The sequence below is a fragment of the Poecile atricapillus genome, chromosome 2, assembly GCF_030490865.1.
Source record: "Poecile atricapillus isolate bPoeAtr1 chromosome 2, bPoeAtr1.hap1, whole genome shotgun sequence".
Lineage (NCBI taxonomy): Eukaryota > Metazoa > Chordata > Aves > Passeriformes > Paridae > Poecile > Poecile atricapillus.
In genome coordinates, this window is record NC_081250.1 from 104,035,964 (window position 1) to 104,324,321 (window position 288,358).

General features: G+C 40.6%; 3 protein-coding genes across 22 annotated transcripts in view; all 3 read left to right on the forward strand.

The window, feature by feature from the left end:
* The first annotated feature begins 98,143 nt into the window (after positions 1–98,143).
* On the forward strand, positions 98,144–232,145 carry EPB41L3 (erythrocyte membrane protein band 4.1 like 3). Of its 20 annotated transcripts, none has more exons than XM_058832137.1 (24): positions 98,144–98,250; positions 168,071–168,294; positions 173,014–173,211; positions 192,280–192,384; positions 194,628–194,670; positions 197,457–197,532; positions 199,090–199,308; positions 199,586–199,673; positions 203,170–203,322; positions 205,353–205,450; positions 206,778–206,953; positions 209,045–209,265; positions 219,459–219,524; positions 220,001–220,192; positions 223,500–223,574; positions 223,990–224,091; positions 224,842–225,570; positions 226,087–226,209; positions 226,739–227,131; positions 228,200–228,331; positions 228,762–228,860; positions 229,929–230,009; positions 230,276–230,392; positions 231,621–232,145. In XM_058832137.1, exons 2-23 carry the CDS (start codon positions 168,082–168,084, stop codon positions 230,384–230,386), a joined length of 3,693 nt encoding a protein of 1,230 aa, XP_058688120.1. In that variant the 5' UTR covers positions 98,144–98,250; positions 168,071–168,081; the 3' UTR covers positions 230,387–230,392; positions 231,621–232,145. The 20 variants fall into 20 exon arrangements, with proteins under 20 accessions (XP_058688120.1, XP_058688118.1, XP_058688121.1 ...); XM_058832135.1 differs by lacking the exon at positions 98,144–98,250 and adding an exon at positions 137,184–137,328; XM_058832138.1 differs by lacking the exon at positions 98,144–98,250 and adding an exon at positions 137,184–137,328 and having other exon boundaries at positions 224,842–225,564.
* A 29,365-nt stretch (positions 232,146–261,510) lies between these two features.
* On the forward strand, positions 261,511–267,599 carry ZBTB14 (zinc finger and BTB domain containing 14). The gene is made up of 3 exons (XM_058833215.1): positions 261,511–261,622; positions 263,791–263,859; positions 264,287–267,599. The coding sequence occupies exons 2-3, from the start codon at positions 263,857–263,859 to the stop codon at positions 265,628–265,630; spliced, it is 1,347 nt and encodes a 448-aa protein (XP_058689198.1). The 5' UTR covers positions 261,511–261,622; positions 263,791–263,856; the 3' UTR covers positions 265,631–267,599.
* A 9,866-nt stretch (positions 267,600–277,465) lies between these two features.
* Positions 277,466–288,358, forward strand: part of AKAIN1 (A-kinase anchor inhibitor 1) — a 16,840-nt gene continuing 5,947 nt past the window's right edge. The window contains exon 1 of the mRNA XM_058832792.1: positions 277,466–277,498. Coding sequence (XP_058688775.1) covers positions 277,483–277,498 — 16 coding nt within the window. The 5' untranslated portion in view covers positions 277,466–277,482. The remainder of the gene's footprint in view (positions 277,499–288,358) is intronic.

Here is a 288,358-nt window from a genome sequence, read left to right on the forward strand (position 1 = left end):
ATATTAGTAAATATTTCTTCTGTCATCTGAAGTGTGCTCTGGGGAAAAAAAAAAAAAAAAGAAGAAAAAAGCAACTTTTAAAAGCTTCTGGTTACTCCTTTGATTTAAATCAGAGCAGGCTAGTAATTATTCTGATGATTAATTTACTGGAAAGTCTTTTGAATGACAAAATTATAACAGTTTGTGTTTAATAAGTAAAATTATAGCTTGTTCCTGTGTTACCAAAAAAAATTTGAAACATGAACTTTTGTCAGTCGAGCTGGACTTTTAATAACAGCAGCAAGAAGTGATTTTCTAGCATATAAATTAATAAGCAGAGAAAGTTGCCTCTCTGTCTTTGCAAGGCCTTATTTTTGCAGATTTATTACTTAAAACTATTTGTTGAGCAATTTGTACAGAGGTGGAGTTGCAGTCAGAAAGCTTTGTTTCAAATTCAAGCTAGGCAAGTTAGTCCAACACCCCAGTGTTGGAAAACCACAGAGATTCAACCCCTGTGCACTCTCTCTGCCTGCTGTTAGTACAAGCAGCTGGTAAAGAGCTGAGCCTTTCCTGGTGCTACCCACAGGCAATGGGGGTGGTGGGGGTTGTGCTTTGACTGGCTCTACAGTCTCTCTGAGCTGGCTCTGACTGCTTCTCAGGACTGCCAGGCTGCCTCTCGGCCATCATTTGCACATCCTGCCACCGGGTGCTTGTGCATCTTCCTCCAATCCAGTCTCTTCTAGCCTTCCTCTCTGGTGTCCTGCCACCTAGTGCTTCCTCCACAGCCCTTGACAAGCACCAGGAACTGCTTCTACTCGCCAGTATACAGCTGCCTGCACGTTGCAGTAAGAGATGGGCTGTCACACCGGTTTATTAAGAAGTATTTAATTAATTAAAATTAACTAGTTTAGAAAAATTGTTAATGTTTATTAAGAAGGCGTCATTAGTCCCTATATTTGAGAAGTATTGTCCCTGAAGATACATTAAGATGGCATACTTAGCCATACCTTTCTGCTACGGAAAATTCAGATTTTGGTTTAGAAATGTGTGCTTTAGTCTGATTTGGGTTTTTTAGCATAGAAGTGCTATAATATTTACATAAGATTTCCAGAGGAAAGTTAATTTCTGTCTGAACCCTCAGAATACCCCCATACCTAGGAGGGAGGCTGTGTATGTTCATTATGAGTGTAGATGCTGTTTGGACCAGTCTGAGGACAGGCAAATGCCCTAATTGTACTTCAGTCATGCTGCTGTTTGTTACAAAATCCTCAGGACTCTGGAGAAGCTGCTGACGTGATCATACTGTAACCCAGTTCTGGCTCAGTTTTCACTGGCTAGCAAAGTATTTAGAATCCTTGCATTAACCTGGCTTGCTTGGCTGGATTGATTTACTGAACTCCTCAGCTGTTGACATACCAGCTGATCTACTGCAAAAGTCTGTAACTCAGACTTATTAACCTGTATTGTTTAGATACATTTTAAGAGCCTTTTCAAGGACTGATGCTGTCCAACACTGAGCAATAGCTCACTTAGAAACATCAAATTAAGTAACTGTTGACATAATCTGGGGTCTGCAATCTGAAATACAGATGTTATGGATTGCTGTAATTTTCATCACAGCCAAAACAGTTTACACAGAAGTAGCAATATGACTGCAATTAAACAACAGTTTTTATTACAAGTAAAGGAAGTGACAGAATGATAAATCTTACTGGATTTCAGTTGGAAGAACAACAACCTTTGATAACGCTTAACAGTTTTTCTTTCTATACAAAACCCACACAGAATACTATGCTCACTGCTAGCTGACTTGTAAAATCTTAGTAGAGAATAAAAGTACAGACAGGGGAGGCACTTTTTAATTCTAGGGAAAAAGATTTTCTATCACCTCTCCAAGACTGTCACTAGCAATAATGTCATGCTTTAGCCAGGTCACTCACTTACTGGTTTTAAGTTAGGGCTTACAAACAGTGAATAAGATTCACAGCATGTACAGGCACAATCTGAGAGGATAAACAGGTTATCACAGCCACAGGAAAAAAGTCTTTCATAGAAGAGTATACCATTGTTGTTTCATTTTAGAAGCTGGAATTTCTATTTACCATTTTTAGAAGCTCCAAAACAGAAAAGTCTAAGTGAGGACACTAGAAATTTTCTTCTAGCATTTAGCTTGCACTCCAAACATGAAGACAGAAGGAATCCTGGAGATCTGACAGAGGCATACAAAATCAAGTAAAATGGCATTGAAGTTTGGATGGGAGAATTATGCTTCCAAAAAGGATCTGACTGAATTGCAGGATAATTCAGGAAATAGAGGAACATGGCATGTGATTTTCCACTAGTAAGTCTCTTACCTGCATGTTAGACAGAGGTAATGAAGCTAAAATACTACTTTTAAAGGGGTTTTTATCCATTGTTATTCTTTTTTAAATTACATTGCAATGAGACAGAAAACTTATTCGGGGACAGTATGAAAAGAGATGCAAACTAAACAAATGTCAAAAATCACTGTTAATAACTCAGTCTGTGAGATTTCCTTCACCTTCCTCTGCACAAAGAAGTTTCAGTCTGTGATTTCTGAGCATTGTTTTTCTTTTTTCCCTTCTCGTCTCCCACCATTTCTCCAGGCTGGGATTACAAAAAACACTGGCATTCACTTTATTTAACAGTTTTGCTGAAACACAGTTCTATTGTTTTTATGGTAGAAGAGTTACCTGAGTATATGACAAGCTATAAATACACATAGCTCAGACTGGAAGATAAAAATTGGTAGAGACGGTTTGGTTTTAAATAAGCAGCCTGTTCGACACTAAACTTCATAGCTGGAGTTGAAAATGGCAAGTAAAAAGTGAATGTTCAGCATTCAAGTTTCACCATCACATCAGATGATTTAATACCATCACACAGCCTCGGACTGCATTTTGTTCATCAGTCATAAGATTTGGCATGATCCTGCCTGACCTGCTTGAGAGCAGGCTGAGACGATGCCATACAGCTCCCATTTTGTTGCCAAAATCTAGATCAGCCATATCTAAGGGAGCAGGACTTCAGAACATGTCTGTCAGTTCTGGCAAGTCTTGCAGCTGCTGAAGACTTGGCAGAAAGGTGGCTTGGTAAAGGGTGCAGTGCAGCTCCCTTCACACCTTGGAGCAGCACAGAAACCTGTGGCAGGGTCTCACAGAAAACTGCCTGCAAAGGCACATGAAAGTCACCAGAGCCAGCTCCATAAGGATAAATCCCTAATGAGATGATATTTTGCTACACCATAAACTAGCCTTCCTCCCTCATTCCTGGAGTATACTTTAGGTCTCCCTGGGGGGTATAGCAGTTTTTTAATTCACTGACTTTACAGTCATTTTAAAGAAATGCAGTTTGGTCTCAGAGGCTAATAGAAACTACTATTTAAAATGCTTATAGAGTCCCCATTAAATTAGTATCAGATGACCTCTTAATGTACTTCTCTCTATCATGCCTTGTGTACAGAGCACAAGTATCTTCCTCTGTGAAAACAAGACAGAGATACAGCCACAGACAAAGTGTGCAAAGATCAGATTTTTTTTTTCTTTAAATGGAGACAAGTATAGGCACCAGTATGCAATGATGATGGTGTTCAGATATCTGCTTCTGAATGATGTTTCCAAACCATGCAAGTAGCCTGCTGTGGAACAGAGCCTTGAACACATCCTCCAGCAGGAGATCCATCCTTCAGCTTTAACAGAGCCTCTTTCTGCATGTGAGGCACTGGAGTGCTAGTTTAGTTCACTGTCTTTCAGACTCATCACATCCAATATTACACAAAATAACTAGCAAGACCTCCCTCAGTATATTTAAGGGCATAAATATAGGCACTAGGCAGCTGATAACATTCTATTTCAAATGAAAAACTTAACATGAGAGCAGGTAAAGTCTGGCACTGCTTATTACCTTATTGTGGTAACACAGCATAAGATGATGATAGTAGCAGCTCTTCGGGTTTCATAAACAAAACTGTCTGCTGGCACTGCTAACGTAATTCACACTACAGGCTACCTTGAAAATGCAAACAGGACAGTTTCTGTCCTTGTGTCTGTCTTTGCAATGTGTCTGGAGCAGCAGAACTGAAACAAGGATGAGTGAGTGCTAAGGCTGCATCTCTCACCACAAGCAGGCTGTGGAAGGAAGTAATTTCTTTCAGACCATTAAACCAGAGTTGGTGCAGTCACCTTAATGAAGCAGTTCCACTCTTTAGAGTACTGCTTGGGCCCAATGTGCAAAGGAAAGGTGAGGGTGCCTTCCTAGCAATGTTCTCTGCAGGGATATACTGTTTCCCCTCTGGCACACAGAGAGGAAATCCTGAACAGAAGCTGTAGCATAGTTCTGGGATCAGTGAGCTTTTAATGCTGTAGCAGTGTTGTGTGTCAGTAACCATTTGGCTGGTACATGCTTGTCACTGACAATCTTGGAAGAGAGAAAAGGGTTGAAAAATGAGCTATGGAAGGTCAGTGGCTTCTAGTCATCAAAAGTGCAGGTTGCATCATCTCTGATGCCACCAAGAAGGCAGTATTGATGATGGCAAGCAAAGAAACAAGTCACTGAGTTTCTATTGTACTTGTCCTTGCAGTTTTGGGTTGTCAAATGTGGGCAAGAAGAGGAACCACAAAATGTTGTGGTTCTACTAGGACAGGTGAATAGCATTTGGCTGCTTCCACCTATGGCTGCCTCTGAGTTCACTCATGACACACTCCATAAAAGCTCTCTGCACTTCACTGGCAAATTGAAATGCAGTCCTCTTCTCAAATAAACATTTTAGGCTGCCTAATGATTCACCAAAATGTTGAATTCTCATATAGGCAACAGATTTCTCAACAGCAATGTTTTCTGGCCAAGAGATTAGGTAAGTATCTGTCATGGTTCAACACCTGCTGGCAACTAAGTACCTCACAAAATGTTCTGCAAAATGTCTTGGCTTAGTTTAGAGCTCTAGATAAATCTCAATAATAAATCTGCAATTTAGGCATATATACTCAGGTAACTCTGCCACTATAAAAATAATAGACATATGTGTTTCAGCAAAATTGATAAAGTGAACACAAGTGTCTTGTTTAATCCCAGCCTGAAGAAATGGTGGGAGATAAGAATCAGGTTTGGATCGACAACAGATACTTTATTTAGAATTGCCACCCTAAAATTCAGTTTCTTGTTAGAAATGAAATTTTCACACCATCAGTTCATACATTCCAAGATACTTTTGTAAATTCAAGATGTCAAAACATTAGGGAATTAAAGCATAAGTTATTCAAATTATTTTAAAATGAGTTGTTTCCTGTGAGCAGTTGGAATGCTTAAAAAGTGCAGGGAAAATAAAGATGCCTCCCTAAATATCTTTAGATGTTCACAAGACATTTATATTTTAACATGAAAACAGAATACATGTGGCAATGTGGGGGATGGAGAAGCTTTTTTGTTAGCAGGAGATTCAAAGGAGATTCAAAAGTGAGTAATATATCCATTTAAAACACATGCTGATAAACATTCCATACTATGATGCTGGATTGCTTAATCTCTTTTGTTTTCCTTCCAACGACACGAGATGATAGACTATTTATATAACACATAGTAAATGGAAGCAATATCCAGTATGGAGCCTTCTCTTGAAAAAATCTGTGTTTGATCAGCCTAGGGAGTGGGTAGTTTTCATGACTTTGAAACAGTAAGTAATGCACTAGTTTTACTCTCTTAAAATATAGAAGCATTATCAAGTCTCAGTCTATCAAGGTGAGTTCTGAGAATTGCTCTGTTTCTCCTCTGTCAAGGGCTACAACTTAATCAGCTTTTGTTTAATAGAATAATTCTGTTATGGTAGAGAGTGTAAGTAATTGTTACACATGCTTGGATCTGCGTCAACTGCAGCAACATGACATAAATAAATCAGCATGGTTATGCTCATTGAAAAGACATAACTTCTACATAGCCCAAAGAACAGGCAAATGCTAAAAACTGAAGTTCTGGTGCAACACATGGGGTAACATATGCACTCAGAGCAAAACAGGTGTCATAGATGGGGATGGCAATGAGGAAATAGCTGATTTCAGTGCAGCAGGATTTAAAACCATAGACCTCATAATCTGAGCTGGTTGAAATGGGACATTAGATTGAACCTGCTACAAGTTGCCAAAAAAAAAAAAAATTTAAAAGGAGAAAAAGAAGAAAAAAGTAGTAACTGAAGGCAATGCCAAGGACCCCACCTACAGCCCATGAAAGCTGCTCAAAAGGAGAGAGAAACTCTTCTTATCAGTACCTCATCATAAGTCAAGCACATGGGAAAGGGCCCAACTTAAGGCAGGAGTTATTCCCAAGGAAGGACATCCTTAGTGCCAACTTGCTGTTTCCAGGCCCCACATCACTGTTAGTAATGTGTCCTGAGTGGATGTTCTCCCTCCAGGGGCTGGTGGAGCATTTCCTACAATTGCAGGCTGCAGCAGAGACCCTCCCTTAGCCAGCAAGGAGCAGGGACACTGGTGACAGCAGCAGCCTTGGTGTGGCAGCTCCCTCTGCAGAGGAGCCCAGCATCCTCAGGAACAGGAACATGGGAGAATCATTACATAAAAATAAAATAGTTTGAGTTAAAGGGTTAAATGATTTAAGGAAGGGACTTTAAAGCACATCCAGTTTCAACCCTTTTGTCGTGGGCAGGGACACTTCCACTAGACCAGATTGCTCAGGGCCCCATCCGTCTTGGCACTGGACACTTCCAGGGATGAGGCATGGACAAGTGGTGGCTGATATGCTTACATGTCCAAGGTTGGAGCCAGCCTGACACAGGACAGCCCAAGACACTAAATCCTGCAATTTGCTGCTGCTTCTCTGAGTCATCTGAGTAAATTAGAGACTACAGGGAGAACTTGTGCCCCTTCTGCCTGATCTTAAACAGCCAGCATCTGCAAAGGAAAGTGTAAGTGCTGCTCTGTGAGACCCTGATGTACACTTGATGCTACATTTACTGCAATCCCATTTTGTGCTGGCTCCGCTTTCCATTTGCAGTAAGTCAGCAGTACACTTCCTCAGTTATTCCAAGCAGGATTACAGCAGCTCAGAGACTTCAGGGTGGCTCAGTGCCCCCACTGCAAGAGGAGCTCTGAAAACCAGAGCAAAAGGGGCTTACAAGCAGCAGACTAACAGCTGCCAAGGCGAGCTAGCCCAGAGCCCTTACCAGCCCAAAGGGGTGACACGGGGCATCCTGATCCAGCTGAGAAATGCAGCCAAGGACAGAAGCATCATGGAAGACTCAGAAGGGTATTTATCCATTTTAGAAGTGAATTTATCCATGCCTAACTGGATAAATGCATTGGAAGAAGAATAAACTAAGAGTAGAATAGAAAATAAACAGCAACAGAAAAAGCAGTGCTAAAAAAGGTGGTCTAGTGATGCAGCAGCAAATCAACTTAGCAAATTCTACTTTAAGCAAAACTCAAGATTCATTTGGGTTTTGACTGATAATATATTAGCATCATAATGTATTTATTTATAACTCACTTTGTAAAGGGTTTCATAACAGTACCTAAAGGGTTTCAATTATCCAGGCTGAAATTATATTGCTTCAATATAATTTTATTTCAATTACATTTTATTTGTTTCAATATAATTTGATTTTTTTCTGCAAATAATTATTTCTGGGGTTTTTATGTGTGAAATTAGTAGACAGAGTAATTTCAGTATCAGCCTCAGAGGCTAGTTAGTGGGTTTTTTGTAAAGCAAGTCAAGAGCAAAAAGATCTTTTTCATGAAGTTAAAGGTGAAAGAAGAAAATCTTTTTGCCAGCAGAGCTGCTAAATCTCCCAGAGTCCCCTTGGCCTCCCCTTCTTGTCTGGCCAAGGTCCCTGTTGGGGCTGGATTTCCCACAGGTCACCTGAGACAAGGAAATAGCATCCCCTGGGATAAGACTCGAGAATCCATAGGTCCATAAATTTTATGCAGACAGAAGAATTAATTATTCTGTGAGGCAGCATGTTCACATCAGAATACTGTACTTGGAGGTGAAGCCTTAAAAAAGATATGATTGTGCAGAAGAATCTCTGCACGTCTCTGTTAAATTTATTTCAGCAAAGAGTATTCCCAGTAACTCTCAATAACAGCCTTTATCATGCAGAAAACTGGGGGTTTGATTTGGTCTCAGCATTAGGTAAGACCTCAGTGTCACTGATGGCACTTCCTCCACTGCAGTCTGAGCAGGATTTAACCTCAAGTCAACTCAATTCTGAAAAATACCTATGAACCACATGGCATCCGAAGCTTAGCCCTCTACCCAAAGGGAATTTATGAAAAGAAAAATCCTCTACAGATCTTTGACTCCAGTTCACTACTGACAATCACTTGAGAAGACTGTTTGACTTGTCCTCTTCTAACATCTCATAAACATTACAAGTGTATTAGAAACTCAGTGTGATCACCTCTAACACACTTACTTGCCACTATTTAATTATTATTCGGAAATACTGTTTTCTTACTCAACAGCATAAAGGTGGAAGTAGGCACCTACCAGCAAATAAATAGTAGTTTATATCCCTCTTTGCTGAAAATGCAGCATCTGTCCCATACAGGTGCTCATCTCTCTTTTTTACATTAAAAAAACTGAAGGTTCAAAGGGTAGCAAACAGCCATGCAGCAATTTACTGGGTTTTTGTTTTTTTTTTTTCATTTCAAAGATGGAATTATCTAAGTTCTATGTCCAGTCTAAAAACAGGATTTGTTTTTCCACCTCTGATCCAAGCACTGACACCCCACATCTTGCAACCTGGATAAAAATAATTTTGAATAAAATTTCTAAAAGAAGCTCTTAATGTTTTCAAACACTTTTCATATTAGAAAAATCAAAAGTCACAATGAAAAAGAGCGAGCTCTGGGTGGACATTCAATACTTTTTTTTTAAAAAAAATAAATTTTTAATTTTTTTTTATGAGTCAGAAAAGTATACTCTCATGTAATATATGGTCTTTTTTAGACTTTATTTATGAGACTTGCTTCATGTTTCTGCTGCACAGGTCAGTGACCAAAAGCCATGGTTGGAAGCCAGCTTCAGAGGTGTTAAGCCAACACAGTGCTTGGATTTAAGCCCATCTGGGAGTGGTTTTGAGAATAAAACACATACAACTACACTAACTTTCTTAGGATTCATGAGGCCCCAGACATGTTCTTCTCAACAGCCACTTCTCCAAAGAAGTTATTTACCAATATTTGTAGCTTTTTCAACAGGAATACTTATTGAACTTGTCTTTCATTCCAATAACTACTTTTAGTTCCAAGACAATATGATGAGAAAAGAATGGAAGATTTCCTAGCAGAAAAATGCATAGCTTTCTCTGATCTCCAAAGTGCCATAAACAAGCTTCTCTCCTGGCTCAGCCTGCAGCTTTGCAGCTGAGGGTTAGGGTGACATTGCAAGGAGTGTGGGCCTGTGCAAAAATCTGCTTCAAGTTTTGTGCCAAGTAGAAGATTTGGGAAAGGTTTTTTTTTTGCCTTTGTGTTGTTGGTGTTTGTTTTTTACATAAGAGTTCATGACAAACAACAGCAAGTGTTGGTAAATGTTTTGAACTGTGGGATTATTCTTTCTACCTGCACACAAAAAAACAATGTAGGACTTCTGCCTTGGTAATACACTACACCATAGAAACTGTGGCTAACAACAGCAGAAAAAAGCAAATTAAAATGCTTCAAGGAGGTGCAGTTTACTACTCACTCCCCCTATAACTTCCTGCTCCTAGTTGAGGGATCAGGCAGGATAGTTTCACAGCTTCTGCCTGAAGTTATCACCTTTCTGCTGGCTCTGCTGAAGAGGCTGGCAGCTTCCTGACATGAAATGTAGGTAAACAAGGAGGTGTCTCTGCTTTCTTCTACATACGTTCAATATACAAGACTACAGAAAGGGAAAGCCAGCTGAACTAACCAATATAATTTGCATTTGTTTTAACACAGAGACATACAGCTCTTGCTTAGTTGCATCTGATCTGCAAAATATGTAACATCCAGGAAAAAACTGACCCATGTGATGTTTAGTGCCTACCAGGGACCGTGGTATTTGTGATGAGGTATTTACAGAACGTTATTTCCATTGGCTTTGGCATCCTGTTTATTGGAATAGCTCATTTAGCGAGCGTCCAGTTAAAACCAGCCGAGACACAGGGAGATGCTGTAGTCAAAGCCACCTCTCAACTTGCTTGGAAAGTACTTATTGCAGTGCAATTCATCACTGAATACTTACACAAAAAGTCACAGTGGGTAATATTTATTGCAAGTTCTCTCCAACCCCAATGTAGTATCATTACTTCAGTAACTCAAGTTACATTCAACTAAATTCAATTACAAGATAGTAGTAGGTTGCATTTCTACATAAACTATTCTTCCTTATAAAGAAAATTACTCAAAGAAAAAAAACAGGCAAGTTACAGACCATAAATAGGAAAAAAAAAAAAAAACATAGGAAAAGAATAGCAAATGCAAGGATCATAAAGAGTGAATCAAACTACCTTCTGGATCTGAATTTCACAGTGTAATTTCCCTACAGTAGCCATAAAGAAGGACAATTAATCTTCAGCAGTATAAAGATATTTTCTTTTCAGAAACTCTCTCCCTCTTATTTTACATTATGTCTAATAATCAAACTTTTCAATTAATTTGAATAAAGATATACCAGGGAACAAAAAACTCTTGGTTAAAGCAGAGCACTAATAAAATTTAAGACTTAATACTTTTTATATTCTCCACCACAAAGCTGAAAATATGTTCTTATTATTTGAACAGCATTACAGAAGCTTATTTTAACTTGATTATCATTAAAGACTAAACAGATGAATTTGGTAGATATTTGGTTTCAAGAACTATTCTGAATTGTCAAGATTAATCACAATGATACAACTTACGTATATATTTTTATTTAATGTCCCCAAACAAGTTATTCTACTCCCAAGATAAGTGAAATTAATTACCCTACTATCATTATAATAACCCTAAAACAGAATTAAACTTAATTGGAACCTGAATACACTAAATCCCCAAATGTTTACAAGTGCAGGTTCACCATGCTTTTGCTACACTCCAGTGCCATCTGTCTATAAAAAGATAATTAACATTTTCAATAAGAAGAAATACAGCATGTTGTAAAGTGTATTTGGTTCTAGGCCATTGAATCCACTTCTGTTCTTACAATGAATGATGCTGCTAATCCTTTTCTGAATTGGGAAAAAAAACAAAACCACAAACCAAGAAAAAAACAAAAAACAAAACCAGTGTCCTCAGTGTATATTTGAAGCAAGTTTTCCTGAAAAAGAAGAAACATCCAGAATGCCTTGATATAGGGATGTACCCTGAAGTGTCACTCTTGAGTCCTCCCCAAAATAACCTTGAAGTCTTCCTCTAACAATTTAGCTGCCTTTTGAAGACCCCAGAGAAGCTGGGAATAGCTACTCTGGAATTTGCATTTAGAAGACCATTTGGGGACAGCCTTTTCAAAGTCCACAACCTTCAGTGGAGGGACATAAAAATAAATGCTCTGCCAAGCACTGCAACACAAGGGATCTGACACAGACCCCAGTGTGAGGACAAAGCAGGTTCATTAAATGCAGAGCCTTCCCTTTCCTCCTGCACAGTGGCTGGCTGGGGAGGGTTGTTTCCCCCCACTCCCTGTGAAAATTTTACAAATGCAGCTCTTTGTTTTTTCAAAAGTTTGGTAACAAGTTTTAAACCAGCCTGATGTTAATTTAACGGAGTGCATATCCTGGCCATTCTGCCTAAACGTGTATTCCCACACGCCTCGTAGGGAAGCAGAACACCGTATGCTTGATGCTACTACACTTTTCGTGTGTGTGTGTGGAAGAGGAGCTACTTCTTGATCACACACTCTTATTTTGAAATGCACGGTTTTTCTTTTTTACTTCCACGGGGAAAAAAAAAAAGACAAAGAAAGAAAAAAAAAGAGCTTTTAAAATACAAAGTATCCCTTTTCAATGGGCATTTCGAGTAGAATAAGGGAGGCAAGATGTTTTCCAGGTGCCCGACGGAGCCCTTTCGGTCCCTGCGCGGCGGATCTGGCTCTCCAGCGGTGCCATCTGCTGGTGCCGCTGCCGCGGGGCTCCGCCGCCAGCCGGGCCGGGAGCGCCGCGGGCACGGCCCTGCTCGGGCCTCGGCCAGCAAAGGGCAAGGCCAGGAAACGCCAGCCCCGGCCAAAACCTCGGCTTAGAAAAGCGCTCTTGTCCCTTGTGTCCTCCTCAAGGCATTTTGTAAAGACAATTCTTTAGATAAAGCAAAGGAGAGGAAGAGGAAAACAAAGGAAAGCATTTAGTGCCATACCTAATTTTCTTCAAAAAAAAAAAAAGCTATTTCCATAAGTCAGGCAAAATAATTTTCTCATTAAGTAGCTACTAGATCAAAGGAAAGCATGTTGTGCTTCACAATAGTGTGCTAACAGCTAACACTATCTACCTACACTATCTATCTACAGACATGCAATGAATGATCATGTTGCAATCATGGCTTTCACAAAGGAGAGCAGATGTAGGGAATAAGCAAGGAGAGGTGTCTTTAAGGCAGTAATCAAAGAGAAGGCAGTCAGGCATAGGATAAAAGTTGAGGGTGCAGGCCCAGGGCAGGGGGTGAAGCAGGGCAGAAAGAAGCTCAACCAAGGTAGCAATGTGCATTTGGGCACCAAGGCATCTGGCAACAGCATTTGTATCAATGGGCAACTGCTGAAGGGTCTGATTCCGTAAACCACAGCTCACTTTGCAGTACAATGCTCACAACACACTGATGGTATAGGTTGTGGGCTAGGCATTTCACCATTACAATATTCAGTCATGTTCCCCTCAGATTTTCCTCTGCTTTTTTTACCAGACTCCAAAAAAGATAGTCTCCTGATAAAGATGAATTCACCATCCCCACCCCTCTGACCTCAGCCCAGTGCAGGTCAGCCCCACTGTACCTCTCTGCCTTCTCCACCCTCACCAAGTTAACCAAGGACTGCAACAACTTTATCCCAAACTTGTCTGACCAGGTGCATATTCTGTTGCTTCAGTTTTTTGCAAACTACCATCTGCTATCTTTGCTTTTTCTTGTTCCACTTCCAAGCTTTTCAACACATCTGAACTTGCTGGCAGCAGACCAAGTACTGACTTCGAGCAGATATCTCCAGCTGTAGGGAAAGTTCCATCTGTAGCTTCAGGCTGTCCCTTTGCCTCATTGATTTCTTTTTCTTTAATTGCAATTGAGGCCTCAGCAACAATTTCAGATGGTTTATCATCAGCTACTACTGTTGAGGCAAGCTTACAGCTTGCAGCAGTTGCTCCTATTTCAGCCTTCACTACATTGTTTGTGAGGTCTTCACTGCTTGTTTCTCCCACATCTTCTGTCTGCATTTCTTGTTCTTTACTCTCTTCTATATCTCTGGAGCCCACATTGATTGAACACTCACAATAATAGTAACCAGATTCCTGCTTCTTCTTACGCATGGCACAGAGATCAATTCGACTGACAGCCTCTGTGCCAAAGTGGCTGTCTTCATATTCCTTATACAGATCCGTACAAATTTTCCTGAAGCCCTATTTATTGAAAGAGCAATATGGCATTATATTTATAATATATGTGTACAATTACACATGCACTTTAGGAAGGTGTGTCAAGTATTATCTTAACAAAACCCAGCAAAGAAAATACCCACCCTCACATCACCCCTGATCAGGATAACAGCATCAACTTCATGTGGTAGTATTTAAGTTGATACTGAGAAAAGCCAACCAGTACAAATTAAAGTTATAGGAAGCTTGGTTTTTCCCAAATCCTCCATCTACCCCACCCTCATCAAGAATAAAGACATGCCAAAGAACAAAATCAGGTCAATTTAACCAACTGTTGTTTAAATGCATCCACCTAATTTTAGATACTTCAGACAAGTTCACAGTCGCCATATATAATTATTCTCACCATATATAATTATTCTGAATGGCCTTTAGGAGGGATTTCTTGATTTCACCTAGAGTTTACTTGGCTCAGTTTCATCTTACAGGTGCCTTAACAGACTGAAAAGTTGACCCTTTTCCTTGGTGCTTATACTCTACAACAGTAATTAAATTGTGTGCTAAAGATGGGTTAGAAATATAGTTCATGCACATTCATCCCTGTGAGCAAAGTAGTATTCAAAATAAATTTAATTCTGTGACTTACTGGGAAAACAAGCTCATTTCAGCAAGCCAGAAAAGAAAAAGAAAACTTCAGCAGCTCTTAGATATCTATCAAGCACTGCCAGTATCTCAATGGCCAAATGCTAGAACAGTTACAACACACAAATGAAAGGGTGCACTCCTAGAGATTTGTTTTCAAATGCTAACACATTCTTTTCAGATGAAGAAAAGTAACTTCTCTTGCTGTTAGCAAAGCATATGCTTAGAAATCATTGCAATATATGACTGTCAAGACCAAAAAACAGCAGTTCCTCAGAGTGATTTCTTTGCTCTTCTCCCCCTCAACAATTTTGGGCACAGTAGCACTAGCTGCCCTGTATGGGTGTCACCAGGGATGGGTGAGCAATCCGACAATTCCATGGTTCCTGAGTCTTTAATTCAGACAGCAACAGGCTGCCAATTTATAGAAGGGGCTGCCACAAAGCATTTAGCCTATAGCAGACCACATATGCTAGGGGCACATATGGAGATGTAATGAAGGACAGATGAATCATTAAGCAACAGATAATAGTCCCACCTTCTCTTAACCTAATGAGTATGTGAGCTAACAAGGCTCCAAGGAGCTCCTTGCAGCACATTGCCTCAAAGAACTCTCAATCAGTTTGTTCAGACCTGCTCCCAAACACCAGAGAAAGAACAAAAAAGAAAGCATTTTTACAAGACTTTTTCCTCATAATGAGAGACTTATTAGCAGGTGGATATGTATGGTTCACAGCATGGAGATTGTGGGAGGACAACCAGTGCCACCTGAATAAAAGCAGATAGAAATAGCTTTATAACCAAATACATCAAACCATTTGGCACTGCTGCCCGAGGCGACTAAAACACTTGAAAGTTTAAATAAACCAACAGCACACTTTTCCTGTGCCCCAGAGATACCCATGTGTCAGTCAGAGCCAGGCTGATCAGGAGACAGCAGCTACATGTCACCTAAATGCCATGAGGTTCAAGTTCTGCTGAAATGCAGAGACACCCTGCACATGGGCTGTTTCCTAGGTAGTTCGGGAGGATAATGGAAACTTGAGTGAGGTCACATCATCGAAGATAACTTATCAAGCAGCCAGAAGAGGGCAGGATTAGGACTGCCCTTCCATTAAAAAGCACCAAATATTTTAATACAAGTATGTGGCTTGTTAATACTTTTTAAATAACATGTATGCTCTCTTACAACCCAGAGTAGACCACAGCTACTTCCAGACCTGCAGTGAATCTTAGTGAATCTACTTAAAAACAGCATAAAAGGAAACAAACATTTTCCACTTTAGCACAGAGGCACTTGATCCACAGCTTTGCTCTGGCAGAGGTGAAACCAGGCAGTGCCCAGCACAAAAGGCTAACAGCCCACACTGCAACAGTTCGTCTGTGTGCTGGAGAGGGCTCTTACTACAAGTAATGACATGGATTCTCTTAAGAGGTGAACTGCTCCCTTTTGGCTCATTGGAAAGATAGATGTCAAAACACCTGAAGAACCCATCTTTTTTATTTATTCCAGGGTCACTCCACCCATTTTGAACCTGATCTTCAAACAGCACATACTACTCTTTGGTAGCTATTCAGAATAAAAAGCACACAATCCAAGATCTCTCCAGCCCTTTGGGGTATTTAAACACACAACCAAAGCCAAAGATGCACAGCTTCTCAGGGTGAAAGTTTACAGTTGTATTAGTTTTAAAGAGAACCAGCTCCTCTTTCCCTACAAATGAGAACAAGGTCTGCAGCTACACCACTGGTATCATCACATACCTCTCATTAGCAAAGTATTCTTGAGATACTTAGCAATTACCTCTTAAGCTTCATATAAGAAGCACTTCAACTGTGTGGAATATTAAAACAATACCCTTTCTACAGGGAAACAGTTATTTATGGTATAAAGAAAGTAATTACAGCCAGTAGATGGCATCATAATAACTTAAGTGATATTTTGTCTTACTCATACTTCAGCATCTTCTAATACTTAGGAAGGCTGATTTTAATCCTGTACTTAGGAATGGGATACTATAAAAGTAAATCACTTTCCTCCTTTTTATTTGTATTATATTTTGAAAGAAATGCAATAAGCTGACAGTGTCAATCTCATCTCCAAACACATAAACAGTAATCTTCCAGTCTGGTCTTTGAGATAATGTCTTATGTCTAGGGTTGTTATGTCTTACTAACTTCAGGGAGATTCATACATGGATTTACAGAGTTCACATGCCCCTAATAATCAACTCAACATATGGCCCTACACCAGTTTCTGAGTCCTGGTCTGTAAAATAATACTTTAGGAGCAAAGGTTTTATTGTGAAAATAGATTTGCACTGAAACAAGTAATGCTTGGTAAACAAGGGAAGAGCAGTGAATATCAACTAGCTGAAGTCCAGGAAGGTTTTTGACACTGTTTCCTGTGAGATCTCCATAGAGAAGGCTGGTAAATTATTGGCTGACTGAACAGTGAGGTGGATTGAAAATTGGCTGAACAGCCCGTTCCATATGGCAGTGATTGGTGGCATAAGGTCTAGTTGGAGGCTGGTAACTAGAGATATATCCAAGGGACCAATACTGGGTCCAGTACTGTTTAGCATCTTTACTAATGATCTGTATATTGGGGCAGAGTGCACCCTCAACAGCTTCACTAATAACAAACTGTGAGGAGTGCCTGATTCGCTAGAGGGTATTGCCAACCAGAGGTATCTCAATAGCCTGGAGAAATGGACTGACAGGAGCTCCCGAGGCTGAACAAGAAGCACAAAGGTCAGCTATAGGGGAAGTATGAACCCAGGCACGAGTACAGGCTGACAGCTGACTGTGAAGGAGTTTTGCAGAAAAAGGACTTGGAGGTCCTGGTGGACACCAGGTTGACCATGAGCCTGTAGCGTGTCCTTGCTACAAAGGCAGCCAGTGGTATCCTGGGCTGCATTAGGAGGAATGCTGCCAGTAGATTGAGAGAGGTAATTCCCCTCTGCTCAGCACTGGTGAGGCCACACCAGGAATACTGCATCCACTTCTGGGCACACCACATGATATTCTAACGTTCAAAGAACTATACACTTGCATATTTATATACATATACGCAAGGAGATGGCATAAATACATATACATAAGTCATGTTATGCGAGATTAAGCTATATTTAGTGCTAGAGATCAAAAGAGAAGAGCATGCAGGAAATTACAATTCTATTTTTTAATTTTAAATTTCATAGTAAGAGGAAGTGTGAAAACACTCCAGACAAGAGTCAACAGTAATTCCTACGTGCCTACTCTATAGTTTCTTTTTGCATTAGACATTGCAGATGCATCTGCTCCTGAAAATCCCTAAAGGCAGTATAAAAGAAAGAGCCTCCAGCACAGAACTATCAGTCCTAGCCAACTTTGATTTTATCATGTATACAAAAGGCTAATATCAAGTCAATATGAAGTACTTGAACAAGGTCATTTTCTTCAGCTATTATAGCTTTTTCTGTTTTTCTTTCTGCATGCTCCTCTAGTGTTTCAGGTTTGCTATATATTGACCTCATAAATACAAGTATTATTCCTGGAAACAAGCAGGACAGTATTCCACTGGGAAATGAGCAATCTAATCAGAGCTGTTTTTTACTTTATTTGTTTGTGATCGATGCCATACAATGCTGCAGTGAAAGTTAGAAAAGCACGTCACACATTTCTAGTATAAATCAAGACACCAGCCTGACTTTCAACAGGACATTAGTCTTGTTCTAAGGTAAATATTACTCAGAATACAAATATTCCTCAGAAGCCATCCTCCCCTATGGAAACAACTTGACATTGCTTTTGTGCAGATGTGACCAGCCACAATGGAAGGGAAGCAGTCTGTACTCCACAAGAGAGCCACATACAGTATTAGCAACAGACTTCATTTCTTCCAGTCAACTATGAACAAGCACAACTGCATTGACCAGTCTATATCCAAACTTGGTTAAATAAGAGAAGTTATATTGTTCTTTGGTTGCAATGATTATTGCTTAGATCCCAAGGATCTCACTGAAAGAAAAGTAATCCCAGGAAAAATATTTTTAAATCCAGTTACTTACCCTTCTTCTCAACCTTGATGCTTTCGAGAGCTTCAAGAAAGTTAGATGTGGTTTAAAGTCCTTGCTTCCTGAAATGTCGAGATTCATTTCAATAAAGCGTTCTTCTACAGCAGCTGGAAAAAGATAATATAAGAAAGAAATTAGTTACAGTGGGGAGGTATGGAAAAAATATTTACAGGAAGGCTAGACAAAAAGTCACTATCCCTATCTTGAGCAAGACAGTTACCACATACCCAATGTAACCAGTTGCTGCATGATCACAGGGAACAGAAAAATTTGTGAAAAGTACTCAAAATGAATGTTCTGCATGACATACAGACATAAGTTGTAAACCTGAGACTGGATCAGAAAAACTGAAGTTTTTCTGTGTTTGCAATGCAATTCCTTCTGAATTCACAAATCCCCTATCAAATGATGATAAGAAGAAAGTATTTGTCCATGGCAGCCCTGCCAGGAGCAAGATGCAGCCACCACCAGTGGCCACAGCTAGGGTCTGTGACAGAACAAATTATCCCCAGCTATTGCAAACAGCAATGCGAGAAGCAGAGGGCTTCCAGGAAAAAAAAAAAAAGTGTGGCTAGATTCCCCGAACTACTACAACTCCACAGCACTTAACACAATTCAGGAGGGGACATCACACAAACATAATACTCCTTCCCCAGATACAAATGTGATACAAAGCTTTTATGGTGGTATTGGCTTAAAAACTTCAGTCACATATTTATAAAGCCATAAGGTTTTATCCTTCAAAAGGAAAAAGTGTCTGTGAGCAACTCCAGGATTTATATTCAAGGCCTTTTAGCTAAGGATTTTAATGACAAGTCAAACCAAGCTGAAGTGTTCCTGGTTTTCATGAACTTTGGGGATGATGCAGAGTCTCAAGTTGCAAAAGCATGGTAAGGTTTGCATGAGGCAGATCCCTACAAGTCTGGCAAAACCAGAAGATGATCATGTCTTGTTCAAGAATTAAGCTTAAACAGTAAGTAACTCCAAAATTACACTTAAAGCCTTGGCTAAGGCTGGAGTACTCCCCAGCAATTTTTTACTGACAGATCTTTACACCTTGTTTATATAAAGCATAAAAAATAGGGTGGGGGGGGCAGGGAATCAACATTTTAAAATGGAAACCTACAGCATTTGTGGCTCTTCCAGTCATTTCCCCCCTGCCTTGACACCTGTCTTTGTTCTGCATAATTGCTTAGACACTGAAAGAAGGAGGCTCAATGTTGAAATTGTGTAAAAAACAGCATATTACATACCTGATGAGTGCCTTTTTTAAAATCCCCCTGCTTCCATTTTATTTTCCACCTATCAAAGTTTAACTACATGTGTGCTCACTAGTTTGTCATATGCATTTGTTATCAAGGCCAGGTCTCTGGCTTGGATTTCAGCTAATTAATAGTTTAAAATGTTTCTTCTCAGAGTATTTATGAAGGAACAGCAGCTGGGGCTGTCTGATCACTTTGCCAAGGCAACTGCTTCTTATATTTTCCATCTGGAAAACTCAAACAATAGGATCCAGTTGTCCAAACAAGCATCTAATGCACTTTTAGATGCCCTACAGGATGTCCACCTAGCCCCCAGCTGCTGCTGCAGAAGGTACAGCCTGGCTGTAGGTCCAATGTGAGTGCTGCAAATACTTTAGGATATCTGAAAATGGTCCTAGGTGATTATAGTTAGGTATCAAACAACCCCTTATAATGCCCCTGGTACTTTGTCAAATACAACACATTAACATGAAGAATTTATGCGTATTAAGTCTTTTTGTTCACTTATCAGTTGGTCAAAGCACAGCAAGCCCTAGAGAATAAAAACAGCAGAAGAGTGTCTAAGCTCCTTCTAGAAAATAAAAAGCCCTTCCCCATGTATCATCCAGCATATAACCTCCCCTAGCTGCATAAAAAGAAACCAGGTAGATATTAACCTAAGAAAGAAAATCTGAAAATAATATCTCCTCTTGGTTACCACCCAGCACGAAGTCCACAGAACAGCAGGAAAGGGTTCTAATTTAAAGGTGAAGGTCTTACTGCCACAGGTAGATTTTCATCAGAAAAGTAGATGATGGAAGAAAGGTCAAGGCCAGCAATCTTCTTCAAGAAGTCAGTATAAGAACAAGGCTCCTGGGTGGTGTGACCTGCCCATACAAGTTTGGCACTCAATTTTGCAGACACTGTCTTCTCCAGCTCATTTGAAAAATATCCTACCAAAGTTCCAAGACATCTTAAGCAGTATCTTTTCTCCAAAGTGGATCACTAGGTCACTAGGAGCAAGATAAACCCAGCAGCACTCAGTAATTGCTATCCATTGATCTAGAGATAGAGCCAACTCTCCACTTCGAAACTGAAGTCCATGATGTAGGACCAAAAGCAGATGGAGGGCCAGTCACCTGGCTAATGTCAAGAACACTTCAGGGGCTAAAGGACTTCATTAGAGCAGGCAGAACTCAAACTTGCTGACAAACTATCAATAAGGGCATGATGAGGCAGAGACAGCTGACAGAAGTGTCTTGACCTTTCCTAGCCAAATCATTGGCCCATCATGCTGCTCAAAAAGACCACATTTAAAATTCACACCTAGCTCATGACAACCAAAAATATTGACTAAAAGGTAAGGAAAAATTCCCTGTTAATTGTAAAACAATTAATTCAATTGCTTTGCTGAGAGAAGGGGAGACAAAAACCCATCTCTTTGGAGACGTCACTGAAAGGATAGACTTTGATACATATTCGCATAATTCCCAAACTCATTAAGTTCTAGAAATGGTCAGAAGTTATGCAGAATAGAACAACACTGGAAGCTACAACTCTCTGAATTGCAAAATCGTTGGTAATGGAGTTAACAGCTTGAAAAATGTCAGCTTGTCTCCAAGTCAAGGAATTATTTCAGGCAATCAGTCAACAATCATATTGCATTAAAAGCATAAGTACTGGCAGAATATTCCCAGGGTTTGCAATCAAGATTTTTCTCCTCTATCTAATTAAGGGGTTCAGATCAGAAACTAAACTCTGAAGATGCAGGTTATCCAGGCAGAGAACATGAAAGATCTGCCATCCACTATTGCAATGGCTTTTAGAGCTAATGCAGGTCCAGGATGATATTTAAAGAGCATCAATAGCACACATTCTGCAGAACCAAAATTAAACATTTCTGATGGTGATAAAATAGAATGATAAAGATTGCCCTTGTATGGTATGACTCATTGGGAACAAAATTCTCAGTTAAGCAAGACAATGAGTCGAGGGAAAACCGATCACTTTCAGATGAGGACTGAGGTATTAATTTCTGTATCTTTTAGAATTGATGAGAGAGCCAAGGCAGTGCTGTCAAAACAGTCAAATCCGGCATCAAAAGAGTCAATCAGTTCCATATTTCAATGGTACTGAATTGTATATATGCTGTAGACAGGCATGTACCAAATACAATCTTATAGGAAATTGCATCATCTGCCTTCTACTTTTTTATCTTCCAGACAAGATTATTTCCACTTAAAGCCTTGAGAAGAAGCCTTTCATGTATGGACAAGTTTGTTGAGGCTGTAATGCTAATAATGGGGACAATATCAGAGTACTTTCAAAAAAAGCACAGCTGTTTTGGGTCAAAATTAGCTTTGAGATGGAACAATAAGAGAAGCAAAGGCCAGAGTCAAGCAAGAGGTAATGGATAGTGAAGTGGCTAATTTTACATAGCTGAGGCAAAGAAGCTGTTCATAAGAGGCATCTCCTGTCTAGTTATAACACTGACTACTTAAGAGGTAAAACAAACAGGAGGATAAGAGGGCAGAACTATTATATCAAAGCTGAGAACTGGAGGAGGTTGGAAACAGCATCAACAAAAAGAAAAGCAGACTGTTCTGAGAATCATATTCTTTGAAGTTTACACATTGTATTGCATGCCTTTTTGAGAAGCATTAGTTGAACTGTGCTTCCTTTTTGTTTAGTATTAAAATGGCAAGGAAAAATAATGTATATTGATTATTTCTGTTCTCTTGGAACAGAAGCCCAGAACACATTAGGTTCTGCATTGCAGGCTAAAGCAGGTCCTAAAAGCAGAACTGGGTAAGGAGGAAGAGGAGAGTATCACGCCCTTCTGAAACTGTACTCAGATGCAGGTAAGCAGATCAAAGGTCTGAAACATCTCAAAAACCCATCAGTGCTTTGGAAAATTAGAGCAGAGGACAAGCTCCTCTTACACTTCTGTTTCATCTTCTACAGTTGAAGCAGAACATTGATTTACTGGTGCTACACACATGCGGACAAATACTGATTTTTGCCACCTCCCATCCCAGAGGTACTTCTGATTTCATGCATACTCCGGTTTAAAGGAAGTTCTTGTATAGTCGAGCTGGGGCCAGCACTTAATAGGCTTTCAGATTATTAGAATGAACAGAGTCTCAGCTAGAGGTGTCACTGGACACTGTGCACACCTCAAGCCTGTGAGATTCCAGCTGCAGGGCAGGTTAAGTTAGCCTTGCTATGTGATCTTTACATGAATGTCTGTGCATCTCACCTGTCCCATATTAGTTCAGACAACCTATTTTAGGCCTAATGTTCTGCAGGAAGCCAGTTGTTGGCTTCATATTTAACAATTAAGAAAGAGAAGAGAGTAAAGGCAGCACATCAGTCATGCACAACAGCTTGGGCCAGTGCTTGCAGGAACAGACTGACTCTACAAACTGGTTTATCGTGAGCACCAGAGAATGAGGCTTTGTACTTACCTGCAATTCTGTTAAGCATTTTCTGGTCTTCTTCCAACATTTTCACATACAGCACTTGGTTATTAAACTCTCCAATCCCATGGAATGTCAAATTAAGGTCTTTACCCTGCAAGATGTCTTCCACTTTAGCCTTGCTTTGCTTCAGTGCCAAAACAGCCCTTAAAAATAATCAATATAAAAATGCTGAAAGTATTATGGTTTTTTACATACAGAAACATTGTTTTATTTTTAATAGCAGCCAATATACCGGATTTTGACTATTCTGCAGTGCTATGCAAAGTATCACAGGCACACTCTATTTCATTGCTAATTCTTTTGTAATAGTTGGAAGATTTCAAATACACTACATCTTTCACTTCAACCTTAGCTTATATATTAGAAGTGAATTTTGTTAGTAAACATTCAAAATATTAACATTCCAGAAAAGCTACAAGTATATGCTACTGAAGAGTCAAGAGGGATAAAACTGAACTTATACTTGTGTTATGCAGTTTAAAAACTTTGTCACTGTAATTTTCAGCTGGTTGACTAATTTTATTCTTAAACTGCAACAAATTCATTCTCCCACCTGAAGCACAATTAACATTTTTCTCCATTATATCCTTCTATTCCAGGCTAGGTAACAAAATATTGAAATGATGGTTATGTTCTCAGCTCTGCATCCCATGTTAATAAAGTTTAGATATGCACCTTGCTGTGCACAGAAATCTCAAAAAAGCAAATTACCCAAAGACATTAATACTTCAAATTAAAACATTTTTATTAAAGACACAGAAAAAGTATAACAAATTTCTAAATGTAGACACAAGAATTCCAGCAACTTAATACCTGCTGAAGTTTTACACATGCCCTTCTTCCTGGTGTCTCCTGTCAGTCTTCAGAGTTTGACCAGAAGCTTTCTACTAAGACTTCCTACTGCTAACAAACTGCAGCACAGCTAAGGACTGAAGGACACCATCCCATAGGTTACTGGGCCTTCTACAGTCATATTTATCATCATACCTAACACAAGTTTTGATTGCATTCATTCCACTCTAAAACTTACTCTGTGTAACAACCAAACAGAAACCAGGCAGTAAAACCCACACAACACAAACTAATGCCCTTTGGAAAGGGTGTTTAATGCATACAGAGGCCACTTCACCCAAAATGATAAACAGTCATCACTACTACATTGGAGTTATTTCAGGTAATGGCATAAGAGCAGCTTCTTTTGAAGACTCATCAAGACTCAGCAGATAAAGATATACCAAGGACACAACTTGCTTGAAAGAGATTAAATTCTTTCAGAGGATTTTGATTTTCCCACCTCAAACATTGCTAAACTAGGCCTTCATTTAAGTTAATATCTAAGCAAAGATTAAATACTGCTAAGACAACTTCTCCCATCAATTGATTTCTGTTGGAAGGGACCTTAAATATCTAGTTCCAACCTTCCTGCCATAGGTAGGGGAACCTTCCTGTAGACCAGGTTACTCAAAGCCCCATCCAGACTGCTTGAGTACTTCCAGGGGTGGGTCATCCACAACTTCTCTCTGTTCAGGGCCTCACTGTAATAAAGAATTTCTTACCACCATCTAATCTAAACCTGCCTTTTTTCAGCTTGAAACCATTCCCCCTTGTCCTATGTCAACATAAAAAGTTCTGCTCCAGCTTCTTCCCTGAGAAGATGCCTCCCTCACACTGTAAAGGGCTGGGCCAGCTTTAGCAGCAGTGCTTTATCACTCAGAAGTGAGAAATAGTTAGGCAGGTTTTCGTATGACAGCACAGAGCAGTAGCCACTGAGCTACAGCCTCATTTAGAAGAGCTGTGGAGGTAGGTAAAAGATACAGGATGAAAAGCATTTGGCAAGGCAGATCTGCTTTTCATTAGGCATGTCCATTATTTTTACATTACAGACACATGTCCACTCTTAAGTTCATTAACACTACTTAGCTCCACTCACCTCCCTAACCAATTGATTCCCATTTTGATTGCTGCTCTCAACTAACTTCCTATCTTCTTGGACATCAGCCTGCCCAGTCAGCAGCACTGTCACAGCGTTTTATTACTGAATTGCTGTACACTACCTTCTGCACATCTCCTTAGCCCATATAACACTCCTATTTTTTCTCCTCAGACACACCAAAAAAGTCCCTGGAATGAAAAATAAGGCAGGTGATTTTAAAATAAGAGACATACAAGCCTGTCACATGCATCTTAATCATGCTTAACTGATGCTGCCTGTATGGGCAGAAGAGGCTTTTTCTAGTCATGTTGGGTTTTTTGACACCTTTCTGCTAGGCATTCTGCTTTACACCCAAGCAGATCCTGTGTGACACTCATATGGTGTTGAGGCCTGTTTTTCATTCCCGTGCTGATACGTGCCAGGGCTCCTGCAGAAAGGGCTGTTCTCACCAGGTTCCCACCTCTACCACATGATGCCTTCCCAGGCACATAAGGGCCTTTCCTTTCTGCCTCCTTATGTCAAGGAGTTCCAGGTTTCCCAGTGTGGTGCAGTACAATAAGGCTTAGAGAAAAAACTGCAGCAGACTGGCATTATTTTCTGGACCTATCAATTCTAGCCTTCTTGACCACAGGGTAGCTTTCCTTACTCATCTGTCAATAGCTCCATCTTAATACAAAGCACCCCAGCAGCAGCCCTCAGCTTGAATTCAACAGGAGAGCAGCTTGAGAAGGAGCTAGGCAGATTTTTTTTTGTTTTGTTTTCTTCTGAATGCAATACATCTTAACAGCTAACATCTTCCAGCTGATAAAAGTATGGCTGATCTGAAAAGCTGTGGTTTCTCAAAAGACAGCAGCTCAGGGAACCTTACATCTGCTGAGCTAATTTGTGGTAGCAACACAGTAAGAAAGCAGTAATACTATTTACAGCCAAACTACTTTTCCGCTTCACCCTACGGCAGATAAGAAAATTTCAATCTCTGATGCATCACAGATAGCTTTTGTAAAGATCTTTCCCCACAGGTACTGAAAGCAAGCCAGAAACTGATCAAAAAAAAGTTTAAGAGAAATTGTGTGTAGGCTCTAATAAAACATAATGATTCACAATAGCAGCAGTAAGACTACCACATACAGAAAAATTAGCTGCTCTTCAATTTGGCAGGATTCTTACTTTTTCACTTCTTCTTCTGTTCCCAGATGAGCTACTATTATAGTAAGGTGCATAGTTTGAACAGGAAGAAGAGCTCTTGACAGGTCAGGTTCTTTAGAGAATATGAGTTCTTGAACATCTTCAATTCTGTCCAAAATCTGCAGTGGAATAAACAGGAGACAAATTTTCATTTTGGAATGCCTACAGATTACCGGAAAAATTCAAAATTCTGGCACTTGACACACCCCAAAAAGCAACTCAATGTTTAAGACAGGAATCCACAAAGCCACCTTCCTCTCCTCCTCACCCACCCCAGTTTTATCATACAGTAACATTCAGTTTCACACTTAATTTTTCAGGAATTGATTTATCTATTTTCCTTTTTTTAAAGCCTACAGGCTAAATTCATAGCTCTCCTGTGAGACAGAAGCCCTAGATCTTAAAGTAGGTGTGAATCTGACCCTAATCATATTAGATTAAAGCTCACAGCACTGTGTAAATATTAATGGGATCTTCATGCAGTTGTCAGTTGTTAATAGACTGTGGAAATTGAATAGCATTTCCATAATTAATCTTACACCATTTTCTGATTACAAGTTTGATCACAGATTAAACTGATATCTCTTCCTAAAAGGAAAATGTAGCAGCAAACAAAGTAGATCGACTGAGTAAACACACTGTTTTCTGAGCTAGTGTTTCCCAGAACTGTGTGGCCAGTTTCTGGCTCATGTGGATCTGTGTCTTTACACAATGGACTCCAAAGATTTTTTTATTTTTTTCCAATATGTGCTGTTAAGGTTTATAAGCCAGTCATGGGAACAGGCAGGAGAGAGAAGAATTCATTCACACAGGTACTAAATATCTGGTGGAAGCCCAAGTTACAGAGAAATCATTTATAGATTTTCAGCTTATTTCACTGAGAAAAACTCTGCCTTACATGCCTAGGTGTTCACACATGTTAGAGCTCCCCTTTATTCTTACACAGATTGAAACAGCTGGGTCAATATGCTTTTGTTTTGCAATCTTTGTCCATAAAGCCCAGCCATCATTGTGCAGCCCAGTAAATAGTCCCACAACCTGCACATCAGAAGAGATTAGCATAACAAGTTCCCAATAAACATGAGGATAAAAGCCACACACAGTTAAAATAACCATTTGAAGATACAAACTCCCTGAATTCACCAGACCTTATGGTACGTTTGTCACCATGAAAAACACATCACTGGCTCTTACATTAATTCCTACTGCAACTGAAGCACAATTTATTGCAGCCTGCTATTTACAGCATGTGTTTAGATTGTGAAAACATTGAGCAGGAATAAAGCCATCAAGCTGTCCGACCACACAAGCTACAACCTTTGCTTCAACAGACTAGGCTAAGTATTAACAGTAATTCTACAAAAGAGCCTCCTGTTGTTCTCCCTTAGCCAGTCTTTCCAAAAACATCCTTCAAATAAAGAAGATCCTTTTGCATTTCAGTTTGAGGCTTAGACATCTGGGAAACTGAGCCTGAGTGAAATTCTCTCACACAGATATTTAACTATCACAGAGCAGTGTTAATGTAGTTTCTTACCTCTTCCTCTTATCTTCACACATGATTCTTCACAACTTCCTGGTCCTACTCCCATGGGAGCAGCCTACACTATCACTACCCTTTTTTTTTTTTTTGTGCATCAATCTTTAGCACTTTTCTGTCAATTCTGTGTAATTGATGGGATAGATGGGGCCTGAGAAGTGAAGGGCAAGAAGGAAGCACTTAGAATGGAGTACTAAAAGCCTGAGACCATAACATTCTTAGATTCAATCGAGTGCAAGCCTGGTGTCCAGCCTCCTGGAGCCCTGCTTTGACACAAAGGAAAAAGGGCTGTGCACACAACAGGACTGGAACAGGGCTTTTCCTTTGTCCTCTTGAAAGGCAGAAAAATGTTGACAGCCCTAGGCTCTGACATCTGGAGAGCTCTCTTAAATAATTAAGGCAAAATAATTATTCCCAAAACACTAACAACATCTTTAAAACCCTTCTGTAGTAGACAATGTCTACAGAGTAACAGACAACCAAATTGTATGGTCAGTGAGGTCAGGAATTTCTGCTTTAGAGGTAAAAGCATCTAAATTTGTCAAAACACTACTATGTGTGCACATACACATATGTATATACAAACAAATTTGGCCACAAGGTCGAGGGAGGTGATTCCACCCCTCCACTCCATTTGGTGAGACCCCACCTGTAGTGCTGCATCAAGCTCTGGGTGCTGCCCATCGAGCTCTGGGGTCCCCAGCACAGAAAAGACATGGACTTGATGGGGTGAGCCATGGGGAGATACACCAAGGTTTCTAGGAGGGATGGAGCACCTCTTCTGTGAGGAAAGACTGAGACACCTGTTTGTTCAGCCTGGAAAAGAAAGGGATTCAGAATAACCTGATTGCTGCCTTTCAGGACCTGAAGCGAGAACACAAGGAAGATGGAGAGGCACTTCTTACAAGAGCATAGAGTGACGGTACAAGGAAAAAGTGGATTCAAACTGGAAGAGAGTAGGTTTAGATTAGATATTAGGGAAGAATTACTGATTGTGAGAGTAATTGTGAGGTGCTGGAGCAGATTGCCCAGAGGTTGTGGATGCCCTACTCCTGGAAGGATTCACAGCCAGGCTGAATGGAGCTCTGAGAAACTTGGTCTAGTGAAAGTTGTCTTTGCCTGTGGCAGAGGGGTTGAAACTAGATGACCTTTAAGATCCCTTCGAACTCAAACCATTCTATAATTTCTTTACTCACACTCTTTACATATACCTGCCAACCTCATAGCACTGCATTCTTCAGTGTTTCTTTCAAGGCATCACACAGGACTGCCTCAGGTCACTGCCACCCTTAAGGGTAGCACTTAAAAGGAACAAAAATTAGGAAAATTGTGGGCAGAGCATCCAACCAGAAATGTCAGAGCTGCCAGATTACCAGAGCTGGTGTGTGTGCAGGGCAACCTGTAAGACCAGAACTGAGAGAAGAAAAGAAAAAAGAGGGGAAATACATTCATTGGGCAGCACAGGATGTGGTCTCAGGCTATATATTAAGACACCCGAATATCATTAAAATAGCAGAATAAGTTAAGCATTCATGACCCCTCAAGCTGTTCCATGATCTCATTCCTCAGATGGCAGGAAACTTTCCAGTTTCCAGCTTAGATTTATTCTTTGCCCACTTCATACCCATTTGTTCATCTGCCAGCATTGTCTTCAGCTTACAAAGTTATTTTCCCTTCCTGGCATTTATCTTCCTGATGTGCTCTGCACTTTTGTTCACCTCTCAAAAGCTAGTCATATGTAGGAATCACTAAAGTTATATGAGGCCATCCTCCAGATAACCTTCAAAGATCATTCTGCTGAGCACAAAGCCAGAGCAAATAATTGCCTACCAAGAGGAAGGCACCTTTGACGCCTCCCCCTAACACATGCATAAGTGTTTTTACACTTAGGTAAAAACAAAAACCTAGAAGCCTGCCAAAGCAAGCTACTGCACCATAACTTCTTGTCACACTGAAGAAAAAAAAAAAAAAAGAAAAATTCTGTACAACAGATACATCAATCCTACTTAACTATTGCCTTTCAGCAGCATGCCAGACACTGCATGAATGCTCAAGCTAGGGGAAAAAAGGAATCAAGTTATATATTGCAACAAGCAATATCTGTTTGGTTCATTGGAAAATGCACCATAAACTACTAGCAGAAGCTGATAGTAGAATGTTGTATTTTCACTCTGCTCATGCAAGTTAATATTCAGGTTTTGCCTTTTACATTTTCTTTATAGGAAAATATACCAAGATACATATATATAATATAAATATTAATAATTTACAAAATTTATATACTGTTTCTGTGTTCTGCCCATGCAAGTTGGACACAATTTCTGATTCAAGTTAAGACTTTCTCCTGCCTGTCTCTGCCAGGCAGAATTGTCTGCTCATTGTCTTGGAATCTCAAGGCTTTCCTTTCTCTTCATAATATATTTGAGTGCATAGTCATCTGCTGCCCCTACATAAAGGGCATGGGGCATGTCCCACCTCACAATGCTGCTGTTCCACAATGCTGGAACAGAATCCCATTTAAGCTGACTTGGGATAACAACAGATACTGGGACAAAGTGAGAGCTCTGCCTGCTTTTTCATACCTCGAGCAGCTGCAAACAAAACATTGCCATCAGCAGGTCATAGCTGTCTGTGAGAGGTTAAAGATTTGAAAAAAAAACCCCATCCATAAAGGCACTGACAGTACTGCTTTGGAAATAAGACATTCCATAGTCTTTCAGAAATCTTTGCATGAGCTTCAAAATTCATAGCAGCAGAATGGGAATAAGAAGTTCAAGGTAAGCCAGTATCTTCCCAATTTCTTTGCAAGTACAAAGTTGTGCAGAAGTTATGCAAGGCTCATTTGAAGCCCTTAACTAGTAAATAAAGGGTGAAATCTGTCTCTCCAGCTACTGTATCATTTTTGGAATTTACTTCTATGGAACATAAAACAGGGCCTGTAGCAGCCAAACCCTGCAAGACTGTATGAGATATTTCAGAAACAGCACTTATTATTGTGGTAACTGGAATGCTTTAGATCCCCCACAAAGCCTCTAGAAAAGAATGTCTCTGTATTTCCACTATTTGCTGCACTTTAGTTTAACATTATGGAGGTTAAATGATCTGTTGCTTTCTCCAACACTGCTTAAACATGAGAGTCACAGAATATAGCACACCTTGAAGTATGAGCATATAGACTGCACATATGGGTTCTTGAAATTGACCATCTCTCTAGGATCTCAGGGCAACTTTATTGGCTAAAAGATGAATAAAAAACAGATCAATTCTCCATAACCTTCTGCAGAAGAGAAGGAAATTCTCATTCTCCATTATGAACTTCAGTGGAAAAGGAGATGAACAAACAAATCAATATCCTTGTACTGAATACAGCCCTAAGAAAATGTAGGGTGGTACAACACAAGATGATGAAAGCCAGGTCTTGTATTTGAAAAATCTTACAGAGTAGGAGATACTAGTGATGAGAGACACCTCCTTAGACCATATAGAATGGGCAGTGGCAATCATGGAAGTGATTATTTCCTAGCAGTAGCTGAAACATGGATATGTATAAACACAGCTCTAGCCACAAAAACAGAGCACAGTACCTAAGGGCTGCTATGAGGAAGTTAACTCCATCCCAGACACAACAAACCATTTGGGGTAAGCAGGCAGAATTTGATCACTCTTGGCTTGGTACAATCCTTGCCATCAAGATAAGAAATTAAACCTAAGGTTTTCACTAGAACAGCTACTTCAAAGTACCTTATCATCTGTTATTGGAATAGCAACAAAATAATTTGGAGCCTGTCTTGGATGTTTCTTAGGCAGTTCTTGTCCTAGGTACTCCTTCTGGTCTTCTTCAATCCCTCTGGGGTTTTCTTGGATATTACCTTGCTTCTGTCTCATCTCTGTACTTCTTTGGTCTTCCTTTTGCAGAGGCAGGTCTGCTTTTAGCTGCTCCTGCTCTTGGTTCTGGTGCTGCAGCTGTTCCTCTGTCACCATCCCATTCACGTCTGCTTTGGCTCCAGCCTGCATGTCATGCAGTTCCACCACTTCTGTTCTTTCCTCTTGGCTCTGGTCTGGCCGGGCTTTTTCCGCTTTTCCTCCTTGATCCTGTTTTTGGCTCAGAACCCCCTGTGGCACCAGTTCCACCACAGCAAGCTCTCTCTCACCTTCAGATCTTCTCTCTCCCTGATTTTTCTGGGGGGTCCACTGTTCTTCATTATCTAGCACTCCCTCACCTTGGTTCTGGAAGCAGGTTATCTCTTCTTGGTCACAGCCCAATTGCAGCTGCACAGTGACCTTGATGCCAGCAGAGCCTTGTCCCTGCTCCTGGGGCTGCAGCTGCACAGTAACTTGTGGGAGAGATGGCCCTGGACCCCCCTGCTGTAACTGCACCTGCACAGTCACTGATGGGGCCTCCCATCTCAGGCTTGGCCTCTGGGGCTGCACCTGCACAGTCACCTCTGGGGAGTCCCACCCCTGGCTCATGTTCTGGGGCTGCACATTGACAGTCACTTTTGGGAGCTCCCACCCTGGGTCTGTTGGTTGTGGTCCCATGTTTGGGGCCATGCCTCCTTGGACTGGCTGGCTCTGTGGGTGCACATGGATATCATTCCTTCCCTGTGGCTCTTGAGCAGTTGGCAGTATCTGTGCTGCTGAAGAATGGTCTCCTTGTTCCAGCTGTACTGGTGAACAGAGTTGCTGAGTTCCTTCTGGGCTTTCATCCACCCGAATGTGTTCCTGGACTACCTCTTGAGGCTGAGCTCCATCTGAATTTCCATCTACCTGAACCACCTCTTGATCCCGACTCCCGTGCAACTCCTGTTTTATCACCATCATCCTGTAACACCAAAGCTTTCTTCTTCTAGGCTGGGGATTCTCCAAGATGCTCCTCTTTCTTTGGGCCTTGAGGTACTTTTAAAAAGGAACTGGGGGGGAAAAAAAAGAAAAAAGCCTAACAGTTATCAAAAATATTTCTTGCAACAGTTCAGTCTGGGTTCAGCTCTGCAGTTGGACTCAGTACAAGGAAGTTTGAAACCAGTCAAACAGCTCAGGCTAAAAACCTCTGGAGAGCCTGGCTGAAGATTGAACTGTAGCTTCTAGTCACTATACTGTGCTCTTAACTTCTGCTCTTGCCCTGATTAGGTCTCCCATGCTTTAAAGCATGAGTACACCATTTCACAGCATGCAGCACCACAGAGACAGAGGCCTTATCAAGGGACTGCAGGTGTGTTGCCTAGAGGTAGTTACTCACAGAGACTGAGAATAACCTGAGCCAGACTCAGAAGCTGAACACATACAGAAACAAGATTGCCTGTGAACCTCTGGTCTGTAACTGCAGCACGTCACCATCTAATCAGACCTGCACACACTACTTTTCTTCTTTCCTAAGTATATATTACAGTTTTTTCTACAGCAAACTCCTGCCACATCCTCATTTGTCTTAACATCTCCCATTCACCCTCTCATTCCCTTTTCCACTTCAGTAAAATTGCAGAGGGAGATGCTTTTCCTATCCATGCCACTTAGATGCAAGCAGTGAAGGCACTGAAAGAGAAAAGGGATTTTCTTTTTTCCCCTCCTCAATTCAGAGGTTAATTCCACAAAAAAACAAGAACATTTCTTAGTTGGTCAATGCAGCTCAATTGCACTCAAGAGAAACAGCACTTTTTGGAGAGGATGTCTAAGCAAATAAATTTACAGACCAAACAGGAATCATCTGTATGAGAAAAAAATATTTCACATCACAGGTTATGACTGGCCTTGACAAAGTCCTTCCAAGTCATGACAGTATTGAGGGCTTTTTCCCCTGAAGCTATAAGAGGTAGGCAGATATTTTTTATAAATCTTCTCTCCAAGACAACCAAAATGTTTGTTCAAATTTTGCAGGAAAACTAGATCCCTTCCCACCCCCACAAAGCCCACAACCATGAAAAAAGTAAAAATTAAATAGAAAAAGTGTAAAAAAAATTGACACACAACCTACATGTTTTAATATTGGGCAATCCAAGAATCTTTTATTAAAATATTTATTTTCTTATAAATTTATTTATTTATAAGAAAATTCTTATATTTTCTTATATACTTATTTATCTTATTAAATATCTTATTAAAAAACAAAACAAAAACAAACAAAAAAACAACAAATGCAAATTATTTTTGTAGTGGGGTAAAGATGAAAAGCTTAAGAAACTCATGTTGAATTCATATGAAGGTTATTATATGCTCCCTCCAGAATTCAGATGTTGGTACTTTGTTCCATATAATGGTCTAGTTTTTGAAAGGATATTCAAATGCTTGTATATATTTCACATGCAATTTCACCAATCAGATAGCTACATTACTTATATTCTATTCTGCTTTAAGATTTTTGTTGACTATTTCAAATCTAAAGACGTAAAGAAACTACTAAAGGTTTTTGAAATGTAAGAGGCCAAGTGCTTACGCAAGTAGACCAATCTTATCTCTCTGGAGGCAAAACACTGTGGCTATAAAATCAGCTACTACCCATGCTGTTTGGGTCTGGACTCCTAAAGACCATTTTGTCCTCTGGAAGAGTATTTAATCAGGGATATGAAGAATCCCTGATCAGCTCAATGATCCTTAATAGAGATACAATCTAACATAGTACTTCATCCTGAAACAGCGCAAAACTTCCAAATATCTGACATCAGCTTTGACAAAAACCATCTCTGCCCTTACTTTCATGTCTTCAGTGTCCAAGTGAGGAAGTAGAAGGAAAGAACAATGTGGAAGTCTCCCAGAGAGCCCCTTTCAACCATCTAACTGCTGTAAAACACACCTTGATTTTCTTAAGTACTTGTAATGGCACAGCAGCTCCTGAGACACCATTACACTCCCCTGCCTCCCTCACAGTCAAGGTACTTGAGAAAGCAAGCCATTTTTCTCTTTCAGAAGTCATTTAATTAAGCTTCAAACCACTGCAAGCCTTGGTAAGTACCTATAACAATAGTTCAGTCAGCTCCAGAGAATGCAGCATCTAAATTCTTTGTAAACAAGTAGGTGAGTCAGAAAGTTTCATGTGCCTAGAGTGACAGGATTCATGCCACTGAAACATCATAAACCCCACTGCAATATTTGTCTTACTAGCAGTGTATAGCTGAAACATAATAGAAGTTTAAAAAAACCCTCTCTTGCACTCAGCCTAAACTGCTCTGTGAAAAATCATTAAAACAGGTAACAATTTGTAACAAGTTGCCCTGGTGGTGGACATTTGTTATTGGCTTTGTTAGGCATCCCACCCAAAGTACCATTGAAAACCGTACTGTCTCTCTTGCATTTGTGCCTGCACAGTAACTTTCAGTAGGGATTCCACAGACTGTCATCAATCTAGCAAAGACAATGCAAAAGCTGAGGTTGAGAATAGAATCACATAGAAAGAAGCATCAGTGTATACAAGATAATCGACTGTTTTTATGGTTTTCAATACATAGCATCAAGGGAGTCTCATCAATTTCACACAGTTCTTTCCCTACACTATTTTGCTTTTAAGCGTGTATTGCTTCATTTGTGCACATCTCCCACAAAACTTTCATTAGATAATCCTGCCACCTACAAAGAGCTAGAGATGCAACTGTTACCCAGCCATCCCTACACTATTTGAAAGTCCTTATGGCCCTTGTGTGGCTGTCATCAAATTGATAATTAAGAGCTTGGATTTTTTATGCCTCAACTTAGTACACCCTAAACTCAGAGGTTAATGAGATGGCAGCATCTTGGTCTTTGAAACACCTCAGCACCTGTATGAAATAAAAAGTCTCTGGAAATCCTGAGTGCTAGAAGCATCCCAGAGAGCCCCAGGCTTTTGCCAAGTCTTCCCACTAACTGTTATTCAGTGCCCTGCCATGCCATTTAGCCCAGGTGACAGCATCAAATACTCGTCCACCCACAACAAGGTCCAGTGCAAGTTGGGCAGCCAAGAGCTGAAGACTGCAGTCTATACAAATAAGAAAGATTCCTGCCCCGTAGCTCAGAAATATGCTCTTAGGAGGTCCTGAAAAAGGCAGGAAGACCACCCACCTGCATCCAAAACATCTAAACCACAAAAAAAGCTCTTTCTTCAAATAAATGGTTTGTTCCATTTTCAGCCTTTTGACAGACAGAACTAATGCAGACCCTTGTACCCCAGCCAGCAGCTCTGAAACAACACACAAGCTCCAAAGGCAAGCTCCCCCCATCCTCAGTCCCATGCCAAAGGCTGGGAACAGATAGTAACTCTGCCTAAACCTTGATCAAAAGTGTCCAGGAACATGCAAGAAAGAAAGCTGACCTGTCCCCTGAAGATGTAGGCAGCATTTTCCCAAGGACGTGTCTTTGCTGCTTCAGACCTCAGTCTGATACTTCTCACCTCCTCAATCTCAGAAGCATCAAATGCCCAATGTGGATGGCAATAGAAAATTCAACTCTGCTGCTCTCAAGTTTAATACTAGTGCAAAGCAATTCCCTTTTGCCCAGCTGGCTGCACTGCCAGTATTAAGCTCCCATAACACAGAGAAACCCTGGAAGCCAGGCAATATTCACTTCTACCCGGAAATAGATTTTGTGCTCCAAAGAAGTGCTGCAGGGAACTGCTGACTGGCTAGCATTGCCTCAGTGTCACTGAAGGATGATGTTGAAGTCTGCTTACATCCACTCTGATGCATGCAAAACAGCCTCTCTGCACAGAAAATAAGCCATGAGAAGTTTTTACACAGTTCTGCTTCATCCGATAGGTCAGAAACTCCTCAGCTGTGACAGTGACATGCAAGTTTGCTGGCATTGATCTGGGAAGCCCAAAAAGGTCTATTTATGGGCCTTGCTTTCTACAAGTCTCTCCCTTGTCACTCAGTTGCTGGAGAGCATGATGAAGGTGCAGCTCAGTAGCTGAAGGCAGATCTGCATCTCAGGTCCAGAGAGAATACTTAAAATGAAGGAGATAAAGGAAAGATTTACCAGCTCCTGGTCAAGCATAGACACACATCTACTATAATAATTCACTTCTTGTGTTTTGCCCAAGATCTGAATGATTTCCCAGGCCTTTGGAACTCTCCCTGTTCCTCTTCCTGATCAAGCTAACAATTTACTGAAGTAATCTGATGTACATGAAGCAAAAGGCATTTGAAGCAAACAACCTTTCCTGCAGCGCCCAGGTCTTTTCTCTAAGCAATACTGCCCTCTGGCAACCCATGCCTAAAACATCCACCTCATCCTGCCATGCTAGAAGGCTGTAATTATACAGGTTACTTTCCTCAGTCTTATGATATATTTGCATGGGCACCAGGCCTTATTTCTCATCTCCTGTCCCCCCAAAATAATTGCATGCTTTGCAGACTGGACATCTCAGATACCTGTTCTTCCTGCTAAGGTGCCTTTTCAGCATTCAGCTATCACAATGTTAGAGGAGAAGAAGAAACATGTCAAGGAACCTGCCACAAAAACTCTTAGAAACAACATTTCTATATGAAGTTGCATCCTTTAAGCCATCACAGTATGCCATAATCTCTTTTCATTTTATTGCCTATCAAAACTAAATTAAGTTAGATCAAGAAAAAACACATAGAAATTGTTGGGGCCGAGTTTCTCCCTCTTACTAGTTTATTGTACCTTCATAAGTGGGAAATTTTGTTGCAGTTGATGAGAAATGGTAACAAGAAGAGAGGAAACAAGTTTAAGTACAATCAGAAATCATCTGTAAAACATGGCTTGAGCTAGAGAACTGTTTTACTGAGATGTATTAGGCCCTGTCTCATCGTCCCTTTTGCTAGAGGTTTAATACAGGGCTAGGAAGAAGGGAAAAGGTGGGAGGGAATACAGAGCCACAGTTAATTAACCCAAAGTAGCAAATAGATAACATAAAAGAGTGTACCATGGTCTGTACCTATATGTTTCCTCCAGTTTAAGCCCAAACCCTTTAGACTGAAATAAAAACTTCAGTTGCCTTACTTGTTTGTAACATTAAGATTTAAGAGGCACAGAAGTTCCAGAATTTCTTGACACGTTCATTTATTAGCTCCATTTTCCCAGTATAAAAACGGTAAAATCAGGCAACTCACACCTCTTAAAACTAATACTGTATTTGGTGATGTCTATTTTTCTCTGATTAGTTACCAAAGTAACCAATGAACATTCCAAAAGCAGTATTCCAAGCTGCTATTTAGCAGTAGGCAACTAATTCCTTACCAGGGCTAAATTCAAAAGGTTTGTCCACCTACAGAGGGGAAGCCAAGGAGAATGGGTGGAGGGCAAAAATAGGAGAAATAGGAGCTCTGAAATTAACAATAGTTATGTTTGGTGGAAAGACATCAGAGGCAGAAACAACACCGTTGATAGGAGCAACACATACTCTATAAAGCTGCTTTTTCCTTAGTGGCTCATTAGGATTCCACACTTTGTCAGACCACACTGAATGAATTGTTCCCAGAGTACAGATGAAAGATAAAAAAAAAGGCTTGACTTATATTTAATGATCCACCATTACCATATCTGTATGTGGACAGAGTTTCAGCATTAACACACAGTATACACAATAGTGACTACGGTGTCTCAGAGACCACCACTGCCTGGTGGAGAAGGAAAGCTGACACCACCATTCCTCTGAAGAGGAATGCAGTTATTACCTTTTCAATGACTGTGTGTAGCTTGCTTTATTAGCCATTGTTTAAAGCACTATAATTAGAAAAAGTGTTAGATATGCAAGATAAACCACCCTCCCTCGAATAATACATGCTCCCCTGTGAGTTATAATCATTACACATCGTGTTAAAGAGGTTTTGCAGAAGTTTCTTCACTGACTAGAACCATACAATCATTGTGCCACTTTCACATTGCAGCAAAAAACCAATACATCCATAAAATGTGCCCCAGTCATTGCTTTTCTTTATGAGGATCTCTGAGCAGCTATTAAACAGCAATTATCTTGGATGTTGTACTAATCTTTTAGGTGTAACAGAGGCAGATATTCTGTACATTGTCAGCTGGTTCAGTTGTAATCCCTGCTGCCCTTATTCCCCTTAGCCCCAGGTGAAGCAGAACTCAGGCTATAATTCATCAGGCCACATTAGTCTGCATTTCAAAGTGCATCTTTATATTACCTAAAATGAAAGAAGTGTGTTACCCAAGATAAGCTTAAAATGATTTGCATAAGATAATCAGCACACTCTTGAGATTACTTTGATTTTTGGTAGGCATATCATTTATGCAAGCAAACATCATTCTTTAAAAAGGTAATATTCATCACTTCTGATACATCAGAAACTAAAATACTGTGAGTAAAGTTATAATTAAAAAGGATGATGTTACAAACAATTAGCTCATCTCCAGCACATGTTGCAGGGATGTCCTGACTTCATTATTCCTTCACAAAGGCAGCACCAAAGACCCCATTAAACTGAGAGGTGGGAGGGCTAAACTTGAGACTGATTTGAAAAAACCCTGTTCTTGTAACCTCTCATTCAGGCAGAATCTCCAGGTCAAATCCTCCATACCTGGACACCCTGAGCTGCCACCACTTCAGCCAAACCTGGCACTCCCATCACCCTTTGGCACCAGCACTTATGAGGCACCCATGGACCAAGTGGGCCACATTTCCTGCATGAGTGCTTCTGTCTTTATTGGAAAGCACTTTTGTGTGCAGAGCAGATTTGCAAAGCCTGCAGCTGTGGGTTTGTGACAGCATAGTCCAGGTATTGCCCCCTTACTCTATCACAATTTCTCATTGCACTTACACAGATTCCACTATATCTCAGCAATATTTCACAGGGCAGAATAGTTAAAGTGTCTGCTTTCCAGCTTTCAATTGAGGAGATAATCTTTAATCCAAAATACAGTGCATTACATCATCTCATCTTCTGCTTATGATGGTCTCCTGCAGTATCCAGCCACAGCGACAGTCTGCAGCCTAAAGGATTCAGCCAGCAAATTAATGGCTCTTCTTAAGTATCTCATATCCACTTAGAAACGCAAATATGGATTATTTGTTCCATTAAAAAATTTATTCTACAGGCACACAAGAAGTCTCTGTCTTAAGTGATTGAGTATCCAACCTTGGAGAGACAGAATACTGTATATGAACAGCGAAGCCCTCACAAATTTTAACTGATACGTATATTTCCAAACCCTGCCTGAGCATCCAAGCCACTCACTGTCAGATCCTTAGTTCACACCTCCCAAAGCCTTGCTAATCAGACAATTAAGCACTTTTCAGACAGTAAGAGGACTCAAAGAAAGACATTCTTTAGGACCAAAGGATACGGGCAGAAATCAATATAATCTGAGTATCTATCAACTGCGCAGAAAGTGCTACAAGAGAATATCTGACCATCACAGAGCATCCAGTCCTCCTTCACCCACAGCAGCCTGGGCTGCAAGCAGGGCTAGAGGCAGGCACAGAGCTGCCAAAGGTCAGCATGCTCCCCTCCAAAGGGGTATACCTGAAGGAACAGATAAAGCATCGCTCAAGACCACTGAAAAAAAAACAGAACAAAAGAACCCAAAACACCTCAACTTAGTTCTTTTTACTTGCTTGGATACTGGAAGTCACTTAGGGGAAATAAAACTGCAAATATCCTTTAAGAGACATCTGCCCTTTAAATAAAGAATAAGAAATTATTTTAATCTTGAGGTCAGTTACTAGAGATAAAACTGCCCAAAGGAACTAGCAAGTCACTGGTTCTGACATAAGGCATAATAGGTATATAATACTATATTATAAGTCGGTACCTATTGTATAAAGTTATGCAGAATTCACATTATTGTGAAAATTAAAACTTGTTTAAATACAAAAAGTGTAAGTTTGTAGCTTATATAGTTAATTTGTAAAGAAATATTTCACTTCTTTATTGAAGTATTTCAAACTGTGCTTTCCACTCTTCTGTTCAAGAAACATAGTATGTACTTAACTGCAAACCTGAATATTTTTCAATAAGAACCTGGATTACATACACACCTCCTTAGGAAATTTTTAAGCATATTTAATAAAAATGATCTTGTGTATTGCTGTATGTAAACGGAATGAACCATTGAGTCACAACTGGGATGATTTTTTTCTGCCATGTAAACACACTTCTGCAAAGTCATGCTCCTCTTGCAGTTCACCCTGCACTGAGGGACTGCAGATCTAGTCAGATATGAAAAGGTAATGTGTTTTGGGTTTTCCTTTTCCCAGCCTCTCTATTTGTACCCTCAAAGGAGGGCTCTGGAAAATCAGTATATATGTACAGTCCAAGAAACTGCTTCTATTTCAATAAGTAGCTCACATTATGCATGCCTTCTGTCAGATGAACACAGATCCCTCTTCCAAAAACGATATAAAAGCATCTGAGCAGGGGGATGGGAACTGTGACGTAAGAGGCAGCCAGTGGAAAGACATATGGAGGCAGAGAAATCAGAAAGATATCAGCAGTTGGCAAATCTCCTCTAACATTTCGCATTCATATGCTCACCACATTTAGGCACAAAGACAGTATCTAATACTCCAGCACCAGAAGAGAGGCTGTTTCCAGCATTCTCCAAAGAAGCACATTCCATTATAGACATAGCCCTGTGCAGTACAATAATCCTACATTGCTCATCTGAATTTTGTGTTAAAGCCAGACATAGTGACAATACACTGGACTGTAGTGAAATCACACAACACATCACTATTACACCATCATGCAAGTGTAAATTGTCAACTTATATTTACACATTGCCTTTGTGTCCTGGGAAATGAGCGGAGCAAAAAGCGTTAATGATACTTGACTGTCATCAAGACATTTTCTTCTCAAATTGAAAAATAATTGAGTACAAAGAAAACTTTTCCCTGAAGCATCTTCCTGTATTCACTCTAGTAAGATGATACTAATAAAGTTCTCAACATTTTCCCTGTGTTTTAGTCTGTCTTATTTTAGGGTTTGTTTTAGGAGTTTGGGGTTTTTTTTGTTTTTTGGAGGTTTGTTTTGTTGTCTTTGTGGTTTTTTGATTTTTTTGAGAAGGATTAAGGACTTTTTCTTTTGTGTTTGCTTCGGGCTTTTTAGAAGGGTGGGAAAGGTGTGTGCAGGATAGTGTAACAGGACATTTTCACCTGCATTACTTCAATATTCCCAATGAAGAGAGCCAAGAACTACTGCTTTTATGCCACAAAACACATACTGTAACATGCCTCTACCAAACCCTCCTTGTGGTGCTTATGCCCTTTTGCCTGGAGGAGAAATAAAAGTCATTTTCTTCAATGACAACAAAAGAGCTTAGACCAACATACTCCCAGATATCACTGTGAAAGCTGTACTTAGACTGGTAATTGTCAAAAAAAAAAAAAAAAAAACAACAAAAGAGGCAAACCTGCTTTGTCCAAGTTTCTCTTTTAGCAAGATGTATTGGGCTGGAATGACCCCTCCATGTACACTAGGAAGTGACAACCCATAGCATCTGCATCAGTAATTTTGGGATGGGTCAGAGAGCTTGCAGCATGACAGGGCAGAACACTACCTCTGACTGCCCCCGACAACAACCTGCCACAAGGAAATGAAAGTTTGCTACACAAATTTAATCTGGTACTGCACAAAATTTTATTGAACTATACAATCTACCCATACTTACGAGTTATAGGAGCAAACATAACTTTGGATAGAGCTCAATTCTATAGTTAGTTATCCAACTTAATGTCATCTGCTGCTGAAGGTCAGTAAATGCAGAGCTTTCCTCCTTTCTATCCCTCAAGATTTTTTTAAGAAACACATTGGGACATCCCAGGTAACAAGTCTTTGACAGTGAATTCCCAAATGTGACAGAAAAAAGCCAGCCTCTCACTGCAGCCTATTAAACCTATTAACTAAACTCATGGGTAATTATCAGCAGTAAAGGGTTGAGAGCTCTGTTGGTTGGACACAGACAGAATTTCCTAAGCATCCATTAAGAAGCTATTAAGACACACGCAGGCACTTGAGTACAGCAGGAACAAATTAAATGCTTTGATATATTTTGTGATTGTTGTCAAGTCTTCAAAGAAACAGCAATCCTAAAAGATAACTTTTCCATCTTAATTTGCTAGAATTCTCTCAGGGAGGAACAACAGCTCTAGGTATGTATTATGCAAACATTACTTACATGCTGTGGCTTGTACAGGATGTCAGAACTATTGTAAGCAATTACTACCCTCATATTCAAACAAAATTAACATGGCACAAACATCATAGAGATGTTGTAATTTTTTATGGCTGAAGTGCTCTTGTGCACTTTCAGGCAGGTCAGAGATGCTCAAAGAAGAGGCAGCTTTCTTTCAGGTCACTTTATCTGCATTTCAAATGTGATGCCAACACACAAGAGACTAGCAGGAGCAGAAAAAGAAATGCAGAGCACTTGCTAGATGAGATACTCGAGGGAACAAATAAATGGGGATTTTTGAAATGTCAAGCTTGTTTCTGCAGAAGTTCTAACAAGGCTATTACTCAGATGCATTCACAGGAAAAGAAAATATTACTTAATGCTACAAGATAAGTAATTGTAATGTATTTGTGGAATGCATCTTCAGCATATATATAGGCTCACACTTTCTTTAGAAACTGCTTTGAGTTTTGTTCAGTCGCTGAAAAGAGAAACCACGCTTTACTTAATTAACTGCTCAAACGATCTATAAAGAAGGTATTTGCAGGAGTTATTTTGTCTTTATTATGGATTTTTAGGAAGCAGTAATTCACCTTTCTATATCAAGAAGGAGGCAGAAGAGAAAGTACATAAAGCTATAAATACTATTAATTGCAGAGTAAGGCACAATATCATTAAGAGTTATGGAAACTGTCCCATCTCCTTTATTCTTTTTGCATCTGACTATCACGTTTAAGAGAAAGAGTAATTGAACCATTCCATCAAAACCCTGGTGTGGATTAAACCCTTGCCAAGAATGAGCTAGCATTGATTACTTATAAGAGCTAGCAGTTTTAGAGGCACAGAATAATCCCAGAACCTCAGAAATTGGACCTTGAATGAGCAGACAGCTGTGCCACCAGCATGAAGGAGACAAAAGCATATGATCAGTAGCTTCAGAAGCAATTCAAATAGATCAAGAAGAGACATCAACTGTAGTTGATCTATTTAAATTCATGAGATCATATTTGGAAACATGGAAGAGAGCTGCAGGAATAATACATCTCTTTGAATTAACTCTTGCAGAAAATTTATCTTTTGATAGTCTGTCTTAACATCTCAAGGCAGACTGACACCATTAGATGCAACATCAATAAAAGGAATAAAGAACACAAAAACTAATGATTAATAAAGGAGGTCTGAAAAAAACCATTCTGGGTTGGGAGAGGGCTGTTTTTTTAGAATGAAACACTATGGCAACAAGAATCTTTAGTTACAGCTTGCATAAATATATATATACACACACACATACACACTGTATGTGTGTATATATACATACATTTTTGTAACCTAAACATGCATTTTACTTATACAGGCTGCTGATATGTGTCAACATAAGAGTATAAATCAAATCACTCTCTCCTTAGCTGTGTATACCCTTTACACTGCATATCCATAACTTCCTTTCAGCACTAAAAGGATCCCACAAGCAGGGAAAGATTATCTAACAGAGAAGAGCAAGGACTTATCCCTGTTAGCAGCCTGCAGAGGACCCACAAATCCACTCTGCAGATCAGAGCAAGCAACTTAAGGAAGCAATTTTCCCCTCACAATATCCCCCTTTTGGCTTCTCAGATTAAGATATCACCCAAGGCCATGCTCTTATTAAAGCAGTTAGAAAGCCTAAAGAAAGTCACAGCAGACTTACTGCATAGCTAAGTGGAAAAGAGGCAAATTGGATTTAAGACAGTTATTCCATAGGTGAAAAAGAACAACAGCCACAGACAGGCTCTTGGGGCTGCAAGACAGAACAGGGAGAACGTGGTCAGCAGGGGACAAGGGCGAAGTGCTCATCACTTTTCATTGCATCTTGCCCAAGCAGAGCTCCACAGCCCCTCTGCAATGTTGTAGAGCCATGAGACATCCCTCCAGAGGTGAGGAAATGCTCCCAGCTCAGGCTACCATCCCTCAGGCACACTACTAAGTGCTCCCAGGGCAAGGTAGAGCTGCATTACAGGGCTCATCTGCACTTCTGGATCAAACAAAACAGGAGATTTACACTTCAAAGCTACTGACCTGGCATTGTTCCAATAAACACCAAGTTCCTATTCAAGCTGTTACCAAAATCACATGCTAGACCCAAAGGACAACCTTAAGGCTGAGAGAAGTTTTACTGTCCTATTTCTCTGAGGAGCATCATGACAGCAAATGCTAAAAGCATAAACAAAAATAATATACACCAGTTACAAAGAAGTGGGACACTTTTGTCATTAACTAGTCCCAGTGGTGGCAGCTGATTAGGCCTTATAGACACTTGATAACCACCTCAGATTTAGGTTATCATTCAAGCTGCATGTCTTTGAAGGCCTATTAAAGGCAAAGACAGAATAGCTCAGCACACTAAATAGCTATATCTTACATGGTCAGGTTTCTAAAATCATGCATTAACTGGCAATTTGATGCCTCAGGTCAATTTACTCCGAGGACAAATATTAGTACAAGAAAATGAAAAAAAATCAAATAAAAAGAAAAAGAAATAATTTTTTATGATCATTCCCCCTCCTAAAGAATGGGATAAAGATTCAGTTCAAATAGACTTGAGCTTTGTTTCTCCTTAGTTTTCTAGTCACTTTAGCATCACAAATAGACATGGCCAAAAAAAAAACAAAACTAAGAAATGATTTAAAATAGGGTACATATAAACAATTCATAACTCAAATTGATAGCAGACTGCTACGTCCTGCTACATAAGCCAACACTAATGGACAGCACTACAATAATTTTATACCTCAAGGAGCACATTTCAAAGGGAGATCCCCTTAGAAGTAAAAACAGTATGAAGTCATGAGGTAAAATACAGAACCATCATAAAAAGCCCCAGTACAAACCTGCTGAGCAATTAGATTTTTCTGCCCATAATAGCTACATTTTTACCCTCACTAATATCAAATTAACTGAGACCACACCATCCCTTGTCCTCTCTCCCAACCCACAAAGTCCCATTACCCCTATTTCCAAGCACATCATCAGAAGCCATAACTTGCCATTTCTCAGTGCACAGCACATTTGCTAAAGCAAATACAGCTCTTCAAACTGCCACGCTATAACCACAAAAACAGTTATGAAGTAAAATTTTGCCATCTATTAATTTACCTACCTGCTAATAACAGCACCAACAGCTTATATAGAAGTCCTTGAAAGTGCTTCAGTCAGCAACAACTATGACACTAGACATAAATCTCCTTTCCTAAAACTTTCGGTGCTTATACACAGAACACAGACAGTTCTGGGGTGGGTTTTTATACCAATCCAATTCACATGACTGAGGCTTTCTCATGAGTGTGACTCATCTGCACCTGTGATGAATAAAGTGATTTAAGCTGAAGCTGAACTACTTACTACAAGTTACTGCTTATCGGATAGAATTGGGAAGGCAGCAGGGCAAACATTGATACAGCAGAAATACCAAATATTTCCTCAATAGATTTACTGCTTTGGCCTGTTTTCTTACACTGAATACCTAAGGATTTTGGACACTCTCAAGTAATTGTTAATGAATAAGTGACTAGAGCTCATTATGACCTACTTGTAGAAAAGCTTCTCCTTCACCTTGCTTTCTTTCTTTTTTATTGTTGCTCTGCATGTGCTTTAAAACTGGCTGAGAAGACATTTGCTGTCTTGATGGCACTTAGAGATAAAATTAAGTTAAGGTGTGTGTGATAAATCTTTGTAGACAATGTAGTTTCTCTAGCATGTTGCTTTTAAAAGAAAGGATCTAATTGGTTTGAGATGAGGCATTTCCAGCATTTTTAAATTAATAAATTGACTACTATTAAATATGTGCCCCTAAGCAAGTAATACAATTGGATGAACAGTGAGTGTTTAGGTAAAAATTCTTAGAAGAGTAGTCTGACCTTTGAGAATGCAAGAAAGCTAAAGTAGCTGTTTGCAACTTTCTGATACTACCAAATGTGCTTTTCTCAAATCATGCCTCAAAAGGAGAATGCAGATTGCAGTGCAGATGCTACTGAGTCTTGCACTAAAATCTCTATTGATAACTCTCTTCTGAGTGTGTTAGGGCCCCTGCAATTTTTAAACTTAAAAAATTACTTTTCATGTCATTAGGTCACAATAACTGATGTCTTTACACAGTGTTGACAAGTATTAAATGCAAAATATTTCATTTGAGATTTTCTATGAACTGAAAAATGGAGTGACCAGTAAAACAGGAAGACTCTAAAATCTTCTGCCACAATATATCCAGAAAATGAGGCTATTTTCTTTCCCTAAGGAAGTCCAGTTATTGACAGTTGTGTCACTACTGTAGTTGTGGGCCCAGCTGATTTATGTAGGTCACAATTGGGTTGTTTTCTTCTTTTCCTGATCCCTTCAACAGCTTTTCCTCTGGTTGTGGAAGAGTCTGCACCAGCATCCCTCAGCACCCTATTCCTTGCCAGAGACAAGGGATAAGGACTGGATGACCCATGTGATGTTCAGCACAGGCACTGCTGGTATAAACCCTACACTATGAATTAAATCTTGTGGGAGTAGATCCTCATGGAAGGAAACACTGGACCCTCATAGCTGGACCTGAGATGAAACTCCTGCTGTTTGGAGTGTGGCTGGCATGACCTTATCCCTACCACTGTCCTAAGCCAGGGCACCCTCGCCTGGCTCCCTGTTGGGGCAGAGTGGGGAACCCTGACCACCCTGGGCCCATACACAGGCTGTAGCTGTAATGGCTCATTGTACAAGTGGGAAGCATCACTTTTTGTGAGTGCTATCAAGGGTTATTCAAGTAGGTGTTTTCTTTAGTATTATTACTTTGTGAAGTTTGACCATAATGTTTTTATCGACTTTGTAGACAAATGAGTATTTGAAGCAAGCAAAGGTTCATATCTGACCCTAGTTCTGTCACAGCCCTGCTAATTGGTCTCCTGTAGGAACACACTAATGAAATTTGGTGGCTGCTGCATGGGCAGAAGGCACAGTTTCAAGAGGCAAGAAGGAACAGCGTGGTGGGCAGTGAGAAGCAGTAATGTCCTGTGACAAGTTTCTGTATTCAGAAATAGCCAACAATTTTCAAACGCTCCCAAGAAAGAAAAAACATATTCCAAAGCCTTGTATTAATTGTTCTTTTTATTTTACTCTTCTTTTGTCCTATGACAAACATATTCTTCATTTTGGACTAAATCTGCAATAAATCTTTTTATGGTTATCTAAATGGGTTGCTTCAGACTTTAATCACTCACTGAAGACTCATCCTTTCCCTGTTGTGAATGCTGTCACTTGAACAGCTGACTCAATTACATTTTCAGAAAGGTAGTTTTTAAAAAAGGAACAGTGTTGTAAGAAAGTGTTTCTATTTCTCTGTGGTTTAGTTTAAATTAACTATGCAGGGTGTCCTCCAGAAAACTATAATGATTAGGTGTTTTGTTGTGCTGTCTTGAAAATATCAGAACGATCCTTGCCCAGAGAGATTGTTTTGATAGGAATCCCTTGCTTTCGTGTGGAGATTGCATGACCTTTAAAGATTTGATATCCTTCTCTACCATTTACAAATGCTGTGGTGTACATTTAATCTCAGGGATGTTAACCTAACTAAACTTTGAAGTGTAAAAATCTTCTGTTTACAGACTGGTCTCTCCTCAAAGGAAATCTTTAAGTTTTTGCTCATTTGGTGCCTGAGCTGGCATTTTTCTGTCCAAATCAAGCCTCTGATGGGTTCTGGCTAGGATGACCTTAGCTCTTTTACTTAAGTGACTCCCAACTACTCATCTCACTCCTCACACTGGGCCTGCAGAACAGATGATGGCAGATGGGCAGTTACCTGTGACTCACCAGTCTTTCTGCTCTGTACTGGGGATGGGCTTGATTGCTTCTCCACCAGCAGACATAGGGCAGGACATGCTTGATGGCCTAAGCCTAGGGATTTCTGTGTGTAGAACATGCAGTTTTGGGCACAAACCTGGACTTTGGGCTGCAGCAGGTGCACAGCACGAACCAGCCATTGCAATGTGCCCAATGGAGCACATTGCAGGAATGGGGATGTTGATGCTGAGTTTCCTATGTATTTTCCCACCAAGCACTTGTGCAGGATGTGTAGAAGTGCTATTGAATTAGATGTCTCCTACCCATAGCTGGTCTCCATTCAAGCATCTGTGCAAGGACTGACATAATTATTTTTTAATATTTTCTAGCTTCTGGAAGCAGTAAAGGCCTAAACAATAAAATACACCAGGGATGTATACAAAGCTAAAGTAATTGCCAAGAAACAGGAAAAAAAATTCCTAACCTGTCGCTGCTGAAGATGAATAGATCACACTGACACAGGTCGAGATGTGGTGAAAAGAAGAGAAAGTTTATTTTTCCTCCCAGGATTTATAGGCTTCTGACCACGGCCAGGGATTGGATGGTCAGGATAACACTTTCTCACTGCACTGGCCATGAGAGATGCCCATCACAAGATGTGTAACAGAAAAAATGTACACATATCTATGTTCACAGTTACTGTCCTGGGAAAGTCCTTAGACAACTATGTTAGCAACCTCAAAAGCTGAGTTTTCAGGGCAACACTAACCCTCATTCCTTCACTCAAAAGCATATTCATTTCTGAATTAGTCTTGTGAAATTATCCTTTAACAAGCAGCTGGTTTGAAACTGCCAGCTAGTAATACCTGGTATCTTTTCCTTTCTACTGTGAGTCCATGCTCACAGTATTCTTAACAGCATATTCTCTTGGAGTGTATTTCTTTGCTTTGGCTAACTGCAGGGAAACATTCATATATTCATATATATACATCTATATGTGTGTATATATATATATATATATATATATATATATGAGATATGAAAGGTCCTCGATGTCTGCCATCCGGGTACAAAGAGCCAAAAATCACATAGGAGATCTAATAGTTAATTCTTCTTTAATGGTCTGTCTCTAGGAATAACATTCTCTGATTTTCTCCAGTTCCTAAAGAATAATTTGGCTGCCTGAGCAAGCTCAATTTTAGTGTGATTCCACAGCTGCAGAAACCCATTGATGTGTGGTAGTGAGCAAATCACTGCATTTTTTTCAGTGCTCAGCTGTTTAAAATATACTGAATGCAAAATCACTGGTAAGTTACAATGTGTTTTAATTACTCTAATTAAAGCTTCTGTAGTATGGCACAGTTCATGATATTTCATTGCAAATTATAGCTCATGTACCTACCATGGCAAGCAGGCGTTTTCCCTTATCTCTTTATTCAAAAACTAGGAAGAATGGGAAGAAACAAACTTTTCAAGCTAAATTGCAGACTAACTAGCTGAAGTCTTTTGACACATTTTTTAGCACCTCTACAATGAGACAAACATTTAAATTATGGGTCTGAAGAGCTTCATCTGATGGTAGGAGAATAAGAAATCCTTCCTTAGGCTTTGGTCTGCTTCTATTTTTATCAGGTTGACTACACCATACAAAAGGGTGCACTTAATATTGCTCATCACACTGTGTACCATAACGTGCAGATTGCAAGTCTTTCTGCTGCAGACAGGAACAAATCAAACTCATTAATGGCAAGTAGATGTTAAACTAGTTTGGGAAGTGTTTATTTCTATTAAGACTAAGACCAGCAGGGAGAGTCTTAGAAAATGTTTTTCTGACTTCACTGGATATATATTATGGATTTCCTGGGGTTCCCCTTCCATGTTTCCTGCTAAAGCTTGAATTGCTTTTCGTGTCTCAGTGTGGCCAAAGACAGGCCTGTGTAACTTAATGTTTTTTTTCAAAGAAGTTCCAAGTACATGTCAGCAGGGGTTTCCATCCAGCCTGGTTACAGTCACCCAAACTGGGTATGGACCTCCCCATTGCTACTGGATTTGATCAAGTACAGCAATTGAGCAAAGCTGCCTGAAAGAGGCCTCACAGCCACAAGGGATACTGCCCTGAAAGGCAGAGGAACTGAGCTAGTTGACCTTCCTAAGCAAACTTCTTAAAGGGTAAGAAAGATCTGTTTCTGTGCTCAAGAAAATGAACGTGTGTCAGGACACCAGCTTGGCTGAGTGTGTAATTCCCAATGAGCTCGAGCCACAGGAGTTGGAGGCAGGGACAGATGATCCACAGACAGTGCAGAGTTACTACCCAGTACTATTTCAGGAAGAAAGTTTGGAAGGCCAAGCACGACTGGATTTGACACTGCATAGATACGAAGGCTAAGAAGACAACCTTCTGTAAGTACTTCAGCAGCAAAAGGAATACCAAGGAATATGGAACTTACTGCTGTCTAGGAACAGACAAACTAATGGCAAAGGGTATTGATGAGGGTTTGATTATCAAGGTCCTCTTCTCATTGCTCTTTATTAACAGGGTTTGATCTCAGACCTCACAGCTTCTGCTCTTAGTAGCAGCACTTAGAAAATTGAGAGAGAGGAAATGAACATATATGTCCCCACTATGACAGGGGAGAATTGAATTCAAGGATGGAGCTGAAGAAGGTGGTCCATGTCACGCAAAATTGCAATTGGTGTTCAGGAGAGGTTTCTCGTTACCGGGAAAAGAGGAATCTTATTTCCATTAAAAAAAAAAAAAAAAAAAGAGAAAGAAAGAAAAAACAACAAAGAAACAGCTACAGAGCCTGGCCAGCCTCACATCAGTAAGTAAGAACATTACAATGCAGGTCCTCACAGAAGCCCTGTCCAAGTACATGACAAACTGAAAGTTTTTGGAAACAACCAACACAGATTCATCATGAGCAAATAGAAAGTGATTGACCTGATTTCATTCTGCAGCAAAAATGTGGGGCTCTGTCAATGAAGGGAGAACAGTGTACATTGCATACCTTTACTTTGGCTTTTACTTTGACAGGTTCTTCCACAATAAACTTGTAGGCGAACTGGGAAAACTGAGGATTCACTGGAAGGTAGACAAAAAATTGGCTGTGCTTTCTTGACTAACAATAGTAGTCATAGTCAGTCATTGAAAAGCCAGGCAGCCATGTACACGTAGTATTTCTCAGGTATCACACTCTATTGGTTATAATGCCATTTGGGTTTTGCCTTTTTTTCTTTTATATGTTCTCTGTATTCTTCACACATATATTTGTAACTCTGTCACCTATTGCATTAGTGGCTAGTTTTCCCAGTGCTTTTCCATGGCCTTTCCCTAAACAGAAAGACAAAACAAATTCCAGAGCTCCAAGCCCCAGGAAGTCCAAGGCCCCTATCCTATCTTGGTTCTTCCTGGGAACCAAGGCTGAGAACAACTCTTCCAGATACATTTTCATGGAGAGAGTGAATCAGTGCTGAAGGGGAGGCTCCAGAGAAGGGGTTTGACCTGGGGGTGAATTGCATCGCCACTTGTCCTCCTAATTGGTGCTTTTATCAATTATGCTAGTTTCCTAAAACCTATGAAAATGTACTCACTTCTGGGGTGGGCTTTTGTGGAAATCTTTCTATATCTGCCTCTGGAGGCCTTCAAATAATGATCCACTTTTATATTACCTCCTTACTAAAATTATCTCAAGTTTCGTTTCCTGGCTGAGAAACAGGCAACAGTTTTCTTGGATGAGAGGATGGAGTGTGCTTTTAGCAAATTAGTGGGTAATACAAAATTAGGACCATAGCTGAAGGACTGAAAGGAAAGACTCTTAAACTGAGTACCTTCTGCAAGCTGTAGCAGTGGGCTGACAGCAAGCTCAAAAAAACGAGCGTGGAGTCTTGTACCTGGATGTATTTGGGATAATCCATCACATGCATTGGGGCTGACTGGCTGTGGAGCAGCTCTGCTGGATGGCACCTGGAAATCCTGACAGACAAGCTTAACATGAGTCAGCCACGTGCTGTTATGGTATGGGAACCATCTACACACATGCATTGGGAGAGCACGTGCTTCTTCCTTTCCTCTGGGCACTTGTGAGATCACATCTGGAGAGCTGTGACCAGTTTCGGTCTCCCCAGTACAAAGCAGTACACGAATGTGCTGGAGAATGTCAAAAAGATGTCTGGAGCACAAGACATAGGAGAGGAGTGGGAACTGGATTTCTCAATCCTAAAAAGCAAAGGGCAAGGAGATTAAATCGCTGTCTACAGCCACCCATGAGGGTGGTTACAGTGGAGATGAGGATTAATTTAGCAGTATATAGTGACAGGGCAACAGGATATGCTGCAGCCTTTGTAAACCTCAGTGGTCAAACTCTGGAGCAAGCTGCCCAGGAGGTCTGACCAGACTCCATTCTTGGAAAATGCTAAATATCAGGGCTTATTATTTCCTGTCGTAGTCCAAAAAAGCATGCAGAACATTTGCTGATGAACATCTATATAGCAAAACCTTTACATGTTATGATAGTCTCTTCTCTCTTGTCTTACCCAGGTGTGTCTAATCTCTTCATTCTTCCAACACTAGGTGTTTTAAACTGGTTTTCTCTGGGTATCTTCTCTCTCCTTGGAATTGTCTGCACTTGGTGCTTCCAGAACTGGATCCTTGACTACTGATCCCAGGCACCACATGAGGTAAAAAATAAAAGCCAACCTGATTCTTACAACTTAGGTATGATTCTTAGGTTGCAGGATACAAAAAGTTAGTTTGGTTTTTGTTAAAGTAACATCACAACATCAGCATGTAGGTAGTTAGGGATCAACTGTATGAGCTAGGTCAGCTTCTGTACTGGTGGTATTTGGCTGGATGGTTCATACTCTGTTTTTTTCATTTCCTCTCTCGCTCCCTGCAGTTTCATGCAATAAAATTAATTTTAAAATTTTCAGGCAGTTATATCTTGTTTTCAAAGGTGTCTGAGGTTCCCTTTCCAGAGTGTCCCAAACTGGCATTTGTTCCTTCTCTGAGATGGAATTTATTAACAGAAATATTGGATTGTGGCATTGTATTACCCACTACACCAAATTTGTAGCTAACATCATATTCAGTTGCATTAACAGACCTCTTCAGCACTGAGGGCAAATAACCAAGACCAAATAAAGCCCCAGCATTTCTTGACGCTATTAACTTGTTCTTCCTAAGTCTTAAAGTTAAGCTTTCTGGTTTGTTCCACACATTTCTTTTTCAGAGATGCATTCTGAACTTTTCCTGTTCTCAGACCTTCTTTGTCCTCAATGAATATTCAAAGAGAATTGTTTCAAGATTACTTTGGCTTATTTCCCTAGACTCCTTCCTGGAATTTCAGCTATCCTGACAATTAAAATACTTTTAACTCTTTATGAGTATTAAATATGTTCTTCCAGATTATGGCCTGTGTCTTAGTCTTCTGTTTAAAACTGCATTAAATATCTGGCCACAAATAACCCTAATTGCAGGTGAGATACAGATCCAAAGTACACACTCACTTTCACTAATGCTTAAAAAAATTCCAACTTAAAAGACACTGGTTTTGCAGATAACTGTTATTTATGTAAACTCTTAAAACTGATTTGGTTCTCCTGGAGCCTTCTTCTTACCTTTTTTCTCCATACAATCTATATTAAGTGTGTAGCCTTCTTCTTACCTTTTTTCTCCATACAATCTATATTAAGTGTGTAACTGTATTTCTTTTAACTGACCTTTGCTTTTTCTGTTTCGCTTCAGAAATACCCTTCACTTCACATTGGTCAACACTTAATTTCCACATTGATATTCAATTCAAACTGATCACTTCTTCACTGTTCCAGTACAGTCATTCACTAAAGCCTTCTCCAGAAAGTAATCTGACATAATGGATGTTTTACAAGCTTCATGTGGGCTGACATTACTGAAGTTATGCTATACGTTGTTAAGGTAGAAATTATGCACTTGTTTTCAAAACAAAAGCTTGCTCTTAGAAGTGATCTTAATTTTTCAGGACAGAGATGTGGTCTAAATATTCATAACTGAGCTAGTTTCTGCAAGAAGTGTGAAAAAGAAAAAATCATGGGCATCCTAAAGACTGAAATTACATATTTTTTTAATCAAACATTCTGATTTGATAGTAAATATGCTAAGGCTATAAACAGGTATTGTTTAGCAATGTATTACTTAAATGCAAATGTTCAGATGCTAGTATTTACATTACACTTCTTTCTATACCCTGAACAGGTGCAGTATAATAGCTAAGGAGAAAAAACTGGTAGAAGGGAAGTAGTCTGTCCTTCATGGCTAGCTTAACATGAAGCAGTGGGAAATCGAGAAATAATCTCCATAGTTCTTATTGATCTCTTTATATTATTACAAGCTAGAAAGTCAAGCTATTTATTGACTGAACTTTGGATAGCCACCTCTGATTAGCTCAGCTTTCATGAGCAAACCTTACAGTTCAGTGAAAATGCTGCATACTGTCAGAAAGTGTAGGAAGATGTGAGGTTACAAAACAGATGTCATTTTTCTTCTTTACCAAATAAATTCAAAAATATTCAAGGTTAACCTTATCACGGTTGATGACAAAACAGAAGGTGTTGACATGCTTCTGAACTTACATTTTTCTCATTTTTATTGACAAATGAGTTAAGATATTTGTCAAAGATCGACAAAATATAAACTCACAAGAAGGGAAATATTCAAACTATAAGATTTTTTTCTGGATGAAATCCTGCTTTCTTACTGAAGTCTCAGGCCAAATGTAATGATGCTTCTACATTCATGTTGCCTTTGGCAAACATATCTGCAGAGTAATATCACTTAAGTTCCAGCCTGGCTTCCTCTGGTCACAGAGGTTTCTCCCTGGAAAACTTTGAATTTGCAAGACTGGCAAGCTTGGATTCTTCACTGGCACATCAAAAAGGGCTGAGGGACCCTCTCTGGGGTGTTGTTGTGTGCCATATTTAGCACAGTTTTAAGGTTCAGACAGAGGACAATGCAGGCCTTGATGTCCCACATTCTGTAACTTCTCAGCAGTCTATACCAAATTCAGGGAAAAAAATGCAAATACAGCTATGAGACCAAGAAAATCTAGGGTCATGTGTGTTTCCAGACCTGTACCATGAACGAAAACCTCTTATCATCTGAAGATCATTGGTCAGAAACTATTCTGTGATCCACATTCAGTGAAAACAGATCTCTAATACACCTTTGGTGATGTGTTCAGACAAGGTGGAAGTTTTCTTCAGACTCCAGATCTAGAGGTAGGTGTAACCATGAACTTTTGAGCAAGACACATTAGCTAGGTGCCTGGTAACTTGGATTTTACTTGAAATAAAGATACACTGTCATTTTCAAGCTTCTTTCTAGAATAGGAAGGCTTCAAAATATTAAATCTCAATTCAACAGGTATGAGAATAGAGGAAAATTGAACTTATAAAAAAGTGGAGTAAAGTAAGAAAAAAAAAGTGGAATGAAGACTAAACCTACAAGTTAAAGTATTCTCAGATGACAGGGATCAAGTCTTCTTTTAAAATCCCATAATCAGACACTCATAATCTCACATACCCAACTTTAGCTGCACAGAATAGACCCAGAAGTTAAAAGTTAAAGGCAGCTAATCCATACTAGTTCTCTTCATGATGCTTTTCCACAGATGATCTGAAATACCAAGAAGTCACTGCATTCTTTGGGTAACAAAAAGCCACCATCGAGTCTAAAATCTAGCCTTAATGGCCAGTCATATTGACCCTATTGGATAAAAGATTAAGGCCTAGGGATTTTCTTTCTCCAGGGGATGCAGAGCACCCAGTTCCCTCCCCTGAAATGATCAGCCATGAGGGATAATGGCAGAATCACAACTTTTTTTCCCCCTCTTCCTTTTGCCCTGCAATGAGAAAGTATTATTTCCAAAGCAAACCCTCTCTTCTGAAAGAAATTCATTTCCAATTTATGTTGTATCTGTTGCAGTGCTAGAAAGCACTGGTTGGACTTTTGCTGGCATTTTCCTAAGCTTCTTAAAATCATCAAGTCTGAAATCCAGAAGATAAATATTCACAGGGTTTTTGGTTTTAAACTAGTCATTTTGGGGTGCTTTTTATGAGCAAACTTATAAAAGTTTGCTGCCTGGAATGAAATGCAAAGTAACAGCATCTTGGATTAACAAACAGCCGTTTTAAAAATAGCTGCTTTTAATTACTGAGCTCTAAATCAAAAAGTCAGTGCAACATCAAGGGGTGCTTTTCTCTATTGAATGTGAACACCATTTAAAAGTGAGATGTCTTCTAACCCTTTAATTTACACCTTCTAGGGATGGTTCTGAGTCATAGTTTTAATTTCTCCCTATTTTTTCCTCCATGGGTTGCAAAACACATTTCAAAGTCTCGAATAAGTGAAGAGACCTGATCCAAAATTCCTTGGCAAATCTCCCTCCTATTGTGAGGAATATTGGCTGCCAAGAGTCCAAGACTGAACTCTGTAAGGATGGAGTTTTTCCAACACTCCTGGGTCACTTCAAATATCTTTTGAAAATCTGGTCTTTGTATATCGGGTGGCTGAAGTGTTGCCATCTGTATTTTCCTACAGTAACATTCCTTTATACTTAACACTGGGATAAATGTTGTCTTTTTTTTTTTTTTTTATTCTGACATTTCAGAAAATTAGAAAAATGCTTGGTTTCTGTGTGGCTCTTGTACCCAAAACAGAACCTCCATGTGCCCCAAACCCATACAGAAGGAAAGGACTTCATTAAATGTTGCCACCCCTGAGCTCTGGTGTTCCTCCTGAAAACGTAGTGAAAGACTATCATAATTATGTAAAACTTTTTACAAGGCTCATAGTGTTACTACCACAACACTGCTTCTGACATGAATGAGATCAGTTTCATTCACAAGAGACATAAATTTCATTCAGGTGTTTCTTACATCCTACTGATTACTTGTAGCTTCCAGTATGTGAGTTTTTTATCTTAGCTAATGGGAAAAGCATTTCTTGACTATGATATTTTCTGAAGCCAATTTACTCAAGAGGTGCAAAAGGCAAGCGGTTTGGTGGGTGATTGCTAATGTTCTGACAGTACATGGTGTGGTATGGGGGAACATTTATTAAACAAACAATGTTAACTTGACCTAAGAATGAAGTTTGATCTCTAACAGGAAGCCCTATCTAATGATTAAACCATGGAATTAGGCTGTTAGGACTATAGCTAATAAATGCTTATAACCGAGATGCTGCAATTCTTCATTCTAGACACATGCTGACCGCAACGAAATCCAAAGACCAAAGGGAGGTGATTTAAAGCCACTCACTGAGAAAAGAGCTGCTTCCAGCCTGTCCAAGGAAAGGATAAATACAAGGAAAGGCTGGACTTTGACCTCTTTTGAGGCTAGGTGCCTGAGGGAAGCATATGAGGTGATTCACAGCAGGGCAAGATTCACTGAACCAGAAGGGAGGTCTTAAGGAAGCTGACTCCACTTTTCTTAGCTCTGTGGTTTTCAGCTGAGAGCAGGCAGGCAGCTTCTGCTTTTGGAGAGCTGTTTTGCCCTAGGCAATCACAGAAGAGTTGGAATGACACAGAGACCAGAGATAAGTGGGCATCCCCACCCCAACAGGGCTGTGATTTAGAAAGTGAGGCACTGCCCAGGAGAGTGGGCTCTGTTGGGCGAAGAGAGAAAAAGGAGGGTCACTTCTTACCCCTTGACACAGCAGATTGATTTGGCTGAATGAATGGGACTACATAATGCTGCCACTCTTTCTCTCAGCTACCTGTAACACAGGCCTTTAAACATTAGAGAAGCCATGATCCTGCAGTGACTAGTAAGATTTTCAAAAACACTTAGCCCAAGAGGAAGGAAGCACTGTTAGAGCACAGTGTGTAATGTGTTCTGATCATTCTTTAAATATTTTTCTGTAGCCAAACATACTAGCTCTTAACATGAGCTACAATGATTACAGTAAAGCCAAGGAGAGAGCCTTGGAGTTTAACAAAACCAGCTTAAAATATGCAAATTTGGTGAGTTTTTTGCAGTGTGTTTAGAAATAGCTGTCAGAATGTCCTTACAATTTGTGGTATGGTGCTGCACAGTGAATTGGTGCCACCATCAAATTTTAAATACTGACGCCTAGATATTTGAAGCAATTTAGGTAGTCAGTCCTATGAATATAGAGGAGGCTTGGGATGAGAGCCAGCTGCCTAAGGTCAGATGGACAGAGACCTTCCAGGTGCCTGATGGTACCAAATAATATGCATTTGGCAGGCAGACATGACGTGGTCCTGACAGGACCTGCAGGAATCCCATGCTCTGCTGGAAAGGCCTCTGAGGAGGACACCCTATGGGACATCCAGGGAACTCTGAACATCCACCACAAGGCACTTGAACCACTTTGTCAGTTTTTGGGGCAGTGATTGCTGTGCACACAGAGATGCCCGTGTGGGTTCTATCTGCTCAGCCCTTGCTGAGGAGTTCCATACCCCACTGCATTTTGTGGGGCAAGACCATTACAGTGGTAACGTGGATACAGACAATATCCATGTTGAAATGAGCTGTTTTTCAAGGGAGGAATATTTTTTTTCTATTCTGATCTGTGACACCTAAGTGAAAATTGAATCCTAAAATTGTATTTTATTATGTGTTGGTAAAGCACAGCAAAGATTTTCAATGCTTTATTAAAGGTTTTTAATATGCTTGATTGCATATATCCCAGCCAAAATCTTCTCTATCCTACATAGGTATTTATCTCAGCCAGCAGATTTTGTTTGCTCAGATCCAAATTAGAAAGTATTTAAAGCAGATAGCACATCTCTAAAAATATACTGAATTTACAATGAAGCTTTAACATTCTCTTGCTAAATTTCACACATCTGATTTGATTTCTGAAAAGAAAAGGTAAACACGGAAATTTTCTTCACTAGTTCTCATGCACTACTTGCAACAATACAAGAAGAATATTTCCTATTTTACTACCATGTATTTGAAGTAGAGAACAAATGCCCATTCCCTTTACAGGCAAGGAAGTCAAGTTTCCAACTGCAGTTAATGCCATGTTTTGTTCTATTTATTGGTAATGTAAGCTCTTATGCAAATTGAATGTCTGCTGTTCAGACCCAGTTGAATACAACAGGGGAGGCTGGAACCAAATTGCTTCTGTCTGTCTTAACAGGACTTTTTAATAAAATCTGCCTTACATAGCCATGAATCTTGCCAGGTTAAATTCTCACTTTAGCCGTGTTCACATTCTTGTTAATTTATTTTAACTGCAGAAGAGAAGGTTAGGGTAATGGGAAGAGCTGAAAGTGGAATGTTACAGTGAAACCTGCTGCCTGTATTTAGATAATTTTCTTTCTAAATGACAGACCATTAAACCTCTAAATTGTTTTATTTGTTATTAAAAAATGTCTTTGCTTAGTCTTTGAATCCTAGGAACTAATGAAAGAAGCCTTAGAAGAAAATCAGTAGATTTTGTAAAAGTAAAACTAATATTAAATGCAGAGCTTGTACAGTACTATAACTTTTGACTTTGTAGAAAATGAGATAGTGCATCAAAAAAGACAGTTTTCATAGAGATTACAAATGTATATTTCTCCCTTAACTTTAAAAGATAATAGTTTAAAAATTCAGGTTTAACAAATTGTTCTAGTCAGTACTTTAAAAAAATCTATCTCCACATTAAATGTATTTGGTATCTTATACCAATTCTATTATGTTTTGTATTGAGCAATAGAATATAAAAAGGGTTCAAGTTTTAGTGTCAGACAGGTCAACCTTAATTTTTACCACAGAATTCAATATGAATGAAGTTTTGAAATATTCGGTTATCCAAAACTTTTAAGAAATTCTGCAAATCAGTTTATATGACACCTTCTCTTTTCTACCCCTTTTTTCTCTTCACCTGATACAGCCTGGTAGCTCTTCACATCTTCTCCCTCTCTTGGTTGGTTCAACTACTGCAGATACTCAAACTAATTGTGAAGATAACAGGAATCATTGCAATAATAGGATACACATCTCCCAAGTTATGTGCTTGTAACCAACTGTTATATAGCACTCATCAGCTAAAGAGTTAAAGCTGTCATTATGCTTTTGTGTTTGAGTACATTACGCTGTCATATTTGTGTAATTTTCCTGTGTATTTGTGGTGATGTGCCACTTGTTAAGAAATAAAACTTTTTCTACTTCTATGAACATTAATGTTTGGTGAGAGAGCCCAAGCTGTCCAAGTGTACTGGGGTTTTCACATTTCATACACAGGTCTGGCTTTTAAAAACTGTTAAGAACATACTCCTGTATGTATGCACAAGTGAACCCTGAGCTATCCTAATGTCTGTACTTGGGAGTATGAGTGATTTCAGACAAGGAAAACAAAGGGTGACAATACGATAAAAGAAAATATATGCAGCAGATTTTAAAAGGATTCTTAGTTCACTGCAGGAAGAAACTATTTCAAATACCTGTTCCAGGCTGCACAAGAAAATTTAAGCTATTATGTTAAAAGTAACAAAAAAAAACTAAACTTCTTTTTTATGACAAAGTGGGAAAGATTTAGCTTTGTTTACAGTTCCAGAAATAGCTCAGATTTATAGGATAGTTTTAGTTATAGCAATTCTTTTTAAAAGAGTCTGGCCCTAAAAATGTAACAAGTCAGTCAAGTAGTTGTTAGGAAATACGATTATCTTCATATTTAACACAGGATTCAGTTTGATGCATGCATTACACATTGGACTCAATTTATTTCCTAGAACATGTGGTGTCTTTTACTATCCATCAAGGCAGATCTTGTAGTAGGAATGTAGTGTCTTGGCTAGTCATTGGCAAGGAATTTTTCAGGTAAAATACAAATATACCATTGTTAAATGTATGTTTTATTTAATCTTCTGTCATGACACCTGAAGCTATGGATGTTAACAAAACACCACAAATCAACAGAGTACATAGAAGTAAGAGAACTGGCTTTTGACCAATTTTTTTTTCCTTCTTTCTTTTTTTAAAATTTCCATACAGCATGAGTCATTTAAAGTTATGATGACTGAAAGACAAAAATTTCCATGTTTTTACACCCTAACTGAATGCTGGTCTGGGGTATGATTCTTACAACTGGTACTTCAGTAGTCACTGGCTGAAATTTAATACAAAATTTTAGCAATATGTAAAAATTTGAACAGGACCAAAACACCGATACTATTCTAGAAATTTTGGGTATGACCTCTGAAAGCCTTGTGGCCTGACCTCCCTGCTCAAGTGAAGATGCTCAGAGCCAGTTGCCCAGTGCTGTGTCCCAATGGCCTTTGAAACTCCCCAAATGGCTGGAAAGCCCACAACCTCCCTGGACAACCTGGGTCAGTGCTCACGGTAGAAAAGTGTTTCCTGCTGATCAGAGGGAATCTCCTGTGTTTCATGTTGTGCCCATTGCCTCTGGTCCTCATCACTGGAAAGAGCCCAGCTCCGTCTTCCTGGCACCCTCCCCTCAGGTGTTTGTAGACATTGATGAGGTTCCTCTGAGCTGAGTCTTTTCCAGGCTGAGGAACCCCAGCTCTCCCAGACTTTCCTCAAAGGAGGGATGCTCCAATCCCTTCAACTCTGTGCCACTTTGCTGGACTGTCCAGTATGTTTACATTTCTCTTATACTGGGAAGTCCAGAGCTGGATCCAACACTCCTGCTGTGGCCTCACCAGCGGTGATCACTTTGGCACAGACTCTGTAGCAGAAGCCTTTGATAGGCAGCTCTGGGGCAACTCAGGGACAGTCTTTCTTCTTATCATAAAGACCACTTACTGCTGTTTGAGGATTAGTAATGCCCAAATTCTCAGCCCAAGGGGTAGGAGGAAAAAACAAAGGGGCTGCAAATTTCAGCATTGATAGGACTGTCTTGTCAAAAACAAAATCCTCACTTCCTTAGTTGTACTTGGAACTTTTTTAACGTTCTGAAGTTATTATTCTGTTCAATCTGACCAGCCAGGTCTTCAAGAGGTTGGATTCCTTGTAGGCTTACCACAGAGCTGTCTGAACTGCTGAGCGCTTTTGGGTTTTTTTCCTTTTAAGTATGAAGCAACCGCTAGCTAATGCTGTGTGCCATTTTTTTCAATCTATATAGACTAATATACTAATTTGTATGAGATCCTTAATATTTTGCTATGTGAACCAATTTCATGAACCATGAAACCCAAGAGTCTGCAGATAGTCAAATTCACTTCCTCAGAGCAAAGTTTTGTTACTCAAACACATGTTCAAATACGTTACTGAATTTTAAAGGAGCATAGAGTATATTGTCCCTGAGTTAACCCCTCACCAGAAAAACACAGGATGGAATTCTCAGTTAAGACAAGTTTCTACCAGCAGGATCCCCATATCCCACACTTCTGAAATTTTGGGGTTTTTTTCAGAGTTTGGAGCATTTAATAGGAGCATCCTGATCAAGAGTGGTGCTCCACTATTCTATCCTCCCCTGAAAGGACCTCCCCCACTACCCTGGTTTTCCACAAAAGTGGCCACTGCAGGGTTGTATTGGATGGAAATCCCATCCCCCTGAGAGGACAAAGCCTTGGGGGAACCATCTCATGGTACCTGTAGCTGCTGAAAGCTGAGGCTGCTGTGCACCTGGTCCCCAGAGCTGCTCCACCAGCCAGCTCATTCAGCTGGGCATGCTGCTCACAGTGATAATGGCATTTAATCAGCTTCTGCAATTAGGCCCATGGAGATGTTCTGGAGTGTTGGGATCTTTTATTTCCCCCTAGGCACAGTATGGAAAAATTGTTCTGTTAATTATATGGCAAAATGACCTGACCAAATTTCTGCCTACACTTTCCTTTTATGTAGCGCTAGACTGGATGCTACATTTGTTACTGCTCCAGTGAGCAGCCAGCCCTGTTAGGTGCTCCACACACCACAAGAAGTGAAGTGGGCAATGCACCATATTTGCCTAGATAATATTATGCTGAGAAAGAAATCATCCTTTCAGAGTTTTATTTTAATAGTAAATTTTCCACCCCCCCTTGGAAAAGATAATCAGGCCGTATAACCTTACTGCTCACAATGCAAGTAGCATGGAGCCTTTCCTGCATGAAAGCTGTGCCACTGTCTCTACACATATCTTGGAATTAAAAACCCAACAAACTAATACCAGCCCAATAAACTGAACTGTATTTATCTCACCAATAACACCTTCTTTGTGATACACCATTTTCCTTTCCCCCTTGCAACTTCAGAAGCTTTAGAAAACATGTTTTTAAAATACCTCTGTGTGTGAAGCTTATTAAATTAGTCTGTTGCCTTCAGTATTAAAAAAAAAAGTAGATTAAAACTCAAGTCATTTCATGGTCTGAAAAGAGTGTCAATAAAAGTGAAATAATGTTTGTACAGTTTAGTAAGGTGGGTTAACCTTTCTAAGAACATAGCAAATGCTTTGTGGAAAAAGAAATTACATTCACACGTCCTCTTGGCTTTGCAGAGGTAGCTTTCTAATGTATCATGAAAGAGCTGCAAATACATGTATTGAATAGCAAGTATGCTGATAGCTGCCCTGTGGCAGGTTTAAGAAAGGCGACAGCCAGAGTACACACCAGAATGGTTGCTGTGTCAGTTTTGACATCTGTTTTGGAAGAATTTTGTCTGTCTCTAAAGCAGTGTGATCCTCAGTGTACAGTCACTTTGGAAGTGTTAGCTAGTCCACATTGTGCTGAGCACACTGATGCTTTGAAGTGTCAAAAGCTGCTCAAGATATTTTAGCAATATATAAGCCCATTTCCTTTGACAGAAGATTCAAGACAAGGCTGTGGGAGAGTGAAATTTCTTCTGGAAGATTACACCCATTTCTATATTAAGTGGCAGAAAATCTTCCAGTCGCTTTAGCCTTTGAAATTATGATCTAAATTCTGAATCTGCTTATATCCTTCCCCTTACTGGGTGGCTGAAGCTCAGGAATTGTATCCACTGAAACAAACTGACTGTAGATGTAGATGAGGAAAGCTCTGGGCTTGAAAGAGCCTAGAAGAGTAACCAAAATGGGGAAAGCAGAGGAATGTAGTACAGCATGGAAAACTCCATGCAGTTTAATCATTTTCCTGCACACATTTGTTCTGTTCCCTGTAATAGCTTATTGTAATCTAAAATTCAGTTCATTATGAACATATTTTTTTTTCCATTCTGTTAATTTGAAAGACTTTTACAATTAGAATTCTTAAACCAAACTCATTTAATGTTCAAAAAGACAGAATTGTGGCTAATTAAGATAACAGCAAATCAACCACATAAAACAATCACATGCTGTACTGAGTATGATTACAACAGCCAATGTATTGAGCATTGTGAGATATATCCTCTGTTGCTGACGGGGAAATATGCTGTGTTTTCTCTGATATTGCAACTCCACCCCCCCACCCTTTGCTCAGGTAGCATTTATCCATTTTTTAAAATGCTGTCATCCTGCAGATTAGTTGCAGGCAACAAGGCTTTTCATAGTCTGGCTCTAATTCCCCATTATGATACAGCACTGTGCCTTAGGCATTGCACTGCAAGCAATAGCAAAGATTTACTTTCTACCAGTCAATGCTGCACAGGCACCCAAGCCAATCACTCTATCGACACTGCCTGCTTAAACAGCTATGGATGGTTCATCAACCCCCCTGTGCTAACAGAGAACAGCACACAGCTCTCATCATTACTTTTCTTCAGTTTTCTTTATCCTTCAGTTTTGTTTTCCTTACTGAAGATTTTAGCAGGCCACAATGGAGCATATCTGGTTAATAGGCAAGGCAAAAAATAAGTTTGGAAACATGTTAATCAATTTGAGAGGAATTTTTCGGTACTAAAATAACTGATTAACATCCAAACTGGTGCATAGGCGGAGACACATATTATCAGCATCAAACTAGATGTCAATTTAAACCTGCTAGCTGAACCCAAGCTCCCCTTCAAGCAAATCTTGGGTTGTACAGACAGATATTCAAAAATAAAAAGCCTTGAATTCTGTTGTTATAATAGGGTTGACACTGAGAGTGCCTGGACTAAACTTATTCCAGTCAAGATTCCACCATTAACCTTAAAGCCCAAGATTAATCTCACTTTATATAAATTGAATGAGAATCTGGAGAGTCAGATAGAAGTAGTCAAGAGGGTCTACTTTTGTCTCAACAGTGACCCTCATTTATGAGGTTGTGGATATAGACTGGATCTGGCATAACATGAATAGTCACACTAAAGTGTGAATTTTTGGAGTGTCAGTGACCTTCGTATTTCAGACGATTGCTACTAGCACGGAAATAAAACAATGGAACAAGGATAGAGCTCATCTCTTGGAGGACTTAGCAATGTTTTAGGATACTTTGGCTGCTGGCAGATGCTAACTAAGCTAAAATAGTAAACATAAACTTCAATTACTCCTCTTTGTAGAGGGTGTTTTTCTGCCCAGCTGAACCAGGGAAAAAGCCAAAGCTCTGCCGAAGACATATAAGGCTCCTGTGCAAAGAATATTCATGTTCTCTTCTAAGAAGCAAAGCTAACTTTATTCTCACTTATAATGGACTTGTTCTGAAATTATGGGAGCATGAAAAAGAATTGCAAAATTCTCTTGCCACTTTTGCTCACTTTCAGGGATCCTTGAGCTGTCAGAAGTGGACAGAAACTTATTGTTCATGAGAATCAGGCCCACTGTTTATAACAGCACAGAATAACGTTTGAAAACTGTTCAAGAATTAATAAATCTAGTGAAAAAAAACGGTAATCATCAATTAGATTTGGAATATGTCACACATCTCCCAGACCAAGGACCTTCTAATTAAAAAGGAGTTTACAGGTTTCAGTTTTCCCTGTATGAAAAAGTCATACACTTTATTTTTATCTACAATTGTTCTTGGCAATCCATGCCAATCTGTAAATACTCTGGATTTTGTCCCAAAACCCTCCAGTAAATGACCTCATTAAAAATACAGCAGTATAGAATAAATTGGCAGAAAGTGATTGCAGCTTCCAAAAGGCTTAATCTTTTAATATGCACAATTACTTTAGTAACTGGGGGCCAAACATAGATATAGGTGGAGATTCTCTGCTACTTAATATTAATAGAAATATTAGTATTTAATATCTATTTATGTCTAGATTTAGTCTGGCTTACACTGTCAATTGGTTTAACAAAGGTACTGCTAAGGCATTTTTTCCAAAGTGAGTGTTTAAAATCTGTGAGGGTAATTTGGGAAAACTCATTATTTTGTAGACATAGCCTTATTTTTGTAGCTACTTTTAGTCACCAGGATATGTCTGGACGTTTCTGAATCTCCCAGATTCAGAAACATATGAAACACCATTTGTACCAGAGGTCCCAGTTCACATCACTCTAAGAAAACAGCAACAAAATCAGAGTTGATTTCATTCACATTTCTCAGCATGAGAACTTGGAACTAGAAATGTTACTATAAATAGAACAAAAAAAAAGTAGATTTTTACTAAAAGCTAAGGACTAATTTTGCCTTAGAGTAGGATCACAATCATTCCTGTATTTCTGGTCTTCTGTTGCTTAGAGCACTGAGATATTACATCTTCAGTGCAAACTGCTCCAAATTAAGAAGTTGGGATAGCTTTTAAAAATATTTTGTATCAAGTCAAGTACCTTCCGATATTTTTATAGGTATAAAGTAAAGGTTCTTTTTAAAGACCATGATAAAAGCTTCATTTGGAAAATGTATGTTTGCACCTTCAAACAGAAGTGCCTATAATTCTGATTACGTGAAGCCATTTTTTTCTGCAATATTTATTCAGCATTCTTGACAGTCACTTTGGCACCATCTCCTTCAGCATTCCCATTACAGCCAATTATTTTAGTATGTCAGAGTAATACCCTGGAATCCCTTTGGCATGGAGATCTCCCTGGGTCTGGGGACTGTTCTTGCTGCAAGCTGCTGAATTCATTAAGCAGGATGGACTAAAGGCTCAGTCCTGAAAACCCAATGCAGTCTTGTTGTCTCTTGCCATGGCAATCCCAAGGAAAACTCTGGGGGGCCCAGATGCTAAAGCAGGAGCACCCAGTTTCCTGACAGGGAGCGAGTGTATGGCTTCCTCCACACTCCAGCTTGGTGCTCTGGATTCAGCCTGGAAGGGTTGAAGTTGACAGCCCATGTCCATGTGACTGCCTGCTTGTTCTGGCACCTTGTGTTGAAGGGACAGGCTGGATAGCTCCATGCTTGTTATCCAACATTCACTATGTGGCTTTGGGTAGTGCTGGTTTTGGCGCGCAAAGTGCTGATGCCCTGGTCTCAAAGTGTGGTGAGTCAACTTTGGCTGCAAGGCCACACTCTCCCTCTCTCTCCTCAGCAGTGAAGCAGGGAATGGATTAGTGCCAGGTGTGATGAAGCCAGGGCAGCAGCAGATTTCTTCTTCAGTTGCATTTTTTTAATTTTCCCCTCAGACTCCTGTCACTCCTCTCACTTTATTAAAATTAAATCTGTTTAAAAATGTTTTTACTGTTAGTTGAGCTGAAAACTGAGCTGGAGCCTCAGAGTGCTTTAGTCAAGTTCATTCACAGTCATTTCTCTTTTTTCATTTGTTTTTTTTTTAATGGGGCTTTTGCATAATACGTTCTCCTTTCCTCCACATAGAGCAATAATCCTCCATCACTCAAGGCAAGAACTACCCCCATTCTCCTTTCTCCACGTGAAATCCCATGCAGTATGGATATGCTTTAAAAGTTTAAATGTCAGCACTCTTCCACAATGCCTATTGCTGATCAGGAATGGCAAGATGAGATCTTCATGAGTGCCAGACAGAAAGAGACAGCATACATTTGGTGTTTCTAAAAAGAGAGAATATGACTGCAGGGTATCTGTCCTGTGATCATCTGTGTGCCTTCCTACCCTCCCTGCCTCCCTCCCTTATCTCCCCAATTTTCCTAGTCCATGACACAGGTGAATGAGCAACAAGCTTTTAGGCAGCAAAGGCAGGAAAGAGACAGAAGGCTTGGAGGGTGACGGATCTGGTGCTACCCCTTCAGAATCTGACTACCAAAAGTAATGGCCCACAGAGCATAATCCCATCCCTTAAGATTTGCAGGGGAAAAAACACCCCAGTCTTTCCACCTTGTGGAAGAAGGGTTTACCTTCACCTTCAGCACTGATGTGCTGATCCATGCTGAGTGGCAGAGGGAGCCTTGGCTTAGGGACTCCTGGTAGAGTGTGAACATTACAGGTGGAGGACCACGGCTGGGGTCAGAGCAAGGGAGGTGTAGGTTGTCTCTATTCAAGCACACAGTTTTTAGGAAAAACACATGCCTTGTATGTGTATTGACTTTTCCATGGCATGTCCCAGGGGAGGTAGAGCCACAGCTGCTGTGCTGGGTGAGTGCCTGTCTGGATTGCATTTGCTCCACCACCTGTTGTAAGTGGGAAATCATATTGTCTATTGTAGAACCAAAGACAGACTTTAATTGCAAGCAAATAAGCAAGAGCATGGCTGCAGCTCTGCTGGCTCTATTTTTACTAGCTTCAGCTCCATGAAGAGAATGCCCAGGGGAGAAGAGAGGAACTAAACCTTGGTGAGAGACTTTTCAGTAAAAGCAGAAGAGGAAATTCACTGTTTGCCCATAGAGGTAACAGATAAGGAAGTAAATAAATAAATAAATAAAATAGCTCTCCATTAATTATTTTCTTCTATCTCTATATAAGAGATATATCTGAACTGCTGTTTTAGTTCAGAGGATTGCAGCTTATTTCTAGACACTGAAATTTATACAGAAACCAACAGGTTTTCCTGTCTAAATAAAGTATGGGCGAAAAAGCTGCAAGCATACGGTAGCCTTAGAAATCTTATATGTTGCAGTGAAGATGGGAGAAAAACAGCTACTCTTGCTGAACACGTCACTGAATAATCCACTCCGTTACCATGATAGCCACACTGCTACCTTGAAAGAAATTGTGCTTGTGTTAATGTGGCATGATGGATGAAAAAAATAACCTTGGATCCACAAGGAGCTGGAGGAAGAACAAATCAATCATGTTCTGTTTCATTCTTTCTAAACAACTATAGTTGCTGATAACAGGTAAGTAAATAGAATTTATTATCCCAGTGGAGGAAAGCTGAATTAGCTGCCTGATGATAAGCTTCCACACCATGAGCAAATTGCCTGTTTGCAGACACTCCAAGCTTGAGGGAATGTGTAAGGTCAGAGGTATTCCTTCTGATGAAACAGTGCACTTGGTTTTAAAGGCTGTGCAGCTGGTGATCCTCACCCAGCCGGGATTCACAGGCTGCATTTTGGGGCCTCCCTCACTTGCAAACTTGGCTTGGCAGCACCAGTGCTCTTCATGTGGCCAGGCATTCCCTGCCCAGGAACCTAGGCTAAGGCTTCACAAATGCAGAACTCAAGCCTTTCTGAGCAAATCTAATGCTCTATACAGTGGGGGAAAAAAAAAAAAATAACCTGTGCAAGCTGCCATATGGGGAATGAATCCGTTTGGCCTGGAGAAACAGGGCTTGGGTGCTCATGTGACTGATTGAGTGACTGTGGGTGTGAGTGTGAATGTGGGCTGGGGGAGTGTGTCTCAGTTACATACTTGCCACTGGCCAGATCTGACAGCAGGTCCAAAGTTATGCAATCTTCACATCCTGAAAGCTTCATGGAAATAAACTGTAATACAGGTCCAAAAGCCATTTTAGTGCTTCCTCCAAGGAGAAGGCTGCTATGTAATTACACCCCTTATATACATATATACCAGACAAAGTAAATAATGACCGGGTTGCTCACTTAAAAAAAAAAATCACACCCACGGTGAAGATGAGGTAACTCACAAATTCAAAAATCCCTGTAGGAACTGTCACTACAAGAATATTATGAGTGATTACTTACTCATCAAGTTATTCCTCCCTTCTGCTTTTCCTCAGATAGTTCCCCTGTTAACCTACTACAACTCTATAAATACATTTAATTACTGTGGAGCAAAATAAAATGTCTGCTACAGAAATGTGCTTTACAAGAGCAGCAAAAAATTTGAAGACTCATTGCCCTATGTGTGGGATCAGGCAAAGGTCATGTGAATGAAATATAACATGATCACCTATTTAAACACTGTCTCACAGAGAGCACACACCTGAACAGTGTTCTGAGTCTCTGTTAACTCTGTATGCTTTTCTTAAATTTTGAGTGCTTTGCTCTGAAGTACTTTTTTCTTTTTTACTCCTTAATAAAAAGGCTCGTTTTGACTTGTTCTGGAGGTTTTAATGATTTCTTCAAAAAACAGGCATGCATCATTTGAACTTCAGCATTAGCATTGTTTATACCCACAAGTACAGCATAAACCTTGGCTTCCTGATCACTTTTGCTTCTGGAATAGTGGAGGGTTGTGCTAGACTGCAAGCCAGCCATTTGGAAATGAGGGAAGGTGAGATTCACAAGTTATTGGATTTCTTAGATATCGACCAGCAGCAGAAGGGTAGAGGTGCTCCTGTGGTCAGCCTGGTTTCCTGGAGGGCAGAATACCCCAGTGGCTACAAGCTGTCTGCTTCCATCATCTCCCTCTTCAATTTGCTCTTACCCACATAATTTGGTGTTTTATCCATCCATCTCTACAACACACCCCGGTGTCCCCAAGATTTATGCCATGTGCACTTTTTCTGCGTCTCCAGTCCTACTCTAGCCATCTTTTCCCTCTTTTCCAGCAAATGGATCCTCCCTCAGCCTTAACATTTCCTCAGATGCACCTCCTTCAACTCTCCTTCTTACCTTCAATCCCAGGCAGAGGTTTCTGCCCCTTCAGCTGGCAGGAGCCCCCACAGCAAGGTGATGAACTCCCTGCTTACAGGGTTTTGACTTGAACACAGCCACACCTGGCTGTGGAGTAAGCTGGCTGGAGGCAGCGTTTCAGAAGACAAGCTGCCTCCCCCAAAGCTGTGACAAGGACATCTAAACTAATAATTCATTTGTCAAGTGAGCCAAAAGAACTCACTGGTGAGGCCAGTCCCCTGCCCATAAGAGAAAAAGAAGAGTATTATCATAATATTTCTTAAATGAACAGGAAAGTAGACTCTTTCCTCATCCCATCCACCAAAGCTGTTCTGTTGCAAAAACTCTTAAAAGGGGGAAAGTCGGCTGGCAGAAGATGTATTTTTATGTGGGTTGCTGCCCCATAATTACTGCTCAAGGCAGAAAAACTGGCTGTCAGATGGAGACTGTCAGTCTGTGTCATGGTGGGGGTAGCTCTCTGTTCTGCCTGGTGTAGCAAACCTCTGCCAGCAAGGGTAAAATTCTCTTGGAGAGGAAATAATGGCAAGCATTTACTCTGCTTCTGCCACAATGCTTTTGCAAAGAAAATGTTCTCTATTCAAATTCCCAGTGTACCTTCTAAGATACCTGGATAACCTCCCTTCCCTTGAAAGGGAGGTGTCCTGCCATATTTGCAGACCAGTATTTGCAGAGGTAATGCCTTGTGCAGCTATCTCACTAGAGGAGATCCAAGCTTGGCTGGAAGCAAGCCTTTTGTGATTCCCATCCTCACAGAGCCACATAATAGAAGAGGACTGTGATCCAAAAGCTAAGCTTTCATTAATGCCAAAATAAAACTCCTATATAAATAGAATGTGAACCAGGTCATTCTTGCCAATCCAAGTTTGTAGACAGTCTGAAATAACAGCTCTGAGCAGTATATAAACTGTTCCCATTCTTCTCAATGTGGTGCTAACTAGGAAATCTAATTATCACAATCTAAATGTCAGCATCATTAAATATTTTGCTACTGAATACTCTAACAGAAACATCCAGCTGATATGCTCTTATTGCATTCCCAAACCATCTCCCATATTTTTCACCATATGCCAGATATACCACCTGTCCTCTGCCCAGTCACCAAAACCGTCAGATTTCTCCCTACAATTTTTACTACAAAGTAATTTAGCATTGTCAATCTGACAGGATGCATCTCGAAGGTAAATAAAATTTGGTGTTGAAATGAAGATGGCAAGGAATCCTTTGCATGCAGTAATACTAATTTAATTGAATATAATACTAATTTTAAAATTCTTCTCTGCATTCACTTTGACACAGTAAGATGTTCATGATTGCGTTCATCTGGATCTGATGGCGTTTCAGACAGTCCCATTCCAGTTTGGGGAGCTGGTAACAAAGATGTTGACTAGAAAGATGAGGCAATGCATAAGGGTAAATATTTGTCAGAAGAATAGTTGCTGCTGGTTCCTCAGTACAAGCACTTTTCACTGGTTGTTGCATATGCTGTGCCAGAGGCCATATTGAGCAAATGGCTGTTAAAAAGTTGCAAATAAAGTCGTGATTTATTTCACTATTCACCAAATTTTGTTGTTTTGGTTTATTTTTTTTTTATAAGAGCATTTGTTGAAACACTTGCATCAAATGGTTAAAATAAAAATTGAACTTTCAGACTTACTCATGACAGAATCATAGAATCATTAAGGCTGGAAAAGACCTTCAATATCAGAGTCCAGCTGTTAATACAACACTGCCAAGCCCACCACTAAACCACATCCCCAAGTACGCCACTTACACACCGTTTAAACTCCTCCAGGGAGATGACCACCACTTCCCTGGGCAGCCTGTTCCAATGCCTGACAGCCCTTCTCATGAAGAAGTTTTTCTAAACCTCCTCTGGCACAATTTGAGGTCATTTCTTCTTTTCCTCTTGATTGGTATTTTGGAGAAGAGACTGACCACCACCTCATTACAACTTCCTTTCTGTTAGTTGTAGAGAAAGATGAGGTCTCTCATGAGGTTCCTTTTCTCCAGCTCCCTCAGCCTCTTCTCACAGGACTTGTGCTCCAGACCCTTCACCAGCTCCCTGCCCTTCTCTGGACATGTTCCAGCCCCTCATTGACCTTCCTGAACTGAGGGGCCCAGAACTGACACGGGAATTGAGGTGCAACTTCACCAGTGTTGAGGGGGATGGTCACTGCCTTGGTCCTGGTGGCCACTATTGCTGATACAGGCTAGGATGCCACTGGCCTTCTTGGCCACCTGAGCACACACACAGCGGTTCATATTCAGCCACTGTCAAACAGGTCCTTTTCCCCCAAGCTGCTTTCCAGCTACTCTGCCCCAGCCTGTAGTTCTGCAGGGGTGCAGGACCCAGCACTTGGTCTCGACAGAAGGGCAATGAATCTGGGGAAGGAATCTGTGAGCACCCATCTTCATCCATGGGAAGTCAATTGCTCTGCAAGTATGTTGAAGGAAACAAACTCTTTACAAAAGTGTAGGTAGACAATATCCACAGCCTCCCCCTCATCCACTAAGCAGGTCATCTTTTTATAGAAGGAGACTGGGTTAGGCAATCACAAATCCCTGCTGGCTGGGCCTGATCCCCTGGCTGTCCTGCATGTGTCATGGCATTCAAGATGGTCTGCTTGCTCCATGAGTTTCTGCAGCACTCAAATCAGACTGACAGACTGACAGACCTCTAGCAGCAAGCTTGTAATGACCTAGAGTTCGTATGCTCAAAGTGTGGACAGAAATTATTATCATGAAATGCACATTCTATGCATGAAAAAATCAAGAGATGAAGAGATGGGTTGATGTAAAACTGTGGTAGTATGGCTCTGAGCTGCTGAAGAGGTTTTTCCCTTGAAAACCCTATGGTCAGAAGTGCACAATTCTGGCCTTTCTGTCTGCTGCCTTGCCCAAAGACTGCCCATGCACAGCAGCTCGTGTGCCAAAGCAAGTACTGTGGCTGAGGCAGGCTGAGTTCTCACACAGCTCCTGAACATGTCTGTAGCCAGTAGGTGAATGGTTCTGCCCAGGACACAGGCTGGCATCTGTCCCAGGCAGATCTGATCCCAAACATATCACTGGTCAATAAGAGAGACAGATACAGAAGCAGCAGCCAAGGCTGCTTGAGGAAAGGCACTGACACCTAATTTTGGCTGCTGGCAGAGGAATGTGTCCATAGAGGAATATGTCCATAGCAGCCTGAAGAAGCTCTGTGAACAGAGCACCCATCCTCATGGGTCCTCCACTGATCACCACAGGTATCTTTCATGGCAAGCCATTACTTCCCTGAGTGGTTGCTATTGCTTCCCTGAGTGATGGCAATGTCCCTAAAATAACAAAATATATTATCGAATTTATCTCTTGAGATCATGGGTTTGAGGTAAGACTATGAGCTAGAGTTGCAGTCCTGATGAGAAAGGCTGTATATGAGTTCCTGATGGCAAAATATATTTAATGTGAATCACACTAGACTTCAGAGCTGGCAGCAGTTGATGACACTTTAGACTGATTCTCCAGTGTCTCTTGCATCAATAGATCTATAAACAACTGCTCCAGGAACTGTGCAAATGGAGCAAAATGAACAACCAGGTCTCTGAACTTTCTTTCCAGATGTTCTGGTGAGACGAGTTACAAAAAATGTCTCCTTGATGATGTCATCCTGGACAGGAAAATAAAAGAGAACTTCATATGTCAAGACAGCCATACTAACCACATTCTCTCTGTCCTTTAGATAATATCACTGCTGTCAAAATCAAATTGAATACTTCATAGTTTCAAAACAGGAAACACGAGTGTTCTCTCAGAACAATCTCTAGGTGGTTAAAATTGCAGTTCCCTTTAAAATATAGACCACTGCAGTCTGTGTTTCAAAATTTTCCAACTCAACAATTTGCTCAAAAAAGGGAAGGCACAGTTTTCACTGGTACCCACTGTAGACTTCAAATAGATGCTAATTGTGATTTTGGAAACAATTAATCAATGAGTACATTAGCATAGGGACTTTGCCACATAACTGGCAAATAACTTAAAAAATTCCCTCATTTGGTACTCCAAAGAGGTCCTCTATCAACTCAGATTGATCAGCTCAATACCTCCTCTTCTGAACTTGGTGTCTCAACCAAAAAGTATAGTGTGAGCTACTGCTTGATTTGGGCTAATTCCAAGAGCTCATCGATAGTTCTTTGGGTGCAGATTTGCCATCACTTTTGGAATGATACACCAATGGAAGAAAAAAAAAAAAAAAAATAATAGACAGTCCACAGAGACCAAAGATTTCTGGTGAGGAACTCAGTGAGGAACCATGAGAGAACAATTCAGATGGAAACAGCATTGGATTTCTAATGGTATTTTGTTCTTCTTATGTCTTTTCATCTCTTTCCAGTCTGCTGATGCTTGGAGTGGAGAGTGTGTGGTCTCATTGCAGCCATCCAGAAGGAGAGAATTAGTGGTCTCTTCCATGGCAAGATTAAAGACAACAGACTTGTAAAATAAATAAAAGTTTAGTTGGATACGAGCATTGCCAGTGGGAATGAAAACCAACCCAGATTTTAAAGTACTATTTTAAAAGCTACCCATTCATAGAGGAAAAAATTAGAAAAATAACTAGATATTCTGTAGTGGGTCAGATCTTAAGCCTCTCTAGGGAGCAATAGTCTCCAGAGGTGAGTGGAATCTTAGCTCCCGGAGCAAGTCTGCAGGAGGATATGGAGCTCATCTGTGAGTCTCACAGGATGGTGCTGGCTGGAAGTGCAGTATTTCCAAGCAGGCAGTGCTTTCTTGTGCACCATACTGCAAATACTTTTGCTGTTCTGATCTTACCAGACTGTGAAATATTTTCTTTCCTGCTCCTGGGGGATCTCACAAAGGAAAATTATAAACAAACAAACAAAACTCTTCTCTTTGTTCCCACGTCCTTTGACTGCTCAGTGAAGTTCTCCTGTGAAGAAGAGGCCTGAACTGGAGCTGAATGGGCAAGCTGAGCTGAATAAATATCTTTTGATAAGTTGAGATCTCAGAAGTCCTCAGTGGTTGAAAATGCATTGATATAGATCCATCAAAGCATTTAAAAACTATGTCCAAGGCTCTTAGTACTGGTGATATTTGACCTATAATGAAAGTAATTTACTTGGCATCATCCCTTCCAGAAAGAAAACACACTAATGGCTTATTATTTGATAAGTGATTTCAGTGGAAACATTTCTCATTCTTGAATAAGGTTTTCATCCATAAAGAGAGTATCAAATCAATGGTAAAGGTCTTTTCTGAAGTGAAAAATAATTTGGAGATTCTATGTAAAGTCCTTCCCTTGGCTCAGATATTTTGTAGAAAGCGACATGATGAGGTTTCCACTTTGAAAACTATTTTGACTGAAAATAGGAGAAAATTTTAACCAAGAAAGAAGATCTCTTACCTGATATAGCTTTTTCCCTAATAAATTATTTCTTCTTGCAAATGGTCTGCTAATCAAAATAAAAAATGAATGTACTTTTTATTCTACCCATGTATGCTATTGTAATTTTACTTTGTTCAGCTACTATAAAAGGGAATTCTTTTTTTTCTCAATTGTCTTTCTTTCCATTTGAATAAATATATAAATAAAATATGTAATACAAAACACATACTGGAAAAAAAAAAAGCTTAAATGAAGAAATTATAGGAATTAATATGGTTACTGCATTATTTATTTTGCAAGGAGCAAAAAAATAGTGTCCAGGAAGTAGCTGAGTCATATTCACCTCTGCCAACCTGAAAGCCGGAGACACTCAGAATTGAGTGTAGGCAGCTCTAAAGTTATCCCAGGTAACTGCAGTGCAGAGCTGGTGAGGTCAACTTTAGTGAAAGGAAAAATACATAATGTCTGGACAGATGAGGGATGCAATGGCTATTTCTTGCTGTCTGAAGAAATACTTTTTTCCCGAAAACCTCATGTTTGTGTTTACCAGCAGTACCAAAGTTCACTGGTGGAATATTTTACGAAAACATAGTTCTTAAGTAAGTATTGCAAATTTTTCAAAGAAAGCCATTTTGAAAAAAAGGAACAGTAGTATTTGTAATAGCTAAGGAACAGAAACCACTTAGGTACCTCACAGTATTTGCCTAAACTGCTAGTGGAGAGGATTCAGATGTATTTACTTTATCAATTCACTTTTCTTTCTTAACAAACGCTATTTTCTTATCATTTTTACATGGTTTAATTAATCAAGACTAGTGAGAATAGCCCTATTTCTATTCAGGAAAAAAAGAAAGATAAGAACCAACCACCAGAGTCATCATCATCCTGGTAAGAGTTACTCAGATGTGCTGTTTGCTTAATAACCGGAGAAGATAAAGTTTTCCATTTTACTGGAAGCATGCACTGTTTGGAAACATTCCTTATCTCTCTATGTCCTAAATACCAATGTGGAAATTGAGAAATGGCCCCTCCTATTACACCCATATGGGAGATGATCTGCAGCCTGCAGGATGCATTTGGTTGTGCCAAGCAGTTCCCGCTACCCTTAAATCCTGAAGGATTATTGTTCAAAGGAAACTGGAGACATCCAAACCCATGTCTCACATCCTGGAGGTTTTAGAGTTTCCCACAGGATTAATTATTTACTGAGACCTAGTTTGGGTCTGGAGTACAGTGAGGGAAATTGCATTTGAGTCTGACAGCACAATTTTCACCTCTCTCAAGTCTGAGCTCGGCCATCGGTGACTGGCATCAGCCAGTCAGCAACTGGAACAAAATTTGAAATACTTTTGGAGCAATTGCTGATGGCTTTCTGCCTACAAGCAAGATAAAACAGATTATATCTATAGTTCTGCGGCACTATTTTAATTCTGAAACGGTAACATTTTCTACACCAAAATACAGTTAAACTGAGGGACAGATAAAAATGGATAATAAATTATCCTAGTTTATTGCATTGTCTTTTGATAGCATTTTCTAGAGATATGTTTGTAGGATTGAGGTTATAAATCTACAGTTTTAATTATAGATTCTGAAGGAAAGAATATTGATTCTATGCTGTCAAATCTTTAATTCTGAGATGTTTCTCCCCTGTTAATAAAGTGAATGATTTTTTTTCCATTTTGCATTTCATTCATTACCACTTTCATTTTTCAGAAAAAAAAACCAAAAACATTTCTGCAACAACAAAATTTGCTGGAGAGTTGAAATTCTACTTACTTTTACTGCACCATCCTTCTTACTTCATGGTAAAGTTATACCATAGGATTTTCTCTCTGTGTTGTAACTTACTTTAAAAAAGGATAATGGACAGAAAAATCATGCAATTCTTAAAATCTCTGATATATGTAGAATGATTTAATGCAATATAAATGCAAAGTTTCTGTGTAAGACTTTGAAAAAATTATCCTGATTAGACTGCAAGAGTCCATAGCATCACAAATTCATCTTCAATGAGGAAAGCGCCTCAGCTGCTTGAATTCTCTCTTAGTCTTTATCTTTCATCACAGTAACCTTTGGTACTCAGTACATATTAACCATTTTCCTTCTGTTTATTATAAATCTGAATTAAAATCTCAAATCCTGTTCCAATAACCTGCTTTATTAGCTTTATTGTAGGCATGAAATCTAGTCCATAATGCTCTAATAGAGGGGAGCACTTAATGGTTGTATATAAAAGTAATTTCATTCTTTTAAATGCTTTACTGAGCAAAGTGCTTGAGGATTAAAATCGCCCATAATGTTATCAAAAGAATGGAAAACATATTAAAAAAGTTTCATAAACAGCACAAAAATGTGCACGTTTCTGTTATCAAGATAAAAGGTAACAGAGTAAATGCAAACTGACAAGTTTGACTCAAATATTAACTTTGAAGGCACAATACAACCTCTGAAGCGGCATAGTCACAGGCTTATCAGAGAAATGGTGACACATAAACCACATAACTGATCCTCTTCCCAAACTGCTGATCACAATTTTCAGTGGCTCTCTAGTTTCCTGCACAGGTGTCAGGCTCTGCTCCATGCCAGGACAGATCATGGGGTCTCCACCAAAACCAGTGCCACACACCCCTTTACACTACCCATGACTCTGGCATATGGCATGTATGAGTGGGATGGCAGGTGTGGCTGCAAGCAGTTTGGAACGGTTTTCTTAGAATATAAATTCATTTGTGAATAACAGACTGACAGAACAAGTCTTAACCACTGCAAGTAAGACAGCCTGCTAGATTACGTGTGTAAGGTATGGTGTAGTGGGACTGAATGCCATAAATTATCATAGGAAAAAGTTATGGCTTTCACTAAAATAATACATACATGGAGATGTATATTCATTTCTACTCTTTAAGGATTTTTATATTCTCTAGTCTGCATACAGGTAACACTCAGAAGTCAGAAAACATATGACTCTTCCTGCATTGCTAATATCCCAGAATACAAGCTGCCTGCTCTTTATATGCTCTTTTCAGTTGCCTCACTGGAGTGATGACCACAAGAAATAATCATTCAGTCTCACCAATTGTCATGGGGTGACTCTACCTTTAAGATAGTTTTGAGAGCTAAGGAAATTGAAGCTGCTGGTGGCTGATGGGAGTCTTTTCTCCTGACCAATTATCAGTCATTTCTAAGAATTGACAGCAGTTTTGACCATTAAAAAGTGAAGTCAACTTGTAAACACCTCCTTAAGATGTAAAGTCAGAGGACTGTTGTCCTCTTTGTTTCCTGGCTGTGAAAGGTAACAGAGCTCCAGCTGGCCTCCCGTTCCCTGCCCAGTCCATGTGGCCCGGGCAGGGGCCGGGCTGGGCCCAGCGGCTCCCGGCCGGGAGATGGGGCCTGCGGGGCTTGCCCTGGGCTCTGGCCGGGCCAGGCCGGTCCCTGGCTCGGCTGCAGTTTTTGCTATGACTGAATTCACCAGAGACTGCCGAGTAAAGAAAGGAAAAAAAGGCTCTGGACCTGTGATGTGCTGAGACAGTGACCACACTCTCCAGAGCAGCCATGAAGAATCTTCCATCGCAGACAACTCCAGCTGCTGCTCTGGCAGAAATCACAGAAACATCTACAAAGCCTGGGCAAGATTTTAACCCTTTCATTACCCAGATGAGACTTGCAGATTAATCCTTTTATCCAGAGAGAGAAAAAGAGAGTAATCAACATGTAAAGAGACTTATAAACTATCAGAGACAGTAAAGAAAAGAATTAAGCTTCAGAAAAGGTAGAGAATAAGGAGATGCTTTGTAAACTGAAATATTTTTCTGTTAAAGCTGTGGAGATGGACAATAGAGTCTTGAAAAAACTACTTTAATTCATGACAGAGTATATAGAGAGGAATGGAGTGTTCAAAGTTTGGATTTTGAGCAAAAGGTGGAATAATTGGGATACAGTGAGGTGCTGGAACAGAGTGAGATAAAGTAATAGTTGAAGATTTAAGGCCTTGAGAGCCAATGAGAAAACTCTTTCCAGGGAAGCTCACAGAAACAGATGAAGAGAACTTTTGCCCTTGAATAACTCATCCTTAAAATGACATCCTTAGACTCATAGCCCACACACACCTCAGAGTGATGTGAAATGGGAGGAGTGAACTGATAACAAGAGTTCTGGGTAACTGGCATCAGAAAAATAGAAAGCTATAACAAAAATAGCTTCCTTGTAGAAAACTCCATAGATTAGCAGAAGAAAACTTCTGTTTCTCTACAAAGACTGATGAAAAGACTAGCAGGAATTGGGACTGTTTTAAACACCAAAGTTCCAAAGTTTTTGTCTCTATGTTGTCATGTGGACAAAGGAATGATGGGTAGTAGGGGATAAAAAGGGTTTTCTGGAAGTTGATTCTGGTGTTGTTATTCTTGTAGTTTGTTAATAAACCTTCTTTATTCCTTTTTAAGTTTTAAGCCTGTTTTGCTCTTGCTCTAATCCATATCTCACAGCAGGAAATAAGTAATTTTTTTAGTTACTGTTTTAAAACCACGACACCAATAAATCCCACAATATTTACAGATAGGATTTGGCTGTGTAGTTGGACTTTTTTTTTATGCCTAGTCTCCACATTAATACCCATGCTAGAAGTCATAATTAAAACTAATTGCTGTCTTCTGTTGGGCCAAGACTCCAAAGTTGACAAGCTGTATCCTTTGCTTACAGCTTCATTGTCTTTACAGCAACACTTGAAAAATAAGGCCCTCAGTTATGAGAAGCTATTTTCCTCCACTCATATGATTAAGAATGATGCTACAAGTGTTAAAGAATTACTGAACTTAGACATATCCATTCTGCTGCTTTTGCAGTTGTTTACATTTGATTTCAGAGTGTGGAGTTAATAAATTGTATAAAAGCAGTTAAATATGTCAACATATTTGTAGTTATTGAGTCTAATTGATGCTATTCTGTATTTCTTAATGTATTACCTATTGTTTGCAGGAGCTGTTTCATCTTTCAGCTCATTTGAAGTATTTTGTTTTCTAAGTAGGGCCCTCATGAATGTTAATAATCTTTTTTTTCTTTTTTACTGTAATAAGTAAGAAGTCTATTTGAGGTCCTATTTTAATCATTAGTTTTGATCCTTTTAGTTAAAATTGAAAACAAGATTAAAAACAGATTTCATGTTGATACTCTCCCAAGACAAACGTTATTTCACTAAGGAATTACCATCTTCTCTCTTTCAGTCACTACTGTGAAAGGGCTGAACTGATTTTCTGGATTTTTTTAATGATATATGTACTACTTGTCTTGTGATAACTTTTGCAGCTGTCAGGAAGTTTAACCCTTCCTCTCCAGAATTTTAAATCTGTGGTCTAATGAGGGATAATAGTATGGTCTAAAAACACACATAAGTTCATTAGATAGTCTTGCTTGAAGCATTTTTTATTTTTGCATATAACATGCCCTGCAGATTATGAATCTTAAGTATGTGCAATGGTTCTTTTGCAATCAATCCAGGATCCATGCTGCTAAATCACATACAATAATCAAAATGGTTTTAATAGCAACTGTCACAGTAAGTGTCATTGATGAATGACATAGCCATAATATAAAAGCTTTCAGGAAGCACCTTTACAAATTTTCTGATCCTCAGAATGTTTTCAGTTCGCTTGTCATCTTTATTTTATCAACTATAAAAGCCAAAGCTTTAAAAGAAAACAGTGAAAAGGCAGCTACACAAGCATGCTCTGCTTAATGTCTTCTAGGCTTCTGGCAGCTCAGATCAAAACAAGCCCAGCCTTACCTACAGCTGGATGTTGCCCTCCACATCCATCCTAGCCCACCTGTGTCAGCAGATTGAGTGCTCATCTGGCTGGAGGCTGTCCTCCGAGGGCCACCCAGCAGGAGATGTGGCCAGGAACTGTGAGAGGGAGAGCACAGTCTTGGCAGAGCAGGGCAAGCTGTGGCAGTGTGCCTCAGGGAGACAAAGAGTTACATTGTCCCACCTCAAACCCCTTGTGAAGGGCGGCCCAGGTGTTCTGATTGGGTTTGAGTCCCTGGGGGGTTCTCCCTTGGTGTGTGTCTAATGGTCCCTGACCCTGAACTCCACCCTCAAGGGTGGAGACCCCCAAAGGTTCTGTCCCTCAAAAACCCCTGCTGTGCCTCTGTTTGGGGGTCTCTGTTCTGGACCTGACTTTGTTCTCATGCTGAATAAATGGTTTCATGAACCGGGAGCCCGTCTCATTGGTGTTTCATGCTGGTTCCCAGAATCCTGCTGCTTCCCTGGACGAGATCCTGAGGTTACTGACTGCAACAGCAAGCCCCACAAATCTTCCTTGGAACAAACTCTGATTCCCAGCTACAGCAAAGTGCAGTTATAAGCCCCTTCTACTGCATATTGTCAAGAAAAACAAAGAAAGGGAGAAAGAAAAGCAAGGGAGAAGAAAAAAATAAAACAAGGGAATTTGCAGCCTGTAAATGTTTTTAAGATTTCAGTCTCTAGGCTCATCCCAAACTCCTGATGATCTGAATCCTTCTACCTCTCCTCCCCTCTCCCTGCATGTCAAAGTTTACCTCCCACTTCCAAGAGCTATGTACCCTTCCCAACCCAGTCCTTGGCAAAAACCAGTGCACAAGAAGACAAAATTGGGGGAGCTGCCATGCTGTGCTTTGGGTATGAGTGCCTAGCATTGCAATGGGGTGGTAAGAGGCAGTGACCTATAGTGGATTTGCCAAATAATATTCCAAATAAGTATTCATCTGTCTTTAACTATGAGGCACCTGTTCATTCAGAGGATTAAGGCATATGTTTGTATCCCTCTGCGTTGCTAGACTTCTTCTGTGAGTGTTGGCACAGAAATGCAGGCTAGAATTTTCACCTTCAGATTGGAGCTATTTTTGTTGTATCAGTGAAAAAGCCCAAATTACAAACAGCCAGCTAAGAGTACAGAAGCATAATTTCCACCATCAAATTAAAAAAGGTTTAGTCAGACATGACAAAAAGCATTTTATGTGAGCTTCATGAACATGTTCAGAAGAAAGGATGGATTTTCAACGAACTGAAAAGGGACACATTAAAAGCAAATGTAATGAAGCTTTGCTGCTCTGGTATTGTATAGCATCCTGAAGGGATCTTTCATGTCACTGGGGTAGAGAGCAGTGCTTCTCTTGAAGCATTTCCCTAGACAGCCTCAGGAAATCAAGCTGTGACACACATCTGGATAGCTCTATGCACAAATGGCATCGCATTTAGAGATGGAGTTGGCACAGAAAAAATCAGAGTCCATGCACCATTACGCATTTCTGCAAATTCTCAGTTCAACAAGAGCCATAAGCAGACTGAACAGCTTTGTCAGCAAGTGAATATTTTTCCATGCCACAGACCATCAGACAAAAAACCTTACCTGGAGAACCATCTACAGGACAGCTGGCTAATATTTTACCATTTTGAAGAAGATATAAAATCACAAATCTTCAAAAAAGCACAGTAGGAAATGTGAAGCATGGCATGATCCACTGTTTTCACTAAAATAATAGGTGTGGAAGATTCAGAGAAATCAGAACAGCTATAAAATTTGTCAGACTGGAAGTATTTAAGCAGCTGAAAGGGTTATTCATACAAATTAGTTGTTGCTTTACTGTTTATCCCTAAAGGAAGAAAGGTTTCATAACTTTGTGGGAGAAGCTGTATTGCTCCAAGGCTGCAATACACATCTTTTTCAGTCTGTTTTGTGAGAGGAGTTCTAATTGACAGCGGGATGGGACTCTAGTCTGCTTTATGGAAGACTGATTTAAGTGCTGTAGGTTATATGGTGTTGCAGTTAGATAAGGCTGCTCCTTGCAGGAAGCCAAAGTTCACAGAGTTCAAGGGTTGCTTCAAGTCGACATTGTTTTTACAAGTTGGGGAAAATCTGTTTGTTAAAATAGAAATATTTTTTTCCACTGAAACAGAAACACAAGATAGTTAGAAGCTGTCTTCCTGTCTCTGAGATCTTTTTCTGGGCTTTTCAGGGTTGGAAAGAAAAAAAAGTCATTTGTTCTTGGCTACCTTTCTGGGGCCACACACATATTCTGCCTGTCCGGTTGCCTGCTTGGTTTGTGCTTCTTTCCACCCACAAGCTAATGCAAAGCTTCAACCAAATCAATGCCCCGTTTCCTGGTTTTGCAACCAATTTCCAGTGAAATCCCTCTAGCCACATGGCTTAGCTTCCAATCCAGCCTTCCTATATTGTGTTGCACCTTGGGCGGTGGCTTGGCTTGTTTCAATTACCACCAAATAAATGAGGATTTAATTCCTCTTTCATTTCATCTACAAGAAAGACGATCAGCATGCCCTTCCACTTCAGTGTGGTCTGGGATTGTCCAGATTTCACACTTGCAGGCAGCCACCAGTTCTGTCCAAAAATACAATATGCCTCCTGCATATTCACGTCAACTAGACCAAGGACAGATGTTTCTCTGGTTTTACTGCACTTTTGGCCCGGACTGATGAGCCATTTTAAGGGAGAATGGCCAATCTGCAATACTGCCATCTCCTTCACTTTGACATAGCTTTACAATTGAAAATCATCTAATTTGTTTTAATTTGAAACACGGGAGTGTATGTGTTCCATCCCAAACTTTGAAAAGAAGCATTTTCCTTTCAAACTAAAGAATATACATACTTGGCAGCACTAACTGGGAGATCCATGTGGACTTATTTATTCTTCAGATTAACTCAGAAATAAATTTGATGGCAATGGATGAAAAAAATGCTCTTTATTTTACAAGCATAATATGGTTTTAATATGCTGGCATGTTGTTAATGATGCGTAACATATTTCCGTTCATCAAAGTCAGAAAATGGAATTGCAGTGGAGCCATTTGCTGTTTTCTCATTGAGAAGTAGGAAGAATGTGCTCTGTGCGGTATCTGAATTACTCACAGAATCACAGAATGGCTGAGGCTGGAAAGGACCTCTGGAGGTCACCTTGTCCAACCCCCTTGCTCTAGCAGGGACACCTACAGCAGATTGCCCAAGGCCCTGTCCAGATGGCTTTTAAATATTTTCAAGGAGGGAGACTCCACAACCTTTCTGGGCAACCTGTGCCAGTATTTGACTGCCATCACTGTAAAAAATGGTTTTTTTTTTTTGTTTTCAGATGGAATTCTTTGTGATTTAATTTGTGCCAGCTGCCTCTTGTGCTGGGCTGGCACTGAGAATCACTGAAGAGGCCTGCCTGTCTCATCTTTATTCCTTCCCATCAGGTATTGACATACATATGTAAGATGCCCTTCCTCTTCACCAGACTGAGCTCTCTGAGCCTCTCCTTCCACCTCAGAAACTCAGAGGCATTAATGACCTTTAGGGCCATTAGCCGGACCTCCCTGCAGTACATTTGTATCTTTCCTGTACTGGGGAGCCCAGAGCTGGACCCAGAACTCCAGCTGTGGCCTCACCAGTGCTGAGCAGAGGGGAAGGATCACTGTCCTTGACCTGCTGGCAACTCTCCTCGTCATGCTGCCCAAGGTGCCGCTGACCATCTTTGCGACAAGGGCCAGTTGCTGCAATGAAGATCACATCACTGGCTGGTAATCAGCTGCTCATACATCAGAACCTCCAGGCCCTTCTCTGCTCATGCATCAGAACCTCCAGGCCCATCAGAACCTCCAGGCTGATCCAGCTGATCAGCTCCCAGCCTGTACTGGTGCTTGGGGTTGATCCTCCTTAGTTACAACACTTTGTTATTTCTTTTTATTGAAGTACATGAGATCCTTACCTGCCCATTTCTCTAGCCTGTCAGGGTCCCTCTGGGTGGCCACACAACCTTCTGTGGTACCTGCCTCTCCTCCCAACTTTGTCTCATCTGCAAAGTTGCATTCTGCCCCGTCATCCTGATCATTAATGAAGAGGTTACGGGGCACTGGCCCCAAACACTGAGCCCTTGTGTGCACTGCTAGGGACTTGTCCTCAACTGCTATTGACCACACCACTCTGGATCTGGTCACTCAGACAGTTTTCAGTCCACCTTACTGTCCTTTTACCTAAAGTATATATTGACAGCTTATTTATGAGGGTTCTTACAGGAAATAATGTCAAATGCCTTTATTACCTTGAAATGTTCCAGGATAAAGCAGTGTCCACTGCTCTGTCTTCATCCACTGAGCAGGTCACCTCATTGCAGAAATCTGTCAGTCCACTTAAAATGTCAAATAATGTATTTCTTGCTATTCTTTTTAGGGGTCAAGCTTTGGAGGCCGAAAAAGCAGCATTTCATGACATTATGACAAGATCATAATTCACAATATTTAAAGTCTTTTCTGTACAATTTGATATATATGTGCTATAGATTGTTATTATTATAAAATTAATTGAAATTATTCACTAAATTACAAGACAATCAATAAATAAAAGCTCAGGAGACATAGAAATGGCTTTTTCATTTGCAATTTTAAAACAGAAAATGACATTTTCTTATCAGCAGTGAAAAATTGCTCTCCTGACATGGGCAAAGAATGATTCTAAAGTAAATTCCTTTGACTGAATGAAAATATGGTGTGGGTTGAATTTAAAATTTTAAACAGCATGATGGGGACATGCAATTAGAGTCACAGATAGCAATAAATGACCAGTTACATCATCTGGTCAAGTCCCTTGCCAATGCTAAATTGAATTTTGCATGCAGTTCTTATTTTTTTTAGGCAGTTTGGACACATTCAGTAAATGTGATAAATACACTTTAAAATAAAAGTTATTTTGCAGTGTGTCAGAAGCCTGGAGAGAGAGGAAGAGAGAGGAAGAGAGAGAAAGAGAAGTATCACTTCAAAGTACTCACTGTTGATACATCAGGTTAGTCTCCTTTCAGCTTTACAAGAAAAAGCTGACAAGCTTTAAAGGAGGCCTCAGTGCACAAAGAAATCGATGGTAAAGTGCACATTGATTTCAATAAATCTCTTTCAGTCACCAAACCGTATATTAGCTGGGGAACGGATGCGGCCTCTTCCTGTCTTTCTGTCTTTAAACATCATGTGCGCTGATGATGGTGTAAAAATAAAGCTGGGGATAGCTCTAATCTCAGGTAATAATGGTCTCCAATTTGAAAGCAATCCTCAGGGACTGGCAAATTATAACAAACACTGCCCTGGCCCCTCTAACAAACCCCAATTTAAAATGACCAGGCAGGGACAAAGCTGCTTCTGTGGTGTAGAGTTTCCTTTACTGGAAACGGAGCATTTGAACAAGAGCTCTTGGATTTTGCTGTAAGCAGGTGAGTTGTCACACCAGGATAACTTTTCAGGAACCTATTGCCATGGCACAGCAGTGACGATCAGTGCCATGGTGGAAGGTCTGCAGGATGCCCCTGGGGCCAGAGGATGCCAATAGCCAGTGCTGCTGGCTGATGTGCCAGTGATGGTGGGGATGCAGGAAGGTCTTTCTGCAAAGAAAACACTGTCTGCATGGTATATTACTATAGTATTCATTGCCACTTTAATGTGAACCTAAACCTGCTTGCAAATCTACACCTCTGGCCTCACCCTCAGAGCACAGATCTCAGGAAAATACTGGACTCCTCCTTCAGAGTATGAAGTTCAGTTGCTGCCAGCCCCTCTCCCACCACTTGATCTCCTAGAAGTGTGTTAATAAGCAGTGGCAGATGAAGCATTATTAATTGGGTTCATTAAAAGCAAAAAAACCCAGCACTGCCACACAAATAATACAGAGTGACCATAAAATTTTGTAAATATGAGGCCAGTCCACACTAGGAACTGCTGAAATGTGTGGAAATAATGATGCTCCCTGTTGCAAATGGCTCTTTAGAGTGATGCTGCAAATTCTTACCTTCATTCATCACCCTGTGCTCTGTGCTTCCCTGAGCCAGCCCCCTGGGACATCCCGCGTTCATATCATGGTCAGACATGAACATCCTCTCTGTAGCCAGGTTTCAACTTTTTATCACCTATTACCACAAGTTGTCATGTCAGGTTACTGTAAATCAGATTAACATTCCTCTAACGCAGACTTTGCAGGGAATACTTGGCAGGGGAACTTCAGAGAGGGGTGCTTAGGATGGTAATTTTAGTAAGGAAAGACTCCTATACAATGTGCTAAAAGCATTAACTACAATATAAGCAAAAAAAAAAAAAAATACTTAGAGCTGTTAAATCGTATTAAGTAACGATGTAACAAATGTATGTAAGCCACCTCCTGAAATGTGGCTTTGGAAATAGGAGCAGAAAGCACCAGAGGAGGGTCAGCGTGATTTATTTCTGTTTTACCTGCCCCAGAACACCCTCATTTCCTGATGAACACAATGACTTGGCACAACTTGAAGCCCAGCAAGTCAGATTTCTCTCAGCAGACATCCTGATCACTCCGATAGATATTTTAGGAACTCACCATTAGTTCCTTTAATTAATGCCTCTCCGACAGGGACTGGCGCGGCCTTTTCCCACATCAGCAGAACAAAACACGCTTCAGCCATTTTGTCCCAGGGCTGGGCGATCACTTATGAATTACCTGAAGCCAGTTCCCCTAAAGTCCCAGGTACCTGCTGCCACCCTGGAAAAGCACCAGCTTCCCAAGAGCCTTCCCAAACATAGCACTCACTTTATAGCACTTGATCTACACACGTGGCTCCTTCCTAGAGACCACCTCGACCTTAGCAGAGATAAAAAACCCCTTATACTGTTGGGTGCACTGTCAGCCCATTCTGCAGTAACCAGTGGAAATCTGTGTGGCAGGACAAAACCACTTTCCTGCTCACAGCATCACTGCTCGCCTCGCAACCCTGTTCCCGCTGGGCAGCCCGGCCTCACCGCTCCCAGCTGGAGCCGTGTCTCTGCTGACATCACTGGATTCCTGCTGATGCATCGGCCAGGGTCGTGTCCCAACTCACCTCGTCCTGTGCACCTCTTGCATATCAATTTGCAAAGCTGTAAAAGTCAATAGCTGTACATAGATCCACAGTTTTAAAAAAATAAATAAATAAATAAATAATAATAAAAAAAAGCAGACGCCCAGGAAATTTGCTTGCCACACAACTCCCGTCAATAGCAGGATGTTCTCGCTGAGCCGACCTAAGCATAACTTATCATAGAAAATTATCTCATGTGCTGAACAAAAATTTCCCCATCGGAACTTCAACCTTTGCCACTGGCAGCTGGCACACCGTGCCCCGCCTCCCAAGAAGCTCTCCCCCACGGGTATCCTTTGAACTCTTAAGACTACATGTGATGGATCTCGGCAATCGCTTGTGCTGTGGGCAAACTTCAGGCAGAGGTGCCGGCAGGGGCTGCTGGCCGCACGCCAAGGGATGCCACAGCCCCTCCTACCGCCACCTTGCACGGCGGCCTTTGGGACACAGCCCTGCCTTCCCTGCTGTCGAGCAGAGGGATTTGCTGGGCACTGCGTAGCCAGCAGGCTTTCTAAATGCAGCAATTCTGGCTGCCTCCCACGGCGGATAAGTCAGCCTCGGCGTGATTTACAGACCTTGGCAGGGTCAGGTATAATCTTGCTGTTAATGACTTAGGCATGACACCCAAAGCTCCTGGTCTGGGGACAGTCTTCCACTTGTCTGGGAGGACATCTCACTATCATTTTGCCAAAGACAAGTCAGCTGAGAGTGGTTCTGGTTCTTCCCCGGTAAGCTTTGCTCCAGGAAATTCTCACTTCTGTATGGGTAATCTCATCACCTCCAAATGTGGCCGAAAATTTCCCGTCCTGAGACAGCTGTGTTCTCAGGAACTGCAACCTCACTTCCCCAGAATTTCAGGGTGGTTGCTCCCAGATGTAAGGGGGAATTTCCCCTATTTGGAAACTGCTTTTTCAAACTCCCAGCAGCGCAGCTGCATTCTTGTTTCTGTCCCACAGCTCTCAAATGCTGTCCTTCTATGTGTCTAGAGTGCACTTGTGAAGGGGCTACCTATAACTTAAAGAGAAAAACAAAACAGTACGAAAAAGCCAGAAATTGCTGAAGTTGTTGAGGGAAGCAGGCTGAAAGGACGAGGTGCTCAGGTTTGTTTTGTTGGGTTTTTTTGCGAGCAGTATTGCTCGGGAAGCCCGACCAGCCCTATCCTCCAGCTGTTGCACAGAAGTTTGCGGTTTCCCTGGATCAGTCACGGAGTACTCACCCTGTGACATCCTGCCTGAGCTGCCGCTGCCTGCTCGGGGCATTAGTGACCGTGTTCAGATGGTTCAGACCGGGCGGCAGTGCCTGCATCAAAGCCTCTCAGCGCCTGCTGCGGCGAAGAGCTCCGCTTAAGCCTAACAGCACGAACCATTGGCATAAAGTAACCTCACAAACCCGCTTTTAGTATTTGCCTTCTTCCCCCAGAAAAGAAAAAAAAAAACAAGAAACAAAAAACCAAAAAGCAAACCAAAGCAGGCACAGTGGTGGGGTGGCAAGAGGGGCTGATGCCTCGCACGACTCCTCTGCTGCCCCGGCCGGAGCTCGGCGGGCAGGAGGGTCCGGCAGCGCGCTGCCCGCCGCGGGCGCTCCGGGCGGGCGGGCGGGCGGAGGCGGGGCGGCGGCGGCTCCAATGGGGAGGAGGGGGGCGGGCCGAGCCGTGCGGTGCCGAGCCGAGCCAAACCGAGCCGTGCCGGCTGCCGGAGTCTGACGGGCGCTGCAGGTGGGAGCCCGGCTCCGCGACGGCGCCTAACTTCGCCGGGCCGGGGCTGTCCGCACCAGCCTTCTTTGTGGAGAGAGGCGGGAGCCGCGTCCCTCTAGCAGCGGCGGCGGAGAGCACCTCCCGGGACAGGCTCAGGTGAGGAGCCCCCGCTCCCCTCGCCTCCCCGGCCGCCCTTGCTGCCGCCCTGGCCTGGCTCCGTTCTGCGGGGCCCGCGGGTGGCGATGCGCAGCGGGACCGCCGAGCTGTCCTTGGCTTGAGGTCAGCGGGGAGGGCGGAGGGGCGTGCGCTGCCCCCGCGGGACGCGCTGCCGCTGCGCATCGCTCCGCGCCGCTGCGCGGGGAGGGAGGGCTGGGGCGGCGGGACTGCGGTGCGGGGGCATCTCTTCTCTTCTTTCCATTCCCTCCTCCGCGCTTTTCCTCTTGGCTGTCCCGTGGTCGCAGTCGTCCCCTGCCGTGGGTCGTTCCGGGGGTCCCCGCGCAGGGTTTGCCCCCGCTCCGGTGGCGGGGCGGACTTGCTGCCCGCGGTGCGGCGCGGGATGCGCGGCGCCAGGCGGTGCGGTGCGGGAATGCCGCAGGCGGGGTATGGCTCCTGACGGACCCTGTCCCTCAGCCGCCCTTCCCGCCTTTCTGCCCTCCGCGGAGCGCAGCATCTCCCGCGGAAGATCCGCCTGGGCGCTGGGACGCGGGGGCGCCCGCAAAGTTACGGGCGGTGCGCGGCGGGGGTGGGTTGCGGGGGCGCGGAGGGGCCGCGCTGCGCAAGCCGGAGCGCGGCCGGGGGAGCATCCGCTGGTATGCCCAGTCGGTGTTGATGGGGCGATGAAACCCCTTTTTGGGGTTTGGAGACAGTCCTGATGAAGCCGCAAGGTTTTGCGAGCGGCGGGGTTGGTGCTTCTCTAGCGTTAAAAATGTTTAATAGTGGATATTAATGAAGTGTTCCCCACCTCCCCTCCCCCCCCTTTTTCCCTACCTTTTCGGATGTTTTAAAAAAAACCCGAACTGTTCAGCTGCCGACATTTACATTTCTGTAGTAACAGCAATTCATTAGTAAAGTCATGCTAGCAGGAAAATTAAAAGTAGTAGTAATGGAGCCCCGGGGGCGGCTGCAGATAGCGCCGAGGGACCGTAGCCCCCCCGCTCGTCGGCAGTGGACAGCGGTGTGGGGGAGCCGGGGGCGTTCGGGAGCCTGTGGGAATGCAGGGGGCTGGGAGCGCAGGGTGCAATGCAGAACTGGAAGCGCCGAAACTCTGCATTTTGTGCATAGTTCAGTGCTGGGTGGCCATTTTTCTAATCTTTTTCCTGTCAGGCTATTGGACCCCCCAAAATGCTCATTTGGGACTTGAAAAAGCACCCCCTTAGGCTCCCCTACCCTTTTGTTAGGGCTATTTCCATGCCAAATACTCGTATTTTTGTATTCCAAACGGGTGATCCTTTATCCAGCTTTAAACCACGTTAAGATGTAGCTAACCATTTGCGAGGAGGATCTTTTCCCCCCCTTCGCTCTGGAGTTTACATGTTTGTTCCTCTGTTACTTCCAGGGAAGGATTTAGTCCCTAGTACGATGGCTGAAATGGTGGCACGCAATTCAGTGTGCTGCCAGACATGCTCACCTTCTTTCAGAGTTTGGGATAGGCTCAGGCAGTATTAAAAGCTTGCTAAGAGGATACTGTTATACGGTTTCCTCCATTTTTGGGATCTTTTGGAAGCAATCTAAAAATACTGTACCATCATTCCTCACACTTGTAACTACAAGACTTTCAAAGAACTGTTCTTAGATATGCACCTTTTTTTTTTTTTCCCCTTTTTTAATCTTGCAAATCATCAGTCTTGATACTTAATAGGGAACTACTCCTGTATCCTTGTTCTTATAACTTGAAGGCATCACTATTGATTCTGAATTGAGCAGTTTTTAGCATCAAATCCTCATTATTACACAGAGTTGGGTATTTTAACTTGCTGAAGAGATACCCCCTAATGTTCCTAGAAGCACCCAACCTTTGCTAAGTGCCATAAATGTGTGCAGTTTGTGCAAACTTGTCAAGAAAATGGCCTTTTCTTTGTTGCTTTTTTTTTTTTTTTTTTAATTGGGAAACAGGTTACTACTATCTCAGTACTACTTCTGTCCTTCCTGCAGCAGCATTTATTTCAGCATATGAAGTTTCTTCAAGTCCCTTGCTCAAATAGTGGTTGCACATTACTGCCCAGAACTAGCTTAGGAAGGCACTTTACTATCTCATGCAACCTTATCTGCCATTCCACAACTTCATAACAAACCCATTGGAACATGAAACGACCTTGGAAAGGTATCTTTCAATCTGACACGAGGCATTCTCTTAACGGGGAACAGCACTGCTCCACAAAGAGCTGATATTTTCAAATTGATGCTTCTAAACTGATTTTATTGGGTTTTTTTTAAAGAGGGAAGGGAGATGGGTGGAATATTGAATTGGAAAAGAAAATATTTTTTTAAAAACAAACCCACTCAGCTGAAGTTGAAGCACCATTCAGCTTTAGAAGGAGGTGTATTAAGAATGTACATATGATATTGACACTTAAGTCTAGGGTGAAAACAAGTCTTTAATTTTAATCAAAGGAAAACAGCATTTCCTCTGCCAGTTCTGATTTGCTCATTCATAAGATATTCAAAAGCCCAAATTATTAGTGGGACTAATTGAAAGCTAGTTGGGTGTGTCAAATGGAGAAAAGAAGTGATGAAGTCTGAAGGAAGCTTTACATTTAGTTGTATTGTTCTTGATATCATAATGTGATGCTTCTATATGGAAAATATTTCAGGACCTTTTCAGTCCCCAAAATGCTGCTCCTCTGGAAAGGCTGCAAGAGCACTTGAGAATCAGCAGCAGTCAAGGGGGAGTCTTGCAGCTGTCGGGGGAATGAATGGAGGGGGTGCCTGGCCAGTAAGCTAACTGGGATTTTGGCCCAGATGCTGGACTTGACACATCAGGCCTTGCACAGGGGTGGTGAGTTCTTTCATGCCCGTGGTGTTCTGACCTCTCAGGAAGATGGTGCCTCCTGTAGAGCAGTGCTGAGTCCCAGCCTCGGGAGCTCAGGGTATGAGTGCCACCTGCTGGGTGATGAGCCACTTGATATCAATTATACATCATTTATACATATGCATATATGCGTTTGTGTTTATGTACATATGCTATGTTTATGGACGTGTTTATTTGCATACACGTGTACAGCTTTTCCACAGACATGTTCTTGGGTGAAACTATGAAATGTGCTAAGACCTGAAGTCCTTCACCCTCTGAGACCTTAGCACAGCTTGTGTTTGGTGACACTCAAACAGAACTTGGGCTTTGTATTTCGAGGGTAAAGGGGAAATTTTGATGTTTAGTGCTGCCTTTGTTTTACTGAAGGCAAGTGGGAATTTCCAGCTGTATAGCTCATGGCTCATGGTGTGGTAAGCTTTCACAAGCACCTCAGCAGTCAGATAGCAGGCTGGTGAGGTAGACCTGAAATGGAGGCCCAACAAACCAAACTCAACTCTGTCATGTATTGCTTAAGATGAAAAAAAAAAAGATGAAATCAGCAGTGCTATGAAGATTTTACATTTAACTCACATACGTCCAAAAGATTTAGGAGCTTCTCACCTGGATAGGAAATACCACTTCTCGTTTAAATCAACTGAAGAACTACAGAACTTGCGGAATATATTTGGACCTTTATTTTTATTTTTTTCAAAAAAGAGTGCATTTTTCATATTCACCTTCAACATTTGCATAAAAGAGTATAAAAATTTGAATCTGACCTAGAATTGCTACTGAAGGTGACACAATAAATCCAAATCTGACATCATTCCCAGTAATGACTTTCCAATTTCCACTAGCTTCCATCTCTCCAAGCCTGCTGGGACATTGACTGGAATGATGTTTAAACACCAGTTTGATTCAGCTGTATACAGAGTGATATCAGTTGCAGCACCAAGGCTTGTAGCTCTTCTGTGTTGTACTGGCAGTATTAGGGAAAGACGCACAGCCCTGGGTATTGGGGCTTTGTTGGACAGCTGACCTCATTAAGGCTTTATTGCTTACTTATTTTGTGGTGTGCTGGTGCCAGATGAGTCTTTTTTACCTTGTCTCTGGATTAGGAGTGGGTCCAAGCTGAACTATAAAAGTTTCCAGGAAACTTTCAAATCCTTTCAGCTGGAAAACGTATATTGATGTACTCTTGTGATAAATGGATAAAACGCTTCACATGGTTTTGAAAGCGTATTCCACCACTTGAGATCTGTACTTTTGAGAGTGCATAAAAGTCAGGAATGAGTTGATGGAGCAAAAAGCAAGTAGTGTAATTGCAGAGTTCATCTTGAAGTGTGATTCTAGCAAAAAGAAAAAAAGGCACTTGCCATATCAAGAGGGATTACAAGATAGGCTTTTGAGGAAGGGGACCCAATAATAATGCATAACTCAAGTTCACTGTCCCCTAAAATGTTCACAGTTAATTTGATGCTTGACAAATTGTGATTTCAGTGTCTGGTGAAGAAGCAATTGACCCTAAAATTGCTGCCTGAAGCTGAACCAACGTTTTCAGTTTCATAACCAGTGTCATGCAAAAATAGTATGTGCAGAGGAACAGGGGAAATGCAGAATGTCCCTGTGGTCTTGCTCTTGTGTATCTCTCCTCCCGCTGACCCAAGCAACCAGTGTAGGCAGTGGATGCTGCTGGAATGCTCAAGGCAATTTACATCTCATTCTTTCATCCATCCCCTTATGGCATATTTTGACTTCCTTTTCCCCCCACAAACCTTTTAAACTGATAATGGAAATCTGCTCCTTAAAATATGTCCAACAATCAGCTCTTGTTTTTACTCAGAAGGGTATTTGCAGTATTGTCAACAGGCTGCTCTCCCGTCCCCTCCCCACGCTAAATAAACCAGTTCAGCAGCTCTCCTGCACGAATTCTGCCAGCTCTGAGTCATCCATACGTTTTTGTTTTGTTCCTTCCTTGTGTTTTTGCACATATTTCCCGCCGTTCCCACCTACTCAACATCTGCTTTCATGTGACCTCTCGTATCCTGAGAACTTCATTAGTGTTAAGCTTGCTCCATGCCACCATCAAAATCTCACTTCCCTTAATATGAAGTCCTGTGTCCAGTCAGGTAACTCAATGACTCAGTGAACTTTATTTCTTGGGACTACCATGGAGTTATGCCTGCTCCAGTAAAAATGTTCTCCCAGTAATCTCAGCTTCCCTTGCAGAGGTAAAGGACAGGTAATATCCTGAGGGCAATCTGTCACTACAGTCACACTGGCAGTAATGGTGCATGGTTGCAGCTCTGGGGAAGGACTGGGGTACACAAGACTGACAAAAGAAATCAGAAATGAAGGCAAATCTTTTGCAATCTTTTTTCCCTTTCCTCTCCAATATTCTTCACATTGAGGCACTGGAAAGGCTCCTACTGTAAAAGGACTCCTACAAAAACAGCAACAAAAAAAAATGTGGTTTGCTAGCAAAGTGGTAAATATGTGAGTAATCGTCTTCCTTTTTCTGCAGTCTTTCATGCTGTCTTATTAATGGGCCGTGAAGCCTGAGGAGGAGGTAACTCATCAGCCATTATCCATAGAGTAGGGGGGAGCTGCAAATTAGTTGCTTGTGCCATTTTTTGGTTTTTTTTTTTTTGTTTGTTTTGTTTTGTTTTTGACACCAACAGAGAAATTTGCCTTCATATGGAATAGTTGCTCCAGAGATCAAACAGAAACCACATCAGAGGCTGTGCTGGTGGCTCACTGTCCTCCTGAGTTACCTTGATATTTATGGAGGTGAAAATGCTGCTCTGGCCTCAGGACCCTTTGCTGGGACCCAACAGAAGAACATTGAGTTGTGAGGATGACTGTTCCTGAGAACAGTTGGTTTGGAGAACTTGGATAGTTGAAACATGTGAACTGAGAAGATATATCCCAATCTGTTGGAAGAGACTTTGTAATGGCCTTTAGCTTTTTGGCATCTTGTCAGCCTTGGCCTGGTGGTCAGTCTGATGGTTACAGAGCCGCTGGGAGAAGATGACAGAATTTCCTTCACCGCCTCCTTTCGTTCCACTGCAGGCTTCAGCACTCTCCTTGTCTGCTTGTCTATGCTTAGGACCTTGTGCACTTCCTGAACTTGCACATGCAATTGATTTCTCTTCTCAAAAGAAGAGTCTGCCCTTACATACACACATGCAGTTTGTTTAGGTTAACCCACAGCAATTGGCATTTTGTACTGATCTCTTTGAAGCATTTCCTCTCCAAAGGAATAATAATGAAAAAACCCCAACCAAACAGAAAAGCAAAAAAAAAAAAACCAAAAAACAAACCCAAACGCTAAATTGGTCGACTGTTTTGGAACAGTTGCCAAAAGAAATCAATGCTGAGCCTGGGAAAGCTGTAAAATTCTTTCTTGGGTTTTTATTAGTAGGAGAGAAGTGACACACACTGAGTTTGGTCACTCAGACACTGTTCAAAGTCCAAACTGAAAAAAAGTTGTTTCAGCTTGGGTGTTCTTGATGGTTTGCAGATGTGTAACAGTGTGTAGATACTCAGCTGTGGGGGTAGGCTGCAGGCCCCCTTAATTGCAAAGAATAAATTACCAATCCCCCATCCTTGACTAAGGATTCTGAAACTGAGCAGTCGCTGTGGTGGCTTTGCCTTACTTTCTTGCCAAATGTTACATCTCCTCATCAACAATTTTGAAATGTCAGCAGTATAAGAGAAAATAATGTACCTTTTTCTATTTGTGATATGCACACCTGTTACTGCCTGATAGGGGAAGTACAGCAGAAGGTTTGTTTTCTCTTAAAAATAATTTTCTCCCCCTTCCTTCTAAGGTTAGCCTTGACAGATCTTTATTAGACAATAATTATTACTCCTTTATTAACATTGATATTGTGGGGTCTTTTATTTCTTTTTAGAGTAAATGGGAGGGCGGGGGGGGATTATTTTTGTTTAGTCCATTTAATGAGTTACCTGAAACAGTTTTGTAATGCATTCTCAATAGAAGGCAGTAGTGTTGTGCTGTTCATTGAATCTTAAGAGGTGTTTTTTCTTCTTTTTCCTTTCAATTTCCTGCTGATGGCTATGATATGCTGAAACCATGGACTTTACAAACTGGATGAATGGCTGCCTCCTGGAACATGGATAATTTTGGTGAGTCTGTAAAATGAGTTTTACTTCTGCTTGCTTGGGAGAAAGAGGAAGAGTGCTATGTATTGGAAGTTGTTCTTGATGAAAGCTATGCTGTTTTTGCAGTGTTGGTTTTGTTAATGCAACAGACAAAGCTTACTAAATTTCAAGTTATTTTTGATGAAGTTTGGGTTTTTTTCCTTATTCTGTTTCATCACTGGCAAAGGTGAAGGAATTAACATGCTCTGGATTAATTTGAAATAGTGTCATGTTATGAGATTGAGTGTTATTGCCTTTGTAATAACTTCTAAATTACTTTTCTGTAAGACATACTGTGAAGCAACAGCTTAGAACATTTTAATTTTTCTTTTCTGCCTTATTCAGTTGCTTCTGCAAATAGTTCAGACAGAAGATGATAAATTCATTGGATGGCTTTTTAGAAAAGCACTGTGTCATTCTCCTTACTGTTCCTAATACTGGTGTTGCCTGTGGTGTGAACTTTTAAGAGATGATGGGTTGATGGTGTGTTTGCATCAAATATTCTAGAAGAATTTTCCATGAAAAGGTCTTCCATCCCAAGCAGTCTCTGGTGAGATTTCTTTTTTTAAAAAAGAAAAAAAAAAGCACAAAGCTCTGCCAGGGTCATACTCTTTCCTGTGTGCAGACACCTGACCTGCAGAATATTCTTCTGGGAGTTTCTGCTGTTGCTCCCTGAGGAGGAGGTTTTTGCAATTTGGGTTTTCAATAAAGGTGACTGGACAGTTGCAGGGAAAACATTAGCTTTGAATATATCAACCTGGCGATCTGCTCCAGGAGCATGGCTGGAGGTGGTAGTGTTTACCCAGTGTTGTCTGTAGGAGTAAAAAAGCTGCCTCTGAGCACTGAGGGGAGGTAGTTGGCAGCTTAGCAGCCTTGGGATTTATCTCTGAGCTATTTAGACCTAGCAGGAGTGACTCGTTACTACTAATAGGTTTAATTAGGGAAAACAACTTGCTTCACCTCTCACTTGTGTGGTGACAACCTCACTTATGCACAGCCTCAAGTTTTGAGGTACAAGACAAATGTGATTTAGGAGTGGGGTTGGCTGCCTGTCCTATCCCAGAGTGAGGCGAGTGTTCCTGGTGTGGTGATGGCCCTGTCCTGGGTTAGGCGTGGGAGTGAGCGTAGGGCTGGCACTGGCTACTTGCTGACAGATTGTGGCTGAGTTTAGCTGCTATTCACCCCTTCAAGGGGGAGGGGGAAGGTTGACATTGGCTCTCTCTCCCTCTCCTCCTTCTTTTTCAGTCTCTTGAGTGTGCATGGTCTGCATCACCTGCATTCTTGAACTGGTGCAAAGAGCCTGAGACTAAAAGATGGACATCAAACTTAAGGATTTCTTATCAGGGATAGATTTCGAGAAAATTTGAGATAAAGCCTGATAGTTTACTTTCAAGCATTCCTGAAGTGTTGTTGCTTAATCCTTTTTATTGATCCATAGCTTATGCCGGAAAGCTGTTGTCTCAGGGCAATTTCCAGAGTTCTGGAGGATAATGGCATTAATCACATATCACGTGACCTTCCAGGCAAGATGAACATGTGTTGTGCTGCTGCATTTGCCTTCACTCTTAGTTCTGGTTATGTCTTTTACTCCTCAGCTGCATGGCTTAAGAATGCAGTTCAGAAGCCTTTTGCATGACTGGTACACGGTAATTTGGTGACTGAGTAGCAGCAAGGTCTGTAAGGCAACTGCTGCTTTGGATTGCTGTCCTTTGATGTGCTAAGGAGCCTTGAGGAGCCTGAGAGAGCAATAGCTTCTGGGCCCAGGAAGCAATGCATATTTACTGTGATGGACACACTGCTCAAAATTCTTTGAGTCTGAAAACTTGCAGACTGCATTCCTCATAGCTCTGCTCCAGCAAGTATCTTGCTTTTTTGGCCTATTTTGTAATCTGCATGAATAATTGGCTCTCATGTTGCACCTATATAAAGAGATGCTTCTTCGATATCTGGAAATGCAGTAATGAGTGCTGAAGTGCTGCCATCACCATGGCACATCAGGGAAAGTTTGATGTGATCACATGGGTGAGCTTTCCACCCAAGTTTTATTCTTAGATTTGTTTTTCACTTTCACTCTGATTTGGTTATATTTGAATTTTTGGCAAATGCTGTTAGCAAAGTTAAAATCTGAAACAGCAATCTAAATCACAGAGCAAAGTGTGCTTTGCATAAACAGATAAATAGCAGAGCTTAAAGTATAAGGAGTGCTTTATTTTCACTAAAAGAGTGACATCATTGCAAGCTGTTCTCAGTGGTGGAAGGCCAAGAGAGAGTGGGTAACAGTTGAAATGAGAGAAGTTCACATTGGTTACAAGGGTAAAGTGTTTTCACTCTGAGGACAGACAGCTGGATAGGGGCACAGGTTGCCTGGGAAGGCTGTGCAGTCTCCATCGTTGGGAGTTTTCAGGACCTGACTGAAAAAAGCCCTGAGCTGGATCTCACAGCTGACCCTACTTGGAGCAGAAGCCTGGACCAGAGATCTCATGAGGTTCCTCCTAGCCTGAATTAATTTATGATCCATTAAAAAACACTTGAATTTAGAGAGCTCTTTATGCTGGGAAAAAGAGTAAAGCTGGAAGGGTTAAGTGGCATGGCCACGGAGGGTGTGTGCAAGCTGGTGGTGGCTGCTGTAAGATGGAAAAGGGATGTAGCATCTGGCCAGGCTTGTTCTGGAGTGCTGTCTGGGGCTGTCTGTGAAGGTTTGTTGCTTTTGGTTTTTAATCTAGCAATTAAAACCTGATACTTGCTGCTTCTAAAGGAGCTCTATGCTCTTTGTTTTATGCCAATGATAGCTGTATAACTAATCTCTAAAATTTTGGAAATAATCAGGTGACTTTTGTTTATATTGGTTAACACACCACTTACCTTGTGGGAAGAGATTTCAGGAGAAGTAAATTCTTCATGTGGAAAACTTCCAGTCTTTCAAGGATTTTTTGTTTAGTCAGTTGTTTGTTGGTTTTCTTTTCAGAGATTGATATACGGCTATTTGCATTCCTTCAAAAATTGTGTGGGAGTGCAAATAGGAGGTGACTGAAAATCTGTGGGTTGATCAGACTGAACATGAGCCAGCTCCCCAAAGTGATGTAGGTGCTTATGGGTGGTTATGTGAAGCTGAACAGTGCTTCTGTAGAGGGGGAGAAAAGTGGTCAAGGTACTGACACAACCTTGGAGGATGAAATAGGTGAACCTGTAAAGAGGAGTGTGGTGTGTCAGAGATGACCACAGTGCCTTTGGAGGACCAAAGCACTGCTGATGGTTTACACAACCCTCCAAGTGTGTTTTCTTCTGTGTTTTCAGGAAGATGGCCTGCAGCATTGGAGTTTGTCTGGCAAACACTTGAAAGCTAACAGAAAATGACTGGTTTTGGTTTTTTGCTTGGTTTTTCTTTCTCCTAGAATGGTATTAATTTAACTAATAGATTGACTTTCCTCCTTTGTGTTTGGAAGCAACACTGGCCAATGTGGAAAGCAACAGTTAGTAACTCCAAATGGGATTTTTAAAGTTTTTGCTTTTTTTTGCACTTTTTAAACCCCTATTCCATCTGCTGCCACCCACATACTTAGTGAACTGTCATTCTTGCCAGTCATGCCCCAGCTGTGATGGGATGCGGTCAGTGGGTGAGCTCATAGCAAGGCCAGAGTTTCATCCCTTTCATGTTCTGAGACTGAAAGCTGTCAGGATTATTGCTGTGAGAAACTGAAAGTTTTAGACTTTAGGCTTAACTTTACCTTGTCTGTAACAATTCTGCTCCATGTGTCTGCACAGTGTTTTCAGAGTTACACTTGTGTAAATGTAGTGGCTTTGTGTCCACTTTCCCTACAGCATCAGATACTACACTGCATAATTTGCCTTTTCTTTTAATTTCTTTTATACATATGCAAAGCCTTTGCATTTGTTCTTCTCTGTGTTTTTCCCATAGCTGGTTATTTTCAGCTGTTGCATGGATAATAGTGCTGATGAACAAGTATTTAGTCTGACACATAAAAGCATAGCCGTAAAGAAAATGAAGCAGGGAAAATTACAGTGGCAAAGGTTCCTGAATTACAGTTGTATAGGAAGATTGTGATAAGGAAGTAGCTAAACATTGCTATTTAGTCAAACCTACCACTGTGGCTGGTACTTCGATTGTCTCCTCCTTTTGCTGACATTTAATTTGTGTGGTTGGTGAGATATTCTTCCTGCTAATAAAGTCCCTGTTTTATTGAACCAGAAGCTTGTGGAAGTACATGGGTGTGTTCTCCCAGATGGTTTTAGGTCAAGTGTGAAACAATTGCTAATTATTTTCAGATTTACTTGTAAAGGAAATGCTAGGTGCTTGCTATTAGGTGCTTACCCACGGTTAGAAAAAATAAATAAAACCAAAACACTAATCAGTCTTCCCATCTGGGAGCAGATACGTGTCCAGTTTAGATACACTGGAAGGCAAACATAATGTAATAGGACTGAACCAGGATATTCACAGACTGAAGTATCAATGTTTGAGGTGGCTGTGTGCTTGCTACAGCTGCAAAGCCCATTGCTTTTATGGCTGCAGTATATTTGCTCACGAGCCTCAGCTCTGACAAACAGATGTGATCATCGTCCCGTACGTGCTCTGTGTGGGGTCGAGCGGTCACTTGTCAGCGTGATGGTGAGTACAAGCCATGATCTCCTAGCAGCAGGTCTCATGTTTGAAGAGCTTTGCTTGGTTTTAGAGCATCCCAGCAGCAATCTGCAAGACCCAAAGACCATCTTTCATCCACAAGGATGTGGGACCAAAGAAATGTTCTATGTAGGCTTGTCACAGAAGTAAGGAGTGAGTCGGGCCCTTCAAGGTAAAATAAAACTTTCACTGATCATCACAGATACTGTGTTTTCCCTTCTGGAAATAGCCATTGGGATCTATGTTGATGGCAGGTCATAACTTCCCTTTGTCTTGCCTCCCAGCCAGTTCATAAAATGCCCTAAGGCAAGCTGGGTTACTGTGGTTAATTTTGTTTGAACAGGATGGATCACTGTGAGCAAAAGGCAGTTTTCAGTGGTAAAGATAACTACCTTTGTGCTTATCTTAACTGTGATGAAGCTATTACCATAGGTTTGTTAGGAAAAGAATGAGGTGAGGGCAGTGGCCTGGACTGAGCAAAGGTTAAAGCAATCAGCGATAGCTCGGCTGTCAGCAGAATTTCTTTGCTGGGGATCAGGTCTCAGGCTTTGCACAACTTTATTGTCTGCTTGGCTTCCAGCTGTTCCTGCGAGCATGTCCTTCAACAAGCTAAGGAAGGGCCAAGGGTTGTCTGCCTGCAATTTCTGCCTGCCCTTTGCATTGTGAGGCCAGTCCAGAGTGGGGCCAGAATACTGCAGAACTGGCAGTTGTTTTTGGCGGAGCCTGAGATAAATGGATTTATCCAGTATCCATCAGGCTGCTCAGTTTGGATCTTGGCAACTTGGCTCTTTTTTTTTTTTTCTTTTTCTTTCTCACCAGAATAGTTGTGCTGAGGTTTGGTGTTGTTGCGTCCTATTTTTAACACCAAAGCTCACTTATCTCTTGTTGAATGTGTGGTATGTTTCATTTGAGAGAGGCGGCATTTTATCAAATGTCACAAACGGGCCTTCTTGCTAGAGCTAATTCTAACCAACTGGAAAAGGATTCTTCCCATTTAATTTTCATTTACATGTGCAAAATTTTCATACAGTTGGAATCAGTACAGTTTATTGTCAAAATAAAGAGATGTCAGACCCAGCCATAGTTCTCTCAACCCAGCATTGTTTGTCATATGGCATTACAAAATACTATGTGTGCCAGATTTATTTCAAGTATTGTGAGTCTTTTTCACCAAACTAATATAACTTAGAGGAATAAAAATTCCTTTGCAGTTGCCTGGTATTAAAGACTCTCCATTTATGCAGAGATATGGTTGCTGGACAGTATATCTTTTTGCGTTAAGGACAGTCACTGCAGCTGTTTGAGTCCTGTCATGTTTATGCATGACCAGATATTGCAATAGGCAGTAAGAGTTTGCTGCAAGGAGAGCTTTCATTTTTCAGTCTTGGGAAGTGGGCTCCATCTAGTGTTTAATTTAAAGATTAGACTTCAGTTCCTTTTCTTAAATGCCCTTGCAGTGTGGATAAAGGACACAGAGGAGGAATTGTGATAGGCATTGCTTTTGCTGATGATTGTCTAGAGTGAGACTTTTTCCAAGGCAGTCAGTATGGGAATGGCAACCTGAAGCACTGCATCTGTTTTACATGTGCACATGAAGCTAAAATAATTATTATATGAAATAGCACATGGATAAAAAGAAATTAAACAAGCATGGCAATGATGTGATCCTGAAATATTTTGTGATTAGCTCCTCTCAGTGTTTGATGTGGCATGTTGGAAACCAGCCTGTTTGTCTATTAAAATCAAAATTAGAAAACTAATTGTGGGGTTCTTTTACAAAGTAATGAATTTTGAAATATGTGTTGGGTATTAATATCCAGTCAACAGGATATTTTTCAATATGCAATGCTTCTGTAAAGAAGCATGTGGGATTCCAAGCTTTATTTTTATAATTTTCTCAGTATTTCAGTTTTTGTAATATTTAATCTTCTCTCAAATGCTACTTAATTTTTTTTTATTAAAAAGGATATTGCATTCTGAACTATTTTTAACTAAAATAGAATACTATTTGATAGTTAATCTATCATGTCTCCAGTGCCCTGATAATAAGTGCTGTGAAACAGAGACAAGAAACACCAATAAAATTTTTTTTTTTTTGAAACTGCAACAACTTGATTTAAATACTTAAGACTAAATGCAGATTTATTTGCTACACTCCATACTGAAGAAGCAGGAACTCAGAATCTTGGTCAGGAGGGCACAACAGCAAACCTGCAGAGAAGAAAACCTGGGCTGTCTGAGGACTGTATATTTGTTAGTACAATGGGGTTTTGTCCAGTAGTGATTTTTCCCTCTCCTTAAAGGGACATTTGGGGCCACTTAAACAAGCTGAGCAGTCTGGCACTTTGTAGCACTTTGAGACTGATGGGGGAAGAGGCAGGTGGGCACCATGGCTGGGCTGAGAGTGATGCATGCCTGAGCCACCAGCCTGCATGGGGGTGTTGCAGGCCTCTGCCATTGCCCAAAGACACGGTGGGGTTGTGAGTGTTGCCCTCACATTGATTATGTTGAGGGCTGCAGAGCTGCCTGCCCTTGTGACGTGGAGGAGATCCCCCACGCAAATCCCCAGACAGCTCTTGGCTCATTTTCTGCCAGTTGCCTGAGAAGCGCGGAGCAAGGGCTGGGATCCAGGCCTGAGTCACTGGCAAAGAGCCTGTTGTTGTTACATCTGTAAAATATTTGGGGTCTGAGCTTTCCAGTTGATACTTGGGAGCTGAGTGTGGACAAGGTTAACAGGAAACATCTGGTGCCAGGAGGGAGTGGGGAGGTGGTGGTACCTTGGCCATGTGAAAATGGGGAGCTGTTGTGGTGGGGTGCCGCCCATGTGGCTGCAGTGTTGGGGAAAGGATTAGGAGCCATGGCTGAGGAGGACAGCCATGGAAATGGGATGTGGGTGGTGAAACCCCTGGGCATGGGGCACCACTGCCAAGCCCTGGAGCCTTCCAGTGTTGGCCTGTGCGGGTTTCACTTGGCTAAGGAAGGCAGCCAGAAGTTATGGGGTGGGACTTAAGTAGATATACATACTCACACTTTCTTGACCATTCATAATTTGTTGTTGTTGTTGTTGCTTTTGTTGCTTTTTTTTTTTTTTTTAAGCTTTTGACACTGGTGTACTTGGCAACCTCTAAACTTCCCCTGTAGGTGTAAACTTGGTCTCTCGGCCTCACAAATGATGACATTGGAGTAGACACCTGGATATATTTTACTATTAAATGCTGTCTTCTGTAGCAAATCAACATTTCTTTCTGTTGAATTTTCGAAAAATATAAAATACCACATTGTTAAATTCAGTTTCATTTTCCATGTTACTTAATTTCACACTTCTAGAAGTGAAGGACAATGAAAGCAACATGTCTGTGTCACTTGAGGCTTCTGGGTCTTATGGTAGTATGTAGATCACTACATATTTTGTGGATTTTGTGTTTATTAGTTACCTATGTAGAAGCTGTGGTTATAATTCAATATATAAACAAATGTTGGAAATATGTGTTTTCCTTAAATTGCTTTGTTGCTTTAAGCATAATGAAATCTGGGCCAAATCTAAACTGTCTGTGTAGCTTTAAAATGTAAAGATTGCAGGCCAAACGAGCAAGGCAGTATTTTGTTTTTTTTAGTTGTCATCAACTAAAACACTGCACCACCCAGAAATGTCCTTTGCATGACTTCGACCTGAGGCTAAAATTGACCATGAAGGTCCTACAGGTGGCTTTTGTTGTCACCCACCAGGTAACAGGGTGGGACACTTCACTCACACTGTTGCTTGGGATCTCTGAGAGGTGAGCAGTGAACCTCAGCTTGTCATGTCCGGCACTGCTGGGATCACAGTGGTGGTTTCTCATGGCCAGGGGAGATGGTTTGCTGCTGGCAGGGGAGAGAAGGTCCCAGAATAGTTGTCCTTGTCCCTCAATGTGGCCTCATGGCACAACTGCACCAGTACTTTCTGGCTGGGTCCAAGATAGTATATGGTAAAGTTCTGTGGAGGAGGGAAAAACCTCAGAAGGGCTGGATTTAGTCATGACACTGAGCAGCAGGCAACATGGTGGTGGCACCAGGGGAAGCTTGTAAGTGTTGCTGCATCCACCAGGTCCCTCTGCTGAGTATAAAAGAGGCCAAAGGAACAAAGCAAATGCCAGATAGTCCCTCTGCTCTGCAAAATGGCAAAACTGAGGGTAATCTAGAAGAGAGATGCTCTGCTTTACTTGGAGAGCTGTTGCAGAGTCTGTGAGAGGAGTTGAAAACAAAAGCAAAGTCTTGAGAACATGAGGTGGGAAAGGTGGTTCTGGTGCATGAAAATCAGGTATGGAGCTTTCTGATCATTCCTGTTGCACTGGTACAGAAGTAAAGTGTTAAAATAGAGATGGAGTGGAAAAGAGCAGAAATAATTCATAGTTTCAAGTACTGCAGGTCATGAAGATGATGTAATTATTCCTAACCTATTTAACCTGAAAGAAAAAGAAAGCTATAAATAAAAGGGCTGGGGGGAGGAGGAGGAGAAAGTGTGTGACTATTAAGACGACTTAACTATTTTAGACTTGGTATCTCCCAGTAAAATTATGGAATAAAATACTTTGTCATCTACCTGCTCTTTTTTAAGGTAGAGGTAACAAATATGCCGTACACTGTGGAAGTAAATGGTAGGGGTAGACAGTTGGCATCAGCTAATTGATGGGTTGGGTAGTGTATTTTGAGAGAGAGAGAATACACAAATACGTCAATTAACCAGATTAAGAGTGCTAAGATCCTTTATTTAGAGCAGAGTTATTTTTAAGGTGTGTAGATGTGGCACTTAGGGATGTGGTTTAGCAGAGGGTTTGGCAGCAGTAGGTTAGCAGTTGGACTCAATGGTCTTTTCCAACATAAACCATTCTGCAATCAGCATTTCAGACTGTGGTGTGATCAGGTCCTGCCTGTTTATGTTCCTCAGCGTGGTGGGCACAGCACCTAGGTCACAGTAGATGTATGTTCACCTCTCATCCCTTTTACCCACACAAACTTGAGCCTGCTGGCCTGGGAGCTGGACCCAGCTAGCACCTAGAGTTTTGCATTGATTTTGGTTACCTGACTTGAACTCCTTTCTTGCTCTGCTGGGGATTGGTGTCTTTGGTAGCTGCACAACCTCTTGGGTCTGTGCCATGGTAGCATGTGACATGGGAAATTTATGAGCCAGAAATGTGCTGCTAAAAGGACATTAATTTAAACTGAAGGAAGAGAAATAGGGAAGGCAGCTTTACTGTCCTGAGACTGAGAGGATTGTTTTCATGACCTAAACCATTGCTTTTATCATTAAATTTTCTTTTTAGTTGGGAAAGAGATGCTATCATCCTCTTTCTTAGTGTGCCCATAAGAAACAATAGCAAACATCATTGTATTGTAGCTCTGTTCTCATGAGTTTGATATTGTGAAGTGTCTTGCTTTTGGTTTCTTCTATGCTGATAGGACACAAATCATTCCTGAAGGAAAGCTTGCTCTAATTTGTAGACATGAAATTTGTACAAATTTGCCGGTTACCGCTGACATAATTTCTTCTTTGCCCGATCTCATTCACCTGGCATTAAAATCATATTACTCTATCTCATTTAAAAATTGCTACAGCTAATAGGGAAAACCTTAGCTTTAAGTGTTTTGTTGGCTTGATCTAATCTATGTCCTTAATGTCTGCTCTGGGATTGGATCCAGATCTTCAGTGCTGACAAGTGCCTTTTAACGTCATTTATTTATTATGGGGAAAACAATTTAAAAGCTTAGTTATTAAAGCCACTTTTTATAGGGGAAAGTAGTGTAATTGCCCAGTCTGAAGGCAGAAGTTGCACAACTTAATATTTAGTCTTAAATAGCATTTTTAAAGCCGAATACACAGCATTAAAATCATTTGAGGTTTATTTTGTTTCAAAATCCAAGCAGAGTGTCTTCTAAAATGATACTTTGTAATACAATGGCCAAAAGTTGCTGCTCTGCTAGCGGTGCAGTTTGCAGTTTACAAGTAATCCAGGTTTTATTGGTTTGTTATGACAGACTGCCTGCCCTTGCGCTAAGCCCGTTTTGCTCGAAGCCCAAGCAGGTTTGCAGCTATTCTCCATTAAAAAACAGGCATGAGGTTAATTGGAGCTATTTGGGAGCTGATTGCTGTGTAAATAGCGATATAAAACTAGATTGAACTGGAATATGCAATAGCATTTGCAATGGTCTTATCCTTCTTCTCAAATTTCTGCTTTTCTCTGAAGTTACAAGGGTGCAACACATACCTAAAAGTTTTTGTTCCTAGAAAAACTGGTATGTGTTCTAAATTTGTCAGTTAAAACATACACATCCTAGCATATTTAAAAAAAAAAAAATATAACTTTTTTTTTTTTTTTTGAATGCACAATACAATGTTGAATTCCTGAAAATTTGTTTCTCTTGATAATTTTGGTTAAGGGAAGAGTTGACAGCTAGTCAACTGGTGCGTAAAAGAAAGTGTTAGATTAATGTTGTAAAAGGAGTAGTTTCATTAATTCCAGAGATGATTTTATTTTTTGTTTGATTTTATGGTTTTCATGCTTTGATTTTCATTAACATGCAAATATTTCTTCCTTGCTGTGCTCAGTGTTAAAAAAGATAAAATAAAGCAAAATACAAAGAGAAGCTATGAAGACAAATCTTTTTTTTTTCCCAAAGAAAAAAATGTAAATGTTATCTGTTCTAGGAGAAATAATTAAAAAAAAAAAAAAGTATTCCTCTCAGAAAAGCGCAATAATCAGAGTTTTGAATATTTCAAGAACAATTTTGTTGTTACAGCAAAGTAGCTCAATCAGAGCAGGAAAAATACGGTGTTGATAAATGATGATGCCACCAAGTGAGATATTTCAGGTGGTATTGTCACCAAAGTGTATTTATAGAGCTCCCAGGAGCTAATCAATGCTAAACTGTACAGGAGTCATAGCTTCCCTGGCTGGGCTTATTTTACCTGCTGTATTTCACGTGTTTATTTTTGAACAGAAGATAAACCATCACTTCTGGGATATTTGGAAATGAGAACTTTGACATCCATTATGAAATACACAGCTATTTCTTTTTTCTGGATAATGGTTGGGGGGAAAAAAGGCATAAGAAAACTTTTCTTTTCTTAGATCATCTGATGGTGATCTAAGAAAAGAAAGGCTTCTTTTTTGAGGGAATCACTTCATTTCTTCCTGACCACTATTGAGTCCTAATATCTGTCATTTTATTTTTGAGAGGATACAGTCCTTTAACTTTTTTACAAAGGAAATGTGCATTGAAAGCTCAATGGCTGCACTATATCTCAGATCAGCCTGTTCGATAACTTCATATATATGCTGTAGTAGGAATTCGATTGCTTCACATATAAAGTTTGGTGTTGCTGATGTCACACTGGTACTACTCTGTACATTAATAAAATGGCTTGCTGCAACATTTCCAACTTAAAAAAAATAAAAATGGGAAAAAACCTGTTGCTTGAAGCCTGCTGGCAAAAAGGTAGGTGAGAGAAGGGTGTGTTCATTAAGAGGGATTGCAACCTGAAAGCGAAGCAGAAGGTGCAGAAGCCATCACACAATTAAATTAGGCAGTGCTCATGCACATACTCTGCATTTGCTTAAGACAGAGTATGTGAGTGGAGTCAATGTCAAATGGCCCTCCTACATGCTTATGTGAATTTGTAACTCCTGGATTATTAGGAAGAAATTCTTTACTGTGAAAATGTTGAAGCACTGGAACAGCTTGCCCAGAGAAGCTGTTGATGGCCCATCTCTGGAAAGTGTTCAAGGCCAGGTTGGACAAAATTTTGAGCAACCTGGTCTAGTGGAAGGTATCGCTGCCCATGGCAGGCAGGGTTGAAAGTAGATGATCTTTAAGGTCCCTTCCAACCCAAACCATTCTGTGATTCTCTGATTATGTCTCAGGCTATCTTGAAAAAATATTGCTGCTAATATATTCTTATTGTTTGAAATAGGAAAGAAAATTTTTAAACCACCTATTCTACTATTAGAAAAAGGAAATAATGAGACAGAAATTTGTAACTTTTTTTTTCGACAAATGCAGCCCCTCTTCCCAAAGCACACCTGCAACTCCTTGTTGGGGTTTGCCCTTGAAGTCTTGCTGTGGTTTTACCTGACCTGTTGTTTTGTTACAACACTCAGATTCACTTTTTCCTCCCCACTGCATAGAGATGTCTCCTTTGGATCTTCCCCATGCTTCATGACTAAGTGCTCCTGAGCTCCACTTGCTTATGTGCTTGGTGCCTCCCCACTGAGTCCAGCTCTTGCTGTGCTTCCATGCCCTCCTGTCATGCTGCAGGAAGCCCAGGTGCCACTCACCAAGCTCTCCTGGCTCTGGCAGGGCCCTGTGCCACTTGGATCCCACCTCACTGCCAACCTCATCCCATTGCACCACCCCTTTGCTGGCCCTGCGCAGCTGCGTGGGGTTCTGTGCTGCCGAGGCTGGTGACTCTCTTTGCACAGACTCACAAGTGGCTGGATGGTTTCCCGTTCCTCCCTTGTATCCCACTTTTTCTAATTTAAATGCTGTGTTCGCATTTACCAGCTCTTTTCATTTCTCTCCTGCTCTGGTTTTTGTGGCCCTCCTAAAGCTGAGGCAGAGAGCTGCAGACCCACTGAAACTTTCTGACTGGGATCAGAATGGAAACACAAGGCCCAGGACCCCAGGAGCAGTGTTGGAAAGCTTGTTTCTGTTTGGATCCCTTACCAGGACAAATCTTTTGAACTGCATTAATGTTTTGAAAAATTAGTTTCCTTTTAAAAGCCTTGCATTTTCTTATAGTTATAGGCTGAGAAGTGATTTGGAAGTGTCCCAGAAGTGGAGCCATTTGGCTTGCTGTTGCTATCTAGAGGGGTCACCAAAGACAGCTTTTGTTTTTAAACCTCTACAAAATGTTCCCTGCCCATAATTAATGTCTGATACCAACCTTAGATACGTACACAGTGTCTCACAGGGAGAAGAAAATCATTGCAATAAAGTTAACATTTTAGCTACTGATGTGTACTTTCCAAATGTTCATATTTACCTGAAGAAACTGTAATTATTTCATTTAAATGCTATTAGATTTGTTCTTATGTCAGACACAAATGAATCAGTAGTTTTTTTGCTCATCACAAGTATTCTGTGAATTTTTTTTTTTTATTCTATCAAATCTTCTGAAGTTTTGAATAGGAATGCACTGAATTCCAGTAGCTTAACTATTTTTGTTTTCATTTTTCCCATACGACATGTTAGATAAATGCTTCTTTCATCCATCTTGGGGTACTATATTTTCAACTAGGAATTGTGTTTGGCCAGCAACATAGAGATCTACTTGTGAATTAAATGAATACTGCTGGTGAAAACATTCTCCCCTTGCACTTCCCCAGGAGGCGCTGCTGCTTGGTCCTGTGCGAGGAGATTTTACTTTCTCAAGATTTTCTTTCTAAACCATGGTAAAATGGCAGCCAGGAGATAGCCCAGGTTTTAATGTCCCCACTGAGGGAATGACACAAATGTGCTGTGGAGCGTGTGTGGCAGATAGTGTACCACCACTTTGACTCTTCAGGATAAGTTAATTCTCTCCTCCTCTGGTATCATGGTTTTAGCTTGGAGCTCTGCCAGTCCAGCAGAAGAGTATCCTTCTCTCAGCTCTTTCCTGCCATCACCATCTCATGTTCATGGTCCAGTTACTTTTCTCCCTCTCTCTGCAGTACCTCAGCTTTCACTTGGACATTTCTTCCAGACTGACAGTTGATAAAATGCAAAGTAGCCCTCTTATCTTCTATGTGTCTTCTTTTTACCTATTAAACAACTTCTCTTGCCTGCTTCCTTTCTTTAGGTTCTTCTTTACCCCTGGTTTCTGTACAAAATACAGCCAGAAAAGGACTTATATCAGCTGTCAAGTTTTCAGACCAGTATCTCAAGTTCATAAATGGCTCTTGTAAGCTTTTTATCTTCCTTAAGGCTCCCTTTTGTGGTGTCACTAAGAGAAAAGCTGTGACTGCTAATTATGGGCTTGATGTGCATCCATGGGCTTCTCCTGCCTGCCCTGCTGTGTCCCAGGAGCCAGATCTGGCTCCAGTCCCACGCCTCAGTTGCAATCTCTGCCTTGAAGCAGCAACTTCTGGATGCAACTGCTGTTTCTTCCTACAGTGACATACCTCCTCCTGATAATGAAAGCAATATACCATTAACAGGCTCTTGTAAAGGAGAGAAAAGCATTTTGCATTTATTAATCAAATCCAAACATCCTTACTTCCACCAGCAGGAAGTTGGGCTTTTATATGGAGAACTCTATTATCCTTTCTTCTATACAGCAGAGATCTTTCCTGCACAAACTTTGCAGCTTCTTCCATATGCTTTCCCCACCTGGGACAGTGTTGAGTCCAGTGGTGATGATTATTAATATTTTAGCATTGTTATTTATTTTTGCTAGAACTTTGTGAGAGGTAAATTTCTCTCCATTTAGGGTAGGTTCTACCTGGTATGGAGCTGAGAGACATCCTGTCTTCTTTTGTGGGTCTCAGAAGGTAACAGTTCAACACAACCCATTGGTCAGAGCAGCAGTGGTTGATGGACAAACACCATACCAGCACACATTATTAAAAACAAACTCAAAACCCAAGAATTCCCCCAAAATGTACATTTGGTTTTACAAGTATCCCATCCTCAGAGGTCCATAGGATCCTGGGTAATGTCTGCGGCCTCTTGCCCAACAGAGAACAATTTTCTCTCTTGATAACAATTGCCGGAGAGGACCATTGGAAGAGATTCCCCCTAGTTAAATATCTTCCTTCAGCATCTCCTCAGCGTTTTTCTGAGCTGCATATGGAATCAAAAGCAGCTGTATAAGCATTTATTTTTAATATTTTATGTGTGATGTCTCTTCTGCCAAATGAAGTGCATTATACCTTTTGAAGCCATTTTGGTTTGTTCTTTTGTTCTTCGTGCTGTGTACTAGAATTAAGTGACTTCTATCAAGCTGGTTTGGAAGTTTCCATGTAAGACTGTGTATACTAAATAATCAAGTTTAATAGGAATACTTCTTCATTTTACTATGTAAAAATGATATCATTAGATTAATATGCTTGAAAGCTATTAATACACTGTGCAAAAATAAGTAATTTTCTGATATATCAATTTGTTCACTTGCAAGCAGTTTCTGTAAGTTCATGTTGAAATATGTTTTCCTACCCAGCATACACTGTAGCAAGACATCTATTGTCATGTACCAAGAGGAAATGTAAACAAATCATCAGTTCATAGAGCAAAAGTCCACTGATATTTTGATTTTTAAAGTGTTCTTTCTTTCTTTTTTTTTTTTTTTTAAAGTTTTTTTAAGGCAATGCATAGCAGAGAGAACAGGGTATCTTACTTACTCCTGAATCCTTCCCCCTGCCCCAGATTTATAAAACACGTGCACAGAGCTTGCCAGACGCTTTGGCAATTACATCAATTACATGAGCAGAGGTGCTGCTCAGGTTTCTGCATTGTATTTGGCAGTGTCACCCGTGGTGGCTGCAGAGGAGAGGGTGGCTGGTGGTCAGTGGCCCTGGCTATCATTGCTAAGGGATGGAGGGAGGAATGCTTTAGGAATGCCAAGTGAGTCCCAGGCGTTGGTGGCTTTGCAGGGAAAGGAAACTGCTTTTATTCAACTCTGCAAGCACTGCAGAGAGTCGTCAAAGTCTCTGAAGCTCAGTAAGTTGTTCTAAAACTATTTAACTCTTGAGTGTGAAAATTTGGTATAAATATAGCTATTCAGCTATTAAAAAAAAAAAAAAAAAAAAAAAAAAGAAAAGGCAGTGATCTGTGTGCATTTTTTTCCTGAATTAGGTTTCCTATGATTAAGGGGTTTGTTCTCTTTCTTCATTTAGAAGCATTCCCCCAGTCTTTTTGCAAGTGTAAATTGCTCTCCTGTAATGAGCTCAATGGACCTTCACCGATTTACAGAAGTAGAAAATAATTTGGCTCGTTATGCATTTGATGAGATACGATCTGTGGTTATCTTGGCATGGACAGATAGTAAAACATTAAGAACTAATAAAAAATGTCATATTCTCCAATACTGTGCTGTGGCTATGTATACATGGATATATCATTGCATACGAGTGGAGGAAAAGTATCCATGAGTCAGCCCAGATGGAGACTTTTCTCTACTTTCTACTTCTGTTGTGAAACTCTGTTTTGTCAGTCAGGGTGGATATAGGCTCTTGTTTAATCTTGGATTCAGAATATGTTCTGGCAAAGTGCAGCTGCTCTTTACACAGGGACAACTGGAGGATTTGATTGCGTTTTTTTTGTCTAAAGGAAATACAAATCCTAGTAAAGTCTTACAGGGGTACCAGGATGATGTTAAGGGTGGTTGTTTTGAGTCACAATCAGGATTTATAATCAAACAAATCACTTAAAAATTGGTTGTTCCTGTAATTTGGCTGAGTAAGTAATCCATCACTCTTTGACATCCAGCTGGCTGCAGGAAAGGCTCTTGCATTCCTGCAGGTTTGGTGCAGATCCTCAAAAACTACTCCTTTGACAGCTCTGGTGAGTGCTTTTTTGTTGCCTGGCACTCTTGAATCTTTGGGAAGAAGTTAAACATGCTTTCTTAATTTTACTTTTTCTCCAAAGAAAGTGTTGCAATGGTATTTTCCATGATATTGATACATATTCTGTCCCTGGTATTGAGAATTTTGGAAAGGGAAGTGAGAGTATAAGACAAAATTGATTGTGAGATGTCAGGAATGTACTTTAAAAACACTAATGCACTAATGTGAATTATGTGCAGGTCTTTTTCTGTGGTTTATTTTAAGAGGTGAATAATTTTTATTTCTCAAGTTTCTGCATCTCTCATATTCACAATATAGGAATGTGAATATTGCTGAAAACCTAAAAAGTAAATTTGAAACAACTCTGTTGCTGGCCAGCTGGTTATTGCAAGTTTTTTTCCAAGTACTTTGTAAAAATACTTTGTTTCCTTATATGCAAATGTTTTTCCCCTCTATAAAACACTATCATGACTTAGATGATCTGGTTTATTCACACCTTGCATGTAGAATTTTCTGGACTTTTTGCCTTATACAATGCATGTGGCATTTTTACTAAGCACATTAAAAGGAATGGCAATAAAATGTCTAAAGGGATCACCTTGAGCTTATAACCTTCATTGTTATAGCATAAATATTTAAAGTGCTTTGAGTTTTTTACAATGTGAGTGCCACTGGTGAGTATGGGTTGGGTTATCTCTATTTTCAGTTATGGAAGAGTTCTTTACTAGGTTGGGTTTAGCTTTGATTTGTTTTGGGGGATTTTGAGGGGGAGGGAAGAAGGTGAGGGCTGTGGTTTTGTTTTTAATAGAGAACTGTCATGCTTATAAGACTAGAATATTTTACACACTTTGTGAGTTAGGAAGCACTCAAGAGAACAAAGATGGTTTTGGCAAGGTGAAATAATTCTCCAGCCCCTTGGAGAATTTAACCCTGCTCAGGAGGCTTGTGTTAAATTTCTAGGCTATGCTACCTTAAAATTATTCTTTTCCCTCTCTCAGGAGTGTTTTGGCTGATCAGTGAGGCCTCCCTGCTGTGAATCAGAGACATTCTCTGGTGACAGGAACCACAGATGAAATATCTGTGAGGGCATGGCAGCCCTTGGGGCTGCACGCTGTGAATGCTTCGTTTTGTTTATCCAGCAGCTGCTTTGGAGTGGGGCATAGCAGTGCTGGTGTCTGTGCAGAGAGCAGGTGCCTGGGCTGTGGCTGTACAAACCTCCTGTGCTCCAAATCCAAGAGTGACACATTAACTTCCTTAAATGCACTGTATTTTCCATGATTTCATGGCTTCTTCACCTGACGCCTCTTGTCTGCTGTCACCAAAACCTTCCTCATGATACTTGTGAGAAACACACATTTGCAAAAGTGGAAGAGGTCCTTGTTTGATGAGGTCAAACCAAGATGAGGTGAAATCCAGCTGTGGGTTTCTCCTGGGCATCCTGAAGTAGGTGGGTGCCTCATGGTCTGTCTGGTGCTTGCAGAGATTTTTTGTTTACACCATAAATTTCCATCATTGGGCAGGACTTTATTTTGCTGCATTTTGTACCAGTTTCAAAATAGAGTGGGAAAATAAGGGGTTCTCTCTGCTTCCGCAAGAAGTGACAACAAAGGTTTTCAGACTTGGTTTTCATTTTTATTATTACTTTTTATTCTACCTAAATACCTCATTCTTCTCTTAGTGATGGTGATGGGAGTGGTAAATGCAGATCAGCCAGGACAAAAGCCCTTGGTAGGTTTTTGAGATTTGGTTTGGCTCTTTTGAGAGTATGCTTCGCCTCCACACAGATTTCATTCACATGTGTTGCAGGTTCAGGAGTGGAAAACCTTGTGTCAGGTTCTGTAGGATACTTGTAACTAATGTGAGCCAGCATCCTGGCGCAGCCCCTGTGTCCCCGGTACTGTGCTCTGGTAGTGCCCAAGCTCAGCAGTGATAGCAGCCTGAAGCAGGAAGGATTTGGGGTGCTGTAGGGATGTTGTTTGGCATGTTCTCTGAGTGGTGTTCATAGGGATGAAGCTTCAGTACCTTCTCTGATGTCACATATGACTGCGGCAGCAAAGAGCTCTTGGATAAGGTTCCCTAAGCATAGTGCTTTTGAAACCTGAGCCTGTTTCTTTGAATTATTCTCTGAAGATACCCAAAAGCAAATGCAAATCTTTTTAATCTTTGGTAATAAGTAATGTGATCCAAAATATCACATGTTAATTCGGTGGCTGCATTTCTTCTTGTTCCTGAAAACTTCCCATGCCAAGGCTGTGCACAGAGCATGGTCTGGAAGTTCATCGGCCAGTTTTAGTACCTACAGCTTAAAACTGTCATGGAGCTGCTCATCTCAAGTACAGCAGAAGACAAAACATAATCATATGTGAGAACATGCAGAAAAATATTAGGAAGTGAATAAACTACATTAAAATTTTTAATGTTTTTTTCAGGACCATAGTCTTTATGATGCCTAATGCTGTTATTTTTAAAATCTTTTACTGGAATCTGTTTTTTTTTAATTTTATTTTACATGTCTATCATTTCATGCTATTTAAGATTTCACAAATGAATATGCTCTGCTTCAGTGTAAAAATTTATTAAGCTCCAGATGTGATTTCATTCTCTCCAGAGGTAAATTTAAACCTAGTAATTCCCTACAGGCTTTGAATCAGTCATTCTTCTTTTCTTTTCCTTAATACCTAGCTGATGAATTACAAAAGTAATTCAAACTTTGTTTTCCAGTTCTTTTCCTTTTCTGCTGGCAGCTGGCAGTCCTTTTGCTGTGATGCATATCAAATCACATCTCACTGAGGCTCCTCACAAACAGGAGCACAAAGCTCTCACATTGCCATGCTCCTTGGGGTTTACACCTTTGGGTTGAGAATATGAAGTCATTGAGAACTGATGATCTGAGAAGCCTTAGAAAATTATGATTTTGCTATTTTAAAAAAATTAATTCCCACCACCCCTGGCTATTGCTTAGAAAGTCATTATTCCATTGCTGCTCTTTATGCCATTTGCACAACCTTTCAGAATAATTTGCTTTAGAAAATTGTGCAGTGAAAGAGTCTTGACAAAACCAGATTGAAGGCTCAGATAACAAACGCTGAAATTGTAATGCTCCTACAGCTAATGAAATGTAATTTAACAAGTTAGTTCAATAATTTGCCTCTAAACTTCAGAGTAACGTTTCTTTCAGTGACTGTCAAATTTAAGATACCCCAAGCCTCGAAGATAAAGCAAAGACCATGTTTGTAGCCCATTTACACTGGGAGCCAGACTGCCAAGGTGGAGCCGTGCCAGCTTGGGACAGATGAGAAACTGGCTCCCTACAGACAGCATCAGATCTGTGTTTTTCACATTTAGTTTTTGACCCTGACATTCAATCCGGTAACCACAAGTGGAGCTGCTAGCAAACAGCAACTTTTCATTTTTGTTCCACATTAGAAACGTGTGTCAAGTACAAATAACGAAGTTCATGTGCTGCTGTAGCAGCCTTTCTCTCACCATTCTAGCAGAGGGCGAGATACCAAATGCAATCACACCAAAAACCCCCTAGGAATGTAGCACATGGTGCTTTAATAGTTTGGGAAGGGGCAGAGGATGATGAGGAAACAAAGCTGGCCACAGCAGGGACACTGCTAAAGTATTTTGTCAGACAAGCAGCACAACTGCAGTGCCCTTGGTGTGGGAGGTGATTACATCCCAGCTGAGATCACCATCAATTGTTTGGTGTGGGGCCATATGCTAGACCTTGGGAGAAGCCAGTCAGATCACTTACTGGGTCAATTAAATATTGTAGGAATATAGCACCTTACCATCAGTACATTGCTGCAGTGGCAATGGATGAATTTATCTTCCATGAACTTTATACCTGAGAAACAATTCATTCTCCATTGTAGGCAAAGTGTAATTAAACAAGAATCTCAGAGGGGATGAATCAGCTAAACCTATTCCTTTCTCCAGCTTCCTGCTTTTTCTTCAACTTTTGTTCTAATATTAATTTGATTCTTTCAGAGACAGACATTTTAATTTATTAAGTAGACCCTGGAGGTTGATAATATGCTGCCAATGTTTTTAACAATATGTTCCTTAAAAAAATCATCCATCAGCTTCATGCTCTTCTCAGAGAGGGGAAAAAGAAACCTGTCAATTCTGCATCCTTCATCTTGTTCCCCAAAAGATCCATCATTTCTTCTTGTTGCACATCTGTACCTCCTAGTTTGTGTTGATTTTTTTGTCTGCCTTCAGATGAGGGTAGTTAATATATCCAGAAGTGATGATGGAAGAAATATATCCTATTCCTTCTGTGGGAAGTGGTTTGGGGGATCTTTTCTAATGAAGGCTTCATGAACCTGCAGAGTTTGCCCTGCACTAATGGGGCTGCCTTTGGGAGCAGTGGGCACTGAGGGGTTCCCTGACTGAGCAGGAGTGTCTCAATCCTAGGCTCGTTCACGAGCTGTTAAGAGGTGTGCTAGGATCCAGGTGGGGATGAACAGCCCTGCCAGGTGACTTCATGCTCCAGAGACTTTTCCCTTGGTGAGTGTGATTCCCATTCACTGTTACAATGCCATGCAAAGGACTGGAGTTTTAGCCACAAAAAACTGCACTAGTGGACCGAGAGGGAACCCTGTGAAGCTCAGCAAAGAAAAATGCAGAGAACTGCACTTAGAAGGGAATATGCAGGGGCTGGGGGGTGTCTGCCTCAGTAGCAGGACTGCAGGAAAAGACCTATGAGTCCTTTTGGTGGACAAGCTGAATGTAAGTCAACAGTGAAGGGCAATGACAGAATCTCAGACCATAAAATCATTTACATTGGAAAAGACCCTTTAGATTATTAAGTCCCGCTATAAACATAATACTGCCAAGTCTTCCATTAAGCCATGTTCATGGTTAAAAAAGAGCACAGATAGAATGTCAAGAGAAGTTCTTCCTAGTCAGCAAAAGACAGGTTATATCTGGAGTCCTGTGCCCAGTTTTGGGTCCTGCTCCCATGAAGAAAGGCTTTAATTTTTAGAATGAAGATTGTCTAGATAGCAAGGAGGCTGAAGAATGAAATGAAGGACCAAGAGATGTGGAAAGTGTGACTTTATGTATCCCAGAGAAAAAATTAATCAAAATTTAAAAATGTATACATTTTTAAATGTTTTTAATATAAATCACTTATTTTTCAGTGCAGTTTATAAATAAGGTGGATCAGCCTCAACCTAAAAGTGTACAGCAGCTGAAGGATTTCCTGCCAGCTGTAAAATAACCAAATTTCATGGTAAAGATGATCAAACATCAATATACGTTGCCCAGAGAATATTCACTCTTCATCCTTGAAGACATTCAGAACTTGACAGAACAAATACTTGAGCAGTCTGATCTTTGAAGTTAACCTTGCTTTCAGCAAGGAGATAGGACTTAATGATTTTGAGGCCTCTTCCAATCTTAATTATTTGATGATTCAATTCAAATCCTATGCTTTTTGAACTCTTTTGATTTTTTATCAGACTCCTAGTCAGGTGTTTCTCATGGAAAGTGTTTTTTAACCCATAATTACTCCTAATTTGAAATATTTCAGCTAACTCTTTTATCCAAAAGGAGTGTATGCCTCACCTGGAGGGAAAGAGAAGGGATTTGTTTTTTTTCCCGAGCCAAAATTATCTTAACCTTGTTTTCAGGAATGAAAGGATAATATATTATTTTACCTGTATTAGGACTCTTTTTCTGTTCTTTCTCAAAGGTTCTGTTGTTCTTGTGCTACCAGGCAAAGTCTATTAGCTTGGCAGGCTGCATGGCTTTTTGGCAAGGCCTTACTGAGTGAAATGCTGCACAAAAAGTTTATTTGCAATGAGGATTTGAGTTCAAGTTGGTAAAACTAGGGATGGATGGAAGCCTCAGAGTGGAGAGTGTGATGAAGATCAGAAAGTGGGGGAAATGAAGGAAGCAGGACAGAAACAAGTCAGGGGAAGGGACTAGAGAGTGATATCTTGGCTTTGTCCTAGGTAGGACTTGTTTGGTGGTGTGCTCAAAAGCTGGCCAGCCTCCTGCTCTTCTTTGCAGAAGAGCTGTGATAAATAGAGCAAGGCCATGGGGGTGATGAAGTATCAGGCTAGACTGGACTGATCCATTCAGTCCTGTCCATTACCCTGAAGTTCCCTAGTAAGGCTTTATCAATTATCTGAATTTTCTCCTTTCTGAGATTTGAGCTGTGATTTGAGAATCTCAGTACAGAAATGACGAGCTGCAGCTGAAAAGTATTGGGATAGTACTAGAAGATACCACGTGGTGTACATGATGTTGCCTGGGTGGCACAAGTTGGGCATCCCTAATTGGTGGAGGCTTTTGACGTTAATGTGTGTGGGTCAGTCCCCTGTGTAGAAAATGTGGCTGGAAAGATGGTGATTATCAGTATTGATGGCTATTCTTGCAGAGCTCGTTTATCAGTGTTAAGCACCACAGGAAAGCAGGTGAGGAAATTGATAACTCTGTCTTCATGACTCAATTCCTTAAATACTCTTTACCTTTTCCACTGGATAAGGCAGCAGTTCCTTCCTGGCAAAAAAAAAAAAAAAAAAAAAAAAATGAAGAGGAAGGTTGAACACAACGCATCAGTAAAAGGCATCCTAAGTCTGGCATTTCTAAATATTGGCTTATATAAAGCTAATGTGTTCTGGTGGGTAATTTTACCTATAAAATTGTGTTCCTATTAGTTTTGTCTATTTTTTGTTGTTGTTAAGCATTGGCCCAAATGATTCCTCTGAAGCTTCTCAGTCTGCTTGCATTACTCAGCATTACTGATGTAAAAGGAGAAGTCCGAGTTGTCCTGTCCCATTTGCTTGAAGAACAGGTAAAATTGTCTTTCAGAAGCTGAGTGGACTGTTCTGCTGCATGGCTTTCCAACAGTTCTTTAACCTCACTGATAGTGAATACATTTTTCTTCTGAATTTTGGCTCCTGCTTGTGATACTGTTGGAGCCTTTATTTTTAGAGTTGCTATCTTTTCTCCCGCTGCCATATCTGTCTGCTGAGTGTTGCACTCCTGCCAAGTTACACTTGCTCTAGACACAACATAAACATAATTACATGTAGGAAATGTGAAATTGCTGGGATTCACTGTGAAAAGGAGATTTAGTTTCAAAATAATTTCACTTTAGTACTATTTCTAGTCTTAATTCTGGCGTTCTAAAGCAAGGGTTACCTGTTGTTGATGTGTAAAAGTTATAATGTGCTTTAGCTCTTTTTACTGCCTGGAGTTCTGAGATGCTACAGGAGAAGAATTAATAAACTGGCTTCATGTGTATCAATGGGGAAAAAAAAAGTTGTTTTCATACTGACATCTGAAAGGGATCATTAAAACGGTGAAATAAATTGGGTGTGAGGGAAAAAAAAGAAAATGCAGGAGAAAAAGATTTTATCTTTCTTAAAAAGAAGGTTGCCCTAGTAGTAGATGGTATGAAGGACAGAAAATATTTTATTCATTGTTCTCTGAGGTCTGTCTTCATTCCAGGTTCAATAGTTCTCTGATTATTAAGGCTATCATGTAAACCACAAGGAAAATTTGTCCATGTTTTGAGAAAATAAAGTATTTGTGCTTGAAGATGCGTTACTTTGATGCTAAGAAAAGAAAGAGGAAAAACATGGCAAAACAACAACAACAAACAACTTTGACTCACATTAGTTCAGAAAATGCCTGTTTTTAGTTAGCTCTGAAGAGTAAAACTTTAAGGCTAAACTTGTCTAATGTGTATTACTTGAACATGGCTTTGATGACTTTTTTTTCAAACTTGTGCCAGAGTCACAAAAACAGAACTGAATTGGTAATTTGGATGAATCCTGGTATCTGATCCAGTGCTGGTGCAGAAGGATGTAGCTGCACATCACAGCTATTATCACAACAGAGACCCATTGAAAACAAATTTTTGTTAGGATCTAGGGTAGATGTTATGCAAATACATATGCAGTTGATTTAAAAATTAAAAAATGATACTCTGATTGAGAGACACAGAAGTAGTTGAATATAAAGTGTTAATTTTATTCCTGCTGCTCTTCTGTATGATGTAGGACTGTGATATCTGGTGAGACTAAAAAAGGGTTTGATTCCCCCTTATCTAGATAGTTTTCTGCAGCTGGGAAATAAAAGTGGTGCCACAAGCAATGATGAAGGGAAGGAATTGCATTAAGTAATTGCAAAGCAAGGCATGGATGAGCCTTAGTACAGAAGAGAAGGCTCTTGGAGAGGCTGCACAGTTCATGGGTGAAGTTTTCTCTAGTACTCTTTAGATTAAAACAACCTTTAGAGAATAGGCCCCAAACTACTTCCATCCTGAGCTGGGAGCCCAAGAAAATGTTATACTACCCTTGACCAATGTCTTGCAATGATTTAAAATAAGAAAAAAATAAAAAAAAAGGATTCTGTGGCCATTCCTGTGAACCTGTGAATACTGGCAATGTTTCTGCTGGTCTGAATAATTTTCAGGCTAATTTCTGAAGTTCCTGGCAGAGCAGTCCTGGAGCTGTGAGGACTGCACCTTCCTCTTCACTCAGAGGCTGGTGGCAGCTCATGCCCTGCCTGTGCTCAGCCAGACATCGTGCAGAAAGGATGTTCTCTGTGCCTTCTCTCTGTGGTGGGGGAAGAAAAAAATAAGCTTGGGAAAGAGGGATAATCCAGACCATGTGTTTTTAAAGTTCTCCTTCGCAGGGGAGGATTGGTGTGGCAGGATTGGTGAAAACCTGGCTATTCTCTGTCTGCTCGCTGCATGCTGAGATAAGATAAAGTTGTGAAATTGAGCAACCTATTTAAAAATATTCTTCACTGTTAGAGAAAAACATGGGTATGAAGGAGGGAAAGACAGGGCTGTGATGTGGGCTGGTCGTGCTCTTGTAGCACCCATTTAAATTCCCATTTATATTTTCCTAATACTCTCGTCTCCTTTTTGCCTCAGAGCTATTTTAATTGAATTTTCTTGTTCTGCCTGCCATTTAGCTGCGAGCTGCCCTGACTAAAACCAGTTCCAATGCAATAACAAACCAAGCTGTTTCACTAAATTTCCGGCATTAAAAGCAGCTGACCTTCATGTGCTGCGGGAGGAGAGGGGGAGGGTCTTGCAGGTCTGATACTGAGAGGTGCACGCAGAATCAACTGCACACATAACTCGGGTGAGAAATTATTGTAATTGCACTAACTGTCCATATTAAACACAGTTGCTGTCTTTTTTCGTGCAAGCGTGTTTGTGTAATTTTCCAATATTGTCTGCATTTGAATTGAATTATCAAATGGGCTGAAATAGCAGGCTAGAATTCTTTTGGGATGAGTGTATATTTTTGTAATAATTAGTTCATTGCTAAGCCTGATGTAGCTTTTTCTCTTGAATGTACTCTTCATTTATTTAGAAAAAAAAAATCTCTACAAATACAGCATTGCTACTCTTGGATAAAACACAAATAAAGGAATTGAGTCAAAATTGTACAGCTATTATAATCTGTCTCATTTGCGAAACAGAGCAGTCAGACAATGCACTATTTCTCTCTGACACTGTATTTCTGTTGATTCTGTTGGGCTGGCCACCAGGAATATCAGACTGCACAGGGCAGGGACACCCTTGCATCATTAAAATTATGTGTTTTCCCATCCTTTTCAATGGTGAGGGCTTCACCCACTGAACTGTTGAGATTAGACCTTTTTGTGGCTGGGAGGAGTATCATGTTTGCTTATGCAATGCTACTGTGGCAGATAGTATGGATAGAACAGACTTTATTTCTTTTTTCCACCTGTGCTGTATTTGCAGTACTCCTGACAGCCTGTTTAAGGCTGTTGTTGAGTGAGTGATAAGATTTTCAAACAGAGGTTTAGAAAGTCTCTGTTGTTTCTCAGTGGCTTGGTTGGAAAAGAATGTGTTGAGATAAGGCCTGTCAGTACAGCCGACGTGTAACCCATGTGCAAACAAGCAGAGAGGCGGCTTATTTGTGTGGTTTATAATGCTGCATTAATTCTTAATTTTATAAACAACCCAACTGTTCAGGCAGAGAAGCTGACTTGTGAAATCCAATATAACTATTGGCTGCTGCCGGAGAGCAGAGTATGCATTAGGAAATGGTATGGAGGAAGCAGGGCCGCTTCTGTCTGACCCCTCCTTTCCTCTCACCAACGTGCTCGGAGTCAGTGCAGCATTCAAATCAGATTTGAAGCCTGTTTGTTTAAGAAAATTGCTTGCTCTGATTCTGGACTTGAAAATCATAGACTCATTAAGATTGGGAAACACCTCTAAGACCATCAGGTCCAGCTAATAATCCAGCTCTACCAGATCTACTGCTAAACCATGTCCCTAAGTCCTACGTCTATGTGCTTTTTTAAACTCTTGCAGGGATGGTGATTCCACGACTTCCTTGGACAGCCTGTTCCAGTGCTTGTCATCTTTTCCAGTTGCAAAATTTTTCGTAATACTGTTCTATTGCTTAGAATAACTTGAGGATAGCTCTTCATCAAATTACTTACTAGAAAACATAATAAGTGTTAGAGCACGTGGATACATTCTCAGTGTAATAGTGAACACTTCGACAAAATGTCTTGGTTTGTTTTTTTTCTCATTCTCATAGCCATGATTAGTTTGATTTTCTTCTATGTTAGAAAGTAAACTTCATCAGAGTACAATGAAGACTACAAAAATTAAGGAAAATTATGGTCTACTCAGGTACAAGAAGCCTGGATAAGATCAGGTCCAAATACAGGCTGTCCACTAAGGAATCTGAGATATACAATGCTACTATTAACTAAAACATTTTTAAAACTTTTCTTTGTTGTGATTTAAGAAATATCACATGACTTAGCATGATTCATACCACCTCTCCTTTTCATGTTTAATTTTTTCATTTGAGTAGCTGTTACAACACTCGGCTTACCTTCCACGAGTTACTTTACTGCTCTTTGGAACCATAAGGCTTAAGCAAAGTGAACATGCACAGATATGGATGGGAGGAAAAAGAGGGAATTGAAATTATCAAAAAGACCTGGTATATTTTTTTTCCCCAAAATAGATGTGTATAAAGAGAGCCTGGTGTAGAAACAAATATAGGAACATCAGAAATTTGTGCAAGAGAATATACAGTACAGTTGAAAATTATATTATTGCTAAACTTCAATGCTTTCAAAATACTTTCTCTGGTAAAAATTCCAGGCTGGTTTAGTCTGCTCCACTTGTTAGTATTTTCATCTCATCTATTCCGCAGAACTAGCTTTCTCAGGTCAGAGAAATTGGTCCTTCATAAGAAACCAGGTTGGTCACATCCCAGTACTTAAGATATAGTCTTCCTGAGATGTGATCCTGGCATCCTCTGGGGCCATGCTCAGGTACCCAGTACGCTGGCTGTGTTCTTCACCTCTCCAGCTCCCCTGATCCTGAGCGCAGGGGTTGTGGAGATGAGTTCCCACTGCAGGTCTCCAGAAGGTGGAGGCACTCCCTGGGCTTGTGCAAGCTCAGCGCTGGCTGCATGGTTACAAGTAGCTGTTGTTTCTGTCTTTCACTCCACTTCAAATGTGGCATTTTTGTGCAGGGTTGTTCTCCATATGTAAAGCTCTCAAATATTTGTGAATGCCTAAGTATAGCTATAACTGCTTTCTGTGGGCTAAGTAAATTGTAACGAAAATATTTCTTATTCTTTAACTTAGTAAGTCTTACACTGCTGTAGACATTTCAAAAATGTCTCTATTTTTCATAGCTTTCTTTTTCTTTTGTATATAAGCAAAAATAACTGAACTTTTCCTTACACAATTAAAGTGTTTTATAGGTTTCAGGCACTGAAAGAGGTAACAAGAAGTGGTTAAGAGCAGTTGCTGTACTCATGGTAAAGCTGAGGGTATTAAGGACTTCAAAGATAAGAAAGTAAAATGTAACATGCTACATTATCTTACCATAATAGCTCAGTTTTCATGTACATAATGCATTGTAACTGCTGTTTTATGGCCAGTTTTTCAGATGCTGTAATTGCCTGGTGAACATTGCTTTGCTACATTCATTGACTGATGAATTCTATACAAACTTTAGACACATCACATAATGGGATGTCTGGAAAGTTGCAACGTGAACATTTTATTTGATTAGCCTAAATAAAATTGATAAATTATAGGGAATATAATTTTAGCTTTAAAGAGCCTTTGAAGAGGGTAAGTGAATAAAATATCCACATCTATGATGCAGCTTTTGCAAGAGACCTTATAATTCATGTGCATTTCAAGATCACAGTCAATTGCAGAAAAACAAAATTTTGCTCTACTTTGTAAATTCATCATTGGTGAGTTTAACTTAAGTAGTCTTTACTTTAATCATCATAGTGGACATATGTCAGAGTATTTGATTTCATAGATGTTGTGGAGTATAGAAAATTTGTTTCTCTCAAAGGCTAGACCTTTTGTCATGTTATTCCAAGAACGGTTCATTAAAAGTTAGGGTTTAAAAATATTATTATTGTTTTTATTTTCATTATTATTTGCTACTCATTAAAAATAGGGGAAAGGAAAACAAACCAAAAACCTACCAGTGAGGAATTCACTGATGACATGAGAGCACTTTCTTTTTGAAGATAATTTGAGAGTACTACACAAAAATGATCTTGCTTTCTGAAGGGGTTTGGCACTCTTTCACCCCAAGAAATGCATCACCACAATTGTGGCGGATACTCAAGGCTGAGTTCTCCAAGAATAAGTCACTCTATCTCCTGCCTTTTTGCTCGAGTGGAACATGAGAACAAGAGCTCATGTTTCATCATTCGTCTGCATAATCACTTTCAGGTTCCTTCAAAGCGTGGCAGAATCCCCCACAAAGGGAAATAAAGCAAGACTTGGTGTTGCTTAATGCAAAGCAGAGGGTGGCTGGTGCAGGCAGAGACATGGAGGCTCTGCACCACAAGACACAGCCACAGCATCTTAGATGCTACACATTCAAATCCACCCTGTGCAGTGGTACAACAGATAAAGACTGGTGGTGCTGTAGCCCTGGTGGTCTAGGATGGTTGGTCTAGAGGAGCAAAGCTTTCCTCTCTCTCTAAGGGATGTGTTTTGTTTTGGCGTGAGCTCGGCCCTGTGAGGCCCTAGCAGGCAGGTATCCCGTCTGATTAATCACAGCGTATGTTGTGATAGACGGTCAGCGTGAGCACTGCTGCCTGTCAGCATGCACACAGCCAGGGCATATGCTTCTTCCTGCCTTGCAGAAAGATCTAGAGGGGTGCTCGGAGCACTGGGCTTGGAGGGGTAACAGTGGAGTGTAGAGAACAAGGAGCAGAAATAAAACCTTATGAATGCAACCTTTCCCATACTTCATTTTCATTTTCCCAATTTTTCTCTCCAAAATGTGAAAGGAAGAGAGAAACCCATTGAAGTAATCTGCACCCTCTGAAGGCTGTTTTATGAGTTCATTTATCTGGCTTTCTTGTTTTCCTTTGTAACTTCTTTCTTCTGCCAAAAATAACTCTTAGGCTATAGATTAGCTGCTGTACAAATAGCAGTAAAATGGCCCAAACCTCCAGGAACAGACTTAATAACAAAGTCAGAATTGAAGGGGTTTGGGACATTTTATTACAAACTAATTGAATTGTAGAATTTTCTTGCAATTGCAAAGGCAACAAAAGTGCACTGCATATCATATAAATGTAATTTTTTGTATCAAAGTCACTGTATTTTTCCTTTGAGAAAATATTCAGGTTTCATTATCTCTTACCCTGCGTGTCTTGTAAGGAGAAAACAATGTCTTAAACTGGAAATACTCCTTTTCCAGCCTTATTGCCCTTGTCTGGCACCTCAAACATCAGCAAGGTCTGGTTACTTCAGTTGAGAAAGGACTGTTCAATGTCACATGTTAACAGGTGCAATGGCAATTGCAAATTTGGTCAGATGGGCCAAGATACCAAAGTGCAGAGTGATGCAATCCATCACCACGGTCTCATCAGAGTAGAGCAGGCAAGTTGGGAAATTGAGGACCACCTGACGCTATTGACATGATTTTATCTTGAAGCAGAAATTCCAGTCCCACTTTTTCTACTTGTTACTTTGTTTTGAGAGAGGACCTTCATTAAAACCCTGAAAAGTGCAAATGCTTGGCTGCTCTGATTGGTGTGTTAAAGAGGGCCTTAGAAATAATTTGGCTAAAGTTTGAGCAAAATTAGTTCAAATGTGGAGAAGACTGTAGCTGGAACTCTTTAGTTCACAGGATCTTTGTAAATACATTATTTTAATTAGGTATTTGAAACCACTGATGTGCTTGACTTTAATTGTCACCAGCGGTACTGTGTCAGCCCTCAGGTACACTGAAGGGATGCTTGCTTATTCCTGGATTTGGATAAGGAATGGAAAGGCAGTGTGTGCTTTGTGTGGTTTTGCCCAGGAAATAGATTTTTCAACCTGAGTATTTGTTGCAATTTTAATTTTGAAACCTTAGAAAGTTCAGCACACAAATTGTTTGGGTTTTTTTTTGTTTTGTTTAGTTTTGTTTTTTTAAGGGGATGACAAAAAATTACTACATTTACTTTTCTATGAAGAACAAATTGTGCACCCAAAAATTTTCTGGGAAAGCAGCAGAGCATCTCTTCTTCTAAATGCAGAATCCTTATGTAAGCTTGTGCCTTCCTATCAGCCTATTTTTCTGAGTAACTTTTTTAAAGCAGGCGAGCTGGCCTGATGCTTAATGTATCGAGGATGTTGCTTGGCAACTCTGGGCTGTGCATGCATTTCTGTGGGAGCAGCTGGACAGATGTTTGCACACAGGCTGACTGGGAGCAGCGCCTGGTGGTGACCAAGTAAACCCAGTCCTAAAATTATTGTTTCAAGGGATGTGTGATAAATTAAACATTTGCACTGTGAGAGGCTGTTCATGATACTTGTTATTTGGAAAGTGTAAAAAGCTTTTCAAAAGGTGAGAGGCTGAGATGCCTTTCTAGCTATTTTTCAGTGCCTAGGGGACAGACACGTACCATTTGTCATTTGGGTGAATGAAATTTCTTTAGTTTAAAGCTGTAAGTTGAAGATGATGGTTTGTTTTGGTGTTGCCTTTCCCCACCCCCCGACTGTACCACTGTCATTTTCATGCTACTGAGAGGATTTACCCTTCAGAGATACCAAGGTAGAGATCACAGGGCTATTTTGCAGGTCTGTGTCCAGTTAGCAATTGGCTGCATTTCAGTTAGAAGGAAAAGAGTGGAGTGTGACCCTCTGCTACTTTCTGTCCTGATATACAATTTCCTGGGTGCACACAAGGCATCTAAGGTATGCCACTATATTTGCCAAGAGAAAAACACAGGAATCTTGGATTGGTAAGGAACCTCTGATTTTTCCCTGTGAGTACTGATAGTGAGAGCAAGATGCAGAGGGAGTAAGCTGTTGAAGCAGAAGGAAGGAATGAATGTCTCTTCACTACCTTCGTTTTTACTGGCAGTGTCCCATGACTTGAATGTGAGACTTAAACTGTAATCTGAATCAGATCATGTTTTAATGCATTTTGGAAGTGTCTGAGCAGCTATAAACGTCAGGTGGAGGAGCTCCTGGCTGTGTGCAGAGGCTGTTTGCTGGAGGTGGGCTGCTCCCTGTGAACCCCAGTCAGGCTGGGGCTGAAGGATGGGGGTATAATTTTGACCAGTTGCTCACAGAAATAAAGGCTGATGCCCAACATCATCATCTGATGCCAGCACAGGTTGGCATAGCCCCCAACAGAGGCAGTGGTGTGATATTGCTGTCATTTTCACTGCTCATGTCACACCACACCACCCACTGCTCAGTCTTGTATTGATGAGATCTCACAGGGAATCATAGTGAGGAATTGATCAAGTTTATTATTTCCCCTCCATTTTCAGTTCTAACTTGAAAAGGTTTGCCTGCCTGCTTCCTCCCACAGCCTTAGTAAATATTTGTGGTGGCTTAGTGAAAGGGGCAGGAGCAGGATGGAGGTGGGAAGGAACAACTGGGAAATCGTGGGATTGATGGAGACGTTTTTCCTGTTGGTATTGCAGATGTCTAACTGGGAGAATGTATCAAACTGGGCCAGGGACAGGCTGCGAGGGACAAGGGTGACATCTGTCTTGGTGGGCTTGGAGCCACCGGGCACAGCCCCAGGTCCTTGTTTTGTGAAGAGCAGACACTTCTGCTGTAATGTTTTGAGAAAGGAAAGATGTAAGAGCAAGACAAGGCAGCATACTGGGAACAACTGTGCACTTTTCTAGCTAAAGACAGAGAAATTACAGTCCATAAATTGGGGTTTTGCTTTGTTGTTGTTTTATTCAAGAGGTATATTTGATAGATTAAAAACATGAGCCCTTCTCTTTTCTGTGAGTTTACTTATTGTTGTCCAATCCAGGTTTTTATACTCTTCTGTCGCTCTCAGAGAATAAATACGGAGAGAGCCTGACAGCAAACCTAAAGTTCTTGTTTAGACATGCCAGGTTAGAAATATTTTAATTGTAAGGAATCCTTGAGCCTAAAGTAATCCTTCAACCATTGAAGAAAGCAGCCTGGGACCTCTTAGCATATAAGACAATAAAGGATAAATGTAGTACAAAAAAGGACAAATGTGTTCTGTTTTGAGCAGGCCTTCTTATCTTTTCCCAATAACATTTGAGTATGATGATAAACATAAACATTCATTGTACTTTAAAGAACCTACTACTGCTTCCTTTAATTGCTATTAACCTTCATTAAGATGAGAATTGAACTGTGTTGGGTGCTATGCAAGCACTCATTAAAGTGCCTTCCCTCCCTGGTAAATCTTGCAGCTAACGAAGACAAATTATATAGAAGCAGTTGGGGGCTATGCCTATTAACCTGGCCACTGCAAGTCATTTCATTATAGGTGTCATGAGGAAGAGAAATCTCAGATGGGATTTGCAGAATGCAGTTATGATTTAGGATGGCATTTCTATTTCTGATAGTAGTCCATAAATATGAGCATTGATTCTTCTTTGACTCAGTGAGACTCTAGTTTATGCTTAAGGTAAACTTCAGCTTAAATCCTTCTCTGAATTAGAGGAAAAGATATAGAAGAGCTAAAAATAGTTTTATAACTAAAATGCAAGACTGGGTTTAATGGTATGGAAAAGAATGAAGGAAGCAACCCAGTAAGGGAGAATAGTTTTATTGACCTCCCTAGAGATGGTTGCCGTCTGGAAATCTTTTCGTCCTAGAGTTGCCAATGGAAAATGAAAGTTATCCTTGCCTTCCTTGTTATTGGGCTGTTCAAAATAGCACACAACAGAAAAGAAAGACACAGGAACCCTACTGAAATGAAAATAAATTTTTACTAACTGCATATTGTGTTGTCGGCTTCCTCTAGTCAGTGTATATTAAATAAGAGTAGAGTTAAACCTTATTAATGACTATGAATAAATTAAATAAATCAAAAATTAAAACCTTAACTGAGATTAAAAGCTTCAGTTTATTATCCTCTCTGAAAACTAACTCTGGTATGTTTTGGTCATGGCCTCAGGTACATCCCAAAGAATCATGAATCCATAAAATGTAGCTACCTTTGGTTCATAGTGGGGGCTTGAGAAGTGCAGCAGGAGGTAATCCTTGGTAATCCAGTTAATTCTATCAGTCAGAAAGTAGCCACAGATATGACAGTGGCAAAAGGCAGTGCTGAATTAATTGCAGTAAGTCTTCTACAGGCAGATTTTAGTTGCAAAGCACCAGGGCCAACTTGACTTATTGTTCCTTCAGTAGTCTTAAAATGAGGTGGATTTGGCAGCGACTGGCAGAGGGAGAATTACAGATAACAGACCAAATAAATCTCTTCACTGAGGTCAATAAACCAGAGCCAAGAATGAATCTGACCTGCTGTGTCACTGAGTTCTACTAAACAATATCTCATCTAAAGGTTCACTACTGACATACTTGAAGGCAATGGTAATATTGGCCAATTAGTTGGCATTATGTTTGTAGTGAGTGAAGACAGAAATAGAAGATACGGTTTGATTTCTAAATCTTACCTTCATCTGTTCACAGTGATCATTCTTAATGATGAGAATTTTGTTCCATTGCCATGCAGAGAGTTAAGTTGCATGAGTCATGGACAGAATGGTTTGCTTTAATAAATGGAAGTGGATACGGTAATAATAAAAAAAAAGAAAAAAACAAAATCAGTTTGACTCCAAACCCATCTGCCCGTCTAGACAGATAGTGCCAAGCTCCTGTCTGCTAAAAAGTATCTTCTTAATAATGCTGTATTAATGCTAGTACTTTTATAGTACTTGCCATTTTTCAAAGTGCTATGCCCAGCTAATTCATCACTGGCTGGACTTGAGATGGCTTTTTGCTGAGTTTGATAGCATTTTTGTGTCTTGCTTTTCTGTTGTGTGCTATTTTGAATGCCATGTCCAATCAATTAAGGAATCACAAGAATGTTTTAGGCATCAGTTCCCAGAGCTGGGCAATAATCCTTGTCCCTGTTCTTCCAGGGTTGCCTATTCATCTTTTCCTGGCAGAGACCATGTGTCTCCCTATTCCTCTCCCCTATAAAAAAGGTCCTTATAGTGGCCAAATGCTTTGCACAGGCCTGTTTTCCTTACAACTGTTTTCCTCTGAGTGGAACCCCATGGAGAAGAGGTGTGTGTGTGTGTTGGCACCTTTTCCTTCCCCAGCTCTAATTTACCTGCTTTCAGCTAGCCAGAGGCTGTGTTTGCTGTTATTCTTCCCTGGCTTTTTCTTCCTCCTTTTGAAGGGCTTTACCAAGCAAGTCACAAGTGTTCACCAAAGGAGAGAAACTGGAACAGCAAAAGGGGTGGATGGATAGAGAAGAGAATGGAAGGCAGAACTTTAAACCTATTTTACCCCCTTCCTCAGCTATGTGTCATTCTCCTGAGTGACTCTGACTCTTGCTCATGCAGTTGGGTCCTGCCATCTCAATATAGAAAATGGAGAAAATATGGGGAAGGTATATGGCACAAGGGGAAGGATACTGCTTTGGAGGGAAGATGAAGGCATACCTCTGTAAGGGCTGAGGAGGAATAGATGTTGGGAAATCCCTGGCCAAGAGGCATGGTGCTAAGGAGAGAGGGGAAGAATGGGCCAAACTGGATATGAGAAGAGGAGAGGGGATGGTGTAGCAGGAACAGGCTGGGAGAGGCGTTCTGCAGCCACTGAAATGGAAAGGAGATGGTGTGGGGGTAGTGGCACGCAGGGAGCTCGTGTCTAGAGCAGCGGGGAGCAGGGGGTTCAAAGGCTGTGCTTTCAGAGGGACTGCCAGTACGTGGCATCCTGCATCCCACCCAAGCCAGTGCTGTTTTTAAACAAGCAAAATGTAGGAGTTCAGGACTCCTCCATGGCAGGCAGCAGGGGCTGTGTGACTTGTTGCCAGCAGGGCCTTATGTGGAGGTGAGAAGGGACTGCCCTGGGCTGCAGCAAGCCTGATGTGTTGGGAGTTGAGATGAATGGAACTCAAATGGAACCATTTGGTCCTGACATCTAGGTCTGAAGCACCACCTCCAGGAGGAAAAAAAATAGCAAAACTAAAGTTATTGTCCCATAGCAAGGCAGGAGGTAGTCTCTTCTCATGCTACATGGACTTGTCATCCTGTGTCTTCCTTTTGTGTAAGTGGACACTGCGTTAGTTCCAGTGAAGTGCAGGGGGTTTATTCACATTTCCCACCTGTGAAAGAAGAGTATGGATTCAGGCTTGCTGTTAGTGACAGAAAAAACATTTAAAAAAAAAAAAATTTAGAACTGCTGATTCATGGAAACCTAAACTTCCTTGGAGCTTCCTTCTGACAAAAGTCATGACAAGCTGGGCAACAAACCCACTTTGGGATTAGAAATTAACCCTTGTAAATAAAAAAAAAAAAACAACTAAAAAAACCCCTATGTGTTGAGAGCTCTGAAATTTAGGCCCATATTGGTAGCCCAGAGGTAGCAGCTGCCTTTAGTCTGTTGCGAAGATTTCCTGTTTGTAGGAGCAGCCTGTTAATACCACTTGATGCTTTGAGGTTAAATCAATGTGCTGGAAGCCTTCTGGAGCCTCAGATGAAAGATGTCATTATGTATGCAGAATATCCACAAAAGGGATCACAGAGAATAGTGTAACTGTGGGGCAGATCTGCCTGCAGTACTGCTCAAGGACAACATGGGTGGCTGGGGAGCACTAATACCCGTGTGATGTGTCTGCTTAAAAGTGATGTCAACACCTTCCTCTGTAATGGGCAGCGCAAGAGTTGCCAAGGGTCAAGCTGGTAAATTCTTGCTTGTTTTCTCACAAATATTTCTCAAGTCTCCGAGCTTGTTTTAGAGACTCAATTTGATTCAGATCAACTCAGTCCTTTTCTTACTTTCCTCTTGTTTTGGTTTTTTTGGGGTTTTTTCTGTTTGTTTTTTGTTGTTGTTGTTGTTTTGTTTCAAATCAACTCTAATGTGCGTCTTAGCTGTCAAGTCCATTCCCTTGTGATTTGTGATGCCTTCCAGAGCTCCTGGTGGAAAAGAGTATACAAGTCTTGTTATTTTAACTGCGTGACCAAAGGTATGCCCTCTCTTAGTTGATGGCATGCATTTTCCTTTTGAACGCTCCTTCCTTCTCAGGCACATTACGGGGTGCCAGAACTGCTCAACAGCACTCTTGCATAGCAGGTGAAGAGGGCAGTGTGTGTCTGGCTACGATTCCACGTCAAATACAGAACAGCACAGATTTGCAGATCTGAGAAATGGTATGCTTCTGACCACTGTCAAAACCTCCTCTCTTCTTAAATCCCTCAGAGATGCTGCTAATTAGAAGAGCTGTTCTCTGCCCCTCCCTCTGCCCTGAGTATAATTTGGATCTCATAAGTTTTGGAAGCTCTCAAAGTGCCCTATCTAAAGAGAGATTAAGTATCATTTATCCACTTTGCTGTACCAGGATTGAAGGTGCAGCATCAGACCCTGTCGATCAGTCACTCTTCTGCAGCCAAGCAATCACTGCCTTTACTGTGGTCACTTCCTCCTCTGGAAAAGAGCAAGTTCAGCTGCTTCTGGTCCCCCAGAGAAGCAAATGAGCAGTGCCTTTGAGCACAGTGATGCAGCAGAGTCTCAAACCCAACAGCCACTCTTATGTGTGCAGAGGGGAGAAATAAATCAGTTTTGTGCTCTAAGAGGAGCTATGTATTTACCACATTGGAATGGTGCAATGCTTTTGTATGCACTACAAATTTTTGATGCTTTCTGACATGTGGCATGTTGTGGTACAAACTTGGAAGTCATTTTCAGTTTTACATTACCCCTTTTGGACCAGGAGCTGATGTGCAACAGGACCTGTATTTTATTTTCTTTACATTTTGGCAATCTTCTTGAGGGAAATACGGTTCATATTTTAAGAACGTGTAGTTTGTCACTGAAAATTAAAATTGAAAAGGCTGATAACATGCCCCCCACCCCCCATCAAAATCCCCATGTGTAATTCAAAGCCAGACCTTGCCAGCTCACAGCTTGCTGCTTTTAAGTTGACGGGGAGCTTCCCCATGGCGGGGGTTTGCCTGCAGCTGCAGCAGCTAAACTCATCTCCCTAAAGAGATGGATTCATTTAGTTGAGCCAAAAAACGGCCAGATCCCTCCGGACACAGGTGGGGATCCCTGTGCTGGGTGGCGGGGGCTCTATGCTGTGCCCAGGGAGGAGAGCAGGCGGCAGGGCTGCCCACCACAGACCTGCCGGCATCCAGCTTTTGCCGCTCTCCCCGGCGTGCGGTTCTTTTTTTTTTTTCCTCTCTTTTTTTCCCCCCCCTCCCTTTCCTTTTTCCCTCCCTCTCTCCGGAGGAGCCTCGGCAGCCCTGATTTGCTGTGGAGCGGCGGAGGCTCGCTCTGGGCAGAGCCGGGCTGCGCTGCCGCTGCTGACGCGTGGCCGCCGCCGCGCCGGGAGCAGCCCCGCGCCCGCCGCCGCCGCTCCACGGCCGAGGAACCTCCGCGCCGCTCCGGCCCCGCTGCCTGCGCTGTCCTCCCCGCAGCGGGGAGCTGAGGGTATGCCCGGGGGGGCGGGGGCAGATTGCATCTCCCCCTTTTTGTACTATATACCTATTTATTTATATATATGTGTGCGGGTATATGCAGACATATATAAATATATATGTGTATATATATTTACATCATTCTTAGGAGCCATTTTTAAGTTGGGGGGAGCGGCCTGTGCGTGCGGCCAGGCTGCCTGGGGGAGCCGGGGCAGGCAGCGAGCGGTGTCCCCCGCAGAGCGGGGAGGGCGGCGGGGGCTCTGCGGGGACACAGGCGGGCTTGGCCGCTCCCGCCGCAGCTCTGCCGGGGGGCGGAGGGTGGGAGGGCGATTGCAATTTTAATTTTTGTAGGACGATACGCATTTCTGTGGGAAACTTCTGTGGGCGGCGGAGGGGGGCGGGGGCGGCGTGGGGAGCACCCCGAGCCCCCCTCGGGCCGTGCCTCCCCCAGTGCCCCGCTCACCTGGGGGACGCAGCCCCTGGGCGGTGCAGGGGCCCGGCCGGGGCTGCGCTACTCGCCATGGGGGGGGTTACCCCCTACCCCCCCGCCCCGGGCCGTGGCTTCTGCAATGCGGTGGGTGTGGTTATGCACGGAGCACATCGCAGCCCCGGACCGCTGCAGTGGCAGCTCCGAGCCGGCCCCCTCCTGGCCGGCAGCGAGGGGCCCCGCCGGGCCGGGCTGCCCCGCTCCGCTCCGCTCTGCTCCGCCCCGCGCTGGAGGGATCGCGCGTCCCTGCCCGCCTGACCCGGCGCGGGCTCCCAGGTGCTGGAAGCACTCACTGTCCCCCATCCCTACTCCTGGCCCCGCGGAGCGCGGCGTGGAAGTGTCGGTGCCCGGCCAGGTCTGTGGGGAAAGGGCAGTGGAGAAGCCGCGGGTGCGACCCGAGTGCGGGCTGAGCGGGTCCCTAGTGCGCCCGCATCCTGGGTGCGGCCCCGCGCCCTTGGGCTGACAGAGAGGGACCGGGGCGGGTGGGTGGAATAGGATTTTGTCTTTTTCGGGCGTCCCATTTTTCATTCCAAGGAGAAACTTCATCACATATAGCGAGAAGCTGAAAAACTCGCACTCCTATGGTGACCGCAATAGCAAAGCATCCCCGTCCGGCCTTGCGCTGTCTTGATTTAATTTCTCTTGGGGCTGTGCTGGAGGAGGAAAGCGCTGGGTCAAGGCGGTTGTTACTCTCACCACTGTTCTCCGGCGTGTGCCCCTGTTCGAGGCAGAGATGGAAAGTATTTCCTCCACTGAACGTGCACGTTGCTTCCAAGTTGAAGGGAAACTACTTACAATGTTAGAAGTCTTTTCTGTCAAAATGATTGCAAGTCAGAGGCCTGCTTGACAAAAAAAAAGCCAAAAAACTCGGGTTTAGGTATGTCCTATGTGCGTCTGTTCTTTTACAGCCTGGTGAGCTGAATGATACCTTTTTGTTTTACTTTTAGTGTTGTCAGCAATTGTCTCTGTCCATAGAAAGCTGAAAGGTTTGTATAAAGAAAGCAAGTATAATTAAATCCCACAAAAAAATAAGAATATAAGCAAACTATATAAGGCTTGGACCAGTAAAGGTCAGATGCAACTGAATGTATGCTTTTTAACTAAATCTATGGAGAAGAGTCCTTTCATAGAGTATTAAAAGGTCAAGATCATCATGCTGCATCACTGATGTTAGATTCACAGGTCTTGCTGCACCTCTGAGTGTGTACATGCATAATAGAGTATGAGCAAATACTGCTGTGCTGGTCTCCCTGGGTTGGAAAGTTTCAGCACTAGTGTGAGGATGAGACCTGCATGGCAATCGGGGAGGAGAGCCTGAGAGCACTGCATTGGGGTAAGAGCTGCTGGAAGTTTATTCCTTGTGGCGCTGCATGAACAGGAAGACTCCTTGAGCTGCTGGCACACTGCAGACCTGCTTGCTGCAGCAGAGAACACGAAACACATCGGGAAACATGAAAAATACACTGGTTCTATTTAATCAGACCGGTACAGCCCCGGCCTCTCCCCTCACTAATTGCCTGCAGTCGCATCCCTCTGTTAGTGGTGCAGCTGATGGCCTTTTCTCCCCATAGGACGAGGAGCTGGTCGGATGCGCATCAGGAGCTCATCCCATGGGAGCCCGCTGCTGCGGTGGGCAGGTTTAGCCTTGAGGAGGAGCAGCGGGGGAGGAGGGGCACAGGGTGTGGCACCCATCCCCAGCCTCCCCCTGCGCCTCAGCCTTGGCAGCTCCTCGCTGGGTAGGGCTGTGTCTGACTGCTGGAGAGCTGCACCAAAACTGGAGAGGGCTGGTTTGGGTTGGGGTTTTGTTCTGCCTTCCGAGAAGGAGCAAGTGAAGGTGAAGCTACAACTTATGTAATTTTTCATTTAATCAGGGTGAAATATGTTCTTGTCTGTAGCGGAAACCTGCTGAATATTTAGTCTTTGATGAGAAAGAATTGTTATTCAGAGATTTTTTATTTGAAATCCAGGAAGGGGTAGGTGATAGTAGATTTGTCCCACAGCAATGTGGTCGCACCTATGTTTGTTGTATTTGTTGTTTTATGTATGGTTGTGAGTTCCATGGGGGTTATGCATGGTTGTTTTCTTCAAATATGTAAAATGTCTCTTCTTTGTATTTCAGGCATGATCTTGAGTTAACAGAAAGTTCTTGAAATGTGTTAAATGTGTTATTCACGGTGGGTGACATTCAGACTTGTTTCATGGAACTCTCATGTACCAGTAAATGACTGCTTGTTGTCTGAGGGAAAACGTCAAACCATTTATAAGTGATTATAAAAGACCTCTTGTCTCTCATGAGATGAAGCATCAGCTTTATCTCTTGAGCTACAGCATTTTCAACACAAAAGTGTGAAACTATGTGACTTTGTCACATCAAAATACATCCTTGGGTGAGACTGTGTGTTCAGTGCATGTTCAGTATATGTTGGGCTTTGAAAACGAAGGGTCAGTCTTTGCAGGGAGGGCTGTTGTGAGTCTGCAGGATTGTGGTTTTTTTGATATGTATAGCATGGCCCTAGGATTTTGTGGTTTAGTGTCTTATTTATCACATTTTTACAGGAAATATGTTAGACTGCAGTGTTTGAATGTTCAAAGTGTTTTTTTCAAACAAAATTTCTCTCTAATCAAGTGAGTATAAATGCATGCATATAACTGAAAAATATGATTGCTCTCAACTAAGCCAAAAATTAGAAAAAGTGTTTATTCTGGATGATGGATTGTTTTTATATGGTACCAAAGTTGTAGAGTATAAGAGTGTTACCCAGAACTAGACTTAAATAAGTATCACTAAGCAGTTTGAGTCAGTAGCATAAAGGAAGTATTTACAAGAGATGAACCATTGGAAGAATGATAGATTATATAGCTTTTATAGCAACTTTCTCTAAATTTTCAATCTCCATTTATAATAGCTGGGGAATTGTCCAAGTCTAAATGAGTATATGGACACATAGCACTGCCTCTCAGTAGCTGGCTTGAAACACCCAAAGAGAAAGGCTTGTTTTCTTTAGGAAGATCTCCATTCCTTAAAGGGAACAGCCCAGGTAGTGGAGAAGAGGAGCATAAGCACTTTTCTTGGCTTCAGTAGGGGAAAACCTACAGGCCCTTTGCTCCCTCCCCTGCCACTTTCAATTGTTGTCACCATCACCATCAGTGCAGAGGGAGCTCCGGAGGATTGCTGGGGACTGAGTACTTCTGGAAAAGCAGAAATGGGTCACTATTTGGGACAGCTGAGTTAATCTGAGACAGTGTGCTGTATAGACAGCAAAATCAGTATCTCCTGCACCCTTCCTGAGTAATTGATGCAATGCAATTTAAGTAATTATCAGCTTTTTGTCTCTGGAGGAAAATGACATTTTTAAATTTTACTCGGTCTTTGTATCAGCAGAGCTGTCTGTTCTTGTATAAACTGGATAAAAGCAAAAATGAGATTATAATCTGTCAAACCATGAATCTATCTGCATCCTATGGGGTGCAGTACATGAAAGAGTATTACATAAATGAAAGTTTAAAAAGTACACAGAACAAAAAAAAAATGGGGGGAGTGGAACTTTTCTACATAGACCTCTTCAATTTTTACCCTTTCCTTTATAGATCTTGTAAATACTTTATGTGCCACAGACAGAGAATCGTTTTCAGTGGCTTCACTGTCTATCAAAACTGATCTGTTGGCAAGCTGAGAAACAAAAGAAGTACTGAAATCCGCATGTGGATCACCAACCAGATGTTTGATCCCACTGAGAAAAGTCTTTCAGTTTAGAGGGTTAAGGAAGAATGTGGAAACTGGGGACTCAGAGCATGTGTCAGGGATAAAGGGCTAGAATAAATAAATGGAAAGCATATGTGAATAGAAAAAAATATTTTCAGGAAGGCAAAGGGAATGTGAAGAGAAAAAAAGCAGGATACAGTTTTGGATACCTGCTCATACACACACACATACCTGTGTATTTGTGTGAAACAGATGTTTGTTGGCAAATGGGACAGGAGGAAGCAGTCACAGCATTGCTCTGTTAGGTGAGACTTGGGAAAAGAAATGGAATAGAGAATGTTTGATGATTCTAGTTTTGGGCTATGTTAGAGTTGGGACTACCAAGGTGTAGCATGTGCCCATTACTTGGCTTTTACTGCTTTTTCCAAAAACAGGGGTTGAATTCTGTTCCCAGATGGGCTGCACGTAGCAAGTGAGGGAATAATTTCAGGTGGCAACAGCTAATCATGGTGGGCTTTTGTTTGGAGCCCTGTTGATGAACAGTGGGATGTTCATGTGAGAGAGGTAGGGAAAACACCTGGCCCATGTCAGACCAGGGCAAGCTGCACACTTATGCCTGTGTTTTCCTTCTGCTCTGTAGTTGTGTCCTGCTCTTCCAGTCAGGCTCTTGCCTATCACTCCCCCTGCAAGTCCCCTTTCCCTGGCTGCAGTCACTAGCTGGGTGCCTCTGTCTTTGGGCTCCTTGGTGGAATCCCTGCTGGAACCCAATCTTCTGGCACTCTCCATTCTTCCCATCACCTGGGAAAGTGGCCAAGTACCTGCTCTGCTTCTCCTCCTCCTCCTCATTTGAGATTATTCCTTTGTATTCCTTATCTTCAGAGCTTCATCCCTTGTGGTGGCTCAGTCACAGTGCTCTCCACCTCCCTGGAGGAGGTGACTAAATCCTGGGAGACAGCCACTTGCTGGGGTGCACCAGCAGCCTTTCCCTGGTGGCGGGAGGTGACACTGCTCGTGGCAGCCAGGGAACCTGACACTGCTGGTAGCAGTGGAGCAGGAGGACTCCCTGGTGGGGGAGACTACTTTGTTTAGTCCTTATGAATCTGAGGGCAGTTATGTGTAACACCTCCAGTTTCCTGGGACGTACTGGCTGCTAATAAAATCATGCTTAATAAGCCAGAAAATGTAAACAGGCAGTGAAGAACAGAAGAAGAACCAGAAAAAAACCACTCAGCTCTTCCAGACCTAGGAAACATATGTTTATACTAACTGAGAGACCTGTTCTTGCACCCTGACTCATGTCGGGGAGTATCTTAATCTGCCAGTCTTCCCACGGAAATCAGTAAGCCTGGCTGTGAAGCAAGGCTCAGTTTGGTTTAGATGGAGGTATCAAAATCTGACCCAGCGAAATCCTAGCTTGGGTCAGGAAGCTGTAATCTTTCTAAGGACCCTGGAAATGATTACTTCACCAGGTGCTCTGTATTTTTTGCTTTTTCTTTCAACTAAATTTCTGCTGTTGAAAAGCAAGCTGTTGGGGCAGACAAAGCTTAGCCCCTCTGCTCCCAGCATGGTCTGATTGCTGAATGTGACCCACGGATGCACTTGAATCCATACGTGGACACATGCATATATACAAAGAGAAACATCACTGCTTGCCTGTGAGAATTACTTGTAGCAAGAAATCCGATACCTCTGGTTTGTTCCTAGTAGCGGCTCCTAACCTTGCCTATCAGTAAATACAAGGTTTGATAAAGGTAGGGACAGCGGGTGATATATAAAAATGCATGCTCAGGAAAGCAGGGTCTTTTAGTTTGGCCAGATGGTCTTGATAGTCCAGGCACAGGTTGCACAGAGGCCTTTGGGTGGGGCATCTGGCACCAGGGAGGTTGGGGAATGATGGGCAGCTGCTTTTTTGGTCGGCATGTCACTTTGTCTCCAAGCAGGCATAAAACTCACTTCCACTTGAGGGGCTGGCCCAAGGCACAGTGGCTTCTTGTAAGCAGGTTTCTTAATTTATCTTTGTTTAATGATCACACAGTTTGCTGACACCACCAAGCGGTTTGCTGTGGCTGATGTGCTGGAGGGAGGGGATGGCATTCAGAGGGACCTTGACAGGCTTGAGAGGTAGGCCTATGTGAATCTCTTAAAGTTCAGCAAGGTTAAGTGCAAGCCCTGCACATGGGTCAGGACAAACCCAAACTCAAATATAGGTGGAGAGATGGATTGAGAGCGGTCCTAAGGAGAAATACTTGGGGATGTTTGTGGAAGAGAAGCTCAGCATGACTCAGCAAGGCATGCTTACAGCCCAGAAAGCCAACAGCATCCTGGGCTCCATCAAAAGCAGTGTAGCCAGCCAGCTGAGGGGTGTGATTCTCTCTACTCTGCTCTCATGAGACATTATCTGGAATATTGCTTCCACCTGTGGGTCCCCAGCACAGGAAAAGAGTAGACCTGTTGGGGCAGAGGAGGGCCACGAATGTGATCAGAGGGCTGGAGCACCTGTGCTATGAAGACAGACTAAAAGAGTTGGGGTTGCTCAGACTGGAGCAGAGAAGGGGGCTTTTTCAGTTAAAGGGGGCTTGCAGAAAATATGGAGAGACTTCTTACATGAGCATGTAGTGATAGGAAAAGATGGAATAGCTAGGTTTTCTAGAGAAGTTCTGGATTCCCCATGCCTGAAAGTCATATAATCATAGAGTATACTGAGTTGGAAGGGTCCTATCAAGGATAGATAAATTCCAACTCCTGGACCTATGCAGAACACCCCAAGAATCACACCATGTGCCTGAAAACATTACCAAAAGCCAGGTGTTCAAGGCCACATTGGAGGAGGCTTTGTGCAACCCGGTCTAGTGAAAGATGTCCCTGTTCGTGGCAGGGATGTTGGAACTTTGTGAGTTTTAAGGTCCCTTCTAACCTAAACTATTCTAGGATAATGGCAGTACGTGGCTCCTTTAACCATGTGTCTCGCTAGGCAAGTGCTGTTGTAAAATCTTAAGAACAGCCCTGGAAGGAGGAGCCCAGCTCTGGGGTTGAAAGGTGAGGTGAGATGACAAGGCTTTTTTTAACCTTGGAATTTGTCTTTTCCACTTCTTCTGTCATTCCCATTTAGATCATTCCAGAAGACTAAGGTTTTGGTCAATTATATGTGCTTAAAGAGAAACACTGTAATGTAGTTTCCACTGTACTGGAGCATTATTCTTGTACAGCTGGAGCTGGCAGCCTTTCATTCCTTTACCACCTCCTTTTTTTCTCCTAAAAATAGCAACACACTACAGCAGTATTACAGGAGAGGCAGAAGAACGTTTCCTGAGCAACAATTTTCGCCAGATAGTAGTTGAGGTAGCATCAAGAGCAGATTTGGGGGAAGTTGGAGGAAGATATAAATAGGAACAGAACAAAATGGGACAGATGCAAAATTGGTACGGAGGCTGGTCAGTGAAAAGCCTATGGATGGTGATGTTCATTGGGCTGTGTAACAGCCTGCCTGGGGAACTGGGAGAAACCTCAGCACTTGAATCATTTAGGAGTTGTCGAGACAGAGCACTCGGCAGCACTGTATGGGTAACAAACTCACGGTGCAGATAAGAGGCGTGGGTGACATGACCTAATTTCCATCTCTGATTTCTATGATTTATTAAAGAGTTTTGCAGACTTTCTCTTAGCAGGCTTAGAACTGGAGTTTGAAGCACAGCAATTAGGAAGAGCCTTTAATTTTGTGCCAGCATGCTGTCGGGGTTTCATCTGTTACTTGCAGGGGTAGTGTGCTAAGTGCAGCAAACAGAGGTTGGGAACAGGCTCTGTGCCAGCTTAGAGCTGGTATTGACACTGGTTTGCTTTCTGTGTTCAGTCCTGCCCTCAGTGCCACTACTCATACTTGTACATTTAATCTTCTATGGGCTATAGGAGATATTTTGGAAGAAAACCCAAAAACCCACCACCCACAGCCACTTCTCATGCTACCCTATTTAATGACACTCTCAAAAAATAGGGAATAGCTAATTTGTCTCACTGTTGTGATCTTAGGAATCCCTTTGTGCCTGGGTTGGAGAAGCAGAGCCAGCAAACAAAGCTTCTGCCCTCACAGGTTTTCCAAGATAGGGAGATAAGACAGCGGCCACTTCCTTCATCAATATATTTAAATATCTTCAGCCAGCTTTCTGTCTGCATAAACAGTGTACCTGCTTTTATTTGCACAAACTAAATATGCCACACAATTATTGTGACGGTGAAATGCTGATACAACTAAATTACTTGAAAGCTGAACTAAACATACTTGGAAAGCCGACCTTACACTTGTAAGTGTTGGTGCTAAGGTTGTTATTTCTGATCTGTTACCCCTTGACCACAGTTTTTGAAGCTAAACCACACAAAGTTCCATAGTTATGATTTGGAAGTTTTCTGTCCTCATCTGCTACTTCTGTGACTTAGATTTCTTGACTTACTCTTCATTGTGTGAATCTGAAACTGTTTTTCTTACACTTGCATCATGTATAAGCTAGGAATATTTTTCTATGTAGCTTCTCTGCCAACATGATAATGCAGAACAGTAAAGCCAGCCCTAGGGGACAGTGATTGGATTAAGGATGCAGAGCTGAAGAATAAAAAAAGTTCCTTTTTAAATTTTTACCCACTTCCCATTGCTGTTCTGTGGGAAGGGACATAAAATGTCTCTTGTCAGTTCAGGGTGAACTGCATGGTTTTGGGCTTACCCATGGGGACAAAATGGTTACACTGACCAGAAGGATACCATCAGCTTCTATAAAAGACACTTTCAAAGCAAACTCTTTACCTGGCTTTGGATGCCCTCCCTCTCAAGCTCCAATGTTGTTTTTACCTATCTGCTTTGCAGACATGATCAGTGTATTTTTCCCATCCTTTGTTGTTCTGAATCACCTTGCCTCAACCCAGTAGAAGTTTGGTTATTGCAATTTATTTTCCTGTTTCCCTGTGTCCTCCATTTTCCATCATCTGAAGCACCCCTTTCTAACTCTAGCCAGCGTTTCTTCTATCTAAAAGCAAAATAGCTGGTATGAAAAAAGATGCCCCCTGTGACCTTCTGATCCTATGACACTGCTTTGAAGAATACTGTCAGTGTAGTTATGCCTCCTTCTTTTAACCAGTCTGTGGAAATTGATAAGAGTGTTTGATATTCCATAGATTTGTAAGAAATAATGCTGTGCTATTTTTTTTTTTCCCCTAAGTAAAAAAGTGCTGGCATGCACTAGATGTGGCAACAAAACATAATGTTAAGAACTTTCTAATTGCATAAGAAGATACCCATCGTCCTCTGGCTTCTGAGCAGTTATAAAGGGATAAAACAGCTCATTAACTACATACTACATTATGTACTTTACTGAAAATGCTTTGCCACCTTTCTTTTAAGGCAGGCCAAGGTTATCACTGTTCCTAACCTGCAGAGCTGTGAGTGTGTTTCCTTGATAGTGTCCTCTGTGCCTGGAATGTTGTTGCAAGAAGAAAAAGCTCTGCAGGACAGTATTTGGCAAACAGATCAAGGTCTCAGCCAAGGAAATACATTGTCTGTTCATTTTCTAAACAAAACTAGCTCAGCTGAAGGCATGTGTTTTGTATCTGGTTTCCACTGGCTGTATTTAGATTTTGTAAAGTAGATGTGATATGCAATTATTTCTGCAAACGTGATGTTGTTTAAAAACACTAGTTGTTAAATATTTCTTAATTAAATGTTGGCTGCTGAGCCTGAAAGAAGCTGTCCAGAAATTAGAAGGGACAGCACAAATATTATCAAGAGTCTGAATAAGAGTTTACATAATGAACAGAATTATTTCCTACTTAAAAACATACTGGAGATGTGGGCTGAGCAGAATTCACTCTTCGACTAATCTCATGTTTAAACCAAACATCTTTACATTTCCAGGCAATGAATCCTGCTTTCCTCTGGCATTTAGTCTTCATGTTAAGACCTTGGATAGGCTTCTCTTAACATACTATTCTGAGACTGTGATGTATGGAAACCCCATTTTATTAACTCTGTGGAAAGTTTTAGAACTTTATTTCTTTCTCAACTCTGGTAGGACATACAGTGAGGAAACTTTTGATCACTAATGCTAGAGAGGTACAAAATTGGGACATAAGAATAACATATGGCATTGGTTAAGATAACAGTTCTGAAAAATGCATGGCATCTTCCAGAATTGGGGTGACAAGGCATATGGTAACAAGTGCAGTCCATCAGAAAAAGGCAGTTCCTTGAAAACTTAGTGTGAGCTTGGAGTATTTCACAGGCGCACCAAATAAGCAGAATTGGAAGGAGCCTTCAAGGATCTTCAAGTCCATTTCCTGGCCCTGCACAGGAGACCCCAATCATCACACCATGTGCCTGAGTATTGTCCAAACGCTCCTTGAACTCTGCCAGACTTAGTGCTGTGACCACTTCCCTGGAGAGCCTCATCCAGTGCCCAGCCACCCTCTGAGTGAAGAACCTTTTACTAATACCTAACCTTGGCACAACTTCAGGCCATTCCCTTGGGTCCCATCACTGGCAAGCTGAAGTAGTGACAGGTAAAGTTTTCATTCGGTTTCAAATAAAAAGCTCCTCAGACTCCTTAGTCCTCCCTGTCAGAGCCACAAGTACAGAACGCACTGCCCTTTCCAGGTGCAGATAAAGGCCTCAGCTTCATTTCTGTCACCTTCATTGCAAACCACAGCATTTCTTATCAGTGGGCCTGCACGGGTCCTCCCCTGCGCTGGAAAACAAAAGGTAGGAGGTGGCAGTGGGGACAAGGGTGAGGTCCTGGGCCCTCCTGGCTGTTGTGCTTGTGAGGAGCAGGACTTCACCCTTTGGTGCTGCAAGACATGGCTTTCTCTTCTCAAGGATGTTCTGTAGTAGCTCCTGGGCTGGTGACTGACTGACTGCTCTGCTTGGTCTTTTGTCGTAGGCGCCACCAAGATGAATAATTCAGTTTGTCAGGTGAAAATTTAAATTGCATCAGTCACACCTCTTCTAGAGTTATCCTGTGATTAAAAATGACAAACGGGTTTCAATGAAACACTGTTTTCATGTTCTCCTAACCTCTCAACACATACATATTTGAAGCTTAAGAGTGTCACACGCACTCTTCAAAATTCATCTTTAAAATTATATGTTTAATGTAAGGAGGGAGAAAAGTTTCACCTATAGTTTAGAGAGAAATGAAAGTGTTTCCATTTTCACTTGAAATATTGACCTTTCTTGCCTTGCTGCTAGGAACAAGCCATGGCTTTTCAGACTTAAATAATTTCTGAACTTAGCTGGCATGATCTCTTTGCTGAGAAGTGATACTTTTAGACTTGACAGAACCTGAATGATGAATCTGGTGGCCTACCAAAATAGCCTTACGGTAGCTGATAAATCCTGCGCAGTTATTGAAATCCATTAAAACCTTAATGTTAAATTGTTAACCTCAAGCAGTAGTATAACATGGAAAACCAATGCATTCCTTTCCTGAAGGTGCCCCGCTTTGTTTTTAAATGGCTGGTAGCTTCCAGCAAGGTTGTAGCCTCATCCCCTATGAAACCAGCCTGCAGTTTCATAAACACGAAGGCTGCATCTTGCCACTCAATTTTACTCTGCCACGTGAGGCAAAAGGCAAAACCAAGGCATGCTGTGACTCCTGAAGATGTTGGAGCCAACCGAGGTGGCTGATCCTGAACATCCCTAAGTCTTCATCAGCAGGCTACAGGCTGTGGGCTGTCAGGATTGCCAGCTGGCACTTGCCAATCATACTGTGAATGGAGCCTGCTTGCTGTTTCCAGAGATTGTGCCTCAGCAGTCGAGCAGATGTTGCCCTGCTCTGTAACAGTACTTGGAGATACAGGCTCCCGGGTTTTGGTGTGCAGAGTTGCAGAGCTCTGGGACTGAGGATGATGTGCATGTCTCTCCAACCTTCAAGTTTGGGTTGGGGGAACTTTGTGGCCTCAGAGGCTCAGCAGGTGTCCCAGACATTTGGGGCTCACAAAAATAACAGCATTTTGTGACTGTTTGAGGGGGGTTTTCTTGTACTGGATTTGAAGGGCTTGTGGATAATGAGTCTCCTGAACCCCACTCTGTGTGTCCACTGGGTGTTACACTGCCTTTACCTGCTTTGTTCAGCTTCCCCGGGGTCTTGTTATGTCATTACCAAAAAATAGAGCATTTGCTTCAGACATCTTCTCCCTTTTTCAATTGTGAAGCCAGTAATTTTCGTATAAAGTATCAAGTCCTCTTGAACACTGCAAGAATAGTACCAGACGGAAATGTTGTCAACCAGCTCTGCTGTTCAAGTAATCTCTTACATGAATGTGAAAAACACATTTTCCAGATTGAAGTGATAACCTCAATTTGCTGTTGCAATCTAAAGTAAGATATTAGACTATTCATTATTTTAATTCAGGCTTCTCTTTAAATTTTGGGCTTGAATGAAACAGCTTTGTAAACGATGTTGGTTATACAGTTCTTTCTAATGTATTTTCCATACAAAATGTGTAAACACATGTTTGTATGTATGTATGTATCATTTTTCAAGCTCTTTGCATTCCAGCTATTGGCACTATAAAAATGCATTAGTTTAATTGTTAAGATAATACTGCTTGGCCTTTTAATTTCCCTGGTAAAAGATGAGACAGTTTTTAAGCAAATAGAAGGTTTTTAACCAAAAATCTGTAAGGGTAAGAGGCTTTTTTTCTAGTCCATGGTCTTGGAAATTGGAAAAAGAGCTTTTTAAGGACTACTTAGAAATAAATGATGGATATTGGTGCCATCTCTTAGTGTGGCAGCTGGAAAGTTTAATTATAGTCAGGGAAGTCAGTTAGGGATTAAGGAAAGTGTTAGCAGAAGGGGTGAATGTTAATGACAGCTGTTTGCTATAGGCTTCAGTGAGGCAAAGAACATATAGAACATAAGTGTAGGGACAAACATATGCTGGCTTTGAAAAAACCTCAGACCTTTATGCCTTGGCACATGATGCCAGTTTGTGTGCATTCATTTTACCATCTCGCACATGTGGAGGGGGGAAAACTTTTTTTTCCCGAGTCCTCAGCACAGGGGAGCTTGTGTTCGCAGTTGGAAAACAGCACCTGGGCCAGGGATAAATATAAACTGGGAGAGAAGCATGTACTCATATCCTCATTAGGAGAGTGGAATTGGCCCGAGAGAAGGAGAACCATACAATGAAATGCTTGGGTTGAGGCCCTGACATCCACATGCCTCGCACTGGCTTCGCTCTTGTCCCAAACAGCACACTGCCTGTGCCTTCAAAGACCTGTGAACTAAAACAAGTTAGAAAACCCATGGCACTGAGTGTAGGGGTTGTTAGCACGTTGTATCTTGTGTTGCAGACATGCAGTTTGAAGGAAACTCCAAATTATTTTGCTTCTGAAAGTTGGGAAATAGGTCTGCATCTGCTCAGGGTACCCATAAATCCTGTTGTACAGGTTGGACACCACTGTTGAGGTTAGAAACAGTGCAAAGGGCAAGGATGGTTACAGCCAACACAGTGTTAGGGCTGAATCTGTCTTCCTGTTCTGTCATTTTCCTAGGTACTCAGTTTAGGTTTATTCATTCAAGTACATACAGTCTGTTCTGAAAATAGCTAAATAGCATTTTTTTTTCTTCTGTGGCACAGGTTTTCATATAAATTTTGTTTGAATGAAGAGGAGTTTAAAGGGATGTGTGCCAGACTTAAACTTGCTAGGTGCATACATGGCTTATCAAGTCTGTTTTCTAACAAAAAAACCTGCTTTCTGCAGTAACCAGATGTCATCCTCTGAGAAGAGAGAGAATGATAACATAAGCCATCTCTTGAAAAAAACAAAAACACACAAAAAAATGTCAACCCCCCCACAAGCCCAAGAAACAAACTTCCAAAGGCATCCCAAAAAACCCAACCGGCCCACAAAACCCAAACCAAAAAGCCAGCCCTTTTGTTATGAAGAGTGTTTGAAACAGATGTGCAATCGTGGCTTGTTGGTATTTCTACTCTTAGAGAAGTTTGGATTTATCCTTCTTGTGTGTCAGTTTTAAAATTGCCTTCTATTCAGCTGTAGTAGTAGACCTGCTGTACCTTACAGACTACTATGGCCACAGTATTAGAGGAATAAACTCAGAGAATCTTCTTCTCCATTAAAATTAAACTAATTTGAGCATATGTGTTATTTATAATACGTCTCATAGATTTATAGCTGTACATGATCTTCCTTGACAATTAAAACTTGCAGTGCACAAAAATGTATTTAGTTTAATAAGCTGCAAAACCGTCTGCTATGAGACTTCTGTTTGTTACAACACCAAGGTTGTTGCAAAAAAAATTCAACCTGTCTGTACTTACTTGCATGCAAAGAACCATAATGAATGTATGGCTGTGGTCTATAGGGTGGTACAGTCAAGAGCTTGAAAAATAACAAAACAATCTTCATAACAAAAATTGGAAACTTTTGGGTGCTTGCCAGTTTTGGTTACAGCTGGAGCTGGGTGGTTGAATGAAAGGGGCTGATGGTATATTCTGTCCTTGCTGGCTTGAGTAGGTGCTGGGTGGGTGCAGTGGCACCTAGGGGTTGTGGGCTTCTTCTCTGGCCCAGCTGCTTCCCACTCACTGAGGAGGGACAAAGGTATTTACACCTCTTGTTCTTGGAGAGCTCACAGTCCATGGGAAGTTGTCTGGCATTGGACAGAAAGCACTTCATGTGCTATTTAAAATGCTGGACAAGAATTCACAGCAGGCATTTCCTGTCATCTGAAGTGTGAGCAGAGGAAGAGGAAAAAGGGTAAAAACCCTAATAAAATGCATCTCACTTTAGGGATGGTGAAGCTGCATACTTGAACCTCTGTCACTAGAGGTTATGTCAAGTGATGTGCTGAACTGCAGATGAAATGGTAAGAAATAAAAAGAATCCTTGTCTTTTTGAAGGCAGCACACTTTTACAAGACTGTAAAAGATTATAAAAGGGGTGAAACAGGGAAAGACCTCGAATGTGTATGTGTTTTGGGAGTTGTGCCCTTGATTGTGTGCTTGCATGTGAACAAGAGAAGAAATCTCTAACTTGCTCAGTCTGCCTGCTGCAGTGGTTTTCTGGCAAGTTTTAGTTTTGCTTTACTTTTTTCTTCTCCAGTTGATTCTTCTCCCCTCCTCTCCCTTCCCCTACCCCTCCCCCCCACCTTGGAAAACCCATTAATTGCAGCTGTAATTCTGAGGCTTAGATGCAGTTCTGGGCACACATGACCCTGTCATGTTCCTGGTCTTATTTACTGCTAATGGATTACACAAAAAAGAAAGTCTCAGAACCCCGCCCTGAAATATTGCAAGCTGCTTTTCTTCTTAAGAGCTCCTAAATATCCATGCCCACACTTGCATCCACTTACACCAGCTTGGACTAGCTTCTCTGCAAGTTTTCAGCTGTCTGAATGCCAGCCATTGTCTACCACTTGGTTGGAATGAGGCAGTATCCTATATTGGCCTGTCAGCCCTTTCTTGGCTTCATGTCCCCAAGGCACATTTGCTGTCTGTATCAAAGGTAGGAGGAGAAGGTCTCCTTGGTGGCATAATGTAGGCTGGGGTTATGCTCCCTCTCTCGAGAAACCAGTATCAAAACTGTTCTTAAAATGCATTTTAAAGGAATCAGTCTTGATCTCTCTCCTGATTTTTCTATTTTTTCATTGGTGAGGCAGAGCATGTAGTTCATTTCGTGAGCATATTACGATTCCCAGATTAACCTGAAATTGCAGTCTTTCCTCACCATTTAACTTTTGGTTCAGGAAGGGTTGAGGCAAACATTTTCCAGCATACTGAGAGGAACCTGACACTTCTGTTGCAAATGACTTTTCCCCAAAAGCACTGCTTGCATTGGAGCAGTTTGGGCTCTGGCTTGCAGCCATGGGTTCACCTAAGCATGTTACACGAAGTGACAGGTAGACAGAGGTAATACATATTTTAATGTGCTTGACTCAGCTAGAGACCATAAAATGAGGTAGACTAGACTTTCCTTTCCTAGCAGATGTGAGCTTGCTCTCTGTTTATTAATAAGTTACGACACTGGCAGCAATGCCACTCAGGTCGCCTTAATGGCCCTGTGGCTCTTGAAAGTGGACAGGAACGCTGAGTTCCTGCCGTGTTTGGAAGGTGTTCTCAGCCCCTGTGGAACCATTACAGCAAACATGCTGGGGGTCAGCCTGGCCCAATTTCTAATGCCCCCAAGACCTGTCAAGGAACTGGAGTGCACGTCAGCAGTGAATGGAAACTATAGGTGAAATTGGAAATGTTTCCAATTGCTACTCCCTAATATCTTAATAAATATGAGAGTATCGTGGCATGAATGTACTTTGGATACATGGAGCTGCAGTTGTTCTAACATAAATCATGTGCACTCCTGTCACTGAAACTAGATCTTGTATGGTAATAAATGTTTTATTTTTTTGAATGATACCCAACGAAAGAGAAGGGACTTTAAAGTATAAAATTAAAAAAAAAAGAAAAGTAATATCTAGCTAGCAAGTGAAGCTTTTTCCTCACTTTTTGTGGAATAAAATGTAGCTAAGGTGGTTTTTATCCACTAGGGAGATCCTTAGGCAGGAGTGTGGAGAAAACAGTGTGGGTTTATGAATGCATCAAAGGTTAAAACTAAGTTGATAATTGTCATAATATGGTGAGAATATTGAACTCCTTGCTAGCTGGAAATATGAAGTACTGTTTTCAGGCACAAAGCTGTCCTTGCAAGCTCAGCATCAGTAAGGACAGTTGATCTTCAGCTGAAAGTAGGGTTTGGATGCTATTGCTCTGGAAAGAGGTGAACTGGTGGCAAAGAGAACAGAGGAGAGAAGAAAGAGCCTGAGAGGGGACTAAAAATAGGAGTTGCCAGAAGAGGCAGGGGATAGAGTGGGCAAACAGCAGCTGTCTGCGAGCTGCAGAGCCATGCTATGCATCCACTGTTTGCAGGGTGAGGAGAACTCAGTACATTTCAAGTGGGAAGAATTAGGTCAGACATTTGGGAAAATTTTCCTAAGCAGGGAACCATTACAATAAATGGAACATGTAAACTTCAGCATTGTGGGATTTTAGTAATAGGTGACATAAATATATGTCAGGTAGAGTTTAGGCAAGGGTGGCTGGGAAGGGGGCCATGGAGCACTGAAGTCACTGTGCAAGACAAGCTCCCTAATTAAGATCCAGTATGTATCTGATGTGCTTGTTTTGTGGTGGTGCTTTTGGCGTGTTTGCATGTCTGTGTCTTTCAAAGAAAATGTGGCTGTTGCTGTAGGGATAATTAATGCCATTCTGGAGCTGGGGGAAGAGTTAGTTGGTTTCTTGCTTCTTTTCAAACCTTTAAAGCAATGATTCCTTGAGGGTGAAGCGTCTGTGGCCCCAGCTGTAGTGAGACACATGCATATAGTGAAGGTGACAGAGAGCAGAACGGGGTGAAGCCCAGCTGCAGGGTACCACTTCCCTGGAACATTCATGACATCCAGGGAGTGGGTGGATTACCTCATTCATTTTTTAGTTCAGATGTAACAGCCCTGTGAATATTGGCATGGAGTTTTGTGTCCCCACAGAAAACAGACTGCAGAGTGAACAGAAGAGGGGAAGGAGAGGTGAAATGTGACTGTTATTAATCCAGCATCAGACATAGCTCTAGGAGAAGCTTGTGGTTGTTGAGTCACCATTTATGATGCTCTTGGGAGTAACTGTATTTCCTACATGTTTATTAGCTCATGAGAAGGTTGAATTGTACATTAAGGTAGCAAAGTTGTTTGATATGTTAAACTTTGAAATGATAGTGCCTTCTTGAACAAATCATTCCAGTAAGGAGTGAGACAGTTACCCAGTTACCTTTGCTTTTTTCCCCACCCAAACTAGCATATGGCTTGGAATGTAAATGAATTTTACATGCTGTGACCTGAAGGGTACTGAAGAAAATGGATTGGCATAAGATAATCATTAGTTACAATGCACAGTAGTGTTTTGTCACTTGGCCAGAGAGTCTTGCATAGGGTTCTGCATAACATCAGGAGGAAAGATGGCAAAAGCCGCTGTTCATGGACTTGTTTCACTGATTTGGCCACTTACCTCATTAGCACATGTGACAAGTTTGAAACTCTGCACACTAAATAGGGACCCCTATCAAAGTCTCTCACTTTGTTTCTGATTTGTAGTATTCTCCCTTAAATTAAGATAGATTGTAGCAATGGAATTAGTGGTTTGTAGCCTTAAAAACACCATCAAACATTTAACACAGGTATGCTTAAAGAAAAGTATGTGCCAGAGTTTGGGAATTGCAGCACCTAGCATAATTACCCTCACTTCTCCTCTCAAATTATCAACTTGATACAAAAATATATTTTTTCTTATTAACTTTTAAATGCTCACTCTCTGCTGAGTAACCTAGATTTATGTTTTCAGGCACAAAGCTGTCCTTGCAAGCTCAGCATCAGTAAGGACAGTTGATCTTCAGCTGAAAGTAGGGTTTGGATGCTATGTTACTTTTTTGAAACCCTAGTGATTTAAAAGTTGGAAAGAGCTTTCCTTCCTCTTTCTCCTGCAAGAGCTTGTCCATTCCCTCTTACTCCTTGTTTTTTTTCTTTTTGTGATTAAGCTGCATTACTGCAACTTTCTGCTTTCTTATTTTCCCCTTCTTCCTCTCTCTTTTTTTTTTTTTTTTTTTTTTTTTACTTACCCCTGTCTTGTGGGGACACTTTAGGCCACCTGTCTGTCCCAATTGCCTCAACCCCTTCTGTCCTCTCTGAGCTGCTGTCGTTTCTATGTGTCTGAACTCCAAGAAGGTCATACACATTGCAGAGGAATTGCCAGATCTGGTGACATCCATCTTCAGAGACAGCATAATCCAGTATAACACTGGGTCAGGAGTATATAATGTAATTATTGTAGAACTGTATGTGGAGCATTTCAGGGTTTAATAGTTAAAAAGGGTTAGAGCCTCTTTAAAGATAGCTATTTTCTTTGTCAGGCTCTACTGGATGCTGGTCTGCAAATCCTTGTGGTTTGGTATAGCTGCACAGATGGTGGAAGATTTTGGCTTTACTGGGATGCTAAGTGAAGATACCGAAAGCTTGCTCTTAATTCCTTACAGAGCTGATCATGCAAAGGGCACTCAGGACTTAACTAGTGTGCATTGGGAGGTGTGAAGGATCTTCCCGTGCTTTGGAAACATACAACTGAAATGGTTCTGAAACATTTAATCAAAGTGTGCCTGGCTGTGGGAGAGAATCCTCCTTTCTGGCTGATTTTAAGTGAGATCACTCTACAGATGCCTGGGCCCACCATAAATATACTTGTTTGTGCATTTCTGCTCTGACCAGTTTGTTCCTAGAGGTCCCTGCTCCCAAACCGTCCTCAGATCTTGGTTTGCATCCAACACATGATTTTACAACTGGTGTCTGTGAGGGGTAAGAGCTGACTGCTGGTATGTGCATTTGGGTTTCAGGGCAGGGGGAAACGTTGAACTGCATTTTCAGAGGATGCTGGGAGAATGTTTTTGCAGTGCCAGTGTAACCTGGAGCAAATGTGACACAGGCTAGTTGCTGGTGCTAGGTGCCGGTCAAACAGTATTTTTGTAATCTGTAGCAGGTAATTGAAGCTTTGGGGAGCATGGAGATCCCAGAAGAGTTTAGGTATAAGAACCTAGCTGTCTGATGCCATGGGTTTGGTTGTTTAGGCTCACAAGATTTTAATTTGTTTGGGGAACCAGTGGTTTCCTGATGCAGTGCTCCATAGTGGAAAGTCTTTTACTTGATATTGCAGGATGTGTTTTATATTCAAAATTGACATGAATTCCCAGGAGATTAAAATCTAAGTATGAAATGAATAATCCATTTCAGAAAAACAAAAGCTATTATAATAAAAACACTGTGGTGCCTCACCATCATGAAGTCTTAATACATCAGACCCATTTAGAACCTTCAAAAGTTGAAACACAGGCTGTAAAATTAGTGTTAGGATGGGAGGGAGCAAAAGGAAAAGAGGAAGATTAAGTAGGAGCACATTTGTCCCCAGACCTCAGCATGGTGGCTCTCATTACACAGAGCTGCCTTAATTTAACTAGGACCCAGCATGAATTCAGGGTGGTTCCTCTGCATTTTTTTCACAGCCTGTGACTTCTTCCTTCCTTTTGCATCTGCCTGAATTTTTGAAGTTTTCTCAGTTGTTTTAATCCAGCATCGAGGAACACCTGGAGCTCCTAGTGATGTAGAGCGAGCGCTGCTCTGCGATGTTATGGGGGAAGCCATTGCTCAGGCATCCTGCCTTGCATGACCCAGGTCAGACATCTACCACCAAGAAGAAATGATTCATGACACCCTCAAAAAATTGCTTTTAAAATGCTCAGTTCTGGGAAGGTTTATGGAAAACCTGCTGAAGCTGAGCATGCTGGAGGGCAGCAGTGCCTGTGACTCTGCCAGGGCTGGGAGCTGGGAGCAGAGCTTGCAGCCACAGTGCTGATTTGTGTCTTGCTGGGAAAGAATAGTGGTGGACACTGGAAATGTCTGTGGCCAGCTGAAAGATGCATGAGGCAACTGGCTGCAAAAGGTCTGTCTTCCTCTCTTCCATCTCTGAACCACACTTGGAAAAAAGGCTACAAAAACGTAATAGTGAATTCCCTCCAAACCATAAAAACGGGGGGGAAATATTCAGTCGCTGAAACAAAATCCAAACAAACCCAAACAAAAAAAATGATACTGCTACATTGCTTTTGCAAGTAATAAGCCAGGGAGGGCTTAATTTATTAGACAGTTCTTCATGGCTTTTTCAAGCACTCTTCAGTAAAATAAAGCAAAAAAACCAGTGGTTTCATGGCTGGATTCTAATTAACAACATAAATCAGAAAAGTTGAGGTGACATTTTAAAATTACAGTTCAAATTTTCTTTTACTTCATACGCTCTTCCATCACTGGAATGAAAAATGTCTGGTCAGAGGGAGTCAGAAGCCCTTGGAGGAGATGGGCTTGATGCTCTGATTTGTACCTTGTCTGCTTGATACTCTTCTTTCTTTGAGGTCAGGCAGGTCACCAGCTTGGGAGCACTGGAGCACAGTCTATTTAGGTACTCTATGAAACAAAAAATATTGTTCACAGGTGTTACAGTATTTTGGCCTGAGGGTAGTGTGATAATGTAGCACACCTGCCATGTGTCAGCAACCCCGTGCAACTCTTTTTTTTTTCTTCTTTTTTTTTTAAAGTTTGAATTGTTCCATTTTCTGCTCAATATAAGAGAATATGAACTTTAATGATGTGATGCCTGAAGCACACTCAGCTTCTGTGACATTAAATAGTGAATGGTGCACAGGGAGCCCCATGTGAACATTTGGCTCCAGAGCAATTTAGAAAGGTCAAAACCTCGTGTAAATGTAACCCAAGTAATCAAAGTCACTTGTTTGCAGAAAGTCACCCTATGCCATTGAGGGCTGTTTCTTGCCTTCTTAGTTTCTGAATGAAATATTTATCAATTGGTTGTAATCAAACTACAAGCAGTTTTGCTGTGGGTTTTGTTTTCTGCCAGGATTTTTTCAGTGAAGTGTGGAAATGGGGGCTGGAGTTGGGTGTGTTTCTATGCAATACTCTCATGACCAACATCTGTGGGATGTTGCTGTATTCTCCATTATGGGTTTCTTCATTTCCTTCTCCTCCTCCTCACATCTGCCTCCTGCCTGTAATTCCCTGTTGTTTCTCACTATACAGATTTGCTGAGTTATTTTTGTGTTATTTCTGGTCCCCTTTACCTTCCTGCAATGCAGTATTTGTGTGGATTAATGCTTTTTCATGAGCAGACGGTTTGCTGAGGTCTGTTGTAAGCAGCAGTTTGTGTTTCTCAGGAGTTCTGCTTTCACCTTTTGGCTTTTCTTTGTGGCGGCACTTGGGGTTTTTTTAAGGAATAAAAACAACTGTCTGGTTTGGCTTAAATTGTGCATTTCTCTAGTTACACCCAGCGCTCTCAGAGAGGTGTGTGCTTGCCAGCTCGTGTACATGAGCTCTTCCAGACAGGAGCCATCTGCAGGAACTGGCGTGAGTGGTGGGCAGTGGCTGTCATCAATCCTGCTTTTGGAGCTGCTGGATGAATCCTGGCAGTGGGGGATGAGGGGGGCAGAGCCAGCCCTCACTCTGGGTGCAGGGAAGGGTGCAGCAGCAGCAACTGCACCCATCGCCTGGAGACCTGAACAGAGAATTTAGTGGGGAAAATGCAGTTCCCTTCTTCCCCTGGTAAGTCCTGTTTGCCCCTAGGAAAAACTGCTTGGATCAGCAGGACAGGAGAAAATGAGCCAAAACATGTTATAATGGCCTGATTTTTCTCCTCCTGTTCAGAAATTAGGGTAGCCTTGGGGAGCTCTTGGTGTTATGACCTCCAAAAGGTGATCTGGTATTTTCAGGGAACCTGGTCAGACTGTTCATAAACCTTGCATGCAAGTGGGGCAGCAGAAATGGCAGTGGTTCTGGGCTTTATTGCTGTGTGAAGCCCCCCAGAGAACAAAACAGACCCAGGTAATTGCACTGACTCATAGAAATTAAAGGTAAACAGGAGATAAAAATGGCACTTTGTGCTTCCAGGTGCTCTGAAACAGAAGCGAGTATATTAGTTTTGTTAATTTAGGGCTGTCAACCCAAGTGGAAGGGGTAGCAAAATAGACAAAATCTCTAATATCTTATGTTTTAAAAAGTTGCAAACAGAGAATTTTGTTGCTGGTTTTTTATCAGTACGTAAGTGTCCCATGATGACACCACACAGCTATACATAACCTCTTCTTGACTGTCATTATAGTTGATATGCTGTCTACTCCAAATCCCACTTGATGCCAATCAAGTTCTTGCTCTACTGTTAGCAAATATGTGATTACTTTCTGTCTGCAAGAAGCTTGAATGTATTGCAAGGCTCTTATCAGCCCCTCTTTCTCTTCCCTTTGCCCAGAGTAAACATCCAGCTTCTTAAATGTTTTTCCATTGGTCACACTTTCTAAAGCTTCTATTGTTCTTCCTGCTCCCTTCTTGACACTCTTTAATGCATATTTTTCAAAAAAATATGAATCTCAAACTTAAATATAATATGCTGTATACCTCTCCCTGGTGCTGCAGAAGGCAGAACACCTCCAGCATTATGTCCCACAGAAATTCATCAGACAGTCATGCTGCTTCATTTCTGCTGCCCAACCCGCATCTTCCTCATCACTTTTCACTTCTGAGGTCCCCATTGCTGCTGCCATTACCCTTACAGGAATGTAGTCAGATTCAGCACATATGTGGTTTTCTTTCTGACTGCTTTGCTCTTCTCTAAGTCAGGTGAGGATGCCAGTGGTGTATTGCAACCTCAGCAGTGTGATACTGAGCATGGATCAGGCACTCTCCACTGATCCTCATATAGCTGTGATTCCTGAAATCAACAAGTTTTCACAGGTTGTCATCATGGTGCTGATAACTTTGAAGGCTAGTAGGCTAGGGTTTGGGTTTTATTAATCACTTGTACACCTTTCTGCCCCCCGCCCTTCCTTTTTTCTTTGTGATAACATAAGCTATTTCGGTAGTTCACTCATGAAAAAGTCATGTGGGGCTGTTTTAAAAGCCTTTCTAAAGATAGGCTCTGTCATCTGTACTACTCTACTTCCTTTTTATCAGCTGGGACAGATGCCCTGTCAGAGAGAGTGAGAGAGGCTTTACTCTAGTTTGACATGACTTTTTGATACATTTATGTTGGCCATTTGTTGTGTTTTGTTCCTAATCTCATTATTTTTACAGGATTAGAAATCCTTTAGCGGTGTGCTGCAGTAACTTTGGTTTAACTGGCTTTTCTGCTCCCACTTTCCTTTGTAAGATTGCGTGCTGTGTTTAGTCTTTTAATTTCTTTTACCTGGCCTCTCTGGCATCTGCATAGCAGTGGTTAATGGTTTAAAGATGACTGATGGTGGTTCCCCAGCACTTTAGGGACATTTTCACTGCTCCTGCTGACTTGAAACCACTTGGCTGACTGATGTCTTTGTTCTGTTTTTCCCTTGCTCCGTCCAACCTGAACTTGCATATCCTGTGTGTCAGATGAAATATGCCCCCATTATCTGGTCCCAGATAATGAAGAAAAATAATATTTATTTCCCAATAATAAAGAAAAAACTTTCTCATGTTTTGTAACAGGCCTGGTTTTCCTTCTAATGTATTTATAGAGACTTTCTTCTTATCGTTTGCCACATCTCTTGCTTAATTCTAAGTCACTTGGCATCCTAGTCTTCATTTCTCCTTTTCATCCTGTTCATCCCTGAGTCATGTGTTCCTGGTTCTGCTTTGGTGCACAATCCCTTTTTGATATATCCCTCCCTTTCCCAGATCCTTTCAAAGCTTCTGACAGTTTCTGTCCCCAGGCTTGCTAGGTGAAGTTTCTCCAGAAACACTCATTTTCATTTTGTGGTGGTGCTATCAAGGGGTGCATGTGTGCCTGGGATGAGGGAGTTTTGGGTTCTGACAGGTAACTCATGTCTGCAGTTCCCTTTTTGTCCCCTTTGAAAGGTGTGTCTGGTGGTTTTAAGGTGCCTTCTCCATCTCCTCCAGATTACATTACTCCTTTTTTAGGAAGGAGTCGCCTCTGGTTTTCCTTTCATCTTCATCAAGAAACTTTTAAGAAATCTGTATCATGCACCTTCCTAGAAAGCCAAACAAATATTTTAGATCATGTTATATCTTGCAACACCTCCACCCAGCTTTTTTTATTATTGCTGATTAACACCTCCCTGTCCTCCCTGCAGTCTCCCTCCTGCATCTATGCTTGGGCCCATGTCCTCTGCCACCACATCTGTTAAGTCATTTAGCCTGGAGCACTCTCTGCTGGCACGGTGGCAGCTCATCCAGGTGCTTAGCACCTTTCTCCATTGGTTTTCCTCTTGTCTCTTTTGTTACTTCTTTTTTGACTTTATTTTTGTTTGTTTGTTTTTTTAATGTGCTGACTCTAATGGGTTTGTGTTTATATGTGTACATTTAAGATGCAATAATGAACTCTCAGCACAGCCGGTGCACTTGTGCATTGAAACATAAGGGTCGCTGGGCTGGAGCCTCGCAGCCAGGTCAGATAGGGGTACCCATCAGTGCCCAAAGGAGGGCTCTTGCTTCCCCCTCCCCAGCCTGGGGAGATCCAGCCCTCCCAGCAGAGCCACCAGGTCCCCAAAGTCACACTGGTGCCAGCACAAGAAAGGTGACAGGAGCATGCAGTTGGGAGGGGGCATCCAGTGGCCCGTTTTGGGGTTGTTCTCACCTGTGTTCATTCAGGACTCATCTCTGCAGTCACTTTGGCTTGTTGGTGTCCGCTGAAGTAGCTGTAAGGCCAGGGAATTGCCTCCTCTGTGAGGCGTCCAGTTGCTGCTGGCAATGGTGATGGGTCAAGAAAGAGCTGGTTTTAACTCTTGGGGACCCTGTGCCAGGCGTTTGTGGCAAGGGTGCCTCCTGCTTGTGAGGCTGAAACTCATCCACATTAAAGAGGATCAACAGAAAATGATCTTTTTCCTGAAAAGAAACCCAGCTGGAATAAGTGAGCTGAGGTTCAGGCAGTTTGATGGAAACAGTTTATATTTCAAGCTTAGAAGTCGGCGTTCTGGTGTGTATTCTTTTCTTGAAACATATATTGGCATTTCTGTCACTGCTCATTGCAGCAATATTGTTCTCCATATGCTCTTCTCATCAGCATCTCATCGTTATTGGATAAATATGTCTCTCATTATGCAGAACATTATTTTTGAAGTATGGAATCATTATTTTGTTACATAATTTCCAAATTTGGACCTTTGCAAAGATTTATAACAATCTTCAAGAATTACTGTAATTAAAGGAGAACTTTCTACAAAGAGAATTAATTAGATCAAAGAAGCATTTAAATGTAAATCATTAATCCGCACATTACAGGAAATAGTTAGTGGCTATGTATAGTTCATTTAATTATACTTGGTTCAATTTTGTTTTCTCATTACATCACAATTTATTCGGAATTAATTTGCAATTTCTTGTCTGATGTGACTTCTGTTTGCTTAATATAGCAGATATTTTCACTAGCGTGTATTTATATATAAATAAAGGTTTATTAATGACTGCAGTGTTAATTAAACTGTGGGCTCTGCTGTCAATTAGCTGTGAATTTCATTGCTCTGTGGATGCAGCCCAGAAGGTCTGTGCTCTGAAAACGAGAGGTAGAGTGTCAAGGTTTTGAATTTATAAATTTATACAGTATTTTTGGGTTGTCACTTGCTGCAGGGGACCAGGTGACCCAGAGGACGACATGGTTTTGGTTCCCTTCTGAAGAAAAGTTACATTCTCTAAGTCTACAGCCAGTAATTGGTAGTGGAAACGGGAATCTCCCAAGCTGCAATAGATTCATAGCTGAAGGAAAGAAGGTCTAGGTGTTGTGTCAGGTTTTAGGATGTAGGGGTTTTGCATAAGTGGTTTGCAGGTTTTGTAATCCTTATGTAATGTTTTAGAGTAGTGTGAGGGTAGGAAAAGATTTATTGTCTGTGATTTGGTCCACATTATATATAAAATTACTATAGAAAGCCATGTTGATTTTTGAAGTTGTGTTTTAATACTTTGATAGTATATTAATATCTGTACTCGCTTACCTGTTGTCAGCAGTACTAAAACACTGACCTTTAAATATTTTACTGATATTTTTATTTTACACTGCTGAAAGTACATATATTTTTAACTTACATTTTTAGTAGTAGGTTAAAATAAGCTAGTCATGGGCTTTTCCTCTCCCCCCCCCACCCCTCCCTTTAATCAAAGGACTTAATTTTCATTCTGATTTTCATTCTGCCACCAAATAAATGTACTTTCGCCTCAGGATCTATGCTATTACTATCCAGGAATAGAAGCACCTGTGTTAAGTTTGGACTCAGCTAATCTTTTGGAATCTTTGAATACTGGGTTATTAAGCCAAAGTGTAGCTATCCAAGAGCACATCTGGCTTGCGTAGTATTACCTCATTTGTATAAGGTAGTGCTCCCAGTTTCTCTTCATTGCTTTGTTTTCTGTTTGCTGGAAAGGGGAATTTGATACGGAGGCTGTGCTGGCGACAGAAAAAGTTCAAGGAACTTCAGTGTTTTCTTACTTCCTGTGCTGAAATTCTCATTTAGAAGTAATGGTTTTGATACACGGCCAGTTATAGTAAATAAACTAATCAAATAAGGATAAGAAATTCTCAGCCAGCTGCGTGCTTGATAAATGTTTAGGCACTACCAGCTATTCTGTCAGGTTTGCTGCGTGCAAAGAAAAGGTAGAGTAATATTTATGTTGGTAAATTTCTTAAGATTACTGTTATTTCTTTCAATAAGTGAAATTACCTCTTCCTAGGAGGATTGTTGTGCTACTTATAACAAATGAAATGCTGTCAGAGTTCATGCGGATAAGCAGCTGTTGGCTGAGGAAGGCAAAACAACTTATTGGTTTGCACTGAGAGAGGAATGTTGTTTTCTGCCTTGTAATTTAGGTATTTTCAACCTGTGCTAGATGGAAGGAGATAAATCTTAACAATACTGTCATCTGAGGAGTTTGTAAGAAATGGGATTTGCAATGTGTTTGCTTTGCTTCTATTTACACCTGTAAGAGAATGGTGTGAGAAGAATAGTATTTTATTCTCAGTATTTGTTGTTAAACGTGTTGCATGCGTGGGGAAATAAAGACATTTGGAAATAGCAACCTTGGGTTAATTAAATCCATCTGCTGTCTGACTAATGATAGTAATATCGTATCCAGGGAATCTCTTACACTGAAAGATTTGATAAAGCACACAAAATTTTCTAATAAAGCACTCTTAAAGCCAGCAAGAATTCAGGGAACAGGAGAGAAAACCAGTTACTCCTAGAGTGGAGCTCAGTGCTGTAAGGCTATGCTTCATACAGGAATGTCCCAGAAGAATGTGACAACCACATTTGTTGTACCCTGAGATTCAAAATTGTAACTGGCAGGGAAAGTAAAACTTGTTTACATCTCATGCTACATGAAGCTGTGGTTTATGGGGCTAATTTAAATGTCTGTTTCTGTGCTTGCAAACAGCCAGGATACAAATGTTCAGTAGAAAAGAAGCTACACAGGGTGCAAAAATGAGCTTTCAGAGGCATGGTGATGCCTCTGAAGCTGAAGGAAGACAGACTTTTGATAAGTATTGGATGGAAACCTGATCCTATAGAGAATAATACCTCTTTCTAAACAGAAAGTATGATAGTTACTTTTTATTTACACTTTTCTAAGTAATATCAAGATGGGGGGAAAAAGTATTACAACTTGCTGTATGCATTCGCTCTTTGTGTTGCTCATAGGTGCTCATTTGTATTGTTTGAGGAATTACTTTTGTAGCTGTAAGTTAGGTTTTGGTAACTTATTCATATTTTCTGGAAAAGAAGACTGAGCATGTAGTTTGAGTTTATTGAAATAATTACTTGATTAATTTGCATTTCATGTCCTCAAACACTTCTACAAAGCAGGGTGGGGGTGGGTGAGGGAAAACTTGAGACATTTGTCTAGACCTGTGTGCTTTTAAAGCAAGGCAAATATAATGAGTGTCAGATGAAGAATATGTGAATTTGACAGATGGGTAAAGCAAAACTCTGAGAGATTAACATTGGTGTTCAATTTAATGTTTAAAGCATACAAAAAAGAATGGCTTAGGAGAATTGAATATGGAGGATGAGTTTGCATGATCTACATTGGAGGAACTTGTTTATGCTTCCTTCACGTTGAAGTCACTCTAGTATGTGATTTATCTCAGCTTAAAGCAGGAATTTAAAATAGGTCAGATGAATCCCTCTCTGAAACGTCTGTTTTTCTGCTCCGCATTTAAAGTGACCATCTCAGATATGGACAGCTGAAGTTTGATTAAACAAATGCCTTTCTCATTTTAAGAGCCAAATTAATTATTGCTTTTCGTAGATGCTAAAGACAATTTGTTAAATAACAGATTTCGAAAAGTACTTTTTCATACAGTTATGCCAGTTTGAGTGTAGAAATTTACGATGTGTTTCTAAACAAGTATGTCACATGTTAGTACCTTGAAAATGTGTCCTGAGGCCTGAATCTGCCATGTATGCTTTCTAATTCCTCTCTCTCGTGCTGTTTTGGCTGGCAGGGGGTGGGAACACACACCCCCCTCCTCATACACAGTACAGGAGCTGAGCACAGGCTGAATGCTGTGACTTGCTTCGCTCCGGAGAGCTTAACCTTGAAAGTGCAGAATACACAAGTGAGTTTGAAAATAGTAATTGGCCTCGTTTAAAACATTTTCTGCAAGCAATTTAGCTTATCAAACATTTAAGTGAAGAAAAAAGAGAAAGGTTTGTACTTTTCTTATGTTCTCTAATAAATTTGCTCCTGCTAGTAAGCATTGTAGTGTAGGCTAGGAGTTCATCGTGACTTCCTAGCAGGTGAATTAACAGATGTATGTTTTGTGGAATCACCTATAATTACACAGTAGCCATGGTTACCAGGTTAAAGAAATCATGTCCTGATGACTAACAGAAATAGATTGCAGCAGACTGGTTTGCCTTCAAGTTGCTTAGTAGCAAACTATTCAGGAATAAGTTTGTGAGGTCTGAGAATATATGAGTAACAAACATAAAAGCACACTCCCTTTGCTGAACTGATGCAGAGTCTGCTTTTTCAAATCCTTGCTTTGATAAAAAAAAAATCACTTTTTTTTTTAAAGTTGGGGTTTGCAAGTATTTAGTTTGAGAATTGGGTGTAAACCACATATTTGCAACCAAACTATTTAATGGAAGAAGTTAAAATTTTGAGTGAATATTGCTAATATTTTTATTTTGATTTAGTATTGGACAAAGTACAAACACAGATTTTTCCCATTCAATGAAAGTTGTATTCCCTTCATTTTAAATCTAACACTTAGAATGACTTAATGGAACTCTTTATGTTTCCTTTTAGATGCTCTAGCACTTAGAAATTACAGAAATGTAGATGAATTCAAGTGTGAAGGACAGAACTGGGTTTAAGGGCAAATTTATGTTTTACTGTTTTTGGTGGACCCATTTCAGATCTTTCTAGTATGTATATAATCATAAAGTCATTTAGATTGGAAAAGACCTCTAAGATCACCTAGTTCAACTATTAATGTGTTGCTTAGAAGCATCAAAAGTTTTTGAGTACATTTCCAAAAGGAAGTGCAGATGTTGATGAGCTGAAGTCCTGTTGACTTCAATGTAAAGGACAAAAGATTTAGTGTTTCAAGTTTCCACATGGTTTAGAAACCCAAACTCCACTGGGTTTTGTTAGATTTAAGGCCCAATATGTTATTCTCCCTTTATGAATTATGACGTACGTATCCTGTATTTAACTTGCGTGTAAGTCCTATAATGCCTGTGTATTACTCTGTAGAATGAGATTTTTTGGCAACATGTTTTTTCCCTAGCGTATGGATGCATTTAGACCTGGTCTTTTGCACCAGGGGAGCTTTCCTAGGGATCCTGGTTGGGCCAGTGTGATAGGCACTTAAGTTTTAAAGGCTGAGGATATTAAGACTAAAACTTTCTGATCTTTCTTTGTTTCGTATTCCTGGCTTACAAATTCACAGCTATGAGATTGTACTCAGTAGGTCTGCTCACCGTGTCTTGCAGAATAACCAACCATGACTACAGAATCGGGATCAGACTCCGAGTCCAAGGATAAAGAGCAGGATCAAGAGGAGAGCCCTGCGCAGGAAGGGGCGGCAGAGACCCAGCCGCAGGAGCAGCAGGAGCAGCAGCAGCCGCAGCAGCAGCCGCCGAGTGAAGAGCAGCAAACCGCGCTCGAGCAGTTCTCGGCTGTGGCAGCGCACAGCACGCCAGTGAGAAAGGAGCAGGTAAGGCAGCCCATGCACACACGCTCTCTGCACTCAACTGGCTGTGTTCCCACCTACTGCTCCCAAGAAATAACCAGCCTGGCACGTTAGGAGTGCAAATATATATCCAGATACGCATGGAAGGGTGTTTGATGGGATGCTGTAGATCTGGGCTGGTTGGTCTTTTGCGTTTAAAGATAAATAGTTCTCGTGCAGAATGTTTTTAAGTTCATGGCAGCTATTTCTGCCCCTAGTGCTTAAATAGGAGGGCAGTCTCATTAACTAAGAGGGAAACATCTTCAACCTTGCATTTGCATTAGATAGTAAACAGTGTCAGTTTTTATGAAGCTGAAAATGTTTTCAGAGTTCATTCCTTTTGACACCTGCTGAACACTGATTTCATGCTTGCTTGTCTGATGTGTGAGCCATGAAGAATCTGTGATGCCTTAAGTTTCTCGTGGGTCTGAAATGACTGTGTTACAATTACTCGAGCTATTCATGTAATAGGTTTCAGAAGAGCTATTGCGCGCTTTTCCATTTAGTTCATTGTTGCACTTATTAAATTTGCAGAAGCTGCTTTCTTCTTTCCGTTAATAATTTCCAGTCAATAGAATTAACAGGCATTTTTCATCATGGGTAAGTGACACACAATTAATGAGGTACCTGCAAATCGCTCTATAAGGTTATGACCCTCATATGATCACATTTACCTTTGAAGAGTGGAATAAGCCAGTCATAGCTCCTCCTCTTCTCCATCCTTTTAAAAATTCTGGCTGTTTGAAGTGTGCTCCTGTTCTTTTACTTGGTTGAGGTAGACAGTGCTGGCAAAGCAATTTTGATCTCTCAAATAGATCAGAAGTTTCCTGTAATTAGTTTGGGGAAAAGAAGAAAAGCTGCTTGGTGATAGGTGTTGAATAAACTGGTCATTGATTAAAAGTGTAATTCTATCAGTCTTAGGAGTAAGTATTATTATTTATATAGATGTTTTTCCAGACATCTTCAGTAATCTTTCCACCTCAAGTTTCTTTTCATGTTAAAAATTTTAAACAAATAAACAACAGCAACAACAACAAAAAAACCCCAAACTACAATATAGGCTCAACCCCAAAGTAACCACAGACACACAGAAAACCCAAAACCCAATTAATTTAGACACCAAACCTTTCTAAGTGTGTTTACAGGTGTGAAGTGCCTTTTTTCCCAAAGATCACCGGTGAGATTACTTCTGTAGAAGGCAAGATAGAAGAGCTGGGTTAGTGAAAGGGATATGTGACACCTTCCTGCTGGGATTACCAGACTGAATCCAAACGCCCATGGTGCAAGCAGACTGCCAAGTCCAACTGCACTGATAGGCCCAGTGTATTTTGTGGTGGCTTAAGTGGCTGTATGTCAGGAAAGGAGCACTTAAATGCAGCACTAAGAGACAAAGCTGTTTGCAATAGTGTCATTAAAAAGCCAGAACCTGAAGGATCTTACTCCCTGTCTTGCTGTTCATCATTGCAGTGAGGGAGTGGGTTTTTCCTCTTGCTTGTATGAGAGAGCCATGGGAAGGAAGATTTAAGTTACCAATCCATGACAGTCACTTTTCTTTGTCGTCCTATGCACATGAAACCCCGCAACATTTTATTGTAGATGAATAACCTTTTCATATGGAGATGTACAGGTATTAGAGAAATGAGCCCTTCCTATCAGGTGTAGTAATGTAACCTCACTTTCTGCCTGCCTTCCTGTCTCTTCGAAAAAGAGGAGGCAGCAAGGTTGGGCACCAAAGTTTCTGAGCAACTACCATAAGTAAATGGGATTAATGTGTTTTGCAAGTGTGGCACTATCACTTCGTTCCCCAGTGAGAAACTGCAAAGCATCCAAGATCATTACTGCTGAATCCCATGACTCCAGAGGCATCCTTTGAGAGGAGGTCCAGCTTTAGAAGGGCTTGAACATACTGTGTCATACATGAGAGAGATTATGCTCAAAAAATGCAAACCCTGGAGCAACTTCTGCTGCATTAGAATTTAGTCCTCAGCACTTAAAAAATATTTTAAAAACAGAGAAACCACAAAAGAAACAATGCAGAAATACCTGGAAGAAGAATTTAGGAGAAAATAAAGCTATGCTTGCAAAGTACAAAATAAATCTCTGTGTGCATAGGTCTTTCACTGGCCATTTTTTTTTTTTTTCCTAGATTCCAGTATGTCAGATTTCTTTAGGAAGAGGAGGCTTAACACAGTCTGAAAGTACCTCAATGCCTGAACATGTCAGGGTAGTTTGGGGGAATCTTCTCTAATAGTTCTTGGCATGTTTTGTTCTCCAGACAAATGAGAGGAAAACCTTTTTTACCTAGACACATTCCCATGATCTTAATGTAAATAGGAAACTTAATAACAAAATAACCTCAATAATATTCTTTAATATTTATAAATAAGCAAAACTCTGCAGTAGTCTTGATATACTGAGTGTCTTTATGAAGGAAAATAATGACTAGTCCATTGGGATGCACATAAATTGCTTGCAGGCTGGTATGGTTCTAAGGTTTAAATGGATGATGGGTGTCCTTGTTGTGGATTTTTTTCTCAAGCAGCTTTTCTGTTTTCTTGGAAGAGATTAGTTCCATGCTGGGATATTTTGGTTGGTTATTTTTTTGGTTTTTTTTTTTTGGAGCACAGGTCTAACTTTCACTTGAGAAATGTAATGAGCCACTGGGTAAGACAGTGCTTTTTTTCCCCATCACTGGAATTACTTTTTTTACTGACATATGTGCACGTACACCTTTCCTGGCAGATTTCTTTTGATGAAACATACAGAAATCATCGCAGCCCCTCTGCCCACCAGCAGCAGTGCAGCTCTGTGCAGAGGCACAAGCAGGAGGCATCTTCAGTGTTGTTTATTTCTCATTGCACAAGGCTGGACCACTTGCCAGCTGGCTGCAGATGTGGTAGAAGGCAGGCTGGCCTCAAGCCTTGCTGTGAGCCCAGGGGGACTCTGCCTCTTCATCACAGCTGCTGTGAGTGTTAAATGCTCAGGAAACAGCTGATCAACTTACATACACTGTGCCTCTATCTCCCACCAGTTTTCAAGATATGTGAGGACCTTGATATCCAGGCACAGAGCTGGTGTCCATCTGCTGGAAGGAGGAAATCCTCTTGTGCTGGAGCTAGACTGAGGAAGAGATGGCTGGTGTTAGGCTGCTCCTGAGGGAGAACATTCACGGCCCTGGGGATGTGATAGATTTTGAAAGCAGCTCTTGCCTTTTAAGCCCCTCTTTCTCGCAGTTTCCCCATCCAGGAAAGCCCAGGAGGCCATTTCTGTGTACTCCTTAGAGGGGAAGGAGGACTGTGAGGCTTTGCCACACCTCTCTGTAATTTGCTGGGCTTTGTTGGGGGCTGACACTGTAGGGTTCACAGCCAACTCCAGTGTGTCCTTTCCCCCATTGTCAGAAGGCGGAGGAGAAACTTAAAGCTTCTTTTTATGAAATCACTCAGGGACAGTACCCCACGATTTAGAAGTACACTGTTGTTTTAGGTTATATGATGCAACATTGTTCTGGTCTCAAAGCAGCTTAAAGCCTTTGGATGGATTTGCTCCATTCTTGTGAAGTTTTATTATATACAATGAATGGAAACAGACTTGCGGGATTAATTTACAGTTTATTTCCACTAATGCTTGTTGCTTACTACACTGAAATAATTCAGAGCCAGAGCAGGTTGGGTTTTTTTGCTTTGTAGTGAGATAACAGAAAGATGTTTTTATTTAACTCAAGCTTTAGCTGAGGTATTACTGCACTCCTATTGAGGTTTTGTTTGGAGCCTATCAGGGATATAACTGATGAGAAGGGTAATGACTGCAGCACAGTGCTGTTGCTAGGAAGGGTGAAATACTGTAGATCTCTTCTGGCTTTCATCTAGTGCTGTGGAAAGGACTGTGGGCTGTGCTGCATCACGGTAACTTCAAATGACCTGACCCTCAGATAAACCCGAGCAAAAGCAGCCATGGTCATTTGCTTCTTGCCCTTCTTCCCTGCTGTATATTTGTCTTTCAAATAGCACCTACTTCATTCCAGCTGAGAGACTTACTGGGCATCAGCAGAGAGCAAAATTTATCCTCTCATCCTGTCCATTTAAAGTTGCACGTTAAAGTTGCACTTTACTCACTTGTATCATGTTTTCTTAACCCTTCTCTTGGGTGCTTGGGGATCCTTTCAGTCTCCCAGGATCGTAAGCATCCCCTTATGAATTCACACTGTTCAGGGGGGATCTGTGCCCTCATTCAGGGACTGTTTTCCCACTGACAGCCAAATTAGTGCAAATTTGATGGAGTTCTTCTATTCTGTATGCCACCATGGAAACATTGTATCATTTAAGAGGTACGGGACTTCAAAGCAGTATCAAGAAAATGTAGGAGTTCATCAACAGAATTCACTGATTACTCAGTATTTCAAAAACACCAAAAAAAAACAGTAAAAGAAGCCCATGTGGGATTTTGTACCTGTGGAAAAAGTAGAAGCCTTAAAATACTTTCATGAATGCCCCTCCTTCATGGGTGTTCTGTACATTTTGGAGGGAGAAGGGAGGGCCAGAAGGAATATGGGAAGTCTTTTCAGTATACTCTGTCCTGCATCAGGGACTTTCTTGTCCAAGCCCCCAAAAGGCTCACTTAAATGCTTTGGTGCAGCATGTACAGTGAACTGCAGGGCATGATTGGTTTATCTTATCAAAAAATATCTTTCTTTCTTTCTCTTTATAGGCCACAGAGAAAGAACAGGAGTTTGCTGCTGCAAGTGCAAAACAGCTGGAATATCAGCAGCTAGAGGACGACAAGCTCTCTCAAAAATCTTCATCTAGCAAACTTTCCAAGTCTCCTCTAAAGATTGTCAAGAAACCGAAAAATATGCAATGCAAAGTGACGCTCCTGGATGGATCAGAATATGCGTGTGAAGTAGAGGTAATTGGCTTTTTGTCATCTTTTTTTTTTTCATTCTGTCAGTTCGTAAATGGTGAAAATTGTATGAATTTCATGAAGAAGAATGGATGGCATGATATTTTGCCAGTGCCAAGTACAGAGATACTTTCATTGTTTTGTCTGAAGGTTGTTGAAGATGGTGTGCAGATTTGAGCTAGGTGAAGGATTCTGGCCACTCCCTGAAACAGCCAGAGACTCTGGATTAATCTTCTGTTGGCACATGCCACAGCAGAACGCAGAAAACAAAGTATGGCAAACAAAGCCCAGAAACAAAGAAGGATTTTGATCTCACTGTGGTTTTCTTTTCCTTGGTACTTTACTGAGTTGAGTCTTCCATTGAGTCATTGTCCATACAGTAATTCTGACTATTGTGAGATTAGTGCAAGCATGAGAGACACCCGGGAAAAGTGGGGGAAATGTCAGGGACAAATAGCAGTGAGAATGGAGAGTTTTGTGTGCTTTTCCATGATGTCTGTGAATTGTAGTTGTGTCTGAATGTTACTGGCAAAAAAAGATGCTGTGATTTTTCTGTAAGGAAGCTTGCTTTCCCTGCTGGGATTCTGACAGGAGCCTACTTTTGGGAGGGATAGTCTTCACAGTCACTTAAAAGCCAGTCTGCGCCTGTGGGCAGACACATGCAAAGAGGATGTCTGCAACTCCAGAAGGCCCCAGAAAAGCAAAAACTGAGCACATTTAGCATCTCAGAGTAAGCGTGAGAAAATTCAGCATTTCAGGATGGACCCTTTCTCCATTCAGTCATTTTCATCAAGGTGATTTTTGGGCAGTGGACCAGTCTGTCCTGTTTTAGGCAAGAAGGTCATGCACACAAGACAAGGCTGAGCCTGACCAAGCACTGGCTGCAGAGGAAGGGTGTGTCTTGAAGGGCCTGGCTAAGCCAAACCTCCTTTGGGTAACTGTGGGGTTCCACTGAGAAGAAAGGACACCCAGGGAGAGCAGAGAAGTATAAAGACAGAGATAAAATAGTCTTCAGGCTTGAAAGGAAAATCCACAGGAGCATGGGGAAGGAGAAAGGGCGGAGAAAAGGAGTACCTGACCAGGAGACAAATCATGGCATCTTTACAATCAGTTGTGCTCAGCCCATTAATCCTTCAGCTGCTCTCATTTTAAGTGCTTTGAGATGGAAGGTGAAAAAAAAACTTATTGATTTTTATTTAACCTTGGCATTACAGTTTGGGTCAAATGTGACGCTAGGAGTGAGCTGCAAACAGATAGCAAATTAGCCATCCATGTGGTTGAATGTCTTTTAATTTCACCAGCCAAGTCCCATGTCGTTTCCTTCAGACTAGAACTAGCTCTCTGGACACATCCTTTGTGACTATTAAATGGTCATTTCTTGACCTGCAGTCTCAGTTTTGTCACTCAGGGATAGTGTGGAAGCCATTAAGCTGAAGGAATGACTCATGCTGACTTTGATGGAAAGAGTCAACTCATTTCAGCTTTTGCCACTTGCTTGTAAAATGTGAGTCACTTTTTGGAATATAGTCAAGTGAATCTTACCAAATAAGATTTCTATGGAAATCTTGTCTAGCAGACTGAACTTTATCGGAATCTAAGATGGAGCAGAAAGGGAGATTTGTTATGTTAGATTTCCACTTATGCAAAAAAATACCATGAATAATACTTTCTATAGGAAATTTCACTCTTTCACTAAACTTGAGTTCTCTTGAAGTGTCAAAATGCTGGCATATGGAAGCCATCATGTTTTATTGCTTGTCAAATTTCTCTGCTTTGCAAGTACTGAATGGCTCTTGAATAATGTCCAATATAAGTTTTGTATGAATTTTTTCTACTTACATTGCTGAAATATTTTCAAGTTGTATTGACTGTCATCAGTAATCATTTTATCTGCTTCTAAGATTATCAGGCTTCCCAGGCAGAATGTAATATTGATGAGAATAGAGCTACTAAAAGGATGAATTTTCAAATGACAGAGCTGTAAGGCTATGATGATGAGCAGACCATGGGGTGCATTGAAACAAAGTTAGTTAGGAGGAACAAATATTTCAGGGAACGAGTGCAGCTGGAGGGGTGCATAAATTTACATATCTTAAACTGTGTGATTCAGACTTTGCATCCTTCCTAAGTAGTAGTATCACTGTGCTGTATGTATTGATAATACAACTGCAGGTGCCTCTCTGGCACAGCCCACTCCAGCTCATGGGAATTCTTTGTAGATCCAAAGAAAGTCCACTTCCTATGTGCATAAAGTTAACTACAGCGAAAGGATGCTGAGTCCCCCCAGGACAAATGATGTGACTTTCACTGTGCTTTTTTGCCAGAGGAGTAAAAAATATTCACAAAGGGAGTTAGCAGGGCAGGGAAACTGAGGGTCTGTCTCAGGAGGTATCTCAGGAAATTGTGTAGCAGGCTGAGGTGAAGTTCTACAGAAGTTTTGGGTAATAAAGTTCTGTGTCAGTTACACAGAAACTCAATGCTGCAGCGTGAGAAACAATCTATCATATCTCAAACAAATACTACCATATTTTAAGGATCACTTTCAGGTGAACTCACTCTGTCAATTTAAATGTGGGGAAAATATTCATGCAGAAGCATACATACATACAGATATGTATATATTCTTCTCTGTCAGAAGCACACAAAGCCATGTAGTTTTCACAGAATCACAGAATATTATCAGTTAGAAGGGACCCACAAGGATCATTAAGTCCAACTCTAAAGTGAATGGCCAATACAGGGATTGAACCCACCCCCTTGGTGATATTATCACCATGCTGTAAGCAAGTGAGCTAATCTCAGTTCTTTTTTTTACATATATATATATAAAATTATACTAAGGCACCCAACAAATTATGGAGGTCAGTAAATTTGCCAAGACCGATTCTTTAAAAGAAAAGGGAGAGGGACAGACAACATGGAAATCAGATATTTAGTACTTCCATTCATTGTGTTCAACCTACATAACTACTGCATCTTTCAGAGTGGACAGTGACCCAAGGTAGGGATATGACAGTTTCTAGATGTGAGTCAGAAATGTCATCCTGTGTTGTCAGCTCCTTTCTTTCTGCTCTGTGTGTATTGTGCTTCTTTCTACTTGCTGAAGGCTACAAAGCAATGTGATCTAGAAGGACCAGAAATTTAGAAACCTAATTTTGAGCTAGAATAATAGCTCTTGTCATTGAATCTTGATTTGGATGCAGGCCAGGTATTTATCTCTTCAGAATTGCATTCCCTAGTCTGGGAGTTTAGGATAATTATAGAATCCATCAGTTACTCTATAAAGTGCTTTGCAAATGACAAATGCTTTTTATGTATGTTAAATATTAATGTAATTTAAAGGAGCTTATTGCTCTCCAGTAGAGCACAACCTGCAGCTTATCAATTATGTGTTCATCCTGTTAATGACCTGGCAGCCGATGTGGCATGTACTCACAGATTGAGACACTTCTGAGGCAAGTTTGCTTAATCCATTATGCCCTTGCTGTCCTTTGTTTCAGAAGCCCCTCTTTCTTATTCCATATTTAATGCTGGACATCCTCACTGTCTGCTGCTATATCTTTCAATCTCTCTCACATTCAGTGCTTTGCATTTGTGACACTGGGGTTTTTTCATGTTGTATGAGATGTATGAGGCAAAGTGTAGTGGAGATAACTTCAAAGCTGAGGTTAACAGGGGGTCATCTAATGTAGTCTCCATTCAGTGAAATAAGCAAGTAGCAGGTAAAAGCTTTCTCTTGAGGCCCTGCAGTATTACTGCTGCACGCTCTATCTGTCCTGACCCAGAAAGTCTTTCATGCAGTAACACATTACAAGCCAAAACCAGGTTAAGGAGGTAACCCAACCTGTTCATTCATCCTCTTCCAAAACCATAAACCACCAGTGTTACCATCTGTACCCCTGATGCTGCTCTTGTTCAGAAGCCTGCAGATGGTACTGGCAGCCTTATTTCAGAGGGGGGTTTCCTTTCCAAGGAGCCATGGCTACCTAATGGTGCTTTCCCTCCCCAGGGAAAGCTCTTGGCTTTTGGAGAAGAGATATTTGTACATTGGCATTGTCCCTGGTACTCTGCCAAGAGATATAGCTTCAGGGTGGCTCTGTGTTTCTCCCATGTCCTGAAGAACCTGGAGACTTCTGAGGGGAGCTGGATCACAGGAGTCAATGCAGTTCATTCAGAGGGACACGGGGTGATGGTTTCCACCTTGATGTCCAGCCCTGCTAGCAGTGATTCTCCTTAGGATGTTCACTGTGCTCTCCCAGCCAGCATCAGGCTCAGAAATGCTGATTGTCAAAGCATCCAAAGCCTGACCTGTGGCCAAAACTGCACTTCAGCGTGGTAGCTGAAGATTTCCCTTTTAAGCAGGCTAGACTTGTGCTTTGCATTCATTGGTTTGAAGAGCTAAGGAGAAAGCAAAATCCAAAACTGCAAATTAATCTCAGATAATCTTAAAAAAGGCACTGAACATGCTAGTTCAAGTTTCCCCTAAGATCCAAGAAAACAAGCAAAATTAACTTATTTTTTGTGTTTCTTCAGCTTTAAGTAGTTTTCAAATGCTGTAGTACAATTATGTTTTTCTAGGATTTATTTCTCTTCTTGTCCATATCTGTCTCATCTCAATTTTCTGTTATCTAGACCACTGCTTTTTAATTAAAAGACGCAAGTGGAACAAGCTGTCATGCTCTCCATTACACATAGCCTAATTTAAAGCATCTTCCTAAAACAAGTTGGAATTTGTCTTTGTTTCTGCTCTAAACATATACATGCTGTCACTCACAATGGGAAGGCTGAAAGCTGTAACATAATCTGTCTAAATAAATGGTAAAATAATTAGATTTAATTCTGAAAGGCTCAGCTGTCTGACGCCATTGGTAATTTATACTCTTTCATCATTCCTGTACCACTCAGACTTTCTTATCATGCAGGCCACCAGTGAATGAAAACAAATGTTTCCATGGCAGCCTGTCTGTGGCATCTCTGCAGCCCTACATCAAACAGCAAGTTGACGTAGGATCCAGATAAGCTGCACAGCACATGGAGAAAAAACATCTCACAAAGTATTACTGTTAACCCCACTTCTGTGTGAGTTGGGGTCAGCTGAGGTAGGAAGGGACTGGTAAAAATACACTGCATATGAGTGGTTTTTAACTCCAGTTTTCTCAGTCATGCTGCCACTGCAACCTGGGCAGGGGTTCCATGTCCCAAGCTGTAGCCACTGTTATGCCTTAGTAATGAACCTCTGCTGACTTCCTCCCTGGTGGAGACCCCACTTTCTTAATGGGTTTTCCCACATCCTCAGGTGACATCAGGGTAACATGTCTGAGTTGAAATTACAAGAAGTTTTCTTTTCATACATTTGGAACCAGGATTTGTAGCATGGACCAAAGCAGACTGGAGTGAACTGGTCTCTTTCTGCCCTACACAGTAATCCTTTTTGAAGATAAAATGAATATGAAATAAATGGATTCTCTAATAGTTGAACTATCACATTTTATATTAATTTCTCATTTTTCTGTTAAAAAGTGAGAATACAGGATGCTTCCATATCAAAGAAGTCATTGAGGATTGGATTAGGATAGGCTTGAAGAGTTGAGAACAAGCGGAATTATTTCTGCACTGCCACCTCTGCCAGAAATGAAAGAGAGCAGTGGCTGCCTGTGATTCCTGACCTGCAAGACTCCCTCTGGAGGAAAAAATCCTCCCGTGTTTCTGTATGATAGAGGGGGAATGCATGGCCTTGTGGTCCCCCTCCCCACACAGTGTCCAAGCTAACCCTTCCCTGGGAGTTTTTGTGTGTGGACCTCCGAGCCGTTTTTGCGCGGGGAGTTTAATAACATCAAATTTCTGGTCCGTTTTGAGGTAGGTTTTAAGGTCAGGAAGGAAACCTTGTAATAAGATGCACTCTGCATTCTGAAGGATACAGTTTCGGTTACCCCCTGCACATTTTAATTGTATAATGAATTCCACACAGTCTCTTGCAAATGGCTTTACATGTGAAACTGATTACTGAATGCAAGAGGGACTTTCTTTAATAAGTCTTTTCCTTTTGACCTACTCATTGCTCACATTTCACTTAATTTAATATGAAGACCTTTGTTTTGGGTTTTGTTCCTTCCCCAGGATATGTTTCAGTAAAAGTGACTGGGCTGAGAGGCATCATCGCTGTTACACAGCATGTTTTCTGTCCCCAGACCCTCTAATTAGGGCTGACTTGGATTAGCCAGGGGATTCACTGAAGATCTATGTTACCTGACACATGTCAGTAGGAGTCTGAGTATTGCCTGAATATGTTTCAGCTGGATAAAGTTAATATACAGTTCTTCTGACTTGCTTTTTCCAAATACCGTAGGCTGCTTTTTATGAGATAAAATATTTGTCAGTTCAAGAGGCACAATGCTTTGGAAATCAGCACCAATGTTATCCAACTCACAATGATCAACTGTGAGGCTGAGCAGAGAAAGGGTATTTTTTCTTCAGTTTACTAATGAAAACAAAAATGTTTGGGCTCCCTTTTAGTGATTATGATTCTTATCACTGAAGCTAAAGAAATCCAAATCAAAGCAAGTCAGGTTGAGCTAAGCCTTTTGGAAGTGCCACAATGCTGAGGGAATAGGATTGGAACATTTCTGCCTTGCCAAGGGAGACTCAGGCCTCCCACAATTTCTTGTGGCTGGGAGTGTCTGGGCTGTGTGGTATTCAGGGAGAAGGTCTTCTATAACCTTGATAGGGAGACACCTAAATGATTAGACATATTTTCTCCAGTTAATATGCAAGTATTTTAGAGACTAAATGAGGAACCAAGAATTAGCTAAGTCACTCCTTTAGATGTACCAAGTGAACAGCAGGTGGGGCCTTAAATTACACATTTTGGCGCAGCAGATGACATGGTCATAGTCAAATGCCAGGAGCTTGAAAAAAAAAGTTGTGCACATTTTCTCCACTTTTACGTTTTCTACATCTAGTCCTCTTAACTATTGCCTTTTGTTAATAGTTTCTGAAAATTATTTGTACAGTGAAATGTTGAGTTTATCAGGCAAAAATACTCATTTTGATACTTTGGATGTGCCAGCCATTTTTCATAACATTGAAAGCTATTGTGAGGGGTCTACCTACATTGGCAAATACTTTCAACTGTTCTGAAAGTGCGTATTTTTGGGAATAAATAGTTAGCTGAAAACTTCCTACTGAAATATTGTTGCCGGTTCCCTCCCCTTGGGGCACCAGTTGGACATGAGCCAGGCAGCAGGAGCTTGTTCTCCATCTGGCAAAGTTTCTTAAAAACTGGGTTTGGTCATGCACACTCAAACTGAAGTGCTGCATGGTTCATTGCTAGTTAATCTGTTTGCAAGAGCCCAGGAGGGGATGATCTTCCACCTGCCTTTCACCCCAGACTGATAGAGGTCTGTTGGCTCCAGGAGTCCTGTCCTTGTCACCATCCTTGCTGATGGCCTCACCAGGATACAGAAGAGTTTGTCTTCTCCAGGCTTATTGCCTGGGGTGATCTTTTCCCCAGTGAGCCTCCAGCTTCTTACCAGAGTGCCTTGTGCAGCCAGCACCCAATCTCTGCATGTATTTTTTAATAACTGCCGGAATATAAATCAAAAAGGGTGGATGAAGGGCTTTGTCTTCTACCTTTTCCAAATGGACACTCAAAGCCTTCTGCTGTTTCTGTACAATGTGTACAATCCCTCTCTACCTCATGCCCAACCAACACAGCAGTTGCTGGTTCTCATGTCACTGCCCAGTCATGCTCCTTCCAAGCCTCCCTGCATTTTGTCATGTTTCCTGCTCTGTCTCTGTGTCACTGAAGTGCCTCCTGCTTGTTCCAGTCCCAAATGAGCTGTCTAAATTCATCATCAACTCTGGTTTTGGTTGCTCCAATTTATAGGTGCTGTCCCCACATTTACACTAAGAGTTGCCATTTCCAGACCCAAACAAAGTAAATCTTCACTTTATATTCTCTAAATATATTAGCATGTCATATAAAATCTTACTGCCTCATATGGGTGATTTTTTTTTTATTTTTTTTTTTTCCCAGCTGAGCCCCATGCAGCACTGGGCTAGTTTTATGTTTTCTTATCCTTGTCTGTTGATACAGTGAACAGAACATCATAACAGGACTGGGTGGTGAAATATCTGCTTGCAAAGCAAAGTGTTGATAGGCAGCACGGTCTGTCTCTCGTGGTTTATCTCACTCTGGCAGAACTGGTTTTGATCTGAAGTGGATAGAGCTTGGATGTAGTTTGAGAACAGGATGTGTTAGTTTTCATGAAAACCTCAGCACTGATGGTGCAATACCATCTAAGATACCCCAAATCTAAAAGCATGATCATTCTCTGTCCCTCTTCTGCCTCAAGAGCATCATCCTCTGCAGTGATTTTTTTTTTTCACTCCGGGCTGGCAATGTAGGTCAGAGAGAGGTCTGTGGCTTTTAAATTCATATGGCAAGATTACTCTGTAAATCGGACTATGTTGACAGTAGAGCTTTTTTCAGCTGAAAATAAACAAACTGTTTATGGTTGTTTTTTGTTGATATATGCCAAGGACTATTTATATTTCAGGCAGTGATTGGTTCCCCTTGCTGTGTTTGTACTAGGCTTGTGTGCTAGTTAACATATGAGATGAGGAGAGATGAGTGTTTGCTGAGATTGTCCAAGTGTAGGTAGAATAATGGAAATATTTATAGCTGCCACTGGAAAGCTTCAGCTGCTGTAGTGAATCCCAAGAGACCTGCCTGAGTTTCTTCAAAGAGTCTTGCAGGAGGTGGCAGGGCAATCAGGAGGCATTAAGCCAATGCATCAGCTGCATGTCTAGCTAGAATCCAAGCCCAAACAATCTGTGCTCTTGAGAAAGCTGAGTGAGAGGGTTACTTTCTCTGCTGAAAAGCCTTCATAAATGGAATACTGTTTATTATTTTATGTCATGATTTAGCAAATGTGTGAAGCTAATAGATGTACTGAGAACAGAACTCCTAATTGAGAAGTTGTGTCCACTGTTTTTATATTCATTTATCAGACAGTAGTGCTCATAAGCTGGTAGCAGACCTCAGTTTATACGGTATGCACTTGGGACGCATTTGATAATCATCACACTTGACAGGTATTTCTGTAGCCATAGTGCACGTGCAGACATGGCTCTCACACTTCCACATATGAAAAGGTGCTCCAGAGTGTTTATGTTTTATCGAGTGCCCCCTGTGCAGCTGCATTGCCATGAACGGAGTGCTCAGTGTTTTCCCAAGGATGCAAACTGTGTGGGGCACCCATCGGTACGCTTAGAGCTTGTGTGGTGCCAGTGCTGGTGTGATCTCTGCTGCTGATGCAGAAGGCAAAAACCCTAATTTGGTTTGATGCCAGAATCGGGACTAGGTCACCAATCTTCTTACTGGGATTTAGCAGTCCTCTGGGCTTTTTTAGATTAGTGCTGGCTGTTCAGGATTGTGAGCTCAAATGGCATTAAAGAAGGTTGCCCCTGATAAAAACCATGTCATATTATACAATGTCACTGACATGTGCTGCAGGTACGTAACTGTAGCATAGCCCGTGTTATGTGTTTATCTGTTTATCTAAATGCTTGGTTAGCGGTTGACAGAAGAGGTTATTTTCAGGGATGGTAATACATTTCAATATGGTTTATTGCCATAAATATCAATAAGATGCTGAATTACAGTACTGCCACAATGGGGAAAAAAAAAATAGATAAATCATCGCTGTATGTTAAAATACTTTCTCATCTACTCTTTCCTAATGTGGCATTCATTTATATGTGCAGAGCAGTATAAGATAGTGTTCTAAATTAAAAGGCAGAGACATATGCAAAATATTATTGCAGGTTTTATTTCAAGCTATTAATCTACATCAGTCACTTACTGGGATGTTTTATGAAGGTTCCCACATAAAGAAGTTAATAAAGAAATAGAACAGTTGGAGAGCTTATACTGATATGCAGCTTTCAGGAAAAGCATGAAGTACATGAAGTAGCTTCATAACGGAAAAAAAAGAGTATTTTTAATATAGCTTTTGTTCAGCAAAATATTTCTGAAATTGCTGAATTCTTAGTGCTCCCCACTTTTGGGTAAATATTTTATTTAGTAGATATTATCTGGAATTTTAACTTGGGACATTTCTAAATACAGTTTACCATTGAAGTATGGAAAACTTTTGAGAACCAAAAAATGAATGTATTTTGCTTTGAATGTTTTCTTTTCTTGGAGTGTGTCTTTTTTCCCTTTGCATCTTGAAAGGTCTCATTCAATATTTTCTATGCTTGCTGGCCAACTTCTTATAAACTGGATGAGAGCGTTCTGTCCATCCTAAGGATACATTTATGAACATTTATTATTAATGATTACGTATTATATTTTGAACATTTATGTCTCCTCCACGTCCAGGGGAGGGCGACAAAGATTCTCAGAGGGCTGGAGCACCTCTCCTGTAAAGACAGGACTGAGAGGGTTGGAGTTCTTCAGCCTGGAAGAGGATCCAGGGAAACCTTACTGTGGCTTTCCAGCACTTAAAGGGGAAGGACTGAGAGGGTTGGGGTTGTTCAGCCTGGAAGAGGATCCAGGGAAATCTTAGTGTGGCCTTCCAGTAGTTAAAGAGGACTTACAGAAAAGAGGGAAAGAGACGTTTTACTCAGACAGATAGTGACAGGACAAAGGGGGACTGTTTAAAACTAAAAGAAGGGAATATTTAGATTGGATGTTAGGAGGAAGTTCTTTACTCTGAGAGTGCTGAGACACTGGTTTCCCAGAGTAGTTGTGGATGCCCCATCCCTGGAAGTGTCCAAGGCCAGGGTAGATGGGACTTTGAGCAGCCTGGTTTAGTGGAAGGTGTCCCTGCTTATGGCAGGGGGGTGGAACTAAATGATCTTTAAGGGTACTTCCACCCAAGCTATTGATTTATAATACTTTGCATATGCAGATTATTTCTGCAAGAAAAAAGTAGTTGGAATAAAAAGACAATATGAGTTAATTTCCTTTATTTTTAAGCTTTTTTCTAGTTGATCTGTGTGGAAGAGGGGAGCAGGGCATTTGTTGTTTGCTTTGTCACTGTATATCCTACCTTTGGTGTACAGTGTTGCCCTGCTAACTTAAGCAAAGGTTTTTTCTCCCGAGCAGAAATGACAAGAAAATGTTTTGTGGAATGCCTAGAACATGACTTGCAATGCACTGAACTTTTGGATTAATTAACTGTTGATGATGCTTCTGGAACTACCAGTGCCATTTTCAGCAAGCACGGCAGGGGATTTAGAGACATAAATTCCAGTGGTTAAGTCATGTTACTCTTGCTCACAGATGTTTTTATCCTACAAATTACATATGTGATATTTAGTTCGGTAAACCAGAGGAAAACTTGTTGATTTTCAGCCAGTTAAGACTCCAGGAAAGATCCTCTATCCTGTTTTTTTTTTCTGGATTCTCCTCACTTAGCTTCCCGCTGGGAACTTCAGTTGAGAAACCATAGACTTGAAGAAATTCAGGGGTTTTGTTTTCTCTCCCGTCACCTCTCTTCATCTTCTTTTCCCTGTGGAGAAGTGTAAACAGGGAAAGAGTAAATCCTTTGAAAATGCAAATTACAAATGTGTAGAAGTGAAATGAACTTAAACTTTTTCAGAATGAGTTTTTCAATTTATCTTCCTTGAGGAAAATATTGCGACTTCTTTCTGTTGGCTTCAATCAAGACATGTTCGAAAATCATGTTCTCCATGTTTGGAAATTTTCTGGCCTAAAGTGCAATGATCAGCTTCTAGAATTTCTCACTTCAGCTCTTTGGTTCTTGAACAGCTCACATTCTTTTCAGGACAAAACATGGGAAATGTTTCATGGTACGTTGATTATTATTTCACTTACAGATAAAAATGTGCTCCTTACCAGAATGACTGTGTGAGTTTAGAATCTCTGAATGACTTTCTATAGATGGAGAAGCAACATGATGTGGCCACAAGCTTCTCTCCATTTGGAACTACAATGAACATCCACTTACAAATTCACATCTGTTTGTATGGATGTATTGTATGCATCAAATTATGTGCATACTTGCCTATGCATATTAGTTTATGATATATGTGTTCATATCCCTCCCCCAGAAACGGGGTTCTTGATACAAAAGTGATCTTGCAGGCTTGGTCACTTCAGCTTGCAAGTAGTGAGTATTTGCAGAAGTATTGGTTTGGGTTTTTTTTTTGTCTGGGATTTGGCATATATTTTGTGTAAATTGGGTAGTTCACAAGGAAAGAATGAGAAATTGTGTTGTCAGGAGGCTGGAATTCAGCAACTCAGAGACTCAGCTGGGGGAATTTTGTTAAGAGAGTGCTCTCTGTGGTGAGTACAAAGTATTCTCGACAACCAGTTAATCATTTTCACTTGCTTGTGTTGCAAGAATAATTGCAGAAGCTGCAGTGTAGGTATGGAGAAGCTTCCCCTTCTGTATTCTACTTATTTGTTTCCATATACATTTTAACTTTTGCAGGTGTTTTACTTGTGTTTGTTTGCACATAGGAGGCTACCACACAGCCCATGTGGTGTAGAAAATGGAAGTATCAATTCAATTAAATTGCAAAAAGTAATTTAAATTGAAACAGTAAAATGAAACAAAATCAGTGGTCTGCACACAATTGGAATATTTTTAATCAAAAAAATATTGAAACACTGGAAATGAAAAAAAAAATTTATTCCTCACCAGAAGGAAGAAGGGAAAAGGAAGAGGTTGTACAGCCACATGCCAAAATGCATTACAGCATGCAAGGCTAGAGCCAGCCCACACATTTACACAGTGCATTGTTGAGATCCATTGGAAAGTGCAAGTGCTAATTAGGAATGTGAACCAGATAACCTCAACATCAGTTCGAGTCCAATTATTCGCACTGGGATTTCATGATACTGATCTGTTTGTCCTTATTCCAGCGACCCTGCCTAACTAGAGTTATTACAGTAATTGTATGGAGTTGGATGCCAGGCTAGCACTAGTGTGACATTACTCACTGGCAGCTTGGCAGCTTGGCAGCTTTTCCCAGGAAAGCAGCAAGGTCGTTTGCATATGTATTTGTGCAGAAAGTTACATGCAAACTCTTGCCTTTTAAAATCCAGGTTCACAGCTGTGATACATTTTCATCTTGCTGTGCTCTTTGACTGATGAGAAAGGGAAGGTTTCAGTTCATGGGGCTGTCCTGACCTTGCGGTTACTGTGCAGTGGAGTTGATGGTTATTGGTGACAAAAATGATTCCTGTTATAGATGTTTGGCTGTGGAACTCTGTTCTCACTTTGTGTTTTCCCTAGTACTGCAAAATTTGGTCTGAATGTGATCTCTTGTAATTGATTCCATGCTGCAAGCAGCCCTTGCTCAGCATTCTGCACCCACATGAGACTGCAGCGTTGGATGCCAAAGTAGACCCGCCCCAAAATGCATCACTTTGGAGGCTGCAATAGTTTTCATTTCTAGGAAGCAGAGAGGGCTGCTTGTCGCTTGTCAGCTTCTCATCCTGTTCTCCTCTCAGTGAGAGGAGGGTAATGTGCTAGTGAGCAAAAATAGAGCCTTGAGAGTAGACCAACACTCTACCCCTTAATCAGACACTGAACCCCTCAGCACCTGGGGAGGTGCACAGGGATCCCAGTATCACAGCTGTGCTGGTTCAGAGGCCCCTGACATGGGCAGGGCAGTGGCCAGGGCAGTGAGCGGGTACAGTCAGGCCAGCTGTGGCATTGCCTGGCTAGTGCTTTGAAACTCTCTGAGAACAGAGGCTCCTCAGCCATGTTGAGCTACCAGTCCCAGAAAGGCATTGCCCCTCCAGTGAGAAATCTGTCAGACAGAGGGTTGGATTCTGTCTGAAAGGAGGCTGAGTACTGACAGATCCTCAGCATGGATGGCTCTAGCTGGCATAGAGCTAGGAAAGATGGCTGGTCCTGGAGCTTGGAGGTTACCCAACAAGCGAAAGTGGGTCATTCAGGGTGAGGTGCATCAGAAGAGGCTCAGACTGCATTATCAGAATGGGTGCCAAAATGGCCTGCAGGAAGACTGCAAATGATTGTGTTTCAGGGACAGGGCAGGTTTGCCAAACAAGGAGCCCCAGCAGCTTGAAGACCTTTTGGAGAGGTGGTGCGTCCTGGTATGGGGCAGCCAAGCCTACAGCCTCTCACAGAAATAAAATTTGTCCTTTGGAGGTGACAGATCTGAATCTTGACAAATTTTCCTCTGGCACAACTGTCTTCCAGCCTGGGAAGCATCATCCAGCACATAACGTTTGAAATCTCCCTGATCTCTTCCCTGTATTTTACTGACTCCCAAAGGAATTTTCTAGAGTCTTACTAGCACCTGTAGGAAAAGGAAGTTGGTATCATATATTTGTATTAAGTTGTTAGTTACTCATTTTCTATGTCATTTTCTATGTCATTTCCCTCATTGCATAACACAGGACAATAGCACATGAGTTTGGTAGCTAGGTGGTGCAACACAGGGTTTTTATTACTCAAGGGTCCTGATGGGCAAAAAGGTGAACAGAAGTCAGTGATGTTTCCGGGCAGCACAGAAGGCCAGTGCCATCCAGGGCAATGTCACCAGCAGGTTGAGGGAGGTTTTCCTTCCCCTTTACTCAGTCTTGAAGTGCTGAGTCTGATTCTGGATTCCCCAGTACAAGGGAAACAGAAACATACTGGACAGGGTTCCACAATGGGCCACAGATAGGATGAAGGCCCTGGAGTATGTCTTTTATGAGGAAAGGCTGAGAGTTGGAACTGTTCAGCCTGGAAAAGAGAAGGCTCAGGGGGATTTTAGCAATGTGTATCAATATCTGATGGGAGGAGTGAAAGAAGACAGAACCAGAATGTGGTTGGTAGTACTCATTTGCCACAAGAGACAAGGGGCACTAAGTGAAAGACAGGAATTTTCATTTAAACAGAAGAAAAAAAAAAAACACTTTGAGGGTGGCCCACACAGGCTGCAGAATCTCCATCCATGGAAATATTCAAAACCCAAGTGGGCACAATCCTGACCAATCTGCTTCTGGAGAAGGGAGGATGGCAATCTCCTGAGATGCCCTCCAGCCTCAGCCAATCAGTGATTCTGTGATTACCATACAGTACATATTTTGTGGCTGAAGGGGTAGCAAAGGCTTGCATTTTTTCACTTTGATAATGTTTGCATATTGTAAGTACTATACAGTTTATGGGTTTAATCATAATAAAGGAAAACTTCCTTATTATTGTTATGCATTAAGAAATACTGAATGTTGTACCCAGATGTTTGCCAGTGAGAATAACAGACTTGATAATAACCATGTTATCTAGGCAGAGCAAAGGTGGAAGTATTTGAATTTTTGAGCTCTTCACTCTGCTCACACTATCTTGGTCTGGTGATCTTGTAAGACATTTGGGATATGATGGAGGGATATGGGCTAAAGACGATGATGTGGAAAGATCTGAGAATGGTGCAGAAGCCAGTTAGGGGATGAGAGCCTTTTGTGACCTTCAGCATCCCAAGGAGGGAGGGACTCAGCTTCAAATCTGAGGAGAAGCTGGTGAGAAGAGGGGCTGTTTCTCCTTGTGTTTGAGAATTGCTGGCAGGCACTGGCTTGCCAAGTTTGTTGCTGCTGGCTCCTTTCACTGGGAACTTCACCAGGAGGCTGTTTATTCCCATTCCAGCTTCAAGAGAGAGCCCTGGCCTTTATAGAGATGCAGGGATGAGGCTGTGAAAAAACGTAACATTTTTTCTCCCAGACCTTTGTGTTCATTTATACTCTTTAATCTGTGTGTTGTATTCCTTCTGTTAACTTGATTTCCCAGAGCTTAAGCAAAGCATATTTTTTCCACATCTGTACATTTTGTTTCATCCCATTCACGCCTGAAAAACATCTAAGACTATTTCTAGTGGATACTCCTGCCATATTTACCTTGCAGATTTTTTTTTTTAATTTACAAAGTATTTTATAGCACAGAGTCTTTTTTTTTTTTTATTTACTTTTTCATCCACATTTTTTGGACTGCTGAGAGTTGATGGGAATTTTGGCATTAACTTGTGATCCACAGTAACCAGCAGACTGTCAATCTTTCATCGTCTTAGACTTACCACTCCAAAATAATGGAAAGTGAAGGTTTAGGATGGATTGAGGAGCTGTATGAAGTTGACCTTTCTCTGCTCTTATTCTCTCCCTGCCAAAGCAATGATATCCTTGCCTTTCATGGCATGGTTTTTTGGGCATGAAGTAAAATTAAAACAATTAACAAGGGCAAATTGTTCAATTGATTTAATTATACATTTCTAATTGAACCTCTTCATTTCCTATGAATTTATGCAGTAGCTTCCCTTCACTGTGTTTCTGTGCAGTGATGCTTCAGAAACAGTGTGCCTGCTCACAGCACATGGGTATAAAGTGGCACTGCTGCCTTTATGCAGGTGCATGAGGATTTCTCTTGCATTAGGAGAGCAGCAGGGGTGATTCCACAGCCCGGCAGCCCCAGCTCCCCAGATGACCAGAGTCCTCTAAATCCTTTTCCCACAGGTCATCTCTGACCTGGGAACAGACATCCAAGGGCAGTGGTGAGGCTGCAACATGAGGCTTATCTGTTTGGATGCTAATGGCTATTTCTGTAGGAAGAGAAGTGGTCTTGGTAAGGCTTTCCTTCAACTATCACCAGTTCTTACCTCGTGGTGGTAAAGAGAAGACCCTGGTCAGGAAGGGTTGTCATTTACATGTTGTGTTTCTTATGTCCTCTTGCATCACCAGCAGGGTTTTCCCATATCCTGATGCAGCAGGAGTTTTGTGGAAAAAGACTAAGTACAATTTGGGTATCTATATAGGAGGAGAAAGAGGAGTTTACATTGCCATGAAAATTGTTCCAGATTGCCATTGATACTCTCACTTGCTTACAGTGTGTAGCCAAACAAGAAATACTGGGCACTGGGGGTTTTCTGGGCATTTGGTTTTTATTACAGCACAGTTCTGCACAACTGTTTGATGTAATTCCCTGTTAAAACACCACACCTTGCAGCTGCTAGCTACTATTTCTCAAAACAGGCATCTGTGTAGCTGCATGGATTGGCCACATGAAACAGCTCCTGTGTGGGCCTTGAGTGACTCTTAAAATTAAGAGAGCATTGAAGTGCCACAATTCAAATAGATGTGAATGGTGCGCTGGTGTAGACATAGTGTTTTTCAGAGCTGGTGTCTTCTAGAGCTGACCTGCTTGTTTTTCCCCATTCGGTGTAACTGCTTTAACTACTTAGTTTGTTAACAAGTAGAAGAGCAAGAAATTTGTCAAAATGCAGCATTGCTTGCTTATAGCAGAAATGTGACCATTTTGGCTTGAAGTTTCTGAGTTGGTTCCTTTCCACACACCAGTATTAAGATCTTTTACATCCTCCTCTTTCTCTGCAGAGAACACCAAGTATAAAACCACCAACCTCTTGTTACCTACTTTCAAGTTTGGGGCGTGAAGAATTAACTAAACACTTGTTTAACATTATAAAGGAGCTGGGGCATATTTATGCTTCCTACTTACAGGGTGGAAAGCACAGGCCCTAGAGCTGTTTGCTCAAATAATGCTGGAAGGCACAGTAAATGAAGTTACAGGAATACACTTGTAATGCACTTCTGGGCCTGGTTTATTTTCCTCAACTGGAGAACATTTTTTAAGCCATGCTTCAGTTTCTCCATTGATAAAAATGTAAAGGATGTTTTCCAGTGTCCTTTCCAATATACCATTCAAATGCCAGTCAAAATACCAAATTTAACACAAATTAGATTGCGCTGCACCACTCCCTCCATCATGTCCTGTGATGTTTTCCCTGGGTGTTAGGCAGCAACCCTCAGTTCTTTCCTTTTTTTTCTCTTGGCTTGCTTAAAACTTCTAAAATAGTTTGAGGGCAGCGTTGGGCTCCATGGGTTTGTTGGCATAGCTCTGTCAGCTTGGATTTTGAACTGCCCTCTCCCAGCCAAGGCTGCTGGGCTGGCAGCGCAGTCGGGGCACAGCTCTGTTGGCAGAGGCACGTACATTTGGAGGTGGCATTCTCTTCTCTTTTGTGTTAACTGCCTGCATTGCCTTTGAAGCAAGTAGTGTGTTTCTAGTCTGCTTCTAGTCATGTGTATGCTACAGAGAAAGAAAATGCTGCACTGACATCAACTAAAATATTTATGTTTGCGTGTGGTCATAATAAAGTGGGGAGTTTTTTTCCTTTAGCTTTTTTTCCTTCTGCTTTGGGAAGCAGGCAATGATGAAACACAGTGATGAATATGGCCCAAATAATTTTGAATTGTTTATTGTAGCTAATGCATATCAAAGTTGGCATGTGTAGGTTATAAATAGGATGTTTCTGTCTGCTTGATTTTCTGGAGAATTTTTTCCTCAATTTCACATACATCGCTGAGAACCAGGATGACCTGAATTTTTACTGTCCAGTATGATAGATACTATGAAGCTTCTGCTAAGGGCTCTGTGTGTTGACAGTGAGAGGTCTTCTCATCTGACATGCCAGCAGTAAAGAAGGTTAGTGGGGCACTGGAAAGCTGCTTTTTTACCCAGCTGCATTCCCAGTCAGATACTAGGCTCTTTCCATTATGTTCATAGATGGTGTAATCACATTTATCTGTGTATTAAACAAAAATGGGTCCTGAAATCAGTCCAGACTATTACCAAAGAAAAAAGTATGTCCATGTTTGGTTTTTGTTCCAGTGGATTGCCCCTCAGTCACAACTCTGATAATCCGTGACCAGGAATATTTTGTACTGCTATTTGTTGCTACTTGCACATGAAGAATTGCTTCAGTTTACAGAGGTATGACCTCATCATGCTCTTGAAGTTGCAGTTTCTGAAAAACACAAGAGATTTTCCTATTGGAAGTTGAAACATGACATGTATGACTTATTTTTAGCTCTGCAAGAAGACTTGAGCTTTTAGGAAAAGAGGATTTTCCCCATTCAGCAGATTCTTATGAAGCTCCAGGTAAATAGGTTGGAAAGATGGATGCGTTGATTTGAATCATTTTGAGGTTACCGGTTTGACAGAAAAAGTGTTATTTTAATGCTTATTTTACTTTAGTTTGCAAACTTAAGCGTCTTTTTCTTTGTTTTCTGTTCATTTCCCACAGAAACGTTCCAGAGGTCAAGTGCTGTTTGACAAAGTGTGCGAGCATCTGAACCTTTTGGAAAAAGACTACTTTGGGCTAACATACAGAGATACAGAAAACCAAAAGGTAACACACAAAACTGCAGGTGGCCTTTGGCCTGTGAACATCAGAAGTCCCTGAGATGCTCCCCAGACAGCTGCAAACAATCCAGAAGCTGGTTTTATCTTCCTTGCCAAGTTCCATAGACACAGTCTGAGCAATTGCTTTTTGTGACACTACTTCTCAAGAGCATCTCTTGTGTTTCCCTGGGTTCCCTCTCTTTCGGCTATTTATGACATAGATATTAATCACATAGCTGGTGCTCTTTCTAGTATGATTTATTCCTTTACTGTCATAAATGAAAGTCAGATTTATACTCATAGATACATGGCAAAACATATAATACTGAAATATGGCTTAATAATAGTGGTTGGGACACAGATAGGCAGGAGATGACTGACTGCTCCTGCTAACTTCTAAGATAAGGGAAGGCTCTAAGCCTTGACTTTATCTTAGCATTATTGTTGATTTGACTAGAGACATTAGTCTTCAGAAGCAGCTGGTCACAGTAGTGAATCACATTCTGCTGTCCTGCATCCCAGCTTCAGTATGAAACAAGCAGTGTATTGCAAGTGTCAAAAATGATCTAACGTGCAGGTGATACGTGCATACATTGTTTGGGGCATGGTATGGTGAAAAAGCGTATCAAAGGGTAATTTAAAATATGTTGTGTTATTTTAGCATTTTAAGATAAATATTTTGACAGACACCAATACAAACTTCGTAGCAATATGCGCAGTAGTTCAGCAGAGCTCACCAGCTGAAGGTACTTTGTGCTTTGCATGGCCTGAAAGGTCTTCCCTGATGGAGTTGAAGCTGCTACTACTTTTTTAGCTGTTTATGTCTTGTGGGAACAACAGCTGTGTTTTCTAGGCTTCCTTTTGTTTCAAAGATACATGATATGAAAGAAATCAGTCTTTTTGTTTCTTTTTTTCCCCCCCTTTCTTCACAGACTTCTTTGTTTCTAATTCCAAAAGTCACTTAAGCAGCTTGGTCCATGCCAGTGCAAGATATTGCCTTAGCATGTGCTTAGTTTTGAGAAAAGCTAGGCAGAAGTCTTTGCGTTTTCAGATAGGTGTACTTTCCTTCAGGAAAGAGAAGCATGGGTTCATTATTAACATGTGATTTATAAATACTAAACATTTATAGGTCACCTGTTACTTTACAGAGCTAAACAGTTAAAAGAACTACTGCCTGCTACCACTTTTATTGATCAATAACATGCATATTTTTAATGTCAAAGTACTTAGCAATTCACCTCCATCCTCTGGCGCATAACTTCCAGCCAGACAACGTACGTGCCCATACCCCATGTCATCTTTGTAAACAGAAATCCTAATGCATCTTTAATTTCTCGGTGCATAGTGTGCTTTTGTGCTCAGCAATAGCTGGAGATCTTCAGGCTCATGTTTTGCACCACAGAGCAGGTTTGGACAGCTGCAAAGTGGTTGTTTTTGTTGGGGAGTGATTGTTGTGTTCAGATTGTTTGATATCTCTTTAGTGTTTTATTGTCTCTCTGATACCTTTGTTTATCTTTCTTTGGAGAAAGTGGAACTTTCCTGGGGGGAGCAAACTTTTTGTTCTGGGCTGTGACGCATTTTAAATATTAACTTGATTCTCTTAGAGGTCAAGACAGCAGAGGCACTGAGGGCCCCAAGCTGCCATGTGCCTCCTCTGGAGGAATTTCATCTGCTCCTTGGCATCCATGGAGTACTAACACATCACTCCACCTCCTCAGCAGGGGTTTTATCTTGACTAGTCACTGGGCTCTGCATGGTGGGTGCGGGCAGAGGTGCTGTGGTTCTGCCTCTGGTTTTCCCTGGAAAGCCCCTCATGCCCATGCTGCATTGCAAACAGGGTAGTGCCCTACTCTGCACTTGCTTATCCCCTAGCAAGTCTTTTCAGTCTTTCCAGGATTGGAGGAAAAAAATCTATCAAAACCACCTTTTTATAACAAAACTGTACAAGTTTAGTTTTCCTGGAAGATACTCTGTGAAGATATCGCTGTGGGTTCATTTTACCAATTCCTATTTTTTATTCTTTTATTTCAAATCATTCAGGCCCTCAAAGTCTGTGAAGGTTAACAAAAATCCTGTTTCTACCCAGGGCCACATCTTGAAAATTAGTCTTAGCCCTGCCTACTGCTGCTCCAAGGAGAAAGGTGTGGCAGAGCTTCATATGTTCTAGCTTTGACTCATAGTACTGTTTTAAAAATAATGTTTATTGTGTTTTCTAATTCAAATTGAAAAGAGGAAACATTTTCTTTGCAGAATTGGTTGGACCCTGCCAAGGAAATCAAGAAGCAGATCCGAAGTAAGTTTGTTATCATTGCCCCCTTCTACATGTCTCCCCATGGGGACAGTGTATTTCACAGTCATCTTTTGTATCCTGTCCCAAGTCTTTAGCAAAGGAATTATGTACATCCTTTAGTTTTTTACTCCACTGTGATGGTGAGGCATTTCTGATGCTCATAGCGCATGAACTTGCATTGCTGAAAACAACTTGACATTTGCAGAGATGCAAAATCCTGAAGTTTGACATTAAGCAATGTAACCTTAGGGAGTAGGCCACGTATATTAATTATTTCTTGCATTACTGATATTTATATCATATCCAAAAACACTGCCCCATACTGAAATAATTCACTGATACAAAATAGTACTCCATCTAAATACCTTTCCTTTCTTCATTTCAGAATATTGATCTTTGCTCCTAAAATGACCATTCAGTCAATTTTCTGATTCACATGAATCTTTTTAAAAGCTCAGTTGTTATAACTAGGTGTCTGCTATATTAGAAATTAAAGAAATCTCTCAAAGGAAAACCTTTTTGAGACTGCTGGGCTCAAAAGTTGACTTGCGTTTTTTTACTTCCCCTCATTTTTGAAAAGGACAGAATTTTATGTGTATGACTTCTGTGGGCAGCAAAGCCTCAGTAACTTTTTTTCTTTGCACATTTTGTAAGTGACCTCTTCTAGAATTTGTACTTCCAAAAACAAATGTATCTGGTAGTTCACATTTGTTGGGTCGGGCCTGGCAAAGAAATCCTTTCCCTCTCCAAGATTAAAAGGGTTAATTTACGCTGGTGGGAAAATTTCCCCACTTACTATGAGCAACTTGCCCTTTTCTCCAGTATTATTTTCTATACAAGTAAGTGATCTGTATAACAAAGTAATGAACATTTGCCTTTTTTAAATCTCATGAAGGGATGGATCTGGAGAGGAAGGTGCTTTAGACCACAATGAGTCAGGTTACACAGATGGTCAATGCAAGTAAAGCAGTTCAGCTCCCCACCACATATTTGAAATGCATTTCATATTGTACCCAAGCCATGAAATAGACAATGAAGGGTTGTGACAGCAGGAGATTACCCAGGGCAGAAGAGTCTCATCCTGGACTTAAGGCAGTGGACAGTTGTATTTGCAGAAAATGACAGTAATAATTTGCTTTCTCTGTACAATTCATCCCAGAAGTTTGGAACAGGCCAACAGTAGAAAAGTATTGCTGTTACCCATAATGCTTTCCAAAACAAATATAAATATAAATATAAATATAAATATAAATATAAATATAAATATAAATATAAATATAAATATAAATATAAATATAAATATAAATATAGTCCTGCTGAACGCTGGTTGAGTTGTACAACACACAGACACACTGCTGGGATTTCATCCCAGTGGTTGAGAAAGGCCCTTGGTTCACACCCCATTAGCTATAACCCACCGACTTGTACTTGTACTGTTAGGTTTTATTCCAAAAAAATTCAGGTAAAGACTGCTTACTCCTCTGTCTTAACCATCTGTGCTATTATGACAGGCTTGATCATAGCTTTGATTGATTTTTTTGTGCCAAGGAATAGGTTTACAGGCCACAGTCCCTTTCACCTGTTGTGGAACCAGGTGTCACCTCTGGCTGCATTCCCACCTTGGAGCTGGTCTGCTCTCTGGTGGGATCATGCCCCATCCTCATTGTCAGCCAAATCTTCCTTTCTTTTATGGCCCAAGAAAATGGAAAATTTCCTAGACTCAAGGACTCCAAAAGTCGTGCCAAGAGCGGAAGTCGTGGTGGTGAACATCAAAACTCCTCTTGCACATTCATGGAATCGTAGAATTTTTTGGATTGGATGGGACCTTAAAGATCACTGAATTTCAACCCCTGCCATGGACAGGGACACTTCCCACTCAAACAGATTGCTCAAAGACCCATCCAGCCTGGCCTTGAATATTTGAGATTAGATGTGTGTATGACCAAAGTGGATGGGGCCTCCCATGGGATAAAATTTCCTTATTGCTTGTAAGAACAGTGTGGTTTGGGGTTTTGTTATTGCTTTTCATTTGCATTCAAGTCATGTGTTAGTGTAACCTAACCCTTTTTTTCAGAATAACTTCTAGATTTACATACCATGTTCAACTCCTTTTTTAAATCTTGATTTTTTTTTACAACATTTAAAGCTAACACTCCAGAAATAATTTTGCTAAATCTGGAGATACAAACCAGTATTCATCCTGTGGGTCAACTAACTTTAGTGAAATAATTAAATAAGAATTCCCCAGTGCTATGTACTTTTGCAGTCATACTTTCTGTTTGTCCTTGCAGTTTTCTCTACACAATAATTTATGTCTGCTGAAGAAAGGAGCTATGTGCTGAGGCAGCACTCTGAGAGGATGCTGTGAGCTGATTTGGGCAGCTAGACCTCGGCACATCACCCTGCTCCAGAGCCAGCTTGTACTCTGGCTTGTGGTGTTTCCAGTGCCTCGGTGTTTTGGGTTATTGTTTTTTAAAGCTTCTACAGGCTGTGTGGTGCTTACTTTCCATAAACCCTGTTCTCAGACTGAGGGTTTTTTTAGTATTAGTAATAAATTACTGCACACTCACAGTCCTCACTTTAGTGGTAATCCTACTAAATAAGAAAAGAGCTGTAAAATCTTATTTAATGCAGTATCTTCAGTACAACGTGTGAGAAAAATATTCTAAAGCCTGTTCTTCTTAATTGCTTGTCTGGGATATTTTTTTAAGTCTGCTGGTGATTGAATAGCATGGGCATCTCTGTTTGCAGTTGCAGTATACTTTCAGTCAATCTGTGTTCTTTTCCAGGTGGTGCTTGGCAGTTTGCATTTAATGTGAAATTCTACCCTCCAGACCCTGCCCAGCTATCAGAAGACATTACCAGGTGTTTTAAACATTAAATACCTTTTTAAAAGTGGCTTAAAAGCTGTTCCTGGTAGTATTTACACTCTAATTATCCAAGAAAATAAATGCTTTTATTCTATTGTCTTTCATATGAGCTTATGGAAAATATGCAATGCTTTGGCAGAAAAGACAGTGTGAACAGTGTCTATCCCCTGTGTTATGAACTATTTTATGTAGTCTAAGCCTAAACCCCATATTTTTCAATATGTATATTCCTTAGAATATAGAATATATTCCTTGGAGATGATTTTAATTTTCACAAAGATACCCAATCCCCATTTTTTCCAGTGGTACCAAGTTACTACTGTAAGTAAAATTATGACTGTGAAAGGAAAGAAGTGAGATAATGTTCTGGTTTCATGACCATACTGAATGCAAAACAGAGCACTGTACCAGCTACTTAAAAAAAAAAAAAAGAACTCTTTCCCAGCTGAAATCAACATTCTCATAGATGAGAATAAGCATGCATGTAAATTTTGTATATCATTCTACAAACTAAGCAATCAATGTGCATGGAATAGCGAATATGGTGGTAATGAATAGCTGCTTCCTGCTCTCCAAGTCACTCAGCTTTGCACTCTACACCTCTGCTCTCTGGTTTTGTATTCATATTGCAACCACAACAAAAAAAAAACAAAATCAAAACCTCACCTGATTTCCTCCTTGGAAGGAGGCACAAAAGCTTTGAGCCATGATGAGATATTATGCCATCAGCAAACTGTTCCCCAGCCTGTTGCAACATTTTGCAACCTTTGAATATTTTTAACCTACATTGCTTTATGGACTATTTGTTGCTTTTAAGGTAGCATGAAGCCTTTGGCCTAAATCAGGGTCCCCTGTGGTAGGTACTGTGTGGAAGGAGAGTGTGCCAAGAGTTACAACTGAGCAGTGGACTTCCAAAGGAAAGGATTGCTTTATTCCTCTTTGGACTCTTAAATTTCCCCTGGGACCTCTGCCTTTGCCACCAAACCAATTCTCTTCACCTGTATTTCTGTTTTCATCTAGCTGGTGAAACCTTGCACTGCATATTTTGGTGGTTTTAATAGCATTTATTGTTTAAATGTATTTTTGAGACAGCACAACATATTGCAAAAGAGTTAGCTTATATTTTTGAATGACTTGGAGATCAGCTATTCTTAAATGAACAGTGTGTGAGGGTTTTAATTATTTTTTTCTCCTTAAAGAGTTATCAGGTAGATTTATATGTAAGTGATTTATGATAGAAATCTAGTATTTTTAATGGGTATTTTTTCATCTAGGTCACTAAACAAAATAATAACCTATTTTATTGAGAGATCTCCATGCTGGTGTATAAAGATAAATTAGGTGTTCCTACTCATAAATTAGGCAAAAGCTTGGTGTTTTGTGGGCTTTTTTACAAAATTATAAATGTCCTTGTAAATGGCTGAAAATCTCAGGTCTTTGCCGTCTGCAAATTCCTGTTAGAACCCAGGTCTCTTTCCAGTGCTGGGGCGGTGGTTGTTTGGGGACAGTGGTGGAGGAGCCTTGTCTGAGCTGCTTTGGTGCTCTCTTGCAGGTACTACCTCTGCTTGCAGCTGAGAGATGACATCGTTTCGGGTCGGCTGCCCTGCTCGTTCGTCACGCTGGCCCTGCTGGGCTCCTACACCGTGCAGTCGGAGCTCGGTGACTACGACCCAGACGAGTACGGCAGCGACTACATCAGCGAATTCCGCTTCGCGCCAAACCACACTAAAGAGCTGGAGGACAAAGTGATCGAGCTGCACAAGAGCCACAGGTAAGCAGAGGGCATCGGTGTGAGCTCTAGCTTCAGGTACCATCTTGGTGCATCAGGAGATGTTAAATTCTGAAGTGGTGTACTTAATTGGCAAGACTCCTCTGTTTGTCTTTGGATAGAGAAGAGCTTTGCAGCATGTGAGTCTGCTCTAGAGCTGTGGCTCTGGTAGGTACCTAAGGGGTATGGCTGTAGTTCTGAAAATGTTTTCCAGCTGCTGGATTTTCTTTTGGATTCTGTTTCCTTAACATTTATGCTAGAACTGGTTACTTTTCCACAGGGGAATGACACCTGCAGAAGCTGAGATGCATTTCTTGGAGAATGCCAAAAAACTATCAATGTATGGAGTAGATCTCCATCATGCCAAGGTATGTAGTTTAGTTCTTTCACTGGCCATATGTCTCCTGTGGCATAGTACATAGCACATGGATCTGCATGGAATCCCTGATTTATTTTTTCTTGTATTTTTGAGACACGAATTTTGTGGGATGGATTATGTGTCAACATGAGGAAAGGTGACTCATGAAATAAGTGTAAATATATCCTGTAACCATAACATAACTTATCCTGTAGATCCAAAGAAGTTGCACATCAACTTTCGTGTTGATTTAGCAGTGCTATCCTTGAGGAAAATACTGAATGGATGGTGATGAGGGAGGATTTTAGAAGCTGTCCAGAGAGTAGTCAATTTTCATTTAATTCAGCTACATTTTCCAGTTTAATAAGGCCAACCATGCTATCTTAGCTGGATAGCAGATCATTTCTATGTTGCAAAGGACTTTCAAGCAATTATTTAGCTGATGACCTAATCAGGTTGATGATAATTGGGAGACAGCAGCTTGTTTCTCTCCTGAAGTGTGGTTGTTGCAGTTGACAGGGAGGGCAGTAATTCTCCTGGAAACATTCTTCCATGATCAAGTATTTTCTCTAATCATCAGCAGGCTAAGTTATGAATAAAACATGGTTATTCTTACTGTGGCTTAGGAGAGCCACCTATTAGCCTTGTGTTGGTTGTCTGATTTTTGGTTTTAAATTTTCTTTCCAAATAAATAATTACTATTGTTTTCTTTACTCTTCAGAGTAAGACTAATGGATTTTAACATTTTTGAGGTTAGCAAGCATCCTTGGCAAATGAATATGGAAACAAAGAATTCTGCCCTGTGGAGAAAACTGCATTTTCTATAAAGGTCAAATTATTGTGAGCCTGTTTTTTTGCTGCAGCAGATCCTTTCAAGAATTACGATAAATTTGCAGCTTGGATCTTGAAAGAGCCTGCAACCGTGTCCCTGGGGCATTTTGTAGGAGCTGTGCATGTGTGGTAGAAAATTCAAGGCAATCTTTTGTGTTCTGTTAATTGCCTTCACTGAAAATGAAGAATCTGTGTACAGCTCAATGGGCAACACCTACCAGGAGGGATGCCACTGCCTTCCCTGTATCCTGCAGATACGCACACTGTCTTGAGGGATATTTGGAGCAGAGAGAAATCGATTGGCAAATGTCACTTGATAGTTTTCTTTCTGATGCAAAGAAATCCAAAAACCAGCTACTAAATGGATTACGGTTTTAAAGAAGTTACAAGCTTTGTTACTGAAAATTTTACATAACATAACATTAAGGCCTAAGTATTTTTTCAGAATACTGGAGAAAAGCTGTGAAGTTTAAGATGGGTTTTTGTAAGATAACCAATTCATTTATTCTTTGCTGAAAAAGTATTAGTATCCTGGTTTGCTCTTCTTTTTTTTTTCATATTGAAAGACTCAGAACAAGAGAAGTTAGTAGAAAAGCTAATCTCTCTTCAAACTGATGCTTTTTATTTTAAAAAGCTGAGGTGATAACCAAGGTGTGTCTGTCTGTGAGTTAGGAAACTTGACAGTCATCTTGAAAATTGAGCTGAAGGTGGGAAAAGTGGACTCTGCGTGAGAAGTCATGTTTAGTTTTAATTAGGTCTTCCAGAGAGATCTGAAGGTGTCAGGCTAGGGGACAAGTATCTCTGTGCATGCCTTTTTGAAGTTGTGCCCTGGCAAATGTCTTTTCGTAAATGTCAATTCATTAAGGCTGTGCCAATATCCTCAGTGTTGGACAGATGTTGGACTCAACAGCTCTCATTAGAACTAGTTCTCAGTTATCCAGTGCAAAGCTGTGATGAAAAATATGTTCAAATAGATCTGTCCTCTGGGTGTCACCATTATGAGGAAGTCCCCCCATCCATATGCAGATCTACAGGGATGTGCCTCAGACATTACAGCTAACAGGTTTCTGCCCTATGCAACCACATGGCTCCTGAAAAAAGCCAAATTATTTTATTCAGGTTTCATTTTACACTAGTAGTATTACATTGGAAAACATTCTCTGACACCAACAAGTAACAGAAGACTTGGATAAACTTAGATCTGCAGCAAAGGTGGAGATAAGGGAAGAAGGCATTCCAATAAGTTTTTGAGAAAGGGTATCAAAAAAAGAAGCCCCTTGCACCTGCAGAACTGTGCCATTTGTGAGCACACTTGCATTTCAGGCATTCACCAGGCAGTGTGATTACTGCAGTGAGACCTTGTTTTCTAGACTGTATTGTATTTGGACACTGTTCTTTGCTTAGGAAAGTGAAACAAAAGTACACTGAAAAAATTTGCTTTGTTTTTTTGTAGTGCCTGAAGGTAATACCACACAAGAGCTGTATTTAGAAAAAAAATTATCTTTAAGAGGTGATACCATCGTTGTTGGAACATATGTCCTCTATTGATGTGCTTTGTAATACTGAAATGGCTTCATGGCAGTATTTCTATGTTGTGATATCAAAACTTTTTTTTTTTTTAATTTCAAGCTGCACCGTAGCTGTTTCTTCATGACTGACCACGCATACCATTGTGCTGGTCTTGAAATGTAATCAGATTTTCACCGAGTGCCTAAAAGATAGCTGGCTGGGAAAACCAGAGGAAAATGATGACTTCATTTCATGATTGTCATAGGGTGACATCTTCATAGCATCTGTGATCAGGCTTTTTTGACTTTAGGTTATTTAAAAACAATTTTTGAAGAACACAATTACTTTAAAGTGGATTCTTCTTTACTAAATCAGCACTAGTACTTAGCTAAACAAAGATACACTGATAGAAGATAATGAAAATTGGTTTTAGACTATTTGAAGACTTCTAAAGGGAAAAAAAATCTGTATTTCTTACTTTAAAACCACATATTTATGGATATGTTCTGATAGGTCTGTGGACAAATCTGTAATGCTATTGTGTCTTAGCTACAGCCTCCTGTCAAGCGTAGGTTGTAGCACAGGCACAGTCGCACACTTTTAGAAAATAATTGTTACTGGTCCAAATGCCCAACTTTATGCCCACTGAGAATTTCAAAGTGGAAATACTGGCAAAGGCATAAGAGCATTAAATAAACCAACAAGCCTACTAAAGCCAAGATGAGCAAACTACAGAAGGAAAATCTAAGGAGCCACAAGGCTTAGTCATGGAGATAAGTGATATGAGGAGAAGTAAATTTGTATGCTGTCATACTTATTTTCAATCTGGTATTTATGCTAATAACCCTTTTTTTATTATGCTAATAAAACTTTGCTATATGATTGATATCTTTCTTTTAATGACATCTAAAATTTCCCTCCTCCTTTTGAAGTCTTTGTAAAATATAAGGAAACACTGGAAACCCTCAGTTTTCTTCACCCTTCCCAACCTTACTATTATTTGCATGAATGCATTCAGTGAGTAGGGTAGTGCTTAGAAATCAGGTCACTACAGCTGATGCATTAAAAAGACATAGCTCAGATAGAAACACGGGATACAGGAATCTGTAGTACTGTAGCATGCAAGGATAGAAATACTCAACAAAGTGCATTGCTTGCTGTTCCAGGATTCTGAAGGAGTGGAAATCATGCTAGGAGTCTGTGCAAGTGGACTCTTAATATATCGAGACAGGCTCAGAATAAACAGATTTGCCTGGCCAAAGGTTTTGAAAATTTCCTACAAGAGAAACAACTTCTACATCAAAATCCGACCAGGGGAGGTAAGGACATTCTGATTCTCTTAAGCGGATGAACGTCTTGAAAAAACATGAGTTTTTACTGATTTGTTGATTTGTTTTGTCTTATATGCTTTTAACATTCCTCTCCATTTATATTTCCTAATTTATGCTGCTTCTCTTAGAAAACATTAGGTATATACTTTCTTTAAATTACAGGTAAAGAACAACTTTGGTACTTTTCTGTTTACATCCATGAGCTGATGTAAGGAACAAATATGGCCATTGGCACATAATAAGCTCACCCGTATTATGAATACTTTGGGCATTTAAGTAGCATAGTGCTTATTCATGGAGAGCTTGCTATCCTCCCTCATGTTGTACATGAAACTGGCATTTATCTCACTCAATAAGAGATGTAGACAGGCCATGCCAAACTCTATAAACATATCAGACCAGTGTATTTAGAGCACTTCGGGTGGCTGCGCACATTAGCCCTCCCAGGCCCACCGGAGCGCCTGTTCTGGCTCTGGAGAAGGGGATGTGAAACCTCGTACAGCGAGTGCCCTCTCGTGGCTCAGCTGGATGTGAAAAAAATACCGACCTCATGGGCTCGGCGTGCGCTCACCCAGAAATCATGGATATCATGGAATGGTTTGGGTTGGAAGGGACCTTAATGACCATCTAGTTCCAACCCCTCTGCCGTGGGAAGGGATGCCATCCGCTAGACTCGGTTGTTCAAAGCTCCATCCAACCTGGTCTATAAGATGATAACTTAAAAAACTCAGGATCACGGGCGAAGGAGGATTTCCATTTTCAATGCCAGTACATTAACTGGCCAGTAATAGATGAAAACCCCGTATCCATTTAGAGTGTGGAGCTGTATAGCAGGACAGAAATCACTTTAATAAGGACTGGCCTTTCTCTCTTAATGCAGCCAATGCCTATGGGACTGACTTAATAACTGACCTGGGAAACTTGCTGGGGTTCCCCACTCCAGAGCCTGAGCCGTTTTTAGAGTCCTAAACTGAAATCCTCAAACCTACATCTCCTGCCCTCTGCAGACAGAGTTCTAGTAAATGAGTTTCCAGCCCTGAGTTTGATTTTAAAAACCCAGACAAATAGCCACTGTCATTCCTAGTGCCTGCACTGAAGCTCTCCACCACTGCTACTCTGTTGAGCTCTGCTGGTCTTGGTACACAGTATCCTGTGACCAGGTCATAGTTCTCTGTGCAAAATAATCAATGCAGCCTCTGTCCAAATTACATTTGATGATAATGTGATTCACTATCCCACATCATCTTTATTATTTTGCTGTTTCCTGCCTTATTTCCCTGTCAGCTCCTGTAGGGATCCAGACTTCCTTACAAGTGGCCTTTTGTCTACCTTCCCTCCATCACAGAAACTCTGTTTTCTGCTCAGCTGTCTGCCATCAACATGTTACAGCAAATACAGTTGGCACAGCCTTTGCATCTGGAATACATAAATTTGCAGCACAATCTGAAGAGGTCTCTTTATATCTCTGGACAACTCTTGTCAATTACCTGTCTTGCCTCATCCTCCTCAGATGAATTAGCTCTAACCACTGTGATTTACTAATGGTAGTACTTTCTCTGTAAATATCCTTAATCTAAGGCTGTGTGAGACCAAATCAGTCCCTGAGGATTGCTGCTCACCTCCAGCTATTACCAGGCTTCCCACTGTAGTTTAAACTGGTAAAAATAAATCAACAGGGTTAAAACACTTGAATGATGTTCTCTCAGAAGTCTCCCAAATCTTAACTGATCTCTTTGTATAGGGTATAAAAAACATCAGTCACCATAAGAAATCTCTTGCTCATTACCAATATTTCCCCCCGGAAGTGATCCTCAAATGCTGCCATAGATTATCATTCACAGCTTCTTTCCCAGAATACTTTCTGTAGAGTATGTACATGTGTGGTTATATACATAAGCATATACGTTCGCCCTTGCAATGAGGTGATACAGACGGAGGAAATGAAGATGAACCTGTGTACACTGTCTAAAAATAGATGCACAGCACCAAAAACATACTTATTCTTTTTTCCTACCTAGTTTGAGCAGTTTGAAAGCACTATTGGGTTTAAGTTGCCAAATCATCGTGCTGCAAAGCGCTTATGGAAAGTGTGTGTTGAACACCATACATTTTTCAGGTATGTGGATTTCTTTTCCTAAAGGTGTGATATAAAACGCAACAGAAAAATATCAATTCTGTCAGCAGAGACAAAACCCTTCAAATCAAATTGTCTTTTTGATCATGAGGTACCTCTGAGCAGATGAAGATTATTGCTTTTTCAAAATTTGAGATGTTGCACCCAAATTATTCATGCTATTTCAGATGGATACTGCTTAAAATTACCACATGGTTCTAATTAATCATTTTGCTTTATCTGTGCAACGATATTATCAGCTGCTATAATTAAAGAGATGAAGGACTCTGCTGCACTACTGCATAGAAGCTTGCATAGGGAAAACAACTTATATGGAAGATTGCTGGGGGATGTGGGTAGGAGTTTAAAAAGAAGAATATTTATATTTAATTATATATGAAAGTACAGACAGTAGTAGGCCATGGTTTTTTTTGGTCACCCAGAATACCCAACCCACAGCTGTAATTTTTGGATTACTAAGGAGTTTTGCAGCTATTTTTTTGACTTCTAAGAACTGAGAAAAGTTTAGGATCGTGAAATAAGTCCTGTAATTAGTTTGTGCTAAGATAGTCATTAAATAGGTACTTAACAAGGAAAACCCAAAAGGGTGATGTTTTCAATAATTTGAAAGGGTGTTCAGTGTTTAAGAACCCCCTCTGGGGAATATTTGGGAGTACTGAAGAATTTCCCTCCTTTCTTAAAACGGTTGGTTCAGGCTGTCTGTACATTCATATGAAATGCAGTCTTAGCAGCAAAAAATCTGAAGAGAAATGAAGTGTGCATTTTTTGGGTATATTCTGATTTTTAATGAAAGATCAGTGTCTGAAGCATAGACTCTGGAGAATGGCTTCTTCAGCCAGATACCATGCCCAAAATACAGAGCGGGGGGAGAGCTCAAACCTGAAAAATGTCTACACCCCTGTGAATGAATACTGCCTGTCATTCACTGGAAATCAATTCTGGCCCTGTCCTCATCACCGTGTTAAATTTGAAGAGCTACATCTGCATTCCAGCCCAATGAGGGCCTCTGGTACAAGGAACACCTTATTTTTAGTTTTGGTAATCAGAAAATAGTAAATCTGATTTTCAAGCATGAAGGAGCTGAGTGATTCTTGCCCATTTCGAAGAACTCAGATCTTCAAATGCTTTAGCTAAGTGTTTTTGTCATGCTGTATGAGGGGCATCCTTTGATTCCCTTTTAGCCACAGGCCGGTGAGGCGCAGGTTACGATGGAGAGTGATACCCAGCAGTCGTCTTCTCTGCTGTGCAGAAACAGTGGACTGATTTTGGAGGAGGGGGAATAACACGTGCATTGCTTGGTGTGTTTTAGGCTCCTGCTGCCAGAAGCACCTCCAAAGAAGTTCCTCACATTGGGCTCCAAGTTTCGCTACAGCGGCCGGACACAGGCCCAGACAAGAAGAGCCAGTGCCCTCATAGACCGTCCTGCACCTTACTTTGAGCGCTCCTCTAGTAAACGTTACACCATGTCTCGCAGCTTAGATGGGGGTAAGGTCCTCTCAACTGACCTTGTCAAAAGTTATCATCACAGTGGTCACTGCTTTAGGTTAGGTGTTAAGCTCATCATCTCCTCTCCTTGAGATGTGGCTGAGTGGAGGCCACAAGTACCTGCATGTGCAGTGCAGGGGTAAAGGAGGATGCAGAGAAATTCCATGCTAAATGTACTGCCGGCGTTCTTACAAAGTGTTTGGCTGGAGGATGTCCTTTGGAGCCCACTCTTCACAGAGCCTCTGTCCTTGGGCTCGTATCTCCTGCCCTTTGGGGAAGGATGGGATGGACCTGCCTGCCCAAGAAAGTCAGGCTTCAACGCTTTTTCAGGGTTTGCACGTGTGACTGTTTGGGTTTTGGCTGAATCTGAGATTTTCTCCTGTGTAGGTTTTTCACTTAAGTTTGTTACAATCCAGAAATTATTAATTATTTCCTTTGGGTAATAACACTTGATTCCAATTACCTCACATCCTGCTCCAATGAGCACTGAGACCTTTTTCAGACATTATTTTTGAAGGTATGAAATGGAGAGTAACATGCATAGGTTAATAGTACATCCTTCCTCTCTTTATCCTTGGTTCATGGAGATCACGGTTCTGCTGCTGACTTTGGTTAAATCAGTGTGTAGTTCAGAGTGTCAGCTCCCATCAGCTATTACTGTTGTCAGCTGTTGAGTAAAAAGAGGTAGTGTTGTAGTTTATTTTTGTAGAAAAAAAGAGACTGGGGCTAAACTCAGATTCATTACAGATTAAAAAAAAAGGTGAATTATCTTGCAGGATATCACAAATTGAAATGAGCATAATTGGTGGTGGGAATGGGGAGAAGATTTGATTTAAAAGTACGAGTGACAAGCCTTTTTCTTTCCCTCTAAAGGTGCTGTTTGTCATTAATTATTTTGGAATCTTCTAATTCTGATGTGCTTCTTGCTCGTTACCAAGCAACTGGTGACCTGATTGCTGTGCATGTGTTTCAAAGCAGAAATTATCCTTCTGCATTATTTTGTTTGTAACATCTAAACAAGATGTCTTCCTCTACTCCCTTTTGCTTTCTCTTGCCTCCTAAATTTAATCCCAAGAGACAAGATACCTGAAACCCTTTATACAGCATTTGTTAGACTCTGCAAGGTTTTTATGATGTTAATTTGCTCAAGTGAAAATGGGGGAAAGAGGTTTTTTAAATCAATGCTTATGATCTCTTCACTAGTGTTGTTACTATAATGCAGATGTGTCTGTAACATTCTGCATTGTGCTTACATTGTGACCCAGACTCTATCATTTGTTACAGATGTAAGTTTATAAATTTGAGTAATCCTACTGGGTTTAGAAATTAGTTACCCAATAGTCAAGAGCAAGGTCTGGGAATGTGTTAAAGTTTTGATTACATTCTATCTGTAAAGGTACTATTTTTTCAAAATAACTTTTATATTTAAATCTGCTTAATTATTGAGCACTTGCATTTTAAAATATTCTGATTGGGTGCGCTGAACTGAATGTCATCACTTTGCAGAATTTTTTAGGATAATGAGCTCACCTAACTGGCAGACTTTAGTACTCAATAATACAAGGATCACATTTCTTTTTTCTCAGGTATTATGCCTGTGTTATATCAATATTGTCATTTTCTGTAATGCAGCATGTTACTAAATCTGCATTTGATCTGCATTTTTATATTCTGACAGATTTTAGAAAAAAAATCTCTTCCACCCCCATGACTGATGTCATAGCTGGTTCTCCTTATGTTTCCTGCCCGATAACTGTGGCAACGCGTTGCTTTTTTTTTTTTGTCTGGTGTTTTACTACAGTAGTAATTTTAACGGCTTGCTAACATTTAACAACTGTGTATACACACATTAACTACAGTAATGTGTGTATACACATCCATAATATATGTGTATGCATATAAAAGCTATGAGCTTCATTTCAAGTAAACAGTTTATTTAAATGTATGCACATGCTTCTGGTTTCCTGAAACATGACATAGTTGTGTTTTCAGCATTATTTCAAATGTTTTTCTAAACCGGCTTTTTTGATTTTATGCAGCTTCTCAGCAAAAGCTATTTCAGATTTTCCCTCTTTAAATATTTGCTTTTAGCATCAGTGAATGAAAACCATGAAATGTACATGAAGGATTCTGTGTCTGCTGCAGAGGTTGGTACTGGCCAGTACGCCACAACAAAGGGCATCTCTCAGACCAACTTGATAACCACTGTGACTCCAGAGAAAAAGACAGAAGAGGACAAAGTTGATGAAGAGGGCAAAAAGAAGAGAGCAGAGGAAGTCACCCCGATTTCAGCAATACGCCATGACACCAAGGTAGAATTTTCACAGTTTTGTATTAAACAGGGCTGCCTGGAGAGTGCTTGGAGAAACACAGAATTTTTAGGGAGGGGGGAGAATGAGGAAATAAAACTGGTTCTGCGAAAGGAAATATACTATGTGCATATACGTGTCTTGAATCAGTGTTTTTGTAGTCCTTTCAGTTTTTGTATGATGTTGTAAAAGTTAGTTCCTGCCTTGGACTGTTTTTTGAAATATGTTTAACAGTCAGAATGATGTTTTTCACACAGCATTCAACAACTCTTTAGGAAATACCCAGAAGTGGCCTGGTGGTGCATGTTTGTTCTTCTGGTTTTCGGTCATATTTTGACTTCAGTATGGCCATCCTGGTTTTCTATTTTGACAAGGCAACAAAATAGTTCTGTATTCTTGTATATAGCTCTGTGCTTTAAAATATTCCTCTTCTCCTTCTCATAACACTGTTTTCTTGCATGAATTTCAGTGGGCATTTTTTCTCTATTAACTTCTGGATATTAATCTGCTGTTATAAGCAATTTTTTTTCTGGCTTACAAAATTATTTGCTTCACTTGTTTGAAGTTTGTGTTTAAGAAAGCAGTTTTTATTGATGGTTCTCTTCTCAATTGTTAAATTTGAGTCATCCCTCATCATCTTCAATCCCAGCAACACCCCACACACATACACACATGGTTGTGCATACTATCTACTGAGATATTAATACAGGGTAAACCAAACAGGAGGATGGAGAAAATAGTGAATAGAGATTGACAGGGAAGAGAAATATGGTAGAATAACATTCAGAAAGTGTACTGTGGAATGCACTTGCTATACAAGTAAGGTTAACCCTCATCTTTTAGGAAGAAAAACATATATATTTACATCCACAGAACTGTCAAGTATGCAAATGTTAAAACCTGAACTTTTAGCTTTATCATATAATGCCAAGATAAGCAACATAGTGAAAGGATCAAGTCCTCAAAAAGAGTTGCAGTTAAGGTACTGAAAACCAGAAACAAATTGAGTTACTGAAAATTGTGAATGAGAAAAGGTTTTCTTCTTGAAAGTGTGTGCTGTAATTGTAACATTTAAAAGATAATGTCTACAAAATTTAACTGGGGTCTTCTTGAAACTCCATTAGTTTCCACATAGAGAAAGAATGGTGAAAATCAAATATGTAGAAAACATCCAACAGAAGCTAGTTCCGTTCCAACTGTTTGTTGATTTAAGTCCATGAAGGGATCAGTTGCATTTTGAAGATCATCTAGTTATTTCTTACATATGGCTAGAAATACTCAAAGATATTTTAGGAGACTAATTTGATGGAACTTAAATATGCACAAATGATTGATTTTTACCCCCCACTCAAGAGATGAATTCTGTTTAAATCTTTATAAATAGAGTTTCAGTTCTGTAATCCTACAGAGATCTCAGTCCTGCTTCCACATGGACCTGCTAACAGATTTGTCTGTCATCATAAAGAGAATGTCTCAAGAAACACAAGACAAGCTTGAAATCAAATCCCTTTTTAAGCGCATATAAATGTTTTAGATGTTTTCAGCTTTTCCATTAGGACATTTTGTCTCTTTTATCCATGTGTATTTAAGTACCAGAAGTTATTCTAAATATTAACACTGTAAAGATGTCAGTAAGTGAATAGACTGTATTAGAAAATAATACATTTACTTTGGATTTTTACCTTCACAATATAAAGAGAAGTTATATTTGTGTGTGTATTTAGCTCACACAAAAACCTGTGAGTCCATCAGCATTAAATGTTGACTTGAGCTTACTGCGTTAAACCCATAAAGACATTTGTAAGTGGTTTGAAGCTAGGCTTGGTTCTGGTTGCTTAGTTTGGGAATACAGATTCCTTGAACTGATAGATTGTTAGAGAAGAGATAAAAGGAAATACTAAAGAGGAAGGAAAGCAGTTCTTCCATGTAATTACTTGGCTTACATCCCATTCCTACCATTAATATACCTGGTAAAGTTCAGGCTTAGTAGCAACCTGTGTCTATAACATGGATCTGCTTTTTGCCTCCAGTTCAACACCAGCTTGAACTGGAGGCAAATGTTGTTGTGGCTTTAAAGTCATTTTGCTTTTGGGAGCCTGGAATGAAAGTTAAATGGCTATTATAGCTCCTTGGAGAGATGCACTATGGATGGAGCAGCTCAGGCACTTAGGGTTTGGTCATGGATCCTGTGGGCCACTTCAGCTATGTGCACCTGGTAGATTTTGGCCAAAACATCTCTGATCTATCAGCATTGTGGCAGATGTGTCATACTGGGGTATGCATTTTGGTAATGACAGTGGTGTCTGCTTGCAGGGAGCATGTGAAATGACAGTCACCATTTCTGCTGAATCACCTCCCTCCTCCTACCAATTTTTTGTCCTCAAATGACCTGAAAGGCCAGTTGAATGTCCTACAAGTGGCATATATCAAAGAAAATCCTGCTTGTTGGTAGCCGGTATTCTTGGCATTGTGGTAAAACTTGTAGCAAAAGCATCAGGGGCATTTTGGCTCTTCACTATGGGTAAAGGGTCACATTTTGATTATGAGAAGATGTGGCTGTGTGGGGCAAGGACCTCTCTCTAGCCATCCCCCCTTCAGATCCCCAGTGAAAGATGATGGGGTTTGCTGAGCCACAGGTCTCAGCTGCCTTCTTTCAGTGTACGGGCGATGATGTGGCTGCGTGGAGGGGCTGGCAGGGTGCATGACTGTGAGGGGGTGAGCCCCCAGCACTGCCTGCTTGGGCTCACACTGAGCAGAGGTGAAGGCAGGGCTGTGGGGATGGCCAGCAGGGACCAGTGGTGGGAGCTGTGATGAGGAATTGGCTTCTGGGATAGCTGTCGAGCTGTTTTTTTCCATCAGGAGCAGCTGATGAGTGGATTTCTTCTCTCCGACCAAACCACAATATGTTTTAATTTGGTTTCGGACCTAGATTTTTTTTTTTTTTTTTAAATATTGGAATGGAAGAATTTTAAGTCCTTGGAGTTTTAATTATTACTACTGAGATTGTCCAAGGCGTAGATGGGAAGCATCTGGCCCCCACCAGGTCTCCTCCTGAGTGCAAGAATGCTGTTACAAGTCGTGCTGGTATTAGAAATATGTTTCCTTCTTTGTTGCTCTCCATGTACTTCATGTTTGAAAACTCCTTATGATTGGAAACCAATCTTGCAGTAAGAGGAAATTGGCAGCACCTGAAACTCCCCATGTGGCCATGGAGGCTTTTATGCAAATCCTGTGCTGCAAAGGACTAGACAAACGTTGAATCAAGAAGTTGCCTTTTGTAAGCTGGAAGCGTGATTCGCTAATACCTGTGATGTGTGGCATGGGAACATGCACCGTTCGATTCAGTGGAAAGCTGTGGTGTTAAAATACTGTTTATAATTCTATATATATAATATATATTATTTATCATCACGGAAGAAAATTAACTAATTACAGTTTTCTTTTTGTCCTTTTGCTTTTGCGCCTTGTTTGCTGCTCTTTCTCTGTCACCAGCCATCTTTGCTTGGCACTGACTCCCACCACTCCTCGCCATCCTCTCAGCCTGGCCCCCATGTATCTTCAGCAAAGCTTCGCAGGAGATGCAAGGAGAGCACTCGGACAAAGTCCTTAGGCTGTGAGGCCCTCAAAGAGAGCACTCCAAAACACAGCGAGTCGGAGCCAGACTCTGACAGAAAGGGGCGAGTTTGCTCCGCCGAGCAAGACATGGCTTTTGGCTACAAGCAAAAAGCTGGCAAAGGCGGAACACTGTTTTCCTTCTCCTTGCAACTTCCAGAGTCATTTCCTTCCCTCCTGGATGACGATGGCTACCTGTCGCTCCCTAATCTCTCCGAAACCAACCTCCTGCCTGCCAGTGTGCAGCACTACCTCCCCATCCGCTCCCCCTCCCTCGTGCCTTGCTTCCTCTTCATTTTTTTCTTTCTGCTCTCTGCCTCTTTCTCAGTGCCATACGCCCTCACTCTCTCCTTTCCTCTGGCTATGTGCCTCTGCTACCTGGAGCCCAAGGCGGCCTCCTTGAGTGCCTCACTTGCCAATGACCTGAGTGACAGTTCAGAGGAAGAGGTGTGTACCTCGGCATCGAACACACTCTTTTTTGTGTTCAGTGCTTCAGTCCTAACCAGTGTTAGATTGCTGCAATAGTGGTCCTACTTTCAGAGCCTCATTTCTGTCTGTGCTGATATGTTAGAAGGGTTTTTTTTTTTTGGTTTGGGGGTTGTTGTTTTTTGTTTTGGTTTGTTTTTTTTCCTCTTTTTTTTTTTTTTTTTCTCATGCTGGAAGTACAGCTTGGAGCCCAGGGTTAGGCACAACACTGTGTGGAAGAGGCTTGGCTTGAACTGTGTCAGCTGGTGCAGAGACTTGCACTAAATTATAAGACTTTTTTTCTTCCCTCTATCAGTTTCTACTAAGGTTAGAATAGATATCTAAATAGTGGGTATTAAATATAATTTCCTGCATAACTACTGAAGTATGCAAATATATGTATATATATGTATATGTATCTATATGTAGCTTTCCAATGAGGATGAGCACCCTCACCAGCTTCAGTATGTTCAAAGTCCAGATGGACTCAGCTTTTTTGCAAAAGGCTATCAGCTATAGCTGAACCCCAGAAAAGGCTTTTTGGTCCAGCAAAACCTGGATCTCAATTTTCAGCCTTGATCCCATCTCTGCTGCAGATTAAATTGTTTTCCTATGGTTAAATCCAATGTATCAGTGAGGGGTCAGATTGGGACAGCTGTTCTGCAGCTGTTGCCAGAGCATGCCCTGTGGGCTGTCTTGACATTTGCAGTGTTAGATTAGCACTGCCAAAGCTGATGCCTCAAGCCAACCAGGGTCATCAAGGGCAAATGAACCAGCTGCAGTAGGAGTCTGCAGTGGTTCTGGGTACTGTGGATGTGGTGGTATATCCAGAAGTCGGACAGGAATCTGCTTAAGTAACTGAGTAACTGGCATCTCAGTTTTTGCTGGAGCCTGATAGTTCTTTGTTAAGAGGATAAAATAACGAGTTCAGGTTTTCCTTAATTTTCTATTTTCTTCTTCAGCTTCAAATACAAAAGTATGGTTTTGCCTTGTATATAAAGAAAGAAAACCAGATCACCTAATCGCTGACCAGCTGGCCGTGTAAAAAGCCACCTTGGCCACTTGTCGATAGTCCATTGCAGTAGCTCTCTTCAATAAACTAGCTTGAACATTCTCATCTGCTGCTGTTGGTTTTGTAAGACTTGATGCAGGATTTCATTTCCTTTTTATGGAAAGCCAAAAGTCACATCAATTTGTCTTGTAAAAAAGTCTTTAGATGCTTTTGGCTCTGTGATGCCCTACAACTAAAAAATATTGTGCAATTTCTGATAAAAGACATCCAAAATGCTGCTGTCTAATTTCTTGTCCTCATTTTGAGACAGCATTTAGGTCTCAATTTGCATTAGCTCTGCACTTGGATTAATCTAATAGCAATAGTTCCAGCTCTAGAGGCAATAATGAGGCAGTGTTTATGTAATACATTAGTCTGTTCCTTTTTCAGAAATGAGCACTTCTTTTTGTTAGTAAAGTTAGGAAGTATTGAGCATAAAATAGGGTTTTTAGTATCGCTCTTTTATGAGGGTGATTACTCTGGCAGTGCTTCCTGGCAGACAACACAGACTTGTGCCTAATCCACGGGGTATTTCTTGTTCAAAATATTGCATGAAAGTGAATATGTATTAAACTCGGGCATGTCTGCATTACATTGGCAAAACAAATCACAGCAATTACGATCACAAGGTAGGAGAGGTGCAGCCACAGCACGTCAGGAGAAGCTGCCTTGTGTCCTGCTCCAGCCCTTGCCTGCCCGTCAGCCCCACCTCAGCTGTACCTCAGCCCGTCTTGGAGCTGAGCCTGGCCTTTCTTACTCTTCACTCCAGAGGAGACCTGCCTTGCTCAGCCTTAAGTCACCATTCCCTGCTCTGTGATAACCCTAGATCTTTATTTCAAGTAGTTCAGTAATGCTGACTTTGACTCCATGGCTGTGGATTGGCTTATTAGCAGACATATATTTGCAATAAAGCAAGTTTTATGCTTTATTTAGGATTTCATTCCACTTACAGCAAAAAGAATAGGAACCTGTCCCGCCCCCACAGCTCGCAAAAGATTGCACACAGAGATGCAGAAGACTACAGCCAGTATCCTGAACCAATGCAATCAACAACATTGTTGATCTTGTTCTCCCTTGAGCTATGCATCTGGAGTCAGTCCGTGCAGTCAAAGACAGAATCTCACCCCTTGGAGTTACTGGCTTATGTGTTTGTACCTTAGCAGCTAATTTTCTATTGACTTCAAGTTCTTAAATGAACCATATGTGCCAGACTTGTGTTACAGTGCCTTGACACAATTTTTAATTATTTTTAAATGCCTACATTCATTAATTCCTCTTTGTTTCTATATTTTTTTCTTGTTTAGTAAATAGGAGTGACAATGCATTCTTTTTTTTTCTATTGCCATACCTTTGCAATTGCCTATAATGTTATAAAGACATGAGATCCTTTGTTAATAAAGAAACAATTTTCTAGCACTTTAGTGAAAGCAATTGAACCAGCCTAATAGACTACTTTGACATTACATTTCCATTTAAAAATAAATGTGGTCTGTCTCAAGAGTGGTCATGGCTTGAAAAATTACATGTAACTTGCATTCATGCACTTAGCAAGTAGTGCAAAATGCTTGTTTATTCTTCAATGGTCTGTCATACAAACCATACAAACTCTTCAAAGAATAAAAAACAAAGCAATGAAAAAATCAAAACATTGTCTTATGAAACACTGGAGTTGTCAGAAAATGACAAAAGATTGGAGGAAATTCAAAGCTAAGACTGATGCTCCATCCACGAGCAGGTTGTTCTTTTGTTCTTGTTCATTTTGATGTGATTGGAGGATGAGATGCATTGTCCTGGCTTTAAATTGCCTGCCTGGGTTACTTTAGATTATCTAAGGACCACAAAAAATCACTAACAGAAACCAGAGCTTTTACTGCTGTCAAAACAACTTGGATGTGCCAGTCTGGGGCAGTAGGGTGCACTTTACTTACTAGTTTTCCATATGCTTACCTGACATCGGAGTAGTTTTTTGAGCTCTCTTCTCAGTCTGTAGCAATTTCCACTCCACTCTCTATTAATCTTGACACTTGTGTTCTCCACTAAGATGTTCTTCATACAAAGCAGGGAGAGATCAGTCTGTGCAATGCTGTGCTTTGTTTCATTTTTATCACTCATACCTAGTAAGTGTTTGGGAGGTGGGGGGAGTTATTTTTGTTTTCTCCTGCTTTCATCCATATTTTTAAATGGAATGAGAAGTATTTTTTTCTTCTTTTAATGGCAGTTTTCTTTCTTTTTACTATCATTAACAATTATCAGCTGCTCTTTATTGGAACCGAGTGGGATCTGAGCCTTGCCATTACTCCACAGACAGACAGTAGATGGGCTGGGGGTACCATTATTTGAACTCCTTGGTAATGCAGACAGCCTCATGGTGTAAAAATGTGGAGACAAGAACAACTTCTGTACAAATGAGGGGCTGAAAGTCAGATGACTGTTAAAGTAGCTTCTTCGTTGTTGTTGTTGTTGTTGTTTTTAATTATCTTTTTCCCCTCCGGATAAAAATTTAACCCCCACTTTATATTGGCTAGATCAAAAATTAGTTCAATAATTTTCTGTAAAAAATCATTATGGGAGGAAAAGTTTGTTTAGAAAATATTAGTCACTTTTTTCCCCATTTTTTTTTTTTTTAAAGCTACCTGGCTTTCTTAAGAAAAGAAATATCTGCTATTCAAATAACACTTTTCCAGTAATGTTTTGTTTGGCTTATAAATTTGTTCCAGTAAAGCCATATACTGTGTACAGTACGCCTCGAGTCTTCCTCTGAGTCTGTTCTGTTTACTAATATAGCATTTTTATTTTGCTTCTTTGACATGTGCGTTGTTTGAAAAGCAATGCTAATGCAGTTCACAGGGCTGTTGAGTTTAACAGTTCCCCGTGCGAGCTGCGTGTACTGATGAGCTGGGTTTATTCTTTATTCCTGCCTTCCTCTCGGGACCCGGGTACTTGTCTAACCCAATAGACTGACAGTGAGCAGACGGATACTGCGGCTGATGGTGAGACCACTGCCACCGAGGTTTGTACAGTCGCCGGCACCCGGCTATGGCAGGGGAGAGCGTTTTGCCTCGTCTCTTCCTGACCCTGGGCCTCGGGGCTAAACCGCATGTCTGCTACGGCAGTGCAGGATCCCTCCCTGCGCATGTGTGCATGTGCGTGCCTGCAAGCGGGAGAGCTTTGCTGGGAGAGTTGAGCTTCCAGTGCTCCCTATGGGTTCCTCTTGTCTCTGAGTTGGGTTTGGAAGCTGCAAGGCCTCTGCGTTGCGCAGTTAGTGGGGCAGTGGCGGTGTCACCCATGCCAGTGCTGCCTACCCGGGGGGTTGTGCTGGCCAGATCATGCCCTGGGGGTTTTTGTTCACTTCTTTGCTCCTATACTTTGAAGCCTGATTGGGAGAGTGGGGAAAAGACAATAAAAAGCAGTTTTCAAATGTACTGAATAGAGGTATTCTCACATTTTAAGTATCTAAGGTTTTTCTTTAACGTACTTTCACATAGCATCTTCACATATTGCCACTACTAGTCCAGGTACTCTTTTCAGAGGAAAAATGTACAAAGTTTATATTTTCCTTGCACTGAGAAGCCTCATATCCACAATATGGTACATAGATTGTGCAGGCAAATTCAACCCTATCTGACTTCACTGAAGTGCATATAATGCTTTCATAATTAATATGGTTGCAGCTGCAAACATGAGCTGAATTTTGTCTGACGTCTGCTAGAAGACAGTCTTACCACAAACACCACTCTAGGTTCTCAGAAGGATCTCATTAATATTTGAGACCGTTAAAATTATCGTCAAGGAAAAATTTTCTGTGTGACACGTCAGGACGATTCAGACTTGGCTGTAAATAGAATAAATTTGAACTGAGTTGTAAAGTAATCAACAGATTTTCCCATGAGTTATTTGTCTAATTAGAACTATATGAAATATTAACAATAAAATAGCAGCATGGGCATTAAAAGAATTCAAACAGTGCAACAACATAAAGTCTGTTGAGATGAGTCAGGAGTACAAAATGCTTTGAAGTGCTTCTTCCACTCCATAGCTTCTGAGCCCTGCAGAAAGTAAAACATAATCATAAAATTGTGACATTTAAAATGTTCAGTTTATTCCTCAAAAATTCATGTTAATATCCCTAGTTGCCGTCTTTATTTAGAGGAGAAGATACAGCGCATCTCAGTTTTTCTTACGGATACCTGATTTTCAAAATGTGTGGTATATCTGCCACCTGAAAATTGCACCCTTGGAAACAGGGCTGCTGAGGCAGTCCTTCAGGCACTGCTTTTGAAAACGTGCACTGAAGTGGACAGGATGTGTGCGCCATTCCAGATGATAGGTTCTGAAAGAATATATACAGGCTAAACGTGAAATAAAATAACAGAAATACAGAAAAGGACTATGGTTAAGGAAATAGCATTTTAAGCAAATAAAATGTGCTTCCTTCTTTAGAAAGCATTGCAGATTGTTTGCCCATGGTGAGTTTATGCAGAGCTTTGCTTGTGGCCCAGATTCTGGGATTATGGAATTCCAAAGCATTTGCTGTTGCTCTTCAGTCCTAGACTAGTCGTGACCTTGGTGAGAAGGTGCAACTGCTGCTCCATAAATAGAGATATATGAATGTGGAGGGTAGCAATATTTATAAAAGGAAAATGTTTAATACCCCTTTGATAATTAAAAAAAAAAAATTGAGAAGAGGATGTTTGCTCTGAATTAGGAAAATCGTGCAAACCCAGTGTGTCTACTCCTTCTCCTTAAACCCTTAATGAAGAGAAAATGGGATTTTAACCTAGTGTGTACCTCTCACCAATGTTCATAAAGCCTTTGTTCATACAAGTGGGTAAGGTGTTGTTTTCCAATCTTTCTCATGCTGGCAGTCGGATCAAGAGGAGGACGGAGATCTAAAGGCACAGGTACAGAAACAAAAGGTCTAGAAGTTGCTCAGGTATCAATGTTGGAGGTGTTTGCCTCTTTCAGCATGTTACTGTCGGTTCTCTGTGAAGAAATGTGTAGAAACAGCATTTTGTATCCTTTCAATACTGTGTCCCTTACCTTTCCCTTTCTTTTTCACTTCTTTCAGAATAGTCTGATTAAGCGAATACAGGGTGAAAATGTGTATGTCAAACATAGTAATCTTATGTTAGAGGTTGGTATTGGTATATACCAGTGCATGTACGTACATGTGTGTTAGTTTTAGTGGTAAACTGTGGATCTGCACTATGATGCATGAACTGTGTACTCCCACCTGCTAATAGATTATTTTTTTCTCTCAGATTATGATGACTCCTCTAACTTGTACTATCAATATCGATATATGCGTGTGCGTATATGTGTGTGCCTCCACGCGCATATGTATGTTTGTTTGGAGCCTCTTTATCAGGTGCAAATTACAGCGATATGGATAGGCTCTTTAAGAGTGTATTTAGACTCACTTGTACGAGATATGCTATGCTGTTCTCTTTCAAAATGCCACATTTTCACAGAGTGTTGTGTTAGTGCTGTGCTCCCTGGCTCCCTGAGCTGTTACTTCCCTCTATACTAACCAAGTTGTGTGTTTTGGCTCTAAAGTTTGGTTGGCTTAGGATGTATCACAAACTGCTCTATTCTTTTAAAACTGTCTAGGATCTAGACAAAACCCAGGAAGATCTGATGAAACATCAGACCAATATAAGCGAGTTGAAACGCACCTTCTTGGAAACCTCCACAGAAACGACTGTGTCTAATGAGTGGGAGAAGAGGCTTTCCACATCTCCCGTTCGGCTTGCAGCAAGGCAGGAGGATGCTCCTATGATTGAACCACTAGTGCCTGAAGAGGTCAGCGTGAGCTGAAAGGCTTCATTATGTATTTGTCTATGCATTTTTACTTATAGCAGCTCTCACTAGATTAGAGGCTGTAGTTAGAGGCCAACCCCTGCTTGCAGGCACTCCCTTTTTCTCAGGACACAGGCTCTAGCAGCAAAGACGGGAGGAAAAGCAGATACCCTAAATATATACATATATAAATATATGTGTATGTAGAGAATTAAATTCACTGGAAGCCGTGTGGCAGAACTGGGTCTCTTCGAGGGTGCAAAATACAGGCGTTGTTACAGGTTGGGTGAGCTTGAGGAAGTCCAGCCATGCATGAAAGAAACCATGAAAATGATGGAGAGAAAATTTAAACAATGCTGACTGGTTGGGAGCAGCAGTGTAGTGAGACGGGTGGGGGCTATGGTGCCAAGTGTGAAAGGAGCATACAGAGAAGGGGCAGAACTCTCAGTCTCTGAAGACAGAGAAGAAATAATGATGATAATTAGACCTTTTTGACCAGTTCCATAAGGGACCTGGTGGTTGCTGCAGTCTGCTGGATACTGTCATTGAAGACCCAGTGCAGATGGCTAAGTATCTGCATTTTCATGCAGTGTGTATGTGTGAAAAAATCTTGTTCACTGTGCAGTCTCCAAGTGCTTGGAAGAAACGTGCCCATTCAAAAGCTGCTGTTTACTTGATCTTCAGGTAGATAAAGACATGTAGGGGTAGTAAGGCAACATTTGTGTTGCAATAACATACATAGTCCAGTGTCTTGGCTTAAGTCCAGTGGAGCAAAAAGAAGCAAGCATGTGTGGTCTGCCTGAAAGTTAATTTTTTATTCTATTTTGAATGGATATCTGGTTTCTATCTCACAGGAATTATCTTTATGGGTACCTCTTGGTTTTAGCATTAAAGACCAATAAATGGTCATGAGATTTGTTTCTGTGCCCACAGCACTGATGTGATGTTGTCTGGAAAGTGTAAATTGAAAGAGTGCTCTGCTTTCTCACCTCAGAGGTTGGTGTTGCAGACCCACAACTCTGGGGAAGAGCATCCCTGGAGGCATGCAGATAGCAAGTGTCAGCTTCTCCTCACAGGGAGAGGGATGTCGCCAAGGAAAGGGCTCTCACCTCCTCCTCTACCACATTATACCCAGTGGCTGATGCAGGCACCAGACATGTATTAGTGTGGCCTTCAAGCTGGATTAAAATACCTTAAAAAGCAGGCTCAGTGCTCAAAGCTCCCATTTTGGGGGGAGCACAGAGGCATTTTAGTGGTTCTCCTGCTGCCTTGTTCAGGAATCATAACAGACCCTACAAACAGGTTAGTTTGATTGTAGTTGAAAATAAAGGCTTATCCTTCTAAAAAGTAAAATTGTAAGTACAATGAACAGGATGCATTTATTATAATACAGTTGTAAGGAACTGTTGGAAAGGGTGGCTAGCTGAGCCTGAACCAGAGGATTGCAGGGGAAACAAATTAAGGGCCACCTGTTGGTTTAATATCCTTATTACTTTAGGAATTTAATGAAAAGTTTAATTAAAACACACAAGAAGTAGAAAAGTATTACACAGCTATGTAGGCTTCACCCTGAGGAAACAGATCTGAATTTATCCATTCATTTGGAAAGGAAAGGACAAGAATTATCTGGTATCTCTTCTCTTGTTAGTAGAAGATGACTTGTTCAAAAGCAATATCCAGTTACTTAGATGCATGTATACCTTACATGTATCCAAATAGTCTACATGTGTTTCACAGAATCTCATCCAAAGGTATTTCTGTGGAAAATTAAGAGCAGACTGGCGCTATTAGAGCCTAACTCTGAGGTGACTTCTGCTGTAGGTAACATTTGGCTATTCCTTTGGTCCCAGTAAGTGAGATGGTTTCAGTTCACATGAGAGGGGATTTTTTTCAGGAAAAAAGCTGAAACCATCCATAGCTCAAAATCAGCACCTTGATGTCTACTAAGAAATGCAGAGGCAGTCAAGATAGTATACTGCCTTCTGATAGTCGAAGTTACACATTTCATTTAGCATATCCACTTTAAAATGTGTTCAGTGTTCAGTGCTGTTACCTGTAGTTCCTCCTTATAATAAAACAAGAACAGAAGAGAAAATATGTCTTTTCAAAATGTGATCTTTGAGCATGTGGCACCTGAGTGTTTGGTCAAGTGTGACTTTAAGCCTGGCTAGTCACCACCAGGTTTCTTAGAATGGATGGGGAGATACTTTGGTTTTCCTTAACAATGGAAAATATGGTTTAAATACCTTCCATGATGGTGGTCAGATAGCTGTAGAATATGAGAGCCATCATATTGACAAAGTCCTTGACAGTGTTTAACCTGACCTGGATTGGGTGAAACCAACATTTTAGGAATAAAGGAGATTTGCATCTCATCACAGTCAGAGAGTTGAGCCATTTATCCCTTTCTATTTTCATATTTCTCTTTAAATTTCTATCTTTCCTCTTGTGTATATGTACCCTTTTATCACGCCAGTCATAGGACTTCCATTTGCATATCTATTAAATATAGTAGTTACTGAAGTCACATGAAAGGGTTTGTCAAGAGGCCCATTTTGCTCTGCAGGGGCTTGCTTTCTCTGGCCAAATGACAACAGTGGCCAGCCCAGAAGGTAGACTCAGAAGCCCTGGGAAATTGAGTCTTACCAACATTTAAAATTTTCCCAGTTGTCCAAGATGGAGAGATTCTCATAGCACTGGGAAAGCGCTGATGGGATAAAAGTGAGGAGATTTCGGTGTCACACTACAGGATGATAGAAAAACAGTTAGCTCCCTCTAGGAAAGGCGCTTCTTAGACTTTTAATGCCAGCATGGAAAAAAGGAGAGCTGAAATCTTTGCTGGGCATACCTTCTGCCTGTTTCAGCAGAGAGGGCTGCAAACTCAGGAGAGAGCCTTGCCCAGAGTGAAGGTGGAGGGGCCTGTTCTGGGCTGTTGGTGGAAGCTGTGTAAGCTGGCATCAGTCTCAGTTAAATTTTAAACTGTTTAATCAGTTTAAAAGTTAAATTAAAGAATAATATGAAATGAAACAAACTCAGTGCACCCACACCTGGTGTTGCTCAGTTTAGTGGGTTTTGGTCTACACTTGTGCATACCATTTGTATATTCATGTTTCCTTTGCATTCACCATAGAGAGACACTGATTTCACTTCTTACTGGAAACCTCTGTGCTGTAAAATGATTCCCTTTAGTTCTGTTTCCTAATTTTCCATGTGATTAATAATTTGTAGAGTGGAGAAATATGAGCTACTGTAAAATATAGTGGACTTTATACCCTTCATTTACTAAAATCATTTATTCCCCTGACATTAGACCAAAGAAGAAACAGAAAAATCAGAAAAACTCATATTTTTGCAGAAGGGAGGTACTACATTCCTTGAAATGCAGGTAAAAACAAACAATACTTCATTGAAATGCAGTCAGAAAGGATGGCAATGATTTATTATTTTATTATCTTTTTTCCTTTCCAAGCCCTCCCTTTTAATATTTTTTTTTATTATTATAATTTCATAATTTTCAGATAGGGATATAATCTGGAGGCCAAATTCTGAGGAATGGGTCTTCTCCAGAGCCTGTGGTTTCCTAATGGAGACTGATTTCTCTGCTAGTTAGAAATCTTCTTGCACGGTGCTGTTTGGATGCTGTTTGCAGTTTGCATGCATTTCCAGCATAAACCTCACTGAGAACGTTACGGTGAATGGGGCACTTCTGTCACGAGAATGAGTTTCCTTTATATTGTCAAGTGAATTTAGATTATGCTGAGTGATGGTGAACTTTATATTTTTATTGGTTTTTCTATTAGCCAAGTGTGATAGAGAAGAAGCTGCAGGAAGGAGAATCTGCTGGCACTTTGGTTACTTCTCATCAAATCATTATCCAGAAAAGTATCCCATCATCCCTAGAGGTTATTTTTAATTCATTCGATTTTAAACTACATAATTTGCTTAGTTAAATACAGAAGTTGTGGTCTTAAAGTAAAATAACTGGATGCTGATTGCACAGTCAAAGCAAAGCACATAGCGCATTTGCATGAGGAGGAAAAAAGATGCTGCAATTAAGTTTCATTCAGAATTTGTAGTAGTATGCTTAGTTTATACAGTTTGCTGTGTTGTGCTTCTCCATTTAAACGGTCCTGAAGGGCGTTGATGTTCTTCTAAGGAAAACAAGGAAATTCAGTACAGGCTACGTACAAAAGCGTACTATTCTAAAACGTCATTAACAGCATGTTTGTAACAACTGGGGTACAGTTGAATGGGCTTATTTGCCCTATTTTTGTAATTTGTTTTTGACTGTAGCTTTGTGAACCACTGCAATGTGTGATTTTTAACCCCATCTTGATCCCAATCACCATTATAATTATGTGCTGACATGCTATTTTGCTTCAAACAAATACAGAAATAGTGTGGCAAAAGTAATATTTTTGTGTCCATGTCATATGGACCTCTGAAGAGAGAGAATATGCAAAGAAATCGTATTTTGCCTAAGGTGATTCTGTTTATTAGCTTGATAACTGCTCTAAGAGGTACAATGCTAAAAGTTACTATATGCTTTCAGAAGAAGCAACGTGATTTCTTAAAAGTCTTCATAATTTAGTGCTCCTGAAGTACAGATAAACCTTCAGATATTCTAATTTAGCTTTTATTCTCAAATATAGGGCACTGAGGATTGGGTTATTATAGACAAAATACCCTCTGAGGTAGTTGATGGTGAATCGGAAAAAAATCTGGCATACAAAGTAGTGACTGTGAGCAGTAAAGCTGCCTTTCCACCTGAGATATTAAAATCCAGTACCGTTCTAATGCAGAGCTTTGAGGACTTGGAAAGTGAAATACAATCCAATGAGGAGAATAAGCAGAAAATGTTCACCCTAGGAAAGTCCTATGATACCGTATCTGGGAAAATTGTAACCATGACAAGTAAAGCTAAAGAGAGCGAGAAAGCAGTACAGCCTTCAGTAGAAACTTTGCAAAAAATGGAAAGGCAAGTGCAAGAATCTGTGAAAATCGTTCCAATAGTGGCCAAGTATGAAATCCTCAAGCCTGTCGCTGATGAGAATGCCAGGCGGGGATCCGATGTGCAGAGCACAAGAAGGAAGCTGTCTGACTCTCTGACACCCATAAAGGAAGCAGAATCTCAGTTGCAAAGTCCTGAAGAGGAGAGTTTGAAAAAAACACTGAGGATGGACCAGGATTTGCAGTTACTTGGTACACTGGAAAGCTTACAGCTTGGCAAAGCAGAAAAGCATCTTGGCGGAGAAGCTGTAAAAGCAGGGGCGTTTGCCCGGACAGATAAGAGCCTGTCTGAGTGGAGATATTCCAGAGAACAGCCATTTACCATTGCTACTGCTCACTATGTTACTGAGTCGTCTGCATCAAAAGTAGTGGTAACAAGTGGCTTTCACTTCATGCCACGATTTAAAGATAAAAGCATGACTTCTTTTAGGCAATCCCTTCACACCACCCTAGCTTTTGGTTCTCTTGCTGCCTGGCTTTATGTTGACAGCAGCCAACCCAGCTTATTTGTTTTCTCTCATACTTTGACTCCAACTCACAGTCTGAAGCAGACATTATATAAGGCTTTCAACCCTCCTGGTTTATGTACTGAAATTAAGTATTGCTGCTGTGGCTTGTTAATAAAAGGAAAAAAAAAAAAAAGGTTTGCTTGAACCAGCAAAATGCCAATGCTAACAACTACGCTTTGTAACTATTGCTTACTACAGCCATTGTGAATTCGCTCTGATTTATTTTCCCATTCTTTTCTTGTTTCCAACCTCTCCTTGCCTCTGCAACCTTTTCTCCTTTTCCTCCGTCTCCGCCTCTGGTTTTGGCAATTAATATGTCTGTGCATATGCATCTGCCTTTTTTTCTGTGTATGACTCTACATTTCTTTGTCTATTTAGACTAAACAGTCCACCACTGAAAAAACCTTGGATGGTTCAGATATCTTCACTTTAATAGAGTCCGCCAGAAAACCGACTGAGTTCATAGGAGGGGTTACTTCTTCTTCCCATAGCTGGGCTCAGGTGGCTGCTTGATTCCCTCCATCGGTGTCATAACCACACAGCAATTGCTTTTGCTTTTCTCTTGTTTTGTGGTTTTTTTTGCACAATATGGAACTGTATAACTAGTGCATGTATTCATGTGTGTTTTCCTTTATTACGATGGACCACCAACAGAAACTTCACCAAAAAGGGGAAAAAAAAAAAAAAAGCAACAACCAGGTTTTCTTTCATTTCATTTTATTTTGGTCATTTTGTGGGGTGCTATATTTTGCCTTTGTAAAACTCACACAAAAATACCAAGGGGGAGAACACCAACATCAAAATTTCTCTTCACTTCTAAAAATTTTGATTCTTGCTTTGTTTTCCATTTCTGCTATACTAATAACATCCTGAGAACAAAAATCTATGCAATGTGAGAGAAATAACTTGGCAAAATATAATGCCCATTTTTCAAAATTTATGTTCACAGTACATTAAGCTTGGGAGCTACTGCAAATCAAATAGTATTGTCTGCTTCTGATGCTGAGGGTTTTTTCCTCCTTCCCTGCAGAGAATAGACACGACAACGTCTCAGGAAATAACTTCCAGTGACACGAAGCAAGCAGTTCAGCCGGATCAGGATACAGTGCAGAAGGTTGTACAGGAGACTGTAGTTGTCAAGGAGAGACATGGGATGGAGGTGCATGCAGGCGGGGATCCTGCTAAAATGGCCGGACTTACGCTGGATGCCCAGGCTGAGGCAGCATCGGCGGTGGCTGCTGGCGTGAAAGGGAAGGAGGGCTCTGCTGGGACTGAGGGGGCGAAGGAGGAAAAAAGGGAGGAGGCTGGGAAAGCCCTGACCAAACAGGAAGGAGCCGCTGCCACTGCTTCGTGTGAGCAGGTGGAGGAGCACAGAACAACAGTCCAGCTTTCAGAGTCTTTGGAAAGAAAACCTCATTTTGAGGTAACTTGTTGTTAAATTGGTCATGTCTGTGCTGAACTGTGAATGTAGGCAATAGTGGGCTAAGTTAACTCCTGTCATTAAAAGTGTGCCCAGCTTGTATGATTGCACTTTTACAGCAAGCAGGTTTTTTTCTCCTCTTATTTCCTCCTTGCATGTCACCTGCAAGGCTTGCTGCTGGTTTCCATCATTAGCAAAATGCCATGCATGTTTTACTTGAAACTGCTTTCCATGCTACAGAGAAATACCAAATTTCATGGCATTTTACACAACAGATAACAAGATCAGGTGGCATTCTGTTTGGGAAAGTCCATCAAGGTTGGCAAAGTTCACATGTCCTCAAAGACAGGAAATAGATTGGTTTTTTCCATGCTTGGTTCAATTATAAATAAGTGTACTGTGTCTTAAACAGACCAGGTTCCTTATCTTAGCCCCATTAGTAGAATTCAAGAGCTGTTTTGTACAGTGTTTTTTCCCAAGAGATGAAACGACTAAGCCTGGGCAGAATTCATTCTCTTGTCATTTTAAGAAAATGTAGAATCACAGATTCTCAGAACAGTTGAGGCTGGGAGGGCCCTCTGGAGGTCATCTGCTCCAATCCCCTGATCAGGCAAGTACATCCAGAGTGAGTTGCTGCCCAGGACCATGTCCAGAGAGCTTCCTCTGAGTATCTTCAAGGAAGGACACTCCACAGTATCCTTGGGCAACCTGTGCCAGTGTTCAGTCACTCCCACAGTGAAAAAGTGTTTCCTGATGTTCACAGGGAACCTTTTGTTTTTCAAGTTGTGACCCTTGCTTCCTGTATCATTGTATTATTGTATTATTTAGAACATTTTGGACTTTGTTTTTGTAAAATCCAGGGAAGTGCTAAATGTCACCACCATTATACACATGAATGTACTGCTGTAATGAAAATAATTTTCTCCTTTTTTTTTTTTTTTTTTTTTTTTTGTTAAATGCAGAGAACTTTTTAGTTATTGTTTCTTTGCCCCAAGTGAAAAAAAAAAATTGTGGTAGAGAAATTCATAAGCCTAGCTAAATGTTCCAATTCCCTCTTTTTTGTTCATGCAGTCACCAGTTGTGAAGACTGAGACTATAAGTTTCAGCAGTATTCCCGCTGGTGGGGAAACCCTTGAAATTTCAACAAAGGAAGTGCCAGTAGTCCATACAGAAACAAAAACCATTACATATGAGTCTTCTCAGGTAAGAAATTCTGAAAAAGACAGCGTCTAATTTAACATGGCTTTAAGGAACCCATTTCTTCACTCGTCTTTAAGTGGATTTATTAGTTTAAACTTTTCTAAGTTGTTCAAGTATTAAATGTTAGCATGAGGAGCAAGTACAGTAGAATACCTTACCAGAGGGTCATTCTCACATCATGATGTTGGGCCTTTTGAGAACATTGATGAAAGTGCAGATTTAAAAGCACCATCCTCTCATCTCTGCTTCCAGAGGGGAAGGACAGCCTCCAGATGCACAGAGAAATACTGACATGTGGTCGCCCTAATAGCAGTTGTCCCCTACCATAAGATACCCACTTTATGAAGAATTGTAGAATTTTAATGGCCCAGTTCTTGTCTCCCTGTGCTCAAGAGCATTTTTTCAGTGACTGCTTTCCTCTTCTGGTTTCTAGGTGGATTGCGGTGCTGACTCTGAACCAGGTGTATTGATGAGTGCACAAACTATCACATCTGAAACCACCAGCACTACAACTACTACACATATCACCAAAGTGAGTCCTCAGAAAACAGGGAGTTCCTTTTTCACCAGGGTGTATGCTATCTTAGCTTTGGTTCTATGATTTATTTCAAAAAGAAAACACATTCAGATACTCTCTTGACAAAACGTTGTACATTTACCATCCTTGTCTTTATTCACCTGTCTTTGGCTATGCTGAGTTGATTAACACACATCCAATGACTTCACATGAATCTTAAACATTTTGGGTATGTCTATGAAAGTACAAAACCTTGCTGTACAGAGACACTTGATTTAGCTGCAAATATTACCTGGAACTGGGAAGAGTGTTGCCATCATATGGTAACCTGGAAGGAAAAACTTGTCTGAACATGGGGCTCCATTGCCATTACTGTGCCTTTCAGCCCTGAGATATTAGCACTGCAGGGTGTTGAAAGCACATAGTGAATCTATATCCTGTAGCCATAACAGGACATTCAGTCAGCTCCAACACTGTGTTTCTGGGTGGTTCCCTGAGGAACTTGCCCACAGCCAGACCAAAAGCTCATCTGCACAGACAAACCATGCGGTGTCTTCCAGGTTCTAAGGCAGCATTTAAGTAACAGTTCCTCCCTAAGCAGAAACCCTCTTAGTGCTATGACAGCTCTTCTACCAATATTCACTGAGAACAGGATTTCATCTTTCTGCAGTGAAGTTCCCCCATTAGTAGAAGAGCCATACAAAGGCCATACCCCTATGCCATTCTGAAGCAAGCAGTTGGACTTAAATAGGTCTGAATATGGGCTGTCTGTATTCCCATTCTGTTTTTCATGGGAAGAGTTTGTCATTTTTGACATACAGACATCTCTTTTGATGCATGTGCAGATTAACTAGAATTATAAAATTTCCTGTGTTGGAAGGACATCTGGAGTCCATTAGTCCATTCAAAGCATTCAGGCCAACTCCAGAGCTCTCACTTGCAGTCCAGGGTTGTCACCTCTGTGCAAACTGTTTGAGCCATTTCAGTCCAGTCATGAGAGAATCCCTGCACTGATCATTCTGGGGACGAGTAGCAGCACTCCAAAGTAAGTTACTGATACGCATTTTTGTCCCCCCCATCTAGACTGTGAAAGGAGGCATCTCAGAGACAAGAATTGAAAAACGAATAGTCATCACAGGAGATGCAGATATTGATCATGATCAGGTAAAATCTACAAACTGCTAAAAAGGCTACCCTGAAGACTGCCAAAAACAACATTTCTAAACATTCCTTCGACAGATATTATTCATACTAGCATGCCTTAAATTAAGCTGGAATAGTAGTTAAATCAGTGATGGTATATTTCATATTTTAATCATTTTCCTCATTTGTAAATTGTGTAATATGTCATGAATCTCTCCACCTTGCTACTGATCATGCATGTTCCACCTCCTTTTTGTTTTTGCCCTTCTGTGGTTTCCTTGGGATAGGCGCTGGCTCAGGCAATTAAAGAAGCCAAAGAGCAGCACCCTGACATGTCAGTGACCAAAGTAGTGGTACATAAAGAGACAGAAATCACACCAGAAGATGGGGAGGATTGACCACAGGTAAGAGGACCAGATGATTTTCCTAGGCATTTACTGAGCTGGCATGTTGCAGATGTTGTTTTCCTACCATATTTCACCTTTAACTCTTCACTTTCTCTCGCTGGCATTTTCAAGTTGCTGGTTATCAGTTCTGATATTTGAAAATAAACCACATTGGCTCTAGACATCTGTCTTCATTAAACAGTGCCAGCTGGAGAAACTACTAATTTGCTTTCGTTGGCTTTCTGAAAAGTCCTCATTGTCCATGCTTTGTTATAGTCTAATTTTCTACTTCTGAAGTCATAAAAAAATCTGTTGTCTGCTTTTGTGTCATTTAAGAACAAAACCAATTTGTTCTTAAAGGTGTGCATTTTGGTTTTAAAATGCCAAGGGAAAAACCTACAGCTGCTTTTTAAATGTTTTGTGCAGATATGTTAAAAGTTATGCTTCAATTCCCAACTTGCAAAGATATGGTCCAACTCGCTTTTAAACGCAGTGAATTAGTTTGTTGGTATTTGGGTGTCTTGGCTTTCTTGTACTTGAAAGAACATTTAATGTTTTAAAGCAGCATTGTTTATCAGGATGAGATGATAATGCAGCTTTCCTTGCGTCTAGCTTTCCTTCAGTAAAGGCATGCTCTCCAATAGTGGCTGGCTAAACAGACGCCTCAATATTCCTGTATTTATTCTGTGTGCAGAAACATGTCATGCATACTAACCCGCTATGCAAAAACTCCTAATGCCAGCACCATTGCACAAATTGCTTTGAATGCTGTATGCAGAAGGGGAAGAAAAAGCTGCTTGTCAGATTTGTTGAATCGATAGCAGCATTTTATTCTTAAAACAATGTGTATTCCCTAGCACTTGGTGTAAGTAACAGAGTGTAATGCACAGCACCTTTTGAAGCTCTTTGGCTCTCCTGCTTTTGGATATGCAGACCCTAAAGAAAACTGAATTTCAGTGTCAGTTATTTATTTGGAAGATGGAACCAGTCACTAAGGAGTGAGTAGCTGTGATTCTTGTGGTATTCTGCTAATTGTTTCAGAGACAGCTCAATGTGGCTTGCTTAAAAGTCTATTGATGTCACTAATTCTTTCTGTTGGCATCAGTGGACTTTGGATTTGGTCCAAGTTGCTTATATGGGGATGATGCCATTTTCAAACAGCTTTTCTTATACGAACAAATTGACAAAATCTCTTTTGCAAGAGAGTAGTTGCTTTGAGTAATTAACTCAGTTTTCTTTTCTGCAGGAATAACCTAGAAATGCATATGAATCCAGACATGCATACCAGTAGGAATACGAGAGCCTATACGGAGTCTCAGTTCCAACCTGACTGACTTGTATCTGTCTATGGAAAATTTCAGTACAGAAGAATTGATCTTGACCGTTAATAAAGAAACTGGCAGAGATACCTTCCCATAGAAAGCAATCTGAATCAGCAGCAGTTAAACAATATTGCATGAAGCAACAATAAAATTACAGAAAAGCAGCATTTTTAATTTTCTTAAAATGTCTAAGTTTTCAGCTTTACCTGCACGTTCATAAACAATATAAACAGTGATCTCATGTAACACATAAACAGTTCATGCCTTTCACAGTTTCTGAAAGTCTAAACAAATTAAAATTTGTTAGGTGGCAAGCCTTTTGTTTACAGATACTGTAAATGAAGATTACCCCCAAAATGCTAGAAGCTGTATAGGTACTGTGTATAATGTTTTACCACACATTAGATGTGCCAATAACACAGTTTATTCAGTAAACAACTTGAATCTTATATTTGTTTCATCTGGTTTTATTACTGCCCGATAAACAATGATGAATCTTTACTCTTATCCAAACATATAAATGCTTACAAAGTGTGCTTTGTATACCTGACTGAATACCTTATGAGGTAGTAATGATTTTAGTATATTAACTTTAATAATTTTTGTCAGCATTGTTCAGAGTCAGCTTCCAGTCACCCTTCACAGATCCTAACCTTGTAAATTATATGTAGTTATTTTGGAGAAAAAAAAAAAAAATCTGTATTTTACTTAGTTTGCAGCTTTAGAAAATTATTAATCTGAAATAACCGTGATGGTTTTCTATTGATTTCCCTTTTGTTCTCAGAGGAAAAAAAAAAAATCTGTTTGAGAATCTGGTCAGCATTTACTATCTAGTTCTGAGTCAAGCCTTAACCTGTACAGAACGTCCACTGAAAACTCGCTAGTGTCCAGCTCTAATACCCACGGAAGGGATAGCGTCCATTACACTGTCAGCTGCATCACAACACATGGTGAATGTATGTTTCTGCATAGTGAAATAAAAGTGGTAAATGCATATGAAATCGTATTGTTCTGTGTCTAAAAGCACCTAGTGGTTTTTAGTATTCAAAACATCAAAATGTTGTTTGTAAGACACCACAGGTTTTACTCGTGCACAGTAGATGTGTTTTGTCTTTAGTGGCTGACACTGCACTGTGCAGACAGTGGGAATTAGCAGAGAATCCAAAGGGATTACAGTGTTCACCTTTGGGCATATGATGTTTGCAAAGGAAAAGGACTGTTGGGTTTCTTCTGTTTTCTCTGGTTGTGTAACATTTCACCGAAGCTAAATGAAGAATTTTGTTGTTGCTTAGAAAGTAAAGGCCAGTAGCGCTTGATCCAGATCCACTCTCTTTTTGTACTTTGGCTCTGAAACATGGATAAAATTATCTTTAAAGCAATATTACTTTTTCTTTTTTTTTTCTTCTTTTTTTTTTTTTTCTTTTTCTCCTTTGCCACATCTCACTGACACTCCCCTGGTAGTTTAAGAGAAATTTGTAATGATTGGTTCACCCTTCAATCTGTATTTTCTTGCAAGATTGAAAGACAGTGGGTACAAGCAGACTTTTCAGGACATAAAGGGCCAAATTTGCCCTTCGTTGTTTACACGGGGCTCCCTCCCATTGAAGTCAATGGATTTGCCTTCAGTGGAGAGCAGGATTTGACCCAGTGACTTGTTAATAAATGTTTATTTTCATAATTTAGAAAGAAAAAATAGTATATATAGAGAGAATAACCTGTAGATAATAATTAAAAGTAATATCCCAAGGCTTTTAAAGCTTTGCCCCGAGTCTCCAAAACATCTTCCTTCCACCAGCCATGCTTCATGCCTTTAAATCCAGAGTGCTAACAATGTAACCCCTCCCCGCACCACTGTCATTGTTACCTTTTGCCTAATGACCGACGAGAAGCTGATGGTCTGTTGTGATCTCTGATGGCCCTCTCCTCCTCCTCCTCCTCCTCCTGCTTGTCCAAGGCCATCTCTGTTCTCACCCCCCTGAGTGACAGTAGGCTCAGCTCTCTGGTGCTGCTGGTGCCCAGCGGCGGTCGGGGCAGGACACCCTGTCTCGGCCGATGGCACACCAGGTCCTCGCTACTGCATCAGGAGTTTAAAAATAGACTCTGAAGCCATATTGATCCTCCCTCAGGTGCCCCTCATGTTGTCAGCTAAGAAACAGCATTGTATTACCTCAGAGAGACACGAGGCGATCGCACAGCCTTCTCTCCAGAGTTAGCATTATATTTTAGCATGGCTTGAGGAGATTGTACTCTGGTGATCCTGCACAGTATGTACTCTGTCTAAAGATATTGCATTGTAAGAAGTTAGTCTCCTTGGAAAGGACACTCACCACTAAGATACAGCCTAAGCGCATAAAAACTATGAGGAGATGAGAGTGGACAGGCAAGGACATCTCAGTGCCACTGTTGGTAGTAGACCCTTGTTTGGGGGATGGTTCCTGGAAGTGATAGCTTTGGTTTTTGTTAGAAACTGTTTCTTGGGTTGTCTGCCTAATGCTGTGCCACATGAAATAAAGAGCACCTGCCTGTTTCTACCAACCATCTTTTGTGTCTGTCTCTTTTCATTTATTGTTGGTCTTTGTCTGGCTTCTCAACATAAACCAGCCTTGAAAACAAACCATCAGATAGTGTATTACTTGTGGGCACCATTGCCAACACAGACACCAGCACGGGAGACATCCTTACTTGCTAAAGTTAGAGTCCCAGCTTCAATCCTGAGAGAACTGACTACTCTGCACCATTGTGTTAAGGACTGTGCACACCAGGTGTCCTGGGGAAATCCCCGTTTAGAGTTTTCCTCCCTAATTTGCCCTAAACTAGGACACCAGGCAAGAAGGGCAAGTGATCACAGCAATAGTGACCATTACACATACAGGAAGAGTGACTAAATTACACTGACATTTTTTTAAGGCTGCTTGGAATCCCTTAACATGTATGCCCCTGAAATCTTTTAAGGCTGTCTCATCACAAATGGCAAGTAATGGTGCTTCTGTGCTCAAGCAAATATAAAAAAAACGTTTAATGAGCTTCTAAATCCATATACTAGATCAAAGCAAGGGTTTAACAGCTTAGCCTTATTTCTTCCCAGAGCAGATTTAGGCAGCTGGTGAGATGATGTGCTTCATCAGTACAACAATTTGTATCTGCTAAAATGATAGTTCCTCATAAATGTTTCTTCATGGCATAAAAATCCGACATGGAGTCCAGGCTTCAGTTTGGCAATCACACTGGCAAGTCTTGCTGCAAATTTCTTTCCTTACATCAAAATAGTTCTGTCAGTTAAGATCAGAAAACCCATTTACAAGTTTCACCTTTACATCTTCCCCCCTCATATGTAATAAGGATGAGATAAAGAAATGCATTCCCCTTTTTTATGCCAGAACAATAATGTGGTCAAGATTCTCCAAAACCAGGAATCAAATCATTATTTTTAATAATGTTTCCTAGTTATTAAAGGTTTGTGATGTGCCTGAGGTAATGCTGAGATCTCCTGCAGTCTTCTTATATAGGTGCCAAGGTACAGTGGTGATTTGAGGTACTATGGATGGACTGTGGGTGGACAAGTGGATGGCTATGAGAAACACTAATTCCATTGTTTATGTTATTTTTAAAGAAAGAAAATTAAGCACTTTAAATCTCTAAGATTCCAAAGGCTATATTAATCTTACACTTATAGTGTGTTATATTTATATATAGTGGGTTGCTGTGTCTTTTGTCACTAATGTCATGCCACATCAGCAAAGAGTCTGTCTGTGGTTGCTCCAGCGCCTCAGAGCAACACAAAATACCAGCCTTCCTAATTAAAACTCAGTCATACTTAAAATTACTATTATTACTTTTGCATCTTCTATTTCCATCTCAAGGATTTACATATAGATAAACAAGGGGGCATATTTTTGTTAGTTTTTCTATAAAAATATTTTCCATAAGTTTCTGTATTCATGAACTGTAACCAGATTATTCCGTTACCTTGGAATACTGTTAGCCTCTGTTCAGATTGTGCATTAGCCTGGTTTATGCCATTTGTTTCCACCTCCACCCTTTTTTCTGACTCCTATTCAACATCGGTACTGCTCCTCAGCTGGAACTAATGGTACCTGTAAAGGCTTCTGGAACATAGTTTCAAAAATCCTTGTTTAAAGGGAAACCAGTATGTTCAAATGACACAAAAAAAAAGGTAATACTTTCTTCTATCGTTTCATGTTCCCAAATTCAGCTATAACCTCCATAAATCAGTGACCTCACCCTTGCAGCTGAAATGACCATCACTCACTGTAAGTAGAATTAATGGCCTGTCTTTGAGCATGACTACAGTGACAGAAAAGGGAAAAGAAAAATGAGAAAGAGTTCTGACACTGGAAATTGTTTTCATTTTTAAATACATTAGATTTTTATCTCTACAGTCTACCAGCTCTACTTTCTCCAGTACAAAACTTAAATTACAAACCTTTTATTCTTGGCTGAGGAAGGGTTTTTTTTTTTTTGTCCAGAGCTGACTAAGAATTTTTTTTCCATTTTCTGGAAGTATCTTTGCTGTCTGCTGTGGTGAGGTGTACCATGACTCTTAACTTCTGTGCATGACCAAAGCTTGGGCAATGTCAACTAATAGGAACTGCTAAAAAGCAGATCCTAGAACATGTGCAGCATTAGAGCTGCCTGAACTACAGCCCAGAGGGTGTGTTTCCCCACAAGCCTTGCGTTACAGTGCACATGTAAAGTACTGGACATGTGTTACTTGGTGGATAATCCTGGGTGGCTACAGTGTAAAAGATACTAGATTAGACAAAGCGCATTAAAGGGCTCAGGGAAGGGCGTTACCATAAATTGTACAAAAATGCAAAGAAACAAATTAAAGCAATATATCTGAGTATACAAAGCAAATAATTAAGAACTTTCAAAGCCTTTTCCAGTTGGAACAGTCTAGCTAATATGATGTTTTCTTAAATCAAGAGTGTTGCTAGCCCAGGTGTCCTTTCTCAGTGGATTTAGGAGGCTGTTTCTCAGACATATTGGTTTTCTGGCCAAAAAGTTGATGCATTTGGCATATGAAGGCTTCTAAAGGCATTTATATTTCTGTAGTCCAATTTCCAGTCAATACACAACTTAGATAGATGTGAATCATTTTATATAGTCGCAGTGGCACTGTGACAGTTTAACCACTCATCTTTGGAGCTCCTGAATCCTTAGGTACTGGACTAACACACACACAAATTTCCACATTAGAACATTATTTGTTCTAAGAGTATTTTGATGAAATCATCCTTGAATATCCATTAAACAGCAGATTTTTGTTATGGTTTGTTTCTTTCTATTCAACATGCCTCTAGTAATTGACATGTAACTATTTTTTTCCTGCAATCAGATGAGATCTCAGTACAGGTACTTTTTGTCATATTCCATAAAGGGAAACAACACAAAAATACAGCAACATGTGGCCTGATGTCTGAAATAATTTAGAAATAAACAACTGACTTGAATACCTGTGTGATAGGGTTCCTGTGATGAGGACACTTCTGCATACTCTGGGAAGACAGCCTGTAATAGTTATCCCACCACTTCCCAGTTATTTTAAATTAGTTCTGTCCCTTCTTGCTTACTTTCATATTCCCCAACTTAACTCATCTATGTTTGATCTATCAGGCTTCTCTCTGCATCTTTTCCTCTTCCAACTTTCTCCCAGCTTTTGAGCAAACTGCATCTGATGCTTCTCTTTCTATTCATTTTGCCATTACATGTTATCACGCCTATCAACCTTCTTTAAAGTCTTGGTAATCCTCTATCCTGCAATCTTCCCCACTCATCCATAACCATTTCAACTCCTACAATGATGATACATCCAACCCTTAGGTGTGTATTTCTTTGCTTTCACATCTCTCTACAAATTTCAATCTTAGTTCATTTTTCTCATCACTGGTGTCTTTCCCATGAGTGATTTTATCAAGCAGGACTCTCTGATATTTATTTTATAGCCACTTTCTCCCTCTTCAACCTTCATCTGATCTCTTTCAACATTTGCTCATTTTCCCTCACACTGACACTTGGACCTTTCATGTTTTCTGATCCATTAGCTTTGATGAGTTGTCATCTGCTTTCAGACCTTTCAAACCCCATCCCTACTTTCCCTGCTCCTCTTTCTGACCCGTCACTGAAAAGTATGCATGATGGAAATGCTGTGGATAGTTTGCCTCCAGTATAATAAATATTCTTTTCTCTAATAATATTAAACTGCACTCTTCTATTTAAATAACTCCCACCCCCCCAAGAATGTGCTGCCTGTTGCTTCTACTTCTTTCTGCTTTCTTGTTTCTGCCCATACCTTCCAAGGAGAGCATAATTAACACGCAGAATTAACAAGCAGAATGACTATTACCAGCCTCTCTAATTCCTTTTCATTCTCACCTTGCCCTTTTCACAGCCATAGAAGTGTTTTGTCTACTTCAGCTCCTGACAGCCTCAACACATCCTCATGATTGCATCCCAAGGGATCTTTCTCCTCACAGTATCAGTTTTATTTCCTAAACTTTTAGTTCCTCTCATGGTAAAAATGTCTGCTCTGGTCCCCCCGAAGTCTCAATTTCATATCTAGGATTATGTTGCTGACATTACCTAGAACTACTCTCTCCCACTTTGGAGGCCAGCCTGTTTTCCCCCACAAGAGATAGCACAGCATCTCTTCTCCAGGCTCAGGCTCAGCACCAGTACTTTTCTGTTGTCCTCTATCCACTCTTTTAGCAAAGGCCCTCCTTGTTTCACTCCACTTTTCTGAGGAAATCTTTGGAGCTCATGGTGTGCATCCAGTCTTTATTTATACTTCCTTGCTGTGATCTTTCCCAGGAATGTGGATTCAGACAGCCCAAATTGTGTTTAACTTATTGCAAGTAAGGTTAGTATTGCTTCTCTTCAAGCAATTTGTGTATATTTACAGCTGCAACACTGTTTAGTAGAAACAGTTCTGTCTAATGTGTTTTACCACATTAGAACTTCAGTGTGAAGGCAAAATGGAGACACCCCCAGGAAATGTGGTTATTTGTTAGTGTATGAGAATAAAGAGGTAACATCATTGCTGTGTTGACACCTAAACTGTTCTGGAATAAGCCACCAGTTCTATTTCCACTCATAAAAATGCTTATGACCAAACGGGCATCTTCACTGGGGCTCAGCATTGTAGTCTCTGAACTGGAGCTGGATTCTACCCAGTCTGCTTAGAGGAAGGGCTGAGGAATGGGACTGTTTCCTGCCATTCCAGTACACATGACCCTTACATAAACCTTAGGAGTACAGTGAAATGTTCTGATCCACGTGAGCCAGGCTGCTGTGACACAGGCTGAGCAAGTCAGGTATCAACTCACTGATTACATGCGTCGGGGCATTTGTACGGAAATGCTGCATCAACACCATTTATTCAGTCATGCTACTAAGCTCTTCTTCAGTGCATTTAATGCTGCAGGAGGAAGATGGCACGGCAGGCAAAGCACAGGCTCTGCCATAGCCTTGTGGGTGACAGAGATCTTGGCTGGCACCCTGCATGTTCCATCTGTGTTGTCAAGTATATCAATCACCCTAGCAATTAAAGCTAATGGATGTTGCGACAACAGTAGGCCCAACTGGCTCCCTACCCAAATTTTATCATTATATGTCCTTGTTTTTCCAGAAATATATGTACAATGTGGGAAGCTGATTCCAATTTCTCCAGTGAAATATGTTAACCTCCTATTGACAATTAACCCTGCAATGTCAAGGAAGCCACCTGATGCTATGTCAGGCTAAACCCCATTGTTCTAGTGATTTGGAACAAGTTGTTTTGGGGTTTTTTTGTCAAAAGAAAACTAATTTGGCCAAAACTAAAAACCTGCCTTTCACGGTGATGTGAAAAGGTCCCGCCAACAACCTTATCAAAATTCCATCAAAAGCATCAGTCTTGCTGACATGTTATGGTGTCAAAATCAGTTCCTTCACTATGTATGATGGAACTTATTTTTGAGCCTAGGGAAGATGATGTGACTGAAAGACAAGGTAATTGGTAATAGTTCAGGATCAAGAAAGATGCATCTTATGCCTTAATCTCAGTAAAAAAAAATGCTATCATGTCAAACTCTATGCTGTGTTTACAGTATTAATTTTGTACTTCTTTAAGGCAAAACAATGGTGGCAAAGGGGAAGAAAAAACTTGTGGCTACTCATAAGAGAACCATCATGTGGAAAAAAGAAGACCTCTGGGTATGTACAAGAAAAATAAGAGAGTAGTGTTGCAGCAGATGGTGATACAGAACAACCAATAACTATGTCAGTTTTATAAAAATCTTGGGGTTTTTTATTTAGGAAAATGAGGTAGGATAGACAGTAGTAATGCAGAACTTCTGTAAAGATAACACAACCTATTTGTCTAAGTGTTGCTTGTAAAAAAATAAATCAGACAAAATGTACCACAGGTGTAACAAAAAATTCAGATGTGCAAGACAAATATATCTCTTCTGTTAGCATGTATCCTGTAAAATGTACTGGTAGTGTTTATTGCAGTCATAAATTACTAGCACTGCTGTCTCCAAAAGGAGTAAAAACAGTGATGGACTTATATCCATCCACCATCTGAAACAGGAATATTTCACCTGTACATGTTATTACTTTAAGACCTTGATGAAGGGAAATAAGAACAGAAAAGGCCATCCCCATAATGTTGCTAAATTCCACAGCTTATCCTCAGGTTGTATAATACTAAACTATATCTCTAATCATGTCTTTAGACACCAACAATGGTGTTGTTATTTGATGATATTTCTCATGTGGGCCAGGGAGAAACTAGGGGAAAGAGTCTATATTCAATGCCTGCAGAGTTCCTGTGAAGATCGTGCTGATAGCTCAGTCATGAGCAAAAATTTCAAGGGATTTCATTATGCAGTAATATTTGCATTTGTATTTTCCCCTTCATAAGCAGACATGAAGCTACAAATTGTGTGAACAAGACTGAAGTATTTCAACACTAAACCAGTAATATCTCTGTACCTACATGAAATTATGCAAAGCAGATATTGCTGAGACTCCCAAGTGATCTCATTTCAGCTGTATATAATTTGATAATGATGTTCACCTTAAATTATCTGCTTGGTCAAAAAAGACTTGTGTGCTCAGCTACTCTGGCAAACAGATTTGTTATAAAGTCTGTTAATTAATATGTCAATTGGTAAAGCTTTTGTCAAAATTGATGCACACTGTGTTGGCACCAACAATTCAAACTCACCCACCTCTGTCACTGTTTTGCTGCTGAAGAGAGAAATAATGATCTTTTGAGACAACAGTAATATCTAAGACTTGCTAATATAGATGTCTCTGAGTCCATTTCTCTCCCAGAAGAAGAAAAAATAAACAAAGACAGCAGAATTTCCCTCTTGATCCTCTTGGGAATACAGTGATGGATAGAAGTCATAATCCCACACAGGCTTTGCTGACAGGGCAAGCTACTGTCCTCAGAAGATGTGGTATTTGAGAGCACTGGATCTGATGGTGTCTTTTGGAAATGGTGCTGCCTTTCCTAGTTGTATTTCAGCAGTCTCCTCTCCATCCTTTCCTGCCCAGTTACAGTGTAACCAATCTAGAACTGCACAGGGGAGAAACTGGCCTCTCCTGTTCTGCTTCTGCTTTCTATAGCCCTCCCAGGTGTTCTGCAGTGTTTATCACTGTTATGCATTATGGGCCCCTTAGCTCTCATCCTTCTTCTAACAAATCTCCCAGCTTCATCTCGGTCATTTTCTCTGGAATGAAGTCACAGCCACACTTCCTGTTGAGCTTTACTGTCATCTTCCTAGTACAAAAAAAACCAATGACACAAGTCAAAAGACCTGAGGATCTGACCTTACCAAGCCTTTTGGATTCAACCTACAAATACAATATCCCTACTACCCTGATGACAGAAATTTTCATAGGCATCCATATCCATGCAAGGTGGCAGCGAAGCTTCCCTTATGACAACTTATTTGTCAGCCAATACCTGTGGCCTGCTCAGAGCCTGCTATGATAGCAGTCAGGGCTAGGATCTTTCCACATTATAAACACCCATGTACTGGGTCCCAGTCCCTTTTGTGGATATGACTGAGCACTAATCTTTCTCTTAGCAGAACAGAAATGCATACAATAGATACCTAAAAAGGAGTTGAGACCTATAAAATATAAAGCTCTTCTCTACTATTTTCCATTTTTATTTTTATCAAATGATAGATGCAATATGTCTATATCCATTTTTCAGAAATTCTTCCTTACAAATTCCTTACAAGTTCATATAGTTCTCTATACCCTGCTGCTGTGGCTGATGAGCAGAAGTTCACAAATGCAGTGTGTATTAGTATTATTGCCATCAGAAAACAATTGTCAGTCTGTATTCAATATATCCCATTGCAAATATCAAGGTAGAATTAATCTCATGGCTGATGCTGGATAAGTTGAATATTTCCTTCAATATCCTTGAGAGGAACTTCTTTCAGACTGAGGTCAGTCATTTGATGCGCAGAAACAGACACCCCTCTCAAATCCACTTGAAAGTGACTTCAGCAGTAAGAAACATATGCCTATCTCCAACACAGCAAAAGTGAAAAGAAGGTCAGTACCTTGACAGTTGGTATTTTTGCTTCAGTGGGAAAGACACATCCATCCATCCATCCAGTTCGCAACACTGATCTGCTGTCATCCAGAGATAGATTCCTCCACATGTCCATTTTGTATGTTATGGTGGTAGTCAGCATGGCTTGTCAATATCTTGCTTTTATGGATGATAGGATAACCAAAACATTAACATCAGTTCCTTTACTTCTTTCTCTCTGCATTTGAAGTAAAATTATCAGGTAGTTCTCAGATCAGCCTTAGCAAACAGTGGGGAAACCTGTCATTTTGATTTGATATTATTTTCTATATCTTTCTTCCAATGCAAGTACAAGTGAATTAGGCAAGGCAGTGGCAATGGGAAGGCAGAGCTTCCAAAATATGAGAGGAAATCTCACTGGGAGATGTCCCAAGACATGGAAATCCATAATGTGAGAATTAAAGAATGCATATTCCTTTCTACAGTGCCAGACAGGGAAAGAGTTGTGACAGACCTAGAAGGAAATAAAGCATCTACCTGTATCACACAAGTAAACATAAATATTTGTCTCTAAAAAGAGATTTAATGTGGAAAAGAAGGTCTTTATATCCTGAGGTCTAGGAGTCAAAGTAACCCCAAGAGATGTGTCTGAAGGATGTAACCCTAAAAGAAGGCTACAGCAAACAACAGATGTATGGCAGATTTACCAGGTTGTACTGAAAGCAGGAAAAGTAATTTGGAACATAAAAGTTTCTATATGTTTGCACTCTAGCAACCAAATTTATGAACAGTACTTGCTAGATATGGTATTTCTGCTATTACAAGATTTGGAGTCTGACTTGAAGCCAGAGGAGAAAAGAGAAAGGCATTCTGGCAAATTTTATTGGGGCAGCAAACAGAAATCTTCAAGGTCTTCTCATTTCTAGATACAACCTTTCAGGATTTTAGTAAATTTTATATAGAATGTATACATTCCACTGTTAGCAGGAACTCAAATTATCTCTTAAAGCCCCTTTCCCTTTAAAATCATGTATCTTTAAATGTTGCAGTAAACTGTTTGTGTAGTATTCCTCTGAAGTATGATCTTGCCTCAGAATTCTACTTCAGAAGACTGATATGCCTTCAAACAGGATTTTTCCACCCAACGTCTGGCAGTAAAATCACTAGAAATCAAAGCAAATCACTAGAACTACAATATCAGGGCAGTCTCATAATTACAGCAATGAAAATTGAGGCTGATGAACGCCACAGATTTTTCAGGCCCCAAACTGGCGAGGTTTATTTTACCATGTGAAGGTAAGTCATGAGGCAAATATGCCTTTTTTAATACTATTTTTCTTCCATGGGAAACTAAATACACAATGTAGGAGCCACTGACCACACCTCTGTGTTTAAGCCAGTGTATTGAACACCGGCTGTATATCTGGAATGATGTTTGCTGACTTATTTCATACTGACACACTGCAAAAAGAGAGGAACTAATAACAATTAATTCACCATCAGTACAGTATATAGTTTGTTTTGCTCTACTGTCTTGAACCCCTGATCATGGTCCATGGATTCATTTTGCAAGACACAGAACACATACAGAACAAGAATGTGGATTCTTCCACTAAACAGCTTACAGGTAATGCAAGAGAGGACCGGGTAAAGACACTAGGTGAATAGAAAAGGGATAAGGGATTCCAGTGCACATGGCTTGTCTACTCTAAAGAGTTTTAAAAGGGGAACTTTTAAGCAGGACACGAGAAACACTTTATTCATGTTTATAGAGAATTTCCTGAACAAACTCAAAATACTCCCACAAAGACTGAGAGAAAACCTAAGGTAAACTAAGAAATTAAGATGCAAGTTTTGATGGCTGGACTAATGATTGTGGGGACCAATGAGGCAAAAAACTAAACTGTACCAAGGTAGAATGGAGCCAAAAATCACAGAGATCAGGGAAGATACAAACTCAGTATTCATCCTTGTGGTGACTTTTTAGATAAGCTCATAAGAATGTAGAAATGGGCAATTATAATCATCCATCAACAAGGAGGTCACTGACATCGTAGCATGAGGGGCCTTGAGAAGAGGAGAAAGACATTAAACAGAGAACAGTAAGTCAAAGTTAAATACAGTGCCCTATAGGCTCCACATACCAGGTACTGGGAGATAAGAGACGGGTCAGGTGAAATCAAAATCTCAGTGAGAGTATTTGAAAATAAGAAGACTGGAAAGTAAAAGCTGTTACATCCTCTTTCTGGTCTTTCTGCTCTAGTGACCTTACCAGAGGGAAAAGAAACCTAAATCTTACTTGAGTTACTGTTTATGTGGAACTCCTGTGAGCAACATACTATATGTTCAGGAAAAGCAAAGTAATTAGCTGAGCAGAATTCATGGTTAAATTGCTCCTGAAAAACAAACAAGCAAAAAGTTTTAACAGTGCATTAGAGGACTGCAACAGAATATTGCTGAATCAAAGCAGCCTGCAATGCCTAAGGCTGTTACGACATATTTAGCCTCTGTATTGACAATACATAATCCTGTGGCTCTTTAACTGTCGCAGCAAAACATGTGAACATATATAGCACTGATAGCACTTGGCATAGTAGGCAAATAGACAACATACTGATCCAAAGCTCTAACAGATGCTCTGACTTGTGCAGTGCATGAAATACTTAAATATTGTGATAATTAGCAGCCTCTTCTTGAGTATCACATGCAGTCTCGGGCACCACAATATTAAAAAGACATAAAGCTCTCAGGGAGCATCCAAAGGAGGGCCATGAAGCTGGTGAAGAACCTCCAGAGGAAGCCATATGAGGCTGAAGTCACTTGGTTTGTTCAGTCTGGAGGAGACTGAGGGCAGACCTCATTGCAGTCCACAGCATCTCACAAGGGGAAGCAGATGGACAGGATCCTCACCCAGAGGATGGTTGAGCACTGGAAGAAGCTTCCCAGGGAAGTGGTTATAGCACCAAGCCTGACAGAATTCAAAAACCATTTGGACAATGCTCTCAGGCACAGGGTATGATTTTTCGGGTGGTCCTGTGCAGGGCCAGGAGCTGGAATTCAGAGATGTCTCTGGGTCCCTTTCAATACAAGATATTCTGTGATTCTAATATTCTGTGATTAATTGACCAAGCTGTATGCTCTTAAGCTAATAAATTTACTTTTTCTTTTATTTTTAATACACAGCTACAGCCAAGCTTTTCAAGCTAGAGTGCTAACAAAGGCTATCTCGCACTCTTCTGAAACATGACGGCAATTATGTTAGCAAAAGAGAATCCCTGAGAATTGTATAGCACTTATATTTGATGACTTTAAAACCAACAAAAAATTCCCTCCTATTTTTCTTTAAATTTGAATTTGGACAAAGTTACTTAGCACAGCTAAGTGCAGTGTTGCATATACTGTAACTATATGTGTTACAGTATTTCCAGAGAAGCCTTTGCCATCCCAAGTACAAAAGGCACCACATAGGTTAAAAGTGAAATGATGATTTCAGGAATCTTTTGTGTATCTCATGTACATGTGGATGTCATGTCTAAATAGAGGGGCCTCTGCTACTGAAATGAATGACATCTACAGAATCTATGTCAATATAAAAGGTGAAGTTTATAGGTCCTGTCATTTCACTCTCACTCCTGCTGTGTTTCAGTCTGTTTGAAAGACATTTCTGAAATCAGGGCTTGTACTACTGTTCAGGTACCATTATATGGCCTAAGAAACTTTAGAGCATGCTAGGACTGGTTTCATTGGCAGAGATGGGAGAAATTCACAGAATGGTGTCATGGTTTAGGTCAGAAAAAAGCCACTTTCTCTCATATGGGTGTATTTGAAGCAAGAGTTATCCTAGCACTTTGATTTGCTTAAATGTGTATGGAAACTTGCTTGTTGTCATTTTAACAGCTGTGAAAGCTTGTAAATGCATGCACCTAAGGCTGACAAAAAGAACTCAGGTTTACTTCTATTAATAACAATATACCTTATTAACACAAGAGAAAATCTGGAAAATGCTGCAGTTACAAAATATCTCTAGCTTATACACAAATAACTCCAATTATCATTTCAGTGAGTGGTACCATGATGAACAGCACTGGCCAGTGGAAAAGTGCTTTGACTGTAGTAAGCTCAGAGAATGAGAGTCAATATACAACAGTGGTGTACCACACATCTGCTTTATTTGCACATATCTCACCCTAACAGGTAGGAACCTCCACAATGGCTACTTGTGTTTGATTTAAGGAGTGGTGATAATTGAGGTGGAAAAGTCTGTGAAGGGACAGAATCTATTTTTAAGCACTCTAGGCTTTCTGTTGACTTCATGTGCCTAGCACCCACCATTAAAGGATGATCCAGACTGGCAATACTATTTTTTTGTAAATTGGACTACTTGAGAGATGCCATTATGTTAATATTATGAAAATTGTTCTCTATCCTCTCCATCCCTATCCCATCTGTCTTATGTTACATACAGACACTGGGACCAAGAAGGGACACTAAGAATTGCTCCTGAACTGTGTATATCTATTGTGGTATTTCTGCAAGGTTTTTGAGAAGTTGCTGTACCTTCAGTGCTATCATAGTTGGATGGTTGGGGACTTAGTTGTGAAACTCCTCTAGGGTTTTCCAAGATGAGGTTCTTATTTTAGCATATGTTTCACTTCCACATTTATGAGACCACCTGACTGCTTTCATATCAAAATGTGAAGGAAGACTGCAGAAGACAGAAAGCAGAAAGGGATGCTTAGCCATCTACCTTGAATTCTGTAATAAATACAGACCGAATGGTAAATAAAGGTTAGCTAAGTTGCCAATGCATAGCATAATCAGAATGTAAGTCTGCAAATTCTGCTGTAAATATACTGTAAGTCATTAATGTAACCATGGTGGATTTAGTGTTGCCTAAAATCGCCAGTGCACCTACTAGAATTATTTATTCATTTCCTGCTGTGAGATATGAATTAGGAGTAAGGCAAGCCAGGCTCAAAACTTAAAAGGTATAAAGAAAACTTTATTAACAGAACTAAAAGAATAATAAGAATCAGAATTAAACCTTCAGAACACTTCTCCTCCCCTTCTCACAACCCCTTTCACACAGACAACATAGAGACAAAAGCTGGGATTTTCAATCAGCTACCCCATCTACAATAGTCTTTCATCAGTTCTTGTAGGGAGAGGAGTTCATCTTTCCATGCCATGGAGACTTCTCCACAAGAAACTGTTCTCCTGTGGCTTCAATGTCATGGCGAATGAGCTATCCAGGAAAGGAAAATCTGTTTGTAGTGTGAAAGTCCCTCCCATGCCTTGCAGCTTTCCCAGAGCTGCTTTCATGGGCTGTATCAACTTCTGGTGACTGTTTTAAGGATGAGTTGTTCTAGCATAAAACCCCAAAAGTTCTTTTCTTTTATCTCTGGGAACTGAGGCTTTTCTCCTTCAATCCCTGGGAAAAGTCTCTCATCTCTCTCTGTTCAAGTTTCTCATTAGATTACAGCTTTTCAGCATCCACACACTCCAGCAAGAATGTCCTTTTCTCATGGGCTGCGGGTGAATGCTGCATCCCCCCATGCACTTCATGAATTACAGGGAAAAAATGAACTCTGATGTATCAAAAATATATCTCTGCCACAGCCTTACAAAGAGAATTCCAGCCCAAAACCAAGACATCTCCTCAATCCCCTCCTAACTAGAATTTGACTCCTTCTTTACTGACCCCAGTGTCCCACGTTGTTCTCCTTACTTGTCTTCACCCTTTCTTTTTCCTGACCTGGGAGAGAATTGGTGTTCGTAGGTTCATCTGTTCTCAAGCTTTGTCAACTGAAACAGTTTTTATAGAGTTCTACAGCGCTGATCCAGGCTGTGCATCAGGGGGATTGCTTGCCGTGCCTCTTGCTGCTGCTCACAGGGTGTCTGTCGACACTGTGCAAGCCGTGCCGGCCACCAGCTCCACAAGAAAAGCTCCTGCTGCCATTCTTGTCCTTCTCTCCACAGCATGGCTGGCTAAAAGTGGCTAAACAAACAAAGTTCATTGTGAGCTGTGCTGAGGCAGCAACAGCTGCGCACCATTGTCCTGGTCGTGCTGACTTTTTGGCCCCACAGTCCCAGCCATGTGGCCGCTCCCAGACCGGGCTGCCGGTGACCACTCCTGGTCCCTGGCCACTCCTGGGGCTGCTTCCAGTGCTGATATAGCCCCCAGCTGGCATGGCCCAGTGATGTTGCTGGAAAAGGGACCGCTGGGCTCTGCTGGGAAGGAGCCTGGCCTCGCTGGGAAGAGGCTCCAGCTGCCCACCAGGACAGGCCCCTGGTGAGGGGCTCAGCAGCCTGTTCATCACCCCTCAGGGGACAGGAAATCCCGGCCAGGCCACATAGGGCCAGTCCAGCTGGCACCCAGTTACCTCTTCCAAAGCTGGAAGCCAAGAGAGAGATTTCCAAGGCTTGCCCATCTTTAAAATGTGAATCTCACAGAGGTGGACCCAGCTTCTAAATGTTTCAGTAGGTTGTCAATTCTCAGAGGTAACCAGCTATTGGTTTTCGCTAGACACAGAGGAAGCTTTTAGCAGCCCCTCCCAGAAAAATTATCTCCATGGGTGGCTTCTTCCCTGCTCACCAAATGTCAATTAATGCAAAACTAGCACAGTAACTCTACTTTATTTTAAAGTCATAGCACATTTCAAGCAAAAAGTCTTCTTGCATTACCACCACAGGCTGTAGCTGTATCACTCACAGTTTTGGCTGAGATGTCAGTGGTCATTTAAGTCCCAAGTATGTATGAGGTAAAGCAGAATGAGTAATGTTTGTGATGAGCATAAGGCATGATTGTTATTAATCTCTTCATACTGAGACTGAGCAATGTTCACTTGCTCCAAGTAATTTGGCAGTCACAGCTGCTGGAAATATTTATATGTGCTCTGTGAAAAAGACTCTAACAGACTGTAGTTATAAAACATAAATTGTTCAAACCAAAATGTAACTTCTAATTATTTCCATGGGACTAATAATTCACACAAGCCTATAATTTATTGCAAGTTATGGTTCCTATACTTCCTGCAACTTGTGCAGTATTGAAGCACAGACCCGAATGTGGCTGCAAAATCCATGTGCAGTTGAATTCAGTTTGAAAAACACACACATACACAATACTGGACACTCAAGCAGATGAAAGAATCTTGATCAAACAAGCTGGTAAGAATAGCCTGTTTTTGCAGAAATTTTGACAATCCTGTGGCTGAACAATGAATGTTGCTCTCAGACCAAGTCCAACTATACACCATTGCAGTAGGAGTGTGGCACAGCACAGCCAGTTACTGTTCTAGTGTACAGTAGCTACATCCCATGGATTTTTTCCAATTTTCCAATCACTTTTATACAGACTCTTCAGATTGGAAAATCCATAGGTTTACTGCCTTAGCCAGAAGCACTTATCAGTGTTATAACTTCTTGCTGCAGCAGGCAAACTGCAAGTGAAATTGTTTGCCATACCTGCTGCACTATACTTTTTTTATGTTCCAGTCCTTATATTTCTTATTTTGTTAACTCTGTTTACCTGTGTTCCTAAGGACATACGTTATCCCTGGGGATCTTGTACATTAGTTGATTGCGTCTAAGCCATTATCTCAGAAGCCAAGGGCAGATTATTTTGCCATAAGTTAAACATTACAAGCTACAGTGTATTAGGTTATTTTCAAGCTTCTGCAATGGTAGCAAAGCCAACCTACAGCTGTTAGGGTGCCCTGAAACACCACTGAACTGTGCTGTGTTTAAAGTCAATATAGAAACACAGACAGATCTGAGCTTCAGACAGCCAAATTATTATGTTTTTTGACACCAGACTTCATAGGAAACTAGATGAAAACAAGTAATCGGTAATACCAGACTTTAAAACAAACTGAAACAGCGAATGACAGCAACAAAAAAAACCCCAAACTACACCAAAAACCAACCAACCAAACACAACAACAACAAATCTCCAAACCCTAATCCATTTGCTTGGAATACTCTGTTCTGGCAATTCCTTGTCTGAATTGACACAAAGGATGCAGTCCTATAAAAGAAAAATTAATAGGTCTCCACAAAGAGGAGAGAACTTAAACTATTGTATATGTCATTGCTTGTGGGCACCTGTCATATCTGTCACCATGGTCCATACTGACAGTGGAGGGACATGTTTTGTTGGCTACTACATATTTTTTTCTCATAGCTACATATGTTTTTTTGTAGTACAGCAAATACTGAGGACTCTTCCAAGCCTCTGGAAGATGCTGAGTAGCCAAGTAACAATAGAAGGAGGAGAAAAGGGAATAGCTGCTTAAGTTGTGTTAAATTAATATTTCCAGCACATCATTGCTTTGATATACTTATCTTTAGATCTCTTAGCAATTTATGAAACTGTGGAAAAGCATTTTGTTGAAGATTGTGCAACAGATGTATTGATCGTGGTTGAAATCTTTTATCCTTAACAGACACCTCTTTTTCTTCTGGATATGTTTTTGAAGTCAAAGTCACAGCCTTTAATTTGTATGTATTTGCAAGATTAGTCAAAGGGAAATGGCTGGTATATACAAAGTAAGAGACTGGCAACTATTTTCCCTTAGCTATCCTACCTGCAGTTTTCAATTAATTTGACACTCATTTATGTCAAGCTTTTTCAGGTGTTACTGAGATTATGAAAATCATTCTTATCTACAGTTTATATACCTGCATACCACTAAAGGATTCTCTGTAGCCACCAAATCCCACAACCAACAGTTAACACCATACTGAAGTATCACTAGGCCCAAAAGTCATAACAGGATATCTTTTATTTTGGGCAAACAATAGCTACATGATATAGAGATGAAGCTTACACTAACATGGAACATGGAAGAAGATCCAGACTAGTTGACAGGGGATTGCTTTTGTTTTAAACAGTAAAATTAATAGGATTCAGTATAATCATTGTCTTTATTCCACATTGTTCATACTATGTAACATGAGGATACAAGTAGCCTCAATAGATTGAAGTAATAAATTAAATACTTCTTTTTCAAAATCCAGTCCTGAGAAAGCAGAGAAGGCAGCAATGATACTAACACTGATTCTAATACAGGAGTTTCATTTTTCCAAACTCTCATTAAACTAAATGGAGAGCTAGGATTTTTTTCATCTTCTAAGAAATGAGACTGATGACTTACAGTAATAGCTTTGGATTTATCAGAATAAAATTCCATTACATCTGAAGAGGCCAAGGATGTGTTCAGTCCTATCTTTAACACTGCTTGACAGTGTCTCCCATGGAAATCAATGAGAGCCATTCTAGGTACTTTTGTGGATGCTGGATATGATCACTGAACACTATGGAATTTGAGAAGCTCCTGAAAAATAGAGGAGCATGCTTAAAAAAATCCCAAAATGTACGCTTACATTTTTCTTTCATACTCTAACATACAACTTTTTAATGTTCTTGAGACTACTACGAGACAAAGGCAGAAAACGTTATAATTTAAAATCCCCTTTCCCCTCTCCCCTAAAAATGCAGTTACACTGCTACTTTAAATTGGTAAATTTATTTCCTAAACTCTTTGTAAAGTACAGAGCCACAGAGAGAGATATTTTTCAGTGGGTTTAAAAGACATTTTCATAGCTCTATGCATTTTTCTGAACCTAAACTTTATATTTTTTTTCTGTATATGAAGTGATGTGTTCAAAACTCAATGTTAGTCAACGAGCCAGTTTTATCTATGCATTACATTATAAGTTATGGGCCCACATCTGCTTCCCTAATGAGGGGCAGTAATTCTAATTAGCAATCCCTAATTCTTTCTCCTGGGGCAATATTCCTACTGACTGTGAGGAGAATGAGTCCAAGCAAATTGTTAGGCAGCAATTTCTCCCAGCTTAATTCCTTTTCCTAACAGTCTTATGGTAGTCTCATGATGTTTGTATGCACCTCAGGTAACACACATAAATATGAGAAATTAAAGGCTCCCAGAAAAAATCCATTGTATTCTGCAACTGGGCAGTGACCAATGTCCCATATCTGCATTTATGAACAGAATAATTGTTCTTACTGTGCAGTATCATGCCCTCTCCATAACTGTGCTGCCTTTCAGAACAGGCATTTTGATGGCCTAATGGGGTATCCTTTCTCCTTGAAGACCACATATTTTCATTAACTTGTCATTGATTCAAAGTGCTTTTCATTCCACCAGTCCTTTATAAAATTGTTTGTTCATTTCATCCCTTGCAAAGGGCTGACCCACATAAAAGGGGAAGGAGCTGTTTCTATAGATCAAGCAAAAGAATAGTCCGATTTCTAGAAATTTAGAATTAGAGCTTTGGTAATCTGAGCAACTGAGCAGCTAAGACTGCATCATAATGCAAATACACAGAGGATCATAGTGAAGATTACTAAAGTAACCTTAATTCTTCCTTCTTTATCCATGGAGTGCTTAACTTCAAAGCACTGCTTTTCTTTTAATGTAGGCTGTTGGCAGTTGCAGTATTTCACAGACTCACAAGCCAAGAAGAACTACTATAGCCATCTAATTTGACCTCCTATATAAAACAGGACACAATGTGACTTGCTGCTGTTACTTTGAGCCAATTAACTAGTGTGTAAGTGTAACTTTGAAAGGCATTCATTTTTTTCACTTGAGGATTTTGAGATATGAAGAATCCATTAGTGCTCTTGCTGGTTTATTCCAACAGTTAATCATCTGTTAATCACTCTGTTTAAAAATAAAGCATGCATCATTGCTTATCTGAATGGTATCATGGTCACAGCTTCCAGCTACAGGCAATTCAAGTCTTTTGACTCAAGATCCCTTTATTTGCACAGTACTTTCTCTCCATTAGTCTCTGTAATCGAGTCATCCTAATGCATACTCGTTGAAGAAGTGAAACAACTTGTGGTTCTGAATTCTCTCACTCTAAAATACTTCCTGCAGCCCTCCAAATAATTTTGAAGCCCTTTCTTTTTTCTTTTTTTTTTTCCCTATCCTGTTCAGAACATGGGGAACCAGAAATGCGCTGCATTTCAGCAGGAAATGACAGACTGATATCCATCATGAGTCCAAACCAAAACCATGCACACCTACCTCAGCTTACCCAGACATATCTATATATCTATATATCTATATATCTATATATCTATATATCTATATATCTATATATCTATATATCTATATATCTATATATCTATATATCTATATATCTATACCTATTCTTTTTCTTGGGAAAAGCTGCAAAGTTATGCAGCCTTTTTGGGACAGGTATAGACCTATTAGGTTTATGAGACTAATTCTATTTTGTGATACCTGTTACATTCTGCAAAACATTAAATACAGGAAAACAAATTACACAACAACAAGGCTTGCTGACACCAGTCGTAGAAGTAAAGCAGATGGCAAGGAGAACACTTTGCCACCTGCCACTGTTCTAAGGTCAGGATTCATTGTAGGAGCACTGGTCCTTTCACCCAAGGATGTTCAGACCATCCTAAACCAGGGGAACCCTGCTAGTGCTGTTGCCTTTACTAGATCTGTCAGTCCAACCTTAGATTTCACCTTCCTACTTCTAGTTTATTTTTTGCATTTGAGGCTTCTAGACAAGATTCCACTTTCTGCAGCATCCCTACCAACATGTGGCAAAAAACATCAGCAAAAAGTGATATTTAAAACAGTCTTTTTGCTACTACAAATGAGTCATTTCTCAGAGTTGCCTAAAGGCAATGTGCAAGGCGTGTTCTTTGGAAAGGAAAAGGTTATAAGCAAGAGTAAGTACCAGAACTTAAATTTCTCTCTCTGTGTTTGCTATTACTGTATGTATTCCTGCCATTAGAAAGAAGCTTTGATTCTTTATAATTCCTTAATAATTAAGTTTAAATAAGTGACATTACAGACAAAATTAATTCTTTCTCCTGGACAGCTATTGCCACCTTTAATATAAAAAGACAGTTCAGGGAAGAGAAGTGGAAACCAAAGTTATTCTTTCATTTTCCACACTTTTAATAACTGGTAATGAAGGTCGTGTCTTTGTCCATGCAATTGGAAAGCCAAACCTTAGTTCCTTAATGTTGTATGACATCAGGATAACCCTTTTAGCTTTCTAGGCTGATTTATTCCCTTAAAATTAATCAAACACTTCTTCCATTATCTAAATATTTTTTATTCTATTATATTCTATTTATTAATTATATAGAATTGTTTAATAGTGCACAGAAGGTTGGGGTTTTTTTTCTGCTTCTAGCCAGAGTACAGTTCATCTTAAACGGTTTTCTGTGGTTATGGTGGGTTTGGAGGTTTTTTGGTTATGTGTTATTCCAGTGATCTTTAATGACTTAGCTGTTAGATGATATCCCTTTTGAATTCTACTTTCATTATCATAAAATTGTTTCCACATTTTCTGCAAATATTCAGATTCAATAGTGAGATTGAAAATGCAGGTGTTAATAGTGTAAAATCTTTCTGATCTCCTTGGAGGAAGGGCTGATGAAGGCTTGAAATGTACAAACTAAAAAAAATAGTAGTGCTCTCCATTCTAAAATTCACGTTTTTAAAATGTGAAAGTCTATGGTCATTAGCAGTAAACTAAACAGCCTTCACATAAAATGTCACACATAAAGGCACACAGCTTGTTCACTGTAATGAAACTTTCCACCTCTCTTTAAGGATATGAATGCCAAAAGATGCTCAACAGCTTGGAAAAATATCAGTAGATAAGTGCCTGCAATGAACTAGTGAAGCAAGAAGCTGTACCACCTAGAAGCAAGCAAGCTGTCTTCTGAGGGGAGCCTGATTCCACTCTACTGATGGCATTTTGTGTAAGGTTTATGAATGCAGGAATACTGGTCATTCAGTGATGTGAAACTATCGTATTAGACATTGATTTTAGGTTTTTTTTACAGAACATTGACTAACAAATATAGCAGTGGGGAATTAAACGGATTGGTTTTGCTCTAAACAATAAACATCTACCTGTTTTTAAAAAAAACTACATTAGGTTGACAAAGAATAAGGCTGGAGAGGACTGAGGGCTGTAGCTGTGTGATGATGACTGATTTTTCAATTATAGTCTATCCATTACTATGAGGAACAGTTTCCAATATTCAAACGCAAGATAAAGGCTTGGGTTTTTTACAAAATAAACAGATCACAGTAAATAGTACTTGTTTGCATTTGGCAAGCTTGGCTCCTTTCAGAAAATGCATACTATGCCATGTCCAAATGATTATATCATTAGGAAAAATGTCTTCAGTAAAAGGGTCATCAGGTATTGGAATAGGCTGCCTAGGGAATTGGTTGAATCACCATCCTGAAGGTATTTTAAAAGACATGTAGGTGTGGTGTTAGAGATGTGGTTTAGTGGCGGACTTGGCCATACTTGCTTAACAATAGGACTCATTGATCTTACAGGTTTCTTCCACCCTAAATGATTCTACCATTAAAATTCAAACGTGAATAAAAATAATTTCTGCATAGCCATTATGAGATCCATGATATCTCAGTAACCACAACTCCAGCTCAAAAAGGAGTTAAATTGCTCTGCTCTGCTCATTCTCATGCCAGCAGATAATTCATCCAAAAAAAATTTGTGTGCCCTATTTACACAAACAAATCGGATAGCATGTAAATAATTCACAGAATGGCAGCATCTCCTATTAACTGCATACTGACAGACTCTGACAGAAACATGAAACATGGCTGAAACCACCATATAGGACCAAGTTGTATGTGTACTCTGTAAATCAAAAATCCACCCGACCTGTGAATGAGAAATTTGCTCTTTTTTGATAGATCAGGCATAAGGAAGCTGTTAAACACTTGTGGACCGGCTGTTTCTTAGCAGTATGTTATACTGCTGGCAGGTCTGCAGTACAAGCAAGAATCAAGCACAGATATGGCTCTCACCATGTGAGCATTAATAAATTCACCAAAAAGCTTTCTATTCCTCCTATATATTACACCCTTAAAGGTCAAGAAACACTCAGGTTAAGGATGAATGTGTAATTTTAGGCTTTTGTCCATTTGATACTGCCTAGGATGATTATACAAATATATATATGTGTATATATATATTCCTCCTTCTTTCTTCTCTGGGACCTCTCACATCTGTTCAGTGTTCTCTTTCCATTGGGTACTGCAAATAACAGTAGACACTGCTACTCCCTAAATTTTCTAAATTCCTAGTAGCATTTCCTAGCTTCAGCACCAGAATACAGGATCACAACTGAATCAGGTAGGAAGACAAGGACACAAAAATAAGGACACACAGAGAGAACACCATGGGGAAGGAAGAGCAAGTGAAATTTCGTGATATGCTTCTGACACTTGGCATTGGAATGTGGCATACATCCTTCTTCATTCACTGTCCATATGGTTCTAATCAAGTAAGGGTGTCAGCAAAGTCAAGAACTGGGCCAAGAGTAAGGTAACTGACAATGAAAGAGAAAGAACAAAAAAGGAAAAATAGGAGGATTAGTGAGATATAGGGGAGAAATAGATAAAAAGAGTAAAGATATAGAGTCCAAGCCCCAAAACATGAAAAAATATATACCCCATAAAAGGGGTAGGGGGAATAGGGATGGGATACAGAGACAGAGAGGATGTTAACATGGACAATAGTAGGGTGTGTGTAACTATGCAAATTGCAGCTAGACTTGACTCGATTATGGGATGTCTTGTGCAAGCAGAGAGCGTGAACTGCCATGTTCATGTGGCCACACCTTTTCACCTACCATAATTCTTGATGATCATCTATGTCCAGGTATTATTATACATGACTGTAGATAAACACACCATAGAAGTAGTAGTAGAATTAATTGGTAAGAAAAGTGCATAATTAAAACACTCTTCTACTTAGAATATAACAATATTAAGAAAGATTTTACAGATCAGGTTATCTCACGAGGACTCGTGTCCCTTCAGGCATTGGTGCAAACTCCAAACTCTAAACTGCTGTTCAGACATTTGGAGGGTGGCATGGCCTCTCACTATCCACTTGTACAGCTTAGCCAGGGGCTGTGCCACCAACCTCCATCATCTATGCTTCGCTCCTCCCCAGTTGTCTCTACTATCTCCTCTTTCGTGGGGATACTTGAAAATACAGGCACGAGTAAGTGATGCGAAAACATGACTAACTCACACGCAAATTTCTGCTGGGAAATTTGCCAGGTTGCTACGGGAAACACACTGCAAGGAGCATCTGCTCCCTGACTTCCCTCCTCTGTCCTAGAACATTCACTTACACTCTCAGGAGGCTTTGCTGTCCTTGCTGACACACAGGAATATGCTAACAGGGTCTATGATTCCCTTTCACAACATTGGATGGTTTGTATCTTCACCTTTTTTTGTGCACTCAGCCTGACAAGAAATCTGAGCCATGGAAAATCTGTGTCCTTGTATGATGGTCAATTCTTCAAGGCCGAGATACAATCTCAACACATGAAAACTGGCTATAATATCATGACATTTCTATTGTCATTTGGAACTCACACAGATGTTATAAACCTAACCATTTCAAACACACAGGAATCCTGTGTGTTTAAGGAAACACTTAATGCATATTTTACACCAGTCATCACTTAGAAAGCAAAGCTTCAGTCTTCCCTGCATGCCATCTCTAATGCCTCATGCATGGTTACACAAAGTGGCACTTGTCATTCCTCACTCCTGCTACACGGTTTTCTAAACAAAACAAGCACATCCTACAAAAGACTCTTTTCCCTTACAGATATCCCTGCAATCCAAACAGTTTGGAAACAGCCTGTTGGTTCAACCTATCTACAGCATCTACAGTCTAGTTCACGACACAGGAAAACAGTAAAACTACTTCAAAGCCTAAATGTTAATCTGTGCTAGCTGTGTACAGGATAATTTAATAGGAAGAGTGTTTCAGTCGGATACATGATTCAAACACTTCTTCTGCAGAAGGGTATTTTCCAGTAAATAGACTTGATTTTTGCAACTGACATGACTGCACATATTAGCTCACAGACATGCTAGTGGAGATGTGAGGGGTTTTATTCTTACACTTCACCTTCAAAAATACATATTTTTAATCTCAGGTGTTTTCATCCAGAATTTTTATGACATTTACCTTTTGTCTCTTATTTTTGAAACCTAGTGCAACATTCATATGTAGTGAAAAATACGACATACACTAGTGGGTTTGTGTGACAAGCTTTTGGTAGTGGGGTGGAAAACAGTTGAATTCTGTGAAAAGCACTAGAAGGTTCCCCTGTGTCCGACAGAACCAATGCCAGAAGAATCCAAGACAGATCCACTGCTGGCCAAGACTGTGCCCATCACTGAGGGTGGTAGTGCCTCTGGGATAATACAGTAAAGAAGCAGGGGAAAAAAACTGTGCAACAGATAGGAGGGAGAATACATGAAGGAAGCAGCTGTGCAGCTTCACCAAAGTAGGTGAAGAAGAAGGGGAAGGAGGTGCTCAGCACTGGAGAGGAGATTCCTTTGTAGCCCATGGGGCAGCCTATGGTGAGGGAGCTGGTTGTCCTGCAGCCTGTGGAGGTTCATGGTGCAGCAAATATTCACCTGCAGCCCATGGAGAACCCCCAACTGGAGCTGGAAGAAACCCAAATGAAGCTGTCACCCTGTGGGAAACCTGAACTGGAGCAGCCTTCTGGCAGTCGTAGATCCATGGAGAGAGGAGCCCACACTGGAGCAGGTTTGCTGACAGGACTTGTGACCCTGTAAGGGACCCACTGTACTTAAAAGCCTGCATCCCATGGGAAGGATCTCACACTGGAGCAGTTTGTGAAGAACTGCAGCTCACGGGAAGCACTAGTGTTGAAGTTTATCAAGGACTGTCACCTGTAGAAGGGATCCCATGCTGGAACTGGGAAAGAGTTTGAGGAGCCCCCTCCCTGAGAAGGAAGGAGCAGCAGAGACAATGTATGGTGACCTGACCCCAGCCCCCATTCCTCATTCATGCAGTTGGTGGGGAGAAGGAGGAAGAGAGAAACTGGGAGTGAAGTTTAGCCTGGGAAGAAGGGAGAGGTGGGGAAAAGATGCTTTAAGATTCAACTTTTATTTCTCATTACTCTCTTTTGATTTGACTGGTAATAAATTAAAATAATTTCCTCAGGGTGATTTCCTCTTTTGACCATAACAGTAATTGGTGAGTGACCTCCCCCTGCCCTTCTATCTCAACACATGTGCCTTTCAATATACTTTCTCTCCCCTGCTCACCTGACCCTGACTTTGGTGGGCACCAGGCATCCAGTCAGAGTCAAACTACCACACAAGGTTAGATAGTAACAATGATACTTTTTTTTATTTTTTTTTTTTTTTAATTCTCCGTAATCCATAGTTACTGACATAGATACTGGATATTGAACATATGCTTCCCCTATTTTAGTATCTCAGTGGGAGCTACTAATGATACAGTTTGAAACATGCAGAAACACACAGTCAGTAGCCTAAGATACAGAAAAGCAGAGAGGAAAAAATGGATAGCTGTACCTTTTGTAAGGTACTGGGTTTTTTTCCTATTACTATTTTAATTCTGATTACCCACAGCAGAACCTGGCCTGAAAACTTAGGCATATCTACACTGCTGGGTACAGGTAGAGCAGGAAGAGTGAGTGTTAACAAAATGAAGAGGTGTCATTTGCTAGTCAGTGTGATAAAATTGCAGCTATATGTTTTTCAGGAGCAATAACGTTATAGTAGGAGTGTTTGGACCCTGTCAAAGAAAGAAATAGCACATTGTGAAATTGTAAAAGGGAAGCGCCTTCCACAGTGGAGAGTTCTTGTGCTGGTTTCAGAAATACTTCAAAGACTTCATGCAATCATCTAATGGTTTGGGTTGGAAGGGAACTTAAAGATCTTCTAGTTCCAACCCCCTGCCATGGGCAGGGACACCTTCCACTAGACCAGGCTGCTCAGTTCCACCCAACTTGCCTTGAACATTTCCAGGGATAAGGGATCCACGGCTTCTCTGGAAAACTTGTTCCAGTGCCTCACCACCCTCACAGGGAAGAATATATTCTTCCATATATTCAACCCAAATATCGCCTCTCAGTTTGAACCCATTACTCCTGGTCCTATTTAAAACAGACAATTCTGCCTTCTGAATGTAAATCACTGATGTTAGTACAAAAACAAGCCTGGAAATTTTGACAGCCGAGGCAAAATAGTGACTTAATTTCACTATTTCTATTAAGGGGTGAAAAATTTATTAAAAAAAACTCAGCAAAACAAAGTGATCCAGCTGGATCAAATTCACTACATATGTCAGCACATTACACGGAAAACCTCTCAGAAACAGCCCAGGAAGAGGAAGGAGTTATCAACCCAATGAAAAAGGTCAAATTGTTGCTCACAGGAGATGACTCTACTGTTCCAATGACTTCTATAATTCGATGTGCTTTCCAACACAAGTAGTCACCGAGATTTTTTTTTTTTTCTTTCCCCAAGCAGACCTGCTGCATTTCACACTGGCAGAAACACTGTAAAGTTTTATGTATGTACAAGTTACTCCAGTGAAAGCTGTGCCAGCAGGGTAGCATTTCACGAGATGTTTTTTGGAAAGAAAACCAGAGGTGGGAGATGAGCAGTGCAACAAAAACCTTTATTCCTTCCTAGCGATCGCGTTGTGCCTTTTAAAATTCACCCCCCGCCCCCAGTATTTGCACGAGGGAGAGCAGGCGGCTTTGGGCGGGCAGAGCTGTTCCGCTCTCGATGGCAGGCAAGGGACACATCAGGGGCAGGATCGCTCCCGCACCTCCCGCCACCGCCGCCCCTCCGCGGACGCGCGCGGGCGCGCCCCCGAGCGCCGCCCAACGGCCGCGCCGGTCCCGCCGCACCCGGCTCGGGGCCGAGCCCGCGCCGCGCTCGCCGCCGTGCGCCGCCTGCCGGGGGGAGGCGGTGCCCGCGCTCCGGGCTCGCACACGCGGCGGGCGCAGGCGCGGTGGGGCGGGGCGGGTGCCCGCGGCGGGAACGGCTGCGGCCCGCGCGCCCCCGCGGCCTGAGCCGCCCGAGGGGTGGTGCCGCGCCGCGCGTCCCCCGAAGCGGGGGAAGGGCGATTGGAACAGGCGCGCCGCAGGCCCCCGCTCCCCCCTCCCCGCCGCCTCAGCCTCCTCCTCCTCCTCCGCGCTCCCCGGGCACAGGCGCGCCCTCCGCTCGCACCGCGCATGCACGCACCCCCCGCGCCCCCCCCGAGTGCGCGCGCGCGCGCACTGGAGTGCTCGTGCAGGAGGCGGCGGTGACGGCCGGAGAGACGCGCGCAGGCCCCCCCCCCCGAGACCCCCTCCCCAAATTCCCCCCCATTCCCTTCTTCCCCTCCCTTCCCCCGTCCCCCTCCCGCGCGGCGGCAGCGGCAGTGCCCCCGCGCCCCCCCGGGAAGCGCGGCTCCGCGCGCGCGGGCGGGCGGCAGGTAAGCGCGAGCCCTTTCCCCCTTCCTCCCCCGCGCCCCTCCCGCGCCGCGGCCGGGCCGCCGTTGCGCCGCGCGCGCGCGCGCTCTCCCTCGCACGCCCCCTCCCTCCTCCTCCTCCTCCCCCCCTCCCTCCCCTCCCCCGCTCGCCGCCGCCGTTACAGCCCCGGCAGCGCGCGCTGGGTGAGATGGCGCTGCCGCGGGCGCGCCCGCCGCCAGCAGCCCCGGCGCCGCCGCCGCGCGCCTGCCTCCCGCGGGCGGGGGGAGGGCCAGCGGGAGGGCGAGGAGGAGGAGGAGGAAGAGGACTCGTCCGGCGGCGGATGCGCACGCTGGGGCGCGCGGCTCCTGCGCGGCGGCGGCGGTGGCCGCCGCAACAAAGGGGCGCGCGGCCGTGTCCAGGCGGCGGGAGCCGCGCGAGGACCGTGGGAGCGGGGGAGGGAGAGAGGGAGGGAGGCACGGGAGGACGGAGGGACGGAAGCAGGGAGCGGGGCGCCGTCCCCGCGCAGCCCCGTGAGGCGGCGCGGCGGGAGCGCCGGGCTCGCTCCGGAGAGCCGCCGCCTGGCGCTCGCGGGCGCCCCCGACGCCGGGCCGGGAGCGCGGGCGGCGCGGCAGGGGCCGGCCTGGTCCCCGCCGGGAACCCGCCCGCGCCGCGCCCGCGGGTGCGTGGAGCGGGCGTGCGCCTCCGCCGTCACGGGCACGGCGAGGGCAGGCGCGGAGAGGCACCGAGCGCGTCCCGAACAGTCCCTGAGAGCCCCGAACACACACCTCCCCGCGGCTCTCGCGGAGGTAGCGGCCGTGGAAAAAGTGTGTGGAGGAATAAATCTGAAATGCCCAGTGGAATAAGTAACCAGAGCTTTTTTAAATCAGAGCTGGAAACGCTCTGGGCAAGTGCCTGTCCTGCTCCGATCGCAAGGACTAACTTTGTTCTTGCCAGTTGCACACCCCTGTGTACTCCGCAGCCCTCTTTTCAGCCAATTCCTTCTCTAATTATTTCTGTTAGTGTCGACAGAATTGCAGCAAAAATTGCATACTGCTTAACAGGACGGTGCAATTGCTGCTAGATTGTTAGCAGTGACAGTTTGCTGCTTGCTTACAAAGAAAGCATTTTTTCCATCTTGCAAAGAACTCTGAAAAGATCCCGTTGAAATAGTTGTTTGTCCTGCCATCTTCAATGCTGTAAGAATACATTTTCCTGGGCCAGCAGACCCAGGCAGCCCATACATATATACAATATTGCTTTCTGGTTTGTTTCGTTTTGTATATTTCAAATATTTACATTCTTATTATCTGGCTATCTTAAAATGTGATTGTTTAGAACTAAGAAAATAATTTAGTTTGGCTTTTTTTTTTTTTTTTTTTTTTTAAATAGTATTTCTGTGTAGCCGGGGACACTTTAGCAGATGTGTCAGACCTGCAGATGCATTTGTAGGGAGCCAGGTGTTCCCATTCTGTGTGAAATACACATCACCAGGAGTTGCAGACCTCTCCTCCCACCTGTCACCTGCTTCTGTTTCATATATGGTTAAGGATAAATTAGAATTTAAGGAAAAAATTCCCAGGAGATCTGTGCTAGGTGGCACAAGATTTATTCCAAACCACGTATTGAATTTCCCTCCTCTCCGCTGCGTTTCCTGCTTTGGCACAATTCGATGTCTGTTGGGATTGAATGATTTGAAATTGTGTCTTGCATTAGCCTGTTTTCTGGTATCTCCATAGTTTGGAAATCTGGTACACTTGTCTCTTTCCCTGGTCCTGGATGCACATTCATCCCTGTCCCTGGTCTGCTGTCCTTTGGGATGCTTGGTCTGCTTGCATCCCTCTGCTAGGCTTGCTCAGCATTCTGGTTCAGCAGAAGACTGATCACCTTCTTGATGGGTTGGTTACTTCATTAATTGTGGCGATTCCTGGGGAGGATTTTCAGACCTTTAGATTTAGTGCAAAGTTACATATCAGGAAGGTAGAACCAGGGAAGTGCAGTAGCCATAGGAAAGTAAACACGTGTCCTCTATAGTTGTCTGTAGTATCTCTGAAAAAATAACTGGTTATTTTAGCAGTGTATTTTATCTAACTTTAAATAATTGAAAATGCTGTCTTTTAACACTCAAATTTAAAATAATTTTTGGAATAGATCTTACCATTTCTTGAAATGTTATTATCTTCCCATCTTTCAGGCTGAAGGTGGCCCGTTCTGAGATTAATTTAATAATCATTTGTTAAGAAAACTTCCTGCATTGTTCATGGTAAGGCTTATATTTGATATTTCAAATTTTGTTTGTTGTGCTGACTCATTTAGAGTATTTTCTTACACATTCTTTAGTGTTACCATATAAACTATATATAAGTTTAGTTATAATAATGACTTATAAGTTGGTCATACATTTACTGAGAATTGCAGTTTTAAAGAGAAAGTTTTCAATTTTGTATAAATGAATCAATAAAGTTTTGAATAATTGTAAATTTGATTGCCTAAGGAAAGAGCTTATGAATTCACAATTTTAAAATCAGTTTCAGAGTAATGCTTTTAGAGGCTAACAGGCTTTTTGTGGTTATTTTATGCAAAAAAAAGTTGGTTTTTTTTTAATGATGGAAATTACATCATCTCTTGGGGTTTTGTGATTTAGATAGACTGCTTTATAAAAGTTACAAAATTTTCCTGTTAATTTACAGGAGTTTTTCATCAGTATGTCTGAAACCATTAAATATAATGACGACGATCACAAAACTGTGTTCCTGAAAACATTGAATGAACAACGTTTGGAAGGAGAATTTTGTGACATCGCTATTGTGGTTGAAGATGTTAAGTTCAGAGCCCATAGGTGCGTGCTTGCTGCCTGCAGTACCTACTTCAAAAAGCTTTTCAAAAAACTTGAAGTTGATAGTTCATCAGTAATAGAAATAGATTTTCTTCGTTCTGATATTTTTGAGGAAGTTCTCAATTACATGTATACTGCAAAGATTTCTGTTAAAAAGGAGGATGTAAACTTGATGATGTCTTCAGGCCAGATCCTCGGTATTCGGTTTCTCGATAAACTCTGCTCTCAAAAACGTGATGTGTCTAGTCCTGAAGAAAACACACAGTCCAAGAGCAAGTACTGTCTGAAAATGAACCGTTCTATGGGGGAACCCAATGATACCCAAGATGATGAGGTGGAAGAGATTGGAGATCATGATGACAGTCCATCAGATGTGACGGTGGAAGGCACTCCCCCAAGTCAGGAAGATGGTAAGTCACCAACCACTACCCTGAGAGTGCAAGAGGCAATTCTGAAAGAGTTGGGAAGTGAAGAAGTTCGAAAAGTAAACTGCTATGGCCAAGAAGTAGAGCCTATGGAAACAACGGAATCGAAAGACTTAGGATCTCAGACCCCTCAGGCACTCACATTTAATGATGGCATAAGTGAAGTGAAAGATGAACAGACACCAGGATGGACCACAGCAGCCGGGGATATGAAGTTTGAGTACTTGCTTTATGGCCACAGGGAACACATTGTATGTCAGGCTTGTGGCAAGACCTTTTCTGATGAAGCGCGTTTGAGAAAACATGAAAAGCTACACACTGCAGACAGACCATTTGTTTGTGAAATGTGTACAAAGGGCTTCACCACACAAGCTCATTTGAAAGAACACTTGAAAATACACACAGGTTACAAGCCTTACAGTTGTGAGGTGTGTGGGAAGTCTTTCATTCGTGCACCAGATCTAAAAAAGCATGAAAGAGTTCACAGTAATGAGAGGCCATTTGCATGCCATATGTGTGATAAAGCTTTCAAGCACAAGTCCCACCTCAAAGACCATGAAAGAAGGCACCGAGGAGAGAAACCTTTTGTCTGCAGTTCCTGCACTAAAGCATTTGCTAAGGCATCTGACCTAAAACGGCATGAGAACAATATGCACAGTGAAAGAAAGCAAGTTACAGCAGCCAATTCCATCCAGAGTGAAACAGAACAGTTGCAGGCAGCAGCCATGGCTGCTGAAGCAGAGCAGCAATTAGAAACTATAGCCTGTAGTTAAAAACTAAAGCTGGAACTTTATCAGAAATAATATAAGAAATTAAATGGAACAAAATCTGTTGTTGATATACATTTAGACTGAGAATCTTTTCAAGAAAGCATATTTTTAGAGGATTTGAATGTTACATAGGAATACATAGCATCGCTTGGTTAGGTATTTTAAAACATTTCAGAGATGGGTATTCTTAGAATGTGAAACAGTTTTTCATTAGCAGTATAATGCACTAAATAACTGCTTTTATTCAAGAATGTGATCAAGTTCTCTATAAAACAGGGATCATCACTGGCCGATACTTTGCTTCATCCAGTATGGAATACTGAATATGATGTAAACATTGCAATCAGTGAGAATCTGAGTTATGTTTGAAAATGCTGAGATCTCAGAAATCACAAACATGAAAAGAAAGGATTTGGTTTTCATAATTCTGAGGTGTTACACCTACAATTTTTTGAGAAGCATACATTGAGTCCCTAAGCTTTTTAATTCCTCCTTTTTCCACCTAAGATAGGTTGGAACAACAGAGTGTAAAGGAGAATGGTAATCAAAATTAAATTGCTTCTTATTCCATTCCCTCAGATATCCTCCTATTTTTATAAAGGTGTCAAGTTTTAATTAAATACTTCCATTATTGAAAAAACTGCATTATTCACAGGGATTCTGGCTGGCAAAGCAGAAGTGTCATGGCATTCACCAATTCCTTCTGTGGGCAAAAATGTTTGCCTGGTTTGTTTTTATGTTCACTTTTATGCAGGGTCCCAGAGGTGGGACTGGGCCGCAAAGGAAAAAGGGTGCAGCATGGAGACATGCTCCTTACTCAAACCCAGTAAAAATCAGTAAAAGCTAATACAGCTTGAGATGTTCTTTTTATTATGCAGCTTTCTGGTCACCTAACCTAGCACAGTGAAGGCAGAGGAGTATCTGCACCAGCAGGTGACCAGGTGTCACTGCCAGGCTCCCAAAGCTGAAGGCATGGGTGTCACATACCTGCACACAGGGCTCAGCTGGGGTTTGTGTCATGGCTGGTCGTACAGCTCCTAGGTCCTGTTCAAGTTTAAAAGCTTCCACCTTTTGACACACCACCCTTCATCAAGAGGGAGACTTCAGTGAGCGAGTTCTGTCATAATTGATCCTGGGTGAGTGTTCACTATTAGTCAGTTTCTTTCTTAGTCTATTTTTTTTTTAAGACCAGCTGGGGTACATGTTGATAACAATAGTTAACTCACAGAGTCAACAAAATAAGTGGTCTGCAGTCTGCTACTTGTAGTCATCAAGAGAAGGCACAATAACAGTGGCAATGTAATCCAAAGGTATATTGAGCCTTTATTTTAAATTTGTAAATACTACAACTGTTTTGAAAACTTCAAATGAAGTTGGAATGGGAAAAAAAACACACTCTTGGGCACATGACTGGTAACATTGGTCACTTGCGATACCTATAGCATATCAAAGTGTTAGACCAGTTTCTGATAAGTTACTGTGGTAGATCACATCTTGCTTTTCTAAATAGAAATTTAAAATAGTTTTTTTGGAACTGTTATATGGAACTTCAATTATTGAGGGGTTTTTATTTGGTTGAGATTTTTTTTTTTTACAGCTTCATTTTATTCATTTATTCATCAGGTTAAGCAGTTATCTTAAAATGCCAGTAATTGTTCAAACGCTGGTCTGTAAATAAAACATGACCTTAATATTTTAGAAAATGTAAACTTTGGACCTTTACCAATATATTTTTTTAAAATGTTGCTTCATTTTACATTCAGTGATATTAGTTTGTAAACAAACTATACATTTTGTACCTGTGCAACATCAGAGGATGTGTATTCATTGCATTTTATTGGTTCTCTTGAGGAACATGATAAATGACCATTGTTAAAATGTTTTACTGTATATGATCATAGATATAAAGATAGTAGGTCCAAAATAGGATCTACTCTTTTTTTTTTTTTAAATATATTAGTCTTGCTGTGTTTTCTTATCTGAAATTGTGTGCGCTTCTTCCTAGGTAAGTTTGGGTTGATAAGACTGTACAAAACAAATCTGTTCTGATAAGAGTTCAAAAGTGTAAAATGTGAAGAAAGTAAATTTTCTCAAGATCTGCCATGAAGAATGCAAGAAGCCATGAGCTTAAATTACAGCAGTAAACAATTATGTTAGAACAAAAAGACTTTTAAAGGATTTTAATAATGAATCAGTAAAAGAGAATGCCTGGAGAGGTACTGTTATCTCCACTAGTTGTCACATTCAAGAATGGGTTAGACAAACATGTATTAGGAATGGTTTAAATATGATTAATTCTGCCTTGAAGCTGAGGGATAAGCTCAATAACCTCTCAAATAGAGCCTCATTGGGATTTTTTTTTTTTTTTTTTTTTTTTGGAAGTAATAAATTAAAATGGAGCTTGCTGGGACAGCAGACACTGGAGTGGAAAGACTGAACTCAAGTATTACAGTCAAAGAAAATTGTTCCTGACTTTTGAGCACAAGTAGTCAGGCTGTGAATTTGAAATTGTTACAGAAAAGCAGACTTGCATTGGAAGACTCACAGCAGAAAGTGTGAGAACATTGTGTATAACATCAGAGTAAATTCTGCTTTTGTTACAGCTTATAGCTGTAAAAGTTACAAGTATGGAGGCATGGAGTTATCCTTAGCTGTATATATATTCTTGTTAATGTGTTCTAAACTAGTCTGTATGTTCTGAAGGAATGTCAGCCTATATATTGTGGGGTGTATATATGAAGTTCAGGTAAATTTGCTTGCATCTTACAACACTACTGCTCCCATCTCTCTCCTCTCTGTGCCAAAAGACATGCACGAAAGCAGGTGTGCATCAGCTCCAAGCCAGTGAGATTTTCCAGTGTGATAAACTGTAAGCTGTGAGTTGTGTTGATTGAGGAATGGGCACATTTTTATTTTTGCTTAGACAAGGATGGCCATTTCTTTAGAGTTTGAGACACTGGATGAGATTCTGTCCAATTATTGGAAATTTTGCTGTTGGTTCCATTGGGGCCAGACTAGTCTAACATTCCTTAGAAGGTTTTGTGTTTGGATTTTTTGAAAGAGAAGAAGGAACAAAAATAACAGATTTTTAACAGCAATATTGGCTTAATTTCTCATCCTGATTGTATGGGTATACTGCTGATTATTTGGCACTACTCAGTTTGGAAACTAGAAGTTCAGGAAAGAGTACCTTTCAGCCCTTCTCCACTCCCCAGCCCTTCTTTTACGTACTATTTTTATCAATATTTTAAAAAATATTAGAAAATGAAGCAACTCACAATTGAGTGAGTACTTGTGATTTTGTTTTTCTGATTTTGATTTTCTAAATCTTTTAGAAAGGTTTAGACCTATTGGTCAGTGTTTTAAAGGTTGTTTTGTGAAAAGGAATTCCTCATGCTCGCTTCAGTAGCAAAAGGTTGAGGTCAGCTTCTTTTTGTTCCAGTAAGGTACAGAGTGCTAAATACTCCTCAAAATCTTGCCATTTAGGTAGTCAAACTGGAGTTCTTTTGAAGATCTGGCAACAGTTTTCTAATACAGAGATTGGTTTCATGATTCCATTAAGTAAGGATACTTAAAATTAATAGAGTTGTGTGAAATACAGAAAAAGTAGCAGATTATATCAGAAACTCTAAGGTTAGAGTATACTTTTAGTGGCAGATTATCTTTTATTAAGTATTCTATTACTGCAGACATCTGTAGGTTTGTAGAGGAGACAAAGCATTTATGAAAGAGACTGTATCATGTACTGCTTGCAACAGATGACTTTTCTGAATGTAAACATTTACAGACAGGTACAGAACAGGATAATTGTGCCAGAAAGATAAAGACAGATCTAAGGAATTTTCATCTTTTTCAGTTAGTCCTTAGATCACTGTAGTGTGCCCAGTCAGCCAGAAATGTGAACATTTCATTATAAATTCCATTACAGCAGTTGGTCTGTCATTTGTCATCATATAGATCTAAAGCAATTATAGTAACATTCATTTCAGAACAGATGGAGGATTTCCATGAATAGATTTGTTAAATATGTGTCATAAGAGTTGACACCTATTCTCAGGAAGTATTTTTAAATGTAATGCAAGAAATCTGAAATAACTAAGAATAGCTAAGAATAGTGATTTATATAGTATTGGTATGTTTTCCACTGTTTTTCTCTACACTTCTATATATATTTTTTTATGTCCTTCTATATTATTATATTATTTTTATTTGCATGCCCTGCTCATTTAGATATTTATAAAACCCTGAAGCTTGGTGAACTTCAGTGGTCCCAATATGAGCAGCACTGAAACTCTTTAAAATAGAAATAATTATTTTTTTTTTCAATCTGGTTAATACATATTTTTAAATTTACTGGTACTTTTACTGTTTAGTAGCTGAGCATCTAATTTTTTATAGGTAAACCTGTAAAATATGTGGACTATATGAATAAAAATGTACTACATATGATCTCTTTGATACAGGGGAATCAAAAAACATGGCCAAAGCAGAACTTCTGGATACCTGTATCTCAGATTCCTTCTGTGATTTTTTTTTTTTTTTTTATTGCAAGTCTATAGTTTGAGAGCATGAGTTTGTAAAACAAGTGGTACTAATAAGAAATCAGAATTCTTACTGAATCAAAATTTCAAATATATTTTCTTTTTGATAATACTGAGCCATTTTAAAGGAGTCTAAAAGATAGTAACTACATGGTACACATTATGCAATAAATACATTTAAATCTGTATTTTCATTCAGAAGTAAAATAAATTCATAGATATGATGCATTTAATATAGATCATCTTTATGAAGAGCTCTATTTATGAGAGCTCTTTTTTGCTTTTTCCACCAAAGCATGGAATGTTTGTTTACAAATTATGTTTACAAAAATGTATTTTCTGATTTAAACCCATTCTGTTAAAAAAGATAACCAAAACCACCCAAACCCTACAGTGCTTCCACTTGCAGTTTTCTGACCTCCTCCCAATGGCCTCTCTATACATTTAAGTAATCTGTATACGCATGCAACACTGAGTATTTTTGTGTTTTAAAATATTCTAAAGACCGAGCTTCCCTGCATCAAAGTTTTCGTTCTTCACTAGTAAAAATCCTTTTTATTCCAGGGTAGAGGGTACCACAGGCAGTGCTTACATGAATAAAGCACTGTAGTGGCATTACAAATTGCTCAGATGAGAGAATGGAGTACACAGTGGAGCTCCACTAGCGGAGCTTCCACTAGGGCCAGTGGAAGAACAGCTTCAGTTTGGAGGAGCTTAAGCAACTGTGGAGCTGCCTCCTGAGACAGCAGCTTTGTGTTTTCACTGCCATAGTGAAACCGCAAATTGTTACTAAAAGGGGTAATCTCATTTTCTCTTTTCCTTTCTTCCTGTTACCTTTTGCACCTGTTTTCTTCATCTTGTTTGCCTCAGATTTAGTGACTTTTGTGGCTTTAGAATAAGCCAGTGGAGTAATCTTACATAAGAAAGCAATTCAGTGCTTAAGCGAGTTAGTTTTAAACTGACCTACCTTGTTGAACCAATTCATTAGATTTGATCCAAAGTAAGTGGCAGGAACACATTACTGGAGTTAGGAGAAGGAATGGAGCAGGACTTGCCCAACGTTGGCACCACATTAAATACAAGGTGATGTAGTGCAGCACATGTTACACAGTGTTAGTGAGAAAAAGCCAGGCAACAGAAGGGATCAGACACTGTTTCTTTGTGGCATCCACTGCTGGTAGACTTGTGGGATTTTGAAGAGGGTGACCTGTGTGTGACATTTCTGCTTTTTCAGAATGGAATTTGGGGGTTGAAGTTGTGGGGGCTATTTTTCTCTTCCCTTTTTGTTGTTTAAATTAATCTGCTCCTTTTTGCCTCTTATCCAACAGTTCTACACAGTCTGGAATGGTAGCAAATTACTCAAGTTAAGGAGAAAGAGTTCTTAATAAGAGACTAGGTATTTATTCACTGAAGGACAGAACTGGAATCCCAAAAGGATGAAAACATAGATTTTTTTTCAACATAAGTTAATCTTTGTATTATGCTTATGCTAGAGCTTTTCAATTCAGTCTGCACCAAAAAAACCAACCCTGAAATACATGAGTAATGCTTACTTTAAAATGTCATTGCTGCCATCATAAACAGAGGTGTTTAAGATGCAAATGTTTTAATTTAAGTGAATAATTACCATTTTAAGAGTCTTAGTCAATGTTTTCAATATGAAGTATAGGTTTCATTTTCCACTTCAATAATTAACTTTTATCCAGTTGTGTGAATTTCTTGTAGTTCTCCCATTGTTTCAAGGACAGATTAAATGGAGTCAGACAGGAGCTCTGATTTGATAGGTGTGATAAATTCTACCAGCATAGGATTGTCCTATTATAGATACTTTCCAGATGGACATGGATTATGCTCTGAGAATCTTGCTAACCTAATTTAAAGTTTTAGAACTCTACTGTTTTACATCCTTTCTTTTGTATTAAAGTTGATGTTTTCAAACTTAATTTAAAATTAATATATTTATCTTATTTCTCCACATTGCTTAATTTTTAGCCATGCATGAGGAAATCCCCATTCTTTTGACTTTATAGGACAAGTTAAGAACCTGCATTGTGTATTGACCATTTGTATTTCATATTGCTGTCGTTCAGTATAGTTTTTCAGTTCTCAGTTCTTGAACAATCTAGGCTATTTAGTAGTACATTCAAATTATGACTTCGGTATTTACATTTTACAGACCTTTTTTTTCTTTTCTTTGAGCATTAAGTATGTGCTTTAATATTTAGGATTACTTTTATCAAAATATATAACTGATTGACTGAGTACTCTAATAGTATTTTTTTCCCAAGTTTGGAAATCTTCATTCATTCTAAAGCTTTTTCTTCTCCTTAGCTCATTGGCTAGGTGTTCTGCCATGGTTCGTAAATGCTTCTCTCCATTTAAGTTCCTTGAAAACTTGAGAAAAAGGCCTAATTTTATTACTTGTGTGTCAGGTTACACACCCCAATAAGCTGTGGCATGATCAGAGTCTTTAAACAGTTTTTATAGAAAAGAGAAAGACACATACAAAAATATTAATTTTTAGTGTAATAATGTTGTGCTGATAGGAACAGAAAAGGTTTGAAGATGAGAATTTCACTTAAAGGTGACTTCCAACTTAGCCTATGCATTTTCAGTGTGGTGCAGAATGGTATGGCCTGGTCCATGTCAGGACCAGTTGTGGTTGTGTGTGAGGTCCTTTAAAACCCCTGGCTGTGTTTCACAGTGTCTCTGCTAGATCCAAAGTCATTAGCCAAGGACTTGAATGGACTGAATTTCTTGCTGTATAAAAGAATTCCTGCATGATGGAAAGACTAAATTTTGGACTATGACTCATTCATCTGTCTTGGTGAAGGGACTGACAACCAGCAGAGGTATGTCAGGTGGGAACAGCGATTACTTTGGCTCCACTGCACATTTGTGTATGTAGTAATATTTTAGGTGAGTCATTGAATCTCTTATTTAAACCTTCTGAGTTTATCTAGGTCTTTGTTTCTTGTTGATTGGATTTTGTTTTGGGTTCAGTTTCTCCAAATTTGACTCCTATCTATAACAGAAAGATACCAATTTACTTTTTATGGGACTGTTGGAAGATAATCATTAATGGGTGTAAGGCATTCAGCTGTTGTGAGGGTGGCAATATAATCAGCTAATAATATTACCTAGATGGACATTGAGTGTTTTGGGATATCTTTACAGGCTGTGAGAAGTCCTGGGGCAGATGCATCTTTGTGATATTTAAAGAGCCCTAACAAACAAAACCAAAAAACAAGACAAAACTGTACAGCTGTATCTCCTAGACTCTAAAATTTATTCATATTTGTAAATCACAGCCCTTGATTACTATGAAGTTTATCAGATTAATTAAGAAAAATTAATTAAGACCAGTGAATTAAAAGACTATTGGCCACACTTATCTTTAATGGTATTCACTTTTTACTTTCTTGGGAAATGTTGCATATTCTTGCTTCTGGCTTTCATGGTGTCATCTCTTTGGCTGCTGTGTACTGCGATTCTTTGGAAGTGCTCATGGAAAGGTAACTGGCTTTTGCTTTAGTTATTTTTTTCAGAAGAGTGGCACTTGAGTCTATTTTTATTTTTCTTTTCTACCTTCCTTGTTTATTCTCTCCTTTCTGTTAAAGGTATATTAACCAGAGAGGTATTAAATATAAGATTTCTAAATCCAGGATCCTGACTATTATGATCCCTGCTGTACAGATTGCAATTTGACATTTCAAATACTCATCCAATGTTTAGATATTTCTTAATGACACCATTCACAATTTCCTCTAAACAGCTTCCTTGCAGTACCAGATGTAATATATTGCATCTTGGCTAGTAAAGATTTTAATGTTAAGCTTAACCATAAGATTACAGTGATTGTAATCACTTTTTGAAGACCATTATGATCTTAGCCAATTCAGCAAAATATATCAAATAGTTCAAGCAGTTTCCTAATCATATTATTTTTCCCTCCCAAAAAGTTAGAATTGATTCATAATGTGTAAGTGTGGGAGGAAATAAAGAAGAAAAGGCTCAGAGATAATTAGTTCTCAAAGTTGAGGGGGGGGAAATTACAAAATATAATACTGGCATTTGATGTAAAATAAATGAAATCTCGATTATATCTTTATATTAATTTTATTTTAAAATGTGTTCATTTATATTTAGGTGATTATTTCTGAATGATTCTTTCAGAAAAGGGTTTAAAATATTGCCTGTAATATGTTAGCTGTACGTTCTTGTTAACAAAACATTGACACCTTGCACATCACCAGGTGGAAAGGGTTCCTTCCTGAATAGATATTTACTAAGCTCCTGAACTTGGCCAAATAATTGTTCTCAGCTCCATTAAATAAAGGGATTACTACAGATCTATATCCACAGAATTATGAATAGCATAGATGATTTAAAGTGACATCAGTCAGCATGATTTTTGTAACTGTCTAAAAATGTTAGCTCTCTGTTAAAAAAAGTGTTAGAATTTTTAACAAACTACTTTATAAGTAAGCCAAGACTTTTTCAAAAAGGTATTTGAAGATATATACCAAAGAATTTTTACATCCACTGACATTATATGGAACTCAGTAATTCCTCACTTAAACATTAAGAGTTTAAATTATACACAAGCCGGGGACCATATAATTACTGATAAAAATATATACAGATGTATTTGTAAGTGTTTTCATGCTTCCTATTTCATATGTGTTGATGGAACATCTTTAAATGTATTGTGTTTTAATGATATAACCTCCTTTTTTCCAATATGCTTCATTGTCAAGGGATCTTTTGTATAAGTGGGCATAACTAGTGTTGTTTTCCACTGAAGTTGAAAGAAAAGATTAGCAGTGCACTCTTGTTTTGGCAGTTGTACTGCATGAACTGCACAGTCTTTTTGAGGTGACAGTTCACTATAGACCTTTGTCCTGTGCAGCTATTCCAGTGATTTTTTGGCTGCATTTGAACTTGTGACCCAATCAGAAATTCAGAAATTAACTTTATGACAAAAAGAAGCCCAAAAAAATTTTTGATAACATTTTTTTCCTTTAGCAGATATCATTACTTGTTGTTAGCTTTTAATTTGAGCAAGAAAACTGAAAACTCTAGAGTAAAATATGACTGATTTGAGTTATCAGATTAAATACAGATAGCAGTTAAAGAAATGTGTTCATTAACGTTATTGTTATTGAACCGTATTCTTTCACCAAAATGGCGTAGGTTCTGTTGCCAAGTTGCATATACCACCTAGAATTTTGGAGGTTACTTCGAGACTTTGATATCACTGAATCATATTTATTGTTTTGAAAATATTTTAGCAAGCTGCTCCACCATCTCAAAACACAATCCCTTGGAAACATCCATATAATTCCTTTTGAGAATGTATGTAATAGAAATATGCCCAATAGATTTTTTTATTTTTTTTTTGAGAAGTGTTTTAATACCTGTTTTTATGATGGATAACTCTCCATTGAACAAACAAATCAAGCTTTAAGGGCCACATAACAGTTATATCATAAAAATACCAGTCTAAGTTTTCTTGCAGTCTTTACAAATGGATCAATCATGATTTTCTAAAGATTATGGGGTATCCTTCACCTTTCTCTTAAGAATGCTGAATATTGCTGACTGCATTAATTTCTGTATTTTGTATGGGATACTTTTACTAGAAATTCTTCTAACTGAGTTCTTAGGCACCCTGTTTGTTCCCATACTTAAGGTGAATGAGAATAATGATAGGTGAAGAAAGGTTAGAACTGAGATTTTTGAAGTCACATTCTTAAAGGGAATACCATTCCTGAGCAACCAGGGGTATGTTTATGTTCATTCATTCACTTGCTATCTGAGAGAAATGAAATTGAATCCCTGAAATTTAGGACAGAAGAGGGAAACAAATAGCAATAAAGAAGCTGAAATTGCTAAGGGGAATAAAAGGAATATCCAGAAACTGAATTCTAGAAATGGTAAGTGAAGATAAATCTAAAAGGCATTCCCAATGAGAAATGATATTACACACCATTAAAAAAAAAAAAAAAAAAAAAAAAAAGGGAAAAAACCCCCAAACCCAACCAAAAAAGTCTGCCACTAGATGATTAGTTTGGCTTTGTCAGTGCTGCCACTCTTGAGTTCTTGCTGAAGTATGCAAGCAATATTATTTTAGGAGGTCAGTGCTTTTTTGTGCCTGCATTTTAAGAATAAGGCCTTATTTTGAGACTTCAGCTCAACTGAAGAATTGATGTTAACTGGAGAATTCTGTGTTTGTGAAATGCTTGATTATGACAAGAATGAAATAAGCTTATAAGAATATCTTGGATTATGAAAATGTGATTGGAAAATATATTGCATATTGCAAACATTTACATGCAAATATTTATGCAATTTTTTAAAAAAATGTTCTTTCTATAATTTGCACTGATAATGTTTTTCAAAAACCCTCTTGCAAGTTAAGCTTAAAGAGGAGAGTTAGCTTTTGTAAACCTTGTCCCGTCTGGCTGTGTTTTTCTCACTTCTGCTGTAGAAGTTCAGGGTCCGCAGGAAATCTGACTATGGTTGTACAAACAAAAGTAAACTAAATCTGAAATATAAAAGATGCTAGGAAATTTTATGTAGTCTTCTGCTGTTTACCCTCATCATCTTTATTTTATTACTATTCATAATCTTCTTTACTGTTTTGCCTTGATGTCATCTTTTATATACCAAAATATTCATGCTGCCTCTTAAAGTGCTGCTCTTGGGTACAGCTGGGTTAACGGGCCTGTGAAATCAGAGTATAAATTCTTCAGCATCTGAGCTTTTGGAAGGGAAAAATGCTGTGACAAAGTGCGGTGTCACTGGAGCCTATTACCAGTGCTGTCAGCTTGCAGTGAAAGCAGAGCACCCCAAAATGTCAGGCAGCGGGACTGTTGTCGAGAGATAATTAGGAGCAATTAGCCAGTCTCCCTGCCGGGCAGATCGCTCTTACCTTTCTCCTTTAACCCCTTCCCCCTGCTGCCGCTGCAGGGTAAGGAGTTATGGCAGTGATGGTTCCCTTCTAGAGAGCGAGAGTGTGTATGTGAGAGTCTGTGTGTGTGCGTGTGTCCGTGCGGGCGCCCCGGCCCCCTCCCCGCCCCGCCGCATTGTGGAGGGAGGGACCGCGGCCGCCTCCGCCGCCGTGCGGGGCCGGGCGCTGTCCGTGGTGCTGAGCCCGGCGGGGCCGGGCACTGTCCGAGGTGCTGATCCCAGCGGGGCCGGGCACTGTCCGTGGTGCTGATCCCAGCGGGGCCGGGCACTGTCCGAGGTGCTGATCCATCAGGGCCGGGAGCTGTCCGAGGTGCTGAGCCGCGCTGCCCGGGCGGCACCATGGTGTTTGCTCCAGGTAAGGGCAGCTGCATCCTGATCCCAGCCGGGTAGCCTCGCAGGAAGGCCCCAGCCGTGCCGGAGAGCTGCTGCGGGGAGGGGGTAATGGGTGAGGCAGAGCTGCCAGCAGACAGAGGCAGGTAGGTTCAAAGAAAGTGGTTTAGCTTAGGATTTCTTTAGCTGTGGATCCAAAGATTATGAGGGTCACCACTGTGGTTCCCATCAGGGACAGGTGCCTCCTATACAAGTGTGCAGGGTGCTGTGCTTGAGAGACTGCACTATAGGGTCACAAAGGGGGATGTGGCCTTGCAGTGACTGGAGAGTGAGTCCCCGTCTGGATCCACACCAGTGGCTGCCAATATGATGATCCCTGAAACTCATGGCAGTAATTTACAAATTTAATTTTGTCTTTCCTCCGCCTCAAAACGAAATAAGTATTTGAATGAAAGAGGACAGAAAGTTTGTTCAGTCCAGGTTTTAATGGAACAAAATTGAAAATTTCGGCAGTTCATGTCTAATGTGAGATCTCGCTGTATAAGGGTGCAGAATCTCTAGTGCATAGTACACTTTTGTGTTAACCCATAAAGAAGCAAAACTTCAGCAAATTTTTATTGGATTCAGTACATTCTGCTTGGAAATAGGCAGTTGGTTGTTCAGAAAGGGATGAGAGGGACAAGAGGCCCAGAAGCTTCAGGGTGTAAATATAAGTCATGCATAATATCTTCTGTAGGGACATGACTTGAAAATAGCTTCATTAAAGATGTATAACTTTCAATAAAATAGTGGGTCAATAAGAACGGGAAAGTAAACACTGCAACTTGACAATGAATAAGTATTAATACCTTTGTTTTGCAAAGCTAACAGAAGCTTTATCTTCCTTGAAATTCTATATCCAATCTCTGAAAGGGTAAGAATCCAAAAGCTTTAAACTTTCATAGAAAAAAATATCTTGGGACTGACTTTGCTAACACAATTGAGTCTAATTTTTTTTTTTTTTTTTTTTTTTTTAATAGTATCTCTTTTCAACAATCTCATTATTTTTATCTATTTAACTGCCTGGTTGCTCTGTAATTTCATACGTACATGTTTACATTGGGTTCTGAAATTGGGACCAAGATATTTATCTTAATAGAATGATCCACTGCTTTTTGTAATAAATCTTTCAGCATTAACGGCTCTTTCCTGAACTCCTTTTGTCTGTCAGACTGTCACCATTAACTGTACAAGTTTTTTAAATGCTCTGTGGGATTGGAGTACTGCAGGAAGAGATTACTGCTAAAATAATGAAAACATCCTTGTTTTTTTCTCCAAAGGCTGACAAAGAACAAACCCCAAAGCTCATTAATAACTGCATGAATTGTTCTTTTCACAACTCTAATCCACAGACAGAAAAAAATATCCTCTGTCCAAAACTGTTTTATATAGTCATTCTTCAGTTTTCCTTTACTCAAAGAAAAGCCCATGGTCTCCTTGCAAATGCTGCCATAAAACACAAAGGACAATTAAAGGGGAATTTGTAAAAGAGATGATAAAACAATCTATTGTGTTCAGACAGAGCAAGTCTGAATAGATTCCAATTTTTTATTGCTTTTCTTCCCTGCAAATCAGCTCTGCCCTGGAATTATCTCTTCTCTGGAGATTATAAAAATAAAAAATTAATAAAAATTAAGAGGTTTATGAATCTTTAGCATCTTCATAGTACTTAAGGCCCTATGATGTAAAAATACTATAGGTTTACTAAGAAACTGAGTTTCATTTCTTCAGTTAACTTTCTGATTTTATCTTACTGTGATGAACGACCTCATTTTCTGTTCCATTTATTTGTTGGGATGTGCAGGAAGAAGAAGTAAAATATTTATTTTTTTATAGATAAATCTAACTGTAAATGGCTAGGATCAGAATTATAAACTTCCAGGATGGGGTAGAAAAAAGAAAACCAAACAACAGTCAAGAGGAAATTCTCTCCCAGAAACAAAAATTATGGAATTTGTTTACCTGGCAACAAAGATAAGATTTTTGCAGATGAATAAGATGATGATCTTTTTCTTAAGGTCCTGGATTTTAGAACTCTGAATTAATAGGCTATATTTATTAAGTAGAAGCAGCTTATGAAGTTTGAATAACTTTAAAAAGGCAAAGTCTACTGACTGTTTACTGGATACATACTTTCCTGTTAACCTTCAACTCCCTTAAACTTCTATCTCCTATGTTGAATAAAAAACACAACAAAGCAGCACAAAAACAAACAACCTCCTAATATTACTGATAATATTACTCAGTAATATTACTGAGAGAGATAGATAGAAAGATAGCTAGCTAGCTAGCTAGCTAGATAAAAATTAGAAAATGGTCAGTATTCCATGCCAAAATTTGACCTCCTGACTCATTTTAGACAGTGTACTACTATTTTTAGCTATGCAAGAAGGTATTCTTAATTTTCTTCATTTATTCACATTCTTCTTTCCCACTTAAAATCAGAATTGAGACTGTTCCAGAAGAGAAACTAAGAGTATATTTTTTCCTTACTTGGCTTAATTTGTCTGGGGTTTCATTGCACTATCCTGTGATGACTGATTATTGATATGCTGATGTGTACGAAATGCAGTCCAAACTCTATGAGATGTCTGGGCATTCATTTTCCCTGGATAATTCACACATGTTGTGCTGCCCGTAGAGTGCGGGGAATGATACATGAAATTCACATAAGCTACATTTACAAGGTTTAGCTTCTTTGCTTTTCCTTAACTGAAATGCTTTGGGCAGTTTGAGAAGTAGATAAAAATGTTTTATCTTAAATTGCATGTGAGGATATGAGACTGCCATAGAGAAGTGTGAAATTTCAAGGATTAGATCAAAAAGCAGGGTGAATTTTGAATTGGAAGATCTTCTTATGAAGTTTTTCTTAAATTTTCTTTAGAAGATAGTATATTCCAGAATTTTAAAAAATATCAAGGCCAGATTGCCCTATAAAATATTGATAACTATAAGTAATTCCACAGATTAAATATATGCCATTGTGAGCTAGGAAATGAAGAGGTATTAAAACATTTATTTGTTCTAACGCATTAGTAAAAATTAGATTATGCAGCAAATTTTCTGCTGATAGCAGATAGCAGATTAGTTTACAAAGATGTGACCACTTCCAATATCAGCATTTACCAGATTTAACAGTAATTTTAAATGTTACTAATCAAACTACTTTTTTGCAGACTTTCATTTACTTTTTAAAGAATTACCTTGAGGATATTTCTTGCTTATTTTCAATCCTAAAATGTTTTCCTAGTGCAAGGATTAAAGAAACATACTCTTTACTTATGATTTGTTTGAACAAAGGGGTTTTTCATGCTTCAAGAATCGTTTTCTGATGCAATTTTGCACAAATCCCTCAAACACTTATGTCTTAGGCCTTTGCCTTTACTTGTATGTACTGATATAGCACAGCCATGGCCTCCATTTTTTAAATTATCTTGGGAATGAAGTTGGAAACCTGTTAAGGATGTCTGAGCTACCTAAGGGGTTTTCTACGCAAATCTTCCTAGACTATAATTTCAGTGATCATTTTAGTATATTCTGAGACTTTTACACTACTTTTACTCTGTAAAACCATGAATGAAATAACCAAATAACAGAGTCTCATCATTGCGGGCCATAATTGTTTCATCCAGTACAAAGCTGTGTTGGGTTTTTGGATTTTTTGTTTGTTTGTTGGCATAGTTTATTTTAGAAAGGAATAAATTTTGAACTGAATACCTCCAGAACAATTGGAATATTTACACTGACAGGTTGTTTCAGGTCAGGCACTCCCTTTCTTAAGCTTGTGTCTGCTTTGAATTGTGTGACTTCATCTTTCAGGTGAATCTTATTTGTCAGTGTAATTTGAAGAATTCCTTTTACCTGACAGCTTCTCTAGAACTAGAAACTCAGATGCTTTACTCAACACCCTGTAGTTCTAAAAGAAGGAGGAAGATATAGAATTAATTTTTGTATCAATATTATTGTGTTAAAAAAATGCGTGAACACAAAGTTTAAAGATAGACATTAGAGAAGTCAGAATATTCATAGCTCAGCGCCTTTTTTCTGCAACAGCAACACCAGTAGGCTTTCAACAAGCTTTTTATCAGCGCAGCTGTTCTTAACATTTTTAAACTGGGAGCAACATAACAGACTTGTATAATGACACTGAAGATCAGAAACACATCCTGTACCAAACATTTTAGGAATCTCATTACACTGTAATTGAAGACATAGCAGCTGCATGCTGAAACAGATGTGCTTACTGGTCTGAATAGTCCTGATCTTCTCCTATGGAAAAGCTGGGATAGCAACAACCTGTTGTATTGCAGAATGTGAAGATGTGAAATTTCTTGACATAATTTTTCTTTTTTGATTATACTCTTACAGGTACTATTGCAGATTCCTTACCACAATGGCCAGATCAAGACAGTAATGAAGGGCTTGTTCATGAATGCAAAAATTGCTATCAATAACTTTACTTCTTTGAAGGTACCCTGTTGTGAGATATGTCCAGTGTTTGTACTGACTGTGGTTCTCTGGCACTCAGTTATGAAGTGTCTTTATCCATGAGAATTCGGCAGGACACCATCCTTGTCCTTATTAACTGCTGTGCTATATTCTTAAGTTCTGCAGTCCCCCCAAAAATCCCTAATAAAAAATGTAAAAGAATATACATGTAGGATTCTTATTTGATAGCTTAATGTTGATAAAGTCCACGTGTAGGACATAATTTGGAAGTGAAAAACAAAACTATTTGGCAATCTCATGCAGTCTGATATAATGGAGGTTCTGTCCATTATTTTTTATGGTTGGTAGTGAGTTTGGAGGCCAGTTGCTGCCCAAATGTGTCTTAATGCATTTACAGCTCTCAACAGTAGTTCAAAGTGTTTGCCACCTGGTAGGAAGAAATTATATAGGAGGAAATTCCTTATTCTCTTTTGCTGAGGAAAAATGTTTCTTGTGCTGACCTTTACCCAATGACACATTGATCTTTCCCCTGCTGTGAAACTCCACTAGCAGACCTCATTAGTGAGGTGAAAGAAATTTAGTTCATAGATATTCAGAAATGTGATGAAATTAGCAAGTTAAGAAAATAATCAACAGTCCTAAGTGCAATCTTTCTTTAAAGTATGAATCAACACAGTGTTTAAAAATGGCACAGAATTTATTTTTTCAAATTATTTTTAACAGAACTGAAGGCTTGAATAAGTGAGGCTGGCACCTTTCACTTCCCTTTCACTGGATTGAATCCTATTCAGCTTAGGTGTGAGAAGAATTCTGTTATCACAGTGGCTGTGTATGACCTATATAGAAGGAGTGTTCATAGCTGGGGGACAGTGGTAATAAGTGATACAGTTCTTATTAACATCCTTACTGGAACTGTTTATTGAGCAGGACAGTCAAATGGTGAATGTAGAAAAGGAATGAGTTACACTGACCTCTAGAGTTTGTCCCTCCAAATCATTATGCTTGCAAGTGAATTGTTCTACTTGTTATAGACATATATAGTATCATTCCAATCTTGCAAGTTTTATTGTTCTAATAGAAATAAATTCCCTTGCTGTAAAATAGACTGGAAGGTAGATTTATTTCTATACCCCCAATCTTGTATTTTGTTAAGGACAAACATTGTATTATGTTAAAAATACTAGGTTAAGCAAAAATTATGTGCAACATTTGTAATTTAATGCATTTAAATTTATTTATAGGTTTTGTGAGATTTTTTTTAACTACTAGTTGGCCATCTGCATTGTGTTTTTTACATAATAACTTGAAAGATTCTACAGAACTTTAGTGGATGTCAATTGGAGCAGTCTTTACTGAAGTTAGCAGAAATGAAAAGCTGACCTGAATATCCCTAAAATGCTTCAGGTTCCTTTAGAGTGCCTTGCCAGGGAAGTCAGGGCAAGTGAGCTCTGTGTTGCTGTTGTCTGCCGTTGTAAATCCTGTAGCTGTGTTTCCAGGAGATGCTGTCTTCCTTCTTCAAGAGAGTTTGAAATTTTTTGCCTGAGCAAGTAAATTGAGCCATTTTCTACTCAGGTATTGCTCTAATGGTGAGGCAGACATAACCTCCTGTGAATTACTTGTGTTTGCTTCACTTTGTAGTATGAATATTTGATAGAATAACCCTGTCTTTTCTGTCTTTGGGCAGTGAATTTACTCATGATTTATCAGTACAGAGGAGTTGTATATCCATTAACACTTATGTTAAATATTTGTGGATTGACATTACATTTTGTCTTGAAGTAAGTTTTCTTAATAGAGCTGAAAATATTTCTCTGGGAAGACAGAAAATCAGTTCATAGAGTGGAAAACAGCATGTGATGGCATCCTGTTGTGGACAGATTCCATCAAGATTACAGCTATGAAATAAAAAATACCAAAAAAAGGGGTTTGCTCTTTTAAAGTGCCTTTTAGGTTTATATAATCTTTGATTTAGTTTCTATCACTTTGTGTATACACATTTATGTGTATATGCCCAAGGGAATGGCCTGAAGCTCTGTCAGGGGAGTTTTAGGTTGGATATCAGAAAAAGGTTCTTCACCCAGGGGTCATGGCACTGCAATAGGCTCCCCAGGGATGTGGTCATGGCACCAAGCCTGACAGAGTTCAAAAGTATTTGGACAACACTCTCAGTCACATGGTGTGACTCTTGGGTATTGTCCTGAACAGGGCAGGAGCTGGAATCAATCCTGATGGGCCCCCTCCAACTCAGCATATTCTGTAATTCTGAGATTCTACATATATGTATATACACAAACATATATATATACATGAGTATATATAATCTCAGCCTCAGTTGCTAATAGCTGTATTTACAGCTCTCATGCTCCACTCACATTCTAAAATAAGCAGGGAAATTTCTCTGTACTACTGTGCATGTGCAAATATAGGGCTATTTTGGGGGGTTCTTTTTCCTGGGTTTTTTTGTTGTGGGGTTTGGGGTTTATTTTAGAGCTAGAGAAGGGCTCTGCTTCACTTGACATTTGGCCAGACAATTTTTGACTCTGAATAATCTGGTATAAATTGAAATATATCAAAACACATAGCAGGATGTTTTCACTGGCTAAAGCAGGGTGTTTGCTGACTTTTTATGGGTTGTGTAACCTCTTCTCTATTTTCTACACTTCAAAAAGTAAAACAGGTTCATGTATTACAAGTTTTAAGTAACGTCTACATAGTTCAGGACCAAAACCCACAAAAAGTTGTAGAAATACAAACACAGCAGCTAGCAAAATAAGCCTCCATTGAAAATTTGCCCTTTGCTTATGCTATACAGTGGTAGGTACTGAACGTTTTCTAGCACAAAAGATGTGTTTCAATGGAGATCAAAATGAGCTTTTTGATACAGACTCAGAAGACCTACATAAATGTTATTTAGATTTCTGTGTTTAATGTTTTCTTTTCAGATAGGAATCTCTGAGCATCTGAAGGGTAGCAAATAGAAGGCAGAGGGGTTAAGATGATGAGTGATGTCCCTCAGGGCTCCATCTTGGGACTGGTGCTCTTTGATACCTTCATCAATGACATGGACAGTGGGATCAAGTTCACCCTCTGCAAATTTGCAGATGACACGAGGCTGAGCAGTGCAGCTGGCCCAGCAGAAGAATGGGATGCTGTCCAGAGGGACCTGGACATTTGAATTACCTGGACAGATTTGAGGACCTCATAAGTCAACAAGTCCAAGTGCAAAGTACCGCACATGGGTTGAGGCAATTCCAGAGGTGAGCACAGATGGGGAGAAGCATTGAAAGCAGCCATGATGAGAAGGACTTGGGGCTACTGGTGGGTGAAAAACTGGATGTTCACTTTCAGCCCAGAAACCCAACCATATCCTGGGCTACATCAAAAGCAGTGTAGCCAGCAGGTCAAGGGAGGTGGATCCCCCAGTCCACTCTGGTGAGATCCCAGCTGTAGTACTGCATCCAGCTCTGGCATCCGCAACATAAGAAGGGGATGGGCCTGTTATAGTGGGTTCAGGGAAGAGGAAAAAATAGATGATCAGAAGGCTGGAGCACTTCTCTGCTGAAGGCAGTTTGAGAGAGTGGGGTTGTTCAGCCTGAAGAAGGGAAGACATTGGGGAAACCTTCAGGGAGCCTTCCAGTACATAAAAAGGGCTTATAAAAAACAGGGAGAGTGACTTTTTACATGTGCAGATAGTGATAAAACAAGGGACAATGTTTTAAAATAAAAGAGGGAAGGTTTATATTAAATGTTAGGAAGAAGTTCTTCACTGTGAGGATGGTGACTGAAAGACCAAAAGAGGTTGCTCAGAGAAGTTCTGGATGCCCCATGGCAGGGGGTTTAGAATTAGATGTTCTTTAAGCTCCCTTCCAACCCAACCCAAACCAGTCTGTGATTCTAGGATATGGGTCACCTGTATCTGTGCTACTGGACCCCTCCCACCTTGGAAGAATCACAGCTTTTGATGTAGAGAGGTTTCTTATTTTAGTATTTGAAACATGCTCTCTAAAAGAAGTAAAAAATTGTGCAGATGAAGAGAATATAAATTTTTCATTAACTTTGAAGCAGCTGGTCCCAGATGCTCTTTAGGGAATATCTTATTTTTAATACACTGCACTGCCACCTAAGACTCAAAACCCCTGTTAAATTAATCTTAGTTTACAGTGTTGAATCCAGAAATATTCCTTTTGAGACCAAAATCCAAGTATCATATTTATGGGTTTGGGTGTGGCAAAATTGTCAGTGAATAATATTTTGAACTACATTCAGTCTTCAAAGGTGAAAGACACAGTCCTTAAGGAGTGAATTTATTGCTACATGGCAAATACCTAGAAAATACATAGATTCAAGTGTATCATCTGGTTTTAGTTAATATTATTGAACTACAGCAAGAAATCTTACTAAAACATTGACAAAATGCTTAAGAATATATAGGTCTCATCAATTTCTTAATCTAAAAAAATCATTTTCACTGGCATATTTCAAATAGTATGAAATAACTTGCTGGAGTCTTTAAAGAGATAGCTTTATATAGCAAAAAACCAAACCAAAACAAAACAAACAAAAACCAAAACAAAACAAAAAACCCAAAAAGAATTCCTGATATTCTTTTCTCTTAATAAAGAGTAAAAACTCAGTGGGAAAAAATTATGAAACCTGAGATGAGATACAGCTAATGTCTGGATAAAAAGGTACAAAGAAGTACTGCTCCAGAGATATTAGTATGTCCTGCAAGAACAGCTTATCTGCATTTCTGCTCTTCTCTTTTGCCCTTATATTCCTCCTACATTTGTGTTCAGAGCAGAGTTATTCCAGCTTAAGTCTTAAAATTTATTTTGAAGGGCAAAGAAGTCTGTGCTGGCCCCCTTCATGATACAGTTCCTCTTCCATGCTGGTTGAACAGCAGGAATTGGCAATGAGGTTAGGGCAGAAAATAAACCTGAACTGAACCTTAACTTTTCTAGTGAAAGTCAGTGTTGCAATCCCCTGCACACAGCAGGTCAGGGAATTGGCAAAACACAGGATCCTACATTAAAGTACTTTTAGCATTTCTGATATATTCAATGTCCTCTCTTCTTCTTCAAGGAATCAGGGTGAGTATTGCCTCCTGATGCTTGACAGCTATTAGTCAGGATCTCACCAGGCTCTATTTAAGAGCATCAGAAATGGTACTGGACAGAATTAACTCTAGTGCAGTTAAGAATACATTTATTTTTTTTTTTTTTTTTAAAGATTAAATTTGCAACTTCATTGTAGGACCTTTTCATTAGTTCTCTCAGCTGGCATCATTACTAACATTGAGACAAATTGGGTCTCTAATTCTGTAAAACAGTTTAATGACTCTCATGTGCAAAGTTGGTTTGTGCACACGTGTTGGAAAGTCTTCAGCCCTGGCTGATTGCCATGTTCATTCATTCTGGATGTAATTAACATGACTCATCAACATTTCCTGATTATGGATCTCTCTTCAAATTAGGCTTTTTGTGCTAAAATTCCAGCAAAATTTAAAAATATAAAAAAAAAAAAATCTAAAGCAAATGTAAAAGAGGGAGACATTTTAACAACTTCAATTCACAGGTTACAAAATATTTGCCAGAGGAGGCTCTCCGGAAACTTCCATGCTGTGGCCAACAAGATGGAGAGATACACCACTGCCCAATGCCAAAGGGAATATAAAGAACTGAACCTGGATTCTTGTAGAATGTCGATATTGATGCAAAGACTGTTACTGTTAATTATTACAACATACACACATAAATGATGTCATTACAAACCTGCCAGGTTCTGTAAGGTTTTTCAGTATCTATAGTTTATAAACACAATTTAGGTAATAACATGCAGCTTTTTTCTGTATACACAGCTCCCATGCATCCACACTGGACCTTCTGATGAAGTCTAATCATCATGGTCTTGTCTACTTACACTTTCATTACCTTTAAAATTTTCATTACTACTGTCAGCAGGATTATAAAAATTATAGTAGTAATTTTCAACAGAATTTAAATAGATTTTCCAGAGATCAATATTTTTGTTGAATTAATAATAATAATATTAACAACTTTTATTTAAAAACTAATCCTATTGTTGCAGTGCTGCAGAAAAGAACAATCATTAATTATTGTAATCCAAAGCAATATATTGCTAAAACTAATGGTAAATTTTTAGTTAAAGACTATAACTGCATAATCTTATGTAAATTTGAAGGAGAAGATACTTCTTGGCTTTTTTAGCTTCAGAATGGTTGCATAAATTTAAATTGTAGCTAATAGGGGAGTGCAATTTGGGTAATTCTGAGTTTTAAACTGATCAGAAGTTTGTTTAGGAGAATGTGATTTTTATTCTTTGTTTTAGAAATGGTTAAGTTCAAAGTGGTTTATGCAACCTACAGGAAGCATAAATG

Coding starts and splice junctions, on each gene's coding strand:
- EPB41L3 (XM_058832137.1), top strand. CDS start 168,082: ATGACTACAGAATCGGGATCAGACTCCGAGTCCAAGGATAAAGAGCAG. Junction 199,674..203,169: donor TAGATCTCCATCATGCCAAG/GTATGTAGTTTA, acceptor TTGCTGTTCCAG/GATTCTGAAGGAGTGGAAAT. Junction 224,092..224,841: donor GTATCCCATCATCCCTAGAG/GTTATTTTTAAT, acceptor TCTCAAATATAG/GGCACTGAGGATTGGGTTAT.